Here is a 288,358-nt window from a genome sequence, read left to right as displayed (position 1 = left end):
ACAGCCGTTTACTCATACTATAGCCTGGGAAACGGAGGTCTGCTCCAGAACTTCTGTTAATCCAGATGAGGAAATGATCTGCACTGATGCCCAGAATCTTTATAAGTCGGATCAAGTACCAGATGAAGAAGGTTCTTAGCATAATGTAGACCCTCGTTCCCAAACTGTAACTCCTGTTGGTGAAGACAATGAGGAAGATGATGATGAGACTCAAATACCTGATTGGAGCGACATCTTGACTTTTCGGTCAGGGCAGGAAGAGGTTGGCTCTGAGGACGACGGGTGTGAGAACACACAGGGTGATGATGACGAGGTTGGAGATCCCACTTACTGTCAACCCACAGTCAGCCAGTCGATGAGGTCAGCAGAGGAGGTGGAGGAGGATGTGACTAGCCCAGGGGATGGGGATGACTCATTACCCGGGCCTTTGCCTGCCCTTGGGGATGTCGCGGTGGTTGGCTCCCTGGCCCGTACCCTGGGGTCACTCTTTAAAAGGGTGGATAATTGTTAATTTTATAAGAGTTCGTGACGCCACCTGTGGTATCTGGTGAGAAGCACCAGCGCTGCAGCAGTCCACTGAGGCCTGTGATAAGGCAGCTCGATGGTATAGCTCCCCACAGGTGGAGCTAGGTCTCAGGGCAGCGTATGCAGGGGGAATGCAGGACAGGGAAGATCCAGCTGGGTCAGAGCAAGAATGGGAACGGACACGGTAGTCACTTCAGTACCTTTTACTGGTGGAAATTCAGGCACATCCCGGAGCACTGTAGGGTGAAGGGTGCATATCAGGATCCTCCCCAATGAGCGGGTGTAGGGCCTCCTGTTTCTTGCCTCTGCGTAGTAAGTTTCTGACCTGCCTGGAGCTAAGCCTAACTTTGTCTCTGTCCTGCGCTGGCTGACCTTGTGGAAGGGCCTTCTCTTGGAGTTCACGCTCCCAGTATGCGGGGCCTAAGTGTCTCCTGGCTCTGTTACCTATCAGCACCTTAGCGATCCTGCGACTTGTAGTTCTTCAGGGATTCCGGTTATGCCTTACTGGGTCATAGAGATCCCAGTAAGCTCGGATCCGGTGTCCGGTAAATGCTTCGGGGTGAGCTGGTTAAGCTCCTCTGCCCCTTATGTACTAACTCGCCACTCGCCTTCGGCCTACTCGGGCCCTCACTAGGCTATACACACTAAAGGCAGCTTGCCGCGCTTCACCGATCTTAGGGCGCCGGCACACCTTAAGCTTTATCTGGGCTCCCTGAATCTAGCTAGCAGGAGCCTCATGCTCCCTGCTGAACTATTAACCGAGTTATATAGACTAGACTGAGCTCCACGGCAGGCTGACCTCTCTTAGGCTTCTCTACTGCAGGAACTCTTCAGAGGAACTGAACTGCCTAGCTCCACCTTCCCTATTTATATCCCTAACGGGCTCCCTCTGCTGGTCTGAGGTGGAAGGTGGAGATGTGTGAATGTTTATGGGGGCATCTTGTGGAGGGTTCCATCAATGCACTCTTCTAGGATCTGTGATACCAAGCGCAGCGGGGCGTCACAGATGCTATTGACGATGAGGTTAGGTTGCGCCTTCCTGAACAGAAACGGAGTACTGGAAGCACGTCAACAACTGCATCCTCAACCACTACTCTGCCTCTGACCACAAGTCGTGGTGGCTCTTCAGGTCGCATGGGCTTTAAGCCTTGCATAGCCTGGGCATTTTTTCAGATCGATAAGGATGATCCAACTCGTGTTATCTGTAATATTTGTCACCAAAAGCTAAGTAGAGGCCAAAAAGCCATAGTTTGAGTACTTCATGTATGTGCCGTCACATGGATATGAAGCATAAGTTGCAGTGGGAAGCTCACTGTGCTACAATGCGGCCCAGCGGGCCGGGCCAACCACTGACTGCCCCATCTTGTGCATCTGCAGCCTCTTCATCCTCTGTGACTGGGGGGACAGCAGTCACACATGTTTTTGGACGCAGACCTGCCACCTCTTTACCCGCAACAGCCAGTGTGATTGGCAGGTCGTCAGTTCATTGGGAAGTGGAAGCACCTGCTGGTGTTGAGCGCTCTCCGACATCGAGAGCACCACCTTTGGATCAAGGCAACCTAACATGTCCGCCTGCATCTTCCTCACAGACCGGCAGTTTGCCGGGGACACCCTTCTCAACCCCGTCTAAGCACAACAGCCAGCCCTCGGTCCCTCAGATGTGGACAAGTAAAAGACCATTTCCTCCTAGCCATGAGAAAGCTAAGAAGTTGAATTTCACCATCTGCAAGCTCTTGGCTACAGAAATACTTCCTTTCCTGAACACAGAGGATTTTCGAGACCTTATGTCCATCGCAGTGCCCCAGTACCAGATGCCCAGTCGGCACTACTTCTCAAAGAAAGGTGTGCCTGCGCTCCACCAGAATGTCGCACACAACATCACCACTTCTTTGAGAAACTCTGTGTGTGAAAGGGTGCATTTCACCACAGACACTTGGATGAGTAGGCATGGACAGGGGCGTTACATTCTCGCTGACTGGGCACTGGGTAACTATGGTGACAGCAGGACAAGGGGCTGCTGTCCAAGTCTTGCCGTCCCCACGAGTTGTGCGTCAATCCTCTTTATCTCAAAGTTCCTCCACTGCTTCTGCTTCCTCAACCTCCTCTCGGTCCTCCACCTGCACCCAAAGCCTGTCTGGTCATGCCACAAGCTTTCTAACTGCGCAGAAGGGATCCTGCACACCTCCTTACTATGCTGGCAGCAGGGCTCAACGTCATCAGGCGGTTTTTACTTTGAAATGTCTGGGAAATGTGAGTCACAAAACTGAGGAGTTGTGGTCAGCTCTGGAGACCCATTTTCATGAATGGTGGTCTCCACTGGAACTGCAGCCAGGGAAGGCAGTGTGCGACAATGCTGCAAACCTGGGTGCGGCCCTTAGCCGGGGCAATGTCACACACTTGACTTGTATGGCTCACGTGTTGAACCTGGTTGTCCATCAATTTTTAGCCCACTATCCCGGACTAGATGGCCTTCTGCAGACGGCACGGTCGCTATGTGCTCACTTCTGCCGTACGCATCCTGCAGCTCAACAGCTTACATCTCTACAGAAGTCGTTCGCCTGCCAGTTCACCAGCTGAAATGCGATGTGCCGACATGGTGGAATTCAACTCTGCACATGTTGCAGCGACTGTGGCAGCACCGACAAGCCCTGGTGCAATAAGTTCTGACGTATAGCCTGGGCCAACGAGATCCAGAGGTGGGGCAAATCACGCTGCAGGAGTGGTCTCAGATCAGGGACCTATGAAGTTGAAGCGCCCCCTGGGCCGTGGAGTACCCGGAGCCGGGCCGGTAGACGCCGGGGGTTGTAATCACTGTTGCGGTGACCCGGTCCGTGACCCAGGGTGGTCAATCCAAGGGTAATTTGTATATATGGGTTTTATAATGTCCGACTACGCCACCTCTGGAGTGCGGCAAAAGGGGCCGCCGCTGCGGAACAGTCCTCTGAAGCTGGTGGTTTTGCAGCAATGGTATTATTACTCCCCACAGGAAGAGTGTAGCTTCAGGGCAGTGTGGGTTGATGATGGTGGTTGTAGTGCAGGGAATCAGTAATGAACACAGAGTCCGTGTGATGCAGTCCCAAGATCTTTACTCACAGTTGTTGCAGTCCAGATTACAGGTACCAGAGCAATCTCCCCCGTCGTGCTGTGCATACTCAGTGAGGGACTCAGTCCACCCCCAGATAGCTCTGGAGTACTTAGCAGGACCCCCTTCTGTGTGTCCTTTCTCTGGCCTTCTCCCTGCACCTCACACCCAGTGACACTTCTATCCGGTATTCTCAGGCCTTGGCGGGCGACGTGTGTTCCGTGCCCTGGGTCCTATGTGGCTACCTTCTTAGTGAGACTGGTGTGGACTTTGGCCTGCAGTACATGAAATGCTGCAGCCTCCGGTTTCTAGTTGAGCCTTGCTGTTTCTCCGCTAGTTGAGGGACCGGTTCCCCTTATCTGGCCTGACCCCTTTACCTCCTGGTAGCAGCGGGAGTACTGGTGGCCTTCTGCACAGCCCGTACCTCTAGGGTCCCTTCGGTTCCTGGAGCCTTCCTGCTCCCACTCCTCTCTTCTCTCCTTCAGTCCTGGGCATCCCAGGCTAGGTCCGCCTCCGGAGCAGAGCTCATGCAGAGCCTCTGCTCCTGTCACCTTTCCTCCTCTGATTAGCTTGCTCTTTCTAAGATGGCTTTCTATTTATACTCTCCCTGTCATGTGCTCCCCTAAGCACCCACTACACAGGACCCTCCCGCCAGCTAGGGACCTGGGACTGTGCTCTCCCTTAGGAGTAATCTCGCCCTACCCCCACTGCGAGTATGTGTTGGATGCAGGTGTTAGGGTCCTGAGCCATACGCCTTCCTTACCTGAGGGTGAGATACCACACCTCAGGGTGAGATGTAGTAACTCTGTGGCGACTGAACCCTCAGGGGCGCCACACACCCTTCTGCACAGTTTTGAAATGGTGACGAAGATGTTTAGTGCTGACGACGATGCCATTATCAGCATGACTATTCCGGTGGTTTACATGCTGGAGCACACATTAAACAGAATTCAGAGTCAGGTGGTGGGACAAGAGGAGGTGGAGGAAGTAGAGGAGGAGTTGTATGCGGAAGGGATAACATCTCCAAGGTCCAGACGGTCGGCAGCACCAAGGCGGCAGGCATGGGAGGGTGGGGGAGAGGGATTAACCAGGGCGCATGGTAGCAGCCAAACTGTTGAGGAAGGTGAAGGAGCCGAGGAAGAAGAGGAGGACGAACTGGCGATGGGCATGGAAGACTCATCAGATGAGGGAGACCTTGATCACATTTCTGTTGTGCGAGGTTGGGGGGGTGAGGGCAGAGGAAGGAAGCATAATTCTTACCTCGCTACCAACACAACAAGGACTTGGTCGTCCTGGATGCGCAAGACACATGAGTGCCTTCTTGCTGCACTACCTGCAACATGACCCTCGGATTGTCAGAATTCGAAGTAATCCTTACTACTGGGTTGCCACACTCTTAGATCCCCGGTACAAAAGTAAATTTTCCGAAATAATTCCTGCCATAAAAAGGGATTTACGCATGCAGGAGTATCTGCAGACGCTGTTGCAGAATCTTACATGTGCTTTTCCCCAAAACACCAGTGGTGCACGTAGTGAATCTCACAGTTCTAACTTGCCAACCGTGGGACTGTCGAGTCTTCATCACTCAAACCGTAACAGTAAAACAGTATCTGCTGGTAACAGCAATTTTGTGGAATTGTTTCACCACTTTTTTAGACCATCCTTTGCAAGGCCACAGGAGACAAGAAGTCTGACGCATAGTCAACGCCTAGAGACGATGGTACAGGAGTATCTCCAAGTAAACATTGAAGCCATGACTGTGTCACTGGACCCTTGTTCATTTTGGGATTCCAATCTGTAAAAATGGCCGGAGCTCGCCACTCACGCCTTGGAGACCTTGTCATGCCCCGCAGCCAGCGTTCTCTCTGAACATGTGTTCAGCGCTGCTGGTGGTATGCTGACAGATAAGTGCATGCGGCTCTCCACTGATAATGTAGACAGACTCACGTTCATAAAGATGAACAAATCATGGATTCGCAAGGACTTTTCTACCCCTGTGTCATCCTGGGGAGACTAAAAGCTTGAGGATTTCGTAAAATCACCTCACCAACCGTTTTAAGCAACTGTGGGCAATTGATGCCACTTAACCCTAGAACGCATGACCATAAAAATCTACACTTTCACATACCTGGGACCTTTTAGGCCTGTGTGCAAATAACATGGAATAACTCAAAGTCAAATGACAAACAACTATATACATGAAGAATACCTAAAGTTTCAAAATTCTCACTAAAGTAATCTTGCAGAAAATAGAAAACAATTAACAGGGCGGGCCTGCGAGGCCCCAGGTATGCATTCTAGGGTTAACTGGTGTCTGTGCCACAATTTTGGGAAAAAATGGATACTCTTTTGGAGTCCCCTTGCTGTGTCTTACGTGACGTTGGCATCGTCAATTCCAGGTGGGTTGGGTCGCTCCCCCCCCCATTTTAACTGTAAGAAACTACATACACTATGGCTTGGGGTAACACAGATGGTTGAGTGTGAAGAGCTGTTTACTCACAGGTCTGCTCCAAAGCTTCAGTGTCTGCTAGTCAGTGTAGAATTTTTAACTGCATCTAGCCTAGGCAATACTTTGGGCGTAGTAGCCCAGCTGCGAAGCAAGCTGCATCGCCTGTGTATCTAATAAGAATTTTTAAATGCATCTAGCCTAGGCAGACTGTGGGGACCCCCAACCAAACCCAGACGCTCAGCCCCCCTACCGCCCCCCTTTCCTTGACAATACAATAATGTAACTCTTACAACTGGATGGGTGAGGATCGGTCACAGCTTTATTAACTCTTTATACTCTTTCCATTAGAAAGGCATTTTATTTCCAAAATAATTCAGCTTGTTGCAGCATGCCCTGGGTCTCCACTCCGGCAAGATGGCTAACAAGTGTAACTCTCCAACATGTCCTTTCTATCTCCAGGCCACGTAGGATCCTGCGTACTCGTATGCAGGACTCTGACCCCCACCCATCACTCTTAATGCTTGTTCCACTCCGTCCTGGAGTCCTGACAGGAATATATCCAGTCCAATATCCATTAAGTGAACACCGTCGGGCCGTATGAGGCCTGCTTTATCTCCTTCCAGTTGTCGGTGTCGTATCACTACACCGCCTCTGTCTCTTCTAAATTTTGCCATCCGAATATTTATTACCCGCCTTGTCCGTTCGATGGCCGTGATGTCTCGCGCACCTTGCCATACCGCTGTCGGCACAATCTCTGACCATACTATAACTAGTTTTGTGAAAAATTCTCTGAAGCGCTCAGTGTCTACTTTCATTATTGCCATTAGTTATGCGCTCTTGTGATGACCTAGGTTGTTTCCCCTGGCCTGTATAACTAAGATGACCAGACCTCTTGCCTCTCTCCCTACCTTGATTACCTCCATTAGTACCTGTGGCAATAGCAGGCCTCTAATACCTCTCCAGTTGAAATATGTGTTATGAAACTCTATTTTCCTCCCGCCTGGGCGGACTTTCACCATTTTTTCTGCCAAATATATATACGAGTGGCCTATCACCCACACTGTTGGCTTAGCGTCACCTGTAAAAGAAACAAACCACGTTAGGATAACAAGTCCTGTCTTATGTATCTCGCCAAACACGTGGATCGCCATCTCCCTATCCTCTGAACTTCCGTTTCTGACAGTCCTGCTCTTGCTGCTTCCATGACCGCACCTATGTGGAATGAGTGTGTCCTGTAATCTTTGGGGTGGTTCCCTGCCGATGTTATGCATTTATTAAATATAGCTTGGAACTGGTATCTTGATAATGGCGTTCCATCAATGTGTGATTGGAAGAAAATACTTTGTGATCTGACGGTTATATATGTTTTTACTATTGTTACCCGACTCAGTGTACCGTTTGTGGGTTGTAGAAGTACCCAAGTGCCCCTGCCCGCTGGAACCGTTTTCGATTGGCGTATGCATAGACGTATTGCATTATTGGCTATGACTACGTCCTGGTGTAATAAGCCTCCACTGGTGGTAATTTTGGATTGAGGGACTAATTCGCTTATGCATAGCGCCCCGAAGAAGGCGATCACAAATGCAGTAGACAGTAGTGTTGCTTCAAATTGTGAGTGTCATGTTAATGGTGTTAGTGATATGATGTGAGAAATCAGTTTTAGTGACACGGGACGGGAAGTCTACACTCCTGACTTGGCTGACCCCTTTTCCACCCTTTTATGGATTGTCTGATGATGAATCTTTGTCACATCTCCCCAATTCAGTAGTTGGAAGTGAAATGCTACTCCGGTCAGACACCGCTGCGCTGATGCCCCTGATATGCCACTCATCATTAGCTGGTGGAGAAATTCTATGGTGACTTGTGATCTGGCTTGTTCACATTGGTCAACCCGTCTGCCTGCTACTAGTCGTGTCGACTCTTCCCATGCCTTACCATATGCTTGCCACGTCGACGGGGCAACTGATGCTCTAATTAATGGCATCAACTATTCGCCACTAGATCCCGTAGGAAGGGTGGGCAACTGCTGCCCGATGGGTTGGCGTTGGGGAAGAGCTCTGTGAAAATCTGCCAATTGAATTGTTATAAAGCGTTAGCAGCAGCTTTACACCTCTCAGCATAGTGGCTAGCGTGGACCCAAACATTGTGTTTTAGGCACAGGAATGCTAGCCGGCGTAGTAGGCCTAGCACTGGGAGAGACGATGATGCCATCTTATTAATGCAATGCGCTAGGCTGGTGTTTTTTGTTATGAAGCGTATATTTTTGTTAGCCAGGCGCGCGCCCCATATTTCTATTGCTACCACTATTGGGAAGAAAAATTATTTTCAGGGCTAGATGCAGCTAAAAATTATTAATAATTTCAAAGCTGGTGGAGCTTGGTATAGATGGCCTAATACAATGAGTACCACACACTGCTAGAAGCCAAAATATTTTTTCAGAGCTAGATGCAGAAAAAAATTATATTGAATTTTCAACCTGATGGAGGTCAGTATAGATGGACTAATAGACCGAGTCCCACACACTGCTAGAAGCCCATATATTTTTTCAGAGCTAGATGCAGATAAAAATTATTTTTAATTTGCAACCTGGTGAAGTTTAGTATAGATGGACTAATAGACCAAGTCCCACACACTGCTAGAAGCCCAAATATTTTTTCAGAGCTAGATGCAGATAAAAATTATTTTTAATTTGCAACCTGGTGGAGGTTAGTATAGATGGACTAATAGACCAAGTCCCACACACTGCTAGAAGCCCAAAGATTTTTTCAGAGCTAGATGCAGATAAAAATATGATTTTTAATTTGCAACCTGGTGGAGGTTAGTATAGATGGACTAATAGACCAAGTCCCACACACTGCTAGATGCCCAAATATTTCTTCAGAGCTAGATGCAGAAAAAAATTATATTGAATTTGCAACCTGATGGAGGTCAGTATAGATGGACTAATAGAACAAGTCCCACACACTGCTAGAAGCCCAAATATTTTTTCAGAGCTAGATGCAGAAAAAAATTATATTCAATTTGCAACCTGGTGGAGGTTAGTATAGGTGGACTAATAGTATGATGCTATGCCCAAAAGGTTTTACTTCATTAGGTGCAGTAAAAAAATTGGTATTCTATACACAGGTGGTGTAGCTTGCAACACAGATAGGCTACTCCACTGACTAACACACTCTGCAATAGGCCAAAAAGGATTTGCTTTGCTAGATTTACCCAAATGCTGTGAAAAAAACTTGCACAGCACTGGCACAGACCTGCCTGGCAAAAACTGATAGGAACTGATGTAACTTAGTCCTGAAAAGGACTGCAATCACAAGTCTTCCCTACTCCAAAGCTATCTGTGGATTTATGCGAAAATTGGCTTGAAATTAACAAGGTATAGCGCACACAGCAACAGTGGTGCCGTCTAACACTTAGCTGCAGCAGTGAGAAAATGGTGGCGACGGGGAAAATGGCTGGGTCTTATAGGGCAAGGACATGTGACATACACAGCCAATGACACATGCCCTTGCTTGTGTGACAAAAAGCACTTCGCTCTGTGTGTGCGCTGCTGATAGGCTGACAGATTGCACCTCCCCACTGTAAATGCGGGAAAGAGAAAAAAAAATGCAGATCTTCATTATTCCTGCAGAGATCCATCCCCTGCCCCTCCCCCGGCCCCGCTGTACACTCAAACTGCGTATTAACATTAATTTTCAGCATTACTGAGAAAAAATCCAGTTATGATTTTGGGGCACGAACAGTTATCGAACATAACCTCGAACAGCCGTATTTTTTTCAAATCGTTCGTGTTCGCCGAACGGCTCGAACACCGCCCAAAACAGCTCGAATTTGAGATTGGCGAACAGTTCGAGTCGAACACCGCTCATCTCTAGTCACCAACACACTGCAATGGAATGAAACTGGAATACATGTATGATTTTTGAAGTCTTTTCGGTGATGTGTCTGACAGAGAACCACAGATTTAAATTGCAGGCCTGTAATTTGCTAATATTATTCGACACAGAGACCTAGTGTGAATAGCGTCACCGACACACAGCAACGGAATGAAAATGGAAGAAATGTATGATTTTAGAAGTGTTTTCCATGATATGTCTGTCAGAAAACAACGGAATTATATTGTAGGGTTGTAATTTACTAATATTAATCTACACAGAGACCTAGTGTGACTAGCATCAACCACAAGCTGCAACGGAATGAAAATAGAAGAAATGCATGATTATTGATGTATTTTCGGTGATATGTCTGACAGAAATGAGGCTTTAAATTGTAGGCCTGTAATTTTCTACTGTTATTCTACATGGAGACCTAGTGTGAATAGTAGAGATGAGAGTTGTTCTACTCGAACTGTTCGCCAATCTCAAATTCGAGCTGTTTTGGGCGGTGTTCGAGCCGTTCGGCGAACACGAACAATTTGAGAAAAATTCGGCTGTTCGAGGTTATGTTCGATAACTGTTCGTGCACCAAAATCATAACTGGATTTTTTCTCAGTAATGATGAAAATTAATGTTAATACGCAGTTTGAGTGTACAGCGGGGTGGGGGGAGGGGCAGGGGATGGATCTCTGCAGGAACAATGAAGATCTCCATTTTTTTTTTCTCTTTCCCGCATTTACAGTGGGGAGGTGCAATCTGTCAGCCTATCAGCAGCGCACACACGGAGCGAAGTGTTTTTTTTCACACAAGCAAGGGCATGTGTCATTGGCAGTGTATGTCACATGTCCTTGCCCTATAAGACCAAGCAATTTTCCCCGTCGCCACCATTTTCTCACTGCTGCAGCTGCGTGTTAGACGGCACCGCTGTTGCTGTGTGCGCTATACCTTGTTAATTTCAAGCCAATTTTCGCACAAATCTACAGATAGCTTGGGAGTAGGGAATAGTTGTGATTGCAGTCCTTTTAAGGACTAGGTTACAGCATTTCCTACGACTTTTATCAGGCAGGTCTGTGCTCTTAAATAGATAGATTGTGGGAGTAAAGACTAATTGTAATTGGAGTCCTTTTCAGGACTAGGTTACATCAGTTCCTATCAGTTTTTGCCAGGCAGGTCTGTGCCAGTGCTGTGCAAGTTTTTTTCACAGTATTTGGCTGAATCTAGCAAAGCTAATCCTTTTTGGCCTATTGCAGAGTGTGTTAGTCAGTGGAGTAGCCTATCTGTGTTGCAAGATATACCACCTGGGTATAGAATACCAATTTTTTTACTGCACCTAGTGAAGTAAAATCTTTTGGGCATAGCATCATTCTATTAGTCCATCTATACTGACCTCCATCAGGTTGCAAATTGAATATAATTTTTTTCTGCATCTAGCTCTGAAAAAATATTGGGCTTCTAGCTGTGTGTGGGACTTGTTCTATTAATCCATCTATACAGACCTCCATCAGGTTGCAAACTGAATATATTTGTTTCTGCATCTACCTCTGAAAAAATATTGGGCTTCTAGCTGTGTGTGGGACTTGTTCTATTAATCCATCTATACAGACCTCCATCAGGTTGCAAACTAAATATATTTTTTTCTGCATCTACCTCTGAAAAAATATTGGGCTTCTAGCTGTTTGTGGGACTTGTTCTATTAATCCATCTATACAGACCTCCATCAGGTTGCAAACTGAATATATTTTTTTCTGCATCTACCTCTGAAAAAATATTGGGCTTCTAGCTGTGTGTGGGACTTGTTCTATTAATCCATCTATACAGACCTCCATCAGGTTGCAAACTGAATATATTTTTTTCTGCATCTACCTCTGAAAAAATATTGGGCTTCTAGCTGTGTGTGGGACTTGTTCTATTAATCCATCTATACAGACCTCCATCAGGTTGCAAACTGAATATATTTTTTTCTGCATCTACCTCTGAAAAAATATTGGGCTTCTAGCTGTGTGTGGGACTTGTTCTATTAATCCATCTATACAGACCTCCATCAGGTTGCAAACTGAATATATTTTTTTCTGCATCTACCTCTGAAAAAATATTGGGCTTCTAGCTGTGTGTGGGACTTGTTCTATTAATCGATCTATACAGAACTCCATCAGGTTGCAAATTGAATATAATTTTTTTCTGCATCTAACCCAGCCAATAGTTTTGGCCTAATACCACAGTTTGGCCACTCAGCTCTGCTCAGTTCCCATCCATTGTTTTTTTGTGCAAACAACTCCAGAGTTGTGAATTAGTTAACCACCAAAATGAGTGGAAAAAGGCCTGCTGCTGGTGGAAAGGGGAATAGGCGTGTTGGGAAGGGGGAAAAAGGTTGTGTCCGTGGGGTAGGTGTTAAAGCAACAGTAACATCTGCAGAAGAAAGACCATCTTCCAGCCAAACTAAAATGTCTACTTCTTTTAGCGGACAATGTGATAAGATCCCTTTCTTACGGCCACGCCAATCGCTACAAATTCCAGATGAGGCACAAAAACAGCAGGTGCTTCAACGGATATCAAGTGCTCCTTTAAGTGGGCTCTCCTCCACATCAACTTCAACATCACAAATACTCCAGTCCTCAAAGGTGTCACCCCAATCGCACTTGCTTCCTCACAGCTCCCAAATCTCCAGCTGCCCGTCTGAGTATGAGGTAGAACAGATGGTTAAGTCTGCAGAGCTGTTTACTCATACTATAGCCTGGGAATCAGAGGTCGACTCCAGCGCTTCTGTGAATCCAGACGAGGAAATGATCTGCACTGATGCCCAGAATCTTTATGAGTCGGATCCAGGACCAGACGCAGAAGGTTCTGACCATAATGTAGACCCTCATTCCCAAACTTTAACTCCTGTTGGTGGAGACAATGAGGAAGACGATGATAAGACTCAAATACCTGATTGGAGCGACAACTTTAGTTTTTTGTCAGGGCAGGAACAGGTTGGCTCTGAGGACGACGGGTGTGATAACGCACAGGGTGATGATGATGAGGTTGGAGATCCCACTTACTGTCAACCCACAGTCAGCCAAGAGATGAGGTCAGCAGAGGAGGTGGAGGAAGATGCTAGTGACGACGAGGTCAGGTTGCGCCTTCCTGGACAGAGACGTAGTACTGGAAGCACGTCAACAACTGCATCCTCAAACACAACTCTGCCTCTCACCACAAGTCGTGGTGGCTCTTCAGGTCGCATGGGTGCTAAGCCTTGCATAGCCTGGGCATTTTTTCAGATCGATAAAGATGACCCAACTCATGTTATCTGTAACATTTGTCAGCAAAAGCTAAGTAGAGGCCAAAAAATACATAGTTTGAGTACTTCATGCATGAACCGGCACATGGACATGAAGCATAAGTTGCAGTGGGAAGCTCAGTGTGCTAGAATGCGGCCTAGCCGGCCGGGCCAACCACCGTCTGCCATATCTTGTGCATCCGCGGCCTCTTCATCCTCTGTGACTGGGGGGACAGCAGTCACACCTGTTTTGGGGCGCAGACCTGCCACCTCTTTACCCGCAACAGCCAGCGTGATTGGCAGGTCATCATTTTCTTTGGAGGTGGTAACACCAGCTGGTGTTGAGCGCTGTCCGACATCGATAGCACCAACTTTGGATCAAGGCAACCTAACATGTCCGCCTGCATCTTCCTCACAGACCGGCAGTTTGCCGGGGACACCCTTATCAACCCCGTCTAAGCACAATAGCCAGCCCTCGGTCCCTCAGATGTGGACAAGTAAAAGACCATTTCCTCCTAGCCATGAGAAAGCTAAGAGGTTGAATTTCACCATCTGCAAGCTCTTGGCTGCAGAAATGCTGCCTTTCCGCCTGGTGGACACAGAGGATTTTCGAGACCTTATGTCCGTCGCAGTGCCCCAGTACCAGATGCCCAGTCGGCACTACTTCTCAAAGAAAGGTGTGCCTGCGCTCCACCAGCATGTCGCACACAACATCACCGCTTCTTTGAGAAACTCTGTGTGTGACAGGGTGCATTTCACCACAGACACTTGGACGAGTAGGCATGGACAGGGGCGTTACATGTCGCTGACTGGGCACTGGGTAACTATGGTGACAGCAGGACAAGGGGCTGCTGTCCAAGTCTTGCCGTCCCCACGAGTTGTGCGTCAATCCTCTTTATGTCAAAGTTCCTCCACTGCTTCTGCCTCCTCAACCTCCTCTCGGTCTTCCACCTGCACCCAAAGCCTGTCTGGTCATGCCACAAGCTTTCTAACTGCGCAGAAGGGATCCTGCACACCTCCTTACTATGCTGGCAGTAGGGCTCAACGTCATCAGGCGGTTTTTACATTGAAATGTCTGGGAAATGTGAGTCACACAGCTGAGGAGTTGTGGTCAGCTCTGGAGAACCAATTTCATGAATGGTTGTCTCCACTGGACCTGAAACCAGGGAAGGCCGTGTGCGACAATGCTGCAAACCTGGGTGCGGCCCTTCGCCGGGGCAATGTCACACACGTGCCTTGTATGGCTCACGTGTTGAACCTGGTTGTCCAGCAATTTTTAGCCCACTATCCCAGACTAGATGGCCTTCTGCAGAGGGCACGGTCGCTGTGTGCTCACTTCCGCCGTTCGCATCCCGCAGCTCAGCGACTTACATCTCTACAGAAGTCGATGGGCCTGCCACTTCACCGGCTAAAATGCGATGTGCCTACCCGGTGGAATTCAACTCTGCACATGTTGCAGCGACTGTGGCAGCACCGACAAGCTCTGGTGCAATACGTTCTGACGTATAGCCTGGGCGAACGAGATTCAGAGGTGGGGCAAATCACGCTGGAGGAGTGGTCTCAGATCAGGGACCTATGCACCCTTCTGCACAGTTTTGAAATGGCGACGAAGATGTTTAGTGCTGACGATGCCATTATCAGCATGACTATTCCGGTGATTTACATGCTGGAGCACATGTTAAACAGAATTCGGAGTCAGGTGGTGGCACAAGAGGAGGTGGAGGAAGTAGAGGAGGAGGAGTTGTATGCGGAAGGGCTAACATCTGCAAGGTCCAGACGGTCGGCAGCACCAAGGCGGCAGGCATGTGAGGGTGGGGGAGATGGTTTTACCAGGGCGCATGGTAGCAGCCAAACTAGTGAGGAAGGTGCAGGAGCCCAGGAAGAAGTGGAGGACGAACTGATGGAAGACTCATCAGATGAGGGAGACCTTGATCACATTTCTGTTGTGCGAGGTTGGGGGGAGAGGACAGAGGAAGGAAGCATGATTGTTACCTCGCCACCAACACAACAGGGACTTGGTGCTCCTGGATGCGCAACACACATGAGTGCCTTCTTGCTGCACTACCTGCAACATGACCCTCGAATTGTGAGAATTAGAAATAATCCTGACTACTGGGTTGCCACACTGTTAGATCCCCGGTACAAAAGTAAATTTGCAGAAATTATTCCTGCCATAGAAAGGGATGCACGCATGCAGGAGTATCAGCAGAGACTGTTGCAGAATCTTACATGTGCTTTTCCACAAAATACCAGTGGTGCACGTAGTGAATCTCACAGTTCCAACTTGCCAACCGTGGGACCGTCAAGTGTTCAGCACTCAAACCGTAACAGAACCACAGTATCTGCTGGTAACATCAATTTTGCGGAATCATTTCACCACTTTTTTAGCCCATCCTTTGCAAGGCCACAGGAGACAAGAAGTCTGACACATAGTCAACGCCTAGAGACGATGGTACAGGAGTATCACCAAGTAAACATTGAAGCCACGACTGTGTCACTGGACCCTTGCTCTTTTTGGGCTTCCAATCTGGATAAATGGCCGGAGCTAGCCACTTACGCCTTGAAGATCTTGTCATGCCCCGCAGCCAGCGTTCTGTCTGAACGTGTGTTCAGCGCTGCTGGTGGTGTGCTGACAGATAAGCGCACGCGGCTCTCCACTGATAATGTAGACAGGCTCACGTTCATAAAGATGAACAAATCATGGATCCGAAACGACTTTTCTACCCCTGTGTCATCCTGGGGAGAGTAAAAGCTTGATGATTGGTTAAAATCACCCTACCAACCGTTTTAAGCTTTCAAATTACTAATCATGTTTATCTGTATCTTGGCTGGAAAATAATTTGGGCTTTGTAGCAGTGTGCAGCACTGATTCTATTAGGCCATCTATAATAAGCTCCACCAGATTTAAAATTACTAATCATGTTTATCTGTATCTTGACTGGAAAATAATTTGGGCTTTGTAGCAGTGCGCAGCACTGATCCTTTTAGGCCATCTATACTAAAGCTTCACCAGATTTAAAATTAATAATAATTTTTAGCTGCATCTAGCCCGGAAAATAATTTTGGGGCTCCGAGATGCGCAAGACACATAAGTGCCTTCTTGTTGCACTACCTGCAGCATGACCCTCATATTGTCAGAATTCGAAGTAATCATGACTACTGGGTTGCCACACTCTTAGATCCCCCAAACTTTTCGATCAACCTTTTCATTTTAATAAAGACCAAAAAAATGGTCATTTTTGAAATTATAAGCATTAGCAGGTTGTTAGAAACTGAAATCAAACAGTTTTAAACTCAAAACTTTATTCTAGGTGATGTTACATTTTCACATAGGACCCCTTGTTCGAAAGGCGCTTCTGAACTCTCTCGTCCATTGAATTTGTCAGGTTTTGGATGGTTTCTGCTTCAATTGTTTTGCATGAGGACAGAATACCCTCCCAGAGCTGTTGCTTAGATGTGAACTGCCTCCCGCCATCATAGACACTCCTTTTAATGATGCTCCAAAGGTTCTGAATGGGGTAGAGGTCAGGGGAGCATGGGGGTCACACCATAAGTTTGTCCCCTTTTATGCCCATATCAGCCAGAGATGCAGATGTTTTATGTGCAGCATGAGATGGTGCATTATCATGCAGAAAAATGATCTTGCTGTGAAATACACGGTTCTTCTTCTTGAACCATGGCAGGAAGTGCTGTTTGAGAAAATCCACATACATTATGGAGTTCATCTTTAGCGCCTTCAGGGATCCTAAAGGGGCCGACAATCTCTCTCCACATGATTCCAGCCCAAAACATTACTCCACCTCCTCCTTGTTGGCGCTGTAGCCGTGTTTGCGTGGGGTGTCCATCAACCAGCCACTCTCCACTCCATCCATCTGGACCATCGAGCGCTGCACGGCACTCATCCGTGAACAAAACAGTTTTGAAATCAGTCTTCATGTAATGTTTGGCCCACTGGAGCCGTTTCTGCTTGTGTGAAGTGGATAGAGGAGGTCGACAGGATGGCGTATGCACAGCTGCAAACCTCTGAAGGACCCTGCATCTTGTTGTTCGGGGGACGTTGGAGGCACAAGCAGCTTCAAAAACTTGTCTGCTGCTATGACAAGGCTTTTTTGCCGCTGCTCTTTCAACCTGACGTAATTGCCTGTAGGAAAGAGTCCTCAATTTGCCCTTATCAGCACGCACACGTGTGTACTGTGAATCAGCTACATACTTCTTGATTGCCAAGACACTTCATCCTGATCATCGCACAATGTTGATTGTAGTCATGCCTTGACCTAAACACTCCACAATTTGTTGCTTCTCAGCAGCCGACACATCCTTTTTCTTTCCCATTTTGGCAGAAAATGTAGGCTGCTTAATAATGTGAGACAGCCTTCTTAAGTAGTCTTGCCTTTCATTGGACACACCTGCCAAACTAATTAGCACAGGTGTCTGCAATTGCTTACAGTGATATAAAGAGCCCTGACACACATCACCATCAATGAGTTTAACTGACAAACAAACAAATTCTTCCCTTATCACTCCTAAACACTTTTTGCATAATAATTTGGAACGCAGTGTACATGTGCTTTTCCACAAAACACCAGTGGTTTACGTAGTGAATCTTACAGTTCTAACTTGCCAACCGTGGTCTGTATGGAGTTGTTCAATAAAGGGCCCAAAATTAAGATAACATAGATGGGAGAGGTCTCTATGAATAGGAATTCCTAAGTATTTGATACCCTGTGAGGGCCAGGCAAAGGGAAAGTTGGACTGGATGGAATCCTATATGGATTTGGGGAGGGAGACATCGAGGGCCTCAGACTTCGCTGCATTGATTTTAAAATTTGACCATGTAACAAAGTGATCTATTTCAGCCATAACAGCATGGATGGATATATGTGATTGAGTGATATATACTAGGACATCATCAGCAAATAGAGAGCACTTGTACTCGGTGCCTCCCACCTCAATCCACCTAATATTGGGGTTATGGCGAATTGATGAGAGCAGGTGCTCAGTCACTAGGATGTATAAGAGAGGGGACAGAGGACATCCCTGCCTTGTCCCATTGGTGATTGTGAAAGGTGATGAAAATGTTCTGATGCACCCCCTGGGCCTTGGGACACCCGGAGCCGGACCCTTTTTGGTGGATGCTGGTGGTTGTAGTCTTCGTGGCGGCAACCCGGTTCCGTGGCTCAGGGTGGTCAAACCAGTGGTGGAACTATTTATGTGGTTTTGATGTTTAAATGTCCGACTACGCCACCCGTGGATTGCGGTCAGAGTGAACCGCCGCTGCAGGGCAGACCGCTGAGGCTGGTGTTGTGGGTGCAGCAGAGCATAGCATAACTCCCCACGGGAGGAGTATAGCCTCAGGGCAGTGTATGCGGAGGATGGGGGTGATGGTGCAGGGCAGCAGCAGTAACGACACGGAGTCAGTGATGCAGTCCAGGGCCTTTACTCACAGTTCTTATTATCCAGACCACGTCTGCAGGTAACGGCTGCCCACGTCGTACTGTGCTCACCAGGTGAGGGGCTCAGACAACTCCCAGATAACTTTGGAGCGCTTCACAGGACCCCCTTTGTGTGTCCTTTGTCTGGCCTTTCTTACCAACACTTCTGTCCGGCTGCCTCGGGCCTCCTCTTGGTAAACTTGGCGCCAGTTTCCCTGACCCTATGTAGTGCCTTCCTAGAGGGTGCAGCGAGGGGCTGCGCCACATAAAATGTCACAGCCTCCAGTTTCTAGCTGAGGGTCGTTTCCTGCCTCCACTAGTTTCGGGGACCGGTCTCCCCCTTTGGCCTGACCCCTCCACGCAGGTGGATTCGGGTGTACGGTGGCGACTCGCCCGTCCGCACCCCTGGGATCCCTTCATTCCTCGTTCCTGGAGCCTTCTCCGCTCCTCTTCCTTCCTTCTCCCTCTTCCAGGCCTGGGCCTCTGTTACTAGGCCCGCCTCCGGAGCAGAGCTCATGCAGAGCCCCTGCTCCCTGTCACTTCTGCTCAGACTTCTCTGCACTGAACTAAGATGGTGCCCACCTTTTATACTCCCTTCTCAATGCACCCAGGCACTGCTTCCTCCCTGCTCCTGCACTACAGGGTTCCCTTTCCTCAGTCTTCCCTCCCCCCACTCCAGCCAGGGACAGGGACTGTCGTGCCCATCTCAGGGGCATATTGGTTGCCCTGCCCAATGGCAATGTGGTGTAATGCATGCAGGTGTCGGGTCCTGATCCACACTCCATCCTTACCTGAGAGTGAGATATCACACCTCTGGGTGAGGTGCAATACCTCTGTAGCAACCGAGCCCTCAGGGTGCTACAGTTCCATTTATCTTCAGCCTAGGTGACGTATGGCGATACAGGGCCGTGATTTTGGCTATAAAAGGGTCCCCTAGACCCCTACCCCAAACTTTTTAAGAGAATAATATATGGCGTGCCAGGCGACTCTATGGAATGCTTTCTCAGCATCCAACGAGAGTATCTAATAACAAATTTTTAACTGCATCTAGCCCAGGAAATACTTTGTGCCTAGTAGCAGTGTCTGCTAGTCAGCGGATTATCTCGGCTGTTAAGCAAGCTACACCACCTGTAGTTTGGACACTTAATTTTTTCAAAGGAAATGCTTCGGGACCACGGGATACTCAGTGAAGAGCATCAGGAGGCACCCCAAGGCATAGGGGCTGGGACTGGCGGTAGGACGCCTTGCGGTGGACAGCTGAGCTCGATCCTTATAAAAGCTTTTTAACTGCAGCAGCTTTAGTGGAAGCTACTGGAGCTGGAATTACGCGGCTGCTGGCATGAGACTTGCCCTCCAATAGATTCTTGTAAAAGGATTTAAAGTGTATTCATTCAAATTAGAGAGACAATTTAAATTAAAAAGCTTAGAGCTGCCTCCACCACAGGGGGGCTCGCTCAACCCACCAGCGGACAGGCACCAGTATTGGGAGAGGGGGGCTGGCCGTCAGGGTCCACCGCGGCTCTGGCACAAACCCGGCGACACGGAGGTGGCACGGGCAGGAACTAACTGGCCGTGTCGGCTTCTCACTTTTTAGATTTTAGAAGGGCATGACATGCCTATATCTGTGTCTCCCCCTCCTTTTACTCCTCCACCTCTTTTCTTTTCGCATGACTATATGTACTTGTCACTTTTCCATGTGTTAGTTATGTCTTCTGAGCAGTTTGTCAGCTTTTGGACACCTTTGAAGGTGTTTTCTATGTGATTCTATGTGTTTTTGTTTGCCTGCCATTGGTTTTAACGGTGATCGAAGGTGTTCGACGAACCGAACCGAAATCGAACACTACGGGGTGGTTCAACACTAGTGAATATCTTCACCGACACACTTCAATGGAATGAAAATGGAAGAAATGTATGATATTAGAAGTCTTTTCAGTGATATGTCTGATAAAGAGCCACAGATTTAAATTGTAGGCCTGTAATTTACTAATATCATTCTACATGGAGACCTAATGTGAATAGCGACACCGACAGACTGCAATGGAATGAACATGGAAGAAATGTATGATTTTAGAAGTTTTATCGGTGATATGTCTGATAGAGAACTACGGACTTAAATTGTAGGCCTGTAATTTACTAATATTATTGTACACGGAGACCTAGTGTGAATAGTGTCACCGACACACTGCAACGGTATGAAAGTGGAAGAAATGTATGATTTTAGAAGTCTTTTCGGTGATATGTCTGACTGAATCACGGCTTTAAATTGTAGGCCTGTAATTTACTTATTATTATTCTACACAGAGACCTAGTGTGAAAAGCTTCATCGACACACTGCAATGAAATGAAAATGGAAGAAATGTATGATTTTAGAAGTCTTTTCGGTGATATGTCTTAAAGAATGACGGCTTTAAATTGTAGGCCTGTAATTTACTAATATTATTCTACACGGAAACCTAGTGTGAATAGCTTCACCGACACACTGCAACGGAATAAAAATTGAAGAAATGAATGATTTTAGATGTCTTTTCAGTGATATTTCTGACAGAGAGCCACAGATTTAAATTGTAGGCCTGTAATTTACTAATATTATTCTACACAGAGACCCAGTGTGAATAGCGACACCGACAAACTCCAATGGAATGGAAATGGAAGAAATGTATGATTTTAGAAGTCTCTTCGGTGATATGTCTGACAGAGAAACACGGCTTTAAATTGTAGGCCTGTAATTTAGTAATATTATTCTACACGGAGACCTTGTGTGAATAGCATCACCGACACACTGCAACGGTATGAAAATGGAAGAAATGTATGATATTAGAAGTCTTTTCGGTGATACGTCTGACAGAATCACAGATTTAAATTGTAGGCCTGTAATTTAGCAATATTATTCTACACGGAGACCTAGTATGAATAGCTACATCGAAACACAGCAATGGAATGAAAATGGAAGAAATGTATGATTTTAGAAGTCTTTTCGATGATATCTCTGACAGAGAACCACGGCTTTAAATTGAAGGCCTGTAATTTAGTAACATTATTCTACACAAAGACCTAGTGTGAATATCTACAGCAACACACTGCAATGGAATAAAATGGTAGAAATATATGATTTTAGAAGTCTTTTCGATGATATGTCTGACAGAGAATCACGGCTTTAAATTGTAGGCCTGTAATTTACTAATATTAATCTACATGGAGACCTAGTGTGAATAGCTTCACAGACACACTTCAACTGAATGAAAATGGAAGAAATGTATGATTTTTGAAGTCTTTTAGGTGATATGTCTGACAGAATCAAGGCTTTAAATTGTAGGCCTGTTATTTACTGATGTTATTCTACACAGAGATCTTGTGTGAATAGCTTCAGCGACACACTGCAACTGAATGAAAATGAAAGAAATGTATGATTATAGATGTCTTTTCGATAATATGTGTGAGAGAGAACCACAGCTTTAAATTGTAGGCCTGTAATTTACTAATTTTATTCTACATGGAGAACTAGTGTGAATAACTTCAGCGACACACTGCAATGGAATGAAAATTGAATAAATGTATGATTTTAGAAGTCTTTTCGGTGATATGTCTGACTGAGAAACACGGCTTTAAATTGTAGGCCTGTAAATTACTATTATTATTCTACACAGAGGCCTAGTGTGAATAGCTTCACCGACACACAGCAACTGAATGAAAATGGAAGAAATGTATGATTTTAGAAGTTGTTCGGTGATATGTCTAACAGAAAACCACGGAATTAAATTGCAAACCTGTAATTTACTAATATTAATTTACACAGAGACCTAGTGTGAATAGCGTCACCCACACACTGCAGCGGAATGAAAATAGAAAAAATGTATGATTTTTTAGTCTTTTCGGTGATATGCCTGAGAGAGAACCACAGCTTTAAATTGCAGACCTGTAATTTACTAATATTATTCTACACGGAGACTTGGTGTGAATAGCTTCACTGACACACTGCAACGGAATAAAAATGAAAGAAATGTCTGATTTAAGAAGTCTTTTCGGTGATATGATTGACAGTATCACGGCTTTAAATTGGAGGCCTGTAATTTACTAATATTATTCTACATGGAGACCTACATGGACACCTAGTCTGAATAGCTTCAATTACACACTGCAACTGAATGAAAATGGAAGAAATGTATGATTTTAGAAGTGTTTTCAGTGACATGTCTGTCAGACAACCACGGAATTAAATTGTAAGCCTGTAATTTACTAATATTAATTTACACAGAGACCTAGTGTGAACAGCGTCACCGACACACTGCATCGGAATGAAAATAGAAGAAATGTATGATTTTTGAAGTCTTTTCGGTGATATGTCTGACAGAATCAAGGCTTTAAATTTGATTCCTGTAATTTACTAATATTATTCTACACGGAGACCTAGTGTGAATAGCTTCACCTGTTAGAACCCTCCTGTTATGTCACTTTTACGCAAAGAACCACAGGGGTGGGCCTTTTCTCTCCAACCTAATGACCCGTGTTTAAGTTCTGTTGAAGAATTTTTTTCTGCTATGGGGCTATTATATGATGATCCTTATCGAATCTCATCTGCTGAATCAGAACTTAGACGTTTGAATCAGGGGTCAGATGATGTTGAAAATTATTGCACACACTTCAGGAGATGGGCCTCACAAGTTAAATGGAATGATTCTGCACTGAGATGTTTATTTCTTGCTGGTCTGAGTGAAAGGATTAAGGATTTCCTAATTGCATTCCCTGCACCTGAGACTCTGCTGGAAGCTATGCAGTTAGCTGTTCATGTGGACAGGAGACTGAGGTCCAGGGTTAATGATGTAAAAACTCCTGTAATGTCAGGTCATAGTTCCCAGAAAATCTGCTCTGACAGCCGAGAACCAGTGGAGGTTGGGGCGATGTCACTCCGCTCTCAGGAAAGAGATCGGAGATTCGCCAAAGGTTTGTGTCTTTATTGTGGTTAAGCTGACCATTTGATTAAGTATTGTGAGCGTCGGTTAAGTAAAAAAAAAAAAAAGGTCAGTTACGCCCGTATAGCTTGTTTACGCTCTGCAGGAGTGTTCCTTTCTAGGAGTACTACTCTGCAGGGAGATTTGATTGAATTTCAGGTATTTGTGGATTGTGGTTCAACACTTAATGTGATTGATGAAAGGTTTTTGGAAAACCTTAAATTGAAATCCAAACCTTTGTCATCACCTATTTCTGTGGTTGCAATTGATAACACTCCTTTGAAATGTATTACTCACAAGATATTTCCTCTCACTATCAATGGAGGTCACCAAGAAATTTTGGACTTGGTTGTTTTGGATAATTTGCCCTCTCCAGTTGATCTACGATTGCTTTGGTTAAGACTGCACAATCCTTTATTACACTGTGTTCCAAATTTGCTGCACATAACACATCTGCATCTCTGTCTGCTATGGGCATAAAAGGGGACAAACGTATGGTGTGGCACCCATGCTCCCCTGACCTCAACCCCATTGAGAACCTCTGGAGCATCATCAAAAGGAGTGTCTATGATGGTGGGAGGCAGTTCACATCTAAGCAACAGCTCTGGGAGGGTATTCTGTCCTCATGCAAAACAATTGAAGCAGAAACCATCCAAAACCTGACAAATTCAATGGACGAGAGAGTTCAGAAGTTCCTTTTGAACAAGGGTTCCTATGTGCAAATGTAACATCACCTAGAATAAAGTTTTCAGTTGAAAACTATTTGATTTCAGTTTGTAATAACCTGCTAATGCTTATAATTTCAAAAATGACCATTTTTTTGTTCTTTATTAAAATGAAAAGGTTGAAAACTTTGCTGTGCATAATAATTTGGAACATGCATTTTGAGTGCAGTTTGAGTTTTTTATTTTTTTTAAAATATACTGTTATCATAGGCAGTTTGTACAAAAACCTTTCAATTGTACTCTAATAGTTATTTGACTGGAAAATTACAATGACTGCAATTCATATAGGTAATTTGGGAAAATCTGAGAAAATGTTATTTGCATAATAATTTGGAACACAGTGTAGACTGGTCTACTAATGTGATTAAGTCTTGGAGTCCGAAGTGCTATGATAAATGCTGTAATGGTTGCAATGCGGCTGTGGAAAAAGGGGAATTACCTGTACCTATTCAAGATTTTTGGAGTTTTTTTTCGAAAAGAAAGGCCTTGGAGGAGTGCATAGAGACTAGCCTGGCTGCTGGTCACATTAGACCTTCTAAGTCACCTGTGGCAGTTGGATTCTTCCTTGTTAAAAAAAAGGACAGTGTTTTATGTCCATGTCTGGATATTCGTGAAATTAATAAGATTACCGTACGCAATTCCTACCCATTGCCGTTAATTCCTGACTTGTTTAACCAGTTAGTGGGGGCCATGTGGTTCTCTAAAATTGATCTCCGGGGGGCATACAATTTGTTACGAGTGAAGGAGGGTGATGAATGGAAAACTGCTTTTAACACTCCGATGGGTCATTCTGAGAATCTGGTGATGCCTTTTGGTCTTACTAATGCACCTGCATTTTTTCAGAACCTTATTAATGACATCCTGAGACCTTTGATTGTTAAGAATGTGGTTGTGTATTTGGATGACATTTTGATTTATTCACCAGATTTAGAGTCCCATTGGCAGAGTGTATGTGAAGTTTTGCATTTATTGAGTGATAATTCACTCTTTGCTAAGCTGGAGAAATGTGAGTTCGCTGTGCAGAGAATTCGTTTTTTGGGCTACATTGTATCCAGCGAGGGCTTTGAGATAGACCCTGTGAAGGTTCAGGCTGTGCAGGAATGGCCTAGGCCTATTGGTTTGAAATCTATACAGAGATTTTTGTGTTTTGCCAATTATTACAGGAAATTCATTAAGAATTTTTCTGTAATTGTTGAACCTCTAACCGATCTTGTTAGGCGTCGGTCGTTTGCTGGATTCGAAATTCCAGTCCAGCCGGGGCTGATGCTGCTCAGCATTGTCGTCAGTCCCAACACCTAGCTGGTCCACGAGACGTACAGGTTGTCTCTCAGGTCTTTGCTCCTAGCAACATAAAGGATAGGTGGAGGAGGGAGACAGGGCTGCTAAAACCTAAGTCCAGGATTCTCTGTACTGAGCATGCCCGTGACATGGCGGACCGTGATTGGTGGTTTGGGAGTCAGCTGATTTGGTGACCTGGCACCGCCTGATTGGTCGCGGGTGAAGTCACCAATGGTGCGACAGTGGGCAGGGCTTAATCTTTAAAAAGCCCGCCCACAAACATGGCGGCGCATTGTGATCATTGAGCAGTGACGGTGTTGTGTGGATGCTTGGTCTCTTGGGCTCCACGTGTGCTTTAGTTTCTGCAGGCAGGTTTAGTGGAAATAGGCAGGCTAGATGAAATAGGCAGAGAGCTTCATCTGACAGCCTGGCTCTGACAAAGGGGTCGCCTTACACCCCGAGCAGTCTGCAGACAGCCTATTCCTGGTACCTCCTGTAAGCCACGTGGAGGGATCCTCCTCAGTCCGGTAGAACGCCGGCTGAGAGCATGTATTCACCGGCGTGAGTCACACACGCATCCTAGCGCCAACTGTGTAGTCCCTGTGCTGCAACAGGACTACAGATATATTATTTATCGCACATCTCTCGTGCTGTTAACGGAGATAGTGTGAATTCCTATTCCCGTCCCGGTGTGCTGTAACACGTAAAGGATTGTCATTTAAGTTGGTTGTTTTACCTTCTCACCCAGAAGGTGTTCGGACGCAGTCCACCAGGCTGCATCGCGGACCCCGGGTTCGGTTGTGTTCCATTATAATAAAGTTGTTTGCAACCGTCCCCTTAACAGATGTCACCAGGAAAGGTGCGAATACGGCCCAGTGGACTACTGAGGCCATTGAAGCATTTGAGTATCTCAAAGAGAGGTTCAGTTCTGCCCCTATCCTTATGCAGCCTGATGAGACCAAGCTTTTTTTGGTCGAGGTAGATGCTTCATCAGTGGGGGTTGGAGCAGTTTTGTCTCAGGAGAACAAGGGTGGAGTACATCCTTGTGCCTTCTTTTAGAAAAAAATTTCAGAAACCGAACTGAATTATGATGTTGGAAATCGGGAGTTGCTGGCTATTAAACTTGCATTTGAACACTGGCGTCATTTTTTGGAAGGCGCTAGATTTCCTATTCAGGTTTTCACAGATCATAAGAATTTGATCTATCTGGATGCTGCCAAGCGCTTGAATGCCCATCAAGCTAGGTGGGCACTTTTTTTTTTATCGGTTTCATTTTTCTGTTACCTATATCCCTGGTACTAAGAATGTTAAAGCCGATGCTTTATCTCGCAGCTTTTCTCCTACGGTTGGTGCCGAGGAGGAGGAGAGCATTTTGCAGAAAGGAGTTGTGGTGGCGGCTTTGGACTACGTTTTGGAGAATGGGATTCTGAATGCTCAAGATGATGCTCCATCTAACACTCCCCATGGGAGGTTGTTCGTGCCTAGAGCTTTTAGGAGAGATTTGTTTGTGGAGTGTCATGAGTCTCAGTTGGCAGGACATCCAGGAGTTTAGGAGACTAAGAGACTTATCAGTCGCAGTTTTTGGTGGCCTGGATGGCAGAAGGAAGTCATCAAGTGGGAGCATCAGTGTACTGTGTGTGCCAGGTCAAAGGCTTCACATACTCCTGCTGCGGGGTTGCTTTGTAGAGATGAGCGGTGTTTGACGCGAACTGTTTGCCAATATCAAATTCGAGCTGTTTTGGGCGGTGTTCGAGCCGTTCGGTGAACCCGAACGATTTGAAAAAAATTCGGCTGTTCGAGGTTATGTTCGATAACTGTTCGTGCACCAAAATCATAACTGGATTTTTTCTCAGTAATGCTGAAAATTAATGTTAATACACAGTTTGAGTGTACAGCGGGGCAGGGGGAGGGGCAGAGGATGGATCTCTGCAGAAATAATGAAGATCTCCATTTTTTTTTCTCTTTCCCGCATTTACAGTGGGGAGGTGCAATCTGTCAGCCTATCAGCAGCGCACACACGGAGCGAACTACTTTTTTTCACACAAGCATGGGCATGTGTCATTGGCAGTGTATGTCACAAGTCCTTGCCCTATAAGACCCAGCCATTTTCCCCGTCGCCACCATTTTCTCACTGCTGCAGCTGCGTGTTAGACAGCACCGCTGTTGCTGTGTGCACTATACTTTGTTAATTTCAAGCCAATTTTCGCACAAATCTACAGATAGCTTGGGAGTAGGGAATAGTTGTGATTGCAGTCCTTTTAAGGACTAGGTTACAGCATTTCCTACGACTTTTATCAGGCAGGTCTGTGCTCTTAAATAGATAGGTTGGGAGTAAAAACAAATTTTAATTGCAGTCCTTTTCAGGACTAAGTTACATCATTTCCTATCACTTTTTGCCAGGCAGGTCTGTGCCAGTGCTGTGCAAGTTTTTTGCACAGCATTTGGCTAAATCTAGCAAAGCAAATCCTTTTTGGCCTATTGCAGAGTGTGTTAGTCAGTGGAGTAGCCTATCTGTGTTGCAAGCTACACCACCTGTGTATAGAATAAAATTTTTTTTACTGCACCTAGTGAAGTAAAACCTTTTGGGCATAGCATCATTCTATTAGTCCATCTATACTAACCTCCATCAGGTTGCAAATTCAATAGAATTTTTTTCTGCATCTAGTTCTGAAAAAATATTTTGGATTCAAGCAGTGTGTGGGACTTGTTCTATTAGTCCATCTATACTAACCTCCATCAGGTTGCAAATTCAATCTAATTTTTTTCTGCATCTAGCTCTGAAAAAATATTTCGGCTTCTAGCAGTGTGTGGGACTTGTTCTATTAGTCCATCTATACTAACCTCCATCAGGTTGCAAATTCAATATATTTTTTTTCTGTGTCTAGCTCTGAAAAAATATTTTGGCTTCTAGCAGTGTGAGGGACTTGTTCTATTAGTCAATCGATACTAACCTCCATCAGGTTGCAAATTCAATATAATTTTTTTCTGCATCTAGCTCTGAAAAAATATTTCAGGTTCTAGCAGTGTGTGCGACTTGTTCTTTTAGTCCATCTATACTAACCTTCATCAGGTTGCAAATTCAATATAATTTTTTTCTGCATCCAGCTCTGAAAAAATATTTCAGCTTCTAGCAGTGTGTGGGACTTTTTCTATAAGTCCATCTATACTAACCTCCACGAGGTTGCAAATTCAATCTAATTTTTTTCTGCATCCAGCTCTGAAAAAATATTTCAGCTTCTAGCAGTGTGTGGGACGAGTTCTATTAGTCCATTTTTACTAACCTCCATCAGGTTGCAAATTCTGTCTAAGTTTTTTCTGCTTCTAGCTCTGAAAAAATATTTCGGCTTCTAGCAGTGTGTGGGACTTGTTCTATTAGTCCATCTATACTAACCTCCATCAGGTTGCAAATTCAATCTAATCTTTTTCTGCATCTAGCTCTGAAAAAATATTTCGGCTTCTAGCAGTGTGAGAGACTTGTTCTATTAGTCCATCTATACTAACCTCCATCAGGTTGCAAATTCAATATTTTTTTTTTCTGCATCTAACTCTGAAAAAATATTTCAGCTTCTAGCAGTGTGTGGGACTTGTTCCATTAGTCCATCTATAATAACCTCCATCAGGTTGCAAATTCAATCTAATTTATTTCTCCATCTAGCTCTGAAAAAATAGTTCAGCTTGTAGCAGTGTGTGGGACTTGTTCTATTAGTTCATCTATACTAACCTCCACCAGGTTGCAAATTCAATCTAATTTTTTTCTGCATCTAGCTCTGAAAAAATATTTCGGCTTCTAGCTGTGTGTGGGACTTGTTCTATTAGTCCATCTATACTAACCTCCATCAGCTTGCAAATTCAATATAATTTTTTTCTGCATCTAGCTCTGAAAAAATATTTCGGCTTCTAGCAGTGTGTTGGACTTGTTCTATTAGTCCATCTATACTAACCTCCACCAGGTTGCAAATTCAATCTAATTTTTTTCTGCATCTAGCTCTGAAAAAATATTTCAACTTCTAGCAGTGTGTGGGACTTGTTCTATTAGTCCATCTATACTAACCTCCATGAGGTTGCAAATTCAATATAATTTTTTTCTGCTTCTAGCTCTGAAAAAATATTTTGGCTTCTAGCAGTGTGTGGGACTTGTTCTATTAGTCCATATATACTAACCTCCATGAGGTTGCAAATTCAATATAATTTTTTTCTGCTTCTAGCTCTGAAAAAATATTTTGGCTTCTAGCAGTGTGTGGGACTTGTTCTATTAGTCCATCTATACTACCCTCCAACAGGTTGCAAACTCAATATAATTTTTTTCTGCATCTAGCTCTGAAAAAATATTTCGGCTTCTAGCATAGTGCGGGACTTGTTCTATTAGTCCATCTATACTAAGCTCCATCAGGTTGCAAATTCAATCTAATTTTTTTCTGCATCTAGCTCTGAAAAAATATTTCGGCTTCTAGCAGTGTGTGGGACTTGTTCTATTAGTCCATCTATACTAACCTCCATCAGGTTGCAAATTCAATATATTTTTTTTCTGTGTCTAGCTCTGAAAAAATATTTTGGCTTCTAGCAGTGTGAGGGACTTGTTCTATTAGTCAATCGATACTAACCTCCATCAGGTTGCAAATTCAATATAATTTTTTTCTGCATCTAGCTCTGAAAAAATATTTCAGGTTCTAGCAGTGTGTGCGACTTGTTCTTTTAGTCCATCTATACTAACCTTCATCAGGTTGCAAATTCAATATAATTTTTTTCTGCATCCAGCTCTGAAAAAATATTTCAGCTTCTAGCAGTGTGAGGGACTTTTTCTATAAATCCATCTATACTAACCTCCACGAGGTTGCAAATTCAATCTAATTTTTTTCTGCATCCAGCTCTGAAAAAATGTTTCAGCTTCTAGCAGTGTGTGGGACTAGTTCTATTAGTCCATTTTTACTAACCTCCATCAGGTTGCAAATTCTGTCTAAGTTTTTTCTGCTTCTAGCTCTGAAAAAATTTTTCGGCTTCTAGCAGTGTGTGGGACTTGTTCTATTAGTCCATCTATACTAACCTCCATCAGGTTGCAAATTCAATCTAATCTTTTTCTGCATCTAGCTCTGAAAAAATATTTCGGCTTCTAGCAGTGTGAGAGACTTGTTCTATTAGTCCATCTATACTAACCTCCATCAGGTTTCAAATTCAATATATTTTTTTTCTGCATCTAACTCTGAAAAAATATTTCAGCTTCTAGCAGTGTGTGGGACTTGTTCTATTAGTCCATCTATAATAACCTCCACCAGGTTGCAAATTCAATCTAATTTTTTTCTGCATCTAGCTCTGAAAAAATATTTCGGCTTCTAGCTGTGTGTGGGACTTGTTCTATTAGTCCATCTATACTAACCTCCATCAGCTTGCAAATTCAATATAATTTTTTTCTGCATCTAGCTCTGAAAAAATATTTCGGCTTCTAGCAGTGTGTGGGACTTGTTCTATTAGTCCATCTATACTAACCTCCACCAGGTTGCAAATTCAATCTAATTTTTTTCTGCATCTAGCTGTGAAAAAATATTTCAACTTCTAGCAGTGTGTGGGACTTGTTCTATTAGTCCATCTATACTGACCTCCATGAGGTTGCAAATTCAATATAATTTTTTTCTGCTTCTAGCTCTGAAAAAATATTTTGGCTTCTAGCGGTGTGTAGGACTTGTTCTATTAGTCCATCTATACTAACCTATATCAGGTTGCAAATTCAATATAATTTTTTCTGCATCTAGCTCTGAAAAAACATTTCGGCTTCTAGCAGTGTGTGGGACATGTTCTATTAGTCCATCTATACTAACCACCAACAGGTTGCAAACTCAATATAATTTTTTTCTGCATCTAGCTCTGAAAAAATATTTCGGCTTCTAGCAGTGTGTGGTACTTGTTCTATTAGTCCATCGATACTAACCTCCATCAGGTTGCAAATTCAATATAATTTTTTTCTGCATCTAGCTCTGAAAAAATATTTCGGCTTCTAGCAGTGTGTGGGACTTGTTCTATTAGTCCATCTATAATAACCTCCATCAGGTTGCAAATTCATTATAATTTTTTTCTGCATCTAGCTCTGAAAAAATATTTCAGCTTCTAGCAGTGTGTGGGACTTGTTCTATTAGTCCATCTATAATAACCTCCATCAGGTTGCAAATTCAATCTAATTTTTTTCTCAATCTAGCTCTGAAAAAAGAGTTCAGCTTGTAGCAGTGTGTGGGACTTCTTCTATTAGTCCCTCTATACTAACCTCCACCAGGTTGCAAATTCAATATAATTTTTTTCTGCATCAAGCTCTGAAAAAATATTTCGGCTTCTAGCAGTGTTTGGGACTTCTTCTATTAGTCCATCTATACTAACCTCCATCAGGTTGCAAATTCAATCTAATTTTTTTCTGCATCTAGCTCTGAAACAATATTTCGGCTTCTAGCAGAGTGCGGGACTTGTTCTATTAGTCCATCTATACTAAGCTCCATCTGGTTGCAAATTCAATCTAATTTTTTTCTGCATCTAGCTCTGAAAAAATATTTCGGCTTCTAGCAGTGTGTGGGACTTGTTCTATTAGTCCATCTATACTAACCTCCATCAGGTTGCAAATTCAATATATTTTTTTCCTGTGTCTAGCTCTGAAAAAATATTTTGGCTTCTAGCAGTGTGAGGGACTTGTTCTATTAGTCAATCGATACTAACCTCCATCAGGTTGCAAATTCAATATAATTTTTTTCTGCATCTAGCTCTGAAAAAATATTTCAGGTTCTAGCAGTGTGTGCGACTTGTTCTTTTAGTCCATCTATACTAACCTTCATCAGGTTGCAAATTCAATATAATTTTTTTCTGCATCCAGCTCTGAAAAAATATTTCAGCTTCTAGGAGTGTGTGGGACTTTTTCTATAAGTCCATCTATACTAACCTCCACGAGGTTGCAAATTCAATCTAATTTTTTTCTGCATCCAGCTGTGAAAAAATATTTCAGCTTCTAGCAGTGTGTGGGACGAGTTCTATTAGTCCATTTTTACTAACCTCCATCAGGTTGCAAATTCTGTCTAAGTTTTTTCTGCTTCTAGCTCTGAAAAAATATTTCGGCTTCTAGCAGTGTGTGGGACTTGTTCTATTAGTCCATCTATACTAACCTCCATCAGGTTGCAAATTCAATCTAATCTTTTTCTGCATCTAGCTCTGAAAAAATATTTCGGCTTCTAGCAGTGTGAGAGACTTGTTCTATTAGTCCATCTATACTAACCTCCATCAGGTTGCAAATTCAATATTTTTTTTTTCTGCATCTAACTCTGAAAAAATATTTCAGCTTCTAGCAATGTGTGGGACTTGTTCCATTAGTCCATCTATAATAACCTCCATCAGGTTGCAAATTCAATCTAATTTATTTCTCCATCTAGCTCTGAAAAAATAGTTCAGCTTGTAGCAGTGTGTGGGACTTGTTCTATTAGTCCATCTATACTAACCTCCACCAGGTTGCAAATTCAATCTAATTTTTTTCTGCATCTAGCTCTGAAAAAATATTTCGGCTTCTAGCTGTGTGTGGGACTTGTTCTATTAGTCCATCTATACTAACCTCCATCAGCTTGCAAATTCAATATAATTTTTTTCTGCATCTAGCTCTGAAAAAATATTTCGGCTTCTAGCAGTGTGTGGGACTTGTTCTATTAGTCCATCTATACTAACCTCCACCAGGTTGCAAATTCAATCTAATTTTTTTCTGCATCTAGCTCTGAAAAAATATTTCAACTTCTAACAGTGTGTGGGACTTGTTCTATTAGTCCATATATACTAACCTCCATGAGGTTGCAAATTCAATATAATTTTTTTCCGCTTCTAGCTCTGAAAAAATATTTTGGCTTCTAGCAGTGTGTGGGACTTGTTCTATTAGTCCATATATACTAACCTCCATGAGGTTGCAAATTCAATATAATTTTTTTCTGCTTCTAGCTCTGAAAAAATATTTTGGCTTCTAGCAGTGTGTGGGACTTGTTCTATTAGTCCATCTATACTAACCTCCAACAGGTTGCAAACTCAATATAATTTTTTTCTGCATCTAGCTCTGAAAAAATATTTCGGCTTCTAGCAGAGTGCGGGACTTGTTCCATTAGTCCATCTATACTAAGCTCCATCAGGTTGCAAATTCAATCTAATTTTTTTCTGCATCTAGCTCTGAAAAAATATTTCGGCTTCTAGCAGTGTGTGGGACTTGTTCTATTAGTCCATCTATACTAACCTCCATCAGGTTGCAAATTCAATATATTTTTTTTCTGTGTCTAGCTCTGAAAAAATATTTTGGCTTCTAGCAGTGTGAGGGACTTGTTCTATTAGTCAATCGATACTAACCTCCATCAGGTTGCAAATTCAATATAATTTTTTTCTGCATCTAGCTCTGAAAAAATATTTCAGGTTCTAGCAGTGTGTGCGACTTGTTCTTTTAGTCCATCTATACTAACCTTCATCAGGTTGCAAATTCAATATAATTTTTTTCTGCATCCAGCTCTGAAAAAATGTTTCAGCTTCTAGCAGTGTGTGGGACGAGTTCTATTAGTCCATTTTTACTAACCTCCATCAGGTTGCAAATTCTGTCTAAGTTTTTTCTGCTTCTAGCTCTGAAAATTTTTTTCGGCTTCTAGCAGTGTGTGGGACTTGTTCTATTAGTCCATCTATACTAACCTCCATCAGGTTGCAAATTCAATCTAATCTTTTGTTGCATCTAGCTCTGAAAAAATATTTCGGCTTCTAGCAGTGTGAGAGACTTGTTCTATTAGTCCATCTATACTAACCTCCATCAGGTTGCAAATTCAATATATTTTTTTTCTGCATCTAACTCTGAAAAAATATTTCAGCTTCTAGCAGTGTGTGGGACTTGTTCTATAAGTCCATCTATAATAACCTCCATCAGGTTGCAAATTCAATCTAATTTATTTCTCCATCTAGCTCTGAAAAAATAGTTCAGCTTGTAGCAGTGTGTGGGACTTGTTTTATTAGTCCATCTATACTAACCTCCATGAGGTTGCAAATTCAATATAATTTTTTTCTGCTTCTAGCTCTGAAAAAATATTTTGGCTTCTAGCAGTGTGTGGGACTTGTTCTATTAGTCCATATATACTAACCTCCATGAGGTTGCAAATTCAATATAATTTTTTTCTGCTTCTAGCTCTGAAAAAATATTTTGGCTACTAGCAGTGTGTGGGACTTGTTCTATTAGTCCATCTATACTAACCTCCAACAGGTTGCAAACTCAATATAATTTTTTTCTGCATCTAGCTCTGAAAAAATATTTCGGCTTCTAGCAGAGTGCGGGACTTGTTCTATTAGTCCATCTATACTAAGCTCCATCAGGTTGCAAATTCAATCTAATTTTTTTCTGCATCTAGCTCTGAAAAAATATTTCGACTTCTAGCAGTGTGTGGGACTTGTTCTATTAGTCCATCTATACTAACCTCCATCAGGTTGCAAATTCAATATATTTTTTTTCTGTGTCTAGCTCTGAAAAAATATTTTGGCTTCTAGCAGTGTGAGGGACTTGTTCTATTAGTCAATCGATACTAACCTCCATCAGGTTGCAAATTCAATATAATTTTTTTCTGCATCTAGCTCTGAAAAAATATTTCAGGTTCTAGCAGTGTGTGCGACTTGTTCTTTTAGTCCATCTATACTAACCTTCATCAGGTTGCAAATTCAATATAATTTTTTTCTGCATCCAGCTCTGAAAAAATATTTCAGCTTCTAGCAGTGTGTGGGACTTTTTCTATAAATCCATCTATACTAACCTCCACGAGGTTTCAAATTCAATCTAATTTTTTTCTGCATCCAGCTCTGAAAAAATGTTTCAGCTTCTAGCAGTGTGTGGGACGAGTTCTATTAGTCCATTTTTACTAACCTCCATCAGGTTGCAAATTCTGTCTAAGTTTTTTCTGCTTCTAGCTCTGAAAAAATTTTTCGGCTTCTAGCAGTGTGTGGGACTTGTTCTATTAGTCCATCTATACTAACCTCCATCAGGTTGCAAATTCAATCTAATCTTTTGTTGCATCTAGCTCTGAAAAAATATTTCGGCTTCTAGCAGTGTGAGAGACTTGTTCTATTAGTCTATCTATACTAACCTCCATCAGGTTGCAAATTCAATATATTTTTTTTCTGCATCTAACTCTGAAAAAATATTCCAGCTTCTAGCAGTGTGTGGGACTTGTTCTATTAGTCCATCTATAATAACCTCCATCAGGTTGCAAATTCAATCTAATTTATTTCTGCATCTAGCTCTGAAAAAATATTTCAACTTCTAGCAGTGTGTGGGACTTGTTCTATTAGTCCATCTATACTGACCTCCATGAGGTTGCAAATTCAATATAATTTTTTTCTGCTTCTAGCTCTGAAAAAATATTTTGGCTTCTAGCAGTGTGTGGGACTTGTTCTATTAGTCCATCTATACTAACCTCCATGAGGTTGCAAATTCAATATAATTTTTTTCTGCTTCTAGCACTGAAAAATTATTTTGGCTTCTAGCAGCGTGTGGGACTTGTTCTATTAGTCCATCTATACTAACCTCCATCAGGTTGCAAATTCAATATAATTTTTTTCTGCATCTAGCTCTGAAAAAATATTTTGGCTTCTATCGGTGTGTAGGACTTGTTCTATTAGTCCATCTATACTAACCTATATCAGGTTGCAAATTCAATATAATTTTTTCTGCATCTAGCTCTGAAAAAATATTTCGGCTTCTAGCAGTGTGTGGGACATGTTCTATTAGTCCATCTATACTAACCACCAACAGGTTGCAAACTCAATATAATTTTTTTCTGCATCTAGCTCTGAAAAAATATTTCGGCTTCTAGCAGTGTGTGGGACTTGTTCTATTAGTCCATCGATACTAACCTCCATCAGGTTGCAAATTCAATATAATTTTTTTCTGCATCTGGCTCTGAAAAAATATTTCAGCTTCTAGCAGTGTGTGCGACTTGTTCTTTTAGTCCATCTATACTAACCTTCATCAGGTTGCAAATTCAATATAATCTTTTTCTGCATCCAGCTCTGAAAAAATATTTCAGCTTCTAGCAGTGTGTGGGACGAGTTCTGTTAGTCCATTTTTACTAACCTCCAGCAGGTTGCAAATTCTGTCTAAGTTTTTTCTGCTTCTAGCTCTGAAAAAATATTTGGGCTTCTAGCAGTGTGTGGGACTTGTTCTATTAGTCCATCGATACTAACCTCCATCAGGTTGCAAACTCAATATAATTTTTTTCTGCATCTAGCTCTGAAAAAATATTTCGGCTTCTAGCAGTGTGTGGGACTTGTTCTATTAGTCCATCTATACTAACCTCCATCAGGTTGCAAATTCAATATAATTTTTTTCTGCATCTAGCTCTGAAAAAATATTTCAGCTTCTAGCAGTGTGTGGGACTTGTTCTATTAGTCCATCTATAATAACCTCCATCAGGTTGCAAATTCAATCTAATTTTTTTCTCAATCTAGCTCTGAAAAAATAGTTCAGCTTGTAGCAGTGTGTGGGACTTGTTCTATTAGTCCCTCTATACTAACCTCCACCAGGTTGCAAATTCAATCTAATTTTTTTCTGCATCTAGCTCTGAAAAAATATTTTGGCTTCTAGCAGTGTGTGGGACTTGTTCTATTAGTCCACCTATACTAACCTCCATCAGCTTGCAAATTCAATATAATTTTTTTCTGCATCTAGCTCTGAAAAAATATTTTGGCTTCTAGCAGTGTGTGGGACTTGTTCTATTAGTCCATCTATACTAACCTCCATCATGTTGAAAATTCAATCTAATTTTATTCTGCATCTAGCTCTGAAAAAATATTTCGGCTTCTAGCAGTGTGTGGGACTTGTTCTATTAGTCCATATATACTAACCTCCATCAGGTTGCAAATTCAATCTAATTTATTTCTGCATCTAGCTCTGAAAAAATATTTCAGCTTCCAGCAGTTTGTGGGACTTGTTCTGTTAGTCCATCTATACTAACCTCCATCAGGTTGAAAATTCAATCTAATTTTATTCTGCATCTAGCTCTGAAAAAATATTTCGGCTTCTAGCAGTGTGTGGGACTTGTTCTATTAGTCCATCTATACTAACCTCTATCAGGTTGCAAATTCAATCTATTTTTTTCTGCATCTAGCTCTGAAAATATAATTCGGCTTCTAGCAGTGTGTGGGACTTGTTCTATTAGTCCATCTATACTAACCTCCATCAGGTTGCAAATTCAATATATTTTTTCTCTGCATCTAGCTTTGAAAAAATAATTCGGCTTCTAACAGTGTGTGTGACTTGTTCTATTAGTCCATCTATACTAAGCTCCATCAGGTTGCAAATTCAATATAATTATTTTCTGCATCTAGCTCTGAAAAAAAATTTCGGCTTCTAGCAGTGTGTGGGACTTGTTCTATTAGTCCATCTATACTAACCTCCATCATGTTGCAAATTCAATATAATTTTTTTCCGCATCTAGCTCTGAAAAAATATTTCAGCTTCTAGCAGTTTGTGGGACTTGTTCTATTAGTCCATCTATACTAACCTCCATCAGGTTGCAAATTCTATCTAAGTTTTTTCTGCTTCTAGCTCTGAAAAAATATTTCGGCTTCTAGCAGTGTGTGGGACTTGTTCTATTAGTCCATCTATACTAACCTCCATCAGGTTGCAAATTCAATCAAATTATTTTCTGCATCTAGCTCTGAAAAAATATTTTGGCTTCTAGCAGTGTGTGGGACTTGTTCTATTAGTCCATCTATACTAACCTCCATCAGGTTGCTAATTCAATCTAATTTATTTCTGCATCTAGCTCTGAAAAAATATTTCAGCTTCCAGCAGTTTGTGGGACGTGTTCTGTTAGTCCATCTATACTAACCTCCATCAGGTTGAAAATTCAATCTAATTTTATTCTGCATCTAGCTCTGAAAAAATATTTCGGCTTCTAGCAGTGTGTGGGACTTGTTCTATTAGTCCATCTACACTAACCTCCATCAGGTTGCAAATTCAATATATTTTTTTTCTGTATCTAGCTCTGAAAAAATATTTTGGCTTCTAGCAGTGTGAGGAACTTGCTCTTTTAGTCCATCGATACTAACCTCCATCAGGTTGCAAATTCAATATAAATTTTTTCTGCATCTAGCTTTGAAAAAATATTTCATCTTCTAGCAGTGTGTGCGACTTTTTCTTTTAGTCCATCTATACTAACCTTCATCAGGTTGCAAATTCAATATAATTTTTTTCTGCATCCAGCTCTGAAAAAATATTTAAGCTTCTAGCAGTGTGTGGGACTTGTTCTATAAGTCCATCTATACTAACCTCCACCAGGTTGCAAATTCAATCTAATTTTTTTCTGCATCCAGCTCTGAAAAAATATTTCAGCTTCTAGCAGTGTGTGGGACTTGTTCTATTAGTCCATTTATACTAACCTCCATCAAGTTGCAAATTCTATCTAAGTTTTTTCTGCTTCTAGCTCTGAAAAAATATTTCGGCTTCTAGCAGTGTGTGGGACTTGTTCTATTAGTTCATCTATACTAACCTCCATCAGGTTGCAAATTCAATCTAATCTTTTTCTGCATCTAGTTCTGAAAAAATATTTCGGCTACTAGCAGTGTGTGGGACTTGTTCTATTATTCCATCTATACTAACCTCCATCAGGTTGCAAATTCAATATAATTTTTTTCTGCATCTAGCTCTGAAAAAATATTTCGGCTTCTAGCAATGTGTGGGACTTATTCTATTAGTCCATCTATACTAACCTCCACCAGGTTGCAAATTCAATCTAATCTTTTTCTGCATCTAGCTCTGAAAAAATATTTGAACTTCTGGCAGTGTGTGGGACTTGTTCTTTTAGTCCATCTATACTAACCTCCATGAAGTTGCAAATTCAATCTAATTTTTTTCTGCATCTAGCTCTGAAAAAATATTTTGGCTTCTAGCAGTGTGTGGGATTTGTTCTATTAGTCCATCTATACCAACCTCCATCAGGTTTCAAATTCAATATAATTTTTTTCTGCATCTAGCTCTGAAAAAATATTTCAGCTTCTAGCAGTGTGTGGGACTTGTTCTATTAGTCCATCTATACTAACCTCCATCAGGTTGCAAATTCAATATAATTATTTTCTGCATCTAGCTCTGAAAAAATATTTCAGCTTCTAGCAGTTTGTGGGACTTGTTCTATTAGTCCATCTATACTAACCTCCATCAGGTTGCAAATTCAATCTAATTTATTTCTGCATCTAGCTCTGAAAAAATATTTCAGCTTCCAGCAGTTTGTGGGACTTGTTCTGTTAGTCCATCTATACTAACCTCCATCAGGTTGAAAATTCAATCTAATTTATTTCTGCATCTAGCTCTGAAAAAATATTTCAGCTTCCAGCAGTTTGTGGGACTTGTTCTGTTAGTCCATCTATACTAACCTCCATCAGGTTGAAAATTCAATCTAATTTTATTCTGCATCTAGCTCTGAAAAAATATTTCGGCTTCTAGCAGTGTGTGGGACTTGTTCTATTAGTCCATATATACTAACCTCCATCAGGTTGCAAATTCAATCTAATTTATTTCTGCATCTAGCTCTGAAAAAGTATTTCAGCTTCCAGCAGTTTGTGGGACTTGTTCTGTTAGTCCATCTATACTAACCTCCATCAGGTTGAAAATTCAATCTAATTTTATTCTGCATCTAGCTCTGAAAAAATATTTCGGCTTCTAGCAGTGTGTGGGACTTGTTCTATTAGTCCATCTATACTAACCTCTATCAGGTTGCAAATTCAATCTATTTTTTTTCTGCATCTAGCTCTGAAAATATAATTCGGCTTCTAGCAGTGTGTGGGACTTGTTCTATTAGTCCATCTATACTAACCTCCATCAGGTTGCAAATTCAATATATTTTTTCTCTGTATCTAGCTTTGAAAAAATAATTCGGCTTCTAGCAGTGTGTGGGACTTGTTCTATTAGTCCATCTATACTAAGCTCCATCAGGTTGCAAATTCAATATAATTATTTTCTGCATCTAGCTCTGAAAAAATATTTTGGCTTCTAGCATTGTGTGGGACTTGTTCTATTAGTCCATCTATACTAACCTCCATCATGTTGCAAATTCAATATAATTTTTTTCCGCATCTAGCTCTGAAAAAATATTTCAGCTTCTAGCAGTTTGTGGGACTTGTTCTATTAGTCCATCTATACTAACCTCCATCAGGTTGCAAATTCTATCTAAGTTTTTTCTGCTTCTAGCTCTGAAAAAATATTTCGGCTTCTAGCAGTGTGTGGGACTTGTTCTATTAGTCCATGTATAATAACCTCCATCAGGTTGCAAATTTAATCAAACTATTTTCTGCATCTAGCTCTGAAAAAATATTTCGGCTTCTAGCAGTGTGTGGGACTTGTTCTATTAGTCCATCTATACTAACCTCCATCAGGTTGCTAATTCATTCTAATTTATTTCTGCATCTAGCTCTGAAAAAATATTTCAGCTTCCAGCAGTTTGTGGGACTTGTTCTGTTAGTCCATCTATACTAACCTCCATCAGGTTGAAAATTCAATCTAATTTTATTCTGCATCTAGCTCTGAAAAAATATTTCGGCTTCTAGCAGTGTGTGGGACTTGTTCTATTAGTCCATCTACACTAACCTCCATCAGGTTGCAAATTCAATATATTTTTTTTTTGTATCTAGCTCTGAAAAAATATTTTGGCTTCTAGCAGTGTGAGAAACTTGTTCTATTAGTCCATCGATACTAACCTCCATCAGGTTGCAAATTCAATATAAATTTTTTCTGCATCTAGCTTTGAAAAAATATTTCATCTTCTAGCAGTGTGTGCGACTTGTTCTTTTAGTCCATCTATACTAACCTTCATCAGGTTCAAATTCAATATAAGTTTTTTCTGCATCCAGCTCTGAAAAAATATTTAAGCTTCTAGCAGTGTGTGGGACTTGTTCTATAAGTCCATCTATACTAACCTCCACCAGGTTGCAAATTCAATCTAATTTTTTTCTGCATCTAGCTCTGAAAAAATATTTCGGCTTCTAGCAGTGTTTAGGACCTGTTCTATTAGTCCATCAATACTAACCTCCATCTGGTTGCAAATTCAATATAATTTTTTTCTGCATCTAGCTCTGAAAAAATATTTCGGCTTCTAGCAGTGTGTGGGACTTGTTCTATTAGTCCATCTATACTAACCTCCAACAGGTTGCAAACTCAATATAATTTTTTTCTGCATCTAGCTCTGAAAAAATATTTCAGCTTCTAGCAGTTTGTGGGACTTGTTCTATTAGTCCATCTATACTAACCTCCATCTGGTTGCAAATTCAATATAATTTTTTTCTGCATCTAGCTCTGAAAAAATATTTCGGCTTCTAGCAGTGTGTGGGACATGTTCTATTAGTCCATCTATACTAACCTCCAACAGGTTGCAAACTCAATATAATTTTTTTCTGCATCTAGCTCTGAAAAAATATTTCGGCTTCTAGCAGTGTGTGGGACTTGTTCTATTAGTCCATCTATACTAACCTCCATCAGGTTGCAAATTCAATATAATTTTTTTCTGCATCTAGCTCTGAAAAAATATTTCAGCTTCTAGCAGTTTGTGGGACTTGTTCTATTAGTCCATCTATACTAACCTCCATCAGGTTGCAAATTCTATCTAAGTTTTTTCTGCTTCTAGCTCTGAAAAAATATTTCGGCTTCTAGCAGTGTGTGGGACTTGTTCTATTTGTCCATGCATACTAACCTCCATCAGGTTGCAAATTCAATATAATTTTTTTCTGCATCTAGCTCTGAAAAAATATTTCAGCTTCCAGCAGTGTGTGGGACTTGTTCCATTAGTCCATCTATACTAAGCTCCATCAGGTTGCAAATTCAATCTAATTTTTTTCTGCATCTAGCTCTAAAAAAATATTTTGGCTTCTAGCAATGTGTGGGACTTGTTCTTTTAGTCCATCTATACTAACCTCCATCAGGTTGCAAATTTAATATATTTTTTTTCTGCATCTAGCTCTGAAAAAATATTTTGGCTTCTAGCAGTGTGTGGGACTTGTTCTATTAGTCCATCTATAGTAACCTCCATCAGGTTGCAAATTCAATATAATTTTTTTCTGCATCTAGCTCTGAAAAAATATTTCAGCTTCTAGCAGTGTGTGCGACTTGTTCTTTTAGTCCATCTATAATAACCTTCATCAGTTTGCAAATTCAGTATAATTTTTTTCTGCATCCAGCTCTGAAAAAATATTTCAGCTTCTAGCAGTGTGTGGGACTTGTTCTATTAGTCCATCTATACGATCCTCCACCAGGTTGCAAATTCAATCAAATTTTTTTCTGCATTTAGCTCTGAAAAAATAGTTCAGCTTGTAGCAGTGTGTGGGACTTGTTCTATTAGTCCATCTATACTAACCTCCACCAGGTTGCAAATTCAATATAATTTTTTTCTGCATGTAGCTCTGAAAAAATATTTCAGCTTCTAGCAGTGTGTGGGACTTGTTCTATTAGTCCATTTATTCTAATCTCCATCAGGTTACAAATTCTAAATAAGTTTTTTCTGCTTCTAGCTCTGAAAAAATATTTCGGCTTCTAGCAGTGTGTGGGACTTGTTCGATTAGTCCATCTAAACTATCCTTCATCAGGTTGCAAATTCAAATTAATCTTTTTCTGCATCTAGCTCTGAAAAAATATTTCGGTTTCTAGCAGTGTGTGGGACTTGTTCTATTAGTCCATCTATACTAACCTCCATCAGGTTGCAAATTCAATATAATTTTTATCTGCATCTAGCTCTGAAAAAATATTTTAGCTTCTAGCAGTGTGTGGGACATTTTTGTTTTAGTCCATCTATACTAACCTCCATCAGGTTGCAAGTTCAATATAATTTTTTTCTGCATCTAGCTCTGAAAAAATATTTCGGCTTCTAGCAGTGTGTGGGACTTGTTCTATTAGTCCATCTATACTAACCTCCATCAGGTTGAAAATTCAATATAATTTTTTTCTGCATCTAGCTCTGAAAAAATATTTTGGCTTCAAGCAGTGTGTGGGACTTTCTTCTATTAGTCCATCTATACTAACCTCCACCAGGTTGCAAATTCAATCTAATTTTTTTCTGCATCTATCTCTGTAAAAATAGTTCAGCTTGTAGCAGTGTGTGGGACTTGTTCTATTAATCCATCTATACTAATCTCCACCAGGTTGCAAATTCAATCTAAATTTTTTCTGCACCTAGCTCTGAAAAAATATTTCGGCTTCTAGCATTGTGTGGGACTTGTTCTATTAGTCCATCTATACTTACCTCCATCAGGTTGCAAATTCAATCTAATTTTTTTCTGCATCTAGCTCTGAAAAAATGTTTCGGCTTCTAGCAGTGTGTGGAACTTGTTCTATTTGTCCATTTATACTAACCTCCATCAGGTTACAAATTCAATATAATTTTTTTCTGCATCTAGCTCTGAAAAAATATTTCGGCTTCTAGCAGTGTGTTGGACTTGTTCTATTAGTCCATCTATACTAACCTCCATCAGGTTGCAAATTCATACTAATTTTTTTCTGCATCTAGCTCTGAAAAAATATCTCGGCTTTTAGCAGTGTGTGGGACTTGTTATATTAGTCCATCTATACTAACCTCCATCAGGTTGCAAATTCAATCTAATTTTTTTCTGCATCTAGCTCTGAAAATATATTTCGGCTTCTAGCAGTGTATGGGACTTGTTCTATTAGTCCATCTATTCTAAGCTCCATCAGGTTGCAAATTCAATATAATTTTTTTCTGCATCTAGCTCTGAAAAAATATTTCGGCTTCTAGCAATGTGTGGGACTTGTTCTATTAGTTCATCTATACTAACCTCCATCAGGTTGCAAATTCAATATATTTTTTTCTGCATCTAGCTCTTAAAAAATATTTTGGCTTCTAGCAGTTTGTGGGACTTGTTCTATTAGTCCATCTATACTAACCTCCATCAGGTTGCAAATTCAATCTAATTTTTTTCTGCATCTAGCTCTGAAAAAATATTTCAGCTTCTAGTAGTGTGTGGGACTTGTTCTATTAGTCCATCTATACTAACCTCCACCAGGTTGCAAATTCAATCTAATTTTTTTCTGCATCTAGCTCTTAAAAAATATTTCATTTTTTAGCAGTGCGTGGGACTTTCTTCTATTAGTCCATCAATACTAACCTCCATCAGGTTGCAAATTCAATATAATTTATTTCTGCATGTAGCTCTGAAAAAATATTTCGGCTTCTAGCAATGTGTGGGACTTGTTCTATTAGTCCATCTATATTAACCTCCATCAGGTTGCAAATTCAATCTAATTTTTTTCTGCATCTAGCTCTGAAAAAATAGTTCAGCTTGTAGCAGTGTGTGGGACTTGTTCTATTAGTCTATCTATACTAACCTCCACCATGTTGCAAATTCAATCTAATTTTTTTCTGCATCTAGCTCTGAGAAAATAGTTCAGCTTGTAGCAGTGTGTGGGACTTGTTCTATTAGTCCATTTATACTAACCTCCATCAGGTTGCAAATTCTATCTAGGTTTTTTCTGCATCTAGCTCTGGAAAAATATTTCGGCTTCTAGCAATGTGTGGGACTTGTTCTATTAGTCCATCTATACTAACCTCCATCAGGTTGAAAATTCAATCTATTTTTTTTCTGCATCTAGCTCTGAAAAATATTTTGGCTTCTAGCATTGTGTGGGACTTGTTCTTTTAGTCCATCTATACAAACCTCCATCAGGTTGCAAATTCAATCTAATTTTTTTCTGCATCAAGCTCTGAAAAAATATTTTGACTTCTAGCAGTGTGTGGGACTTGTTCTATTAGTCGATCTATACTAACCTCCATCAGGTTGCAAATTCAATCAAATTTTTTTCTGCATCTAGCTCTGAAAAAATATTTCGGCTTCTAGCAGTGTGTGGGACTTGTTCTATTAGTCCATCTATACTAAGCTCCATCAGGTTGCAAATTCAATATAATTTTTTTCTGCATCTAGCTCTGAAAAAATATTTCGGCTTCTAGCAGTGTGTGGGACTTGTTCTATTAGTTGATCTATACTAATCTCCATCAGGTTGCAAATTCAATATATTTTTTCCTGCATCTAGCTCTGAAAAAATATTTCGGCTTCTAGCAATGTGTGGGACTTGTTCTATTAGTCCATCTATACTAACCTCCACCAGGTTGCAAATTCAATCTAATCTTTTTCTGCATCTAGCTCTGAAAAAATATTTGAACTTCTGGCAGTGTGTGGGACTTGTTCTTTTAGACCATCTATACTAACCTCCATGAAGTTGCAAATTCAATCTAATTTTTTTCTGCATCTAGCTCTGAAAAAATATTTTGGCTTCTAGCAGTGTGTGGGATTTGTTCTATTAGTCCATCTATACCAACCTCCATCAGGTTTCAAATTCAATATAATTTTTTTCTGCATCTAGCTCTGAAAAAATATTTCGGCTTCTAGCAGTGTGTAGGACCTGTTCTATTAGTCCATCTATACTAAGCTCCATCAGGTTGCAAATTCAATCTAATTTTTTTCTGCATCTAGCTCTAAAAAAATATTTTGGCTTCTAGCAATGTGTGGGACTTGTTCTTTTAGTCCATCTATACTAACCTCCATCAGGTTGCAAATTTAATATATTTTTTTTCTGCATCTAGCTCTGAAAAAATATTTTGGCTTCTAGCAGTGTGTGGGACTTGTTCTATTAGTCCATCTATACTAACCTCCATCAGGTTGCAAATTCAATATAATTTTTTTCTGCATCTAGCTCTGAAAAAATATTTCAGCTTCTAGCAGTGTGTGCGACTTGTTCTTTTAGTCCATCTATAATAACCTTCATCAGTTTGCAAATTCAGTATAATTTTTTTCTGCATCCAGCTCTGAAAAAATATTTCAGCTTCTAGCAGTGTGTGGGACTTGTTCTATTAGTCCATCTATACGATCCTCCACCAGGTTGCAAATTCAATCAAATTTTTTTCTGCATTTAGCTCTGAAAAAATAGTTCAGCTTGTAGCAGTGTGTGGGACTTGTTCTATTAGTCCATCTATACTAACCTCCACCAGGTTGCAAATTCAATATAATTTTTTTCTGCATGTAGCTCTGAAAAAATATTTCAGCTTCTAGCAGTGTGTGGGACTTGTTCTATTAGTCCATTTATTCTAACCTCCATCAGGTTACAAATTCTAAATAAGTTTTTTCTGCTTCTAGCTCTGAAAAAATATTTCGGCTTCTAGCAGTGTGTGGGACTTGTTCGATTAGTCCATCTAAACTATCCTTCATCAGGTTGCAAATTCAATCTAATCTTTTTCTGCATCTAGCTCTGAAAAAATATTTCGGTTTCTAGCAGTGTGTGGGACTTGTTCTATTAGTCCATCTATACTAACCTCCATCAGGTTGCAAATTCAATATAATTTTTTTCTGCATCTAGCTCTGAAAAAATATTTTAGCTTCTAGCAGTGTGTGGGACATTTTTGTTTTAGTCCATCTATACTAACCTCCATCAGTTTGCAAGTTCAATATAATTTTTTTCTGCATCTAGCTCTGAAAAAATATTTCGGCTTCTAGCAGTGTGTGGGACTTGTTCTATTAGTCCATCTATACTAACCTCCATCAGGTTGAAAATTCAATATAATTTTTTTCTGCATCTAGCTCTTAAAAAATATTTTGGCTTCAAGCAGTGTGTGGGACTTTCTTCTATTAGTCCATCTATACTAACCTCCACCAGGTTGCAAATTCAATCTAATTTTTTTCTGCATCTATCTCTGTAAAAATAGTTCAGCTTGTAGCAGTGTGTGGGACTTGTTCTATTAATCCATCTATACTAACCTCCACCAGGTTGCAAATTCAATCTAAATTTTTTCTGCACCTAGCTCTGAAAAAATATTTCGGCTTCTAGCATTGTGTGGGACTTGTTCTATTAGTCCATCTATACTAACCTCCATCAGGTTGCAAATTCAATCTAATTTTTTTCTGCATCTAGCTCTGAAAAAATGTTTCGGCTTCTAGCAGTGTGTGGAACTTGTTCTATTTGTCCATCTATACTAACCTCCATCAGGTTACAAATTCAATATAATTTTTTTCTGCATTTAGCTCTGAAAAAATATTTCGGCTTCTAGCAGTGTTTTGGACTTGTTCTATTAGTCCATCTATACTAACCTCCATCAGGTTGCAAATTCATACTAATTTTTTTCTGCATCTAGCTCTGAAAAAATATCTCGGCTTCTAGCAGTGTGTGGGACTTGTTATATTAGTCCATCTATACTAACCTCCATCAGGTTGCAAATTCAATCTAATTTTTTTCTGCATCTAGCTCTGAAAATATATTTCGGCTTCTAGCAGTGTATGGGACTTGTTCTATTAGTCCATCTATTCTAAGCTCCATCAGGTTGCAAATTCAATATAATTTTTTTCTGCATCTAGCTCTGAAAAAATATTTCGGCTTCTAGCAATGTGTGGGACTTGTTCTATTAGTTCATCTATACTAACCTCCATCAGGTTGCAAATTCAATATATTTTTTTCTGCATCTAGCTCTTAAAAAATATTTTGGCTTCTAGCAGTTTGTGGGACTTGTTCTATTAGTCCATCTATACTAACCTCCATCAGGTTGCAAATTCAATCTAATTTTTTTCTGCATCTAGCTCTGAAAAAATATTTCAGCTTCTAGTAGTGTGTGGGACTTGTTCTATTAGTCCATCTATACTAACCTCCACCAGGTTGCAAATTCAATCTAATTTTTTTCTGCATCTAGCTCTTAAAAAATATTTCATTTTTTAGCAGTGTGTGGGACTTTCTTCTATTAGTCCATCAATACTAACCTCCATCAGGTTGCAAATTCAATATAATTTATTTCTGCATGTAGCTCTGAAAAAATATTTCGGCTTCTAGCAATGTGTGGGACTTGTTCTATTAGTCCATCTATATTAACCTCCATCAGGTTGCAAATTCAATCTAATTTTTTTCTGCATCTAGCTCTGAAAAAATAGTTCAGCTTGTAGCAGTGTGTGGGACTTGTTCTATTAGTCTATCTATACTAACCTCCACCATGTTGCAAATTCAATCTAATTTTTTTCTGCATCTAGCTCTGAGAAAATAGTTCAGCTTGTAGCAGTGTGTGGCACTTGTTCTATTAGTCCATTTATACTAACCTCCATCAGGTTGCAAATTCTATCTAGGTTTTTTCTGCATCTAGCTCTGGAAAAATATTTCGGCTTCTAGCAATGTGTGGGACTTGTTCTATTAGTCCATCTATACTAACCTCCATCAGGTTGAAAATTCAATCTATTTTTTTTCTGCATCTAGCTCTGAAAAATATTTTGGCTTCTAGCATTGTGTGGGACTTGTTCTTTTAGTCCATCTATACAAACCTCCATCAGGTTGCAAATTCAATCTAATTTTTTTCTGCATCAAGCTCTGAAAAAATATTTTGACTTCTAGCAGTGTGTGGGACTTGTTCTATTAGTCGATCTATACTAACCTCCATCAGGTTGCAAATTCAATCAAATTTTTTTCTGCATCTAGCTCTGAAAAAATATTTCGGCTTCTAGCAGTGTGTGGGACTTGTTCTATTAGTCCATCTATACTAAGCTCCATCAGGTTGCAAATTCAATATAATTTTTTTCTGCATCTAGCTCTGAAAAAATATTTCGGCTTCTAGCAGTGTGTGGGACTTGTTCTATTAGTTCATCTATATTAACCTCCATCAGGTTGCAAATTCAATCTAATTTTTTTCTGCATCTAGCTCTGAAAAAATAGTTCAGCTTGTAGCAGTGTGTGGGACTTGTTCTATTAGTCTATCTATACTAACCTCCACCATGTTGCAAATTCAATCTAATTTTTTTCTGCATCTAGCTCTGAGAAAATAGTTCAGCTTGTAGCAGTGTGTGGCACTTGTTCTATTAGTCCATTTATACTAACCTCCATCAGGTTGCAAATTCTATCTAGGTTTTTTCTGCATCTAGCTCTGGAAAAATATTTCGGCTTCTAGCAATGTGTGGGACTTGTTCTATTAGTCCATCTATACTAACCTCCATCAGGTTGAAAATTCAATCTATTTTTTTTCTGCATCTAGCTCTGAAAAATATTTTGGCTTCTAGCATTGTGTGGGACTTGTTCTTTTAGTCCATCTATACAAACCTCCATCAGGTTGCAAATTCAATCTAATTTTTTTCTGCATCAAGCTCTGAAAAAATATTTTGACTTCTAGCAGTGTGTGGGACTTGTTCTATTAGTCGATCTATACTAACCTCCATCAGGTTGCAAATTCAATCAAATTTTTTTCTGCATCTAGCTCTGAAAAAATATTTCGGCTTCTAGCAGTGTGTGGGACTTGTTCTATTAGTCCATCTATACTAAGCTCCATCAGGTTGCAAATTCAATATAATTTTTTTCTGCATCTAGCTCTGAAAAAATATTTCGGCTTCTAGCAGTGTGTGGGACTTGTTCTATTAGTTCATCTATACTAATCTCCATCAGGTTGCAAATTCAATATATTTTTTCCTGCATCTAGCTCTTAAAAAATATTTTGGCTTCTAGCAGTTTGTGGGACTTGTTCTATTAGTGCATCTATACTAACCTCCATCAGGTTGCAAATTCAATATAATTTTTTTCTGCATGTAGCTCTGAAAAAATATTTCGGCTTCTAGCAGTGTGTGGGACTTGTTCTATTAGGCCATCTATACTAACCTCCATCAGGTTGCAAATTCAATCTAATTTTTTTCTGCATCTAGCTCTGAAAAAATATTTCAGCTTCTAGCAATGTGTGCGACTTGTTCTTTTAGTCCATCTATACTAACCTCCACCAGGTTGCAAATTCAATCTAATTTTTTTCTGCATCTAGCTCTGAAAAAATAGTTCAGCTTGTAGCAGTGTGTGGGACTTGTTCTATTAGTCCATTTATACTAACCTCCATCAGGTTGCAAATTCTATCTAGGTTTTTTCTGCTTCTAGCTCTGAAAAAATATTTCGGCTTCTAGCAGTGTGTGGGACTTGTTCTATTAGTCCATCTATACTAACCTCCATCAGGTTGCAAATTCAATCTAATCTTTTTCTGCATCTAGCTCTGTAAAAATATTTTGGCTTCTAGCAGTGTGTGGGACTTGTTCTATTAGTCCATCTATACTAAGCTCCATCTGGTTGCAAGTTCAATCTAATTTTTTTCTGCATCTAGCTCTTAAAAAAATATTTTGACTTCTAGCAGTGTGTGGGACTTGTTCTATTAGTCCATCTATACTAACCTCCATCAGGTTGCAAATTCAATATAATTTTTTTCTGCATCTAGCTCTGAAAAAATATTTCAACTTCTAGCAGTGTGTGCGACTTGTTCTTTTAGTCCATCTATACTAACCTTCATCAGGTTGAAAATTCAATATAATTTTTTTCTGCATCCAGCTCTGAAAAAATATTTCAGCTTATAGCAGTGTGTGGGAATTGTTCTATAAGTCCATCTATACTATCCTCCACCAGGTTGCAAATTCAATCTAAATTTTTTCTGCATCTAGCTCTGAAAAAATAGTTCAGCTTGTAGCAGTGTGTGGGACTTGTTCTATTAGTCCATCTATACTAACCTCCACCAGGTTGCAAGTTCAATCTAATTTTTTTCTGCATCTAGCTCTGAAAAAATATTTCAGCTTCTAGCAGTGTGTGGGACTTGTTCTATTAGTCCAATTATACCAACCTCCATCAGGTTGCAAATTCTATCTAAGTTTTTTCTGCTTCCAGCACTGAAAAAATATTTTGGCTTCTAGCAGTGTGTGGGACTTGTTCTATTAGTCCATCTATACTAACCTCCATCAGGTTGCAAATTCAATCTAATCTTTTTCTACATCTAGCTCTGAAAAAATATTTCAGTTTCTAGCTGTGTGTGGGACTTGTTCTATTAGTCCATCTATACTAACCTCCATCAGGTTGCAAATTCAATATAATTTTTTTCTGCATCTAGCTCTGAAAAAATATTTCAGCTTCTAGCAGTGTTTGGGACTTGTTCTATTAGTCCATCTATACTAACCTCCATCAGGTTGCAAATTCAATATAATTTTTTTCTGCATCAAGCTCTGAATAAATATTTCGGCTTCTAGCAGTGTGTGGGACTTGTTCTATTAGTCCATCTATACTAACCTTCATCAGGTTGAAAATTCAATATAATTTTTTTCTGCATCCAGCTCTGAAAAAATATTTCAGCTTCTAGCAGTGTGTGGGAATTGTTCTATAAGTCCATCTATACTATCCTCCACCAGGTTGCAAATTCAATCTAATTTTTTTCTGCATCTAGCTCTGAAACAATAGTTCAGCTTGTAGCAGTGTGTGGGACTTGTTCTATTAGTCGATCTATACTAACCTCCATCAGGTTGCAAATTCAATCAAATTTTTTTCTGCATCTAGCTCTGAAAAAATATTTCGGCTTCTAGCAGTGTGTGGGACTTGTTCTATTAGTCCATCTATACTAAGCTCCATCAGGTTGCAAATTCAATATAATTTTTTTCTGCATCTAGCTCTGAAAAAATATTTCGGCTTCTAGCAGTGTGTGGGACTTGTTCTATTAGTTCATCTATACTAATCTCCATCAGGTTGCAAATTCAATATATTTTTTCCTGCATCTAGCTCTTAAAAAATATTTTGGCTTCTAGCAGTTTGTGGGACTTGTTCTATTAGTGCATCTATACTAACCTCCATCAGGTTGCAAATTCAATATAATTTTTTTCTGCATGTAGCTCTGAAAAAATATTTCGGCTTCTAGCAGTGTGTGGGACTTGTTCTATTAGGCCATCTATACTAACCTCCATCAGGTTGCAAATTCAATCTAATTTTTTTCTGCATCTAGCTCTGAAAAAATATTTCAGCTTCTAGCAATGTGTGCGACTTGTTCTTTTAGTCCATCTATACTAACCTCCACCAGGTTGCAAATTCAATCTAATTTTTTTCTGCATCTAGCTCTGAAAAAATAGTTCAGCTTGTAGCAGTGTGTGGGACTTGTTCTATTAGTCCATTTATACTAACCTCCATCAGGTTGCAAATTCTATCTAGGTTTTTTCTGCTTCTAGCTCTGAAAAAATATTTCGGCTTCTAGCAGTGTGTGGGACTTGTTCTATTAGTCCATCTATACTAACCTCCATCAGGTTGCAAATTCAATCTAATCTTTTTCTGCATCTAGCTCTGTAAAAATATTTTGGCTTCTAGCAGTGTGTGGGACTTGTTCTATTAGTCCATCTATACTAAGCTCCATCTGGTTGCAAGTTCAATCTAATTTTTTTCTGCATCTAGCTCTTAAAAAAATATTTTGACTTCTAGCAGTGTGTGGGACTTGTTCTATTAGTCCATCTATACTAACCTCCATCAGGTTGCAAATTCAATATAATTTTTTTCTGCATCTAGCTCTGAAAAAATATTTCAACTTCTAGCAGTGTGTGCGACTTGTTCTTTTAGTCCATCTATACTAACCTTCATCAGGTTGAAAATTCAATATAATTTTTTTCTGCATCCAGCTCTGAAAAAATATTTCAGCTTATAGCAGTGTGTGGGAATTGTTCTATAAGTCCATCTATACTATCCTCCACCAGGTTGCAAATTCAATCTAAATTTTTTCTGCATCTAGCTCTGAAAAAATAGTTCAGCTTGTAGCAGTGTGTGGGACTTGTTCTATTAGTCCATCTATACTAACCTCCACCAGGTTGCAAGTTCAATCTAATTTTTTTCTGCATCTAGCTCTGAAAAAATATTTCAGCTTCTAGCAGTGTGTGGGACTTGTTCTATTAGTCCAATTATACCAACCTCCATCAGGTTGCAAATTCTATCTAAGTTTTTTCTGCTTCCAGCACTGAAAAAATATTTTGGCTTCTAGCAGTGTGTGGGACTTGTTCTATTAGTCCATCTATACTAACCTCCATCAGGTTGCAAATTCAATCTAATCTTTTTCTACATCTAGCTCTGAAAAAATATTTCAGTTTCTAGCTGTGTGTGGGACTTGTTCTATTAGTCCATCTATACTAACCTCCATCAGGTTGCAAATTCAATATAATTTTTTTCTGCATCTAGCTCTGAAAAAATATTTCAGCTTCTAGCAGTGTTTGGGACTTGTTCTATTAGTCCATCTATACTAACCTCCATCAGGTTGCAAATTCAATATAATTTTTTTCTGCATCAAGCTCTGAATAAATATTTCGGCTTCTAGCAGTGTGTGGGACTTGTTCTATTAGTCCATCTATACTAACCTTCATCAGGTTGAAAATTCAATATAATTTTTTTCTGCATCCAGCTCTGAAAAAATATTTCAGCTTCTAGCAGTGTGTGGGAATTGTTCTATAAGTCCATCTATACTATCCTCCACCAGGTTGCAAATTCAATCTAATTTTTTTCTGCATCTAGCTCTGAAACAATAGTTCAGCTTGTAGCAGTGTGTGGGACTTGTTCTATTAGTCCATCTATACTAACCTCCACCAGGTTGCAAAATCAATCTAATTTTTTTCTGCATCTAGCTCTGAAAAAATATTTCAGCTTCTAGCAGTGTGTGGGACTTGTTCTATTAGTCCATTTATACTAACCTCCATCAGGTTGCAAATTCTATCTAAGTTTTTTCTGCTTCTAGCACTGAAAAAATATTTTGGCTTCTAGCAGTGTGTGGGACTTGTTCTATTAGTCCATCTATACTAACCTCCATCAGGTTGCAAATTCAATCTAATCTTTTTCTGCATCTAGCTCTGAAAAAATATTTCGGTTTCTAGCAGTGTGTGGGACTTGCTCTATTAGTCCATCTATACTAACCTCCATCAGGTTGCAAATTCAATATAATTTTTTTATGCATCTAGCTCTGAAAAAATATTTCAGCTTCTAGCAGTGTGTGGGACTTGTTCTATTAGTCCATTTATACTAACCTCCATCAGGTTGCAAATTCTATCTAAGTTTTTTCTGCTTCTAGCACTGAAAAAATATTTTGGCTTCTAGCAGTGTGTGGGACTTGTTCTATTAGTCCATCTATACTAACCTCCATCAGGTTGCAAATTCAATCTAATCTTTTTCTGCATCTAGCTCTGAAAAAATATTTCGGTTTCTAGCAGTGTGTGGGACTTGTTCTATTAGTCCATCTATACTAACCTCCATCAGGTTGCAAATTCAATATAATTTTTTTATGCATCTAGTTCTGAAAAAATATTTCAGCTTCTAGCAGTGTGTGGGACTTGTTCTATTAGTCCATCTATACTAACCTCCATCAGGTTGCAAATTCAATATAATTTTTTTCTGCATCAAGCTCTGAAAAAATATTTCGGCTTCTAGGAGTGTGTGGGATTTGTTCTATTAGTCCATCTATACTAACCTCCATCAGGTTGCAAATTCAATATAATTTTTTTCTGCATCTAGCTCTGAAAAAATATTTGGGCTTCAAGCAGTGTGTGGGACTTGTTCTATTAGTCCAGCTATACTAACCTCCACCAGGTTGCAAATTCAATCTAATTTTTTTCTGCATCTATCTCTGTAAAAATAGTTCAGCTTGTAGCAGTGTGTGGGACTTGTTCTATACTAACCTTCACCAGGTTGCAAATTCAATCTAAATTTTTTCTGCACCTAGCTCTGAAAAAATATTTCGGCTTCTAGCATTGTGTGTGACTTGTTCTATTAGTCCATCTATACTAACCTCCATCAGGTTGCAAATTCAATCTAATTTTTTTCTGCATCTATCTCTGAAAAAATATTTCGGCTTCTAGCAGTGTGTGAGACTTGTTCTATTAGTCCATCTATACTAACCTCCATCAGGTTGCAAATTCAATCTAATATTTTTCTGCATCTATCTCTGAAAAAATATTTCGGCTTCTAGCAGTGTGTGAGACTTGTTCTATTAGTCCATCTATACTAACCTCCATCAGGTTGCAAATTCAATCTAATATTTTTCTGCATCAAGCTCTGAAAAAATATTTCGGTTTCTAGCAGTGTGTGGGACTTGTTCGATTAGTCCATCTATACTAACCTCCATCAGGTTGCAAATTCAATATAATTTTTTTATGCATCTAGCTCTGAAAAAATATTTCAGCTTCTAGCAGTGTGTGGGACTTGTTCTATTAGTCCATCTATACTAACCTCCATCAGGTTGCAAATTCAATATAATTTTTTTCTGCATCACGCTCTGAAAAAATATTTCGGCTTCTAGCAGTGTGTGGGACTTGTTCTATTAGTCCATCTATACTAACCTCCATCAGGTTGCAAATTCAATCTAATTTTTTCTGCATCTAGCTCTGAAAAAATATTTCGGCTTCTAGCAGTGTGTGAGACTTGTTCTATTAGTCCATCTATACTAACCTCCATCAGGTTGCAAATTCAATATAATTTTTTTCTGCATCTAGCTCTGAAAAAATATTTCGGCTTCTAGCAGTGTGTGGGACTTGTTCTATTAGTCCATCTATACTAAGCTCCATCAGGTTGCAAATTCAATATAATTTTTTTCTGCATCTAGCTCTGAAAAAATATTTAGACTTCTAGCAGTGTGTGGGACTTGTTCTATTACTTCATCTATACTAACCTCCATCAGGTTGCAAATTCAATATATTTTTTTCTGCATCTAGCTCTTAAAAAATATTTTGGCTTCTAGCAGTGTGTGGGACTTGTGCTTTTAGTCCATCTCTACTAACATTCATCAGGTTGCAAATACAATCTAATTTTTTTCTGCATCTAACCCAGCCAATACTTTTGAGCTAATACCACAGGTTGGCCACTCAGCTCTGCTCGGTTCCCATCCATTGTTTTTAGTGCAAACAACTCCAGAGTTGTCAATTAGTTAACCACCAGAATGAGTGGAAAAAGGCCTGCTGCTGGTGGAAAGGGGGAATAGGCATGTTAGGAAGGGAAAAAAACGTAGTGTCCGTGTAGTAGGTGTTAAAGCAACAGTAACATCTGCAAAAGAAAGACCATCTTCCAGCCAAGCTAAGATGTCTACTTCTTTTAGCGGACAATGTGATAAGATCCCTTTCTTACGGCCACGCCAATTGCTACAAATTCCAGATGAGGCACAAAAACAGCAGGTACTTCAACGGATATCAAGTGCTCCTTTAAGTGTGCTCTCCTCCACCTCAACTTCAACATCACAAATACTCCAGTCCTCAGAGGTGTCACCCCAATAGCACTTGCTTCCTCACAGCTCACAAGTGTCAAGCTGCCCATCTGAGTATGGGGTAGAACAGATGGTTGACTCTGCAGAGCTGTTTACTCATACTATACCCTGGGAATCAGAGGTCGGCTCCAGAGCTTCTGTGAATCCAGACGAGGAAATGATCTGCACTGATGCCCAGAATCTTTATGAGTCGGATCCAGGACCAGACACAGAAGGTTCTGACCATAATGTAGACCCTGGTTCCCAAACTGTAACTCCTGTTGGTGGAGACAATGAGGAAGACGATGATGAGACTCAAATACCTGATTGGAGCGACAACTTTAGTTTTTTGTCAGGGCAGGAAAAGGTTGGCTCTGAGGACGACGGGTGTGATAACACACAGGGTGATGATGACGATGTTGGAGATCCCACTTTCTGTCAACCCACAGTCAGCCAAGAGATGAGGTCAGCAGAGGAGGTGGAGGAGGATGCTAGTGACGACGAGGTGAGGTTGCGCCTTCCTGGACAGAGATGTAGTACTGGAAGCACGTCAACAACTGCATCCTCAAACACAACTCTGCCTCTGACCACAAGTCGTGGTGGCTCTTCAGGTCGCATGTGTGCTAAGCCTTGCATAGCCTGGGCATTTTTTCAGATCGATAAAGATGACCCAACTCGTGCTATCTGTAACATTTGTCAGCAAAAACTAAGTAGAGGCCAAAAATACATAGTTTGAGTACTTCATGCATGAACCGGCACATGGATATGAAGCATAAGTTGCAGTGGGAAGCTCACTGTGCTACAATGCGGCCTAGCCGGCCGGGCCAACCACCGTCTACTACATCTTGTGCATCCGCGGCCTCTTCATCCTCTGTGACTGGGGGGACAGCAGTCACACCTGTTTTGGGACGGAGACCTGCCACCTCTTTACCCTAAACAGCCAGCGTGATTGGCAGGTCATCATTTTCTTTGGAGGTGGAAACACCAGCTGGTGTTGAGCGCTGTCCGACATCGATAGCACCACCTTTGGATCATGGCAACCTAACATGTCCGCCTGCATCTTCCTCACAGACCGGAAGTTTGCCGGGGACACCCTTTTCAACCCCGTCTAAGCACAACAGCCAGCCCTCGGTCCCTCAGATGTGGACAGGTAAAATACCATTTCCTCTGAGCCATGAGAAAGCTAAGAGGTTGAATTTCACCATCTGCAAGCTCTTGGCTACAGAAATGCTGCCTTTCCGCCTGGTGGACACAGAGGATTTTTGAGACCTTATGTCCGTCGCAGTGCCCCAGTACCAGATGCCCAGTCGGCACTACTTCTCAAAGAAAGGTGTGCCTGCGCTCCACCAGCATGTCGCACACAACATCACCACTTCTTGAGAAACTCTGTGTGTGACAGGGTGCATTTCACCACAGACACTTGGACGAGTAGGCATGGACAGGGGCGTTACATGTCGCTGACTGGGCACTGGGTAACTATGGTGACAACAGGACAAGGGGCTGCTCTCCAAGTCTTGCCGTCCCCACGAGTTGTGCGTCAATCCTCTTTATCTCAAAGTTCCTTCTGCCTCCTCAACCTCCTCTCGGTCCTCCACCTGCACCCAAAGCCTATCTTGTCATGCCACAAGCTTTCTAACTGCGCAGAAGGGATCCTGCACACCTTCTTACTATGCTGGCAGCAGGGCTCAACGTGGTCAGGCGCTTTTTATTTTGAAATGTCTGGGAAATGTGAGTCACACAGCTGAGGAGTTGTGGTCAGCTCTGGAGAACCAGTTTCATGAATGGTTGTCTCCACTGGACCTGAAACCAGGGAAGGCCGTGTGCGACAATGCTGACAAGAGGAGGTGGAGGAAGTAGAGGAGGAGGAGTTGTATGCGGAAGGGCTAACATCTGAAAGGTCCAGATGGTCAGCAGCACCAAGGCGGCAGGCATGTGAGGGTGGGGGAGATGGTTTTACCAGAGCGCATGGTAGCAGCCAAACTAGTGAGGAAGGTGCAGGAGCCCAGGAAGAAGTGGAGGACGAACTGATGGAAGACTCATCAGATGAGGTAGAACGTGATCACAAATCTGTTGTGCGAGGTTGGGGGGAGAGGGCAGAGGAAGGAAGCATGATTGTTACCTCACCACCAACACAACAGGGACTTGGTGCTCCTGGATGCGCAAGACACATGAGTGCCTTCTTGCTGCACTCCCTGCAATATGACCCTCGAATTGTGAGAATTAGAAATAATCCTGACTACTGGGTTGCCACACAGTTAGATCCCCGGTACAAAAGTAAATTTGCAGAAATTAATCCTGCCATAGAAAGAGATGCATGCATGCAGGAGTATCAGCAGAGACTGTTGCAGAATCTTACATGTGCTTTTCCCCAAAACACTAGTGGTGCACGCAGTGAATTTCACAGTTCCAACATGCCAACCGTGGGACCGTCGAGTGTTCAGCACTCAAAATGTAACAGAAACACAGTATCTGCTGGTAACATCAATTTTGCTGAATCATTTCACCACTTTTTTAGCCCATCCTTTGCAAGGCCACAGGAGACAAGAAGTCTGACACATAGTCAACGCCTAGAGACGATGGTACAGGAGAATCTCCAAGTAAACATTGAAGCCATGACTGTGTCACTGGACCCTTGCTCTTTTTGGGCTTCCAATCTGGATAAATGGCCGGAGCTAGCCACTTACGCCTTGGAGATCTTGTCATGCCCCGCAGCCAGCGTTCTGTCTGAACGTGTGTTCAGCGCTGCTGGTGGTGTGCTGACAGATAAGCGCACGCGGCTCTCCACTGATAATGTAGACAGACTCACGTTCATAAAGATGAACAAATCATGGATCCGAAACGACTTTTCTACCCATGTGTCATCCTGGGGAGAGTAAAAGCTTGATGATTTGTTAAAATCACCTCAGCAACCGTTTAAAGCTTTCAAATTACTAATCATGTTTATCTGTATCTTGGCTGGAAAATAATTTGGGCTTTGTAGCATTTTGCAGTACTGATTCTATTAGGCCATCTATACTAAGCTGCACTAGCTTTCAAATTAATAATAATTTTTAGCTGCATCTAGCCCGGAAAATAATTTTGGGGCTCCTAGATGAGCAAGACACATGAGTGCCTTCTTGCTGCACTACCTGCAACATGACCCTCAGATTGTCAGAATTCAAAATAATCCTGACTACTGGGTTGCCACACTCTTAGATCCCCCACACTCTTCGTTCAACCTTTTCATTTTAATAAAGAACAAAAAAATGGTCATTTTTGAAATTATAAGCATTAGCAGGTTATTACAAACTGAAATCAAACAGTTTTCAACTCAAAACTTTATTCTAGGTGATGTAACATTTGCACATAGGACCCCTTGTTCGAAAGGAGCTTCTGAACTCTCTCGTCCATTGAATTTGTCAGGTTTTGGATGGTTTATGCTTCAATTGTTTTGCATGAGGACAGAATACCCTCCCAGAGCTGTTGCTTAGATGTGAACTTCCTCCCGCCATCATAGACACTCCTTTTGATGATGCTCCAGAGGTTCTCAATATGGTTGAGGTCAGGGGAGCATGGGGGTCACAACATAAGTTTGTTCCCTTTTATGCCCATATCAGCCAGAGATGCAGATGTGTTATGTGCAGCATGAGACGGTGCATTATCATGCATGAAAATGATCTTGCTGTGGAATACACGGTTCTTCTTCTTGAACCATGTCAGGAAGTGCTGTTTGAGAAACTCCACATACATTATGGAGTTCATCTTTACCCCTTCAGGGGTCCTAAAGGCGCCGATAATCTCTCTCCCCATGATTCCAGCCCAAAACATTACTCCACCTCCTCCTTTTGGCGCCGTAGCCGTGTTTGCATGGGGTGTCCATCAACCAGCCATCCTCCACTCCATCCATCTGGACCATCGAGCATTGCACGGCACTCTTCGGTGAACAAAACAGTTTTGAAGTCAGTCTTCATGTATTGTTTGGCCCACTGGAGCTGTTTCTGCTTGTGTGCAGTGGATAGAGGAGGTCGACAGGATGGCTTATGCACAGCTGCAAATCTCTGATGGACTCTACATCTTGTTGTTCGGGTAACGTTGGAGGCACCAGCAGCTTCAAAAACTTGTCTGCTGCTATGAGAAGGCTTTTTTGCCGCTGCTCTTTAACCTGACGTAATTGCCTGCAGGAAAGAGTCCTCAATTTACCCTTATAAGCACGCACACGTGTGTACTGTGAATCAGCTACATACTTCTTGATTGTGCGATCATCAGGATGAAGTGTCTTGGCAATGTTGATTGTAGTCATGACTTGACCTAACCACTCCACAATTTGTTGCTTCTCAGCAGCCGACACATCCTTTTTCTTTCCCATTTTGGCAGAAAATGTAGGCTGCTTAACCCCTTACTTACCGGGGACGTATTAGTACGCATATCTGCGTACCTCCGGTTCAGTGAGGGCTCCGGCGCTGAGCCCTCACTGAAACGAGCACATGTCAGCTGATTCTTACAGCTGACATGTGCCCGCAACAGCCGCGGGTGGAATCGCGATCCAACCGCGGCTGTTAACCAGTTAAATGCTGCTGTCAATCTCTGACAGCAGCATTTAACGCGCGCTTCCGGGTAGCGCGTCATAAGCCCCGCCCACCGGCGACCCCGTCACGTGATCGCGGGTTGCCGATGGGCGTGCATGACAACCCAGGGTCTGCAGCAGACGCCTGTGGTTGTCATGATCTTGTCGCTATGAGCGCCACCTAGTGGTCGGCGCTCATAGCACAGGACCATTTCTGCTGCATGCAGGGGATCTGCTGGTCCCCTGTATGTAGCAGAGGCGATCGGACAGTTGCTGCTTCTAGTCTCCTATGGAGACTATAGAAGCATGCAAAAAGTAAAAAAAAAAAGTTTTTAAAAATATTAAAAAAAAAATAAAAAATATAAAAGTTTAAATCACCCCCCTTTCGCCCCATTCAAAATAAAATATATATAAAAAAAACCACATACACATATTTGGTATCGCCGCGTTCAGAATCGCCCGATCTATCAAAATAAAAAAAGAATTATTCCGATCGGTAAACGGCGTAGCGAGAAAAAAATTCTAAACGCCAGAATTACGTTTTTTGGTCGCCGCAAAATTGCAATAAAATGCAATAACAGGCGATCAAAACATCGGATCTACCCCAAATGTTATCAATAAAAACCACACCCTGGCACGCAAAAAATAAGCCATCAACCAGCCCCAGATCACGAAAAATGGAGACGCTACGGGTCTTAGAAAATGGCGCTATTTTTTTTTTTTTTTTTTACCAAATTTTGGAATTTTTTTTCACCACTTAAATATAAAAGAACCTATACATGTTTGGTGTCTATGAACTCGTAATGACCTGTAGAATAAGAAGGGCAGGTCAGTTTTAGCATTCAGTGAACATGGTAAAAAAAATAAATAAAAAACAACTGGGGTATTGCACTTTTTTTGCAATTTTACCGCACTTGGAATTTTTTTCCTGTTTTCCCGTACAGGATATGATAAAACTAGTAATGGCGTTGAAAAGTACAACTCGTCCCACAAAAAATAAGCCCTCACATGGCCATATTGACCAAAAAATAAAAACGCTATGGCTCTGGGAACAAGGGGAGCAAAAACGAAAATGCAAAAACGAAAAATGCTCCGGGGCTTAAGGGGTTAATAATATGGGACAGCCTTCTTAAGTAGTCTTGCCTTTCATTGGAAACTAATTAGCACAGGTGTCTGCAATTGCTTACAGTGATATAAAGAGCCCTGACACACATCACCATCAATGAGTTTAACTGACAAACAAAAAAATTCTTACCTTATCACTCCTAAACATTTTTTGCATAATAATTTGGAACACAGTGTACATGTGCTTTTCCACCAAACACCAGTGGTTCAGGTAGTGAATCTTACAGTTCTAACTTGCCAACCGTGGTCTGTATGGAGTTGTTCAATAAAGGGCCCAAAATTAAGATAACATAGACGGGAGAGGTCTCTATGAATACGAATTCCTAAGTATTTGATATCCTGTGAGGGCCAGGCAAAGGGAAAGTTGGACTGGATGGAGTCCTGTATGGATTTGGGGAGGGAGACATCGAGGGCCTCAGACTTCGCTGCATTGATTTTAAAATTTGACCATGTAACAAAGTGATCTATTTCAGCCATAACAGTAGGGATGGATATATGTGATTGAGAGATATATACTAGGACATCATAAGCAAATGCAGAGCACTTGTACTCGGTGCCTCCCACCTCAATCTACCTAATATTGGGGTTATGGCGAATTGATGAGAGCAGGTGCTCCGTCACTAGGATGTATAAGAGAGGGACAGAGGACATCCCTGCCTTGTACCATTGGTGATTATGAAAATTGATGAAAATGTGCCATTTATCTTCAGCCTAGGTGACGTATTGTGATACAGGGCCGTGATTTTGGCTATAAAAGGGTCCCCTAGACCCCTACCCCAAACTTTTTAAGAGAATAATATATGGCGTGCCTGGAGACTCTATGGAATTCTTTCTCAGCATCCAACGAGAGTATCTAATTACAAATTTTTAACTGCATCTAGCCAAGGAAATACTTTGTGCCTAGTAGCAGTGTCTGCTAGTTAGCGGATTATCCCAGCTGTTAAGCAAGCTACACCACCTGTAGTTTGGACACTTAATTTTTTCAAAGGAAATGGTTCGGGACCCCGGGACACTCAGTGAAGAGCATCGGGGAGGCACCCCAAGGCATAGGGGCTGGGATTGGCGGTAGGACGCCTTGCGGTGGACTGCCAAGCTCGATCCTTATAAAAGCTTTTTAAATGCAGCAGCTTTAGTGGACGCTACTGGAGCTGGAATTACCTCGGCTGCTGGCATGAGACTTGCCTTTCAATAGATCCTTGTGAAAGGATTTAAAGAGTACGCATTCAAATTAGAGAGACAATTTAAATTAAAAAGTTTAGACCTGCCTCCACAACAGGGGGCCTCACTTGACCCACCAGCGGACAGGCACCAGTATTGGGAGAGGGGGGCTGGCCGTCAGGGTCCACCGCGGCTCTGGCACAAACCCGGCGACACATACTGGCCGTGTCTGCTTCGCACTTTTTTGGTTTTAGAAGGGCATGACATGCTTATATTTGTGTCTCCCCCTCCTTTTACTCCTCCACCTCTTTTCTTTTCGCATGACTATATGTACTTGTCACTTTTCCATGTGTTAGTTGTGTCTTCTGAGCAGTTTGTCAGCTTTTGGACACCTTTGAAGGTGTTTTCTATGTGTTTCTATGTGTTTTTGCTTGCCTGCCATTGGTTTTAACGGTGTGCGAAGGTGTTCGATGAACAGTTCAACAAACAGTTCGGCGAACATAAGGGTGTTTGACGAACCGAACCGAACTCGAACACTACGGGGGTGGCTCAACACTATTGCTTTGCCCTCTGGAGGTTCCTAGTGCGCCTTGGACGCATCTCACTCTGGATTTTATTACTGATCTTCCTGTGTCCGAGGGTTTTACTGTCTTCTGGGTGGTCGTGGACTGTTTTAGTAAGATGTGTCATTTGGTTCCATTCATTAAGTTGCTCTGCGCCAAGACACTCGCTAAGGCGTTTGTTAATGAGATTGTCAAGCTCCATGGCATTCCCATGGATATTGTTTCTGATAGAGGACCTCAGTTTGTGGCTCGCTTTTGGCGTGCTTTTTGTGACAGGTTGGTAGTCCATTTGTCATTTTCGTCTGGTTATCATCCAGAGTCGAATGGACAGACTGAAAGAAAGAACCAGGATGTTGAACAGTTTTTGCATTGTTTTGTGGCAGACAATCAAGAGGTGTGGTCTGAGTTTCTGCCTCTCGCAGAATTTGCTCTTAACAATCATACATCCTCCTCTGCTGGGTGTTCTCCTTTTTTTGTTGTACTGGGAGACATCCGTCTTTTGGTTCGTTCTCCAAATTGGGGTCGGCGGTGCCGGAGGAGGAGAATTTTTCCGGTGGTTTGGAAAGAGTTTGGACTAATGTACGTTGTAACCTGCAAGAGGCTAACAAGAAGTCCAAGAAGTATTTTGACAGGAAACGTAAAGAGGTTTTGTTTACTGTGGGTGACATGGTTTGGTTGTCCTCGAAGAACCTGCGGTTGAGGATTCCCTCTAAAAAACTGGGTCCTAAGTTTGTGGGTCCATTTAAAGTGCTTCAGGTTGTTAACCTGTCTGCTGTTAGGTTGGATGTCCCTACTTCCTGGAAGATTAATCCTGTGTTTCATGTTTCCTTGTTGAAAAAGGCTGACGTATCTAATAGGGACGCCACTGTCACAGTTCCTCCTGTGGTGGAAGACAGCGAATATGAAATTTCTCGTATTTTGAATTCTAGATGGCATAAAGGGAAATTACAGTATCTAGTCTACTGGAAGGGTTTCGGTCCTGAAGACAACTCCTGGGTTAGGACTAGAGATGAGCGTTGTTCTACTCGAACTGTTCGCCAATCTCAAATTCGAGCTGTTTTGGGCGGTGTTCGAGCCGTTCGGCGAACACGAACAATTTGAGAAAAATTCGGCTGTTCGAGGTTATGTTCGATAACTGTTCGTGCACCAAAATCATAACTGGATTTTTTCTCAGTAATGATGAAAATTAATGTTAATGCGCAGTTTGAGTGTACAGCGGGGTGGGGGGAGGGGCAGGGGATGGATCTCTGCAGGAACAATGAAGATCTCCATTTTTTTTTTCTCTTTCCCGCATTTGCAGTGGGGAGGTGCAATCTGTCAGCCTATCAGCAGCGCACACACGGAGCGAAGTGCTTTTTTTCACACAAGCAAGGGCATGTGTCATTGGCAGTGTATGTCACATGTCCTTGCCCTATAAGACCAAGCCATTTTCCCCGTCGCCACCATTTTCTCACTGCTGCAGCTGCGTGTTAGACGGCACCGCTGTTGCTGTGTGCGCTATACCTTGTTAATTTCAAGCCAATTTTCGCACAAATATACAGATAGCTTGGGAGTAGGGAATAGTTGTGATTGCAGTCCTTTTAAGGACTAGGTTACAGCATTTCCTACGACTTTTATCAGGGAGGTCTGTGCTCTTAAATAGATAGGTTGTGGGAGTAAAGACTAATTGTAATTGGAGTCCTTTTCAGGACTAGGTTACATGAGTTCCCATCAGTTTTTGCCAGGCAGGTCTGTGCCAGTGCTGTGCAAGTTTTTTTCACAGCATTTGGCTGAATCTAGCAAAGCTAATCCTTTTTGGCCTATTGCAGAGTGTGTTAGTCAGTGGAGTAGCCTATCTGTGTTGCAAGATATAACACCTGTGTATAGAATACCAATTTTTTTACTGCACCTAGTGAAGTAAAATCTTTTGGGCATAGCATCATTCTATTAGTCCATCTATACTGACCTCCATCAGGTTGCAAACTGAATATAATTTTTTTCTGCATCTAGCTCTGAAAAAATATTTGGGCTTCTAGCAGTGTGTGGGACTTGGTCTATTAGTCCATCTATACTGACCTCCATCAGGTTGCAAATTAAAAATAATTTTTTTCTTCATTTAGCTCTGAAAAAATATTTGGGGTTCTAGCAGTGTGTGGGACTTGTTCTATTAGTCCTTCTATACTGACCTCCAGCAGGTTGCAAATTGAATATAATTTTTTTCTGCATCTAGCTCTGAAAAAATAGTTGGGCTTCTAGCGGTGTGTGGGACTTGGTCTATTAGTCCATCTATACTGACCTCCATCAGGTTGCAAATTAAAAATAATTTTTTTCTGCATCTAGCTCTGAAAAAATATTTGGGCTTCTAGCAGTGTGTGGGACTTGGTCTATTAGTCCATCTATACTGACCTCCATCAGGTTGCAAATTAACACTAATTTTTATCTGCATCTACAGTACCTCTGAAAAAATATTTGGGCTTCTAGCTGTGTGTGGGACTATTTGTATTAGTCCATCTATACTGACCTCCATCAGGTTGCAAATTCAAAATATTTTTTTTCTGCATCTAACCCAGCCAATAGTTTTGGCCTAATACCACAGTTTGGCCACTCAGCTCTGCTCGGTTACCATCCATTGTTTTTTTGTGCAAACAACTCCAGAGTTGTGAATTAGTTAACCACCAAAATGAGTGGAAAAAGGCCTGCTGCTGGTGGAAAGGGGAATAGGCGTGTTGGGAAGGGGAAAAAAGGTTGTGTCCGTGGGGTAGGTGTTAAAGCAACAGTAACATCTGCAGAAGAAAGACCCTCTTCCAGCCAAACTAAAATGTCTACTTCTTTTAGCGGACAATGTGATAAGATCCCTTTCTTACGGCCACGCCAATCGCTACAAATTCCAGATGAGGCACAAAAACAGCAGGTGCTTCAACGGATATCAAGTGCTCCTTTAAGTGGGCTCTCCTCCACATCAACTTCAACATCACAAATACTCCAGTCCTCAAAGGTGTCACCCAAATCGCACTTGCTTCCTCACAGCTCCCAAATCTCCAGCTGCCCGTCTGAGTATGAGGTAGAACAGATGGTTGAGTCTGCAGAGCTGTTTACTCATACTATAGCCTGGGAATCAGAGGTCGACTCCAGCGCTTCTGTGAATCCAGACGAGGAAATGATCTGCACTGATGCCCAGAATCTTTATGAGTCGGATCCAGGACCAGACGCAGAAGGTTCTGACCATAATGTAGACCCTCATTCCCAAACTGTAACTCCTGTTGGTGGAGACAATGAGGAAGACGATGATAAGACTCAAATACCTGATTGGAGCGACAACTTTAGTTTTTTGTCAGGGCAGGAACAGGTTGGCTCTGAGGACGACGGGTGTGATAACGCACAGGGTGATGATGATGAGGTCGGAGATCCCACTTACTGTCAACCCACAGTCAGCCAAGAGATGAGGTCAGCAGAGGAGGTGGAGGAAGATGCTAGTGACGACGAGGTCAGGTTGCGCCTTCCTGGACAGAGACGTAGTACTGGAAGCACGTCAACAACTGCATCCTCAAACACAACTCTGCCTCTCACCACAAGTCGTGGTGGCTCTTCAGGTCGCATGGGTGCTAAGCCTTGCATAGCCTGGGCATTTTTTCAGATCGATAAAGATGACCCAACTCGTGTTATCTGTAACATTTGTCAGCAAAAGCTAAGTAGAGGCCAAAAAATACATAGTTTGAGTACTTCATGCATGAACCGGCACATGGACATGAAGCATAAGTTGCAGTGGGAAGCTCAGTGTGCTACAATGCGGCCTAGCCGGCCGGGCCAATCACCGTCTGCCATATCTTGTGCATCCGCGGCCTCTTCATCCTCTGTGACTGGGGGGACAGCAGTCACACCTGTTTTGGGGCGCAGACCTGCCACCTCTTTACCCGCAACAGCCAGCGTGATTGGCAGGTCATCATTTTCTTTGGAGGTGGTAACACCAGCTGGTGTTGAGCGCTGTCCGACATCGATAGCACCACCTTTGGATCAAGGCAACCTAACATGTCCGCCTGCATCTTCCTCACAGACCGGCAGTTTGCCGGGGACACCCTTATCAACCCCGTCTAAGCACAATAGCCAGCCCTCGGTCCCTCAGATGTGGACAAGTAAAAGACCATTTCCTCCTAGCCATGAGAAAGCTAAGAGGTTGAATTTCACCATCTGCAAGCTCTTGGCTACAGAAATGCTGCCTTTCCGCCTGGTGGACACAGAGGATTTTCGAGACCTTATGTCCGTCGCAGTGCCCCAGTACCAGATGCCCAGTCGGCACTACTTCTCAAAAAAAGGTGTGCCTGCGCTCCACCAGCATGTCGCACACAACATCACCGCTTCTTTGAGAAACTCTGTGTGTGACAGGGTGCATTTCACCACAGACACTTGGACGAGTAGGCATGGACAGGGGCGTTACATGTCGCTGACTGGGCACTGGGTAACTATGGTGACAGCAGGACAAGGGGCTGCTGTCCAAGTCTTGCCGTCCCCACGAGTTGTGCGTCAATCCTCTTTATGTCAAAGTTCCTCCACTGCTTCTGCCTCCTCAACCTCCTCTCGGTCTTCCACCTGCACCCAAAGCCTGTCTGGTCATGCTACAAGCTTTCTAACTGCGCAGAAGGGATCCTGCACACCTCCTTACTATGCTGGCAGTAGGGCTCAACGTCATCAGGCGGTTTTTACATTGAAATGTCTGGGAAATGTGAGTCACACAGCTGAGGAGTTGTGGTCAGCTCTGGAGAACCAATTTCATGAATGGTTGTCTCCACTGGACCTGAAACCAGGGAAGGCCGTGTGCGACAATGCTGCAAACCTGGGTGCGGCCCTTCGCCGGGGCAATGTCACACACGTGCCTTGTATGGCTCACGTGTTGAACCTGGTTGTCCAGCAATTTTTAGCCCACTATCCCAGACTAGATGGCCTTCTGCAGAGGGCACGGTCGCTGTGTGCTCACTTCCGCCGTTCGCATCCCGCAGCTCAGCGACTTACATCTCTACAGAAGTCGTTGGGCCTGCCACTTCACCGGCTAAAATGCGATGTGCCTACCCGGTGGAATTCAACTCTGCACATGTTGCAGCGACTGTGGCAGCACCGACAAGCCCTGGTGCAATACGTTCTGACATATAGCCTGGGCCAACGAGATTCAGAGGTGGGGCAAATCACGCTGGAGGAGTGGTCTCAGATCAGGGACCTATGCACCCTTCTGCACAGTTTTGAAATGGCGACGAAGATGTTTAGTGCTGACGATGCCATTATCAGCATGACTATTCCGGTGATTTACATGCTGGAGCACATGTTAAACAGAATTCGGAGTCAGGTGGTGGCACAAGAGGAGGTGGAGGAAGTAGAGGAGGAGGAGTTGTATGCGGAAGGGCTAACATCTGCAAGGTCCAGACGGTCGGCAGCACCAAGGCGGCAGGCATGTGAGGGTGGGGGAGATGGTTTTACCAGGGCGCATGGTAGCAGCCAAACTAGTGAGGAAGGTGCAGGAGCCCAGGAAGAAGTGGAGGACGAACTGATGGAAGACTCATCAGATGAGGGAGACCTTGATCACATTTCTGTTGTGCGAGGTTGGGGGGAGAGGACAGAGGAAGGAAGCATGATTGTTACCTCGCCACCAACACAACAGGGACTTGGTGCTCCTGGATGCGCAACACACATGAGTGCCTTCTTGCTGCACTACCTGCAACATGACCCTCGAATTGTGAGAATTAGAAATAATCCTGACTACTGGGTTGCCACACTGTTAGATCCCCGGTACAAAAGTAAATTTGCAGAAATTATTCCTGCCATAGAAAGGGATGCACGCATGCAGGAGTATCAGCAGAGACTGTTGCAGAATCTTACATGTGCTTTTCCACAAAATACCAGTGGTGCACGGAGTGAATCTCACAGTTCCAACTTGCCAACCGTGGGACCGTCAAGTGTTCAGCACTCAAACCGTAACAGAACCACAGTATCTGCTGGTAACATCAATTTTGCGGAATCATTTCACCACTTTTTTAGCCCATCCTTTGCAAGGCCACAGGAGACAAGAAGTCTGACACATAGTCAACGCCTAGAGACGATGGTACAGGAGTATCTCCAAGTAAACATTGAAGCCACGACTGTGTCACTGGACCCTTGCTCTTTTTGGGCTTCCAATCTGGATAAATGGCCGGAGCTAGCCACTTACGCCTTGGAGATCTTGTCATGCCCCGCAGCCAGCGTTCTGTCTGAACGTGTGTTCAGCGCTGCTGGTGGTGTGCTGACAGATAAGCGCACGCGGCTCTCCACTGATAATGTAGACAGACTCACGTTCATAAAGATGAACAAATCATGGATCCGAAACGACTTTTCTACCCCTGTGTCATCCTGGGGAGAGTAAAAGCTTGATGATTGGTTAAAATCACCCTACCAACCGTTTTAAGCTTTCAAATTACTAATCATGTTTATCTGTATCTTGACTGGAAAATAATTTGGGCTTTGTAGCAGTGTGCAGCACTGATCCTATTAGGCCATCTATACTAAAGCTTCACCAGATTTAAAATTAAAAATAATTTTTAGCTGCATCTAGCCCGGAAAATAATTTTGGGGCTCCGAGATGCGCAAGGCACATAAGTGCCTTCTTGCTGCACTACCTGCAGCATGACCCTCATATTGTCAGAATTCGAAGTAATCATGACTACTGGGTTGCCACACTCTTAGATCCCCCAAACTTTTCGATCAACCTTTTCATTTTAATAAAGACCAAAAAAATGGTCATTTTTGAAATTATAAGCATTAGCAGGTTGTTAGAAACTGAAATCAAACAGTTTTCAACTCAAAACTTTATTCTAGGTGATGTTACATTTTCACATAGGACCCCTTGTTCGAAAGGAGCTTCTGAACTCTCTCGTCCATTGAATTTGTCAGGTTTTGGATGGTTTCTGCTTCAATTGTTTTGCATGAGGACAGAATACCCTCCCAGAGCTGTTGCTTAGATGTGAACTGCCTCCCGCCATCATAGACACTCCTTTTAATGATGCTCCAAAGGTTCTGAATGGGGTACAGGTCAGGGGAGCATGGGGGTCACACCATAAGTTTGTCCCCTTTTATGCCCATATCAGCCAGAGATGCAGATGTTTTATGTGCAGCATGAGATGGTGCATTATCATGCAGAAAAATGATCTTGCTGTGAAATACACGGTTCTTCTTCTTGAACCATGGCAGGAAGTGCTGTTTGAGAAAATCCACATACATTATGGAGTTCATCTTTAGCGCCTTCAGGGATCCTAAAGGGGCCGACAATCTCTCTCCCCATGATTCCAGCCCAAAACATTACTCCACCTCCTCCTTGTTGGCGCTGTAGCCGTGTTTGCGTGGGGTGTCCATCAACCCGCCATCCTCCACTCCATCCATCTGGACCATCGAGCGCTGCACGGCACTCATCCGTGAACAAAACAGTTTTGAAATCAGTCTTCATGTAATGTTTGGCCCACTGGAGCCGTTTCTGCTTGTGTGAAGTGGATAGCGGAGGTCGACAGGATGGCGCATGCACAGCTGCAAACCTCTGAAGGACCCTGCATCTTGTTGTTCGGGGGACGTTGGAGGCACAAGCAGCTTCAAAAACTTGTCTGCTGCTATGACAAGGCTTTTTTGCCGCTGCTCTTTCAACCTGACGTAATTGCCTGTAGGAGAGTCCTCAATTTGCCCTTATCAGCACGCACACGTGTGTACTGTGAATCAGCTACATACTTCTTGATTGCCAAGACACTTCATCCTGATCATCGCACAATGTTGATTGTAGTCATGCCTTGACCTAAACACTCCACAATTTGTTGCTTCTCAGCAGCCGACACATCCTTTTTCTTTCCCATTTTGGCAGAAAATGTAGGCTGCTTAATAATGTGAGAGAGCCTTCTTAAGTAGTCTTGCCTTTCACACCTGCCAAACTAATTAGCACAGGTGTCTGCAATTGCTTACAGTGATATAAAGAGCCCTGACACACATCACCATCAATGAGTTTAACTGACAAACAAACAAATTCTTCCCTTATCACTCCTAAACACTTTTTGTATAATAATTTGGAACGCAGTGTACATGTGCTTTTCCACAAAACACCAGTGGTTCACGTAGTGAATCTTACAGTTCTAACTTGCCAACTGTGGTCTGTATGGAGTTGTTCAATAAAGGGCCCAAAATTAAGATAACATAGATGGGAGAGGTCTCTATGAATAGGAATTCCTAAGTATTTGATACCCTGTGAGGGCCAGGCAAAGGGAAAGTTGGACTGGATGGAATCCTATATGGATTTGGGGAGGGAGACATCGAGGGCCTCAGACTTCGCTGCATTGATTTTAAAATTTGACCATGTAACAAAGTGATCTATTTCAGCCATAACAGCATGGATGGATATATGTGATTGAGTGATATATACTAGGACATCATCAGCAAATAGAGAGCACTTGTACTCGGTGCCTCCCACCTCAATCCACCTAATATTGGGGTTATGGCGAATTGATGAGAGCAGGTGCTCCGTCACTAGGATGTATAAGAGAGGGGACAGAGGACATCACTGCCTTGTCCCATTGGTGATTGTGAAAGGTGATGAAAATGTTCTGATGCACCCCCTGGGCCTTGGGACACCCGGAGCCGGACCCTTTTTGGTGGATGCTGGTGGTTGTAGTCTTCGTGGCGGCGACCCAGTTCCGTGGCTCAGGGCGGTCAAACCAGTGGCGGAACTATTTATGAGGTTTTCATGTTTAAATGTCCGACTACGCCACCCGTGGATTGCGGTCAGAGTGAACCGCTGCTACAGGGCAGACCACTGAGGCTGGTGTTGTGGGTGCAGCAGAGCATAGCATAACTCCCCACGGGAGGAGTATATCCTCAGGGCAGTGTATGCGGAGGATGGGGGTGATGGTGCAGGGCAGCAGCAGTAACGACACGGAGTCAGTGATGCAGTTCAGGGCCTTTACTCACAGTTCTTATTATCCAGACCACGTCTGCAGGTAACGGCTGCCCACGTCGTACTGTGCTCACCAGGTGAGGGGCTCAGACAACTCCCAGATAACTTTGGAGCACTTCACAGGACCCCCTTTGTGTGTCCTTTGTCTGGCCTTTCTTACCAACACTTCTGTCCGGCTGCCTCGGGCCTCCTCTTGGTAAACTTGGCGCCAGTTTCCCTGACCCTATGTGGTGCCTTCCTAGCGGGTGTAGCGAGGGGCTGCGCCACATAAAATGTCAGAGCCTCCGGTTTCTAGCTGAGGGTCGTTTCCTGCCTCCACTAGTTCGGGGACCGGTCTCCCCCTTTGGCCTGACCCCTCCACGCAGGTGGATTCGGGCGTGCGGTGGCGACTCGCCCGTCCGCACCCCTGGGATCCCTTCATTCCTCGTTCCTGGAGCCTTCTCCGCTCCTCTTCCTTCCTTCTCCCTCTTCCAGGCCTGGGCCTCTGTTACTAGGCCCGCCTCCGGAGCAGAGCTCATGCAGAGCCCCTGCTCCCTGCCACTTCTGCTCAGACTTCTCTGCACTGAACTAAGATGGTGCCCACCTTTTATACTCCCTTCTCAATGCACCCAGGAACTGCTTCCTCCCTGCTCCTGCACTACAGGGTTCCCCTTCCTCAGTGTTCCCTCCCCCCACTCCAGCCAGGGACAGGGACTGTCGTGCCCATCTCAGGGGCATATTGGTCGCCCTGCCCCACGGCAATGTGGTGTAATGCATGCAGGTGTCGGGTCCTGATCCACACTCCATCCTTACCTGAGAGTGAGATATCACACCTCTGGGTGAGGTGCAATACGTCTGTAGCAACCGAGCCCTCAGGGTGCTACAGTTCCATTTATCTTCAGCCTAGGTGACGTATTGCGATACAGGGCCGTGATTTTGGCTATAAAAGGGTCCCCTAGACCCCTACCCCAAGCTTTTTAAGAGAATCATATATGGCGTGCCAGGAGACTCTATGGAATGCTTTCTCAGCATCCAACGAGAGTATCTAATTACAAATTTTTAACTGCATCTAGCCCAGGAAATACTTTGTGCCTAGTAGCAGTGTCTGCTAGTGAGCGGATTATCCCGGCTGTTAAGCAAGCTGCACCACCTGTAGTTTAGACACTTAATTTTTTCAAAGGAAATGCTTCGGGACCATGGGATACTTAGTGAAGAGCATCAGGAGGCACCCCAAGGCATAGGGGCTGGGACTGGCAGTAGGATGCCTTGCGGTGGACAGCCGAGCTCGATCCTTATAAAAGCTTTTTAACTGCAGCAGCTTTAGTGGACGCTACTGGAGCTGGAATTACCGCAGCTGCTGGCATGAGACTTGCCCTCCAATAGATCCTTGTAAATGGATTTAAAGTGTATTCATTCAAATTAGAGAGACAATTTAAATTAAAAAGCTTAGAGCTGCCTCCACCACAGGGGGGCTCGCTCGACCCACCAGCGGACAGGCACCAGTATTGGGAGAGGGGGGCTGGCCGTCAGGGTTCACCGCGGCTCTGGCACAAACCCGGCGACACGGAGGTGGCACGGGCAGGAGCGGACTGGCCGTGTCGGCTTCTCACTTTTTGGATTTTAGAAGGGCATGACATGCCTATATCTGTGTCTCCCCCTCCTTTTACTCCTCCACCTCTTTTATTTTCGCATGACTATATGTACTTGTCACTTTTCCATGTGTTAGTTATGTCTTCTGAGCAGTTTGTCAGCTTTTGGACACCTTTGAAGGTGTTTTCTATGTGTTTCTATGTGTTTTTGTTTGCCTGCCATTGGTTTTAACGGTGTTCGAAGGTGTTCGTCGAACAGTTCGACGAACAGTTCGGCGAACACACGGGTGTTCGACGAACCGAACCGAACTCGAACACTACGGGGGTGGCTCAACACTAGTTAGGACGGATGATATCTCTGCTACTAGGCTTGTTAAAGCTTTCCACAGGAGGTTTCCTAATAGGCCTGGGCCTGGGGGATCCGGAGGATCCTCATAGAAGAGGGGGTACTGTTAGGACCCTCCTGTTAGTTTTTTCTATCTTGTGTTTGCGGTCACGTGACCATCTGCCTATTTATTCCAGCTCCGCCCTTCTGGCTTTGCTGGATTTCAGTGTTGTTTGACTGTCTCTCTAGCCAGGTGCTTCGGTGCCTATCTCGATCTAGTTCGCTTGGTCCTCTGGGACCTCTAGTACTTTTTGTCAGTTTGTCTTTTGTGCTCTGCAACAACTTCTGTTTAGGAGGTGTCCCTTTTTTGTCCCAGTCCTTAGTTCATTTAGGGACCCCTCCCTTAATTCTATAGGTCTTCGTTCAGACTAGCCGAGGACGAAGGCGGGTCTGTTCAAAAGGAACAGGCAGCCTGCTACATTGTAGGGATTCAGCTTAGTTTTACTGTAGGGACAGCTTTCCCCAATCTTTCCTTAGTTTATGTTGCAGATCATAACATCACCGACACACTGCAACTGAATGAAAATGGAAGAAATGCATGATTTTAGAAGTCTTTTCGATGATATGTCTGACAGAAAACCACGGATATAAATTGTAGGCCTGTAATTTACTACTATTATTCTACATGGTGCCCTAGTGAGAATACTGTCACAGACATACTGCAATGGAATGAAAATGGAAGAATTATATGATTTTAGAAGTCTCTTCGATGATATGTCTGACAGAGAACCAAGGCTTTAAATTTTAGGCCTGTAATTTACTAACATTATTCTACACAAAGACCTAGTGTGAAAAGTTTCACCGACACACTGCAACTGAATGAAAATGGAATAAATGTATGATTTTAGAAGTGTTTTCAGTGATATGTCTGACAGAGAACCACGGAATTAAATTGCAGACCTGAAATTTACTAATATTAATCTACACAGAGACCTAGTGTGAATAGCGTCACCGACACACTGCTACGGAATGAAAATGGAAGAAATGTATGATTTTTGAAGTCTGTTCGGTGATATGTCTGACAGAGAACCTCGGCTTTAAATTGTAGGCCTGTAATTTGCTAATATTATTCTACACGGAGACGTAGTGTGAATAGAGTTAACGACACACAGCAACGGAATGAAAATGAAAGAAATGTATGATTTTTGAAGTCTTTTTGGTGATATGTCTGAAAGAGAACTACGGCTTTAAATTTTAGGCCTGTAATTTACTAATAAAATTCTACACTGAGACCTATTGTGAATAGCTTCACCGACACACTACAACAGAATGAAAATGAAAGAAATGTATGATTTTATAAGTCTTTTCGTTGATATGTCTGACAGAATCACGGCTTTAAATTGTAGGCCTGTTATTAACTAATGTTATTCTACATGGAGACCTAGTCTGAATAGCTTCAATGACACACTGCAACTGAATGAAAATGGTAGAAATGTATGATTTTTTAAGTCTTTTCAGTGAAATATCTGAGAGAGAACCACGGCTATAAATTGTAGGCCTGTAATTTACTAATATTATTCTACGTGGTAACCTAGTGTGAATACTGTCACAGACACACTCCTATGGAATGAAAGTGGAAGAAAAATATGATTTTAAAAGTCTTTTCGATGATAGGTCTGACAGAGAACCACGGCTTTAAATTTTAGGCCTGTAATTTACTAATGTTATTCTACACAGAGACCTAGTGAGAAATGTTTCACCGACACAATGCAAGTGAATGAAAATGGAAGAAATGTATGATTTTTGAAGTCCTCTTCATGATATATCTGATAGAGAACCACGGCTTTAAATTTTAGGCCTGAATTCACTGATATTATTCTACACGGAGACCTAGTGTGAATAGCGTCACCGACACACTGCAACTGAATGAAAATGGTAGAAATGTATGATTTTAGAATTGTTTTCGGTGATATGTCTGGCATAAAACCACAGAATAAATTGTAGGCTTGTAATTAACTAATATTAATCTACACAGAGACCTAGTGTGAGTAGTGTCACCGACACACTGCAGTGGAATGAAAATAGAAGAAATGTATGATTTTTGAAGTCTTTTCAGTGATATGTCTGAACGTATAAAGGTTTTAAATTGTAGGCCTGTAATTTACTAATATTAATCTACACAGAGACCTAGTGTGAATAGTGTCACCGACAAACTGCAACGAAATGAAAATGAAAGAAATGTACGATTATTGAAGTCTTTTCGGTGATATGTCTGACAGAAAACTACGGCTTTAAATTGGAGGCCTGTAAATTACTAATATTATTCTACACGGAGACGTAGAGTGAATAGTGTCACCGACACACTGCAACTGAATGAAAATCGAAGAAATGTATGATTTTTGAAGTCTTTTCGGTGATATGTCTGATAGAATCAAGGATTTAAATTGTAGGCCTGTAATTTACTAATGTTAATCTACACAGAGATCTAGTGTGAATAGCTTCACCGACACACTGCAACAAAATGAAAATGGAAGAAATGTATTATTTTTTAAGTCTTTTTAGTGATATGTCTGACAGAGAACCACAGCTTCAAATTTTAGGCCTGTAATTTACTAATATTATTCTACACAGAGACCTAGTGTGAATAGCTTCACCGACACACTACAACGGAATGAAAATGAAAGACATGTATGATTTTAGAAGTGTTTTCGGTGATATGTCTGACAGAATCACGGCTTTAAATTGTAGGCCTGTAAGTTACTAATATTATTCTATGCGGAGACCTACATGGAGATCTAGTCTGATTAGCTTTAATGGCACACTGTAACTGAATGAAAATGGAAGAAATTAATGATTTTTTAAGTCTTTTTGGTGATAAGTCTGACAGAGAACTACGGTTTTAAATTGTAGGCCTGTAATTTACTTATATTATTCTACACAGAGAAGTAGTGTGAATAACTTCACCGACACACTGCAACTGAATGAAAATGGAAGAAATGTATGATTTTTGAAGTCTTTTCAGTGATATGTCTGACAGAATCAAGGATTTAAATTGTAGGCCTGTAATTTACTAATGTTAATCTACACAGAGATCTAGTGTGAATAGCTTCACCGACACACTGCAACGAAATGAAAATGGATGAAATGTATGACTATTGACGTCTTTTCAGTGATATGTCTGACAGAGAACTACGGCTTTAAATTGTAGGCCTGTAATTTACTAATAATATTCTACATGGAGACCTAGTGTGAATAGAGTTACCGACACACTGCAATGGAATGAAAATGGAAGAAATGTATTATTTTTAAGTCTTTTTAGTGATATGTCTGACAGAGAACCACAGCTTTAAATTTTAGGCCTGTAATTTACTAATATTATTCTACACAGAGACTTAGTGTGAATAGCTTCACCGACACACTACAACGGATTGAAAATGAAAGAAATGTATGATTTTTTAAGTGTTTTCAGTGATATATCTGACAGAATCACGGCTTTACATTGTAGGCCTGTAAGTTACTAATATTCTTCTACCCGGAGACCTACATGGAGATCTAGTCTGAATAGCTTTAATGGCACACTGTAACTGAATGAAAATGGAAGAAATTATTGATTTTTTAAGTCTTTTCAGAGATATGTATGACAGCAAACCATGGCTTTAAATTGAAGGCTTGTAATTAAGTAATATTATTCTACACGAAGACCTATTGTGAATAGCTTCACCGACACACTGCAACGGAATGAAAATGGAAGAAATGTATGATTTTTTAAGTCTTTTCGGTGAAATGTCTGATAGAGAATCACGGCTATAAATTGTTGGCCTGTAATTTACCAATATTATTCTACATGGTGACCTAGTATGAATACCGTCACAGACACACTGCAATGGAATGAAAATGGAAGAAATATATGATTGTTAAAATATTTTCGGTGATATGTCTGACAGAGAACCACGGCTTTAAATTGTAGGCCTGTAATTTATTAATATTATTCTACATAGAGACCTAGTGTGAAAAGTTCCACCGACACACTGAAACGGAATGAAAATGGAAGAAATGTATGATTTTTGAAGTCTTTTCAGTGATATATCTGACAGAGAGCAACAGATTTAAATTGCAGGCCTGTAATTTAATAATATTATTCTATACAGAGACCTAGTGTGAATAGCTTCACAGACACACTGCAATAGAATGTAATATGAGGCCAATATTTTTCACGTTCAGTTCAAATTTCTGGATTTTTATCGCTGTAATATGGAACAGATCTGGCTTTGTTCTGCAGTGAGCAGAAAAATGTTGTGCTAAATTGCTTTTCAAGCAAAGAACCAGGATTAAGAAAATAAAAAAAATTGACCTGGCCCCTGATATCAGGGGCTGTCTAGAAATATCTGTAATTATTACAGCAGCAGCAGACAGGACGTTCAATGGACCCTCTTGTGCTGTATCATACACTGCAATCTGCCACATACACTGCCTGCCTGCCTAGCATTGATTATATGCAGCTGGATTAGTCCTCAGAAGGACTGTTGGTTCAGATGGATATATATGTTATGAAATACCTATACTAACTCTAAGAAGCAAATCTCTCCCTGACGCAGCAGCAGCTCTCCCTACTCTGCCTGATTCCGGGGTAGACTGTGACTAGCATGGCGGCGTCCGGTCCTATATATACCTGATGACGCTGTGTGGCCAGCCAATCACTGTAATGCCCACAACCAACATGGCTATGGCTTTACAGTGTGTGGCAGACAATCCCTGCATGTTCATTGGGTCTCTAAAGAGCGCCAAACATGCAGGCAGGGGACCCGATTTCTCGGCCAAGCAACCCGGAAATACTCGTCGAGCATGTCGAGCACAGGCGAACGCGTTTGCTCATCAGTAGTCCTAAACAGTCTGTAGGTGCTTCATCAGAGAAGATAGCTAGCTTCCCCCTCCTCCTCTGCAGTCCTTTCCCTGTACTTGCTGTAGTTATTTCATCTGATGAAGGCCCTTACCGCTGTTTGGGACATCTGGAAATCACTACACAACAAACTTGGTAATTTGCTTTTACCCGGTGCAGAAATCATTCCCGGATTTCCACCCCTGAGAGCAGGAACCTCAGTGGCTCGTACCTGCCATCCTGCAATCTACCTGACAAAAGGTGCAAGTTGTGACCATCTCTTCACTCTTTCTCAATATCTTTTCTTGCGACCAACCCAAGAGTCGTGTTTGTTACAGATCGGTTTTCTCCCAGTAATCTTACATTTCAAGTTTGCTAAAGGCTTATAAACAGCGTTTATCTTTCCGAGAAAGCTGCAAAAGACATTGTGTAATTCATCAAATTTGGGCTCAATTGCCTCCTTTATTTGTCTTCTCTCCCAGTAAGGCTGACATCCTCTATTAATCTGATCCTCTTACTCTCATCTCCAGGACCACTCTTGTGCTGCACCAGATCTCTGGAATGCACTACCCCAGACTTTCCGGTTAATTCCCACTGTCCAAAGTTTTTAGCTTGTCCTAACAACCCATCTGTTTAGACTGGTCTATCACCTCACCTCACTAATATAACTACTCCCTGTACTCATTTTCCTCAGACTCTTGTCCTGTCACCTGTTCCCGCGCACTCAGAAGCACTTTGTATCTATGCTGGTACAGATTCTGGCTGTTGTCCGATTCATTCACTTATTTATTATAGTGATGCCTGTACAATTACATTATTTTAATATTATTTTATTTTAATATTATTAGAAATCAATATGGGCAGAAAATAGAGACGTTCTTGTCACCTGGCAGCTGCTCCTTTCATTTTGGGCATTGGATGGTGAACTTGGCGCTGGACGGCAGGAGATGGTGGAGAAATATTACATTGATATAAAACAAGTGACAATAATGATGAAATGTAACAATTTATTGAAGGAATGTTTTGCACAGAATCATTTCAGGGGGAGATGATTTTTCCTCAGAAGAGAATATTATGCTTCTTGTCATTTATTAAGGTAAGAAAAGAGCAGTTAAATATAATAGATACAGTAACAGCAGGAGGGTTTACAATGATTTTAAGTGGTATAGTGCCTATTGAATCTGTCACCTTCTCATCCAAACTGGGCATGGCTTCGCGGACAGCCTACGGAGGTTGAGAAAAAGGATCTAATTACATTACATAGACTTAAGAAATAGATAGATAGATAGATAGATAGATAGATAGATAGATAGATAGATAGATAGATAGATAGATAGATCTTACCCTAGAAATCTTTATGTTGGTTTCTCCGGTGATACCAGATAGATCGGAGAGGACTTCTACTAAGGGCATGTTAGTTAATAATTCTTGAAGATTGATGGACCTGGAGACATTGATTTTGGGGAGGGATAAATCCACATAACTGTGTGCAAAGAATAGGAACAGAAGTATGAATGATATATAAACTGTGGACCTCATAAGATAATGTGCAGATGCTTCATAGAGAGGAAACCACTGAACATGGACCCTTCTGCCATATTGCTAATCTGCCCTATCAGACATTTTCCAATTGAGCCTGGGTAAGGCACTGCTTGGGGGGCTGCCAGTCCCTTTAATTTTACGGATACCTATTGCAGAGTCACTGGGGCCAGGGTGTGCGCGCATAGCTTTCATTAAGATGCTTACCAGCCTGCGGCCCCCACGCTACGGAATAGCTGCCGCCGGCTTCCGCAGTTTATTCAATTAAGCTGCGCCATTTTTTTTCCCACCAGCATACTTTACTCACATGGGGGGGTCAGGTCTATGGGTAAAGCCCGCATGTGGACCCGCAAGAGAAATTGACATGCTGCGGTCTGGAAAGACGCGCCGCATGTCAATTTCCGCGGGTGATCCGCAAGTGCATGGAGACACATAGTGGACATGGGATTTCTAGAAATACCATCCACTGTGCTGTAACATTTGGCCACTGTGGATTTGACTCTCAGTGTCTCCGGCTCATGTGCACATACCCTAACTGAATGCTGCGATGCCAGGAAAGTTGCAGCTGTCACATGTCAGAGCATTCTCTGTGTGCGTAGAGCGCGTTCTACTCTCCCACCCCAGTAATGCTGCCGCCGCTGGAAAGCAGCACCGGACCATCAGTCCACCGCAGTGTGTCCCCGTTCACTCACCTTCTGCAGACACCTTCCTGCCATCACAGTGTCTCCTATGGGCGTATATACAGCAGTTACAGTTTCCTAAAAAATGTATATACAGCAGCCCCAGCTTTTCTTAAAAAAAATATGTACAGCAGTTGCAGTGCACAGAACCACTTCTCTTGGTCAGTATACTGGATGTAATTCTCAGTATATGTACTATATATATGTATATATACACTGCACAGTACCACTCCTCCTGTCCTGTATACATACACTACACAGTACCACCAGAGCTTTGCAGAACACGACGTGAATGCAGCGGTGGCTGATCCTTCGCACTGTGTCACTTTTTGCTGAAAAAGTTGAAAAAATGGTAAATGACAGGGAAGAAGCCCTTTTTTGTCTTTTTGCCAAATTCATGAACCACATTTTCCATTTTGATGAGTTTGGTGCAATAAACATCATTGAAGCCTCTAGATAAGGGATTAAAACTGACTTAAAAAACCCCACAAAGGATGAATCGAGGCCTAAGTGGGAGAGCGGGCAACTCAAGATCGTCCTCCATAATGACTGAAAACACTTGATAAACCTCAGGATATTCGAGGACACTATTGTCTCCATTATTTCTGAGCAGAATGAACAAGAGTCCATTTTTCACTACACCTACAATCAGAGTGTCTGGATCCTGAACCATTGGGGTACAGGAAGTGGAGTTCTAGCAGCAGCTCGGATGTTACTACATTGTACCTTTTGCCCATGTTTGGATAGGTTTTGGCCATGTTTTTTGGTTTCCTTTCACATTGATCGATCCTTACCGCTTTTTCATTGATTTCTTCCACTTCTGAATTGTTTCTTCATTAAGATTCTCTTCTATTTCAGACAACTTCCCCTCCACTGGCAGGATGAAAAAGGCCTCGGCATCCGCTTTATAGGACATGGAGACCACAGTGGCCTCATCGGTGAAGGCCACTTTGCACATCCCTCTCATTTTCATGAATGGCACCTTCACACTTGTCTTCTCATTGATGTGAAAATCTCCTTCTTCTATCCTTATGTTGTCAAATAGTGTTTTCAATTTTGCTGCAAAGAAATAGAGACAAAAAAAAGTTATTCTATAATATGGCCAAGTATAATATCAGATACTGTTACCTGACTGTGGTGTTAATGAATCAAGTGCAACAACCAACACCCGAGAGATCCACCTATGTCAGTTATTTGTGCTAAGTCAGGGTCATGTGTCAGTGTTTTCTATCTTGGGCTTTGTGCACACTGTGTCTTTTTGTTGAGTTTTTGGAGCAGAAACTGAATAGAACCTCTAACTTTTTAGGAGGATTCGGAGAGTTTCCTTTCATTTTATGTTGCCATAATTCTTCCAAAAACTCCGCGTGAACACACCCTCATGGGTACATGAACACAACAACTTTAACTTTATTCCAACTTCTGGAGCTCCAGAAGTTTTGAGTGGAAAGCTTTGTCACTGGCGTATTGTTTGTTTGTTGTTTTTAGAATTTAAATTATAACTACAGGGTATGGTCCCACCGGAATATACAGTGGGGAAAATAAGTATTTGATACACTGCCGAGTTTGCAAGTTTTCCCACATACAAAGAATGGAGAGGTCTGTAATTTTTATCACAGATACACTTCACCTGTGAGAGACAGAATCTAAAAATAAAATCAAGAAAATCACATTGTATGATTTTTACATAATTAATTTTCCTTTTATTACATGAAATAAGTATTTGATACAATAGAAAAACAGACCTTAATATTTGGTGCAGAAACTTTTGTTACAATTACAGAGGTCAGAAGTTTCCTGTGGTTCTTGACCAGGTTGGCACACACTGCAGCAGGGATTTTGGCCCCCTGCTCCATACAGATCTTCTCCAGATCTTTCAGGTTTCGGGGCTGTCGCTGGGTAACATTGAGTTTCAGCTCCTTCCAAAGATTTTCTATTAGGTGCAGGTCTGGAGACTGGCTAGGCCACTCCAGGACCTTGAAATGCTTCTTACGGATCCACTCCTTAGTTGCCCTGGCTGTGTGTTTCGGGTCATTGTCATGTTGGAAGACCCAGCCACAACCCATCTTCAATTCTCTTACAGAGAGAAGAAAGTTGTTGGCCAAAATCTGGGGATACATGACCCCATCCATCCTTTCTTCAATACGATGCAGTCATCCTATCCCCTTTGCAGAAAATCACCCCCAAATTATAATGTTTCACCCACCATGCTTCAAGGTTGGGACAGTGTTCTTGGGGTCATCCTTCTTCCTCCAAACATGGCGAGTGGAGTTGATACCAAAAAGTTCTATTTTGTCTCATATGACCATATGACCTTCTCCCATGCCTCCTCTTGATAATTCAGATGGTCATTGGCAAACTTCAAATGGGCCTGGACATGCGCTGGTGTGAGCAGGGGGACCTTGTGAGCCCTGCAGGATTTTAATCTATGACTGTGTAGTGTCTTACTAACAGTAATGTTGGAGACTGTGGTCCTAGCTCTTTTCAAGTCATTGACCAGTCCTCCCGTGTAATTCTGGGCTGATTCCCGACTTTTCTCAGAATCATCCTTACCCCACGAGGCAAAATCTTGCATGGAGCTCCAGACCAATAAATATTCACTGTCATCTTGTGTTTCTTCCATTTTCTAATAATTGCACCAACAGTTGTTGCCCATCCCAGCCTTGTGCAGGTCTACAATTCTGTCCTTGGTGTCCTTAGACAGCTCTTTGGTCTTGGCCATGGTTGAGAGGTTGGAGTGTGATTGTTTGCGTGGACAGGTGTCTTTTATACAGGTAACGAGTTCAAAAAGGTGAAATAAATACAGGTAATGAGTGCAGTATAGGAGGGCTTCTTAAAGAAAAACCAATAGGTCTGTGAGAGCCAGAATTCTTGCCTGGTGATCAAATATTTGTTTCATGCAATAAAATGTTATTTAATTATATAAAAATGATACAATGTGATTTTCCGGTTTTTATTTTTAGATTCTGGTAAAAATGATCTCGCAATATGATTTTCCTCATCAATATGATTACAGCGATACTAAACAAGTCCAGATTTTTATTATTTAAGTGGTCTAAAAAAATCATAAGTTTGCAAATAAAAATTTTTCTAGGGTTGTGATACTCTTTTCCGAGTCCCATAATGTTTTAATTTTTCTGTCGATGGAACTGGTGATGGCTTATTTTTTGCGGGGCAACACTTTGTTTTTGTTGCTACCATTTTGGTATAGATGTCACATTTTCATAGCTTCTTACAGCATTTTTTTGTGGAATTGCAGTGACCAAAAAAAACATAATTTTGACGTTCTTGAATTTTTTTTGTTTACTGATCGGGTTAATTATTTTTATATTTTGATAGATTGAACATTACTGAATGCAGTGATACCACATGCGTGTATTTTTTTAATAACTTTATTTTCAATGGGGGAAAAGAGGGATGATTTGAACTTTAATGCTTTTATTATTCTTCTCAGATCTTTTTTTAAATTTTATTTTCCACTATTCTTGTTAATCCCTTTAGGGGACTTGAAGCTCTGATTATCGGATCGCTTGTGCTATGTACCACGATGCTGCATATAGCAGAAATCAATGTCTCCTTGGAAGCCCGGCCACAGGCTGGGTTACAAGGGAGCTCCACAATGACAAGCACAGGGGTCTTCATCATCTTTCTAATGACTTTTCTAAAAGTTGCACAGTTTTGACTTTTTTCGCAAATGTCCTGTAACGTCGTTCCTGGGGTGATTTTATGTAGGCCTGAATTTCTTTGTTCACATTTTGTGATATTTTAATGAAACACGTAAAATATTCATGTCAAGCTCTGACCCACAGGGTGGTTTTATTTGGACTGCGACACCAGAGCCACCACCCCTATCTGGGGCCATTATTCTGTATGGAGGACTATATGTGACCCATTATTCTGTATGGAGGACTATGTGAGGCCAATTTACTGTATGGAGGACTATGTGGGGCCATTATTCTGTATGGAGGACTATATAGGGCCCATTATACTGTGTGAAGGACTATGTGAGGCCATTGTACTGTATGGAGGACTATGTGAGACAATTATTCTGTATGGAGGACTATGTGAGGTCATTATTCTGTATGGAGGACTATGTGGAGCCCATTACTCAATATGGAGGACTATGTTGGGCCCATTATTCTGTATGGAGGACTATTTGAGGCCATTATACTGTATGAAGGACTATGTGGGGCCCATTATTCTGTATGGAGGTCTATGTGGGGCCAATTATTCTATATGGAGGACTATGTGGGACCCATTATACTGTATGGAGGACTATCTGGGGCCATTATTGTGTATGGAGGTCTATGTGGGGCCCATTATTCTATATGGAGGACTATGTGGGGCCCATTATACTGTATGGAGGATTATGTGAGGCCATTATACGGTAAGGAGGACTATGTGGGGCCATTATTCTGTATGGGGGACTATGTGGGCCCATTATACTGTGTGAAAGACTATGTGAGGCCATTGTACTGTATGGAGGAAAATGTGGGACAATTATTCTGTATGGAGGACTATGTGAGGACATTATTCTGTATGTAGTACTATGTGGGGCCCATTACTCTATATGGAGGACTATGTGGGGCCATTATTCTGTACGGAGGACTATGTTGGGCCCATTATTCTGTATGGAGGACTATGTGGGACCCGTTATACTGTATGGAGGACTATGTGAGGCCATTATACTGTACTGGAGGACTGTGCGAGACCATTATACTGTATGGAGGACTATGTGAGGACATTATACTGTATGGAGGACTATGTGGGGCCCATTATTCTGTATGGAGGTCTATGTGGGGCCCATTATTCTATATTGAGGACTATGTGGGGCCCATTATACTGTATGGAGGACTATGTGAGGCCATTATACTGTATGGAGGACTATGTGGGGCCATTATTCTGTATGGGGGACTATGTGGGCTCATTATACTGTATGGAGGACTATGTGGGGCCTTTATACTGTATGGAGGACTATATGGTGCTCATTATTCTGAATGGAGGACTATGTGGGGCCCATTATACTGCATGGAGCACTATGTGGGGCCTATTATACTGTATGGAGCACTATGTGGGGCCATTATACTATATGGAGGCCAATGTGGGGCCATTAAACGGTATGGAGGACTATGTGGGGCCATTATACTGTATGGTGGACAATGTGGGGCCTATTATTCTGTATGGAGGACTATGTGGAGCCCATTACTCAATATGGAGGACTATGTGGGGCCATTATTCTGTATGGAGGACTATGTTGGGCCCATTATTCTGTATGGAGGACTATGTGGGGCCCGTTATACTGTATAGAGGACTATTTGAGGCCATTATACTGTATGAAGGACTATGTGGGGCCCATTATTCTGTATGGAGGTCTATGTGGGGCCAATTATTCCATATGGAGGACTATGTGGGACCAATTATACTGTATGGAGGACTATCTGGGGCCATTATTGTGTATGGAGGTCTATGTGGGGCCCATTATTCTATATGGAGGACTATTTGGGGCCCATTATACTGTATGGAGGATTATGTGAGGCCATTATACGGTAAGGAGGATTATGTGGGGCCATTATTCTGTATGGGGGACTATGTGGGCTCATTATACTCTATAGAGGACTATGTGAGGCCATTGTACTGTATGGAGGAATATGTGAGACAATTATTCTGTATGGAGGACTATGTGAGGACATTATTCTGTATGGAGAACTATGTGGGGCCCATTACTCTATATGGAGCACTATGTGGGGCCATTATTCTGTATGGAGGACTATGTTGGGCCCATTATTCTGTATGGAGGACTATGTGGGACCCGTTATACTGTATGGAGGACTATGTGAGGCCATTATACTGTACTGGAGGACTGTGTGAGACCATTATACTGTATGGAGGACTATGTGAGGACATTATACTGTATAGAGGACTATGTGGGCCCCATTATTCTGTATGGAGGTCTATGTGGGGCCCATTATTCTATATTGAGGACTATGTGGGGCCCATTATACTGTATGGAGGACTACGTGAGGCCATTATACTGTATGGAGGACTATATAGGGCCTTTATTCTGTATGGGGGACTATGTGGGCTCAATATACTGTATGGAGGACTATGTGGGGCCTTTATACTGTATGGAGGACTATATGGTGCTCATTATTCTGAATGGAGGACTATGTGGGGCCCATTATACTGCATGGAGCACTATGTGGGGCCTATTATACTGTATGGAGCACTATGTGGGGCCATTATACTATATGGAGGCCAATGTGGGGCCATTAAACGGTATGGAGGACTATGTGGGGCCATTATTCTGTATGGTGGACAATGTGGGGCCTATTATTCTGTATGGAGGACTATGTGGGGCCAATTATTCTATATGAAGGACTATGTGGGACCCATTATACTGCATGGAGGACTATCTGGGGCCATTATTCTGTATGGAGGTCTATGTGGGGCCCATTATTCTATATGGAGGACTATGTGGGCCCATTATACTGTATGGAGGATTATGTGAGGCCATTATACTGTAAGGAGGACTATGTGGGGCCATTATTCTGTATGGGGGACTATGTGGGCCCATTATACTGTGTGAAAGACTATGTGAGGCCATTGTACTGTATGGAGGAATATGTAAGACAATTATTCTGTATGGAGGACTATGTGAGGACATTATTCTGTATGGAGGACTATGTGGGGCCCATTACTCTATATGGAGGACTATGTGGGGCCATTATTCTGTATGGAGGACTATGTTGGGCCCATTATTCTGTATGGAGGACTATGTGAGGCCATTATACTGTACTGGAGGACTGTGTGAGACCATTATACTGTATGGAGGACTATGTGAGGACATTATACTGTATGGAGGACTATGTGGGGCCATTATTCTGTATGGGGGACTTTGTGGGCTTATTATACTGTATGGAGTACTATGTGGGGCCTTTAAACTGTATGGAGGACTATATGGGGCTCATTATTCTGAATGGAGGACTATGTGGGGCCCATTATACTGCATGGAGCACTATGTGGGGCCTATTATACTGTATGGAGCACTATGTGGAGCCATTATACTGTATGGTGGACAATGTGGGGCCTATTATTCTGTATGGAGGACTATGTTGGGCCATTATACTGTAAGGAGGACTATGTGGGGCCATTATTCTGTATGGGGGACTAGGTGGGCCCATTATACTGTGTGAAAGACTATGTGAGGCCATTGTACTGTATCTGTATAGAGGAATATGTAAGACAATTATTCTGTATGGAGGACTATGTGAGGACATTATTCTGTATGGAGGACTATGTGGGGCCCATTATACGGTATGGAGGACTCTGTGGGCCCATTATACTGTATGGAGCACTATGTGGGGCCATTATACTGTATGGTGGACAATGTGGGGCCTATTATTCTGTATGGAGGACTATGTGGGGCCATTAGTCTGTATGGAGGACTGTGTGGAGCCCATTATTCTGTATGGAGGACTATGTGGGGCCCATTATACGGTATGGAGGACTCTGTGGGGCCCATTATACTGTATGTAGCATTATGTGGGACAAATTATTCTATATGGAGGACTATGTGTGGCTCATTATTCTTTATGGGGGACTATGTGGGGCCCATTATACTGTATAGAGGACTATGTGGGGCCATTATACTGTATGGAGGACGGTGTGGGGCCCATTGTTCTGTATAGACGACTATGTTGGGCCCATTATTCTGTACGGAGGACTATATGGAGCCCATTATACTGTATGGAGTACTATGTGGGGCCACTATACTATATAGAGGCCAATGTGGGGTTATTAAACGGTATTGAGGACTATGTAGGGCCATTATACTGTATGGGGGACTTTGTGGGACCCATTATACTGTATGGAGGAAAATGTGGGGCCCATTATACTGTAGGAAGGACTACGTTGGGCCCATTATTCGGTATCGAGGACTGTGTGGGGCTATTATACTCTATAGAGGACTATGTGGGGCCATTATACTGTATGGAGGACTGTGTGGGGCCTATTATTCTGTATGGAGGACTATGTGGGACCATTATACTGTCTGGAGGACTATATGGGGCCATTATACTGTTGGGGGACTATGTGGGGCCCATTATACTGTATGGAAGACTATGTGGGGCCCATTATACTGTATGGAGGACTATGTGGGGCCCATTATTCTGTATGGAGGACTATGTCGGGCCCATTATACTGTATGGAACACTATGTGGTGCCATTATACTATATGGAGTAAAATGTGGGGCCATTAAACGGTAGGCAGGACTATATAGGGCCATTATACTGTATGAGGGACTATGTGGGGCCCATTATTCTTTATGGACGACTATGTGGGGCCCATTATTCAGTATGGAGGACTGTGTGGGGCCATTATACTCTATAGAGGACTATGTGGGGCCATTATACTGTATGAAGGACTATGTGGGGCCTATTATTCTCTATGGAGGACTATGTGGTGCCATTATACTGTATGGACGACTATGTGGAGCCCATTATACTGTATGAAGGACTATGTAGGGCCCATTATTCAGTATGGAGGACTGTGTGGGGCCATTATACTCTATAGAGGACTATGTGGGGCCTTTATACTGTATGGGGGACTATGTGGGGCCTATTATTCTGTATGGAGGAGTATGTGGGCCCATTATTCTGTATGGAGGACTATGTGGGGCCATTATACTGTATGGGGTACAATGTGGGGCCCATTATACTATATAGAGTACTACGTGGGGCCCATTATACTGTATGGAGGACTATGTGTGGCCCATTATTCTGTATGGAGGACTATGTGGGGCCATTATTCTGTATAGAGGACTATGTGGGGCCATTATACTGTATGGAGGACTGTGTGGAGCCCATTGTTTTGTATGGAGGACTATGTGGGGCCCATTATACTGTATGGAGCATTATGTGGGACAAATTATTCTATATGGAGGACTATGTGTGGCCCATTATTCTCTATGGGGGACTATGTGGGGCCCATTATACTGTATGGAGGACTATGTGGGGCCATTATTCTGTATGGAGGACTGTGTAGGGCCAATTGTTCTGTATGGAGAACTATGTGGGGCCCATTATTCTTTATGGAGGACTATGTGGGGCCAATATACTGTATGGAGCACTATGTGGGACAAAATTATTCTATATGGAGGAGTATGTGGGGCCATTATACTGTATGGAGGACAATATGGGACCATTATACTGCATGGAGGGCTATGCGGGGCCATTATACTGTATGGAGGACTATGTGGGGCCCATTATTCTGTATGGAGGACTATGTGGGGCCAATAAACTGTATGGAGCACTATGTGGGACAAAATTATTCTATATGGAGGACTATGTTGGGCCCATTATTCTGTATGAGGACTATGTGGGGCCATTATACTGTATGGAGGACAATGTGGGACCATTATACTGCATGGAGGACTTTGCAGGGCCATTATACTGTATGGAGGACTATGTGGGGCCAAATATACTTTATAGAGGACTATTTGAGGCCATTATACTGTATGAAAGACTATGTGGAGCCATTATTCTGTATGGAGGACTATGTGTGGCCCATTATTCTGTATGGAGGACTATGTGGGGACCATTATACTGTATGGAGGACTATGTGGGTCCATTATTGTGTATGGAGGACTATGTGTGGCCCATTATACTGTATGGAGAACTTTGTGGGGCCATTATTCTGTATGGAGTACTATATGGGGCCATTATATTTTATGGAGGACTATGTGGGGCCATTATACTGTATGGAGCACTATGTGGGGCTCATTATACTGTATGGAGGACTATGTGATGCACATTGTACTGTATGTAGGACTATGTGGGGCTCATTATACTGTATGGAGGACTATGTGATGCATAATATATGGAGCACTATGCGGGGCCCATTATACTGTATGCTGGTTGGCCCATGACTTTGTAAAAGTTTTTCATTTTGGCCCTCTCTGTTTTAGTTTGACATCTCTGACATAAAGTCACAAAACCGGTCAAAGGCAAAGCTAAAGTGTATTTTAGATTTAGCACAAAAATTAACCACATAAGAATTTAGTGCAAAAAACATCTATGAAAACCATTAGATAAAAAAAGAAAAATGACTTAAAGCGCGATTTATCATTTGCATATTTATAAGTGTTATATTGTAAATGATTACCTTGGGAATAAATGTAGTTGAGGACAGAAATCACATCCTGGTCTTCACTATGCAGCTTGGACATCTTCCCGTGGGTGTTATAATCATCTGCAGCAAAAAGTAAGGGAAAAAATAGAGCTGCCCCCAAAAATAGAAAAACCCTCATGTTTCGCGTCACACCCGGCATCCACCACGCGCTCTCTCAATGAATGGGCGCGGGGTGGATACCGGGTGTGACACGATGGGGGATAACCCCGCCCACAACCTGTATCTCACCGTGGAATGCGGAACAGGAGACCCCTGGCTGCAGCCACAAATAGTCGTGATGTAAGCGGAAGCAAGAGCCGGCTGCAGCCGGGGATCACGTGCTGCCTGTGCGCGGTCAGCGATAGCGCTGCACACAGGCAGTATTGGCAACATGAGGTATTTACGAAATTCATTAGGGGCCCCGGATGATACATTGTGGGGTTCATTTAAAGTAGTGGACAACCCCTTTAAACCCCACTTTGCTGATTGGTCGTGCCCGGCCGGCCGCGACCAATCAGAGATATTGGCACGGAATTTAATCCCCAGTCACAACGCGATGTAGTTCACTCATGTTTACTGGACAAGTTCTGTCAGTCACAGCGCGTTGAACAGATACTTCTTTACTGTACGCTATCACGATTTACGCTTCCTGTCTTCCAATGGGTCGTAAGCAAAAATACGCCAATGAGGATGACATAATAAACTACATACATATTCTAGAATACCCGATGCGTTAGAATCGGGCCACCATCTAGTATATAATATACAGATAGATGCTAGATAGTTATCTGTGAGATATATAATTAGTGCCTTGCGTGTGTAGTTTACTGTACATGTATTAACCTAAAAAATAAATCAAAAAACTGACGTGGGGTCTCCCCTATTTTTTGTAGCAGTGTAGACCATATATCGGGATGGGCTTCCCAGGATACAGTGAAGTCGTGGAAAAGGAAAGTCGCCAACACCAATCTTTCCAGATGGACTGTTACAGAAGAATTTAGATAGAATACTTTTCCAACAACTAAAAAATGAAAAAAGTTACTTCACACCCAGTTAGGACAGACCAGGACCCCTGCACTGCGTCACTCCTTCAGCCCGGCAGTGGTGATTACGGTGCTATAATTTACCTAGTTGTGCACCCGTCTAGTGCGGTCACCGAGCGTTTACCTGGGACTCGGGAACAATCAAATGAATGTCAGGGGCGGACTACTGGTGAGAGAGAACAGCAGCTTCAAACTTAACAAAATGACTCTAAACCCACAAGGTAGAACCAGGTTACTGATTGATATATAAATCCAAAAGATAAGGGCCTATAAGGCGCAATACTTCATTTCAAATATAATCCAATCAGAACAAAGGAGTATAGATGCAATAAAATACAAATTTTATTCAAAAAAGTTTAAAAATACATCTTATTAAAAATACATGAAGGAGAAGAAAAAAATGAAGACACCCACAGTGACAAAAAGTATATATAATCATGTAGACATTATAGCAGCCCCAGTCATGTATGCTATAATATGGCAGAAAAAAAAAAAAGTGACTTGTGCTTAGTGCATATAAATGTGTCAATAAGTCAGGCTAAATATATGCAAATAAGATCAGATGAAAGGGACACCAATTTCTAAAGCTGAAAAATGAGCATACATGAAAGAAGCACTGTTGCTTATCAAATGTAAATTACCTGGATAGAGTATATAGAGTGCCTACAAGTAGTATTCAACCCCCTGCAGATTTAGCTGGTTTGATAAGATGCAAATAAGTTAGAGCCTTCAAACTGCAAACGAGAGTAGGTTTTATGAACAGAAGCATAAATCTTACAAACCAAAAAGTTATGTTGCTCAGTTGAATTTTATTAAATTTTAAACATAAAAGTGTGGGTCAATTATTATACAACCCCTATGTTTAATATTTTGTGGAATAACCCTTGTTTGCAATTACAGCTAATAATCGTCTTTTATAAGACCTGATCAGGCCGGCACAGGTCTGTGGAGTTATCTTGGCCCACTCCTCCATGCAGATCTTCTCCAAGTTATCTAGGTTCTTTGGGTGTCTCATGTGGACTTTATTCTTGAGCTCCTTCCACAAGTTTTCAATTGGGTTAAGGTCAGGAGACTGACTAGGCCACTCCAACACCTTGACTTTTTCCCTCTTGAACCAGGCCTTGGTTTTCTTGGCTGTGTGCTTTGGGTCGTTGTCTTGTTGGAAGATGAAATTACGACCCATCTTAAGATCCTTGATGGAGGAGCGGAGGTTCTTGGCCAAAATCTCCAGGTAGGCCGTGCTATCCATCTTCCCATGGATGCGGACCAGATGGCCAGGCCCCTTGGCTGAGAAACAGCCCCACAGCAGGATGCTGCCACCACCATGCTTGACTGTAGGGATGGTATTCTTGGGGTCGTATGCAGTGCCATCCAGTCTCCAAACGTCACGTGTGTGGTTGGCACCAAAGATCTCGATCTTGGTCTCATCAGACCATAGAACCTTGAACCAGTCTGTCTCAGAGTCCTCCAAGTGATCATGAGCAAACTGTAGACGAGCCTTGACATGACGCTTTGAAAGTAAAGGTACCTTACGGGCTCGTCTGGAACGGAGACCATTGCGGTGAAGTACGTTACTTATGGTATTGACTGAAACCAATGTCCCCACTGCCATGAGATCTTCCCAGAGCTCCTTCCTTGTTGTCCTTGGGTTAGCCTTGACTCTTCGGACAAGCCTGGCCTCGGCACGGGAGGACACTTTCAAAGGCTGTCCAGGCCGTGGAAGGCTAACAGTAGTTCCATAAGCCTTCCACTTACAGATGATGCTCCCAACAGTGGAGACAGGTAGGCCCAACTCCTTGGAAAGGGTTTTGTACCCCTTGCCAGCCTTGTGACCCTCCACGATCTTGTCTCTGATGGCCTTGGAATGCTCCTTTGTCTTTCCCATGTTGACCATGTTTGAGTGCTGTTCACAAGTTTGGTGAGGGTCTTAAATAGTCAGAAAAGGCTGGCAAAAGAGATCTTTAATCCACACATGTGAAGCTCATTATTCTTGGTGCCTGAACTACTTCTCAATACTTTAGGGGGACCAAACAGAATTCTTGTGGTTTGAGGGGTTGAATAATAAATGACACTCTGAATTAACTTTTAACGTTTTAAAAAAAAAAAAAAAAAAAAAATTTGCTGCAGTGCATTTCCCACTTCCAGGCTGATCTACAGTACAAATGTCACAATGCCAAGTTAATTCCGCATGTGTCAACCAGCTAAATCTGCAGGGGGTTGAATACTACTTGTAGGCACTGTATAAGGTCCAAGATGTAAAGCTTCAATAATAATCAAAAAGCCCTCAATATTGTAGAATACAAGGAGAACGTCCCTGGCAAAGTTGCCAAATAAAGATGTCAGTCAGTAAGGAGTCATAGAAAGATGAAGGGCAAATCAAAAAGACACAAAATAAAGGAATGAAGCAATACAACCTGTGTCACTGATGGGACCAGACAACCCCAACGCGCGTTTCGTGTTTCGCTTCTTTGGGGGGAAGGAGGTACATAGAAGTCTCATGTGTCCTCTTATATAGCGCTACACAAGTGTGCGCGTGTGGTAATGGCGGCGCTACCGGAAGTCAGAGCAGGGATGAAGCCGGAAGCATCGGCGCTCCACGTCACCTATCTCCGCCCACCGCCCGACGCGTCAGCACGGATGGAAGAGAGAGACGACGCCAAGGAGCACGTAGCTAGGCAACCAGCCCCGTCCGCATACCGGAAGCGCACTCCACACACACAAAAAAGGGGACTGATAAAGACAGCAGCGGCGTGTGCTAACACTGGAAAATAAGAGGAAGAAATAATGAGGTGAGAGAGCCAGCGTGCAGATAGAATATGTCAATAAAGAAGTACTAGGCAAAAAAATATATAAAAAGGACAAAAAGTATATAAAACTGTTTGGAAGAAAATGAAGAAGTGACAAAGCAACAAGTATATATATCACAGAGAAAACGTGAGCAGAGTGAAATTAGAAAAAATTAAAATAAATATGAATAAAACATAAAAAAATAAAATAAGTGAAATAAGAATGAATACCCACTCTTATTTGTACGTGTGAATAACAACTGAGAATAAATCCTCATAGTTCTGTATGGAGGACTATGTGGGGCCCCTTAAACGAATTAAACAAAATTTTAAGTTTTACATCGTTTTTATAGTGTCATTTTGTGGTTTTTAATTGGTTTTAATATATTGTTGGTACATATACTTTACATGTCTTCTTGTGTCTCAAACCTCCATGTTTCTGTTTGCTTTTAGTCAAGCTGATATTTTCGTGTGGTGGCGATTCTACTATGAGGACATATTTTGGCTATAACCATCTGTGGGGGATGTCCAGCTGAAAACCATCGAGCTATGGCCATCTATATTGAGTTGGAGCATCTTTTTACACCTACTAGATATAGATTGACAGGACTGTGGTTACGCTGAACATATTAATATATTTTTTATATGGATTTGGTCCTCTTTGTATCCATTATTTTTATTTTACTCTCTGTCACTTTTTTGTTTTTTGTTTTCACTATATCATGTGTTTGACACACATAGCGTTTCTTTGTCACATACACTTTTTGGTCACCTCTATGCATATATTGATGTGTATTTATTTATTTATTTATAATAGTGGTCATGCCCCTTGCACGATCTTCTCCCACACATACTTACCTTTTATGCACATATGTGTATATTTATGTATTATGTATTTTTATCTTATACAATCTTATTATGGGTGTCCTAGTGCCTTTCCATATAATCACATATGCACCGTCTCCTACACTATATACACCTTTGCCGTTTTTAATGGCTATCTCTACTTATTTATACACCCTGCAAACACTTTCAGTGTTTCATTTCATAGTACGGTCTATTATTCTTTTGCTATGTACACGATTTCTTCAATAAAATACCGGTTTTGGTTATCTCTTATGGCTTTTCCACTTTTGGGTATATTATGGAGATTGGTATATTTGAGTAACCTATTTGTACACAATTTTGAGCATTTATTCTCAGTTGTTATTCACACGTACAAATAAGAGTGGGTATTCATTCTTATTTCACTTATTTTATTTTTTTATGTTTTATTCATATTTATTTTAATTTTTTCTAATTTCACTCTGCTCACGTTTTCTCTGTGATATATATACTTGTTGCTTTGTCACTTCTTCATTTTCTTCCAAACAGTTTTATATACTTTTTGTCCTTTTTATATATTTTTTTGCCTAGTACTTCTTTATTGACATATTCTATCTGCACGCTGGCTCTCTCACCTCATTATTTCTTCCTCTTATTTTCCAGTGTTAGCACACGCCGCTGCTGTCTTTATCAGCCCCCTTTTTTATGTGTGTGGAGTGCGCTTCCGGTATGCGGACGGGGCTGGTTGCCTAGCTACGTGCTCCTTGGTGTCGTCTCTCTCCTCCATCCGTGCTGACGCGTCGGGCGGTGGGCAGAGATAGGTGACGTGGAGCGCCGATGCTTCCGGCTTCATCCCTGCTCTGACTTCCGGTAGCGCCGCCATTACCACACGCGCACACTTGTGTAGCGCTATATAAGAGGACACATGAGACTTCTATGTACCTCCTTCCCCCCGAAGAAGCGAAACGCGAAACGCGCGTTGGGGTTGTCTGGTCCCATCAGTGACACAGGTTGTATTGCTTCATTCCTTTATTTTGTGTCTTTTTGATTTGCCCTTCATCTTTCTATGACTCCTTACTGACTGACAGCTTTATTTGGCAACTTTGCCAGGGACATTGTCCTTGTATTCTACAATATTGAGGGCTTTTTGATTCTTATTGAAGCTTTACATCTTGGACCTTATATATACTCTATCCAGGTAATTTACATTTGATAAGCAACAGTGCTTCTTTCATGTATGCTCATTTTTCATCTTTAGAAATTGGTGTCCCTTTCATCTGGTCTTATTTGCATATATTTAGCCTGACTTATTGACACATTTATATGCACTAAGCACAAGTCACTTTATGTATTTTGCTGCCATATTATAGCATACATGACTGGGGCTGCTATAATTTCTACATGATTATATATACTTTTTATCACTGTGGGTGTCTTCATTTTTAACTTCTCCTTCATGTATTTTTAATATGATGTATTTTTAAACTTTTTTGAATAAAATTTGTATTTTATTGCATCTATACTTCTTTGTTCTGATTTGATTATATTGATTGATATAGCGTGGAGTTCTCTTTAAGAACCACGTGAGCAATAGGGATCTTCTTTAAGAAGTACCTCTGTATACTCCAGTAGATATTGATTTTCTGCGGTGGTATCTAAAAGGCACTGGTGGCTACGGACGCTGAGTCCGCTGGATACTAGTACTATCACGTGCCTATATCTGCCTGTCTGAGTTTGGCACCAAATTAACTGTGTGTGTGCACGCTCCCACCATAAACCCTGCAGTGGGCCTGAGCTCAGGACTTACCGACCTGTGTCTGGTTGCTGTAACACTACAGAGTTGCGTCAGCCCAGACGATGGCTGCATGAACAGTGGATGACGAGACTCCAGCCGGGGTGCCGTACCACTGCTGACTTGCTGGAGAACCCTCCAGCTGCGTCCCTGATACCGGCTCCCGGGGATTTCTGCTCTGCTCCTTTCTGTCTAAAAATGCAAGTAAAATACACAGCAAATCACCTGTTTTTGCAGCTCTGTTTTTTTCTGCCAAGAGATGCAGAAATGGAGCACAAATTTCTGCACAAAATACGTAATGTGTGCACAGACCCCTGTTGTCCTTATCTTATATCATTCTTTACATTGTGTAAGAGTTACAGTGACACACATAGGCTGCAACCGTGAAGATTTCCATGGCAAACTCAGCTCTGCCCCATCTGGGTCCTGCATCATCAGGTGCGGACGAGCTCTCACCTTCTCTTTACAAGTCAATTGCTCATGTGATCTCTGTTCACCATAATCGCACATCAGGGATAAATGTGATAAATATTACATTAATGTACGATTTTCATCCACATCTGTATAATCCGTTTTTAGCTGTTATATAGTTCAGAAGACCAAATGTATCCGTAAAAATCGGATGCTACACAGCTGATCTGTACGGGATCTGATTTTTTACTGCATTTATAGACTTGAATAGTCGAGTCTCATCTGAAATACAGAAGATCCTCGTGTACACTGCGGGGGTTTTTTCACGTTGACATTTATTTGTCAAAAAGAAAAAGGTTAGCGAAACAGCCCAATTAATTAACATGGGTCGGAGCGCTGTCAGTTTATCTCACAGACAAAAAGTACTCTTGTGTGAACGTGGCCTTATTTGAAGTCTAGCGGGTCGATTGTGGGGAGAGCAAATGGATCATTTTCTATTTTCGGAATTGCACCGTAAAATAAACATCTATTTAATAAAAAAACAACTAGGATTTCCAGGATCCTGGACCCTCATTAAGGAACATGACTCTTGATAACATACGGTGTGCCTGATGGTAGGACCCCCTCATCTGTCAATTTAGCATCTCCTAATAAGACAAAAAGCGGTTACTGAATAGAGTTTGAGGCTATAAATTGGTCATAAAATAATTGCAGGAGGCGTCCATGACCTAATGTATTGCCCATAATTGAGATTTCAGCAAATAAAGATAGAAAATGCCTTTAATTGCATAAAACCTCTACAATCAGTTGCAAGATAGAAATGTAACAGCTTCTAGGAGTAACGATTGTAGCGTCGGCGTCCCTGCCTCCTGTTAGGCAGGGACGCCGTTCCCCTCACCTCTCCGCTCCGTGCCCGGCGGCTTCCTCCCGCTCTGCTGGCAACGCGTGCTGCACCCCGGTCCCTGTGCTTAGGGCGCGCGCGCGCGCTCCCCCTCTCTTAAAGGGGCCGCGCGCGCCATCCTAAGGAGTCCCCGGCCAATGGCCGGAGGACCTCACCATATTTAAGGCACCTCCTCCAAAATGGAGGTGCCCGAGCAATGTTGTTGCAAAGCCTTTCAACTCTGCTTCAGCCCTCAGGTCCCGTTACCAGTAACCTGCCAGTCACCTGCCAGATTCCTGCTTGATACCTGACTGATACCTGCCTGATATCTGCTTACCTGCTTGCTATCCTGTGGTCCGACAGTCTGCCTACCAGCACCTGCCAGTCTGTCTATGGATCAGTCCACCTGCGGACCAGGAAGTACCTGCCAGATACCTGCCTGATACCTGCCTACCTGTCCAGAGACTCTTACTCGCTCACCTGGGAGCGCTCACCTGCTACCTGCCTGCTAGCCTACCTGGAGGCTTAGCCGTCACTCGCTGTGACCACCTGCCTGTCCAGAGACTCTTGCCCGCTCACCTGGGAGCGCTCACCTGCTACCTGCCTGCTAGCCTACCTGGAGGCTTAGCCGTCACTTGCTGTGACCACCTGCCTGTCCAGAGACTCTTGCCCGCTCACCTGGGAGCGCTCATCTGCTACCTGCCAGCTAGCCTGCCTGGAGGCTCTGCCGTCACTTGCCGTGTCCACCTGCCTGTCCAGAGACTCTTGCCCGCTCACCTGGGAGCGCTCACCTGCTACCTGCCTGCTAGCCTACCTGGAGGCCCTGCCGTCACTTGCCGTGACCACCTGCCCGTCTAGAGACTCTTTCCCTGCTGTCTCTTGCCGTGATCACCTCACCGTCTAGAGACTCTTACCCTGCTGTCACTTGCCGTGACCATCCGCCTGCCTAGAGACTGTCCCTGTCACTTGCCGTGACTACCTGCCCGCCTTCCCTGGGAGCCACCCGCTTCCTTTCAAGGACTGCCCCTTTGTATAGTTGCTCAGAGGTTCCACCTCCCAGACCCATTACAGTTTGCTCGGGCCATGGAACCCGGTGGCACCCAAGCTCCCTCGCTCTCGGACCTTTGCCATGAACTGTCCCGTCAGAGGTCCCAACAGGAGTCCATCCTGAGCCACCTGCGTAGTGTTAACTCACGCCTGGACACACTGACTACATCTTCAGGACCGGCTTCCAGTCGCACGACTCCTACCCCGGCAGCGCCGCTGCCCATCAATTCCATGGCATCTCTTCCCGGTCCCCGCCTCACCGCCCCGCCTCGTTTTGGTGGAGATCCCAAGCAGGCACGGGGCTTCATTAACCTGTGCACTCTGCACTTCGAACTGTTGGCACACCAGTTTTCCACCGACCGAGCCAAAGTAGCCTTCATCATGTCCCATCTCACAGGGGAGGCGCTGGCTTGGCTAAATCCTCTATGGGAGAGAGGAGACCCCCTGGTGTCCAACCTGCCAGCCTTTCTCTCGGCTTTCCGGAAGGTCTTCGATGAACCAGGACGGAGGACCTTATCCGCCTCATCTCTGCTATGCCTCCGCCAAGGAAGTCTCACCGTGGGCCAATATGCCATACGGTTCCGTACCCTTGCTTCGGAGCTTGCCTGGGATAACGACGCCCTGGTCTCCGTCTTCTGGGAGGGTCTGTCCGGCCGTATTAAAGATGAACTCGCCGGTCGGGACATTCCTACCTCTCTCGACGACTTAATTTCACTTGCCACCCGGATTGACATCCGGTTCCAGGAGCGCGCGAAAGAGGTCACCCGCGAGAGGAGGTTTCCTTGTCTAGCCCCTACCTTCCAGAAACCCATCACTCCCTCCGTTACTCCCCAGGCACACTCACCTGAGCCTATGCAGGTCGACCAAACCAAAATGGTCAAAACCCGTCAAGAGTTACGCCGTGCCGAAGGGAGCTGCTTCTACTGTGGCAGTAAGGAGCACCGGATCCGTTCCTGCCCAGAGAAGTCGGGAAACGCCTGTGTGTAGGATCGCTCAGAGAGGTCGCCCTAGACAAAAGTAAACCCTCTCCATCCCTGATGCTGTCGGTCTCTATCATCTGCGGAGAGAAACCGCTATTTTGAACTGGCTCAACTTGACTCAGGAGCTGCTGGAAATCTCATCTCTCAATCCCTGGTAGAAAAATACCGCATTCCCACCAAACCTCTGGCCGTACCCTTATCTGTTGCCGCCGTGGATGGGGGCCTCTTACCACATCCCATCCAACTCATCACTGAATCTCTAACTCTACAGGTGGGAATGCTGCACTCTGAGAGCATCTCCTTTCATGTTCTGCCTGGACTCTCTCACGCACTCTTGCTAGGCCTACCTTGGCTCCAGAAACATGCACCCGTGCTTGACTGGCAGACCGGAGAAGTCCTTCGCTGGGGACAGGACTGCCATAAGACTTGTCTAGTTCCCGTTCATCCTGCTCGTCCTTCTCCTACCCCAGCCAATCTACCCGGTCTACCGGTTCCCTATTGGTCTTATGCGGATGTCTTTAATAAAAAACAGGCAGAGACATTACCCCCTCATAGACCCTACGACTGCCCAATCGACCTGATACCCGGCTCTACTCCTCCCCGTGGGCGTATCTACCCTTTGTCCGCTGCAGAGACCCGGTCCATGTCAGAATATATTGAGGAGAATCTGGCCCGGGGATTTATCCGGAAATCTACCTCCCCGGCGGGAGCAGGCTTCTTCTTCGTCAAAAAGAAGGACGGCTCACTCCGTCCATGTATAGACTATAGAGGCCTTAACCAGATTACAGTGAAGAATAAATACCCCCTTCCGCTCATTCCTGAATTATTTGACCGCCTGAGGGGGGCTAGAATCTTCACCAAACTGGATCTCCGTGGGGCGTATAACCTGGTCCGTATCCGTCAAGGGGATGAGTGGAAGACGGCATTCAACACCCGAGACGGCCACTATGAGTACCTTGTAATGCCCTTCGGTCTCTGTAACGCTCCTGCCGTCTTTCAAGAGTTGGTCAATGACATCTTCCGTGACCTTCTCTACTCCTGCGTGGTGGTGTACCTGGACGACATCTTGGTCTTCTCTCCGGATCTTCCCACTCACCGGAGGGACGTTCGTCAGGTCCTGCTCAGGCTCAGGCAGAACCACCTCTACGATAAATATGAGAAGTGCCTCTTTGAGCAAACCTCTCTTCTGGGCTACATAATCTCTCATACCGGCCTACGAATGGATCCTGAGAAACTGTCTGCCATCCAGAAGTGGCCCCGACCAGAGGGGTTGAAGGCTATTCAGCGGTTCCTGGGCTTCGCCAACTACTACCGCCTCTTCATACCGCACTTCTCTTCCCGGACTGCCCCTATCTCTGCGCTCACCCGTAAGGGCGCTAATCCAAGAGAATGGCCGCCCGAAGCAGAGGAAGCCTTTCTTTCTTTAAAACAGGCTTTCTCCTCCGCCCCGGTGCTGCATCGTCCGGACGGTAACAAACAATTCTTCCTAGAAGTTGATGCTTCCTCCTCCGGAGCCGGAGCGGTACTTACCCAAAAGTCATCTTCCGGAAGAATGGTAACCTGCGGCTTCTTCTCCAAACTCTTCTCCTCTTCTGAGCGTAATTATTCTATAGGAGACCGAGAATTATTGGCCATTAAGCTGGCATTGGAGGAGTGGCGTTACCTGCTCGAGGGGGCTCTTCACCCAGTAATAATTTACACGGACCACAAGAACTTGGCTTACCTCCAGAGCGCCCAGAGACTTAACCCACGCCAAGCTCAGTGGTCCTTGTTTTTTGCCCGCTTTGATTTCATTCTTCATTTCTGCCCGGCAGACAAAAACATCAAAGCTGATGCCTTGTCCCGATCCTTTCTGGTCTCTGACCTAGAGGAGGAGCCTGAGCACATCATCGACCCCACCAGAATAATGCAGGTGGCCCCCGTGAATCTAAATCGTCTTCCTCCCGGTAAGACGTTCGTAACAGTACCTGATCGAGAGAAGGTCCTACACTGGGGTCACTCGTCTAAGCTAGCTGGCCACGCTGGTCAGAAAAAGACCCTCCAGCTTATTACCCGGCATTACTGGTAGCCTACCCTGCACAAGGACGTAATAGACTTTGTTTCAGCCTGTGTGTCCTGCGCCCGCAACAAGATTCCGAGACACCTGCCAGCCGGTCGCCTTCTTCCTCTGCCTGTACCTGCTGCCCCGTGGCAGCATATAGCTATGGACTTTATAACGGATCTCCTTGTCTCTGCCGGTTGTACGGTCATTTGGGTGGTCGCTGATCGCTTCTCCAAGATGGCTCACTTCATTCCCCTGCCGGGTCTCCCGTCTGAACCCGAGCTGGCTAAAGACTTTATCCGCCACATCTTCCGTCTCCATGGCCTGCCCCTCCACATCGTGTCGGATCGTGGGGTTCAGTTCACCTCACGCTTCTGGAGAGCCACATGTAAGCTGCTAGACGTCACCCTGGACTTCTCCTCCGCTTACCACCCACAGTCCAATGGTCAAGTGGAGCGGATCAATCAGATCCTGACTAGTTACCTCCGGCACTTCACTAATGCCCACCATTCGGACTGGGTGGATCTCCTACCATGGGCCGAATTCTCTTACAATAACCACGAGAGCGAATCTTCCTCCAAATCCCCGTTTTTTGTAGTCTTCAGTCAGCATCCTCGGATCCCATTTCCCGTCTCCACCTCGGTGGACAATCCGGCTGCGAAGTCTCTCGTTAGTGAATTTTCCTCCATTTGGGAGAGTACCCGATCTGCACTCCTTCAGTCGTCCGAGCGGATGAAAAGACAAGCTTACAAAAAACGCCTGGATCCTCCACAATTCCGTCCTGGAGATAAAGCCTGGCTCTCGTCCAAATATGTCCGGCTCAAGATTCCTTCCTATAAGTTAGGGCCTCGGTTCATCGGCCCACTGGAAGTTATCAAACAAATTAACCCGGTGGCCTATAAATTGAAACTCCCGGCCAATCTACGGATTCCTAACTCTTTCCATGTATCTCTACTCAAACCCGTGGTACTTAACTCTTTTTCCAAGTCCACAGGTACGCCTCCTGCTCCGGTTTCCACTGAAAACGAGTTTGAGGTAGAGAACATTCTGGCCACCAAAAGGGTAAGAGGAAAGACCTTTTTTCTAGTGGATTGGAAGGGGTTTGGTCCTGAAGAGAGAACATGGGAGCCTCGGGAGAACATCCATGCCCCTCTCATCCTTGATACATTTCTCTCTGGCATAAAAAAGGGGGGGCCTAAAGGGGGGGGTACTGTAGCGTCGGCGTCCCTGCCTCCTGTTAGGCAGGGACGCCGTTCCCCTCACCTCTCCGCTCCGTGCCCGGCGGCTTCCTCCCGCTCTGCTGGCAGCGCGCGCTGCTCCCCGGTACCTGTGCTTAGGGCGCGCGCGCTCCCCCTCTCTTAAAGGGGCCGAGCGCGCCGTCCTAAGGAGTCCCCGGCCAATGGCAGGAGGACCTCACCATATTTAAGGCACCTCCTCCAAAATGGAGGTGCCCGAGCAATGTTGTTGCAAAGCCTTTCAACTCTGCTTCAGCCCTCAGGTCCCGTTACCAGTAACCTGCCAGTCACCTGCCAGATTCCTGCTTGATACCTGACTGATACCTGCCTGACATATGCTTACCTGCTTGCTATCCTGTGGTCCGACAGTCTGCCTACCAGCACCTGCCAGTCTGTCTATGGATCAGTCCGCCTGCAGACCAGGAAGTACCTGCCAGTTACCTGCCTGATACCTGCCTACCTGTCCAGAGACTCTTACTCGCTCACCTGGGAGCGCTCACCTGCTACCTGCCTGCTAGCCTACCTGGAGGCTTAGCCGTCACTCGCTGTGACCACCTGCCTGTCCAGAGACTCTTGCCCGCTCACCTGGGAGCGCTCACCTGCTACCTGCCTGCTAGCCTACCTGGAGGCTTAGCCGTCACTCGCTGTGACCACCTGCCTGTCCAGAGACTCTTGCCCGCTCACCTGGGAGCGCTCATCTGCTACCTGCCAGCTAGCCTACCTGGAGGCCCTGCCGTCACTTGCCGTGACCACCTGCCTGTCCAGAGACTCTTGCCCGCTCACCTGGGAGCGCTCACCTGCTACCTGCTTGCTAGCCTACCTGGAGGCCCTGCCGTCACTTGCCGTGACCACCTGCCCGTCTAGAGACTCTTTCCCTGCTGTCTCTTGCCGTGACCACCTCCCCGTCTAGAGACTCTTACCCTGCTGGCACTTGCCATGACCATCCGCCTGCCTAGAGACTGTCCCTGTCACTTGCCGTGACTACCTGCCCCTTTGTATAGTTGCTCAGAGGTTCCACCTACCAGACCCGTTACAACGATGACAATGTATCACTCACCTGCAGCCGCTCCGAGCGTCCGGATGTCAGGTGAGAAGACTTCTCCTCTATATATAGGAGGATATATCCTGATATTATACAATCAGACGCTTGTTGTTCCTCCTGCAGGTAAAATAAACAGTAAATGCTCCATTATCATCCTGTCATTTTCATCACGTAAATATTACAGTGGTTGTGCAGATCAGACAATGGATTAATAGACTGCGGAGATCCTTCTATTCCAGCATTCGGGTCATCAGACTGTTATAAGATCCTGTGTGGTCCCATTATGTGTAAAGTAATGGCCCCCAGAGTACAGTGCACGGGCACAGACATCACCTCTCTGGTCTGTTTTTATGTGATGATTCAGTAATAATATATTATACTGTATCTTATCAATGATGTGTCCTGTGTGAAATATTACAATGTCGCAGGATGACGCCCCTGGAGCGAGCCATAAAGTAATTATTGACGACTGGAATCATGACTCTAAATCTCTGCCAACAGCGATGGCCAATTGCCATGTGGTTTTTCTTCACAGTGATTCTTCTCTTGGGGCATGTACATTTTCCTCTGTATCAAGCTGTCCAATCATAATCAGGTAGCATCATACAGGGGGGGAAAAGGACACGCCCCTAGAAAGTGAGAAGAACCTGCCTTCACCTGTGAGATGTAATGACAGACAGCCCTGCCCTGAGCTCTGCAAGTACAGTGTGGTATACAGCAGAGCTGAGTGTCATTACACTTTCAGTTTTCATCTCATCTCAATTAGTATGAGGGGAGGGGATCTGAGTTGAGAGTGATTACAAACACTTCTGTAGCTCTCCTCTCAAAAGGTTATTAGCTCTGTTGTGTCCTCCTGCCCCCACACTGACTGCCGTAAAATTAAAGTTGAAGGTATTTGTAATTGTGGCGCCCCTGCGGGTCCAGTCTCCACAGAGGTACTGCATCTCAGCCAGAGGTGTGGTACCCCACTCTCAGGTAAGGAGGGAGCACTACCTGGGACCCACACACACACATCCAACACCACATCACTCCAGTAGGGAAGGGCGAGATTACTCCTGAGGGAGAGCATAGTCCCAGTCCTTGTCTGGAGGAGGGAGCTAGGTAGAGGAGGTGGGTGGAGGAAGTAGTTTAGGGGAGCACACGAGGAAGGACTGAAGGTAGAGGGGACCACGTAGAGTGACAGTGAAGTAGGTCACATGACAGACAGTATAAAAAGACAGGTAGAAACATCTATAAGGGCCCAGTGAGTGAGGACCGTTGAGGAGTAGGGTCCAGACAGAGTGAGGGCCCAGTCAGAGGGGCCCAGTAGGAGAGAGAACGAGAAGAGCGAGGGAGTCAGAGAAGGGTTCCAGAGACAGAGAAGGGATCCTAGGGGCACGGGAAGTGCAGAGTCCACCCGTGAGCACGACCGACCATAGTCGGGAGAAGGGATCAGGTTGCAGTAGGGGACCGGCCCCAGACTAGTGGAGGACTGCAAGACTCAGCAAACCGGAGGCTGCGGTATCTCTAAGTGCCGTAGCCAAAACCACACACATTCGCTGAAAAGGTGGCCATATAGGACCAAGGGGACAGAGTGGCCCGCACCACTGGCTCGGGACACTGTGTGTGAGACGCAGGACAGGAGGGCGAGAGCCAGCGCAGAGAAAGACAACCCGGGAAAGGTACCCAAGAAGGGGGTCCCGATCAAGTGCACCCAAGTTATCTGAGAGTTGGCTGGATCACTTCCCCGGAGGACAGAGGACTCGGTGGGCTCGTTTAACCTGCTGGCAGTTGTAACCTGGAACATCATAAGAAATGTGAGTAAAAACTTGAAGACTGCACCCTGCTGTGTCCTTGACTTAATTACTGCGTCACCTGCCTTGCACTACACCAACAACAAAGCTACCTCTTTAACTGCCCTGGGGCTTAGCTCTACCTGTGGAGAGATGAACCATCTCTGCTGCGTCACCAACTGCGCCAGTGGATCTGAACAGCAGCGGTGGCCACCTATAGCCGCATACCGCGGGTGGCATCACAAAACTTTATCCCCAAAATTTTATTCCTCTCTATTATTGACAGTCCAGGGCCACGGACCGGGTCACGCCACCATGACTATCCCAAAAGAACAGATTGGTCCGGCTCAGAGTACCCCACGGCCCCAGTGGGCACGTCATAATCATATTAATCTCTGCTTTGCTTCACCTCCCCCCACACTGACTCCTGTAAGATTACTCAGTTCTGCTGTACTCTACACAGTAGGCGCAGAGATCAGGGCTCAGATCAGGGCTCAGATCTATCATTACATCTCGCAGGAGAAGCCATGTTCTTCTGACCTTCTTTAACCGTGTTCTTTTTTTGCCTTCATAACGCCTCCTGCTTATGATTGGTCCTTCCATTAATCTAAAACCCATAATTCATAACTTAATTACACTTGAGGCATTGAAGTCCTTTATGTTTTCTTTTTAGTGAATTCAGCATAATATCTTCCCATCAGAGAGCTCCATCGTCTCACTGCTCTTACAGTAAAGAATCCTTTTCTATGTTGGAGTAAAAGATGCTCTCTGGTTATAGATATAGTCCTGGGTATAAGTTGATCATGGAAGAGAGTCTGCACTGAGCTTTAAAGTATTTATACTTTCCAAACTTAAATAACCCTGTTTTTGCCCATTGTTCTGGGTGCTGCAGTCCACTTTTTCCATTATTCCTTTAGTTGCCGCCTTTGAACCCCTTCAGCTCTGTGACGTGTTTCTTGTGGTCTGGGGCCAACAATTGTGCACAATATTCTATTTGCAAATATGAACTTGTAATGAGCAAATGTAATAGTTCCTCAAGGAGGAGCCAAGATCTCTACACGTGAGGAGCTGTTATTGTGGTTCCTGGTGGTAAGTGTGCGCCTGGAACGGAATATGAGATCTGCACTCTACAGGTCAGCAGAGGGGGTTATACGTGTTTCACGTTACTTTCCTGCCTCCTTTACTGTCTGAAGCCCAGAAACACAGGAGTCAGACAGGACCCTGACGGAGCCATTCAGTATAATGTGTCAAATGGAGCCCAAAGTCTGCAAGTCGGGACTCTGACATTTCTATAGTCAATAATGCCGCAGATATTTGCCTCCAATTGACACATTGTATTGAATGGCTTTGTTGGTGTCCCATCTGAATCCCATTTTTCTGGGCTTCAGGCATTAACCCCTGATGGAGAAAAATAATTTGCAATTATAATGTGAAATAAATCTTACATGTTTGTGATTTGGATCCTCCTGAGATCATCAGGACCTCAAGAAAAGCAAAGTGCAATAATGAGACTGGTGAACAAACTCATAAGGTGCCCAAATACACATGAAGGTGACCATAAAATCTAACCGTGGTTCCTCAGCCATACACCATATACATGCGCTCTCAGCTTGGATGAACATGAATATATATATATATATATATATATATATATATATATATATATATATATATATATATATATATATATTATTTCTGCAGAGTTTGAACTTTTATGATTTTACCCACAGACGCTAATATGTTCCCCAATCATGAATATATCGATGGATTGTGGTAAACTCATATTATTATATAGGAAACCTCAAAATCTTGTTTTCCCTTATGTCAGGTGGACATCCTGCCTCTGCGGAGCCATAGTGGCCGGTGCCCTTCTTGCTAGTTCTGGTTTGGCACCTGATGCTAGAAGTGAAGCGAGTGGGAAACATCTGCTCCACTTTTTGGTTATCTAGAATTGACGCCTAATTTCTAATTCCTCTATATTCACAAACTGCTGGATTTATCTGGGGATAACTAGTGTCGATTACCTGCTCACATGGGGGTGGGGGCCGCTACCAGTGGTCACAGGATCTAAGCCTTTCATTGACATGATCTATAACTCCATTCATAACACATAGCACATTATTAAACATCCATTTATAAAAATAGACCCCAGTGGTTCCTGGACCCTCGTTAAGGAACATAACACTAGATAACATAAGGTTTATCTGATTGTAGTGCCCCTCATCTATCAATTTAATGACTCGCCCAGCGTTAATGGGGACGACTCGGTTACCCGGGCCTATTTGCCTGACCTTGGGGATGTCGCGGTGGTCGGCTCCCGGGCCCGTACTCTGGGGTACTCTTTAAAAAGGCGTTTATTTGTTTATTAGTTTTTATTAAAGTTCGTGACGCCACCCGTGGTTTCTGGTGAGATTCACCAGCGCTACGGCAGTCCACTGAGGCCGGTGATAAGGCAGCTTAGATGGTATCGCTCCCCACAGGTGGAGCTAGGCCTCAGGGCAGTGTATGAAGAGGGGATGCAGGACAGGCTTGGCCCAGCTGGGTCAGAGCAAGAACAGGGACAGACATGATAGTCACTTCAATACCTTTTACTGATGGAAATTCAGGCACATCCTGGAGCACTGTAGGGTGAAGGGTGCATGTCAGGATCCTCCCCAATGAGCGGGCGTAGGGCCTCCTGTTTCTTGCCTCTGCGTGGTAAGTTTCTGACCTGCCTGGAGCTATTCCTAACTTTGTCTCTGTCCTGCGCTGGCTGACCTTGTGGTAGGGCCTTTCCTTGGAATACACGCTCCCAGCTTCGGGGCCTATGTGTCTCCTGGCTCTGTTAGGTATCAGCACTTTAGCGATCCTGGGACTTGTAGTTCTCCAGGGATTCCGGTTATATCTTACTGGGTCACAGAGATCCCGGTAAACTTCGGACCCGGTGTCAGGTAACTTCTTCGGGGTGAGCTAGTTAAGCTCCTCTGCCCCCTATGTACTAACTCTCCACTCGCCTTCGGCCTACTCGGGGCCCTCACTAGGCTACTCACACTAACGGCAGCTTGCCGCGCTTCACCGATCTTATGGCGCCGGCACACCTAAAGCTCACCTCTCTGAGCTACACTGAGTCTTGATCTGGCTAAGCTCCACTGCAGGATAGCAATTGCAGGAGCTGGAACAGGCTTTTGTCCTCTGAGGTAACTCTTCTCAGACTGTACTGGACTCACTGCTAAACCAGACTGTCCTCACAACTCACTCCAGTCTAGACTCACAGACTTAGACTCCAGCATAGACTAACTGCTGCCTGGCTCCACCTTCCCTTTTATATCCCTAACGGGCTCCCTCTGCTGGTCTGAGGTGGAAGGTGGAGATGTGTGTGTGTGGTTATGGTGGCCTCTGGTGGAGGAATCCATCAATACACCCTTCTAGGATCTGTGATACCAAGCACAGCTGGGCGTCACATTAACATCTCCCAAAACCACAAGAAAAAGTTACTGAACTGATTGTGAAGTTATTAGTGTTGAGCGAGCATGCTTGACACTGCTCGGTACTCGCCCGAGCATCTTACTACTTGGGATGTTCGGCGAGCACCGAGAATTTGCAGGTTACTCGGGCGCGAGCTCGGGTCTCCTCCCTGCATGTTTGGCGCTCTTTACAGAGCCAATGAACATGCAGGGATTGCCAGCCAGTCACTGTAATCCCACAGCCATGTTGTTTGTAGGCATTACAGTGATTGGCTGGCCACACAGCATCACCTCGAGTATTTAAAACCGGGCGCCGTCATCTTGGACACAGTCGCTCCGGATCAGACAGTGTAGGGTCAGTGCTACAGAGCTAGGGAGAGATTTATCATGCAAAATAGTTAGTGTAGGGTCTCTAAAGCCTGCCAAATCAAACAAACAGTCCTTCTCAGGACTAATATCCATCCCAGATATCAGGCAGGCAGGCTGTATAGGAGACGCAGTGGTTATAGCAGCAAACGCTGCTTTACAGTCCTGTGTGCTCCTGCTGGTCAAATTTCTAGACTTAGCCCCAGGTCTCAGGGGCCAGGAAAAATCCTTTTTTTTCATCTAAATCCTCTTTTTTTTTTTTTTTCCCTCAGTCAGACTTTACAAATACGCGTCTTATTAACCTTTTGGTATCCCCCCCCCCCCAAAAAAAAAAAAAAAATTGAGTGTGTCTGTGACTGTTCAGACACAAATATATCTGTTTAAAACAGTCTGGTGTAGGCCAGAGAACTAGAACTGTGTTTTTCCTCTTCCACGGTTCAAATCTGGGTGTTATCAATCTGCTTGCCTTTTTTTGCATAAAAAAAAACAGTTTGAGTGTGTCACTGACTGTTCAGACACCAATATATAGATTTTAACAAGTCTAGTATACACCAGGAAATTATAACTGTGGTTTTGCAGTTCCACAGCTCAAATCTCTGTAATATCCACATTTTTGTGTTTTTTGCATAAAAAAAAACAGTTTGAGTGTGTCGCTGACTGTTCAGACACCAATATATCTATTTTAACAAGTCTGGTATACACCAGGAAATTATAACTGCGGTTTTGTAGTTCCACGGTTGAAATCTCTGTATTATCCACTTTTTTGTCTTTTTTGCATAAAAAAAAAAATATTCAGGGTCTCGCTGACTGTTCAGATGACGCGCCCCTTCGGCCGTGCTGTACTCGGCAGCCAGGCCTATGGCTGCTTTTGGGGGATATCACGGTGGCTGGCCCAGTCCGTTACCCAGGGCGGTCAATAAAAAGGGGGGTAATTATTTATAGGAGATTTGGAAAGTTCGTGACGCCACCTGTGGATTGCGGCTAAAGGGAGCTGACGCTGTGGAGCAGTCCTCTGGAGCTGGTATTACGGCAGCAGGGATGGTGTGGCTTTCCACAGGTAGAGCAAGCTCCAGGGCAGTGTAGGGGTATATGATGGATGCTGGCGAGAGACAGCAGGACGGTCCCGGAGGAAAGACGGACACTCACACGGGGGTAAGCTTCAGTACCTTTACTGATGATGGTGAAGGCACAGTCCAGGGTACTTCGGGCGAAGGGCTCACTTTTGGACTCTCCCCAGTGAGCAGGTATAGGGCCTCCTGATCCGTGGCTTTGTTCCTATGCTTCTGACCTGCCTGGAGCTAGGCCTAGCGTGGTTACTGTCTCTCATTTGCACCTGCTGACCTGGTGATAGGGCCTTCTCCTTGGAATCACTCTCCCTGGTCGCTGGGGCCTCCGTGACTCCTAGCCCTGGTAATGCAGTCAGCGTTTGGTAAACCTGGAACCTGTAGTCCTCCAGGGATTCCGGTGGTCCCTACTGGGTATAAAGGGACCCCGTAGGCGTGGACCCGGTGTCCGGTATATGTCTTGGGGTGAGCCTGGTAAGCTCCTCTGAGCTGCCTGGTTCCACCTTCCCTATATATATATGTCCCTATGGGGCTCCCTCTGCTGGTATGAGGTGGAAAGTGGAGGTGTTTGTATGTAGTGAGGGCCTCTTGTGGAGAAGTCCATCCATGCACCCTTCTGGGTCTGTGGCACCAATGTGCAGCAGGGCGCCACATTCCCCCCTAGTAAAACTCAGTACTCATGGACTGAAGCATTTTGTATTAACAGGTTACCAACAAAAATAACAATTACAAGTACAATAGCATTAAAGTCACAGCAAGTCCCGTGACCTGGTGTCCATTTCACCGAAAGAAGAACATGAGGGACCCGCCTGAAAACCCTCAACGTAGGCCCTGGGCGTGGCTACAGGGCATAAGTGATCCAGGTGATGGACCACGTCTTCGGCCATGCCAAACGGGTTTTTGTTCTGTGGTCACTTAAAAGGGGCACTCCAGGGAGTGCAACTATTTACAGGACAGTTTTTGGGCTGCTCACAGTCCTCAGCCTCAGCCTATTTGTCTCATCTCCCAGTAAAGGTACCGTCACACTTAGCGACACTACAGCAATCCCGACAACGATGCGACCTGGCAGGGATCGTTGCTGCGTCGCTGTGTAGATGCTGGTGAGATGTCAAACAGTCAGATCTTCCCAAAGACGCAGCAACAATACGGCGACCCGTAGCAACCTGTATAACGATGGACGCCTATGTGTCTCAGTTCTGAGTCACCAACAAGGTCGTTGGTAAAGTGTCAAACACACCGATGCATGCTACCCAGCGGGACCTCAACGATCATTGGGGTTTTTGCCCTCCTCTTGATCAACTTTAGCAATTACAGAGCTTACAGGTCGAACTTGATGGACGCAAGTCTTTATTCGGCTTTACTTTACTAACTATGAGATCAAAAAATGGTCCAGGCCATTTTGACACGACCAGAGATCTCACAGCAGAGGCCTGGTCGCTGCTACGTGTCAAACGTAGAGAGATCGCTGCTGAGGTCGCTGTTGCATCACAAATCTTGTGACTCAGCAGCGATCTCGCTAGCGATCTTTCTTAGTGTGACGGAGGCTTTAGGGTGACATCCTCTATTAATCTGATCCTCTTACTCTCATCTCCAGGACCCCTCTTGTGCTGCACCAGATCTCTGGAATGCACTACCCCAGACTTTCCGGTTAATTCCCACTGTCTAAAGTTTTTAGCTTGTCCTAACAACCCATCTGTTTAGACTGGTCTATCACCTCACCTCACTAATATAACTACTCCCTGTACTCAATTTCCTCAGACTCTTGTCCTGTCAGCTGTTCCCGCGCCCTCCCTGCACTCAGAAGCACTTTGCATCTGTGCTGGTACAGATTCTGGCTGTTGTCCGATTCATCCACTTATTTATTATAGTGATGCCGGACCGTACAATTACATTATTTTAATATTATTTTATTTTAATATTATTAAAAATCAATATGGGCAGAAAATAGAGACGTTCTTGTCACCTGGCAGCTGCTCCTTTCATTTGGGGCATTGGATGGTGAACTTGGCGCTGGACGGCAGGAGATGGTGGAGAAATATTACATTGATATAAAACAAATGACAATAATGATGAAATGTAACAATTTATTGAAGGAATGTTTTGCACAGAATCATTTCAGGGGGAGATGATTTTTCCTCAGAAGAGAATATTATGCTTCTTGTCATTTATTAAGGTAAGAAAAGAACGGTTAAATATAATAGTTGGGATAGATACAGTAACAGGAGGAAGGTTTACAATGATTTTAAGTGGTATAGTGCCTATTGAATCTGTCACCTTCTCATCTAAACTGGGCATGGCTTCGCGGACAGCCTACGGAGGTTGAGAAAAAGGATCTAATTACATTACATGGACTTAAGAAATAGATAGATAGATAGATCTTACCCTAGAAATCTTTATGTTGGTTTCTCCGGTGATACCAGATAGATCGGAGAAGACTTCTACTAAGGGCATGTTAGTTAATAATTCTTGAAGATTGATGGTCCTGGAGACATTGATTTTGGGGAGGGATAAATCCACATAAATGTGTGCAAAGAAGAGCAACAGAAGTATGAATGATATGTAAACTGTGGACTAGTGTTGAGCCACCTCCGTAGTGTTCGAGTTCGGTTCGGTTCGTCGAACACCCGTATGTTCGTCCACCTGTTCGACGAACACCTTCGAACACCGTTAAAACCAATGGCAGGCAAACAAAAACACATAGCAACACATAGAAAACACATAGAAAACACTTCAAAAGTGTCCAAAAGCTGACAAACTGCTCAGAAGACACAACTAACACATGGAAAAGTGACAAGTACATACAGTCATGCGAAAAGAAAAGAGGTGGAGGAGTAAAAGGAGGGGGAGACACAGATATAGGCATGTCATGCCCTTCTAAAACCAAAAAAGTGCGAAGCCGACACGGCCAGTCCGTTCCTGCCCGTGCGACCTCCGTGTCGCCGTGTTTGTGCCAGAGCTGCGGTGGACCCTGACGGCCAAAGCACCTCTCCCAATACTGGTGCCTGTCCGCTGGTGGGTCGAGCGAGCCCCCCTGCGGTGGAGGCAGGTCTAAGCTTTTTCATTTAAATTGTCTCTCTAATTTGAATGAATACACTTTAAATCCTTTTACAAGGATCTATTGGAGGGCAAGTCTGATGCCAGCAGCTGCGGGAAGTCCAGGTCCAGTAGCGTCCACTAAAGCTGCTGCAGTTAAAAAGCTTTTATAAGAATCGAGCTTGGAGGTCCACCGCAAGGCGTCGTACCGCCAGTCCCAGCCCCTGTGCCCTGGGGTGCCTCCTGATGCTCTTCACTGAGTATCCCGGGGGCCCGAAGCATTTCCTTTGAAAAAATTAAGTGTCCAAACTACAGGTGGTGTAGCTTGCTTAACAGCTGGGAAAATCCGCTGACTAGCAGACACTGCTACTAGACACAAAGTATTCCCTGGGCTAGATGCAGTTAAAAATTTGTAATTAGCTACTCTTGTTGGATGCTGAGAAAGCATTCCATAGAGTCTCCTGGCACACCATATATTATTCTTTTAAAAAGCTTGGGTAGGGGTCTAGGGGATCCTTTTATAGGCAAAATCACGGCCCTGTATCGCAATACGTCACCTAGGCTGAAGATAAATGGAACTGTAGCACCCCAAGGGCTCGGTTGCTTCAGAGGTATTTCACCTCACCCAGAGGTGTGATATCTCACTCTCAGGTAAGGATGGAGGGTGGATCAGGACCCCGACACCTGCATGCATTACACCACATTGCCGTGGGGCAGGGCGACCATTATGCCCCTGAGATGGGCACGACAGTCCCTGTCCCTGGCTGGAGTGGGGGGAGGGAACACCGAGGAAACGGAATCCTGTAGTGCAGGAGCAGGGAGGAAGCAGTTCCTGGGTGCATTGAGATGGGAGTATAAAAGGTGGGCACCATCTTAGTTCAGTGCAGAGAAGTCTGAGCAGAAGTGACCGGGAGCAGGGGCTCTGCATGAGCTCTGCTCCGGAGGCGGGCCTAGTAACCAGGCCTGGAAGAGGGAGAAGGAAGGAAGAGGAGCAGAGAAGGCTCCAGGAACGAGGAACGAAGGGATCCCAGGGGTGCGGACGGGCGAGTCGCCACCGCACGCCCGAATCCACCTGCGTGGAGGGGTCAGGCCAAAGGGGGAGACCGGTCCCCGAAACTAGTGAAGGCGGGAAATGACCCTCAGCTAGAAACCGGAGGCTGTGACATTTTATGTGGCGCAGCCCCTCGCTACACCCACTAGGAAGGCACCACATAGGGTCAGGGAAACTGGCGCCAAGTTTACCAAGAGGAGGCCCGAGGCAGCCGGACAGAAGCATGGTCAGTGGTGGGGTAAGAAAGGCCAGAGAAAGGACACACAAAGGGGATCCTGTGAAGCGCTCCAAAGTTATTTGGGAGTTGGCCGAGCCCCTCACCTGGTGAGCACAGTACGACGTGGGCAGCCGTTACCTGCAGAAGTGGTCTGGAATAAGAACTGTGAGCAAAGGCCCTGGACTGCATCACTGACTCCGTGTCGTTACTGCTGCTGCCCTGCACCATCACCCCCATCCTCCGCATACACTGCCCTGAGGCTATACTCCTCCCGTGGGGAGTTATACTACGCTCTGCTGCACCCACAACACCAGCCTCAGCGGTCTGCCCTGCAGCGGCGGTTCACTCTGACCGCAATCCACGGGTGGCGTAGTCGGACATTTAAACATCAAAACCACATAAATAGTTCCGCCACTGGTTTGACCGCCCTGAGCCACGAAACCGGGTCGCCACCACAGAGACTACAACCACCAGCATCCACCAAAAAGGGTCCGGCTCCGGGTGTCCCAAGGTCCAGGGGGCGCGTCAAAACATTTTCATCACCTTTCATAATCACCAATGGGACAAAGCAGGGATGTCCTCTGTCCCCTCTTTTATACATCCTAGTGACGGAGCACCTGCTCTCATCAATTCGCCATAACCCCAATATTAGGTGGATTGAGGTGGGAGGCACCGAGTACAAGTGCTCTGCATTTGCTGATGATGTCCTAGTATATATAACTCAATCACATATATCCATCCCTGCTGTTATGGCTGAAATAGATCACTTTGTTACATGGTCAAATTTTAAAATCAATGCAGCGAAGTCTGAGGCCCTCGATGTTTCCCTCCCCAAATCCATACAGGATTCCATCCAGTCCAACTTTCCCTTTGACTGGCCCTCCCAGGGTATCAAATACTTAGGAATTCGTATTCATAGAGACCTCTCCCGTCTATGTTATCTTAATTTTGGGCCCTTTATTGAACAACTCCATACAGACCACGGTTGGCAAGTTAGAACTGTAAGATTCACTATGTGAACCACTGGTGTTTTGTGGAAAAGCACATGTACACTGTGTTCCAAATTATTATGCAAAAAGTGTTTAGGAGTGATAAGGGAAGAATTTGTTTGTTTGTCAGTTAAACTCATTGATGGTGATGTGTGTCAGGGCTCTTTATATCACTGTAAGCAATTGCAGACATCTCTGCTAATTAGTTTGGCAAGTGTGTCCAATGAAAGGCAAGACTACTTTAAAAAGGCTGTCCCACATTATTAAGCAGCCTACATTTTCTGCCAAAATGGGAAAGAAAAAGGAGATGTCAGCTGCTGAGAAGCAACAAATTGTGGAGTGTTTAGGTCAAGGCATGACTACAATCAACATTGCCAAGACACTTCATCCTGATCATCGCACAATCAAGAAGTATGTAGCTGATTCACAGTACACACGTGTGCGTGCTGATAAGGGAAAATTGAGGGCTCTTTCCTACAGGCAATTACATCAGGTTAAAAGAGCAGCGGCAAAAAAGCCTTGTCATAGCAGCAGACAACTTTTTGAAGCTGCTGGTGCCTCCAATGTCCTCCGAACAACAAGATGTAGGGTCCTTCATAGGTTTGCAGCTGTGTGTAAGCCATCCTGTCAACCTCCTCTATCCACTGTACACAAGCAGAAACGGCTCCAGTGGGCCAAACAATACATGAAGGCTGACTTCAAAACTATTTTGTTCACCGATGAGTGCGTGCAACGCTCGATGGTCCAGATGGATGGAGTGGAGGATGGCTGGTTGATGGACACCCCATGCAAACACGGCTACGGCGCCAACAAGGAGGAGGTGGATTAAAGTTTTGGGATGGAATCATGGGGAGAGAGATTGTCGGCCCCTTTAGGATCCCTGAAGGGGTAAAGATGAACTCCATAATGTATGTGGAGTTTCTCAAACAGCACTTCCTGCCATGGTTCAAGAAGAAGAACCGTGTATTCCGCAGCAAGATCATTTTCATGCATGATAATGCACCGTCTCATGCTGCACATACCACATCTGCATCTCTGGCTGATATGGGCATAAAAGGGGACAAACTTATGGTGTGACCCCCATGCTCCCCTGACCTCAACCCCATTGAGAACCTCTGGAGCATCATCAAAAGGAGTGTCTATGATGGCGGGAGAAAGTTCACATCTAAGCAACAGCTCTGGGAGGGTATTCTGTCCTCATGCAAAACAATTGAAGCAGAAACCATCCAAAACCTGACAAATTCAATGGACGAGAGAGTTCAGAAGCTCCTTTTGAACAAGGGGTCCTATGTTCAAATGTAACATCACCTAGAATAAAGTTTTGAGTTGAAAACTGTTTGATTTCAGTTTCTAATAACCTGCTAATGCTTATAATTTCAAAAATGACCATTTTTTTGTTCTTTATTAAAATGAAAAGGTTGATCGAAGAGTGTAGGGGATATAAGAGTGTGGCAACACAGTAGTCAGGATTATTTCTAATTCTGACAATCTGAGGGCCATGTTGCAGGTAGTGCAGCAAGAAGGCACTCATGTGTCTTGCGCATCTAGGAGCCCCAAAATTATTTTCCGGGCTAGATGCAGCTAAAATTATTTTTAATTTGAAAGCTGGTGGAGCTTAGTATACATGGCCTAATAGAATCAGTACTGCAAACTGCTACAAGGCCCAAATTATTTTCCAGCCAAGACACAGATAAACATGATTAGTAATTTTAAATCTGGTGGAGTTTAGTATAGATGGCCTAATAGAATCAGTACTGCACACTGCTACAAGGCCCAAATTATTTTCCAGCCAAGATACAGATAAACATGATTAGTAATTTGAAAGCTTAAAACGGTTGGTGAAGTGATTTTAACAAATCATCAAGCTTTTACTCTCCCCAGGATGACACAGGGGTAGAAAAGTCATTTCGGATCCATGATTTGTTCATCTTAATGAACGTGAGTCTGTCTACATTATCAGTGGAGAGCCGCATGCGCTTATCTGTCAGCACACCACCAGCAGCACTGAACACACATTCAGACAGAACGCTGGCAGCGGGGCATGACAAGATTTCCAAGGCGTAATTGGCGAGCTCCAGCCATTTATCCAGATTGGAAGCCCAAAAAGAGCAAGGGTCCAGTGACACAGTCATGGCTTCAATGTTTACTTGGAGATACTTCTGTACCATCGTCTGTAGGCATTGACTATGTGTCAGACTTCTTGTCTCCTGTGGCCTTGCAAAGGATGGGCTAAAAAAGTGGTGAAATGATTCCGCAAAATTGATGTTACCAGCAGATACTATGTTTCTGTTACGTTTTGAGTGCTGAACACTCGACGGTCCCACGGTTGGCAAGTTGGAACTGTGAGATTCACTACGTGCACCACTGGTGTTTTGTGGAAAACACATGTAAGATTCTGCAACAGTTTCTGCTGATACTCCTGCATGCGTGCATCCCTTTCTATGGCAGGAATAATTTCTGCAAATTTACTTTTGTACCGGGGATCTTACAGTGTGGAAACCCAGTAGTCAGGATTATTTCTAATTCTCACAATTCGAGGGTCTTGTTGCAGGTAGTGCAACAAAAAGGCACTCATGTGTCTTGCGCATCCAGGAGCACCAAGTCCCTGTTGTGTTGGTGGCGAGGTAACAATCATGCTTTCTTCCTCTGTACTCTCCCCACAACCTCGCACAACAGAAATGTGATCTAGGTCTCCCTCATCTGATGAGTCTTCCATCAGTTCGTACTCCACTTCTTCCTGGGCTCCTGCACCTTCCTCACTAGTTTGGCTGCTACCATGTGCCCTGGTAAAACCATCTCCCCCACCCTCATATGCCTGCCGCCTTGGTGCTGCCGACCGTCTGGACCTTGCAGATGTTAGTCCTTCCGCATACAACTCCTCCTCTACTTCCTCCACCTCCTCTTGTGCCACCACCTGACTCCGAATTCTGTTTAACATGTGCTCCAGCATGTAAATCACTGGAATAGTCATGCTGACAATGGCATTGTCAGCACTAAACATCTTCGTCGCCATTTCAAAACTGTGCAGAAGGGTGCATAGGTCCCTGATCTGGGACCACTCCTCCAGCGTGATTTGCCCCACCTCTGGATCTCGTTGGCCCAGGCTATACGTCAGACAGTATTGCACCAGGGCTTGTTGGTGCTGCCACAGTCGCTGCAACATGTGCAGAGTTGAATTCCACTGGGTAGGCACATCGCATTTTAGCTGGTGAAGTGGCAGGCATAACGACTTCTGTAGAGATGTAAGTCGCTGAGCTGCGGGATGCAAATGGCGTTAGTGAGCACACAGCGACCGTGCCCTCTGCAGAAGGCCGTCTAGTCTGGGATAGTGGGCTAAAAATTGCTGGACAACCAGGTTCAACATGTGAGCCATACAAGGCATGTGTGTGACATTGCCCTGGCGAAGAGCCGCACCCAGGTTTGCAGCATTCTGGAACACGGCCTTCCCTAGATTCAGGTCCAGTGGAGACAACCATTCATGAAACTGGTTCTCCAGAGCTGACCACAACTCCTCAGTTGTGTGACTCACATTTTTCAGACATTTCAAAGTAAAAACCGCCTGATGACGTTGAGCCCTGCTGCCAGCATAGTAAGGAGGTGTGCAGGATCCCTTCTGCACAGTTAGACCAGACAGGCTTTGGGTGCAGGTGGAGGACCGAGAGGAGGTTGAGGAGGCAGAAGCAGTGGAGGAACTTCGAGATAAAGAGGATTGACGCACAACTCGTGGGGACAGCAAGAGTTGGACAGCAGCCCCTTGCCCTGCTGTCACCATAGTTACCCAGTACCCAGTCAGCGACATGTAACGCCCCTGTCCATGCCTACTCGTCCAAGTGTCTGTGGTGAAATGCACCCTGTCACACACAGAGTTTCTCAAAGAAGCGGTGATGTTGTGTGCGACATGCTGGTGGAGCGCAGGCACACCTTTCTTTGAGAAGTAGTGCCGACTGGGCATCTGGTACTGGGGCACTGCGACGGACATAAGGTCTCGAAAATCCTCTGTGTCCACCAGGCGGAAAGGCAGCATTTCTGTAGCCAAGAGCTTGCAGATGGTGAAATTCAACCTCTTAGGTTTCTCATGGCTAGGAGGAAATGGTCTTTTACTTGTCCACATCTGAGGGACCGAGGGCTGGCTGTTGTGCTTAGATGGGGTTGATAAGGGTGTCCCCGGCAAACTGCCGGTCTGTGAGGAAGATGCAAGCGGACATGTTAGGCTGCCTTGATCCAAAGGTGGTGCTATTGACTCGCCCCCTGGGCCGCGCGGGCCTCTTGTGGAATGCTGGGGGTTGTAGTCTCCGTGTGGCGGTGACCCGGTCCGTGGCTCAGGGTGGTCAAACCAGTGGCAGTCTTAGTATTATGATAATTGTCCGACTACGCCACCCGTGGATTGCGTTCAGTGGGGACCGCCGCTGCAAGGCAGACCTCTGAGGCCGGTGTTATGTGTGCAGCTAAGAATGGGATGACTCCCCACGGGAGAAGTATAGCCTCAGGGCAGTTAGCGTGGATGATGGGAGTGATGGTGCAGATAGTCCCAATACCAATAGTGCCGGAGGAGCAAGAAGCCACAGACAACGTGTTGCAATCCAATGTCCTTTACTCACAGTTTGCATTCTCCAGGTCACTCTCACGAAGCAGTGGCCACCCAGGCCGTGATGTATCCACCAGTTAGGGGACTCGGTCAACTCCCAGGTCTTTCTGGAGTAGGTCTCAAGGCTCCTTTCCGTCCTTTCTCTGTCTCATGCCCCACCAGTGACCAAGCTTATGTCCAGCTCCCACGGGCCTTCTCTTGGGAGGGCTACGTGCCCACGTCCCTGACCCTATCTGGTATGCCTTCCTAGCAAGGTGTATTGAGGGGTCGCACCAAGGGCTGGTCACGACCTCCGGTTCTTGACTGAAGATGATTTGCTTCCACCAATTTGGGATCCGGTACCCTGTTCTGCCAACCCGTCACCCGCAGTCTCCTGGGTCCTTAGGGTTCTCTCTTCCTTCTCGTTCCTGAGCCTTTCTGTTTCACTTGTTACTTCTGTTCTGGTCTTGTTCCCTTTCCTTTCCTCTGTTCCTTCTCCTCTCTCCCTCTCTCTCTGGCCCCGGCCTCTGTGCTAGGCCTGCCCAGGGAGCAGAGCCCATGCAGCAGCTCTGCTCCCTGCCTTCTCCACTTCTCCTCACAGACTGAACTTCTTCTTCTTTCTCCCAGGGCTAAGATGGTGCCCACCTGTTATACCTCCCTTTGACCATGAGCCCAGGTGACTAGCAACCAATGGGCTCCTTCCTATGCTCAGGAACCAAACCCTATCTGCCCCTACAGCACTGGGTATTCCACCCCCCTCCCCACTCCAGCCAGGGACAGATGCTGTCATGCCTGCACTTCTGTCTAGTGGGAGCACCGTTGAGCTGTCCCTCGGAAATGGTGTGTGTGTGCTGTATGCAGCCTACTGAGCCTTGATCCATACTCCGTCCTTACCCGGGAGTGGGATATCACACCTCTGGTTTGAGGTGCAATACCCCTGTAGCAGCCGAGCCCTCGGGGTGCTACACTATCGATGTCGGACAGCGCTGAACACCTGGCTGTTGTGCTTAGACGGGGTTGAGTAGGGTGTCCCCTGCAAACTGACGGTCTGTGAGGAAGATGCAGGCGGAAAAGTTAGGTTGCCTTGATCCAAAGGTGGTGCTATCGATGTCGGACAGCGCTCAACACCAGCTGGTGTTTTCACCTTCAAATAAAATGATGACCTGCCAATCACGCTGGCTGTTGCAGGTAAAGAGGTGGCAGGTCTGCGTCTCAAAACAGGTGTGACTGCTGTCCCCCCAGTCATAGAGGATGAAGGGGCCGCGGATGCACAAGATGTGGCAGACGGTGGTTGGCCCTGCCGGCTAGGCCGCATTGTAGCACAGTGAGCTTCCCACTGCAACTTATGCTTCATATCCATGTGCCGGTTTATGCATGAAGTACTCAAACTATGTATTTTTTGGCCTCTACTTAGCTTTTGCTGACAAATGTTACAGATAACACGAGTTGGGTCATCTTTATCGATCTGAAAAAATGCCCAGGCTATGCAAGGCTTAGCACCCATGCGACCTGAAGCGCCACCACGACTTGTGGTGAGAGGCAGAGATTTGTTTGAGGATGCAGTTGTTGACGGGCTTCCAGTACTACGTCTCTGTCCAGGAAGGCGCAACCTGACCTCGTCGTCATTAGCATCCTCCTCCACCTCCTCTGCTGACCTCATCAACTGGCTGACTGTATGTTGACAGTAAGTGGGATCTCAACCTCGTCATCATCACCCTGTGTGTTATCACACCCGTCGTCCTCAGAGCCAACCTCTTCCTGCCCTGACAAAAAACTAAAGTTGTCGCTCCAATCAGGTATTTGAGTCTCATCATCGTCTTCCTCATTGTCTCCACCAACAGTAGTTACAGTTTGGGAACTTGGATCGACATTATGGTCAGAACCTTCTGCGTCTGGTCCTGGATCCGACTCATAAAGATTCTGGGCATCAGTTCAGATCATTTCCTCGTCTGGATTCACAGGAGCTCTGGAGCAGACCTCTGATTCCCAGGCTATAGTATGAGTAAACAGCTCTGCGGACTCAACCATCTGTTCTACCCCATACTCAGATGGGCAGCTGGAGACTTGGGAGCTGTGAGGAAGCAAGTGCGATTGGGGTGACACCTCTGAGGACTGGAGTATTTGTGATGTTGAAGTTGAGGTGGAGGAGAGCCCACTTAAAGGAGCACTTGATATCCATTGAAGCACCTGCTGTTTTTGTGCCTCATCTGGAATTTGTAGCGATTGGCGTGGCCGTAAGAAAGGGATCTTATCACATTGTCCGCTAAAAGAAGTAGACATTTTAGTTTGGCTGGAAGATGGTCTTTCTTCTGCAGATGTTACTGTTGCTTTAACACCTACCCCACGGACACAACCTTTTTTCCCCTTCCCAACACGCCTATTCCCCTTTCCACCAGCAGCAGGCCTTTTTCCACTCATTTTGGTGGTTAACTAATTCACAACTCTGGAGTTGTTTGCACAAAAAAACAATGGATGGGAACCGAGCAGAGCTGAGTGGCCAAACTGTGGTATTAGGCCAAAACTATTGGCTGGGTTAGATGCAGAAAAAAATTATATTCAATTTGCAACCTGATGGAGGTCAGTATAGATGGACTAATAGAACAAGTCACCCACACTGCTACATGCCAAAATATTTTTTCAGAGCTAGATGCAGAAAAAAAATATATTGAATTTGCAACCTGGTGGAGGTTAGTATAGATGGACTAATAGAACAAGTCCCACACACTGCTACAAGCCCAAATATTTTTTCAGAGCTAGATGCAGATAAAAATTATTTTTAATTTGCAACCTGGTGGAGCTTGGTATAGATGGACTAATAGAACAAGTCCCACACACTGCTACAAGCCGATATATTTTTTCAGAGCTAGATGTAGATAAAAATTATTTTTAATTTGCAACCTGGTGGAGCTTGGTATAGATGGACTAATAGAACAAGTCCTAAACACTGCTACAAGCCGAAATATTTTTTCAGAGCTAGATGCAGATAAAAATTATTTTTAATTTGCAACCTGGTGGAGCTTGGTATAGATGTACTAATAGAACAAGTCCCACACACTGCTACAAGCCCAAATATTTTTTCAGAGCTAGAAGCAGATAAAAATTATTTTTAATTTGCAACCTTCTGGAGGTTAGTATATATAGATGGACTAATAGAATGATGCTATGCCCAAAAGGTTTTACTTCACTAGGTGCAGTAAAAAAATTGGTATTCTATACACAGGTGGTGTAGCTTGCAACACAGATAGGCTACTCCACTGACTAACACACACTGCTAGAGGCCAAAAAGGATTTGCTTTGCTATATTTAGCCAAATGCTGTGATAAAAACTTGCACAGCACTGGCACAGACCTGGCTGGCAAAAAGTGATAGGAACTGATGTAACCTAGCCCTGAAAAGGACTGCAATTACAATTAGTCTTTACTCCCAACCTATCTATTTAAGAGCACAGACCTGCCTGATAAAAGTCGTAGAAAATGATGTAACCTAGTCCTTAAAATGACTGCAATCACAACTATTCCCTACTCCCAAGCTATCTGTAGATTTGTGCAAAAATTGGCTTGAAATTAACAAAGTATAGCGCACACAGCAACAGCGGTGCCGTCTAACACGCAGCTGCATTAATTTTCAGCATTACTGAGAAAAAATCCAGTTATGATTTTGGTGCACGAACAGTTATCGAACATAACCTCGAACAGCCGAATTTTTTTCAAATCGTTCGTGTTCACCGAACGGCTCGAACACCTCCCAAAACAGGTCGAATTTGAGATTGGCGAATAGTTCGATTCGAACACCGCTCATCTCTACTGTGGACCTCATCAGATAATGTGCAGATGCTTCATAGAGCGGAAACCACCGAACATGGACCCTTCTGCCAAATTGCTAATCTGCCCTATCAGACATTTTCCCTATGGCTCAGGGTAAGGCACTGCTTGGGGGGCTTCCAACCCCTTTAATTTTTCAGATACCTATTGCAGAGTCACTGGGGCCGGGGTGTGCGCGCACAGCTTTCATTAAGGTTATGTGCCCACTATGCTTACCAGCCTGCGGCCCCCACGCTACGGAATAGCTGTCGGCGGCTACCGCAGTTTATGCAATTAAGCGGCGCCATTTTTTTTTCCACCAGCGGACTTTGCTCAGAGGTCAGGTCTATGGGTAAAGCCCGCATGCGGACCCGCAAGAGAAATTGACATGCTGCGGACTGGAAAGACGCGCCACATGTCAGTTTCCGCGGGTGATCTGTAGATGCACGGAGACGCATAGTGGACATGGGATTTCTAGAAATACCATGCACTATGCTGTAACATTTGGCCACTGTGGATTTGACTCAGTGTCTCCGGATCGTGTGCACATACCCTAACTGAATGCTGCGATGCCAGGAAAGTTGCAGCTGTCACATGTCAGAGCATTCTCTGTGTGCGTAGAGCGCGTTCTACTCTCCCACCCCAGTAACGCTGCCGCCGCTGGAAAGAAGCACCGGACCATCAGTCCACCGCAGTGTGTCCCCGTTCACTCACCTTCTGCCGACACCTTCCTGCCATCACAGTGTCTCCTATGGGAGTATATACAGCAGTTACAGTTTCCTATAAAATGTATATACAGCAGCCCCAGCTTTTCTTAACAAAAATATGTACAGCAGTTGCAGTGCACAGTACCACCTCTCTTGGTCAGTATATATGGGTGTAATTCTCAGTATATGTATTATTCTGTATATATACACTACACAGTACTGCTCCTCCTATCCTGTATATATACACTGCACAGTACCACTTCTCCTGTCCATATACACTGCACAGTACCACTTCTCCTGTCCTGTATATATACACTACACAGTACCACTGCTCCTGTCCTGCATATATGCACTGCACAGTACTACTCCTCCTGTCCTGTATATATACACTGCACAGTACTACTCCTCTTGTCCTGCATATATACACTGTACAGTACTACTCCTCTTGTCCTGTATATATACTCTACACAGTACTACTCCTCTTGTCCTGCATATATACACTGCACAGTAATACTCCTCTTGTCCTGTATATATACTCTGCACAGTATCACTCCTGTCATGTGTATATACACTACACAGTACCATTCCTCCTGTCCTGAATATATACACTGCACAGTACCACTCCTTTCATGTGTATATACACTACAAAGTACCACTCCTCCTGTCCTGTATATATACACTGCACAGTACCACTTCTCCTGTCCATATACACTGCACAGTACCACTTCACCTGTTCTGTATATATACACTGCACAGTCCCACTCCCCCTGTCCTGTATATATACACTGCACAGTACCACCTTTCCTGTCCTGTATATATACACTGCACAGTACCACTTCTCCTGTCCTGTATATATACACTGCACAGTAAAACTTCTCCTGTCCTGTATACATACATTGCACAGTACCACCTCTCCTGTCCTGTATAAATACACTGCACAGTACCACTTCTCCTGTCCTGTATATATACAGTACAGACCAAAAGTTTGGACACACCTTCTCATTTAACCCCTTACTGACATCTGACGTACTAATACGCGTCTGTGCACTGGGACTTAATGCCCAGACCCGTATTAGTACGTCATATCTTTAATGCGGCACCGCGACTTAAGTCGCGGTGACAGCATTAAAGTTACGGTGCCATCCTACCTCCTGGTAGATGGCGTCATCATCCCGGGGGCTGTCGCCGCCCCTCCGCACCAGCGATCGCTGTGATTGGCTGTTCAAATCTGAACAGCCAATCACAGCATTTCTCACTGTTTCCGGCAATGTGATTGCCGGAAACAGTGATCTGCAGCCTAGGATCGGTGCTCCTATGAGCACCGATCCTAGACTGTTGCTAGGACACCCCAGCCCTGGCCCCGGACTGCTATGATCGGTGCGATCGCCGATCACATCGATCGCACCGATCGTAGCGCGACCGCGCGGTGACAGGGCGGTCATGGGGCGGTGACCGGCTTGTGACCTGCCTGTCACCTCCCCATGACCCCCTGTAAAGTGATTCAAGCCCCCAGACTGCTGTGATTGGAGCGATCGATGATGACATTGATTGCTCCAATCAGAGTACTTGAATACAGGTGACCAGGCGGTCACAGGGAGGTGTCACCTTTCTGTGACCCCCTGTGGTGCGTGCTCTGCTCCAGCCATGTCTGATTGGTGCAATCAGTGTCACCAATCAGATGGCTGGGGCACAACATGCACCACAGGGGGTCACAGAAAGGTGACACCTCCCTGTGACCGCCTGGTCACCTGTATTCAAGTACTCTGATTGGAGCAATCAATGTCATCAATGATTGCTCCAATCAGATTACCTCCACCTGTCACCACCCCATCATCACCCTGTGACCGCCCTGCAGACCCTCACATTTGGTGAGGATTTCTACAGAGCGATCACATCTGATGTGTCTGTGCTGGGCCTTGTAGTGCCACAGAATATTCTGTGACACCACAAGACCATCTTCTCACTGTTCCAGTTGCTGCTGCTGCCGCTGCTCCTGGATCTTCTGTTCCAGCGTCCTGGATCTTCTGTTCCAGCGTCCTGGATCTTCTGTTCCAGCGTCCTGGATATTCTGTTCCAGCATCCTGGATCTTCTGTTCCAGCGTCCTGGATCTTCTGCTCCAGCTCCTGGATCTTCTGCTCCTGACCTGCTGTGGTTCCTGCTCCAGAGCCTGCTGCTGATCCTGCAGAGAAGACTTTGGTAAGTCTGTTCTCCCCTCATCCACCCCAATCCCCCCTCCCCCCTATTTTTACCCCCCCTTACCTTTTTTTCTGTGTCCTGCAGCGGTCTCCAGCTCTGGTCCGAGTATCCAGCTCCACTCCCGGTCACCAGCGACGGGCTCCTGGTCACCAGCGCCGGGCTCCCGGTCTCCTGCTCTGGGTCTTCTGTTCCAGTCCTGCAGACCCTTTGGTAAGTCCATCTCTGATCTCCCCTCATTCACCCCAATCCCCCTCTTCCCACTCCCCTGTCTTTTTACCCCTCTTCCCACTCCCCTGTCTTTTAACCCCACTTCCCACCCCAGTGTCCCTGTTAATTCTTTTGCTTCTGATCTCCAGCTCCAGTACCGGTTTCCTGCTCCGGGCTCCTGGTCTCCTGCACCGGGCTCCTGGTCTCCTGTTCCGGGCTCCTGCGCCGGGCTCCCGGTCACCAGCTTCGGGCTCCTGGTCTCCTGCACCGGGCTCCTGGTCTCCTGCACCGGGCTCCTGGTCTCCTGTACCGGGCTCCTGGTCTCCTGTTCCGGGCTCCTGCGCCGGGCTCCCGGTCACCAGCTTCGGGCTCCTGGTCTCCTGCACCGGGCTCCTGGTCTCCTGCACCGGGCTCCTGGTCTCCTGCACCGGGCTCCTGGTCTCCTGCTCCGGGTTCCTGGTCTCCTGCTCCGGGCTCCTGCTCTGGGTCTTCTGTTCCAGTCCTGCTGACCCTTTGGTAAGTCCATCTCTGATCTCCCCTCATCCACCCCAATCCCCCTCTTCCCACTCCCCTGTCTTTTTACCACTCTTCCCACTCCCCTGTCTTTTTACCCCCCTTCCCACCCCAATCCGCCTCACCCCAGTGTCCCTGTTAATTCTTTTGCTTCTGATCTCCAGCTCCAGTACCGGTCTCCTGCTCCCGTCTTCCTGCTCCGGGCTCCCGTCTTCCTGCTCCGGGCTCCTGGTCTTCAGCGCCGGGCTCCCGGTCACCAGCGCCGGACTCTCGGTCACCAGCGCCGGGCTCCCGGTCACCAGCGCCGGGCTCCCGGTCTCCAGCGCCGGGCTCCCGGTCACCAGCGCCGGGCTCCCGGTCACCAGCGCCGGTCTCCAGCGCCGGGCTCCCGGTCACCAGCGCCGGGCTCCAGCGCCGGGCTCCCGGTCACCAGCGCCGGGCTCCCGGTCTCCAGCGCCGGGCTCCCGGTCTCCAGCGCCGGGCTCCCGGTCACCAGCGCCGGGCTCCCGGTCCTGATAGAAGAACAGAGAGGACTTTGGTAAGTAATCTGATCTCCCCTCATCCTCCCCTCTTCCCACTCCCCACACATTTGTGCGCACATCCAGCAGCCGCCGAGTGTTGATCGGTGGCATAGTTCACCAATCCACACTCGTGCTCGCTGTTTGCACCACATACAGTATTTCCTTTTTCCACACACTCTAAATAAAGTACTGACACACACACACTCTCAAAGTATTGACACACACGCACCACATACATAACAAACAATGTCCTGCTCATCCCAAACTCAGTATTCAGCGGAGGAGGCTTACGCTATTCTTGCCTCCGACACTGACACTGACAGTGAGGGTGAGGATCCCACATTTCTTTGTTTCTCCGACTCCTCGTCGTCTTCCTCCTTCTCTTCTTCCTCCTCTTCCTCAGGTTCTGCTGGCCCGCCCCGCCGTCGTCGCAGGAGAGATCTTCCAGCGCCCCCCACTACTGAGCCTATATGGACTTCACCCCCCGAAAATTATGAGCCGCTGATTCCTGATTTCGTAGCGGAATCAGGAATCAAGTTTGACACCACCGGCCTCACAGAAATAGACTTTTTCAAAGTCTTTTTCTCTGAGGATTTTATAAACCTCATGGTGGGCCAAACTAATTTATACGCTCATCAATTTTTTGAACAAAACCCCTCTTCATCATTTTCTAACTGGTCTCCTGTAGACGCAGTAGAAATGATGAAGTTTTGGGTCCTGGTCCTTCTTATGGGGATCTTGAAGAAGCCCGAGCTTCGGCAATACTGGAGTGTTGACGTTTTGTATAACACTCCAGTGTTCCGAATGGTCATGCCCCGGACACGTTTTGAGGCCATCCACAAGTTCTTGCATTACCAAGATAATGCAAGGTGTCCTGCACGCGATGACCCGAACTTTGATCGTCTTTTCAACAACAAGTTTGGTGAAGTGTACGTGCCCCAAAGGGACATCTGCGTGGATGAGTCCTTAATTTCTTTTAAGGGGCGGCTTGGATTCCGGCAGTACCTGCCCAGTAAGAGGGCAAGGTATGGGATCAAGCTGTTTAAACTTTGTGAGAGTACCTCAGGATACACTCACAAGTTTAGAGTTTATGAAGGGAAGGACTCCCTGATTGAACCCCCTGAATGCCCCCCTGTTCTGGGAGTGAGTGGGATAATTGTGTGGGACTTGGTGCACCCACTGCTTGATAAAGGTTATCACCTCTACGTGGATAACTTTTATACAAGTATCCCGCTCTTCCAGTCCCTCTCTGCGCGACGTACCGCAGCCTGCGGTACTGTCCGCAAAATTCAGAAAGGCCTCCCAAAGACGCTAATTGGGCAGCTGCTCAAAAGGGGTGAGAGCAGAGCCCAATGTAGCGACCACCTGTTGATGGTCAAGTACAAGGACAAAAGGGATGTCCTTTTCTTGACCACCATACATGGTGATGGCAGCACACTCAGCACTGTACGAGGTTCCACTACACAGGTCGTCAAACCAGACTGTGTAGTGAGGTACAACAAGTACATGGGGGGAGTTGATCTCTCTGATCAAGTCCTCCAGCCATACAGTGCTTTGAGAAAGGCCAGAGTGTGGTACAAGAAGCTGGCCGTGCACATTGTACAGATGGCAATGTACAATGCTTTCCTTCTGTCACAATGTGCAGGCCAGACTTCTGCGTCGTATCTTCAGTTTCAGGAAACGGTTATCAAGGCCCTGATATTTGGCAGCGGTGACAGAGCGGGCCCCAGTACTTCTGGAATTGAAGGACCAAGAATTGTACCAGGCCAGCATTTCCTAGGGCAGATCCCTCACAGCGGAAAAAAAGGAAAGTCACAAAAGAGGTGCCGAGTGTGTTATAAAAGTGGAATACGCAAGGACACCATTTATCAATGTGACACCTGCCCTGACAAACCTGGCCTGTGTATGAAAGACTGCTTCAAAAGGTACCATACTTCGATGGACTATTAAATTAATTTCTGAAGTATGACAACCTGACGAACACTGCACAGCTGACGTAGTGTTCGTCAGGTTGTCATACGTCACTTGTGTAGTGTTCGTCAGATTGTCCTACACAACTGATGTATAACACTACATTACAAAATTCAAAAATCAACTAACACTACCAAAAAGGGGGCACTTGTTAGGCATTTCACTGTTTAGGCACATCAAGGGTTCTGAGAACATGACCTGACGCCCGCAGACCATTCCATCAAAGTCTGCGTTCAAAAGCGTCACTCCTTCCCTTCCGAGCCCTTACATGCGCCCAAACAGTAGTTTTTTTTAAACACATGGGGTATATGAGTACTCAGGAGAAATTGCACAACAACTTATGGGGTGCAATTTCTCCTGGTACCCTTGTGAAAATATTTTTTTTTGCATTTTTGTGGAAAAAATGTTTTTTTTATATTTTCACAAGTCAACATTATGATTTTCTGTGAGGCACCTGGGGGTTCAATGGGCTCACCACAAATCTATATAAGTTCCCTGGGGGGTCCAGTTTCCAAAATGGGGTCACTTGTGGGGGAGCTCCAATGTTTGGGCACACAGGGAGTCTTCAAATGCAACATGGTATCCGCTAACAAATTGTTAGCGGATACCATGTTGCATTTGAAGAGTCCCTGTGTGCCCAAACATTGGAGCTCCCCCACAAGTGACCCCATTTTGGAAACTAGACCCCCCAAGGCACCTATCTAGATGCATAGTGAGCACTTGTAACCCTCAGGTGCCTCACAAATGGATTCATAAAAATGAAAAAGTGAAAAAAAAAACACTTTTTCATTTTTATGAATCAATTTGTGAAGCACCTGGGGGTTCCAAGTGCTCACTATGCATCTAGATAGGTGCCTTGGGGGGTCTAGTTTCCAAAATGGGGTCACTTGTGGGGGAGCTCCAATGTTTGGGCACACAGGGACTCTTCAAATGCAACATGGTATCCGCTAACAATTTGAGCCGACAATTTGTTAGCGGATACCATGTTGCATTTGAAGAGTCCCTGTGTGCCCAAACATTGGAGCTCCCCCACAAGTGACCCCATTTTGGAAACTAGACCCCCCAAGGCACCTATCTAGATGCATAGTGAGCACTTGGAACCCCCAGGTGCTTCACTAATTGATTCGTAACAATGAAAAAGGGAAAAAAAAACACTTTTTCATTGTTACGAATCAATTTGTGAAGCACCTGGGGGTTCCAAGTGCTCACTATGCATCTAGATAGGTGCCTTGGGGGGTCTAGTTTCCAAAATGGGGTCACTTGTGGGGGAGCTCCAATGCTTGGGGACACAGGGGCTCTCCAAACGCAACATGGTGTCGCTAACAATTTGAGCCGATTTTCCGTTAAATTTGTTAGCGGACACCATGTTGCATTTAGAGAGTCCCTGTGTGCCCAAACATTGGAGCTCCCCCACAAGTGACCCCATTTTGGAAATTAGACCCCCCAAGGCACCTATCTAGATGCATAGTGAGCACTTGGAACCCCCAGGTGCTTCACAAATTGATTCGTAACAATGAAAAAGTGAAAAAAAAAACACTTTTTCATTGTTACGAATCAATTTGTGAAGCACCTGGGGGTTCCAAGTGCTCACTATGCATCTAGATAGGTGCCTTGGGGGGTCTAGTTTCCAAAATGGGGTCACTTGTGGGGGAGCTCCAATGCTTGGGGACACAGGGGCTCTCCAAACGCAACATGGTGTCGCTAACAATTTGAGCCGATTTTCCGTTAAATTTGTTAGCGGACACCATGTTGCATTTAGAGAGTCCCTGTGTGCCCAAACATTGGAGCTCCCCCACAAGTGACCCCATTTTGGAAATTAGACCCCCCAAGGCACCTATCTAGATGCATAGTGAGCACTTGGAACCCCCAGGTGCTTCACAAATTGATTCGTAACAATGAAAAAGTGAAAAAAAAAACACTTTTTCATTGTTACGAATCAATTTGTGAAGCACCTGGGGGTTCCAAGTGCTCACTATGCATCTAGATAGGTGCCTTGGGGGGTCTAGTTTCCAAAATGGGGTCACTTGTGGGGAAGCTCCAATGCTTGGGGACACAGGGGCTCTCCAAACGCAACATGGTGTCGCTAACAATTTGAGCCGATTTTCCGTTAAATTTGTTAGCGGACACCATGTTGCATTTAGAGAGTCCCTGTGTGCCCAAACATTGGAGCTCCCCCACAAGTGACCCCATTTTGGAAACTAGACCCCCCAAGGCACCTATCTAGATGCATAGTGAGCACTTGGAACCCCCAGGTGCTTCACAAATTGATTCGTAACAATGAAAAAGTGAAAAAAAAAACACTTTTTCATTTTTATGAATCAATTTGTGAAGCACCTGGGGGTTCCAAGTGCTCACTATGCATCTAGATAGGTGCCTTGGGGGGTCTAGTTTCCAAAATGGGGTCACTTGTGGGGGAGCTCCAATGCTTGGGGACACAGGGGCTCTCCAAACACAACATGGTGTCGCTAACAATTTGAGCCGATTTTCCGTTAAATTTGTTAGCGGACACCATGTTGCATTTAGAGAGTCCCTGTGTGCCCAAACATTGGAGCTCCCCCACAAGTGACCCCATTTTGGAAACTAGACCCCCCAAGGCACCTATGTAGATGCATAGTGAGCACTTGGAACCCCCAGGTGCTTCACAAATTGATTCGTAACAATGAAAAAGTGAAAAAAAAAACACTTTTTCATTTTTATGAATCAATTTGTGAAGCACCTGAGGATTCCAAGTGCTGACTATGCATCAAGATAGGTGCTTTGGGGGGTCTAGTTTCCAAAATGGGGTCACTTGTGGGGGAGCTCTAATGTTTGGGGACACAGGGGCTCTCCAAACGCAACATGGTGTCCGCTAATTATTCAAGCAAATTTTACAATCAAAAAGTCAAATGGCGCTCCTTCCCTTCCGAGCCCTGCCGTGTGCCCAAACAGTGTTTTTTCCCCAAATATTGGGTATCTGCGTGCCCAGGGGAAATTGCACAACAAATTTTGGGGTCCATTTTTTCTTGTTACCCCTGTGAAAATAAAAAAAAATGGGTCTAAAGTAAAATTTTTGTGAAAAAAGTTAAATGTTCATTTTTTTCTTCCACATTCAAAAAATTCCTGTGAAGCACCTGAAGGGTTAATAAAGTTCTTGAATGTGGTTTTGAGCACCTTGAGGGGTGCAGTTTTTAGAATGGTGTCACTTTTGGGTATTTTCTGTCATAAAGACCTCTCAAAGTGACTTCAAATGTGATGTGGTCTCTAAAAAAATGGTTTTGTAAATTTTGTTGTAAAAATGAGAAATCGCTGGTGAACTTTTAACCCTTATAGCTCCCTAACAAAAAAAAGTTTTGGTTCCAAAATTGTGCTGATGTAAAGTAGACATGTGGGAAATGTTATTTATTAACTCTTTTGTGTGACATATCTCTCTGATTTCAGGGCTCAAAAATTCAAATTTTGAAAATTGCAAAATTTTCAAAATTTTCGCCAAATTTCCATTTTTTTCACAAATAAACGCAAGTGATATCATAGAAATTTTACCAGAATCATGAAGTACAATATGTCACGAAAAAACAGTCTCAGAATCAGGGGGATCCGGTGAAGCGTTCCAGAGTAATTACCTCATAAAGTGACAGTGGTCAGAATTGTAAAAATTGGCCTGGTCATTAACGTGCAAACCACCCTCGGGGCTTAAGGGGTTAAAGATTTTTCTGTATTTTCATGGCTATGAAAATTGTACATTCACACTGAAGGCATCAAAACTATGAATTAACACATGTGGAATTATATACTTAACAAAAAAGTGTGAAACAACTGAAAATATGTCTTATATTCTAGGTTCTTCAAAGTAGCCACCTTTTGCTTTGATGACTGCATTGCACACTCTTGGCATTCTCTTGATGAGTTTCAAGAGGTAGTCACCGGAAATGGTCTTCCAACAATCTTGAAGGAGTTCCCAGAGATGCTTAGCACTTGTTGGCCCTTTTGCCTTCACTCTGCGGTCCAGCTCACGCCAAGCCATCTCGAATGGGTTCAGGTCTGGTGTCTGTGGAGGCCAGGTCATCTGGCGTAGCACCCCGTCACTCTCCTCCTTGGTCAAATAGCCCTTACACAGCCTGGAGGTGAGTTTGGGGTCACTGTCCTGTTGAAAAATAAATGATGGTCCAACTAAACGCAAACCGGATGGAATAGCATGCCGCTGCAAGATGTTGTGGTAGCCATGCTGGTTCAGTATGCCTTCAATTTTGAATAAATCCCCAACAGTGTCACCAGCAAAGCACCCCCACAAAATCACACCTCCTCCTCCATGCTTCACGGTGGGAACCAGGCATGTAGAGTCCATCCGTTCACCTTTTCTGCGTCGCACAAAGACACAGTGGTTGGAACCAAAGATCTCAAATTTGGAATCATCAGACCAAAGAACAGATTTCCACTGGTCTAATGTCCATTCCTTGTGTTCTTTAGCCCAAACATGTCTCTTCTGCTTGTTGCCCATCCTTAGCAGTGGTTTCCTAGCAGCTATTTTACCATGAAGGCCAGCTGCACAAAGTCTCCTCCTAACAGTTGCTGAAGAGATGTGTCTGCTGCTAGAACTCTGTGTGGCATTGACCTGGTCTCTAATCTGAGCTGCTGTTAACCTGCGATTTCTGAGGCTGGTTACTCAGATAAACTTATCCTCAGAAGCAGAGGTGACTCTTGGTCTTCCTTTTCTGGGGCGGTCCTCATGTGAACCAGTTTCTTTGTAGTGCTTGTTTGTTTTTGCAACTGCACTTGGGGACACTTTCAAAGTTTTCCCAATTTTTCGGACTGACTGACCTTCATTTCTTAAAGCAATGATGGCCACTCGTTTTTCTTTACTTAGCTGCTTTTTTCTTGCCATAATACAAATTCTAACAGTCGATTCAGTAGGACTATCAGCTGTATATTCACCTGACTTCTGCACAAGACAACTGATGGTCCCTACCCCATTTATAAGGCAAGAAATCCCACTTATTAAACCTGACAGGGCACACCTGTGAAGTGAAAACCATTTCCGGTGACTACCTCTTGAAGCTCATCAAGAGAATGCCAAGAGTGTGCAAAGCAGTCATCAAAGCAAAAGGTGGCTACTTTGAAGAACCTAGAATATAAGACATATTTTCAGTTGTTTCACACTTTTTTGTTAAGTATATAATTCCACATGTGTTAATTCATAGTTTTGATGCCTTCAGTGTGAATGTACAATTTTCATAGTCATGAAAATACAGAAAAATCTTTAAATGATCGGGCCTAGACTGAGAGGCCCAGGACAGACTGAGACAGAACGGGAGCAGAGGGAAGGCTCCAGAGGGACAGAGGGGATCCCAGGGGCATGGCGAGTGCAGGAAGGCACCGGTGCGCCCGAATCTACACGGACGTGGAGGGATCAGGCCGCAGAGGGGACCGGCCCCTAACTAGTGGATAACAACCAGGCTCAGCTAGAAAATTGGATGTTGCAGTACTTTTACAGTGCTGCAGCCCACAGCCGCACCTACATCACCGAAAAGGTGGCCGCATAGGGTCCAAGGGACTGCAGGTCGCCCGACAAGATTCGAGGTCACTGGCTTGGGACACTGGGTGTGAGGCGCAGGGCAGGAGGGTGAGAGGCAGCGCAAGGAAGACGACCAAGGAAGGCATATAGATCGGGGTCCCATTAAGTACTCCTGAAATACCTGAGGGATTGCTGAACCCCTTCCTTGGTGAACACAGGACGAAATGGGAGGTTACACTGGCACTGGTAACCTGGAGTCTGAACAACTGTGAGTAAACCCCACTGTGTCCTAGAATTATTGCTGCACCATCACCAGCCCTGCACTACACAGCACCGACAACATCAACCTCATAACTAGTGTTGAGCCACCCCCGTAGTGTTCGAGTTCGGTTCGGTTTGTCGAACACCCGTGTGTTCGCCGAACTGTTCGTCGAACTGTTCATCGAACACCTTCGAACACCGTTAAAACCAATGGCAGGCAAACAAAAACACATAGAAACACATAGAAAACACCTTCAAAGGTGTCCAAAAGCTGACAAACTGCTCAGAAGACACAACTAACACATGGAAAAGTGACAAGTACATATAGTCATGAGAAAAGAAAAGAGGTGGAGGAGTAAAAGGAGGGGGAGACACAGATATAGGCATGTCATGCCCTTCTAAAATCCAAAAAGTGAGAAGCCGACACGTTCAGTCCGCTCCTGCCCGTGCCAACTCCGTGTCGCCGGGTTTGTGCCAGAGCCGCGGTGAACCCTGATGGACAGCCCCCCTCTCCCAATACTGGTGCCTGTCCGCTGGTGGGTCGAGCGAGCCCCCCTGTGGTGGAGGCAGCTCTAAGCTTTTTAATTTAAATTGTCTCTCTAATTTGAATGAATACACTTTAAATCCATTTACAAGGATCTATTGGAGGGCAAGTCTCATGCCAGCAGCCGCGTAATTCCAGCTCCAGTAGCGTCCACTAAAGCTGCTGCAGTTAAAAAGCTTTTATAAGGATCGAGCTCGGCTGTCCACCGCAAGGCATCCTACTGCCAGTCCCAGCCCCTATGCCTTGGGGTGCCTCCTGATGCTCTTCACTGAGTATCCCGTGGTCCCGAAGCATTTCCTTTGAAAAAATTAAGTGTCCAAACTACAGGTGGTGTAGCTTGCTTAACAGCCAGGATAATCCGCTGACTAGCAGACACTGCTACTAGGCACAAAGTATTTCCTGGGCTAGATGCAGTTAAAAATTTGTAATTAGATACTCTCGTTGGATGCTGAGAAAGCATTCCATAGAGTCTCCTGGCACGCCATATATGATTCTCTTAAAAAGCTTGGGGTAGGGGTCTAGGGGACCCTTTTATAGCCAAAATCACGGCCCTGTATCGCAATACGTCACCTAGGCTGAAGATAAATGGAACTGTAGCACCCTGAGGGCTCGGTTGCTACAGAGGTATTGCACCTCACCCAGAGGTGTGATATCTCACTCTCAGGTAAGGATGGAGTGTGGATCAGGACCCGACACCTGCATGCATTACACCACATTTCCGTGGGGCAGGGCGACCAATATGCCCCTGAGATGGGCACGACAGTCCCTGTCCCTGGCTGGAGTGGGGGGAGGGAACACTGAGGAAGGTCAACCCTGTAGTGCAGGAGCAGGGAGGAAGCAGTTCCTGGGTGCATTGAGAAGGGAGTATAAAAGGTGGGCACCATCTTAGTTCAGTGCAGAGAAGTCTGAGCAGAAGTAGCAGGGAGCAGGGGCTCTGCATGAGCTCTGCTCCGGAGGCGGGCCTAGTAACAGAGGCCCAGGCCTGGAAGAGGGAGAAGGAAGGAAAAGGAGCGGAGAAGGCTCCAGGAACGAGGAACGAAGGGATCCCAGGGGTGCGGACGGGCGAGTCGCCACCGCACGCCCGAATCCACCTGCATGGAGGGGTCAGGCCAAAGGGGGAGACCGGTCCCCGAAACTAGTGGAGGCAGGAAACGACCCTCAGCTAGAAACCGGAGGCTGTGACATTTTATGTGGCGCAGCCCCTCGCTACACCCGCTAGGAGGGCAGCACATAGGGTCAGGGAAACTGGCGCCAAGTTTACCAAGAGGAGGCCCGAGGCAGCCGGACAGAAGGGTTGGTAAGAAAGGCCAGACAAAGGACACACAAAGGGGGTCCTGTGAAGCACTCCAAAGTTATCTGGGAGCTGTCTGAGCCCCTCACCTGGTGAGCACAGTACGACGTGGGCAGCCGTTACCTGCAGACGTGGTCTGGATAAAAAGAACTGTGAGTAAAGGCCCTGGACTGCATCACTGACTCCGTGTCGTTACTGCTGCTGCCCTGCACCATCACCCCCATCCTTCGCATACACTGCCCTGAGGCTATTCTCCTCCCGTGGGGAGTTATGCTACGCTCTGCTGCACCCACAACACCAGCCTCATCGGTCTGCCCTGCAGCGGCGGTTCACTCTGACAGCAATCCACGGGTGGCGTAGTCGGACATTTAAACATCAAAACCACATAAATAGTTCCGCCACTGGTTTGACCACCCTGAGCCACGGAACCGGGTCGCCGCCACGAAGACTACAACCACCAGCATCCACCAAAAAGGGTCCGGCTCCGGGTGTCCCAAGGCCCAGGGGGTGCATCAGAACATTTTCATCACCTTTCACAATCACCAATGGGACAAGGCAGGGATGTCCTCTGTCCCCTCTCTTATACATCCTAGTGACGGAGCACCTGCTCTCATCAATTCGCCATAACCCCAATATTAGGTGGATTGAGGTGGGAGGCACCGAGTACAAGTGCTCTCTATTTGCTGATGATGTCCTAGTATATATCACTCAATCACCTATATCCATCCATGCTGTTATGGCTGAAATAGATCACTTTGTTACATGGTCAAATTTTAAAATCAATGCAGCGAAGTCTGAGGCCCTCGATGTCTCCCTCCCCAAATCCATATAGGATTCCATCCAGTCCAACTTTCCCTTTGCCTGGCCCTCACAGGGTATCAAATACTTAGGAATTCCTATTCATAGAGACCTCTCCCATCTATGTTATCTTAATTTTGGGCCCTTTATTGAACAACTCCATACAGACCACGGTTGGCAAGTTAGAACTGTAAGATTCACTACGTGAACCACTGGTGTTTTGTGGAAAAGCACATGTACACTGTGTTCCAAATTATTATGCAAAAAGTGTTTAGGAGTGATAAGGGAAGAATTTGTTTGTTTGTCAGTTAAACTCATTGATGGTGATGTGTGTCAGGGCTCTTTATATCACTGTAAGCAATTGCAGACACCTGTGCTAATTAGTTTGGCAGGTGTGTCCAATGAAAGGCAAGACTACTTAAGAAGGCTGTCTCACATTATTAAGCAGCCTACATTTTCTGCCAAAATGGGAAAGAAAAAAGATGTGTCGGCTGCTGAGAAGCAACAAATTGTGGAGTGTTTAGGTCAAGGCATGACTACAATCAACATTGTGCGATGATCAGGATGAAGTGTCTTGGCAATCAAGAAGTATGTAGCTGATTCACAGTACACACGTGTGCGTGCTAATAAGGGCAAATTGAGGACTCTTTCCTACAGGCAATTACGTCAGGTTAAAAGAGCAGCGGCAAAAAAGCCTTGTCATAGCAGCAGACAAGTTTTTGAAGCTGCTGGTGCCTCCAACGTCCCCCGAACAACAAGATGCAGGGTCCTTCAGAGGTTTGCAGCTGTGCATATGCCATTCTGTCGACCTCCTCTATCCACTTCACACTAGCAGAAACGGCTCCAGTGGGCAAACATTACAAGAAGACTGATTTCAAAACTGTTTTGTTCACGGATGAGTGCCGTGCAGCGCTCGATGGTCCAGATGGATGGAGTGGAGGATGGCTGGTTGATGGACACCCCACGCAAACACGGCTACAGCGCCAACAAGGAGGAGGTGGAGTAATGTTTTGGGCTGGAATCATGGGGAGAGAGATTGTCGGCCCCTTTAGGATCCCTGAAGGCGCTAAAGATGAACTCCATAATGTATGTGGATTTTCTCAAACAGCACTTCCTGCCATGGTTCAAGAAGAAGAACCATGTATTTCACAGCAAGATCATTTTTTTGCATGATAATGCACCATCTCATGTTGCACATAAAACATCTGCATCTCTGGCTGATATGGGCATAAAAGGGGACAAACTTATGGTGTGACCCCCATGCTCCCCTGACCTCTACCCCATTCAGATCCTCTGGAGCATCATCAAAAGGAGTGTCTATGATGGCGGGAGGCAGTTCACATCTAAGCAACAGCTCTGGGAGGGTATTCTGTCCTCATGCAAAACAATTGAAGCAGAAACCATCCAAAACCTGACAAATTCAATGGACGAGAGAGTTCAGAAGCTCCTTTCGAACAAGGGGTCCTATGTGAAAATGTAACATCACCTAGAATAAAGTTTTGAGTTGAAAACTGTTTGATTTCAGTTTCTAATAACCTGCTACTGCTAATAATTTCAAAAATGACCATTTTTTTGTTCTTTATTAAAATGAAAAGGTTGATCGAAAAGTTTGGGGGATCTAAGAGTGTGGCAACCCAGTAGTCATGATTACTTCGAATTCTGACAATATGAGGGTCATGCTGCAGGTAGTGCAGCAAGAAGGCACTTATGTGTCTTGCGCATCTCGGAGCCCCAAAATTATTTTCCGGGCTAGATGCAGCTAAAAATTATTTTTAATTTTAAATCTAGTGGAGCTTAGTATAGATGGGCTAATAGGATCAGTGCTGCACACTGCTACAAAGCCCAAATTATTTTCCAGTCAAGATACAGATAAACATGATTAGTAATTTGAAAGCTTAAAACGGTTGGTAGGGTGATTTTAACCAATCATCAAGCTTTTACTCTCCCCAGGATGACACAGGGGTAGAAAAGTCATTTCGGATCCATGATTTGTTCATCTTTATGAACGTGAGTCTGTCTACATTATCAGTGGAGAGCCGCGTGCGCTTATCTGTCAGCACACCACCAGCAGCGCTGAACACACGTTCAGACAGAACGCTGGCTGCGGGGCATGACAAGATCTCCAAGGCGTAAGTGGCTAGCTCCGGCCATTTATCCAGATTGGAAGCCCAAAAAGAGCAAGGGTCCAGTGACACAGTCATGGCTTCAATGTTTACTTGGAGATACTCCTGTACCATCGTCTCTAGGCGTTGACTATGTGTCAGACTTCTTGTCTCCTGTGGCCTTGCAAAGGATGGGCTAAAAAAGTGGTGAAATGATTGCGCAAAATTGATGTTACCAGCAGATACTGTGGTTCTGTTACGGTTTGAGTGCTGAACACTTGACGGTCCCACGGTTGGCAAGTTGGAACTGTGAGATTCACTACGTGCACCACTGGTGTTTTGTGGAAAAGCACATGTAAGATTCTGCAACAGTCTCTGCTGATACTCCTGCATGCGTGCATCCCTTTCTATGGCAGGAATAATTTCTGCAAATTTACTTTTGTACCGGGGATCTAACAGTGTGGCAACCCAGTAGTCAGGATTATTTCTAATTCTCACAATTCGAGGGTCATGTTGCAGGTAGTGCAGCAAGAAGGCACTCATGTGTGTTGCGCATCCAGGAGCACCAAGTCCCTTTTGTGTTGGTGGCGAGGTAACAATCATGCTTCCTTCCTCTGTCCTCTCCCCCCAACCTCGCACAACAGAAATGTGATCAAGCTCTCCCTCATCTGATGAGTCTTCCATCAGTTCGTCCTCCACTTGTTCCTGGGCTCCTGCACCTTCCTCACTAGTTTGGCTGCTACCATGCGCCCTGGTAAAACCATCTCCCCCACCCTCACATGCCTGCCGCCTTGGTGCTGCCGACCGTCTGGACCTTGCAGATGTTAGCCCTTCCGCATACAACTCCTCCTCCTCTACTTCCTCCACCTCCTCTTGTGCCACCACCTGACTCCGAATTCTGTTTAACATGTGCTCCAGCATGTAAATCACCGGAATAGTCATGCTGATAATGGCATCGTCAGCACTAAACATCTTCGTCGCCATTTCAAAACTGTGCAGAAGGGTGCATAGGTCCCTGATCTGAGACCACTCCTCCAGCGTGATTTGCCCCACCTCCGGTTCTCGTTGGCCCAGGCTATACGTCAGAACGTATTGCACCAGGGCTTGTCGGTGCTGCCACAGTCGCTGCAACATGTGCAGAGTTGAATTCCAAAGGGTAGGCACATCGCATTTTAGCCGGTGAAGTGGCAGGCCCAACGACTTCTGTAGAGATGTAAGTCGCTGAGCTGCGGGATGCGAACGGCGGAAGTGAGCACACAGCGAACGTGCCCTCTGTAGAAGGCCATCTAGTCTGGGATAGTGGGCTAAAAATTGCTGGACAACCAGGTTCAACACGTGAGCCATACAAGGCACGTGTGTGACATTGCCCCGGCGAAGGGCCGCACCCAGGTTTGCAGCATTGTCGCACACGGCCTTCCCTGGTTTCAGGTCCAGTGGAGACAACCATTCATGAAACTGGTTCTCCAGAGCTGACCACAACTCCTCAGCTGTGTGACTCACATTTCCCAGACATTTCAAAGTAAAAACCGCCTGATGACGTTGAGCCCTACTGCCAGCATAGTAAGGAGGTGTGCAGGATCCCTTCTGCACAGTTAGAAAGCTTGTGGCATGACCAGACAGGCTTTGGGTGCAGGTGGAAGACCGAGAGGAGGTTGAGGAGGCAGAAGCAGTGGAGGAACTTTGACATAAAGAGGATTGACGCACAACTCGTGGGGACGGCAAGACTTGGACAGCAGCCCCTTGTCCTGCTGTCACCATAGTTACCCAGTGCCCAGTCAGCGACATGTAACGCCCCTGTCCATGCCTACTCATCCAAGTGTCTGTGGTGAAATGCACCCTGTCACACACAGAGTTTCTCAAAGAAGCGGTGATGTTGTGTGCGACATGCTGGTGGAGCGCAGGCACATCTTTCTTTGAGAAGTAGTGCCGACTGGGCATCTGGTACTGGGGCACTGCGATGGACATAAGGTCTCGAAAATCCTCTGTGTCCACCAGGCGGAAAGGCAGCATTTCTGTAGCCAAGAGCTTGCAGATGGTGAAATTCAACCTCTTAGCTTTCTCATGGCTAGGAGGAAATGGTCTTTTACTTGTCCACATCTGAGGGACCGAGGGCTGGCTATTGTGCTTAGATGGGGTTGATAAGGGTGTCCCCGGCAAACTGCCGGTCTGTGAGGAAGATGCAGGTGGACATGTTAGGTTGCCTTGATCCAAAGGTGGTGCTATCGATGTCGGACAGCGCTCAACACCAGCTGGTGTTACCACCTCCAAAGAAAATGATGACCTGCCAATCACGCTGGTTGTTGCGGGTAAAGAGGTGGCAGGTCTGCGCCCCAAAACAGGTGTGACTGCTGTCCCCTCAGTCACAGAGGATGAAGAGGCCGCGGATGCACAAGATATGGCAGACGGTGGTTGGCCTGGCCGGCTAGGCCGCATTGTAGCACACTGAGCTTCCCACTGCAACTTATGCTTCATGTCCATGTGACGGTTCATGCATGAAGTACTCAAACTATGTATTTTTTGGCCTCTACTTAGCTTTTGCTGACAAATGTTACAGATAACACGAGTTGGGTCATCTTTATCGATCTGAAAAAATGCCCAGGCTATGCAAGGCTTAGCACCCATGCGACCTGAAGAGCCACCACGACTTGTGGTGAGAGGCAGAGTTGTGTTTGAGGATGCAGTTGTTGACGTGCTTCCAGTACTACGTCTCTGTCCAGGAAGGCGCAACCTGACCTCGTCGTCACTAGCATCTTCCTCCACCTCCTCTGCTGACCTCATCTCTTGGCTGACTGTGGGTTGACAGTAAGTGGGATCTCCATCATCATCACCCTGTGCGTTATCACACCCATCGTCCTCAGAGCTAACCTGTTCCTGCCCTGACAAAAAACTAAAGTTGTCGCTCCAATCAGGTATTTGAGTCTCATCATCGTCTTCCTCATTGTCTCCACCAACAGGAGTTACAGTTTGGGAATGAGGGTCTACATTATGGTCAGAACCTTCTGCGTCTGGTCCTGGATCCGATTCATAAAGATTCTGGGCATCAGTGCAGATCATTTCCTCGTCTGGATTCACAGAAGCGCTGGAGTCGACCTCTGATTCCCAGGCTATAGTATGAGTAAACAGCTCTGCAGACTCAACCATCTGTTCTACCTCATACTCAGACGGGCAACTGGAGATTTGGGAGCTGTGAGGAAGCAAGTGCGATTGGGGTGACACCTTTGAGGACTGGAGTATTTGTGATGTTGAAGTTGATGTGGAGGAGAGCCCACTTAAAGGAGCACTTGATATCCGTTGAAGCACCTGCTGTTTTTGTGCCTCATCTGGAATTTGTAGCGATTGGCGTGGCCGTAAGAAAGGGATCTTATCACATTGTCCGCTAAAAGAAGTAGACATTTTAGTTTGGCTGGAAGATGGTCTTTCTTCTGCAGATGTTACTGTTGCTTTAACACCTACCCCACGGACACAACCTTTTTTCCCCTTCCCAACACGCCTATTCCCCTTTCCACCAGCAGCAGGCCTTTTTCCACTCATTTTGGTGGTTAACTAATTCACAACTCTGGAGTTGTTTGCACAAAAAAACAATGGATGGGAACTGAGCAGAGCTGAGTGGCCAAACTGTGGTATTAGGCCAAAACTATTGGCTGGGTTAGATGCAGAAAAAAATTATATTCAATTTGCAACCTGATGGAGGTCAGTATAGATGGACTAATAGAGAAAGTCCCACACACAGCTAGAAGACCAAATATTTTTTCAGAGGTAGATGCAGAAAAAAAATATATTCAGTTTGCAACCTGATGGAGGTCAGTATAGATGGACTAATAGAGAAAGTCCCACACACTGCTAGAAGGCCAAATATTTTTTCAGAGCTAGATGCAGACAAAAAATTATTTTTAATTTGCAACCTGATGGAGGTCAGTATAGATGGACTAATAGAACAAGTCCCACACACAGCTAGAAGCCCAAATATTTTTTCAGAGGCAGATGCAGAAAAAAAATATATTCAGTTTGCAACCTGATGGAGGTCAGTATAGATGGACTAATAGAGAAAGTCCCACACACTGCTAGAAGGCCAAATATTTTTTCAGAACTAGATGCAGAAAAAATTATATTCAGTTTGCAACCTGATGGAGGTCAGTATAGATGGACTAATAGAACAAGTCCCATACACAGCTAAAAGCCCAAATATTTTTTCAGAGCTAGATGCAGATAAAAATTATTTTTAATTTGCAACCTGATGGAGGTCAGTATAGCTGGACCAATAGAGAAAGTCCCACACACTGCTAGAAGGCCAACTATTTTTCCAGAGCTAGATGCAGAAAAAAATTATATTCAGTTTGCAACCTGATGGAGGTCTGTATAGATGGATTAATAGAACAAGTCCCACACACAGCTAGAAGCCCAATATTTTTTCAGAGGTAGATGCAGAAAAAAAAATATATTCAGTTTGCAACCTGATGGAGGTCAGTATAGATGGACTAATAGACCAAGTCCCACACACTGCTAGAAGGCCAAATATTTTTTCAGAGGTAGATGCAGATAAAAATTATTTTTAATTTGCAACCTGATGGAGGTCAGTATAGATGGACTAATAGAGAAAGTCCCACACACTACTAGAAGGCCAAATATTTTTTCAGAGCTAGATGCAGAAAAAATTATATTCAGTTTGCAACCTGATGGAGGTCAGTATAGATGGACTAATAGAACAAGTCCCACACACAGCTAGAAGCCCAAATATTTTTTCAGAGGTAGATGCAGATAAAAATTATTTTTAATTTGCAACCTGATGGAGGTCAGTATAGATGGACTAATAGAGAAAGTCACACACACTGCTAGAAGGTCAAATATTTTTTCAGAGCTAGATGCAGATAAAAATTATTTTTAATTTGCAACCTGATGGAGGTCAGTATAGATGGACTAATAGAGAAAGTCCCACACACTACTAGAAGGCCAAATATTTTTTCAGAGCTAGATGCAGAAAAAAATTATATTCAGTTTGCAACCTGATGGAGGTCAGTATAGATGGACTAATAGAACAAGTCCCACACACAGCTAGAAGCCCAAATATTTTTTCAGAGGTAGATGCAGATAAAAATTATTTTTAATTTGCAACCTGATGGAGGTCAGTATAGATGGACTAATAGAGAAAGTCCCACACACTGCTAGAAGGCCAAATATTTTTTCAGAGCTAAATGCAGGTAAAAAATATTTTTAATTTGCAACCTGATGGAGGTCAGTATAGATGGACTAATAGACCAAGTCCCACACACTGCTAGAAGGCCAACTATTTTTTCAGAGCTAGATGCAGAAAAAAATTATATTCAGTTTGCAACCTGATGGAGGTCTGTATAGATGGATTAATAGAACAAGTCCCACACACTGCTAGAAGCCCAAATATTTTTTCAGAGCTAGATGCAGAAAAAAATTATATTCAATTTGCAACCTGATGGAGGTCAGTATAGATGGACTAATAGAATGATGCTATGCCCAAAAGATTTTACTTCACTAGGTGCAGTAAAAAAATTGGTATTCTATACACAGGTGGTATATCTTGCAACACAGATAGGCTACTCCACTGACTAACACACTCTGCAATAGGCCAAAAAGGATTAGCTTTGCTAGATTCAGCCAAATGCTGTGAAAAAAACTTGCACAGCACTGGCACAGACCTGCCTGGCAAAAACTGATAGGAACTGATGTAACCTAGTCCTGAAAAGGACTCCAATTACAATTAGTCTTTACTCCCACAATCTATCTATTTAAGAGCACAGACCTGCCTGATAAAAGTCGTAGGAAATGCTGTAACCTAGTCCTTAAAAGGACTGCAATCACAACTATTCCCTACTCCCAAGTTATCTGTAGATTTGTGCGAAAATTGGCTTGAAATTAACAAGGTATAGCGCACACAGCAACAGCGGTGCCGTCTAACACGCAGCTGCAGCAGTGAGAAAATGGTGGCGACGGGGAAAATGGCTTGGTCTTATAGGGCAAGGACATGTGACATACACTGCCAATGACACATGCCCTTGCTTGTGTGAAAAACAGCAGTTCGCTCCGTGTGTGCGCTGCTGATAGGCTGACAGATTGCACCTCCCCACTGCAAATGCGGGAAAGAGAAAAAAAAATGGAGATCTTCATTGTTCCTGCAGAGATCCATCCCCTGCCCCTCCCCCCACCCCGCTGTACACTCAAACTGCGTATTAACATTAATTTTCATCATTACTGAGAAAAAATCCAGTTATGATTTTGGTGCACGAACAGTTATCGAACATAACCTCGAACAGCCGAATTTTTCTCAAATCGTTCGTGTTCGCCGAACGGCTCGAACACCGCCCAAAACAGCTCGAATTTGAGATTGGCGAACAGTTCGAGTAGAACAACGCTCATCTCTACTCATAACACCTCTACTTCCTGCCCTGTAGCTGAGCTCTGCCTGTGGAGATCTGAACCAACTCTGCAGCGTCACCTTCAGCTCCAGAGGATCTGCACCGTAGCGGCGGCCCCATATATAGCCACATACCACGGGTGGTGTCACAAACATTATCTCTAAATCTTTATTCCCCTTTCTTCATTCCCCTTTTATTGACCACCCTGGGTCACGGACCGGGTCACTGCCACTGTGACATCCCCCAGCACCGACCGGCCAAGCTACCGAGTACCCCATGGCCCAGGGAGTGTGTCACAGTGATTATGAGAGATGAATGTGCAAGAGTGATAGAAGAGGAGAGGGAAGATGCCGCGTACGCATTAATACACAGTGGCCCGCATACGTCATTGTATTTTCATCCAGTTTTGTGTATTTTGTGCCTTCTTTGAAGTCTACTTTATCTCTGCTCGCTTGTTTTTTTGTTCTCCGCTTTGTTGGTGGAGTTTTACGATTTCAGATGTCACCTGAGCCCCCTGATGTAGTTTTATTTTGCTTTTTCAAATTCCCGTCTTTGCCTCATTTTGTAAAAGATGCTACTTTTTGCTGAAAAAAGTTGCAAAAATGGTAAATGACAGGAAAGAAGCCCTTTTTTGACTTTTTGCCAAATTCATGAACTACATTTTCCATTTTGATAAATTTGGTGCAATAAACATCAGTGAAGCCTCAAGATAAAGGATGAAAACTGACTTAAAAAAACCCACAAATAATGAATCGAGGCCAAAGTGGGAGAGCGAGCGACTAAAGATCGTCCTTCATCAAGGTATGGGAAGGAATTAAAAAAATTAGGGGGGTGTAATATCTAACAACTTTTTCCCCCATTTGACAAAATGATAAACTGCCTGAATTTGATAAAATGGACGAGTTTAAAAATTGGAGGGGAATGGGAATTCAATAAGTTTACCAGCTACTGGAGCAAAATGTCTGTAGAAGATCTGAGAATATGCGGACGGTATATGCGATGCCCACCGTATGTAGCTTCCAACATAGACAGATCAAACATGCGTATGGTAAACAGAGTAAATCGGTTAATATGACAGTTCAGAGAGATATACTAGTGGAATACATTTGTGGGGAGGGAGGAACCAAAGGGGTGGTCTCAGAGGTCTATAGAGACCTAATACATACATATCTAAATAAATACCCTATTAAGGCCAAATCGAAATGGGAGGAAGACATAGGAAGCATAGAGGAGGAGAAGTGGGATTCAATTTTGGAATGTGTACCGCAGCTATCACGAAAGTGAGCCGGGAAGACTTTCACAGCTCTATGTGATACATAGAGTGTATAAACCCCCCCTGATATTGTATAAGGCAGGGTTAAGATCGACCTCAAGGTGTCCAAGGTGCTAGGTGGAACAAGCAGGACTACTTCATATGTTGTGGCTTTGTCCTAGGTTGGCCTCCTACTGGTCGTCGGTCGTCAATATCATAGAGGGGACGTATGGATGTATAATAGACAGGGATCCCTTGATATGTGTCCTGGGGTATGTGGAGGAGGTCCGAGTTAATAATGTGTTCCAAGATTGCTATTGCCAGATTACTGTATATTGCTCGGAAAGTAATTGCGAAGCATTAGATACAGGACGAGCCTCCAACACGACAAGAGTTTATAAGACAGGCGGCTTTTATTATTCAATTAGAAAAAGAAATTTATGCTAAAAGGAAAAAAGACAATATGTTTGATAAGTTATGGAAGCCCTGGTTAGAGAGAGCATGTGTTTCTGAGAGTGCTGTTTTCGTTCAATAATAAGGGTTTGATTAAGGTATGGTGGGAGGGGAGAGGGGGAAGTGGGAATGGGGGGGTTAAAGATTGTTACTGGTTATAAGAAAAGATGTATGTATGTTCAATATAGGTGTTTTTTTTTCTTGAATAAAAATCTGTCTGATCTAAAAAATAAAAAAAAAAAGCTCATCCTCCATAATGACTGAAAACACTTGATAAGCCTCTGGATATTCGAGGACGCCATTGTCTCCATTATTTCTGAGCAGAATGGACAAGAGTCTATTTTTCACTACACCTACAATCAGAGTGTCTGGATCCTGCACCATTGGGGGACAGGAAGTGGAGTTCTAGCAGCAGCTCCGATGTTACTACATTGTACCTTTTGCCCATGTTTGGATAGGTTTTGGCCATGTTTTTTGGCTTCCTTTCACATTGATCGATCCTTACCGCTTTTTCATTGATTTCTTCCACTTTTGAATTGTTTATTCATTAAGATTCTCTTCTATTTCAGACAACTTCCCCTCCGCTGGCAGGATGAAAAAGGCCTCGGCATCCGCTTTATAGGGTATGGAGACCACAGTGGCCTCATCGGTGAAGGCCACTTTGCACATCCCTCTCATTTTCATGAGCGGCACCTTCATACTTGTCTTCTCATTGATGTGAAAATCTCCTTCTTCTATCCTTATGTTGTCAAATAGAGTTTTCAATTTTTGCTGCAAAGAAATAGAGACAAAAAAAAGTTATTCTATAATATGGCCAAGTATAATATCAGATACTGTTACCTGACTGTGGTGTTAATGAATCAAGTTCAACAACCAACACCCGAGAGATCCGCCTATGTCAGTTATTGGTGCTAAGACAGGGTCATGTGTCAGTGTTTGCTATCTTGGGCTTTGTGCACATTGTGTCTTTTTGTTGAGCTTTTGGAGCAGAAACTGAATAGAATCTCTAACATTTTAGGAGGATTTTGGAGTTTCCTCTCATTTTATGTTACCATAGTTCTTCAAAAAACTCAGTGTGAACACACCCTTATGGGTACAGAAACACAACAACTTTAACTTTATTCCAACAGTGGAGCTCCAGAAGTTTTGAGAGGGAAGCTCCGTCACTAGCGTATTGTTTGTTTGTTGTTCTTTTGAATTTAAATTATAACTAGAAGGCAGTTTCCCAGTGTAACATGCAGTGGGGAAGATACAAAATTTTTTGGACTATAAGATGTTCTTTTTTCCTCCAAAATTTTGGAGGAAAATGGGGATGTGTCTTATAGTCCGAATGTTGGGGGGGAAGGGATATATATATGCTGTGTGGGGTGTGGAGGGAGTGGTAGTGGTGGAGGAGCGGGGCACAGGAGGCAGCAGCCACCTGCTGCAGCCTAAACTGTCCCCACTGCTAAAGAAAATGAATATTCAGTGCTCCCCATGCCCATGGTGCATGGGGAGCACTGAATATTCATGCTCCTTAATAGCAGGGACACAGTGTAGCCGCAGCGCGGCTCCTGCTGCTGCCGGAATCGCCTGTGCCCGCTGTTAAAGGGCATGAATATTCAACCTCTCTCCACGGCTATGGGCGTGGGGAGGAGGTGAATATTCATGCCCTTTAATAAGCGGGCACACGCGATCGCCCGGCAGCAGCAGGAGCCTCAGCGCGGCTATGCTGTGTCCCAGCTATTAAGGAGCATGAAATCACTGCTCCCTGCGCACACAGTCCTGGCGTGGGGAGCAGTGACTTCCGACAGCTGATCTCTCCTTGTGAGCCGCACATGGTAGTGACGCCATGCGCGGCTCACATAGCGAGATCAGTGTGTGCAGACAGGACGCAGCGCTGGAGGAGAGAAGAGAAATGAGTAGGAGTGTTTATTTTTTTTTATGTGCAGCATGATGGGGATTAGGGGGACCATGCATACCAGGATAAGGATGAGGGGGCATACATAACAAGATAAAGGTGAGGGGGCCATACATACCAGGATAAGTCTGAGGGGGTATACATAGCAAAATAAAGATGAGGGGTGCCATGCATACCAGGAGAGGGATTAGGGGTGCCATGCATACCAGGATAGGGATGAGGGGTGACATGCATAACAGGACAGAGATGAGGGGTGGCATGCATATCACGTTAGAAATGAGGGGTGCCATGCATACCAGGATGGGGATTGCTGTGCCATGCATACCAGGATAGGGATAAGGTGTGCCTTGCATACCATGATGGGGATTGCTGTACCATGCATACCAGGATAGGGATGAGATGTGCCATGCATACCAGGACAGGGATGAAGGGTGCCATGCATACCAAGATAGGAATGAGGGGTGCCATGCATACCAGGATAGTGATGAGGGGTGCCATGCATACCAGGATAGGGAATGAGGGGTGCCATGCATACCAGGATAGGGAATGAGGGGTGCCATGCATACCAGGATAGGGATGAGCGATGCCATGCATACCAGGATAGGGATGAGGGGTGCCATGCATACCAGGATCGGGATTAAGGGTGCCCTGCATACCAGGATAGGGATTAGGGGTTCCATGCATACCAGGATAGGGATGAGGGGTGCCATGCATACCATGACAGGGATGAGGGGTGCCATGCATACCAGGAAAAGGATGAGGGGTGCCATGCATACCAGGATAAGGATGAGGGGTGCCATGCATACCAGGATGGAGGGGTTCCATGCATTCAAGAATGGAGGGATGCCACGTATAAAAGGAAGGGGGGCATATATACCAGGATGGGAGATAATGTCAGAATTGGGGGCCATTACCCCTATACCAGTGTCAGCAGAAGACTCCCTCCCCCTTAAAAATCGTGAACACATTTGTTGATTAATTTTTTTTTCTATTTTCCTCCTCTAAAACCTAGGTGCGTCTTATGGTCCGGTGCGTTTTATAGTCCGAAAAATACGGTAAGTATTTGATACACTGCTGATTTTGCAAGTTTTCCCACATACAAAGAATGGAGAGTCTGTAATTTTTATAGTAGGTCACTTCAACTGTGAGAGACAGAATCTAAAAATAAAATCAAGAAAATTACATTGTATGATTTTTACATAATTCATTTGCATTTTATTGCATGAAATAAGTATTTGATACAATAGAAAAACATAAGTTAATATTTGGTGCAGAAACATTTGTGAAATATTTCCTGTGTTTCTTGACCAGGTTTGCACACACTGCAGCAGGGATTTTGGCCCCCTCCTCCATATAGATCTTCTCCAGATCTTTCAGGTTTCGGGGCTGTCACTGGGCAACATTGAGTTTCAGCTCCCTCCAAAGATTTTCTATTGGGTTCAGGTCTGGAGACTGGCTAGGCCACTCCAGGACCTTGAAATGCTTCTTAATGATTCATTCATTAATTGCCCTGGCTGTGTATCATTGTCATGTTGGAAGACCCAGCCACAACCCATCTTCAATTCTTTTACAGACAGAAGAAGGTTGTTGGCCAAAATCTGGTGATACATGACCCCATCCATCCTCTCTTTAATACGGTGACGTCATCCTCTGTCCTTTGCAGAAAAGCACCCCCAAATTATGATGTTTCCCCCACCAGGCTTCACGGTTGGGACAGTGTTCTTAGGGTCATCCTTCTTCTTCCTCCAAATATGGCGAGTGGAGTTGATACCAAAAAGTTCTATTTTGTCTCATATGACCACATGACCTTCTCCCATGCCTCCTCTGGATAATTCAGATGGTCATTGGCGAACTTCAAACGGGCCTGGACATGTGCTGGTGTGAGCAGGGGGACCTTATGAGCCCTGCAGGATTTTAATCTATGACTGTGTAGTGTGTTACTAACAGTAATGTTTGAGACTGTGGTCCTAGCTCTTTTCAGGTCATTGACCAGGTCCTCCTGTGTAATTCTGGGTTGATTCTTAACCTTTCTCAGAATCATCGTTACCCCACAGGGTGAGATCCTGCATTGAGCCCCAGACCAACGGAAGATTCACAGTCATCTTGTGTTTCTCCATTTTCTAATAATTGCACCAACAGTTGTTGCCTTCTCACTAGAGATGAGCGTTGTTCTACTCGAACTGTTCGCCAATCTCAAATTCGAGCTGTTTTGGGCGGTGTTCGAGCCGTTCGGCGAACACGAACAATTTGAGAAAAATTCGGCTGTTCGAGGTTATGTTCGATAACTGTTCGTGCACCAAAATCATAACTGGATTTTTTCTCAGTAATGATGAAAATTAATGTTAATACGCAGTTTGAGTGTACAGCGGGGTGGGGGGAGGGGCAGGGGATGGATCTCTGCAGGAACAATGAAGATCTCCATTTTTTTTTCTCTTTCCCGCATTTACAGTGGGGAGGTGCAATCTGTCAGCCTATCAGCAGCGCACACACGGAGCGAAGTGCTTTTTTTCACACAAGCAATGGCATGTGTCATTGGCAGTGTATGTCACATGTCCTTGCCCTATAAGACCAAGCCATTTTCCCCGTCGCCACCATTTTCTCACTGCTGCAGCTGCGTGTTAGACGGCACCGCTGTTGCTGTGTGCGCTATACCTTGTTAATTTCAAGCCAATTTTCGCACAAATATACAGATAGCTTGGGAGTAGGGAATAGTTGTGATTGCAGTCCTTTTAAGGACTAGGTTACAGCATTTCCTACGACTTTTATCAGGCAGGTCTGTGCTCTTAAATAGATAGGTTGTGGGAGTAAAGACTAATTGTAATTGGAGTCCTTTTCAGGACTAGGTTACATCAGTTCCTATCAGTTTTTGCCAGGCAGGTCTGTGCCAGTGCTGTGCAAGTTTTTTTCACAGCATTTGGCTGAATCTAGCAAAGCTAATCCTTTTTGGCCTATTGCAGAGTGTGTTAGTCAGTGGAGTAGCCTATGTGTGTTGCAAGATATACCACCTGTGTATAGAATACCAATTTTTTTACTGCACCTAGTGAAGTAAAATCTTTTGGGCATAGCATCATTCTATTAGTCCATCTATACTGACCTCCATCAGGTTGCAAACTGAATCTAATTTTTTTCTGCATCTAGCTCTGAAAAAATATTGGGCTTCTAGCTGTGTGTGGGTCTTGTTCTATTAATCCATCTATACTGACCTCCATCAGGTTGCAAACTGAATATAATTTTTTTCTGCATCTAGCTCTGAAAAAATATTTGGCCTTCTAGCAGTGTGTGGGACTTGTTCTATTAGCCCACCTATACTGACCTCCATCAGGTTGCAAACTGAATATATTTTTTTCTGCATCTACCTCTGAAAAAATATTGGGCTTCTAGATGTGTGTGGGACTTGTTGTATTAGTCCATCTATACTGACCTCCATCAGGTTGCAAACTGAATATAATTTTTTTCTGCATCTAGCTCTGAAAAAATATTGGACTTCTAGCTGTGTGTGGGTCTTGTTCTATTAATCCATCTATACTGACCTCCATCAGGTTGCAAACTGAATCTAATTTTTTTCTGCATCTAGCTCTGAAAAAATATTGGGCTTCTAGCTGTGTGTGGGTCTTGTTCTATTAATTCATCTATACTGACCTCCATCAGGTTGCAAACTGAATATAATTTTTTTCTGCATCTAGCTCTGAAAAAATATTGGGCTTCTAGCTGTGTGTGGGTCTTGTTCTATTAATCCATCTATACTGACCTCCATCAGGTTGCAAACTGAATATAATTTTTTTCTGCATCTAGCTCTGAAAAAATATTGGGCTTCTAGCTGTGTGTGGGTCTTGTTCTATTAATCCATCTATACTGACCTCCATCAGGTTGCAAACTGAATATAATTTTTTTCTGCATCTAGCTCTGAAAAAATAGTTGGCCTTCTAGCAGTGTGTGGGACTTGTTCTATTAGTCCACCTATACTGACCTCCATCAGGTTGCAAACTGAATATATTTTTTTCTGCATCTACCTCTGAAAAAATATTGGGCTTCTAGCTGTGTGTGGGACTTGTTGTATTAGTCCATCTATACTGACCTCCATCAGGTTGCAAACTGAATATAATTTTTTTCTGCATCTAGCTCTGAAAAAATATTGGGCTTCTAGCTGCGTGTGGGTCTTGTTCTATTAATCCATCTATACTGACCTCCATCAGGTTGCAAACTGAATATAATTTTTTTCTGCATCTAGCTCTGAAAAAATATTGGGCTTCTAGCTGTGTGTGGGTCTTGTTCTATTAATCCATCTATACTGACCTCCATCAGGTTGCAAACTGAATATAATTTTTTTCTGCATCTAGCTCTGAAAAAATATTTGGCCTTCTAGCAGTGTGTGGGACTTGTTCTATTAGTCCACCTATACTGACCTCCATCAGGTTGCAAACTGAATATATTTTTTTCTGCATCTACCTCTGAAAAAATATTGGGCTTCTAGCTGTGTGTGGGACTTGTTGTATTAGTCCATCTATACTGACCTCCATCAGGTTGCAAACTGAATATAATTTTTTTCTGCATCTAGATCTGAAAAAATATTGGGCTTCTAGCTGTGTGTGGGTCTTGTTCTATTAATCCATCTATACTGACCTCCATCAGGTTGCAAACTGAATATAATTTTTTTCTGCATCTAGCTCTGAAAAAATATTGGGCTTCTAGCTGTGTGTGGGTCTTGTTCTATTAATCCATCTATACTGACCTCCATCAGGTTGCAAACTGAATATAATTTTTTTCTGCATCTAGCTCTGAAAAAATATTGGGCTTCTAGCTGTGTGTGGGTCTTGTTCTATTAATCCATCTATACTGACCTCCATCAGGTTGCAAACTGAATATAATTTTTTTCTGCATCTAGCTCTGAAAAAATATTGGGCTTCTAGCTGTGTGTGGGTCTTGTTCTATTAATCCATCTATACTGACCTCCATCAGGTTGCAAACTGAATATAATTTTTTTCTGCATCTAGCTCTGAAAAAATATTGGGCTTCTAGCTGTGTGTGGGTCTTGTTCTATTAATCCATCTATACTGACCTCCATCAGGTTGCAAACTGAATATAATTTTTTTCTGCATCTAGCTCTGAAAAAATATTGGGCCTTCTAGCAGTGTGTGGGACTTGTTCTATTAGTCCACCTATACTGACCTCCATCAAGTTGCAAACTGAATATATTTTTTTCTGCATCTACCTCTGAAAAAATATTGGGCTTCTAGCTGTGTGTGGGACTTGTTGTATTAGTCCATCTATACTGACCTCCATCAGGTTGCAAACTGAATATAATTTTTTTCTGCATCTAGCTCTGAAAAAATATTGGGCTTCTAGCTGTGTGTGGGTCTTGTTCTATTAATCCATCTATACTGACCTCCATCAGGTTGCAAACTGAATATAATTTTTTTCTGCATCTAGCTCTGAAAAAATATTGGGCTTCTAGCTGTGTGTGGGTCTTGTTCTATTAATCCATCTATACTGACCTCCATCAGGTTGCAAACTGAATATAATTTTTTTCTGCATCTAGCTCTGAAAAAATATTGGGCTTCTAGCTGTGTGTGGGTCTTGTTCTATTAATCCATCTATACTGACCTCCATCAGGTTGCAAACTGAATATAATTTTTTTCTGCATCTAGCTCTGAAAAAATATTGGGCCTTCTAGCAGTGTGTGGGACTTGTTCTATTAGTCCACCTATACTGACCTCCATCAGGTTGCAAACTGAATATATTTTTTTCTGCATCTACCTCTGAAAAAATATTGGGCTTCTAGCTGTGTGTGGGACTTGTTGTATTAGTCCATCTATATTGACCTCCATCAGGTTGCAAACTGAATATAATTTTTTTCTGCATCTAGCTCTGAAAAAATATTGGGCTTCTAGCTGTGTGTGGGTCTTGTTCTATTAATCCATCTATACTGACCTCCATCAGGTTGCAAACTGAATATAATTTTTTTCTGCATCTAGCTCTGAAAAAATATTGGGCCTTCTAGCAGTGTGTGGGACTTGTTCTATTAGTCCACCTATACTGACCTCCATCAGGTTGCAAACTGAATATATTTTTTTCTGCATCTACCTCTGAAAAAATATTGGGCTTCTAGCTGTGTGTGGGACTTGTTGTATTAGTCCATCTATACTGACCTCCATCAGGTTGCAAACTGAATATAATTTTTTTCTGCATCTAGCTCTGAAAAAATATTGGGCTTCTAGCTGTGTGTGGGTCTTGTTCTATTAATCCATCTATACTGACCTCCATCAGGTTGCAAACTGAATATAATTTTTTTCTGCATCTAGCTCTGAAAAAATATTGGGCTTCTAGCTGTGTGTGGGTCTTGTTCTATTAATCCATCTATACTGACCTCCATCAGGTTGCAAACTGAATATAATTTTTTTCTGCATCTAGCTCTGAAAAAATATTGGGCTTCTAGCTGTGTGTGGGTCTTGTTCTATTAATCCATCTATACTGACCTCCATCAGGTTGCAAACTGAATATAATTTTTTTCTGCATCTAGCTCTGAAAAAATATTGGGCCTTCTAGCAGTGTGTGGGACTTGTTCTATTAGTCCACCTATACTGACCTCCATCAGGTTGCAAACTGAATATATTTTTTTCTGCATCTACCTCTGAAAAAATATTGGGCTTCTAGCTGTGTGTGGGACTTGTTGTATTAGTCCATCTATATTGACCTCCATCAGGTTGCAAACTGAATATAATTTTATTCTGCATCTAGCTCTGAAAAAATATTGGGCTTCTAGCTGTGTGTGGGTCTTGTTCTATTAATCCATCTATACTGACCTCCATCAGGTTGCAAACTGAATATAATTTTTTTCTGCATCTAGCTCTGAAAAAATATTGGGCTTCTAGCTGTGTGTGGGTCTTGTTCTATTAATCCATCTATACTGACCTCCATCAGGTTGCAAACTGAATATAATTTTTTTCTGCATCTAGCTCTGAAAAAATATTGGGCTTCTAGCTGTGTGTGGGTCTTGTTCTATTAATCCATCTATACTGACCTCCATCAGGTTGCAAACTGAATATAATTTTTTTCTGCATCTAGCTCTGAAAAAATATTGGGCCTTCTAGCAGTGTGTGGGACTTGTTCTATTAGTCCACCTATACTGACCTCCATCAGGTTGCAAACTGAATATATTTTTTTCTGCATCTACCTCTGAAAAAATATTGGGCTTCTAGCTGTGTGTGGGACTTGTTGTATTAGTCCATCTATACTGACCTCCATCAGGTTGCAAACTGAATATAATTTTTTTCTGCATCTAGCTCTGAAAAAATATTCTGCTTCTAGCTGTGTGTGGGTCTTGTTCTATTAATCCATCTATACTGACCTCCATCAGGTTGCAAACTGAATATAATTTTTTTCTGCATCTAGCTCTGAAAAAATATTGGGCTTCTAGCTGTGTGTGGGTCTTGTTCTATTAATCCATCTATACTGACCTCCATTCGGTTGCAAACTGAATATAATTTTTTTCTTCATCTAGCTCTGAAAAAATATTGGGCTTCTAGCTGTGTGTGGGTCTTGTTCTATTAATCCATCTATACTGACCTCCATCAGGTTGCAAACTGAATATAATTTTTTTCTGCATCTAGCTCTGAAAAAATATTGGGCCTTCTAGCAGTGTGTGGGACTTGTTCTATTAGTCCACCTATACTGACCTCCATCAGGTTGCAAACTGAATATATTTTTTTCTGCATCTACCTCTGAAAAAATATTGGGCTTCTAGCTGTGTGTGGGACTTGTTGTATTAGTCCATCTATACTGACCTCCATCAGGTTGCAAACTGAATATAATTTTTTTCTGCATCTAGCTCTGAAAAAATATTGGGCTTCTAGCTGTGTGTGGGTCTTGTTCTATTAATCCATCTATACTGACCTCCATCAGGTTGCAAACTGAATATAATTTTTTTCTGCATCTAGCTCTGAAAAAATATTGGGCTTCTAGCTGTGTGTGGGTCTTGTTCTATTAATCCATCTATACTGACCTCCATCAGGTTGCAAACTGAATATAATTTTTTTCTGCATCTAGCTCTGAAAAAATATTGGGCCTTCTAGCAGTGTGTGGGACTTGTTCTATTAGTCCACCTATACTGACCTCCATCAGGTTGCAAACTGAATATATTTTTTTCTGCATCTACCTCTGAAAAAATATTGGGCTTCTAGCTGTGTGTGGGACTTGTTGTATTAGTCCATCTATACTGACCTCCATCAGGTTGCAAACTGAATATAATTTTTTTCTGCATCTAGCTCTGAAAAAATATTGGGCTTCTAGCTGTGTGTGGGTCTTGTTCTATTAATCCATCTATACTGACCTCCATCAGGTTGCAAACTGAATATAATTTTTTTCTGCATCTAGCTCTGAAAAAATATTGGGCTTCTAGCTGTGTGTGGGTCTTGTTCTATTAATCCATCTATACTGACCTCCATCAGGTTGCAAACTGAATATAATTTTTTTCTGCATCTAGCTCTGAAAAAATATTGGGCTTCTAGCTGTGTGTGGGTCTTGTTCTATTAATCTTCTATACTGACCTCCATCAGGTTGCAAACTGAATATAATTTTTTTCTGCATCTAGCTCTGAAAAAATATTGGGCCTTCTAGCAGTGTGTGGGACTTGTTCTATTAGTCCACCTATACTGACCTCCATCAGGTTGCAAACTGAATATATTTTTTTCTGCATCTACCTCTGAAAAAATATTGGGCTTCTAGCTGTGTGTGGGACTTGTTGTATTAGTCCATCTATACTGACCTCCATCAGGTTGCAAACTGAATATAATTTTTTTCTGCATCTAGCTCTGAAAAAATATTGGGCTTCTAGCTGTGTGTGGGTCTTGTTCTATTAATCCATCTATACTGACCTCCATCAGGTTGCAAACTGAATATAATTTTTTTCTGCATCTAGCTCTGAAAAAATATTGGGCTTCTAGCTGTGTGTGGGTCTTGTTCTATTAATCCATCTATACTGACCTCCATTAGGTTGCAAACTGAATATAATTTTTTTCTGCATCTAGCTCTGAAAAAATATTGGGCTTCTAGCTGTGTGTGGGTCTTGTTCTATTAATCCATCTATACTGACCTCCATCAGGTTGCAAACTGAATATAATTTTTTTCTGCATCTAGCTCTGAAAAAATATTGGGCCTTCTAGCAGTGTGTGGGACTTGTTCTATTAGTCCACCTATACTGACCTCCATCAGGTTGCAAACTGAATATATTTTTTTCTGCATCTACCTCTGAAAAAATATTGGGCTTCTAGCTGTGTGTGGGACTTGTTGTATTAGTCCATCTATACTGACCTCCATCAGGTTGCAAACTGAATATAATTTTTTTCTGCATCTAGCTCTGAAAAAATATTGGGCTTCTAGCTGTGTGTGGGTCTTGTTCTATTAATCCATCTATACTGACCTCCATCAGGTTGCAAACTGAATATAATTTTTTTCTGCATCTACCTCTGATAAAATATTGGGCTTCTAGCTGTGTGTGGGTCTTGTTCTATTAATCCATCTATACTGACCTCCATCAGGTTGCAAACTGAATATAATTTTTTTCTGCATCTAGCTCTGAAAAAATATTGGGCTTCTAGCTGTGTGTGGGTCTTGTTCTATTAATCCATCTATACTGACCTCCATCAGGTTGCAAACTGAATATAATTTTTTTCTGCATCTAGCTCTGAAAAAATATTGGGCCTTCTAGCAGTGTGTGGGACTTGTTCTATTAGTCCACCTATACTGACCTCCATCAGGTTGCAAACTGAATATATTTTTTTCTGCATCTACCTCTGAAAAAATATTGGGCTTCTAGCTGTGTGTGGGACTTGTTGTATTAGTCCATCTATACTGACCTCCATCAGGTTGCAAACTGAATATAATTTTTTTCTGCATCTAGCTCTGAAAAAATATTGGGCTTCTAGCTGTGTGTGGGTCTTGTTCTATTAATCCATCTATACTGACCTCCATCAGGTTGCAAACTGAATATATTTTTTTTCTGCATCTAGCTCTGAAAAAATATTGGGCTTCTAGCTGTGTGTGGGTCTTGTTCTATTAATCCATCTATACTGACCTCCATCAGGTTGCAAACTGAATATAATTTTTTTCTGCATCTAGCTCTGAAAAAATATTGGGCTTCTAGCTGTGTGTGGGTCTTGTTCTATTAATCCATCTATACTGACCTCCATCAGGTTGCAAACTGAATATAATTTTTTTCTGCATCTAGCTCTGAAAAAATATTGGGCCTTCTAGCAGTGTGTGGGACTTGTTCTATTAGTCCACCTATACTGACCTCCATCAGGTTGCAAACTGAATATATTTTTTTCTGCATCTACCTCTGAAAAAATATTGGGCTTCTAGCTGTGTGTGGGACTTGTTGTATTAGTCCATCTATACTGACCTCCATCAGGTTGCAAACTGAATATAATTTTTTTCTGCATCTAGCTCTGAAAAAATATTGGGCTTCTAGCTGTGTGTGGGTCTTGTTCTATTAATCCATCTATACTGACCTCCATCAGGTTGCAAACTGAATATAATTTTTTTCTGCATCTAGCTCTGAAAAAATATTGGGCTTCCAGCTGTGTGTGGGTCTTGTTCTATTAATCCATCTATACTGACCTCCATCAGGTTGCAAACTGAATATATTTTTTTCTGCATCTAGCTCTGAAAAAATATTGGGCCTTCTAGCAGTGTGTGGGACTTGTTCTATTAGTCCACCTATACTGACCTCCATCAGGTTGCAAACTGAATATATTTTTTTCTGCATCTACCTCTGAAAAAATATTGGGCTTCTAGCTGTGTGTGGGACTTGTTGTATTAGTCCATCTATACTGACCTCCATCAGGTTGCAAACTGAATATAATTTTTTTCTGCATCTAGCTCTGAAAAAATATTGGGCTTCTAGCTGTGTGTGGGTCTTGTTCTATTAATCCATCTATACTGACCTCCATCAGGTTGCAAACTGAATATAATTTTTTTCTGCATCTAGCTCTGAAAAAATATTGGGCTTCTAGCTGTGTGTGGGTCTTGTTCTATTAATCCATCTATACTGACCTCCATCAGGTTGCAAACTGAATATAATTTTTTTCTGCATCTAGCTCTGAAAAAATATTGGGCTTCTAGCTGTGTGTGGGTCTTGTTCTATTAATCCATCTATACTGACCTCCATCAGGTTGCAAACTGAATATAATTTTTTTTTGCATCTAGCTCTGAAAAAATATTGGGCCTTCTAGCAGTGTGTGGGACTTGTTCTATTAGTCCACCTATACTGACCTCCATCAGGTTGCAAACTGAATATATTTTTTTCTGCATCTACCTCTGAAAAAATATTGGGCTTCTAGCTGTGTGTGGGACTTGTTGTATTAGTCCATCTATACTGACCTCCATCAGGTTGCAAACTGAATATATTTTTTTCTGCATCTACCTCTGAAAAAATATTGGGCTTCTAGCTGTGTGTGGGACTTGTTGTATTAGGCCATCTATACTGACCTCCATCAGGTTGCAAACTGAATATAATTTTTTTCTGCATCTAGCTCTGAAAAAATATTGGGCTTCTAGCTGTGTGTGGGTCTTGTTCTATTAATCCATCTATACTGACCTCCATCAGGTTGCAAACTGAATATAATTTTTTCTGCATCTACCTCTGAAAAAATATTGGGCTTCTAGCTGTGTGTGGGACTTGTTGTATTAGTCCATCTATACTGACCTCCATCAGGTTGCAAATTGAATATAATTTTTTTCTGCATCTAACCCAGCCAATAGTTTTGGCCTAATACCGCAGTTTGGCCACTCACCTCTGCTCGGTTACCATCCATTGTTTTTTTGTGCAAACAACTCCAGAGTTGTGAATTAGTTAACCACCAAAATGAGTGGAAAAAGGCCTGCTGCTGGTGGAAAGGGGAATAGGCGTGTTGGGAAGGGGAAAAAAGGTTGTGTCCGTGGGGTAGGTGTTAAAGCAACAGTACCATCTGCAGAAGAAAGACCATCTTCCAGCCAAACTAAAATGTCTACTTCTTTTAGCGGACAATGTGATAAGATCCCTTTCTTACGGCCACGCCGATCGCTACAAATTCCAGATGAGGCACAAAAACAGCAGGTGCTTCAACGGATATCAAGTGCTCCTTTAAGTGGGCTCTCCTCCACATCAACTTCAACATCACAAATACTCCAGTCCTCAAAGGTGTCACCCAAATCGCACTTGCTTCCTCACAGCTCCCAAATCTCCAGCTGCCCGTCTGAGTATGAGGTAGAACAGATGGTTGAGTCTGCAGAGCTGTTTACTCATACTATAGCCTGGGAATCAGAGGTCGACTCCAGCGCTTCTGTGAATCCAGACGAGGAAATGATCTGCACTGATGCCCAGAATCTTTATGAGTCGGATCCAGGACCAGACGCAGAAGGTTCTGACCATAATGTAGACCCTCATTCCCAAACTGTAGCTCCTGTTGGTGGAGACAATGAGGAAGACGATGATAAGACTCAAATACCTGATTGGAGCGACAACTTTAGTTTTTTGTCAGGGCAGGAACAGGTTGGCTCTGAGGACGACGGGTGTGATAACACACAGGGTGATGATGATGAGGTTGGAGATCCCACTTACTGTCAACCCACAGTCAGCCAAGAGATGAGGTCAGCAGAGGAGGTGGAGGAAGATGCTAGTGACGACGAGGTCAGGTTGCGCCTTCCTGGACAGAGACGTAGTACTGGAAGCACGTCAACAACTGCATCCTCAAACACAACTCTGCCTCTCACCACAAGTCGTGGTGGCTCTTCAGGTCGCATGGGTGCTAAGCCTTGCATAGCCTGGGCATTTTTTCAGATCGATAAAGATGACCCAACTCGTGTTATCTGTAACATTTGTCAGCAAAAGCTAAGTAGAGGCCAAAAAATACAGAGTTTGAGTACTTCATGCATGAACCGGCACATGGACATGAAGCATAAGTTGCAGTGGGAAGCTCAGTGTGCTACAATGCGGCCTAGCCGGCCGGGCCAACCACCGTCTGCCATATCTTGTGCATCCGCGGCCTCTTCATCCTCTGTGACTGGGGGGACAGCAGTCACACCTGTTTTGGGGCGCAGACCTGCCACCTCTTTACCCGCAACAGCCAGCGTGATTGGCAGGTTATCATTTTCTTTGGAGGTGGGAACACCAGCTGGTGTTGAGCGCTGTCCGACTTCGATAGCACCACCTTTGGATCAAGGCAACCTAACATGTCCGCCTGCATCTTCCTCACAGACCGGCAGTTTGCCGGGGACACCCTTATCAACCCCGTCTAAGCACAATAGCCAGCCCTCGGTCCCTCAGATGTGGACAAGTAAAAGACAATTTCCTCCTAGCCATGAGAAAGCTAAGAGGTTGAATTTCACCATCTGCAAGCTCTTGGCTACAGAAATGCTGCCTTTCCGCCTGGTGGACACAGAGGATTTTCGAGACCTTATGTCCGTCGCAGTGCCCCAGTACCAGATGCCCAGTCGGCACTACTTCTCAAAGAAAGGTGTGCCTGCGCTCCACCAGCATGTCGCACACAACATCACCGCTTCTTTGAGAAACTCTGTGTGTGACAGGGTGCATTTCACCACAGACACTTGGACGAGTAGGCATGGACAGGGGCGTTACATGTCGCTGACTGGGCACTGGGAAACTATGGTGACAGCAGGACAAGGGGCTGCTGTCCAAGTCTTGCCGTCCCCATGAGTTGTGCGTCAATCCTCTTTATGTCAAAGTTCCTCCACTGCTTCTGCCTCCTCAACCTCCTCTCGGTCCTCCACCTGCACCCAAAGCCTGTCTGGTCATGCCACAAGCTTTCTAACTGCGCAGAAGGGATCCTGCACACCTCCTTACTATGCTGGCAGTAGGGCTCAACGTCATCAGGCAGTTTTTACATTGAAATGTCTGGGAAATGTGAGTCACACAGCTGAGGAGTTGTGGTCAGCTCTGGAGAACCAATTTCATGAATGGTTGTCTCCACTGGACCTGAAACCAGGGAAGGCTGTGTGCGACAATGCTGCAAACCTGGGTGCGGCCCTTCGCCGGGGCAATGTCACACACGTGCCTTGTATGGCTCACGTGTTGAACCTGGTTGTCCAGCAATTTTTAGCCCACTATCCCAGACTAGATGGCCTTCTGCAGAGGGCACGGTCGCTGTGTGCTCACTTCCGCCGTTCGCATCCCGCAGCTCAGCGACTTACATCTCTACAGAAGTCGTTGGGCCTGCCACTTCACCGGCTAAAATGCGATGTGCCTACCCGGTGGAATTCAACTCTGCACATGTTGCAGCGACTGTGGCAGCACCGACAAGCCCTGGTGCAATACGTTCTGACGTATAGCCTGGGCCAACGAGATTCAGAGGTGGGGCAAATCACGCTGGAGGAGTGGTCTCAGATCAGGGACCTATGCACCCTTCTGCACAGTTTTGAAATGGCGACGAAGATGTTTAGTGCTGACGATGCCATTATCAGCATGACTATTCCGGTGATTTACATGCTGGAGCACATGTTAAACAGAATTCGGAGTCAGGTGGTGGCACAAGAGGAGGTGGAGGAAGTAGAGGAGGAGGAGTTGTATGCGGAAGGGCTAACATCTGCAAGGTCCAGACGGTCAGCAGCACCAAGGCGGCAGGCATGTGAGGGTGGGGGAGATGGTTTTACCAGGGCGCATGGTAGCAGCCAAACTAGTGAGGAAGGTGCAGGAGCCCAGGAAGAAGTGGAGGACGAACTGATGGAAGACTCATGAGATGAGGGAGAGCTTGATCACATTTCTGTTGTGCGAGGTTGGGGGGAGAGGACAGAGGAAGGAAGCATGATTGTTACCTCGCCACCAACACAACAGGGACTTGGTGCTCCTGGATGCGCAACACACATGAGTGCCTTCTTGCTGCACTACCTGCAACATGACCCTCAAATTGTGAGAATTAGAAATAATCCTGACTACTGGGTTGCCACACTGTTAGATCCCCGGTACAAAAGTAAATTTGCAGAAATTATTCCTGCCATAGAAAGGGATGCACGCATGCAGGAGTATCAGCAGAGACTGTTGCAGAATCTTACATGTGCTTTTCCACAAAATACCAGTGGTGCACGTAGTGAATCTCACAGTTCCAACTTGCCAACCGTGGGACCGTCAAGTGTTCAGCACTCAAACCGTAAAAGAACCACAGTATCTGCTGGTAACATCAATTTTGCGGAATCATTTCACCACTTTTTTAGCCCATCCTTTGCAAGGCCACAGGAGACAAGAAGTCTGACACATAGTCAACGCCTAGAGACGATGGTACAGGAGTATCTCCAAGTAAACATTGAAGCCACGACTGTGTCACTGGACCCTTGCTCTTTTTGGGCTTCCAATCTGGATAAATGGCCGGAGCTAGCCACTTACGCCTTGGAGATCTTGTCATGCCCCGCAGCCAGCGTTCTGTCTGAACGTGTGTTCAGCGCTGCTGGTGGTGTGCTGACAGATAAGCACACGCGGCTCTCCACTGATAATGTAGACAGACTCACGTTCATAAAGATGAACAAATCATGGATCCGAAACGACTTTTCTACCCCTGTGTCATCCTGGGGAGAGTAAAAGCTTGATGATTGGTTAAAATCACCCTACCAACCGTTTTAAGCTTTCAAATTACTAATCATGTTTATCTGTATCTTGACTGGAAAATAATTTGGGCTTTGTAGCAGTGTGCAGCACTGATCCTATTAGGCCATCTATACTAAAGCTTCACCAGATTTAAAATTAAAAATAATTTTTAGCTGCATCTAGCCCGGAAAATAATTTTGGGGCTCCGAGATGCGCAAGACACATAACTGCCTTCTTGCTGCACTACCTGCAGCATGACCCTCATATTGTCAGAATTCGAAGTAATCATGACTACTGGGTTGCCACACTCTTAGATCCCCCAAACTTTTCGATCAACCTTTTCATTTTAATAAAGACCAAAAAAATGGTCATTTTTGAAATTATAAGCGTTAGCAGGTTGTTAGAAACTGAAATCAAACAGTTTTCAACTCAAAACTTTATTCTAGGTGATGTTACATTTTCACATAGGACCCCTTGTTCGAAAGGAGCTTCTGAACTCTCTCGTCCATTGAATTTGTCAGGTTTTGGATGGTTTCTGCTTCAATTGTTTTGCATGAGGACAGAATACCCTCCCAGAGCTGTTGCTTAGATGTGAACTGCCTCCCGCCATCATAGACACTCCTTTTAATGATGCTCCAAAGGTTCTGAATGGGGTAGAGGTCAGGGGAGCATGGGGGTCACACCATAAGTTTGTCCCCTTTTATGCCCATATCAGCCAGAGATGCAGATGTTTTATGTGCAGCATGAGATGGTGCATTATCATGCAGAAAAATGATCTTGCTGTGAAATACACGGTTCTTCTTCTTGAACCATGGCAGGAAGTGCTGTTTGAGAAAATCCACATACATTATGGAGTTCATCTTTAGCGCCTTCAGGGATCCTAAAGGGGCCGACAATCTCTCTCCCCATGATTCCAGCCCAAAACATTACTCCACCTCCTCCTTGTTGGCGCTGTAGCCGTGTTTGCGTGGGGTGTCCATCAACCAGCCATCCTCCACTCCATCCATCTGGACCATCGAGCGCTGCACGGCACTCATCCGTGAACAAAACTGTTTTGAAATCAGTCTTCATGTAATGTTTGGCCCACTGGAGCCGTTTCTGCTTGTGTGAAGTGGATAGAGGAGGTCGACAGGATGGCGTATGCACAGCTGCAAACCTCTGAAGGACCCTGCATCTTGTTGTTCGGGGGACGTTGGAGGCACAAGCAGCTTCAAAAACTTGTCTGCTGCTATGACAAGGCTTTTTGGCCGCTGCTCTTTCAACCTGACGTAATTGCCTGTAGGAAAGAGTCCTCAATTTGCCCTTATCAGCACGCACACGTGTGTACTGTGAATCAGCTACATGCTTCTTGATTGCCAAGACACTTCATCCTGATCATCGCACAATGTTGATTGTAGTCATGCCTTGACCTAAACACTCCACAATTTGTTGCTTCTCAGCAGCCAACACATCCTTTTTCTTTCCCATTTTGGCAGAAAATGTAGGCTGCTTAATAATGTGAGAGAGCCTTCTTAAGTAGTCTTGCCTTTCATTGGACACACCTGCCAAACTAATTAGCACAGGTGTCTGCAATTGCTTACAGTGATATAAAGAGCCCTGACACACATCACCATCAATGAGTTTAACTGACAAACAAACAAATTCTTCCCTTATCACTCCTAAACACTTTTTGCATAATAATTTGGAACGCAGTGTACATGTGCTTTTCCACAAAACACCAGCGGTTCACGTAGTGAATCTTACAGTTCTAACTTGCCAACCGTGGTCTGTATGGAGTTGTTCAATAAAGGGCCCAAAATTAAGATAACATAGATGGGAGAGGTCTCTATGAATAGGAATTCCTAAGTATTTGATACCCTGTGAGGGACAGGCAAAGGGAAAGTTGGACTGGATGGAATCCTATATGGATTTGGGGAGGGAGACATCGAGGGCCTCAGACTTCGCTGCATTGATTTTAAAATTTGACCATGTAACAAAGTGATCTATTTCAGCCATAACAGCAGGGATGGATATATGTGATTGAGTGATATATACTAGGACATCATCAGCAAATAGACAGCACTTGTACTCGGTGCCTCCCACCTCAATCCACCTAATATTGGGGTTATGGCGAATTGATGAGAGCAGGTGCTCCGTCACTAGGATGTATAAGAGAGGGGACAGAGGACATCCCTGCCTTGTCCCATTGGTGATTGTGAAAGGTGATGAAAATGTTCTGACGCACCCCCTGGGCCTTGGGACACCCGGAGCCGGACCCTTTTTGGTGGATGCTGGTGGTTGTAGTCTTCGTGGCGGCGACCCGGTTCCGTGGCTCAGGGCGGTCAAACCAGTGGCGGAACTATTTATGTGGTTTTGATGTTTAAATGTCCGACTACGCCACCCGTGGATTGCGGTCAGAGTGAACCGCTGCTACAGGGCAGACCGCTGAGGCTGGTGTTGTGGGTGCAGCAGAGCGTAGCATAACTCCCCACGGGAGGAGTATAGCCTCAGGGCAGTGTATGCGGAGGATGGGGGTGATGGTGCAGGGCAGCAGCAGTAACGACACGGAGTCAGTGATGCAGTCCAGGGCCTTTACTCACAGTTCTTATTATCCAGACCACGTCTGCAGGTAACGGCTGCCCACGTCGTACTGTGCTCACCAGGTGAGGGGCTCAGACAACTCCCAGATAACTTTGGAGCACTTCACAGGACCCCCTTTGTGTGTCCTTTGTCTGGCCTTTCTTACCAACACTTCTGTCCGGCTGCCTCGGGCCTCCTCTTGGTAAACTTGGCGCCAGTTTCCCTGACACTATGTGGTGCCTTCCTAGCGGGTGTAGCGAGGGGCTGCGCCACATAAAATGTCAGAGCCTCCGGTTTCTAGCTGAGGGTCGTTTCCTGCCTCCACTAGTTCGGGGACCGGTCTCCCCCTTTGGCCTGACCCCTCCACGCAGGTGGATTCAGGCGTGCGGTGGCGACTCGCCCGTCCGCACCCCTGGGATCCCTTCATTCCTCGTTCCTGGAGCCTTCTCCGCTCCTCTTCCTTCCTTCTCCCTCTTCCAGGCCTGGGCCTCTGTTACTAGGCCCGCCTCCGGAGCAGAGCTCATGCAGAGCCCCTGCTCCCTGCCACTTCTGCTCAGACTTCTCTGCACTGAACTAAGATGGTGCCCACCTTTTATACTCCCTTCTCAATGCACCCAGGAACTGCTTCCTCCCTGCTCCTGCACTACAGGGTTCCCCTTCCTCAGTGTTCCCTCCCCCCACTCCAGCCAGGGACAGGGACTGTCGTGCCCATCTCAGGGGCATATTGGTCGCCCTGCCCCACGGCAATGTGGTGTAATGCATGCAGGTGTCGGGTCCTGATCCACACTCCATCCTTACCTGAGAGTGAGATATCACACCTCTGGGTGAGGTGCAATACGTCTGTAGCAACCGAGCCCTCAGGGTGCTACAATTCCATTTATCTTCAGCCTAGGTGACGTATTGCGATACAGGGCCGTGATTTTGGCTATAAAAGGGTCCCCTAGACCCCTACCCCAAGCTTTTTAAGAGAATCATATATGGCGTGCCAGGAGACTCTATGGAATGCTTTCTCAGCATCCAACGAGAGTATCTAATTACAAATTTTTAACTGCATCTAGCCCAGGAAATACTTTGTGCCTAGTAGCAGTGTCTGCTAGTCAGCGGATTATCCCGGCTGTTAAGCAAGCTACACCACCTGTAGTTTAGACACTTAATTTTTTCAAAGGAAATGATTCGGGACCATGGGATACTTAGTGAAGAGCATCAGGAGGCACCCCAAGGCATAGGGGCTGGGACTGGCATTAGGATGCCTTGCGGTGGACAGCCGAGCTCGATCCTTATAAAAGCTTTTTAACTGCAGCAGCTTTAGTGGACGCTACTGGAGCTGGAATTACGCGGCTGCTGGCATGAGACTTGCCCTCCAATAGATCCTTGTAAATGGATTTAAAGTGTATTCATTCAAATTAGAGAGACAATTTAAATTAAAAAGCTTAGAGCTGCCTTCACCACAGGGGGGCTCGCTCGACCCACCAGCGGACAGGCACCAGTATTGGGAGAGGGGGGCTGGCCGTCAGGGTTCACCGCGGCTCTGGCACAAACCCGGCGACACGGAGGTGGCACGGGCAGGAGCGGACTGGCCGTGTCGGCTTCTCACTTTTTGGATTTTAGAAGGGCATGACATGCCTATATCTGTGTCTCCCCCTCCTTTTACTCCTCCACCTCTTTTATTTTCGCATGACTATATGTACTTGTCACTTTTCCATGTGTTAGTTATGTCTTCTGAGCAGTTTGTCAGCTTTTGGACACCTTTGAAGGTGTTTTCTATGTGTTTCTATGTGTTTTTGTTTGCCTGCCATTGTTTTTAACGGTGTTCGAAGGTGTTCGACGAACAGTTCGACGAACAGTTCGGCGAACACACGGGTGTTCGACGAACCGAACTCGAACACTACGGGGGTGGCTCAACACTACTTCTCACCAAGCTGCTTGCCTGTAGCCCATCCCAGCCTTGTGCAGGTCTACAATTATGTCCTTGGTGTCCTTAGACAACTCTTTGGTCTTGGCCATGGTTGAGACGTTGGAGTGAGATTGAGTGTGTGGACAGGTGTCTTTTATACAGGTAACAAGTTCAAAAAGGCGAAATAAATACAGGTAATGAGTGCAGTGTAGGAGGGCTTCTTAAAGAAAAACCAATAGGTCTGTGAGAGCCAGAATTCTTGCCTGTTGGTAGGTGATCAAATACTTGTTTCAAGCAATAAAATGTTATTTAATTATATAAAAATCATACAATGTGATTTTCCGGTTTTTATTTTTAGGTTCTGGTAAAAAATGATCTCGCAATATGATTTTCCTCATCAATATGATTACAGCGATACTAAACAAGTCCAGATTTTTATTATTTAAGTGGTCTAAAAAAATCATAAGTTTGCAAATAAAATTTTTTCTAGGGTTGTGATACTCTTTTCCGAGTCCCATAATGTTTTAATTTTTCTGCCGATGGAGCTGGTGATGGCTTATTTTTTGTGGGGCAACACTTTGTTTTTATTGATACCATTTTGGATAGATGTCACATTTTCATAGCTTCTTACAGCATTTTTTTGTGGAATTGCAGTGACCAAAAAAAACATAATTTTGACGTTCTTGAATTTTTTTTGTTTACTGATCGGGTTAATTATTTTTTTATTTTGATAGATTGAACATTACTGAATGCAGTGATACCACATGCGTGTATTTTTTTAATAACTTTATTTTCAATGAGGGAAAAGAGGGATGATTTGAACTTTAATGCTTTTATTATTCTTCTCAGATCTTTTTTTTTAATTTTACTTTCCACTGTGCTTGTTAATCCCTTTAGGGGACTTGAAGCTCTGATTATCGGATCGCTTGTGCTATATACCATGATGCTGCATATAGCAGAAATCACTGTCTCCTTGGAAGCCCGGCCACAGGCTGAGTTACAAGGGAGCTGTTAGGAGGGCGGTTGCAGACAACTTTATTTTAATGGAACGCAACCGACCCCGGGGTCCGCAATGCAGCCTAATGGACTGCTGCCGAACACTTTCCGGGTGGAAAGGAAAAGCGACAACTAAACAGATAACCCGTCCGTGTTAACAGCACACCGGACCGGGTAAAGCGGTACGCTCTATCTCCGTTAACTGCACGGAGGAGAGAGCGACCGGCGACGCACCTAACAATTATCTTAACCCTTCGTGTTAAGGCACACGGAAGGGTAAGACGGTTCGCACAATCTCCAAGAACTGCAGGGAGACATGCGACCGTGGGAACAGCAGTAGCCCTGTCTTTGATACAGGCGCTACGCTATGGGGAATGGCACTAAAGCGGTTGACACAATCTCCAAGAACCGCAGGGAGACGTGTGACTGGACTAGGAGCAGTAGCACTGTCTTCGGTACAGGCGCTACGCTATAGCAGTCAGCGCTAGTATGTGGGTGTGATACCCGCCGGGTATTCGTGCACTCAGCCAGCGTGCTACCGGACTGAGCAGACCCGCTCTATATGGCTACCTGCCTGCATAAAGCTAAGGCTCTTAGAGGAGCCCAAGAGTTTCAGCGTACACACCACAAACAACCAGCTCAAATGATCTGAGTGCGTCGCCATCTTTGTGGGCGGGCCATTTAAAGATTAAGCCCTTCCCACCGACGCGCTATTGGTGACGTTACCCGTGAATCAATCAGGTGGTGCCAGGTCACCGGGTCAGGTGGGTGCCAACCCACCAATCATGAGCCGCCAGGTCACGGACGTGCTCAGTGCGGCAAAACCTGGACTTAGATTCCACAAGCCCTGTCTCACTCTGCAACCCAGTCTTAACATTGCTAGGCACAACTACCTGGGAGTAAAACAGGGCTCGCGGACCAGCTAGGCATTGGGGCTGATGGTGATGCTGAGCAGCATCAGCCCTGGCTGGACTGAAATGGGAAACCATAGAAGGTCCTGGACCCATTTCAAATCCAGCACCAGACCGATGTGTAATGACCAGAGGTCTGAGAGGGATCCAGTGAGTCACAAACTGAGACAGAGACAGAAATAAACAACACCTTCTTTACTAAAACAGAGATTAGACTAAAATTCAGTATTGGATGAATCAGTCTCAGGTTCTGCCTGGGACACTGTCTCTACTAGATACACACAATCAGCAAGAGCTGAAATCAATGTGCCAATCTCAAGGTTTCCAGCTCATGTAAATTATTCTAAAGATCTGGAACAATTTTACCTAAACACAGTGTCAGACTAGTGAGGGTCGTATATGGGGACCCCCTGAGATGGCACACTGCATACAATCCTACCACTATAAACAATAATAATGCATGAAACTATATCAATTGCTCTTATTATTAGGATATCCGGATATCTTAAAGTTATGGTACCGTTAACCTCGCATGCAGTCTATCACAGGCCTGTGAATCGCGGTGGCTGCAGCTAGTCCCGGAAAACTTTGGCGCCAAAACAAAATCAGAGTTCACAAAACAGCAAAAATTCCTTGTCTTGTCGGCCGATGCCGAGCCCACACGCCGGGGACTTAAGTCCTGTAGCCTCAGATTAAGGTCTGGGAAGATCTCTTCACAAAGTCTTGTCAATATCCTCTCAGTGGAAATAGAACCAGAAATCGTCTTCCCTTTCGAAGTCTCTCACTGCTATCCAGTACACCATACACGTGCTCAGTCACAGAGATGGATTGCTCAGCCTCTTCCTCACCCGACAGTGACTCCCAAGCACAAAGTCTATAATCCACTCAGCATGGACCTCCACAAAACTCCACAGAGCCACACAGCTTCCCCAGCTCAGCACTTGTCCTTAAACAGGGAGAGGGGTCAACAAACTCCACACAGAAGAGAGTAAAGACAGCGTCTTCTTGCAGCTCCTTCTCTCAGACTTCCTGTCTAGACTCCCACATCAGACGCTCTCAAAATACACACAGTTTATAGCCCTGCCCCTCCTCTGAGCCCAGCCAGGCAAAAGTCACAGGGTCCTAGAGCTCTCCAGCTGTTATCACATTTCACGCTCTCACAGACGTCTAACAGGAGCTCCATAATGACAAGCACAGGGGTCTTCATCACCTTTCTAATGACTTTTCTAAAAGTTGCACAGTTTTGACCTTTTTTTGCAAATGTCCTGTAACCTCGTTCCTGGGGTCATTTTATGTAGGCCTGAATTTTTTGATTCACATTTTGTGATATTTTAATGAAACACCTAAAACATACATGTCAAACTCTGGCCCACAGGGTGGTTTTATTTGGCCTGCGACACCAGAACCACCACTCCTATCTGGGGCCATTATACTGTATGGAGGACTATATGGGACTCATTATACTGTATGGAGGACTATGTGGGGCCCATTATACTGTATGGAGGACTATATGGGACTCATTATACTGTATGGAGGACTATGTGGGGCCCATTATACTGTATGGAGGACTATGTGTAGCCATTATTCTGTATGGAGGACTATGTGGGGCCTTTATACTGTATGGAGGAATATGTGGGGCAATTATACTGTATGGATGACTATGTGGTGCCCATTATTCTGTATGGAGGACTATGTGGGGCCATTATTCTGTATGGATGACTATGTGGGGCTCATTATTCTGTGTGGAGGACTATGTGGGGGCCATTATACTGTATGGAGGACTATGTGGGGGCCATTATACTGTATGGAGGACTATGTGGGGCCCATTATACTGTATGGAGGACTATGTGGGGCTTATTATACTGTATGGAGGACTATGTGAGGCCTTTATACTGTATGGAGGACTATATGAAGCACATTATACTGTATGGAGGACTATATGAAGCACATTTTACTGTATGGAGGACTATGCGGTGCGCATTATACTGTATGGAGGACTATGTGGGGCTTATTATACTGTATGGAGGACTATGTGAGGCCTTTATACTGTATGGAGGACTATATGAAGCACATTATACTGTATGGAGGACTATATGAAGCACATTTTACTGTATGGAGGACTATGCGGGGCGCATTATACTATATACTGGTTGGCCCACGACCTTTGGCCCTCTCCGTTTGAGTTTGAGGCAAAGATAAAGTGTATTTTAGATTTAGCACAAAAATTAACCACATAAGAATTTAGTGCAAAAAACATCTATGAAAACCATTAGATAAAAAAAGAAAAGTGACTTAAAGCACGATTCATCATTTGCATATTTATAAGTGTTATATTGTAAGTGATTACCTTGGGAATAAATGTCGTTGAGGACAGAAATCACGTCCTGGTCTTCACTATGCAGCTCGGCCATCTTCCCGTGGGTGTTATAATCATCTGCAGCAAAAAGTAATGGAAAAAATAGAGCTGCCCCCAAAAATAGAAAAACCCTCATGTTTCTAAAACAGAAGCAGAATGTCACTATTAGTCAGGCGTTGTTGAATGCAAGTGTTAAGAGCAAAAAAAAATACATTAGGGTCCCTTCACACATCTGAATCTGGTATATGTGGGGTCTGTTTTCACACGTACTGAGGCACATACACACATAACATCTATGGGGCTGCGCACATGTCCTCGTGTTCACAAAAACCGTGTGTCCCACACGTAGACACAGCATCGACGTCAATACGTACCGCACACAGATGTCATAAAGTGTGACACATGCCGGAATAGAAATTACAGATTTTTAGATATTAAAGACAAAGACGTGCAAAGAGACAGAGAGACAGATAATATATAGATAGATGCATAACAGATAGATAATAGATCGATACAGTTGAAACTAGAAGTTTCCATACACTATATATAAAGACACATCTGCATGTTTTTCTCAATATCTGAAATGAAATCAGAATAAACCTTTCCCGTTTTAGGTCAATTAGGATTACCATCATTTTTAATATTTGCCAAATGCCAGAATAATGAGAGAGAGAGAGAGAATGTTTTAAGGCATTTTTATTACTTACTGCAAAGTCAAAAGTTTACATACACTAAGATTACTATGCCTTTAAACAATTCTGGATTGCCCATATGGAAGCTTTGGAAGCTGTTTTTTTGACAACATCTGAGTTAATTAGAGACACACCTGTGGGTGTATTTTAATGCACACCTGAAACACACTGCTTCTTTGTGTAGCATCATGGAAAAGTCTAAAGAAATCAGCCAAGATATCAGGAAGAGAATTGTGGACTTGCACAAGTCTGGCTCATCCTTGGGTACAATTTCAAGATATCTGAAGGTGCCTCGTTCATCTGTACAAACAATTATATGCAAGTGACTCGCCCAGGGTGATATGGGGGAGACTCGGTACCCGGGCCTTTATCTTCTGTGGGATGTCACGGCAGTCGGCTCCCGGGCCCGTACCCTAGGGTCACTCTTTAAAAGGGGGTTTGTCAACAGTTTGTCTCGTGACGCCACCTGTGGTTCCCGGTAATGAGTACTGGCGCTGCTGCAGATCTCTGGAGCAGATGTTTAGGGCAGCTGGGTAGCTGTGGATCTCCACAGGCAGAGCATAGCTCCAGGGAAGTGTAGTAGCAGATGGTGATGCTGAGCGTTGTAGTGCAGGCACGGTAGCGTGGTAGAAATAACTGACAGAGACAGTGGAGTGCAGTCATCCAAGTTTACTCACAGTTCTTTTTAGGTTCCTCGGATACACTGTCTAGGTGTCAGACTCCTGTGTCGTACTGCGTTTGACAGGCAGGTGTCCAGCACTCCTTCAGGTATATCAGAAGCACTTAATGGGACTCCCTTTCTTTATGTTCCTTCCTTGACCGACTTCCTGCGCTGGGTCTTCTCCCTCCTGCTCTGTGCTCCCCACACACAGTCCCAATCGGGTACTCTGAGATCCCTCTCGGCAACCGGGAGTTCCCGGACCTACTTGGTGCCCCTCACGGCTGCTCGGGTGAGGTTGTGGCAACTCCACCATGGAAGTGCAGAAGCCTCCAGTTTTCCAGCTGAGACCTGGAGTAACACGGCTGGTCCAGGGACCGGTTCCATTCCTGCTGCGTGATCCCTCTGACGCCTGGCAGATTTGGGCGTACGGGTGCCGTCCTGCACTCACTGTAACCCCCTGGGATCCCTTCTGTTCCTGGAGCATTCCTCCCTTACTCCCCACTCCTCTCCTGGGCCTCTCTCACTAGGCCTCACTTTGGAGCAGAGTTCCTGAAGAGACTCTGCCCCCCTCCTCTCCTCTTGCTGCTCACCTACTTTCTGCACTGCCTTGACTAAGATGGCTTCCTATTTATATATCTATTCAAGTGCTCCCCTGTTCTGTGTCCTCCACCCACACTCACTACTGGTTCCCCTTCACTTTGGTTCCCCCCCAAACAAGCCAGGGACAGGGCAGCAGAAGAAGTGCATAATGCCCTTCCATCCGGCCTGGAGTAGTGTAGTGCTGAGTGCAGGTGTTGGGGTCCCGGGCAGTACTCCATCCTTACCTGAGAGAACGAGATGCCACACCTCTGGGTGAGGTGCAGTACCTCTGTGGCGACTGAACCCTCAGGGGCGTCACATTAGTACAAACAAGATGGGAATGTCCAACCATCTTACCGCTCAGGAAGGAGATGGGTTCTGTGTCCCAGAGATGAACGTGCTTTGGTCTGACATGTGCAAATCAACCGAAGGACAAAAGCAAAAGACCTTGTGAAGATGATGGCGGAAGCTGGTAAGATTGTGTCAATATACACAGTGAAATGAGTACTGTATCAACATGGGCTGAAAAGCCACTCTGCCAGAAAGAAGCCATTACTCCAAAAGAAACATAAAAAAGACAGATTAACGTTTGCAAATGCACACAGGAACACAGACCTTAATTTTTAGAACATGTCCTGTGATCTGATGAAACTAAAATTGAACTTTTTGGGCATAATCACAATCGTTACGTTTGGAGGAAAAAGCGAGAAGCTTGAAAGCCTAAGAACACCATCCCAACTGTGAAACACGGGGGTGGCAACATCATGTTGTGCGGTTGTTTTGCTGCAGGAGGGACTGGTGCACTTCACAAAATAGATGGCATCATGAGAAAAGAAGATTATGTGGCACTACTGAAACAATATCCCAAGACATCAGCCAGGAAGTTAAAGTTTGGGCGCAAATCGGTCTTCCAAGTGAAAAATGACCCAAAGCATACTGACAAAATGGTAACAAGGAGGCTTAAGGATAACAAAGTCAATGTTTTGGAGTGGTCATCACAAAACCCTGATCTCAATCCTATTGAAAATTTATGGGCAAAGCTGAAAAGGCTGCGAGCAAGATGACCTACAAACCTGGATCAGTTACATCAGTTTTGTCAGGAGGAATGGACCCAAATTCCAACCAACTATTGAGAGAAGCTTGTGGAAGGATATCCCAAACGTTTCACCCAAGTCATTCAGTTTAAGGGCAATGCTACCAAATGCTAATGAAATGTATGGAAACTTTTGACTTTACAGTAAGTAATAAAAATGCCTTAAAACATTCTCTCTCTCATTATTCTGGCATTTGGCAAATATTAAACATTATGGTATAATCCTAATTGGCCTAAAACGGGAAAGGTTTATTCTGATTTCATGTCAGATATTGAGAAAAACATGTAGATGTGTCTTTTTATATAGTGTATGGAAACTTCTGGATTCAACTGTAAATAGATTTTAGATAGATAGATAGATAATAGATAGACATATAGATATATAGATAATAGATAGATAATAGTTAACAGATAAATAATAGGTAAAAGATAATATACAGATAGATGCTAGATAGTTATCTGTGAGATATATAATTAGTGCCTTGCTTGTGTAGTTTACTGTACATGTATTAACCTAATAAATAAATAAAAAAACGGATGTGGGGTCTCCCCTATTTTTTGTAGCAGTGTAGACCATATATCGGGATGGGCTTCCCAGGATACACTGAAGTCGTGGACAAGGACAGTCGCCAAAACCAATCTTTCCAGATGGAGTGTTACAGAAGAATTTAGATAGAATACTTTTCCAACAACTAAAAAATGAAACAAGTTACTTCAAACCCAGTCAGAACTGACCAGGACCCCTGCACTGCGTCACTCCTTCAGCCCAGCAGTGGTGACTAGTCATGTACCCGTCTAGTGCGGTCACCGAGCGTTTACCTGGGACTCGGGAACAATCAAACGAATGTCAGGGGCGGACTACTGGTGAGAGAGAACAGCAGCTTCAAATTTAACAAAATGACTCTAAACCCACAAGGCAGAACCCAGTTACTGATTGATATAGCGTGGAGTTCTCTTTAAGAACCAAGTGAGCAATAGGGGGCTTCTCTCAGGAGTACCTCTGTATACTCCAGTAGATATTGGTTTTCTGCGGTGGTCTCTATAAGGCACTGGTGGCTCCGGACGCTGAGTCCGCTGGACACTGGTGCTATCATGTGCCTGTATCTGCCTGTTTGAGTTTGGCACCAAACTAACTGTGTGTGTGTGCATGCTTCCACCATAAACCCTGCGGTGGGCCTGAGCTCAGGACTTATCGACCTGTGTCTGGTCGCTGTAACACAGCAGAGTTGCGTCCGCCCAGACGACAGCCGCGTGAACAGTGGATGGCGAGTCTCCAGCTGCGTCACTGATACTGGTTCCCGGGGATTTCTGCTCTGCTCCTTTCTGTCTAAAAATGCAAGTAAAATACACGTGTTTATGCAGCTCTGTTTTTTTCTGCCAAGAGATGCAGAAATGGAGCACAAATTTCTGCACCAAATACGTAACGTGTGCACAGACCCCTGTTGTCCTTATCTTATATCATTCTTTACATTGTGTAAGAGTTACAGTGTCACACATACGCTGCAACCGTGAAGATTTCCATGGGAAACTCAGCTCTGCCCCATCTGGGTCCTGCATCATCAGGTGCGGACGAGCTCTCACCTTCTCTTTACAAGTCAATTGCTCATGTGATCTCTGTTCACCATAATCGAACATCAGGGATAAATGTGATAAATCTTACATTAATGTCCGATTTTTATCCACATCTGTATAATCCGTTTTTAGCTGTTATATAGTTCATAAGACCAAATGTATCCATTAAAATCAGATGCTACACAGCTGATCTGTACGGGATCTGATTTTTTACTGCATTTATAGACTTGAATAGTCGAGTCTCATCTGAAATACAGAAGATCCTCATGTACACTGCGGGGTTTTTTCACGTTGACATTTATTTGTCAAAAAAAAAAAGGATAGCGAAACAGCCCAATTAATTAACATGGGTCTGAGCGCTGTCAGTTCATCTCACAGACCAAAAGTACTCTTGTGTGAACGTGGCCTTATTTGCAGTCTAGCGGGTGGATTGTGGGGAGAGCAAATGGATCATTTTCTATTTTTGGAATTGCACCGTAAAATAAACATCTGTTTATTAAAAAAACAACTAGGATTCCCAGGATCCTGGACCCTCATTAAGGAACATGACTCTTGATAACATACGGTGTGCCTGATTGTAGGACCCCCTCATCTGTCAATTTAGCATCTCCTAATAGGACAAAAAGCGGTTACTGAATAGAGTGTGAGGCTATAAATTGGTCATAAAATAATTGCAGGAGGCATCTGTGACCTAATGTATTGCCCATAATTGAGGTTTCAGCATAAAAAGATAAAAAATCCCTTTAAATTGCATAAAACCTCTACAATCAGTTACAAGATAGAAATGTAACAGCTTCTAGGAGAAACGATGACAATGTATCACTCACCTGCAGCCGCTCCGAGCGTCCGGATGTCAGGTGTGAAGACTTCTCTATATATAGGATGTGCATTGGTGTGAAGGGTGCATTGCTGGAAAAGGGAAAAAAAAAAAAACTCTTTATATCTCTTAGTTTGCGAGTGTGAACGAGCTGCGTGTGTCCGGAGCGTAAGTGCGAATGAAAGTAAGTGTGCGACTTGTTTTTCAGTGACTTGGATTCAGGAGTTTGGAAGGGAGGACTTTGGACTGAATTGCTGACTGTATTTCATTAATTCTTTACTTTACTTTTTACTTAACATTCTGTCTATTGCAATCCCCATTAGGAAATGAGCTCCATTATTGACAATGCTATCCAGTGTACATCTTGCCACATGTATGTATTTCTTGAACAGCCGGTCGAGGTTGCTTACTGCTGTGCGAGAGGTGTGCACGTTGTGCGTTTGGAAGCCCAGATACTGGATCTAAATGAGCAGCTGGCAACACTGAGATCCATTGACAACATGGAAAGGAGTCTGCTGCTCACTGGGGTAGATGTGGGGGAGGGTGGTAGTCGGGAGCTGCAGGACAGTGAGGTCGCTAGTTGGGTGACAGTTAGAAGGGGGGGTAGAGGGAAGAGTGCCAGGGAGGCTAGTCCTGATCTTGCACACCCCAATAAGTTTTCAAAGTTGGCAGATGAGGGGAGTGACGGTACAGGGGTAGCACTACTGCAGCAAGGCATGTCCTCTGAAAGCCGGAGGAGTGTCAGCTCCAGTAAAGAGGGAAATAGGAGAGTAGGGCAGGCCAGGCAGGTGCTGGTAGTGGGGGACTCAATTATTAGGGGAACAGATAGGGCAATCTGTCACAAAGACAGGGATCGTTGAACAGTGTGCTGCCTATCTGGCGCTCGAGTCCGGCACATCGCTGATCGGGTTGACAGAATACTGGGAGGGGCTGGTGAAGACTCAGCGGTCATGGTGCACATTGGCACAAATGACAAAGTTAGAGGTAGGTGGAAGGTCCTTACAGATGATTTCAGGGATTTAGGCTGCAAGCTGAAATCAAGGACTTCCAAGGTGGCATTCTCTGAAGTACTACCGGTACCACATGCCACGCCAGAGGGTTCCTGGAGAACTGGGCCGACTTCTCAGTTGGCTACAGACTCTACGCTAGGGACCGGATGCACCTTAATGGGGAGGGTGCAGCTGTGCTGCGGGAGAAAATGGCTAGAAGGTTGGAGGAGTGTTTAAACTAGGGATTGGGGGGGGGGGTATTCATTTTATAGGTGGGGAAGATAGTGCAGATAGTGACCTGGGCATAAATAAAGAAATTGGGGGTGGGGTTAGAACAGTCAATAAAGTAAGAAGGAATAGAGGTACAGAGAGATACATAAAATGCATGTACACTAATGCCAGAAGCCTCACCAGCAAAATGGAGGAATTAGAATTATTTTGGTTGGAAAATAATTATGACATGGTGGGGATATCTGAGACGTGGCTGGACGAGAGCCATGAATGGGCAGTTAATTTACAGGGCTATAGTCTGTTCAGAAATGACCGTACAAACAAGCGAGGGGGGGGTGTGTTTATATGTAAAATCATCCTTAAAACCTGTCTTGCGAGAGGATATATGTGAATCTAATGAAAATGTAGAGTCCCTGTGGGTGGAGATAAGGGGAGGGGGAAAAAATAATAAATTACTGATAAGGGTTTGTTATAAGTCTCCAAAAATAATGGAAGTAGCGGAGAATATCCTCGTAAAGCAAATAGATGAAGCAGCGACTCAAGTAGAAGTCATTATTATGGGAGACTTCAACTACCCTGAAATACATTGGGGGACAGAAACATGTAGTTCAAGCAAAGGAAATAGGTTTTTGACTACTATGAGAGACAATTACCTTTCACAACTGGTTCAGGACCCAACAAGAAGGGGGGCACTGCTAGACCTAATATTAACCAATAGTCCAGACCGCATATCAAATATACAAGTTGGGGGTCACTTAGGTAATAGTGATCACAAAATAATACGTTTTCATGTAACCTTTAATAAGATGTGTAGTAGAGGGGTTACAAGGACACTAAACTTCAGGAAGGCAAATTTCCAACGGTTAAGAGATGATCTTAGCGCAATAAGTTGGGACGATATCCTGAGACATAAAGCTACACAAAGCAAATGGGAGACATTTATTAACATCCTGAATAGGACCTGTGCACAATATATACCCCTTGGGAATAAACATGCTAGAAATAGGAGGAAACCACTATGGCTAAATAGAGCTGTAAGGGGCGCAATAAGTGACAAAAAGAAAGCATTTAGAGAACTAAAGCAAGTAGGTAGTGATGAGGCATTAAATAAATATAGAAAATTAAATAAATTATGTAAAAAACAAATGAAGGCAGCAAAGATTGAGGCAGAGAGAATCATTGCCAGAGAAAGTAAAAATAACCCCAAAATTTTCTTTAACTACATAAATAGTAAAAAACTAAAAAATGATAGTGTTGGCCCCCTTAAAAATAGTCTGGGTGAATTGGTGGATGAGGATGAGGAAAAAGCCAATATGCTAAATGATTTTTTTTCAACCGTATTTACACAAGAAAATCGCATGACAGAAAACATGATTAGTGATAACAAAAATTCTCCAGTAAATGTCACTTGCTTAACCCAGCAGGAAGTACGGCGGCGTCTAAAAATCATTGAAGTTGACAAATCCCCGGGTCCGGATGGGATACACCCGCAAGTACTGCAGGAATTAAGTAACGTCATAGATAGACCATTATTTTTAATCTTTAAAGATTTCATAATAACAGGGTCGGTACCACACGACTGGCGTATAGCAAATATGGTGCCAATATTCAAAAAGGGGACAAAAACTGAACTTGGAATTTATAGGCCGGTAAGCTTAACCTCTACTGTGGGTAAAATCCTGGAGGGTTTCCTAAGAAATGCTATGATAGAGTATCTGAAGAAGAATAACCACATGACCCAATATCAACATGGGTTTACGAGGGACCGTTCCTGTCAAACTAATCTGATCAGTTTTTATGAGGAGGCAAGTTCTAGACTGGACCAAGTAAATGCAGTGGATGTTGTGTATATGGACTTTTCAAAAGATTTTGATACGGTTCCACACAAAAGGTTGATGCATAAAATGAGAACAATAGGGATAGGGGAAAATATATGTATGTGGGTTAAGAATTGGCTCAGTGATAGGAAACAAAGGGTGGCTATTAATGGAAAACACTCAGACTGGGTCTCAGTTAACAGTGGGGTACCACAGGGGTCAGTATTGGGCCACCTTCTTTTTAACATATTTATTAATGACCTTGTAGGGGGCATACAGAGTAATATTTCAATATTTGCAGATGACACTAAACTCTGCAGGGTAATCAATACAGAGGAGGACAATTTTATATTACAGGAGGATCTATATAAACTAGAAGCTTGGGCTGATAAATGGCAAATGAGCTTTAATGGGGATAAATGTAAGGTAATGCACTTGGGCAGAGGAAATAAAATGTATAATTATATGCTTAATTGTAAAACACTGGGCAAAACTGTAACTGAAAAAGACCTGGGTATATTGGTGGATGTCAAGCTCACGTTTAGTGGCCAGTGTCAGGCAGATGCTGCAAATGCAAATAAAATAATGGGATGCATTAAAAGAGGCATAGATGCTCATGAGGAGAACATAATTTTACCTCTATACAAGTCACTAGTGCGACCACACTTAGAATACTGTGTACAGTTCTGGTCTCCGGTGTATAAGAAAGACATAGCTGAACTAGAGCGGGTGCAGAGAAGAGCGACCAAGGTTATTAGAGGACTGGGGGGTCTGCAATACCAAGACAGGTTATTACACTTGGGGTTATTTACTGTGGAAAAAAGAAGGCTTAGGTGGGATCTTATTAGTATGTACAAGTATATGAGGGGACAGTACAAAGACCTTTCTACTGATCTTTTTACTCTGAGGCCAGAGACGGGGACAAGGGGGCATCTTCTACGTCTGGAGGAAAGAAGGTTTAATCATAATCACAGATGGGGATTCTTTACTGTAAGAGCAGTGAGACTATGGAGCTCTCTGCCGCATGATGTTGTAATGAGTGATTCACTATTAAAATTTAAGAAGGGCATGGATGCCTTTCTTGAATAGTATAATATTACAGGTTATAAATACTAGATTCCTTGATAGGGCGTTGATCCAGGGAACTAGTCTGATTGTCGTATGGAGTCGGGAAGTAATTTTTTCCCCAATGTGGAGCTTAGTGTTTGCCACATGGGTTTTTTTTTGCCTTCCTCTGGATCAACAAGTTAGGCTATGGGTTGAACTAGATGGACTTACTCTTCCTTCAACGTTAAAAAACTATGTTACTATTATATAATCAGACGCTTGTTGTTCCTCCTGCAGGTAAAATAAACAGTAAATTCTCCATTATCATCCTGTCAATTTCTGCAAGTTTCATCACGTCAATGTTAGACTGGTTGTGCAGATCAGACAATGCATTAATAGACTGCGGAGATCATTCAATTACAGCATTCGGGTCACACAGGGTCATAAGACTGTTATAAGATCCTGTGTGGTACCAGGATGTGTAAAGTAATGGCCCCCAGAGTACAGTGGCATGGGCGCAGACATTACCTCTCTGATCTGTTTTTATGTGATGATTCAGTAATAATATACTATACTGTATTTAATCAATGATGTGCCCTGTGTGAAATATTACAATGTCGCAGGAGGACGCCCCTGAAGCGAGCCATAAAGTAATTATTGACGACTGGTATCATGACTTTAAAACTCTGCCAACAGCGATGGCCAATTGCCATGTGGTTTTTCTTCACAGTGATTCTTCTCTTGGGGCGTGTACATTTTCCTCTGTATCAAGCTGTCCAATCATAAGCAGGTGGCATCATACAGGGAGGAAAAGGACACACCCCTAGAAAGTGAGAAGAACCTGTCTTCACCTGTGAGATGTAATGACAGACAGCCATGACCTGAGCTCTGCAAGTACAGTGTGGTATACAGCAGAGGTGAGTGTCATTACACTTTCAGGTTTCATCTCATCTCAATTAGTATGAGGGGAGGGGATCTGAGCTGAGAGTGATTACAAACACTTCTGTAGCTCTCCTCTCACAAGGTTATTAGCTCTGTTGTGTCCTCCTGCCCCCACACTGACTGCAGTGAAATTACCGTTGAAGGTATTTGTAATTGTGGCGCTCCTGTGGGTCCAGTCGCCACCGAGGTACTGCATCTCAGCCAGAGGTGTAGTACCCCACTCTCTGGTAAGGAGGGAGCACTACCTGGGACCCACACACACACATCCAACACCACATCACTCCAGTAGGGAAGGGCGAGATTGCTCCTGAGGGAGAGCACAGTCCTTGTCCTTGTCTGGAGGAGGGAGCTAGGTAGAGGAGGTGGGTGGAGGAAGTAGTTTAGGGGAGCACACGAGGAAGTACTGAAGGTAGAGGGGACCATGTAGAGGGACAGTGACTTAGGTCACGTGACAGACAGTATAAAAAGACATGTAGAAACATATATAAGGGCCCAGTGAGTGAGGACCGTTGAGGAGTAGGGTCCAGAGAGAGTGAGGACCCAGTCAAAGGGGCCCAGTAGGAGAGAGAACGAGAAGAGAAAGGGAGTCAGAGAAGGGTTCCAGAGACAATGAAGGGATCCTAGGGGCACGGGAAGTGCGGAGTCCACCCGTGTGCACGACCGACCGTAGTCGGGAGAAGGGATCAGGTTGCAGTAGGGGACCAACCCCAGACTAGTGGAGGACTGCAAGACTCAGCAAACCGGAGGCTGCGGTATCTCTAAGTGCTGTAGCCAAAACCACACACATTCGCTGAAAAGGTGGCCATATAGGACCAAGGGGACAGAGTGGCCCGCACCACTGGCTCGGGACACTGTGTGTGAGATGCAGGGCAGGAGGGCGAGAGCCAGAGCAGAGAGAGACAATCCGGTAATGGTACCCAGGAAGGGGGTCCCGATCAAGTGCACCCAAGTTATCTGAGAGTTGGCTGGATCACTTCCCCGGAGGACACAGGACTCGGTGGGCTCTTATAACCTGCTGTCAGTTGTAACCTGGAACATCATAAGAACTAAGAGTAAAAACCTGAAGACTGCACCCGACTGTGTCCTTGACTTAATTGCTGCGTCACCTGCCTTGCACTACACCAACAACAAAGCTACCTCTTTAACTGCCCTGGGGCTTAGCTCTATCTGTGGAGAGATGAACCATCTCTGCTGCGTCACCAACTGCCCCAGTGGATATGAACAGCAGTGGTGGCCACCTATAGCCGCATACCGCGAGTGGCGTTACAAAACTTTATCCCCAAAACTTTATTCCCCTCTGTTATTGACAGTCCAGGGCCACGGACCGGGTCACACCACCATGACTATCCCAAAAGAACAGATCGGCCCGGCGCAGAGTACTCCACGGCCCCAGTGGGCATGTCATAATCATATTAATCTCTGCTGCGCTTCCCCTCCCCCCACACTGACTGCTGTAAGATTACTCAGTTCTGCTGTACTCTACACAGTAGGTGCAGAGATCAGGGCTGAGATCAGGGCTCAGATCTATCATTACATCTCGCAGGAGAAGCCATGTTCTTCTGACCTTCTTTAAACGTGATCTTTTTTTGCCTTCATGATGCCTCCTGCTTATGATTGGTCCTTCCATTAATCTAAAACCCATAATTCATAACTTAATTACACTTGAGGCATTGAAGTCCTTTATGTTTTCTTTAAAGTGAATACAGCATGATATCTTCCCATCAGAGAGCTCCATAGTCTCACTGCTCTTACAGTAAAGAATCCTTTTCTATGTTGGAGTAAAAGATGCTCTCTGATTATAGATATAGTCCTGGGTATAAGTTGATCATGGAAGAGATTCTGCACTGAGCTTTAAAGTATTTATACTTTCCAAACTTAAATAACCCTGTTTTTGCCCATTGTTCTGGGTGCTGCAGTCCACCCTTTCCATTATTCCTTTAGTTGCCGCCTTTGAACCCCTTCAGCTCTGTGACGTGTTTCTTGTGGACTGGGGCCAATAATTGTGCACAATATTCTATTTGCAAATATTAACTTGTAATGAGCAAATGTAATAGTTCCTCAAGGAGGAGCCAAGATCTCTACACGTGAGGAGCTGTTATTGTGGTTGCTGGTGGTAAGTGTGCGCCTGGAGCGGAATATGAGATCTGCGCTCTACAGGTCAGCAGAGGGAGTTATACGCGTTTCACGTTACTTTCCTGCCTCCTTTACTGTTTGAAGCCCAGAAACACAGGACTCAGACAGAACCCTGACGGAGCCATTCAGTATAACGTGGCAAATGGAGCCCAAAGTCTGCAAGTCGGGACTCTGACATCTCTATAGTCAATAATGCCGCAGATATTTGCCTCCAATTGACACATTGTATTGAATGGCTTTGTTGGTGTCGCATCTGAATTCCATTTTTCTGGGCTTCAGGCATTAACCCCTGATGGAGAAAAATAATTTGCAATTATAATGTGAAATAAATCTTACATGTTTATAATTTGGATCCTCCTGAGATCATCGGGACCTCAAGAAAAGCAAAGTGCAATAATGAGACTTGTGAACAAACTCATAAGGTGCCCAAATACACATGAAGGTGACCATAAAATCTAACCGTGGTTCCTCAGCCATACACCATACACATGCGCTCTCAGCTTGGATGAGCATGAATATATATATATATATTATTTCTGCAGAGAACGAACTTTTATGATTTTACCCACAGACGCTAATATGTTCCCCAATCATGAATATGACAATGGATTGTGGTAAACTCATATTATTATACAGGAAACCTCAAAATCTTGTTTTCCCTTATGTCAGGTGGACGTCCTGCCTCTGCGGAGCCATCGTGGCCGGTGCCCTTCTTGCTAGTTCTGGTTTGGCACCTGATGCTAGAAGTGAAGCGAGTGGGAAACATCTGCTCCACTTTTTGGTTATCTAGAATTAACGCCTAATTTCTAATTCCTCTATATTCACAAACTGCTGGATTTATCTGGGGATAACTAGCATCGATTACCTGCTCACATGGGGGTGGGGGGCTGCTGCCAGTGGTCACAGGATCTAAGCCTTTCATTGACATGATCTATAGCTCCATTCATAACACATAGCACATTATTAAACATCCATTTATAAAAATAGACCCCAGTGGTTCCTGGACCTGCGTTAAGGAACATAACACTAGATACCATATGGTTTATCTGATTGTAGGGCCCCCTCATCTATCAATTTCACAACTCCCAAAAATATAAGAAAAAGTTACTGAACTGAATGTGAGGTTATTAGTGTTGAGCGAGCATGCTCGACACTGCTCGGTACTCGCCCGAGCATCTCACTACTCGGGATGTTCGGCGAGCACCGAGCATTTCCGGGTTACTCGGGCGGGAGCTCGGGTCTCCGCCCTGCACTTTTGGCGCTCTTTACAGAGCCAACGAACATGCAGGGATTGCCAGCCAGTCACTGAAATCCCGCAGCCATGTTGTTTGTGGGCATTACAGTGATTGGCTGGCCGCACAGCGTCACCTCGAGTATTTAGAAGCGGGCGCCGCCATCTTGGACACAGTCGCTCCGGATCAGACAGTGTAGGGTCAGTGCTGCAGAGCTAGGGAGAGATTTATCCAGCAAAATAGTTAGTGTAGGGTGTGTAAAGCCTGCCAAATCAAACAAACAGTCCTTCTCAGGACTAATATCCATCCCAGATACCAGGCAGGCAGGCTGTATAGGAGACGCAGTGGTTATACCAGCAAACTCTGCATTACAGTCCTGTCTGCTCCTGCTCGTCAAATTTCTAGACTTATCCCCCGGTCTCAGGGGCCAGGAAAAATCCTTTTTTTTTTTATCTAAATCCTCTTCTTTTTTTTTTTTTTCCCTCAGTCAGACTTTACGAATATGCATCACATTAACCTTTTGGTATCCCAACCCCCCCAAAAAAAATAAAAATTGAGTGTGTCTGTGACTGTTCAGACACAAATATATCTGTTTAAAAGAGTCTGGTGTAGGCCAGAGAACTAGAACTGTGTTTTTCCTCTTCCATGGTTTAAATCTGGGGGTTATCAATCTGCTTGCCTTTTTTTGCATAAAAAAAACAGTTTGAGTGTGTCACTGACTGTTCAGACACCAATATATAGATTTTAACAAGTCTGGTATACACCAGGAAATTATAACTGTGGTTTTGCAGTTCCACAGTTCAAATCTCTGTATTATCCACTTTTTTGTCTTTTTTGCATAAAAAAAAAAGTATTCAGGGTCTCGCTGACTGTTCAGATGATGCGCCTCTTGTGCCGTGGGGTACTTAGCAGCCGGGCCTATGGCTGCTTTTGGGGGATATCACGGTGGCTGGCCCGGTCCGTGACCCAGGGCGGTCAATAGAAAGGGGGGTAATTATTTATAGGAGATTTGGAAAGTTCGTGACGCCACCTGTGGATTGCGGCTAAAGGGAGCTGACGCTGCGGAGCAGTCCTCTGGAGCTGGTATTACGGCAGCAGGGATGGTGTGGCTCTCCACAGGTAGAGCAAGCTCCAGGGCAGTGTAGGGGTATATGATGGATGCTGGCGAGAGACAGCAGGACAGTCCCGGAGGAAAGACGGACACTCACACGGGGGTAAGCTTCAGTACCTTTACTGGTGATGGTGCAGGCACAGTCAAGGGTACTTCGGGCGAAGGGCGCACTTTTGGACTCTCCCCAGTGAGCAGGTATAGGGCCTCCTGATCTGTGGCTTTGTTCCTATGCTTCTGACCTGCCTGGAGCTAGGCCTAGCGTGGTTACTGTCTCTCATTTGCACCTGCTGACCTGGTGATAGGGCCTTCTCCTTGGAATCACTCTCCCTGGTCGCTGGGGCCTCCGTGACTCCTAGCCCTGGTAATGCAGTCAGCGTTTGGTAAACCTGGAACCTGTAGTCCACCAGGTATTCCGGTGGTCCCTACTGGGTATAAAGGGACCACGTAGGCGCGGACCCGGTGTCCGATATATGTCTCGGGGTGAGCCTGGTATGCTCCTCTGCCCCCTTACTACTTCTTCCTTCTCCTCTTGCCTTCGGCCACACTCAGGGCCCTCACTAGGCTTTCACACGTGCTGTAGGCCTTGGTTCGCCTAAGCACGGCAGCCAGCGTGCTGCCTCTTCACTGCTCTCTGAGCGTCAGCACGCTCTCAGACTTCCTCTCAGTCTGACTGTAAACTCTCACTGAAAACTGAAACTGAGCTGCCTGGCTCCACCTTCCCTATATATATATGTCCCTAAGGGGCTCCCTCTGCTGGTGTGAGGTGGAAGGTGGAGGTGTTTGTATGTAGTGAGGGCCTCTTGTGGAGAAGTCCATCCATGCACCCTTCTGGGTCTGTGGCACCAATGCGCAGCAGGGCGCCATATTCCCCCCTAGTATAACTCAGTACTCCTGGACTGAAGCATTTTGTACAAACAGGTTAACAGCAAAAAAACCAATTACAAGTACAATAACATTAAAGTTACAGCAAGTCCCGTAACCTGGTGTCCATTTCACCGAAAGAAGAACATGAGGGACCCGCCTGAAAACCCTCAACTTAGGCCCTGGGCGTGGCTACAGTGCATAAGTGATCCTGGTGATGGACCACGTCTTTGGCCACGCCAAACGGGTTTTTGTTCTGTCGTCACTTAAAAGGGGCACTCCAGGCAGTTCAACTATTTACAGGACAGTTTTTGGGCTGCTCACAGTCCTCAGCCTCAGCCTATTTGTCTCATCTCCCAGTAAAGGTACCGTTACACTTAGCGACACTACAGCGATCCCGACAACGATACGACCTGGCAGGGATTGTTGCTGCATCGCTGTGTAGTCGCTGGTGAGATGTCAAACAGTCAGATATTCCCAACGACGTAGCAATGATATGGCGACCCGTAGCGACCTGTATAACAATGGACGCCTATGTGTCTCAGTTCTCAGTCGCCAACGAGATCGTTGGTAAAGTGTCAAATGCACCGATGCATGCTACCCAGCGGGACCTCAACGATCAAAAAATGGTCCAGGCCATTTCACCACGACCAGCAGAGGCCTGGTCACTGCTACGTGTCAAACGTAGAGAGATCGCTGCTGAGGTCGCTGTTGCGTCACAAAACTTGTGACTCAGCAGCGATCTCGCTAGCGATCTTGCTTAGTGTGACGGAGGCTTTAGGGTGACATCCTCTATTAATCTGATCCTCTTACTCTCATCTCCAGGACCCTTCTTGTGCTGCACCAGATCTCTGGAATGCACTACCCCAGACTTTCCGTTTAATTCCCACTGTCCATAGTTTTTAGCTTGTCCTAACAACCCATCTGTTTAGACTGGTCTATCACCTCACCTCACTAATATAACTACTCCCTGTACTCATTTTCCTCAGACTCTTGTCCTGTCAGCTGTTCCCGCGCCCTCCCTGCACTCAGAAGCACTTTGTATCTGTGCTGGTACATATTCTGTCTGTTGTCCGATTCATCCACTTATTTATTATAGTGATGCCGGGCCGTACAATTACATTATTTTAATATTATTTTATTTTAATATTATTAAAAATCAATATGGGCAGAAAATAGAGACGTTCTTGTCACCTGGCAGCTGCTCCTTTCATTTGGGGCATTGGATGGTGAACTTGGCGCTGGACGGCAGGAGATGGTGGAGAAATATTACATTGATATAAAACAAATGACAATAATGATGAAATGTAACAATTTATTGAAGGAATGTTTTGCACAGAATCATTTCAGGGGGAGATGATTTTTCCTCAGAAGAGAATATTATGCTTCTTGTCATTTATAAAGATAAGAAAAGGACGGTCAAATATAATAGTTGGGATAGATACAGTAACAGGAGGAAGGTTTACAATGATTTTAAGTGGTATAGTGCCTATTGAATCTGTCACCTTCTCATCCAAACTGGGCATGGCTTCGCGGACAGCCTACGGAGGTTGAGAAAAAGGATCTAATTACATTACATGGACTTAGGAAATAGATAGATAGATAGATAGATAGATAGATAGATAGATAGATAGATAGATGGATGGATGGATGGATGGATGGATGGATGGATGGATGGATGGATGGATGGATGGATGGATGGATGGATGGATGGATGGATGGATGGATGGATAGATAGATAGATAGATAGATAGATAGATAGATAGATAGATAATAGATAGATAGATAGATAGATAGATCTTACCCTAGAAATCTTTACCTTGGTTTCTCCGGTGATACCAGATAGATCGGAGAGGACTTCTACTAAGGGCATGTTAGTTAATAATTCTTGAAGATTGATGGACCTGGAGACATTGATTTTGGGGAGGGATAAGTCCACATACCTGTGAGCAAAGAAGAGGAACAGAAGTATGAATGATATATAAACTGTGGACCTCATAAGATAATGTGCAGATGCTTCATAGAGCGGAAACCACCGAACATGGATCCTTCTGCCATATTACTAATCTGCCCTATAAGACATTTTCCCAATGGGCCTGGGTAAGGCACTGCTTGGGGGGCTTCCAGCCCCTTTAATTTTTTGGATACCTATTGCAGAGTCACTGGGGCCGGGGTGCGCGCGCACAGCTTTCATTAAGGTAATGTGCGCACGATGCTTACCAGCCTGCGGCCCCCACGCTACGAAATAGCTGTCGGCGGCTACCGCAGTTTATGCAATTGAGCGGCGCCATTTTTTTTCCACCAGTGTACTTTCCTCAGAGGTCAGGTCTATGGGTAAAGCCCGCATGCGGACCCGCAAGGGAAATTGACATGCTGCGGTCTGGAAAGACGCGCCGCATGTCTGTTTCCGCCGGTGATCCGTAGGTGCACGGAGACGCATAGTGGACATGGGATTTCTAGAAATACCATTCACTGTGCTGTAACATTTGGCCACTGTGGATTTGACTCTCAGTGTCTCCGGATCGTGTGCACATACCCTAACTGAATGCTGCGATGCGATGCCAGGAAAGTTGCAGCTGTCACATGTCAGAGCATTCTCTGTGTGCGTAGAGCGCGTTCTACTCTCCCACCCCAGTAACGCTGCCGCCGCTGGAAAGAAGCACCGGACCATCAGTCCACCGCAGTGTGTCCCCGTTCACTCACCTTCTGCAGACACCTTCCTGCCATCACATTGTCTCCTATGGGAGTATATACAGCAGTTACAGTTTCCTAAAAAATGTATATACAGCAGCCCCAGCTTTTCTTAACAAAAGTATGTACAGCAGTTGCAGTGCAAAGTACCACCTCTCTTGGTCAGTATACTAGGTGTAATTCTCAGTATATGTATTATTCTGTATATATACACTACACAGTACCACTCCTCCTGTCCTGTATATATACTCTGCACAGTACCACTACTCCTGTCCTGTATATATACACTGCACTGTACCACTTCTCCTGTCCTGTATATATACACTGCACAGTACCACTTCTTCTGTCGATATACACTGCACAGTACCACTTCTCCTGTCTATATGCACTGCACAGTACCACTTCTCCTGTCCTGTATATATACACTGCACAGTACCATTTCTGCTGTCCATATACACTGTACAGTACCACTTCTCCTGTCCTGTATATATACACTGCACAGTACCACTTCTCCTGTCCATATACACTGCACAGTACCACTTCTCCTGTCCTGTATATATACACTGCACAGTACAGCTCCTCCTGTCCTGTATATATAAACTGCACAGTACCACTTCTCCTGTCCATATACACTGCACAGTACCACTTCTCCTGTCCTGTATATATACACTGCACAGTACCGCTCCTCTTGTCCTGTATATATACACTGCACAGTACCACTTCTCCTGTCCATATACACTGCACAGTACCAGGGGTTTGTTATAAGTCTCCAAAAATAATGGAAGTAGCGGAGAATATCCTCGTAAAGCAAATAGATGAAGCAGCGACTCAAGGAGAAGTCATTATTATGGGAGACTTCATCTACCCTGAAATACATTGGGGGACAGAAACATGTAGTTCAAGCAAAGTAGTTTTTGACTACTATGAGAGACAATTACCTTTCACAACTGGTTCAGGACCTAACAAGAAGGGGGGCACTGCTAGACCTAATATTAACCAATAGGCCAGACCGCATATCAAATATACAAGTTGGGGGTCACTTGGGTAATAGTGATCACAAAATAATACGTTTTCATGTAACCTTTAATAAGATGTGTAGTAGAGGGGTTACAAGGACACTAAACTTCAGGAAGGCAAATTTCCAACGGTTAAGAGATGATCTTAGTGCAATAAACTGGGACGATATCCTGAGACATAAAGCTACACAAAGCAAATGGGAGACATTTATTAACATCCTGAATAGGACCTGTGCACAATATATACCCCTTGGGAATAAACATGCTAGAAATAGGAGGAAACCACTATGGCTAAATAGAGCTGTAAGGGGCGCAATAAGTGACAAAAAGAAAGCATTTAGAGAACTAAAGCAAGTAGGTAGTGATGAGGCATTAAATAAATATAGAAAATTAAATAAATTATGCAAAAAACAAATGAAGGCAGCAAAGATTGAGGCAGAGAGAATCATTGCCAGAGAAAGTAAAAATAACCCCAAAATATTCTTTAACTACATAAATAGTAAAAAACTAAAAAATGATAGTGTTAGCTCCCTTAAAATTAGTCTGGGTGAAATGGTGGATGAGGATGAGGAAAAAGCCAATATGCTAAATGATTTTTTTTCAACCGTATTTACACAAGAAAATCGCATGACAGAACACATGATTAGTGATAACAAAAATTCTCCAGTAAATGTCACTTGCTTAACCCAGCAGGAAGTACGGCGGCGTCTAAAAATCATTAAAGTTGACAAATCCCCGGGTCCGGATGGGATACACCCGCGAGTACTGCAGGAATTAAGTAATGTCATAGATAGACCATTATTTTTAATCTTTAAAGATTCCATAATAACGGGGTCGGTACCACACGACTGGCGTATAGCAAATGTGGTGCCAATATTCAAAAAGGGGACAAAAAGTGAACTTGGAAATTATAGGCCGGTAAGCTTAACCTCTACTGTGGGTAAAATCCTGGAGGGTTTCCTAAGAGATACTATGATAGAGTATCTGAAGAAGAATAACCTCATGACCCAATATCAACATGGGTTTACGAGGGACCGTTCCTGTCAAACTAATCTGATCAGTTTTTATGAGGAGGCAAGTTCTGGACTGGACCAAGGAAATGCAGTGGATGTTGTGTATATGGACTTTTCAAAAGATTTTGATTCGGTTCCACACAAAAGGTTGATACATAAAATGAGAACAATGGGGATAGGGGAAAATATATGTATGTGGGTTAAGAATTGGCTCAGTGATAGGAAACAAAGGGTGGTTATTAATGGAAAACACTCAGACTGGGTCTCAGCTAACAGTGGGGTACCACAGGGGTCAGTATTGGGCCACCTTCTTTTTAACATATTTATTAATGACCTTGTAGGGGGCATACAGAGTAATATTTCAATATTTGCAGATGACACTAAACTCTGCAGGGTAATCAATACAGAGGAGGACAATTTTAAATTACAGGAGGATCTATGTAAACTAGAAGCTTGGGCTGATAAATGGCAAATGAGCTTTAATGGGGATAAATGTAAGGTAATGCACTTGGGCAGAGGAAATAAAATGTATAATTATATGCTTAATTGTAAAACACTGGGCAAAATTGTAACTGAAAAAGACCTGGGTATATTGGTGGACGACAAGCTCACGTTTAGTGGCCAGTGTCAGGCTGCTGCTGCAAAGGCAAATAAAATAATGGGATGCATTAAAAGAGGCATAGATGCTCATGAGGAGAACATAATTTTACCTCTATACAAGTCATTAGTGAGACCACACTTAGAATACTGTGTACAGTTCTGGTCTCCAGTGTATAAGAAAGACATAGCTGAACTAGAGCGGATGCAGAGAAAAGAGACCAAGGTTATTAGAGGACTGGGGGGTCTGCAATACCAAGACAGGTTATTACACTTGGGGTTATTTACTGTGGAAAAAAGAAGGCTTAGGGGTGATCTTATTACTATGTACAAGTATATGAGGGGACAGTACAAAGACCTTTCTGCTGATCTTTTTACTCTGAGGCCTGAGACGGGGACAAGGGGGCATCTTCTACGTCTGGAGGAAAGAAGGTTTAATCATAATCACAGACGGGGATTCTTTACTGTAAGAGCAGTGAGACTATGGAGCTCTCTGCCGCATGATGTTGTAATGAGTGATTCACTATTAAAATTTAAGAAGGGCATGGATGCCTTTCTTGAATAGTATAATATTGCAGGTTATAAATACTAGATTCCTTGATAGGGCGTTGATCCAGGGAACTAGTCTGATTGTCGTATGGAGTCGGGAAGGAATTTTTTTCCCCAGTGTGGAGCTTAGTGTTTGCCCCATGGTTTTTTTTGCCTTCCTCTGGATCAACAAGTTAGGCTATGGGTTGAACTAGATGGACTTAGTCTTCCTTAAACCTTAAAAACGTTGTTACTATGTTACTATGTTACTTATCCTGTCCTGTATATACACACTGCACAGTACCACTTATCATGTATATATACACTGCACAGTACCACTTCTCCTGTCCATATACACTGCACAGTACCACTTCTCCTGTCCATATACACTGCACAGTACCACTTCTCCTGTCCTGTATATATACACTGCACAGTACCACTTCTATTGTCCATATACACTGCACAGTACCACTTCTCCTGTCCTGTATATATACACTGCACAGTGCCACTTCTCCTGTCCATATACACTGCACAGTACCACTTCTCCTGTCCTGTATATATACACTGCACAGTACCACTTCTCCTTTCCATATACACTGCACAGTACCACTTCTCCTGTCCTGTATATATACACTGCACAGTACCGCTCCTCCTGTCCTGTATATATACACTGCACAGTACCACTTCTCCTGTCCATATACACTGCACAGTACCACTTATCCTGTCCTGTATAAAAAAAAACACTGCACAGTACCACTTCTCCTGTCCATATACACGGCACAGTACCACTTATCCTGTCCTGTATACACACACTGCACAGTACCACTTATCCTGTATATATACACTTCACAGTACCACTTCTCCTGTCCATATATACTGCACAGTACCACTTATTCTGTCCTGTATATATACACTGTACAGTACTGCTTCTCCTGCCCTGTATATATACACTGCACAGTACCGCTCCTCCTGTCCTGTATATATACACTGCACAGTACCACTTCTCCTGTCCATATACACTGCACAGTACCACTTCTCCTGTCCTCTATATATACACTGCACAGTACCGCTCCTCCTGTCCTGTATATATACACTGCACAGTACCACTTCTCCTGTCCATATACACTGCACAGTACCACTTCTCCTGTCCTGTATATATACACTGCACAGCACCGCTCCTCCTGTCCTGTATATATACACTGCACAGTACCACTTCTCCTGTCCATATACACTGCACAGTACCACTCCTCCTGTCCTGTATATATACACTGCACAGTACCGCTCCTCCTGTCCTGTATATATACACTGCACAGTACCACTTCTCCTGTCCATATACACTGCACAGTACCACTTATCCTGTCCTGTATATATACACTGCACAGTACCACTTCTCCTGTCCATATACACTGCACAGTACCACTTATCCTGTCCTGTATATACACACTGCACAGTACCACTTATCCTGTCCTGTATATACACACTGCACAGTACCAATTATCCTGTCCTGCATATATACACTGTACAGTACTGCTTCTCCTGCCCTGTATATATACACTGCACAGTACCACTCCTCCTGTCCTGTATATATACACTGCACAGTACCACTCCTCCTGTCCTGTATATATACACTGCACAGTACCACTTCTCCTGTCCATATACACTGCACAGTACCACTTATCCTGTCCTGTATATATACACTGCACAGTACCACTTCTCCTGTCCATATACACTGCACAGTACCACTTATCCTGTCCTGTATATACACACTGCACAGTACCACTTATCCTGTCCTGTATATACACACTGCACAGTACCACTTATCCTGTCCTGTATATATACACTGTACAGTACTGCTTCTCCTGCCCTGTATATATACACTGCACAGTACTGCTTCTCCTGTCCTGTATATGACTAGCCCAGGGGATGGAGAAGACTCGGTACCCGGGCCTTTGCCTGGCCTTGGGGATGTCGCGGTGGTCGGCTCCCGGGCCCGTACCCTGGGGTCACTCTTTAAAAGCGTTGGTAATTGTTAATTTTATAAGAGTTTGTGATGCCACCTGTGGCTTCTGGTGAGAATCACCAGCGCTGTGCAGTCCACTGAGGCCGGTGATAAGGCAGCTCGATGGTATAGCTCCTCACAGGTGGAGCTGGGCCTCAGCGCAGCGTATGCAGGGGGAATGCAGGACAGGTGAGACCCAGCCGGGTCAGAGCAAGAACAGGGACAGACACGATAGTCACTTCAATACCTTTTACTGTTGGAAATTCAGGCACATCCCGGAGCACTGTAGGGTGAAGGGTGCATTTCAGGATCCTCCCCAATGAGCGGGTGTAAGGCCTCCTGTTACTTGCCTCTGCGTAGTAAGTTTCTGACCTGCCTGGAGCAAGGCCTAACCTTGTCTCTGTCCTGCGCTGGCTGACCTTGTGGTAGGGCCTTCTCTTGGAGTACACGCTCCTCAGCTTGCGGGGCCTATGTGTCTCCCGACTCTGTTACTTATCAGCACTTTAGCAATCCTGGGACTTATAGTTCTCCAGGGATTCCGGTTATGCCTTACTGGGTCATAGAGATCCCGGTAAGCTCGGATCCGGTGTCCAGTAAATGCTTCGGGGTGAGCTAGTTAAGCTCCTCTGCCCCCTATGTACTAACTCTCCACTGGAGATGAGCGGTGTTCGACTCGAACTGTTCGCCAATCTCAAATTCGAGCTGTTTTGGGCGGTGTTCGAGCCGTTCGGCGAACACGAACGATTTGAAAAAAATTCGGCTGTTCGAGGTTATGTTCGATAACTGTTCGTGCACCAAAATCATAACTGGATTTTTTCTCAGTAATGCTGAAAATTAATGTTAATACGCAGTTTGAGTGTACAGCGGGGTGGGGGGAGGGGCAGGGGATGGATCTCTGCAGGAATAATGAAGATCTCCATTTTTTTTTCTCTTTCCCGCATTTACAGTGGGGAGGTGCAATCTGTCAGCCTATCAGCAGCGCACACACGGAGCGAACTGCTTTTTTTCACACAAGCAAGGGCATGTGTCATTGGCAGTGTATGTCACATGTCCTTGCCCTATAAGACCCAGCCATTTTCCCCGTCGCCACCATTTTCTCACTGCTGCAGCTGCATGTTAGACGGCACCGCTGTTGCTGTGTGCGCTATACCTTGTTAATTTCAAGCCAATTTTCGCACAAATCTACAGATAGCTTGGGAGTACGGAATAGTTGTGATTGCAGTCCTTTTCAGGGCTAGGTTACAGCATTTCCTAGGACTTTTTGCCAGGCAGGTCTGTGCCAGTGCTGTGCAAGTGTTTTTCACAGCATTTGGCTAAATCTAGCTAAGCAAATCCTTTTTGGCCTCTTGCAGTGTGTGTTATTTGTCTACCCTTTTATATGCATTACTTCAACTTTGATATACAGTAAGGTTTTTAATATAGGCAGTATAGGTACCGTCCCAATTTAGGGTCACCTTGCCGCTGGTGGGACGGCTTGTATACTTTTTTTGATCAAAAATAGTTCACTAAGTACCCTATATTTATTATGCAATTTTGCTTTACATTTATATATAATTATGGTAGGGTATGAGATATATTTTTGTCTTGCTTCTTTTTTGCTAGTGTGAACATGCCTCTGTTTCTTGTATGTCTGCCATCTTAGACCTCAGTTCACATTGTCTGGTTTTTTGACTTGTTTGCATTCTGTGCAATTTAAGGGTGTGGCATGCCCTTTGTTGAGCTGATTGGTATATATGTAGCTTACCACGGGCCTAGGTGGTCTGGAGTTGGGACCCGGTCCTATTTGTCTACCCTTTTATATGCATTACTTCAACTTTGATATACAGTAAGGTTTTTAATATAGGCAGTATAGGTACCGTCCCAATTTAGGGTCACCTTGCCGCTGGTGGGACGGCTTGTATACTTTTTTTGATCAAAAATAGTTCACTAAGTACCCTATATTTATTATGCAATTTTGCTTTACATTTATATATAATTATGGTAGGGTATGAGATATATTTTTGTCTTGCTTCTTTTTTGCTAGTGTGAACATGCCTCTGTTTCTTGTATGTCTGCCATCTTAGACCTCAGTTCACATTGTCTGGTTTTTTGACTTGTTTGCATTCTGTGCAATTTAAGGGTGTGGCATGCCCTTTGTTGAGCTGATTGGTATATATGTAGCTTACCACGGGCCTAGGTGGTCTGGAGTTGGGACCCGGTCCTATTTGTCTACCCTTTTATATGCATTACTTCAACTTTGATATACAGTAAGGTTTTTAATATAGGCAGTATAGGTACCGTCCCAATTTAGGGTCACCTTGCCGCTGGTGGGACGGCTTGTATACTTTTTTTGATCAAAAATAGTTCACTAAGTACCCTATATTTATTATGCAATTTTGCTTTACATTTATATATAATTATGGTAGGGTATGAGATATATTTTTGTCTTGCTTCTTTTTTGCTAGTGTGAACATGCCTCTGTTTCTTGTATGTCTGCCATCTTAGACCTCAGTTCACATTGTCTGGTTTTTTGACTTGTTTGCATTCTGTGCAATTTAAGGGTGTGGCATGCCCTTTGTTGAGCTGATTGGTATATATGTAGCTTACCACGGGCCTAGGTGGTCTGGAGTTGGGACCCGGTCCTATTTGTCTACCCTTTTATATGCATTACTTCAACTTTGATATACAGTAAGGTTTTTAATATAGGCAGTATAGGTACCGTCCCAATTTAGGGTCACCTTGCCGCTGGTGGGACGGCTTGTATACTTTTTTTGATCAAAAATAGTTCACTAAGTACCCTATATTTATTATGCAATTTTGCTTTACATTTATATATAATTATGGTAGGGTATGAGATATATTTTTGTCTTGCTTCTTTTTTGCTAGTGTGAACATGCCTCTGTTTCTTGTATGTCTGCCATCTTAGACCTCAGTTCACATTGTCTGGTTTTTTGACTTGTTTGCATTCTGTGCAATTTAAGGGTGTGGCATGCCCTTTGTTGAGCTGATTGGTATATATGTAGCTTACCACGGGCCTAGGTGGTCTGGAGTTGGGACCCGGTCCTATTTGTCTACCCTTTTATATGCATTACTTCAACTTTGATATACAGTAAGGTTTTTAATATAGGCAGTATAGGTACCGTCCCAATTTAGGGTCACCTTGCCGCTGGTGGGACGGCTTGTATACTTTTTTTGATCAAAAATAGTTCACTAAGTACCCTATATTTATTATGCAATTTTGCTTTACATTTATATATAATTATGGTAGGGTATGAGATATATTTTTGTCTTGCTTCTTTTTTGCTAGTGTGAACATGCCTCTGTTTCTTGTATGTCTGCCATCTTAGACCTCAGTTCACATTGTCTGGTTTTTTGACTTGTTTGCATTCTGTGCAATTTAAGGGTGTGGCATGCCCTTTGTTGAGCTGATTGGTATATATGTAGCTTACCACGGGCCTAGGTGGTCTGGAGTTGGGACCCGGTCCTATTTGTCTACCCTTTTATATGCATTACTTCAACTTTGATATACAGTAAGGTTTTTAATATAGGCAGTATAGGTACCGTCCCAATTTAGGGTCACCTTGCCGCTGGTGGGACGGCTTGTATACTTTTTTTGATCAAAAATAGTTCACTAAGTACCCTATATTTATTATGCAATTTTGCTTTACATTTATATATAATTATGGTAGGGTATGAGATATATTTTTGTCTTGCTTCTTTTTTGCTAGTGTGAACATGCCTCTGTTTCTTGTATGTCTGCCATCTTAGACCTCAGTTCACATTGTCTGGTTTTTTGACTTGTTTGCATTCTGTGCAATTTAAGGGTGTGGCATGCCCTTTGTTGAGCTGATTGGTATATATGTAGCTTACCACGGGCCTAGGTGGTCTGGAGTTGGGACCCGGTCCTATTTGTCTACCCTTTTATATGCATTACTTCAACTTTGATATACAGTAAGGTTTTTAATATAGGCAGTATAGGTACCGTCCCAATTTAGGGTCACCTTGCCGCTGGTGGGACGGCTTGTATACTTTTTTTGATCAAAAATAGTTCACTAAGTACCCTATATTTATTATGCAATTTTGCTTTACATTTATATATAATTATGGTAGGGTATGAGATATATTTTTGTCTTGCTTCTTTTTTGCTAGTGTGAACATGCCTCTGTTTCTTGTATGTCTGCCATCTTAGACCTCAGTTCACATTGTCTGGTTTTTTGACTTGTTTGCATTCTGTGCAATTTAAGGGTGTGGCATGCCCTTTGTTGAGCTGATTGGTATATATGTAGCTTACCACGGGCCTAGGTGGTCTGGAGTTGGGACCCGGTCCTATTTGTCTACCCTTTTATATGCATTACTTCAACTTTGATATACAGTAAGGTTTTTAATATAGGCAGTATAGGTACCGTCCCAATTTAGGGTCACCTTGCCGCTGGTGGGACGGCTTGTATACTTTTTTTGATCAAAAATAGTTCACTAAGTACCCTATATTTATTATGCAATTTTGCTTTACATTTATATATAATTATGGTAGGGTATGAGATATATTTTTGTCTTGCTTCTTTTTTGCTAGTGTGAACATGCCTCTGTTTCTTGTATGTCTGCCATCTTAGACCTCAGTTCACATTGTCTGGTTTTTTGACTTGTTTGCATTCTGTGCAATTTAAGGGTGTGGCATGCCCTTTGTTGAGCTGATTGGTATATATGTAGCTTACCACGGGCCTAGGTGGTCTGGAGTTGGGACCCGGTCCTATTTGTCTACCCTTTTATATGCATTACTTCAACTTTGATATACAGTAAGGTTTTTAATATAGGCAGTATAGGTACCGTCCCAATTTAGGGTCACCTTGCCGCTGGTGGGACGGCTTGTATACTTTTTTTGATCAAAAATAGTTCACTAAGTACCCTATATTTATTATGCAATTTTGCTTTACATTTATATATAATTATGGTAGGGTATGAGATATATTTTTGTCTTGCTTCTTTTTTGCTAGTGTGAACATGCCTCTGTTTCTTGTATGTCTGCCATCTTAGACCTCAGTTCACATTGTCTGGTTTTTTGACTTGTTTGCATTCTGTGCAATTTAAGGGTGTGGCATGCCCTTTGTTGAGCTGATTGGTATATATGTAGCTTACCACGGGCCTAGGTGGTCTGGAGTTGGGACCCGGTCCTATTTGTCTACCCTTTTATATGCATCACTTCAACTTTGATATACAGTAAGGTTTTTAATATAGGCAGTATAGGTACCGTCCCAATTTAGGGTCACCTTGCCGCTGGTGGGACGGCTTGTATACTTTTTTTGATCAAAAATAGTTCACTAAGTACCCTATATTTATTATGCAATTTTGCTTTACATTTATATATAATTATGGTAGGGTATGAGATATATTTTTGTCTTGCTTCTTTTTTGCTAGTGTGAACATGCCTCTGTTTCTTGTATGTCTGCCATCTTAGACCTCAGTTCACATTGTCTGGTTTTTTGACTTGTTTGCATTCTGTGCAATTTAAGGGTGTGGCATGCCCTTTGTTGAGCTGATTGGTATATATGTAGCTTACCACGGGCCTAGGTGGTCTGGAGTTGGGACCCGGTCCTATTTGTCTACCCTTTTATATGCATTACTTCAACTTTGATATACAGTAAGGTTTTTAATATAGGCAGTATAGGTACCGTCCCAATTTAGGGTCACCTTGCCGCTGGTGGGACGGCTTGTATACTTTTTTTGATCAAAAATAGTTCACTAAGTACCCTATATTTATTATGCAATTTTGCTTTACATTTATATATAATTATGGTAGGGTATGAGATATATTTTTGTCTTGCTTCTTTTTTGCTAGTGTGAACATGCCTCTGTTTCTTGTATGTCTGCCATCTTAGACCTCAGTTCACATTGTCTGGTTTTTTGACTTGTTTGCATTCTGTGCAATTTAAGGGTGTGGCATGCCCTTTGTTGAGCTGATTGGTATATATGTAGCTTACCACGGGCCTAGGTGGTCTGGAGTTGGGACCCGGTCCTATTTGTCTACCCTTTTATATGCATTACTTCAACTTTGATATACAGTAAGGTTTTTAATATAGGCAGTATAGGTACCGTCCCAATTTAGGGTCACCTTGCCGCTGGTGGGACGGCTTGTATACTTTTTTTGATCAAAAATAGTTCACTAAGTACCCTATATTTATTATGCAATTTTGCTTTACATTTATATATAATTATGGTAGGGTATGAGATATATTTTTGTCTTGCTTCTTTTTTGCTAGTGTGAACATGCCTCTGTTTCTTGTATGTCTGCCATCTTAGACCTCAGTTCACATTGTCTGGTTTTTTGACTTGTTTGCATTCTGTGCAATTTAAGGGTGTGGCATGCCCTTTGTTGAGCTGATTGGTATATATGTAGCTTACCACGGGCCTAGGTGGTCTGGAGTTGGGACCCGGTCCTATTTGTCTACCCTTTTATATGCAATACTTCAACTTTGATATACAGTAAGGTTTTTAATATAGGCAGTATAGGTACCGTCCCAATTTAGGGTCACCTTGCCGCTGGTGGGACGGCTTGTATACTTTTTTTGATCAAAAATAGTTCACTAAGTACCCTATATTTATTATGCAATTTTGCTTTACATTTATATATAATTATGGTAGGGTATGAGATATATTTTTGTCTTGCTTCTTTTTTGCTAGTGTGAACATGCCTCTGTTTCTTGTATGTCTGCCATCTTAGACCTCAGTTCACATTGTCTGGTTTTTTGACTTGTTTGCATTCTGTGCAATTTAAGGGTGTGGCATGCCCTTTGTTGAGCTGATTGGTATATATGTAGCTTACCACGGGCCTAGGTGGTCTGGAGTTGGGACCCGGTCCTATTTGTCTACCCTTTTATATGCATTACTTCAACTTTGATATACAGTAAGGTTTTTAATATAGGCAGTATAGGTACCGTCCCAATTTAGGGTCACCTTGCCGCTGGTGGGACGGCTTGTATACTTTTTTTGATCAAAAATAGTTCACTAAGTACCCTATATTTATTATGCAATTTTGCTTTACATTTATATATAATTATGGTAGGGTATGAGATATATTTTTGTCTTGCTTCTTTTTTGCTAGTGTGAACATGCCTCTGTTTCTTGTATGTCTGCCATCTTAGACCTCAGTTCACATTGTCTGGTTTTTTGACTTGTTTGCATTCTGTGCAATTTAAGGGTGTGGCATGCCCTTTGTTGAGCTGATTGGTATATATGTAGCTTACCACGGGCCTAGGTGGTCTGGAGTTGGGACCCGGTCCTATTTGTCTACCCTTTTATATGCATTACTTCAACTTTGATATACAGTAAGGTTTTTAATATAGGCAGTATAGGTACCGTCCCAATTTAGGGTCACCTTGCCGCTGGTGGGACGGCTTGTATACTTTTTTTGATCAAAAATAGTTCACTAAGTACCCTATATTTATTATGCAATTTTGCTTTACATTTATATATAATTATGGTAGGGTATGAGATATATTTTTGTCTTGCTTCTTTTTTGCTAGTGTGAACATGCCTCTGTTTCTTGTATGTCTGCCATCTTAGACCTCAGTTCACATTGTCTGGTTTTTTGACTTGTTTGCATTCTGTGCAATTTAAGGGTGTGGCATGCCCTTTGTTGAGCTGATTGGTATATATGTAGCTTACCACGGGCCTAGGTGGTCTGGAGTTGGGACCCGGTCCTATTTGTCTACCCTTTTATATGCATTACTTCAACTTTGATATACAGTAAGGTTTTTAATATAGGCAGTATAGGTACCGTCCCAATTTAGGGTCACCTTGCCGCTGGTGGGACGGCTTGTATACTTTTTTTGATCAAAAATAGTTCACTAAGTACCCTATATTTATTATGCAATTTTGCTTTACATTTATATATAATTATGGTAGGGTATGAGATATATTTTTGTCTTGCTTCTTTTTTGCTAGTGTGAACATGCCTCTGTTTCTTGTATGTCTGCCATCTTAGACCTCAGTTCACATTGTCTGGTTTTTTGACTTGTTTGCATTCTGTGCAATTTAAGGGTGTGGCATGCCCTTTGTTGAGCTGATTGGTATATATGTAGCTTACCACGGGCCTAGGTGGTCTGGAGTTGGGACCCGGTCCTATTTGTCTACCCTTTTATATGCATTACTTCAACTTTGATATACAGTAAGGTTTTTAATATAGGCAGTATAGGTACCGTCCCAATTTAGGGTCACCTTGCCGCTGGTGGGACGGCTTGTATACTTTTTTTGATCAAAAATAGTTCACTAAGTACCCTATATTTATTATGCAATTTTGCTTTACATTTATATATAATTATGGTAGGGTATGAGATATATTTTTGTCTTGCTTCTTTTTTGCTAGTGTGAACATGCCTCTGTTTCTTGTATGTCTGCCATCTTAGACCTCAGTTCACATTGTCTGGTTTTTTGACTTGTTTGCATTCTGTGCAATTTAAGGGTGTGGCATGCCCTTTGTTGAGCTGATTGGTATATATGTAGCTTACCACGGGCCTAGGTGGTCTGGAGTTGGGACCCGGTCCTATTTGTCTACCCTTTTATATGCATTACTTCAACTTTGATATACAGTAAGGTTTTTAATATAGGCAGTATAGGTACCGTCCCAATTTAGGGTCACCTTGCCGCTGGTGGGACGGCTTGTATACTTTTTTTGATCAAAAATAGTTCACTAAGTACCCTATATTTATTATGCAATTTTGCTTTACATTTATATATAATTATGGTAGGGTATGAGATATATTTTTGTCTTGCTTCTTTTTTGCTAGTGTGAACATGCCTCTGTTTCTTGTATGTCTGCCATCTTAGACCTCAGTTCACATTGTCTGGTTTTTTGACTTGTTTGCATTCTGTGCAATTTAAGGGTGTGGCATGCCCTTTGTTGAGCTGATTGGTATATATGTAGCTTACCACGGGCCTAGGTGGTCTGGAGTTGGGACCCGGTCCTATTTGTCTACCCTTTTATATGCATTACTTCAACTTTGATATACAGTAAGGTTTTTAATATAGGCAGTATAGGTACCGTCCCAATTTAGGGTCACCTTGCCGCTGGTGGGACGGCTTGTATACTTTTTTTGATCAAAAATAGTTCACTAAGTACCCTATATTTATTATGCAATTTTGCTTTACATTTATATATAATTATGGTAGGGTATGAGATATATTTTTGTCTTGCTTCTTTTTTGCTAGTGTGAACATGCCTCTGTTTCTTGTATGTCTGCCATCTTAGACCTCAGTTCACATTGTCTGGTTTTTTGACTTGTTTGCATTCTGTGCAATTTAAGGGTGTGGCATGCCCTTTGTTGAGCTGATTGGTATATATGTAGCTTACCACGGGCCTAGGTGGTCTGGAGTTGGGACCCGGTCCTATTTGTCTACCCTTTTATATGCATTACTTCAACTTTGATATACAGTAAGGTTTTTAATATAGGCAGTATAGGTACCGTCCCAATTTAGGGTCACCTTGCCGCTGGTGGGACGGCTTGTATACTTTTTTTGATCAAAAATAGTTCACTAAGTACCCTATATTTATTATGCAATTTTGCTTTACATTTATATATAATTATGGTAGGGTATGAGATATATTTTTGTCTTGCTTCTTTTTTGCTAGTGTGAACATGCCTCTGTTTCTTGTATGTCTGCCATCTTAGACCTCAGTTCACATTGTCTGGTTTTTTGACTTGTTTGCATTCTGTGCAATTTAAGGGTGTGGCATGCCCTTTGTTGAGCTGATTGGTATATATGTAGCTTACCACGGGCCTAGGTGGTCTGGAGTTGGGACCCGGTCCTATTTGTCTACCCTTTTATATGCATTACTTCAACTTTGATATACAGTAAGGTTTTTAATATAGGCAGTATAGGTACCGTCCCAATTTAGGGTCACCTTGCCGCTGGTGGGACGGCTTGTATACTTTTTTTGATCAAAAATAGTTCACTAAGTACCCTATATTTATTATGCAATTTTGCTTTACATTTATATATAATTATGGTAGGGTATGAGATATATTTTTGTCTTGCTTCTTTTTTGCTAGTGTGAACATGCCTCTGTTTCTTGTATGTCTGCCATCTTAGACCTCAGTTCACATTGTCTGGTTTTTTGACTTGTTTGCATTCTGTGCAATTTAAGGGTGTGGCATGCCCTTTGTTGAGCTGATTGGTATATATGTAGCTTACCACGGGCCTAGGTGGTCTGGAGTTGGGACCCGGTCCTATTTGTCTACCCTTTTATATGCATTACTTCAACTTTGATATACAGTAAGGTTTTTAATATAGGCAGTATAGGTACCGTCCCAATTTAGGGTCACCTTGCCGCTGGTGGGACGGCTTGTATACTTTTTTTGATCAAAAATAGTTCACTAAGTACCCTATATTTATTATGCAATTTTGCTTTACATTTATATATAATTATGGTAGGGTATGAGATATATTTTTGTCTTGCTTCTTTTTTGCTAGTGTGAACATGCCTCTGTTTCTTGTATGTCTGCCATCTTAGACCTCAGTTCACATTGTCTGGTTTTTTGACTTGTTTGCATTCTGTGCAATTTAAGGGTGTGGCATGCCCTTTGTTGAGCTGATTGGTATATATGTAGCTTACCACGGGCCTAGGTGGTCTGGAGTTGGGACCCGGTCCTATTTGTCTACCCTTTTATATGCATTACTTCAACTTTGATATACAGTAAGGTTTTTAATATAGGCAGTATAGGTACCGTCCCAATTTAGGGTCACCTTGCCGCTGGTGGGACGGCTTGTATACTTTTTTTGATCAAAAATAGTTCACTAAGTACCCTATATTTATTATGCAATTTTGCTTTACATTTATATATAATTATGGTAGGGTATGAGATATATTTTTGTCTTGCTTCTTTTTTGCTAGTGTGAACATGCCTCTGTTTCTTGTATGTCTGCCATCTTAGACCTCAGTTCACATTGTCTGGTTTTTTGACTTGTTTGCATTCTGTGCAATTTAAGGGTGTGGCATGCCCTTTGTTGAGCTGATTGGTATATATGTAGCTTACCACGGGCCTAGGTGGTCTGGAGTTGGGACCCGGTCCTATTTGTCTACCCTTTTATATGCATTACTTCAACTTTGATATACAGTAAGGTTTTTAATATAGGCAGTATAGGTACCGTCCCAATTTAGGGTCACCTTGCCGCTGGTGGGACGGCTTGTATACTTTTTTTGATCAAAAATAGTTCACTAAGTACCCTATATTTATTATGCAATTTTGCTTTACATTTATATATAATTATGGTAGGGTATGAGATATATTTTTGTCTTGCTTCTTTTTTGCTAGTGTGAACATGCCTCTGTTTCTTGTATGTCTGCCATCTTAGACCTCAGTTCACATTGTCCAGATAGCTTGGGAGTAGGGAATAGTTGTGATTGCAGTCCTTTTAAGGACTAGGTTACATCAGTTCCTACGACTTTTATCAGGCAGGTCTGTGCTGTTAAATAGATAGGTTGGGAGTAAAGACTAATTGTAATTGCAGTCCTTTTCAGGGCTAGGTTACATCAGTTCCTATCACTTTTATCAGGCAGGTCTGTGCTAGGGCTGTGCCAGTTATTTTCACAGCATTTGGCTAAATCTAGCAAAGCAAATCCTTTTTGGCCTCTTGCAGTGTGTATTAGTCAGTGGAGTAGCCTATCTGTGTTGCCAGCTACACCACCTTTGTATAAAATACCAATTTTTTTACTGCAACTAGTGAAGTAAAACCTTTTGGGCATAGCATCATTCTATTAGTCCATCTATACTAACCTCTACCAGGTTGCAAATTCAATATAATTTTTTTCTGCATCTAGCTCTGAAAAAATATTTTGGCTTGTAGCAGTGTGTGGGACTTGTTCTATTTGTCCATCTATACTAACCTCCACCAGGTTGCAAATTCTTTATAATTTTTATCTGCATCTAGCCCTGAAAAAATATTTCGGCTAGTAGCAGTGTGTGGGACTTGTTCTATTAGTCCATATATACTAACCTCCACCAGATAGCAAATTCAATATAATTTTTTTCTGCATCTAGCTCTGAAAAAATATTTCGGCTTGTAGCAGTTAGTGGGATTTGTCCTATTAGTCCATCTCTACTAACCTCCACCAGGTTGCAAATTCAATATAATTTTTTTCTGCATCTAGCTCTGAAAAAATATTTGGGCTTGTAGCAGTGTGTGGGACTAGTTCTATTAGTTCATCTATACTAACCTCCACCAGGTTGCAAATTCAATATAATTTTTTTCTGCATCTAGCTCTGAAAAAATATTTGGGCTTGTAGCAGTGTGTGGGACTTGTTCTATTAGTCCATCTATACTAACCTCCACCAGGTTGCAAATTCAATATAATTTTTTTTTGCATCTAGCTCTGAAAAAATATTTGGGCTTGTAGCAGTGTGTGGGACTTGTTCTATTAGTCCATCTATACTATCCTCCACCAGGTTGCAAATTCAAAATAATTTTCATCTGCATCTAACCCAGCCAATACTTTTGGGCTAATACCACAGTTTGGCCACTCAGCTCTGCTCGGTTCCCATCCTTTGTTTTTTGTGCAAACAACTCGAGAGTTGTGAATTAGTTAACCACCAAAATGAGTGGAAAAAGGCCTGCTGCTGGTGGAAAGGGGAATAGGCATGTTGGGAAGGGAAAAAAAGGTTGTGTCCGTGGGGTAGGTGTTAAAGCAACAGTAACATCTGCAGAAGAAAGACCATCTTTCAGCCAAACTAAGATGTCTACTTCTTTTAGCGGACAATGTGATAAGATCCCTTTCTTATGGCCACGCCAATCGCTACAAATTCCAGATGAGGCACAAAAACAGCAGGTGCTTCAATGAATATCAAGTGCTCCTTTAAGTGGGCTCTCCTCCACCTCAACTTCAACATCAAAATACTCCAGTCCTCAGAGGTGTCACCCCAATCGCACTTGCTTCCTCACAGCTCCCAGGTCTCCAGCTGCCCGTCTGAGTATGGGGTAGAACAGATGGTTGAGTCTGCAGAGCTGTTTACTCATACTATAGCCTGGGAATCAGAGGTCGGCTCCAGAGCTTCTGTGAATCCAGATGAGGAAATGATCTGCACTGATGCCCAGAATCTTTATGAGTCGGATCCAGGAACAGACGCAAAAGGTTCTGACCATAATGTCGATCCAAGTTCCCAAACTGTAACTCCTGTTGGTGGAGACAATGAGGAAGACGATGATGAGACTCAAATACATGATTGGTGCGACAACTTTAGTTTTTTGTCAGGGCAGGAACAGGTTGGCTCTGAGGACGACGGGTGTGATAACGCACAGGGTGATGATGATGAGGTTGGAGATCCCACTTACTGTCAACCCACAGTCAGCCAGTCGATGAGGTCAGCAGAGGAGGTGGAGGAGGATGCTAGAGACGATGAGGTCAGGTTGCGCCTTCCTGGACAGAGACGTAGTACTGGAAGCACGTCAACAACTGCATCCTCAAACACAACTCTGCCTCTGACCACAAGTCGTGGTGGCTCTTCAGGTCGCATGGGTGCTAAGCCTTGCATAGCCTGGGCATTTTTTCAGATCGATAAAGATGAACCAACTCGTGTTATCTGTAACATTTGTCAGCAAAAGCTAAGTAGAGGCCAAAAAATACATAGTTTGATTACTTCATGCATGAACCGGCACATGGACATGAAGCATAAGTTGCAGTGGGAAGCTCACTGTGCTACAATGCGGCCTAGCCGGCCGGGCCAACCACCATCTGCCACATCTTGTGCATCTGAGGCCTCTTCATCCTCTGTGACTGGGGGGACAGCAGTCACACCTGTTTTGGGACGCAGACCTGCCACCTCTTTACCCACAACAGCCAGCGTGATTGGCAGGTCATCATTTTATTTGGAGGTGGAAACACCAGCTGGTGTTCAGCGCTGTCCGACATCGATAGCACCACCATTGGATCAAGGCAACCTAACATGTTGCCTGCATCTTCCTCACAGACTGGCAGTTTGCCGGGGACACCCTTCTCAATCCCGTCTAAGCACAACAGCCAGCCCTCGGTCCCTCAGATGTGGACAAGTAAAAGACCATTTCCTCCTAGCCATGAGAAAGCTAAGAGGTTGAATTTCACCATCTGCAAGCTCTTGGCTACAGAAATGCTGCCTTTCCGCCTGGTGGACACAGAGAATTTTCGAGTCCTTATGTCCGTCACAGTGCCCCAGTACCAGATGCCCAGTCGGCACTACTTCTCAAAGAAAGGTGTGCCTGCGCTCCACCAGCATGTCACACACAACTTCACTGCTTCTTTGAGAAACTCTGTGTGTGACAGGGTGCATTTCACCACAGACACTTGGACGAGTAGGCATGGACAGGGGCGTTACATGTCGCTGACTGGGCAATGGGTAAATATGGTGACAGCAGGACAAGGGGCTCCTGTCCAAGTCTTGCCGTCCCCACGAGTTGTGCGTCAATCCTCTTTATCTCGAAGTTCCTCCACTGCTTCTGCCTCCTCAACCTCCTCTCGGTCCTCCACCTGCACCCAAAGCCTGTCTGGTCATGCCGCAAGCTTTCTAACTGCGCAGAAGGGATCCTGAACACCTCCTTACTATGCTGGCAGCAGGGCTCAACGACGTCATCAGGCGGTTTTCACATTGAAATGTCTGGGAAATGTGAGTCACACAGCTGAGGAGTTGTGGTCAGCTCTGGAGAACCAGTTTCATGAATGGTTGTCTCCACTGGACCTGAAACCAGGGAAGGCCGTGTGCGACAATGCTGAAAACCTGGGTGCGGCCCTTCACCGGGGCAATGTCCCACACGTGCCTTGTATGGCTCAAGTGTTGAACCTGGTTGTCCAGCAATTTTTAGCTCACTATCCTGGACTAGATGACCTTCTGCAGAGGGCACGGTCTCTGTGTGCTCACTTCTGCCGTTTGCATCCCGCAGCTCAGCGACTTACATCTCTACAGAAGTCGTTGGGCCTGCCATTTCACCGGCTAAAATGCGATGTGCCTACCCAGTGGAATTCAACTCTGCACATGTTGCAGCGACTGTGGCAGCACCGACAAGCCCTGGTGGAATACGTTCTGACGTATAGCCTGGGCCAACGAGATCCAGAGGTGGGGCAAATCACGCTGGAGGAGTGGTCTCAGATCAGGGTCCTATGCACCCTTCTGCACAGTATTGAAATGGCGACGAAGATGTTTAGTGCTGATGATGCCATTATCAGCATGACTATTCCAGTGATTTACATGCTGTAGCACATGTTAAACAGAATTCGGAGTCAGGTGGTGGCACAAGAGGAGGTGGAGGAAGTAGAGGAGGAGAAGTTGTATGCGGAAGGGCTAACATCTGCAAGGTCCAGACAGTCGGCAGCACCAAGGCAGCAGGCATGTGAGGGTGGGGGAGATGGTTTTACCAGGACACATGGTAGCAGCCAAACTAGTGAGGAAGGTGCAGGAGCCCAGGAAGAAGTGGAGGACGAACTGATGGAAGACTCATCAGATGAGGGAGACCTTGATCACATTTCTGTTGTGCGAGGTTGGGGGGAGAGGGCAGAGGAAGGAAGCATGATTGTTACCTCGTCACCAACACAACAGGGACTTGGTGCTCCTGGATGCGCAAGACACATGAGTGCCTTCTTGCTGCACTACCTGCAACATGACCCTCGAATTGTGAGAATTAGAAATAATCCTGACTACTGGGTTGCCACACTGTTAGATCCCCGGTACAAAAGTAAATTTGCAGAAATTATTCCTGCCATAGAAAGGGATGCACGCATGCAGGAGTATCAGCAGAGACTTTTGAAGAATCTTACATGTGCTTTTCCACAAAACACCAGTGGTGCACGTAGTGAATCTCACAGTTCCAACTTGCCAACCGTGGGACCGTCGAGTGTTCAGCACTCAAACCGTAACAGAAACATAGTAACTGCTGGTAAAATCAATTTTGCGGAATCATTTCACCACTTTTTTAGCCCATCTTTTGCAAGGCCACAGGAGACAAGAAGTCTGACACATAGTCAACGCCTACAGACGATGGTACAGGAGTATCTCCAAGTAAACATTGAAGCCATGACTGTGTCACTGGACCCTTGCACTTTTTGGGCTTCCAATCTGGATAAATGGCCGGAGCTCGCCACTTACGCCTTGGAGATCTTGTAATGCCCCGCAGCCAGCGTTCTGTCTGAAATTGTGTTCAGCGCTGCTGGTGGTGTGCTGACAGATAAGCGCACGCGGCTCTCCACTGATAATGTAGACAGACTCAGGTTCATAAAGATGAAAAAATCATGGATCCGAAATGACTTTTCTACCCCTGTGTCATCCTGGGGAGAGTAAAAGCTTGATGATTTGTTAAAATCACCTCACCAGCCGTTTTAAGCTTTCAAATTACTAATCATGTTTTTCTGTATCTTGGCTGGAAAATAATTTGGACCTTGTAGCAGTGTGCAGTACTGATTCTATTAGGCCATCTATACTAAACTCCACCAGATTTAAAATTACTAATCATGTTTATGACGCGCCCCCTGGGCCAGTGCTGGTTGGGGAATACTCGGAGCCGGATCAGATGGGGGTTGTAGTCTCCGAGTGGCGGTGACCCGGTCCGTGCCCAGGGCGTCAAGCTCAGTGTGTGGCAGTCCTTACAGATGTTGCTGGATGTTCTTTGTGTCGACTACGCCACCCGTTGATTTGCGGTCAATACGGCCGCCGCTGCAGAAGGGTCCGCTGAGGCTGGTGGTGTGTGTGCAGCTCTGGTAGTATAACCCCCAACGGGAGGGGTATAGTCTCAGGGGGTCAGTTGTAGAGGATGGTGGTTGTGGAGGTGCAGTGAGGATGGTAATAAGACTCAGAGTCGGGCTGTGCAGTTCAGGGTTTTTACTTACTGCTGTTGTGCTGGTCACTCCGGCCTTGAGTGACCGCCCGAGCCGCGCTGCGTCCACCAGGTCCTGGACTCGGCCAACCCCCAAGTAATTCTGGAGCGTGATCCTGAGCTCCCTTTCTGACGTTCCTTTTCTCTGGCCTTCCCCACCAGGGATCCACTTATGTCCGGCTCCCTCGGGCCTCTTGTTGGTAAAACCCTTGTCTCTGGGTTCCCTGACCCTATACTCGGTGTGCCTTCGCAGTGGATTTAGTGGGGGGTCGTGGCAGATCCTGCCCACGACCTCCGGTCTCTGGCTGAGGATTAGTGGCCTCCACCAGCTTGGGATCCGGTACCCTTGTGCCAACCCTTCACCCTTCTGCTTGTATTTGGGCTCTTGGGGTTCCCTCTTCTTCCCCTCTGGGTCCTTCTCTTCTCCTCTCTCTCTTGGCCTTGGAGCTGGCTGAGCTGCTCTTCTCCTCTGCTCTCCAACAGACTGACTGTCTGACTCTCTACAAAAGACTGACCCTGTTCTAAGATGGTTCCCACCTTATATACTCCCTCTATGTGTGAGCTCAGGTGACCAGCACCCAATGAGCTCCTATCTTTACCCAGACTGCTCCCCCTATCTGCCCCTACACTACTGGGATGTTCCACCCCCCTCCCACTCCAGCCAGGGACAGACACTGTCGTACCTGCACATTTATCTAGTGGGAGTACCATCGATCTGTCCCCCGGAAATGGGATGTATGTAGTGCATGCAGCCTACTGAGCTCAGTTCCACACTCCATCCTTACCCGGGAGTGGAATATCACACCTGTGGCTTGAGGTGCAATACCCCTGTAGCAGCCGAATCCTCAGGGTGCTACATTCCCCCCTGGTAAATCACAGAACGTCCTCGGGCTGTCAGAGAATAAAACATCAAACATACAAATTTTTTTCATGAAACATCATAGACATATAAACGGTATATATATATCAATAAAACTTTTTCATAAATATTCTTGTTCCCCCGGCCACGGTGTGACTTGTGACCGGGTAAAGTGCGACAGTCTCTTTTAGAAAAAACGGTTTCCTATAAAACCAGTAGGGGGCGCCTTAGGAAGCGCAACTATATACAAGGGAAAGTGGCCGCTCTCAGTCCTCGGCCAGGTATAAAGGTAAGGATGACCGCTCTCAGTCCTCGGTCAGTGGGAATAGGGACACACGGGTTTCAGTTCACACTTGTCCCAACGGGGAACATATTTAAAGCAGCAACAGTTCACTGTACCCCGACGGGTAACTATATACAGTCTCTCTTTACCGTACTTTAATGACGGCTTCCTCCTGCTCCTTCTTCAGACCCGTCCGGGTCCTCTTGCTCCTCCTCACACCGCAGCTCCTCCTCCGTCAGGCGATGTACATGGAGGGCGTAGGGTCCTTTTGCACACTTGTGCCGGGTGAAGGTGACCTCGTCCCCTACATACAGGTCACGACCTCTGTGTCCCTCCGGCAGATGGCTTTCTACGTCTCTGCGGGTGACAAAGACGTCGCCGGGGGTATGATGGTCTCTTATGAAGCCCCACCCATGCTGCAGGTTGAATTTAATCACAGTCCCGGTGGTACGGGGACCATGAGCTGCACGGGGGTCTCTCCTGGTCCGGCTCTTCTGCCCTGCGCTCTGTTCCTGCAGCCGCTGCTCACGGATCCGCTTCTCTCTCCGCTCTTGCTCGAAGGCTGCCAACTGCTGGCGGCAGCACTCCACTCGCTCCGCTGCGGCTGCCCGTGTTTCTTGAGTGAACCCCATGAGGTCTCCTCCGGTGGGGTCCCACTCGAACTGCGCCTCTTCCAGCGGGAGCGGGGTTCTCTTAACGGGCTTTGGAGCCGGAATCAGGGGCTCGCACAGGGGCCTTGCTCTTTGGAGTTCCAGTTGGTAGTACTCCTGGGGCCATATAAAAGGCTGCCCATCCGGGCACGTATGCTGGGCAAATAGATCTTCACCCAGGTGCGGCACTCGAGATGTTGAGGGCGCGTTGATGGTAGCGGCGCCCGGGTTGACCAGGCCTTGCGACCAGGCTTGGGGCACCCTAAAGGTGAAGGGCACCGTAAGGACGGCGGCGCCCGGGGTTACTCGGCCCTGCGACCAGGCCGGTGGCTCCGCGGAGGTAGGGGGCGCTGTTGGAATTGCGGCGCCCGGGGGCACTAGGCCTTGCGACCAGGCCGGTGGTGTTTCCTGCTTTGCCGCGCTCAGGGTTGAGGCGCGTGACGTCACAGGGGTCGCGGTCGCGGCTTCTGCTTGAGGCCTAGTCTGGAGCGGTGACGGTGCAGCGACGGGCACGGCAGGGGGAATTTCGGGCTCTGCGACGGGGAGCTGGGGCAGGCACGCGGTTTCTCGGCTCGGGGTAGAGACGTCCCCTTTACCTGCCTCCGTCCATTCAGCTCCCTTCTCGGCGCCGTCTCCGGCCTTCACTCCTCCTGCACCATCCTCAGAGGCGGTCTGTCTCCTCGTCTCGGGTGGCGTGCTCCGTTGACGGGTTCTGGTCTGCTGGGCCATCTCACGGCTCCACTCCGTCAGCGTGTCTCGCTGCACCTGGGCCATCCTCCGTGCGAGGCCCTCCAGCGCGGTCTGTGCACACTCCCGGTCTCGGGGGAGCTGTGCCAGGATCTCCACTAAGCCTAGTGGGGTTGTTGCTTGCAGCAGGCTCCTGACCACTGGGTCGGTGCTGCCTGTCTCTCCTTCCATCTCCGGGTATGCTTTCTCCATACTCCTCTCCAGACCTCTTGTCTCCGGGTGCGCTCTCTCCAGACTCCTCCAGGCTGCACCCATCTTCGCTCTTTTGTTCTGTCTCCGCCCACATTGAGGGTGGTCCCGGGGCAACTTGGTGATTGTCAGTTCCAGGGGCAGTTCTTTCACGCTGATGGACACTTCTATCATCACAGTCTCTGTTGGTGGGGGCGGTTTCCGCTTTTGGCGCCATTCTTCGACCTGGCCCACGATGGGAGGTGGCCTCTTGCCACCCTCTGGCACGCCCATAATGGCGTCCGCTCTTCCAAGGCGGGAAATCTTCGGAAATGGCGGGAATCGTCTCCCAGTGGCGGGGAACTCCGTGGATGGCGGGAAAAAGCTGCAAATGGCGGACAACCGGCGGGAAACGACTTGTGATGGGGTCCGATGGCGGGGACCCTCCGGAACCGGCGGGAGACTTCTTTTTGAGGTAAAGGTGAACTTTTCTTCAGGCACGCAGTACCCGGTTGTTGCGGGCACGTGATCCTGCCGACTACGCCAAAGTTGACGCGCCCCCTGGGCCAGTGCTGGTTGGGGAATACCCGGAGCCGGATCAGATGGGGGTTGTAGTCTCCGAGTGGCGGTGACCCGGTCCGTGCCCAGGGCGTCAAGCTCAGTGTGTGGCAGTCCTTACAGATGTTGCTGGATGTTCTTTGTGTCGACTACGCCGTTGATTTGCGGTCAATACGGCCGCCGCTGCAGAAGGGTCCGCTGAGGCTGGTGGTGTGTGTGCAGCTCTGGTAGTATAACCCCCAACGGGAGGGGTATAGTCTCAGGGGGTCAGTTGTAGAGGATGGTGGTTGTGGAGGTGCAGTGAGGATGGTAATAAGACTCAGAGTCGGGCTGTGCAGTTCAGGGTTTTTACTTACTGCTGTTGTGCTGGTCACTCCGGCCTTGAGTGACCGCCCGAGCCGCGCTGCGTCCACCAGGTCCTGGACTCGGCCAACCCCCAAGTAATTCTGGAGCGTGATCCTGAGCTCCCTTTCTGACGTTCCTTTTCTCTGGCCTTCCCCACCAGGGATCCACTTATGTCCGGCTCCCTCGGGCCTCTTGTTGGTAAAACCCTTGTCTCTGGGTTCCCTGACCCTATACTCGGTGTGCCTTCGCAGTGGATTTAGTGGGGGGTCGTGGCAGATCCTGCCCACGACCTCCGGTCTCTGGCTGAGGATTAGTGGCCTCCACCAGCTTGGGATCCGGTACCCTTGTGCCAACCCTTCACCCTTCTGCTTGTATTTGGGCTCTTGGGGTTCCCTCTTCTTCCCCTCTGGGTCCTTCTCTTCTCCTCTCTCTCTTGGCCTTGGAGCTGGCTGAGCTGCTCTTCTCCTCTGCTCTCCAACAGACTGACTGTCTGACTCTCTACAAAAGACTGACCCTGTTCTAAGATGGTTCCCACCTTATATACTCCCTCTATGTGTGAGCTCAGGTGACCAGCACCCAATGAGCTCCTATCTTTACCCAGACTGCTCCCCCTATCTGCCCCTACACTACTGGGATGTTCCACCCCCCTCCCACTCCAGCCAGGGACAGACACTGTCGTACCTGCACATTTATCTAGTGGGAGTACCATCGATCTGTCCCCCGGAAATGGGATGTATGTAGTGCATGCAGCCTACTGAGCTCAGTTCCACACTCCATCCTTACCCGGGAGTGGAATATCACACCTCTGGCTTGAGGTGCAATACCCCTGTAGCAGCCGAATCCTCAGGGTGCTACATTTATCTGTATCTTGGCTGGAAAATAATTTGGGCCTTGTAGCAGTTTGCAGTACTGATTCTATTAGGCCATCTATACTAAGCTCCACCAGATTTCAAATTAATAATAATTTTTAGCTGCATCTAGCCCGGAAAATAATTTTGGGACTCCGAGATGCGCAAGACACATAAGTGCCTTCTTGCTGCACTACCTGCAACATGACCCTCAGATTGTCAGAACCTTTTCATTTTAATAAAGAACAAAAAAATGGTCATTTTTGAAATTATAAGCATTAGCAGGTTATTAGAAACTGAAATCAAACAGTTTTCAACTCAAAACTTTATTCTAGGTGATGTTACATTTGCACACAGGACCCCTTGTTCGAAAGGAGCTTCTGAACTCTCTCGCCAATTGAATTTGTCAGGTTTTGGATGGTTTCTCCTTCAATTGTTTTGCATGAGGACAGAATACCCTCCCAGAGCTGTTGCTTAGATGGGAACTGCCTCCCGCCATCATAGACACTCCTTTTGATGATGCTCCAGAGGTTCTCAATGGGGTTGAGGTCAGGGGAGCATGGGGGACACACCATAAGTTTGTCCCCTTTTATGCCCATATAAGCCAGAGATGCAGATGTGTTATGTGCAGCATGAGATGGTGCATTATCATGCATGAAAATGATCTTGCTGCGGAATACACGGTTCTTCTTCTTGAACCATGGCAGGAAGTGCTGTTTGAGAAACTCCACATACATCAACCAGCCATCCTCCACTCCATCCATCTGGACCATCGAGCGTTGCACGGCACTCATCCGTGAACAAAACAGTTTTGAAGTCAGTTTTCATGTATTGTTTGGCCCACTGGAGCCGTTTCTGCTTGTGTACAGTGGATAGAGAAAGTCGACAGGATGGCTTACGCACAGCTGCAAACCTCTGAAGGACCCTGCATCTTGTTGTTCGGGGGACGTTGGAGGCATCAGCAGCTTTAAAAACTTGTCTGCTGCTATGACAAGGCTTTTTTGCCGCTGCTCTTTTAACCTGACGTAATTGCTTGTAGGAAAGAGTCCTCAATTTTCCCTTATCAGCACGCACATGTGTGTACTGTGAATCAGCTACATACTTCTTGATTTTGCGATGATCAGGATGAAGTGTCTTGGCAATGTTGATTGTAGCAATGCCTTGACCTAAACACTCCACAATTTGTTGCTTCTCAGCAGCCGACACATCCTTTTTCTTTCCCATTTTGGCAGAAAATGTAGGCTGCTTAATAATGTGGGACAGCCTTCTTAAGTAGTCTTGCCTTTCATTGGACACACAGGTGTCTGCAATTGCTTACAGTGATATAAAGAGCCCTGACACACATCACCATCAATGAGTTTAACTGACAAACCAAAAAATTCTTACCTTATCACTCCTAAATACTTTTTGCATAATAATTTGGAACACAGTGTACATGTGCTTTTCCACAAAACACCAGTGGTTCACGTAGTGAATCTTACAGTTCTAACTTGCCAACCGTGGTCTGTATGGAGTTGTTCAATAAAGGGCCCAAAATTAAGATAACATAGACGGGAGAGGTCTCTATGAATACGAATTCCTAAGTATTTGATACCCTGTGAGGGCCAGGCAAAGGGAAATTTGGACTGGATGGAATCCTGTATAGATTTGGGGAGGGAAACATCGAGGGCCTCAGACTTCACTGCATTGATTTTAAAATTTGACCATGTAACAAAGTGATCTATTTCAACCATAACAGCAGGGATGGATATATGTGATTGAGTGATATATACTAGGACATCATCAGCAAATGCAGAGCACTTGTTCTCGGTGCCTCTGACCTCAATCCACCTAATATTGGGGTTATGGCGAATTGATGAGAGCTGGTGCTCCGTCACTAGGATGTATAAGAGAGGGGACAGAGGACATCCCTGCCTTGTCACATTGGTGATTATGAAAGGTGATGAAAATGTTCTGACTTGGCCCCTGGGTCTTGGGACACCCAGAGCCGGACCCTTTTTGGTGGAAGCTGGGGGTTGTAGTCTCCGTGGCGGCGACCCGGTTCCGTGGCTCAGGGCGGTCAAACCAGTGGCGGAACTATTTATGTGGTTTTGATGTTTAAATGTCCGACTACGCCACCCATGGATTGCGGTCAGAGTGAACCGCCGCTGCAGGGCAGACCGCTGAGGCTGGTGTTGTGGGTGCAGCAGAGCGTAGTATAACTCCCCACGGGAGGAGTTTAGCCTCAGAGCAGTGCATGCGGAGGATGGGGGTGATGGTGCAGGGCAGCAGCAGTAACGACACGGAGTCAGTGATGCAGTCCAGGGCCTATACTCACAGTTCTTATTATCCAGACCACTTCTGCAGGTAACGGCTGCCCACGTCGTACTGTGCTCACCAGGTGAGGGGCTCGGCCAACTCCCAGACAACTTTGGAGCGCTTCACAGAGCCTCCTTTGTGTGTCCTTTCTTTGGCCTTTCTTACCTAACCAGTTACCACGCTTCTGTCTGGCTGCCTCGGGCCTCCTCTTGGTAAACTTGACGCCAGTTTCCCTGACCCTATGTGGTGCCTTCCTAGCGGGGGCTGCACCACATAAAAAGTCACAGCCTCCAGTTTCTAGCTGAGGGTCGTTTCCCGCCTCCACTAGTTTCGGGGACCGGTCTCCTCCTTTGGCCTGACCCATCCACGCAGGTGGATTCCGGCGTGCGGTGGCGACTCGCCCGTCCGCACTCCTGGGATCCCTTCGCTCCTCGTTCCTGGAGCCTTCTCCGCTCCTCTTCCTTCCTTCTCCCTCTTCCAGGCCTGGGCCTCTGTTACTAGGCCCGCTTCCGGAGAAGAGATCATGCAGAGCCCCTGCTCCCTGCCACTTCTGCTCAGACTTCTCTGCACTGAACTAAGATGGTGCCCACCTTTTATACTCCCTTCTCAATGCACCCCGGAACTGCTTCCTCCCTGCTCCTGCACTACAGGGTTCCCCTTCCTCGGTGTTCCCTCCCCCCACTCCAGCCAGGGACAGGGACTGTCGTGCCCATCTCAGGGCATATTGGTCTCCCTGCCCCACTGCAATGTGGTGTAATGCATGCAGGTGTCGGGGTCCTGATCCACACTTCATCCTTACCTGAGAGTGAGATATCACACCTCTGGGTGAGGTGCAATACCTCTGTAGCAACCGAGCCCTCGGGGTGCTACAGTTTCATTTATCTTCAGCCTAGGTGACGTATTGCGATACAGGGCCGTGATTTGGGCTATAACTGGGTCCCCTAGACCCCTACCCCAAGCTTTTTAAGAGAATAATATATGGCGTGCCAAGAGACTCTATGGAATGCTTTCTCAGCATCCAATGAGAGTATCTAATTACAAATTTTTAACTGCATCTAGCCCAGGAAATACTTTGTGCCTAGTAGCAGTGTCTGCTAGTCAATGGATTATCCCAGCTGTTAAGCAAGCTACACCACCTGTAGTTTGAACACTTAATTTTTTCAAAGGAATTGCTTCGGGCCCCCGGGATACTCAGTGAAGAGCATCGGGAGGCACCCCAAGTCACAGGGGCTGGGACTGACAGTAGGACGCCTTGCGGTGGACCGCCAAGTTCGATCCTTATAAAAGCTTTATAACTGCAGCAGCTTTAGTGGATGCTACTGGAGCTGGAATTCCCGCAGCTGCTGGCATCAGACTTGCCATCCAATAGATCCTTGTAAAAGGATTTAAAGTGTACTCATTCAAATTAGAGAGACAATTTAAATGAAAAAGCTTAGACCTGCCTCCACCGCAGGGGGGCTCGCTCAACCCACCAGCGGACAGGCCCCAGTATTGGGAGAGGGGGGCTGGCCGTCAGAGTCCACCCCAGCTCTGGCACAAACACGGCGACACGGAGGTAGCACGTGGAGGAACGGACTGGCCGTGTCGGCTTCGCACTTTTTTGGTTTTAGAAGGGCATGACATGCCTATATCTGTGTCTCCCCCTCCTTTTACTCCTCCACCTCTTTTCTTTTCGCATGACTATATGTACTTGTCACTTTTCCATGTATTAGTTGTGTCTTCTGAGCAGTTTGTTAGCTTTTGGACACCTTGAAGTGTTTTCTATGAGTTTTCTATGTGTTGCTATGTGTTTTTGTTTGCCTGCCATTGGTTTTAATGGTGTTCGAAGGTGTTTGTCGAACAGTTCGACGAACAGTTCATCGAACATACGGGTGTTCGACGAACCGAACCGAACTCGAACACTACGGGGTGGCTCAACACTACTCTCCACTAGCCTTCGGTCTACTCAGGCCCTCACTAGGCTATACACACTAACGGCAGCTTGCTGCGCTTCACCGATCTTATGGCGCCGGCACACCTAAAGCTCACTATTCTGAGCTACAACTGAGTCTGGGCTCTGCTCCACTGCAGACTGACCTCTCTCAGGCTTCTCTACTGCAGGAACTCTCTCAACAGACTGTACTGGACTCAACTGCTAAACCAGACTGAACTGCCTGGCTCCACCTTCCCTATTTATATCCCTAACGGGCTCCCTCTGCTGGTCTGAGGTGGAAGGTGGAGATGTGTGAATGTTTATGGGGGACTCTTGTGGAGGAATCCATCAATGCACACTTCTAGCATCTGTGATACAAAGCGCAGCTGGGCATCACATACATATACACTGCACAGTATCACTTCTCCTGTCCATATACATTGCACAGTACCACTTCTCCTGTCCTGTATATACACATTGCACAGTACCACTTATCCTGTATATATACACTGCACAGCACCACTTCTCCTGTCTATATATACTGCACAATATCACTTCTCCTGTCCTGTATATATACACTGCACAGTATCACTTCTCCTGTTCTGTATATATACAGTACAGACCAAAAGTTTGGACACACCTTCTCATTTAAAGATTTTTCTGTATTTTCATGACTATGAAAATTGTACATTCACACTGAAGGCATCAAAACCATGAATTAACACATGTGGAATTATATAGTTAACAAAAAAGTGTGAAACAACTGAAAATATGAGCTTCAAGAGGTAGTCACCGGAAATGGTTTTCACTTCACAGGTGTGCTCTGTCAGGTTTAATAAGTGGGATTTCTTGCCTTACAAATGGGGTTGGGACCATCAGTTGTCTTGTGCAGTAGTCTGGTGGATACACAGCTGATAGTCCTACTGAATAGACTGTTAGAATTTGTATTATGGCAAGAAAAAAGCAGCTAAGTAAAAAAAACGATTGGCCATCATTACTTTAAGAAATGAAGGTCAGTCAGTGTGAAAAATTGGGAAAACTTTGAAAGTGTCCCCAAGTGCAGTTGCAAAAACCATCAAGTGCTACAAAGAAACTGACTCACATGAGTACCGCCCCAGGAAAGGAAGACCTAGAGTTACCTCTGCTTCTGAGGATAAGTTTATCCGAGTCACCAGCCTCAGAAATCGCAGGTTAACAGCAGCTCAGATTAGAGACCAGGACAATGCCTCACAGACTTCTAGCAGCAGACACATCTCTTCAACAACTGTTAAGAGGAGACTTTGTGCAGCAGGCCTTCATGGTAAAATAGCTGCTAGGAAACCATTGCTAAGGACAGGCAACAAGCAGAAGAGACTTGTTTGGGCTAAAGAACACAAGGAATGGACATTAGACCAGTGGAAATCCGTGCTTTGGTCTGATGAGTCCAAATTTGAGATCTTTGGTTCCAACCACCGTGTCTTTGTGCAACACAGAAAAGGTGAATGGATGGACTCTACATGCCTGGTTCCCACCGTGAAGCATGGAGGAGGAGGTGTGATGGTGTGGGGGTGCTTTACTGGTGACACTGTTGGGGATTTATTCAAAATTGAAGGCATACTGAACCAGCATGGCTACCACAGCATCTTGCAGCGGCATGCTATTCCATCCGGTTTGCGTTTAGTTGGACCATCATTTATTTTTCAACAGGACAATGATCCCAAACGCACCTCCAGGCTGTGTAAGGGCTATTTGACCAAGAAGGAGAGTGATGGGGTGCTATCCCAGATGACCTGGCCTCCACAGTCACCAGACCTGAACCCAATCGAGATGATTTGGGGTGATCTGGACCGCAGAGTGAAGGCAAAAGGGCAAACAAGTGCTAAGCCTCTCTGGGTGGGAACTCCTTCAAGATTGTTGGAAGACCATTTCAGGTGACTACCTCTTGAAACTCATCAAGAGAATGCCAAGAGTGTGCAAAGCAGTCATCAAAGCAAAAGGTGGCTACTTTGAAGAACCTAGAATATAAGACATATTTTCAGTTGTTTCACACTTTTTTGTTAAGTATATAATTCCACATGTGTTAATTCATGGTTTTGATGCCTTCAGTGTGAATGTACAATTTTCATAGTCATGAAAATACAGAAAAATCTTTAAATGAGAAGGTGTGTCCAAACTTTTGGTCCGTACTGTACATTGCACAGTACCACTCCTCCTGTCCTGTATATATACAATGCACAGTACCGCTCCTTCTGTCCTGTATATATACACTGCACAGTACCACTACTCTTGTCCTGTATATATACACTGCACAGTACCACTCCTCCTGTCCTGTATATATACACTGCACAGTACCACTCCTCCTGTCCTGTATATATACACTGCACAGTATTACTTCTCCTGTCCTGTATATATACATTGCACAGTACTTCTCCTGTCCTGTATATATACACTGCACAGTACCACCTCTCCTGTCCTGTATATAAACACTGCACAGTACCACTTCTGCTGCCCTGTATATATACACTGCACAGTACCACTTCTCCTGACCTGTATATATACACTGCACAGTACCACTCCTCCTGTCCTGTATATATATACACTGCACAGTACCACTTCTCCTGACCTGTATATATACACTACACAGTACCGCTCCTCCTGTCCTGTATATATACACTGCACAGTACCGCTCCTCCTGTCCTGTATATATACACTGCACAGTACCACTTCTCTTGTCCTGTATATATACAGTACAGACCAAAAGTTTGGACACACCTTCTCATTTAAAGATTTTTCTATATTTTCATGACTATGAAAATTGTACATTCACACTGAAGGCATCAAAACTATGAATTAACACATGTGGAATTATATACTTAACAAAAAAGTGTGAAACAACTGAAAATATGTCTTATATTCTAGGTTCTTCAAAGTAGCCACCTTTTGCTATGATGACTGCTTTGCACACTCTTGGCATTTTCTTGATGAGCTTCAAGGTAGTCACCAGAAATAGTCTTCCAACAATCTTGAAGGAGTTCCCAGAGATGCTTAGCACTTGTTGGCCCTTTTGCCTTCACTCTGCGGTCCAGCTCACCCCAAACCATCTCGATTGGGTTCAGGTCTGGTGACTGTGGAGGCCAGGCCATCTGGCGTAGCACCCCATCACTCTCCTTCTTGGTCAAATAGGCCTTATACAGCCTGGAGGTGTGTTTGGGGTCATTGTCCTGTTGAAAAATAAATTACGGTCCAACTAAACGCAAACCGGATGGAATAGCATGCCGCTGCAAGATGCTGTGGTAGCCATGCTGGTTCAGTATGCCTTCAATTTTGAATAAATCCCCAACAGTGTCACCAGCAAAGCACCCCCACACCATCACACCTCCTCCTCCATGCTTCACGGTGGGAACCAGGCATGTAGAGTTCATCCGTTCACCTTTTCTGCATCGCACAAAGACACGGTGGTTAGAACCAAAGATCTCAAATTTGAGACTCATCAGACCAAAGCGCAGATTTCCACTGGTCTAATGTTCATTCCTTGTGTTCTTTAGCCCAAACAAGTCTCTTCTGCTTGTTGCCTGTCCTTAGCAGTGGTTTACTAGCAGCTATTTTACCAGAAAGGCCTGCTGCACAAAGTCTCCTCTTAACAGTTGTTGTAGAGATGTGTCTGCTGCTAGAACTCTTTGTGGCAGTGACCTGGTCTCTAATCTGAGCTGCTGTTAACCTGAGATTTCTGAGGCTGGTGACTTGGATAAACTTATCCTCAGAAGCAGAGGTGACTCTTGGCCTTCCTTTCCTGGGGCGGTCCTCATATGAGCCAGTTTCTTTGTAGCGCTTGATGGTTTTTGCAACTGCACTTGGGGACACTTTCAAAGTTTTCCCAATTTTTCGGACTGACTGACCTTCATTTCTTAAAGTAATGATGGCCACTCGTTTTTCTTTACTTAGCTGCTTTTTTCTTGCCATAATACAAATTCTAACAGTCTATTCAGTAGGACTATCAGCTGTGTATCCACCAGACTTCTGCACAACACAACTGATGGTCCCAACCCCATTTATAAGGCAAGAAATCCCACTTATTAAACCTGACAGGGCACACCTGTGAAGTGAAAACTGTTTACGGTGACTACCTCTTGAAGCTCATCAAGAGAATGCCAAGAGTGTGCAAAGCAGTCATCAAAGCAAAAGGTGGCTACTTTGAAGAACCTAGAATATAAGACATATTTTCAGTTGTTTCACACTTTTTTGTTAAGTATATAATTCCACATGTGTTTATTCATAGTTTTGATGCCTTCAGTGTGAATGTACAATTTTCCTAGTCATGAAAATACAGAAAAATCTTTGAATGAGAAGGTGTGTCCACACTTTTGGTCTGTACTGTACACTGCACAGTATCACTTCTCCTGTCCTGTATATATACACTGCACAGTACCTCTCCTCCTGTCCTGTATATATACACTGCACAGTATTACTTCTCCTGTCCTGTATATATACATTGCACAGTACCACTTCTCCTGTCCTGTTTTCAGTGAAGCGACTTTGGACTTTGGTGGGGGGGGATTCACTATAGGTCTGTTATTTTCTACATTCTTATGGGCAAATAAAAAAATCTTAGGAAAACTGTTTTAAATGGGTCATCCCAAGTTTGAGATCCAACCGCTGGAACCTCCACGATCCCGAGAACCAGAGCTTTGCAGAGCACCACGTGAATGCAGCGGTGGTTGATCCTTCGCACTCTGGCACCATTCACATGTGGCTCTTCAAATAACGCCTGTAAGAGAGTGGTGAGAAGCACGACCGAGCAAAGCAAAATTCAGTGATTGGGGCTGATGGGTTATAGTATGTGGGCTAGTGGGGTTTGTGTGCCAGGGCTGATTTTTGACCCAGTTCAGCCCTGAACACAATCACCCCCGTCCTCTCTGATACGTGTCCTAACACCTGCTGAACCTCCCTATACATGGATGTGTTCACAATGGTGGTCTTATATGGGGGGATAGGGGCACACATGTTGGCTGACACAATGTCATCACTGCCTCACTATAGCGGTGCCCCCAAATTACTCCAAAATGGAGCAGAAGACAAAAGGCAGTGATTATGAGAGATGAATGTGCAAGAGTGATAGAAGAGGACAGGGAAGAGGCCGCGTACGCATTAATACACAATGGCCCGCATTCGTCATTGTTTTTTCATCCAGTATTCTGTATTTTGTGCCTTCTTTGAAGTCTACTTTATCTCTGCTCGCTTGTTTTTTTATTGGTGGATTTTAACAATTTCAGATGTCACCTGAGCCCCCTGATGTAGTTTTATTTTGCTTTTTCAAATTCCCATCTTTGCCCCATTGTGTAAAAGATGCTACTTTTTGCTGAAAAAGTTTCAAAAATGGTAAATGACAGGGAAGAAGCCCTTTTTTGACTTTTTGCCAAATTCATGAATTACACTTTCCATTTTGATGAGTTTGGTGCAATAAACATCATTGAAGCCTCTAGATAAGGGATGAAAATTGACTTAAGTAACCCCATAATTAAGAATCGAGGCCTAAGTGTGAGAGCGGGTGACTAAAGATCATCCTCCATAATGACTGAAAACACTTGATAAACCTTTGGATATTCGAGGATGCCATTGTCTCCATTATTTCTGAGCAGAATGGACAAGAGTCCATTTTTCACTACACCTACAATCAGAGTGTCTGGATCCTGCACCATTGGGGGACAGGAAGTGGAGTTCTAGCAGCAGCTCCGATGTTACTACATTGTACCTTTTGCCCATGTTTGGATAGGTTTTGGCCATGTTTTTGGCTTCCTTTCACATTGATCAATCCTTACCGCTTTTTCATTAATTTCTTCCACTTCTGAATTGTTTCTTCATTAAGATTCTCTTCTATTTCAGACAACTTCCCCTCCGCTGGCAGGATGAAAAAGGCCTCGGCATCCGCTTTATAGGGTTTGGAGACCACAGTGGCCTCATCGGTGAAGGCCACTTTGCACATCCCTCTCATTTTCATGAATGGCACCTTCACACTTGTCTTCTCACTGATTTGAAAATCTCCTTCTTCTATCCTTATGTTGTCAAATAGAGTTTTGATTTTTGCTGCAAAGAAATAGAGACAAAAAAAAATATTCTATAATATGGCCAAGTATAATATCAGATACTGTTACCTGACTGTGGAGTTAATGAATCAAGTGCAACAACCAACACCCGAGAGTTATTGGTGCTAAGACAGGGTCTTGTGTCAGTGTTTTTTATCTTGGGCTTTGTGCACACTGTGTCTTTTTGTTGAGTTTTTGGAGCAGAAACTGAATAGAACCTCTAACTTTTTAGGAGGATTCGGAGAGTTTCCTTTCATTTTATGTTACCATAATTCTTCCAAAAACTCTGCGTGAACACACGCTCATAGGTACATGAACACAACAACTTTAACTTTATTCCAACTTCTGGAGCTCCAGAAGTTTTGAGTGGGAAGCTTTGTCACTAGTGTATTATTTGTTTGTTGTTTTTTTTAATTTAAATTATAACTACAGGGTATGGTCCCACCGGAATATACAGTGGGGAAAATAAGTATTTGATACACTGCCGAGTTTGCAAGTTTTCCCACCTACAAAGAATGGAGAGGTCTGTAATTTTTATCATAGGTACACTTCACCTGTGAGAGACAGAATTTAAAAATAAAATCAAGAAAATCACATGTATGATTTTTACATAATTAATTTGCATTTTATTGCATGAAATAAGTATTTGATACAATAGAAAAACAGACCTTAATATTTGGTGCAGAAACTTTTGTTACAATTACAGAGGTCAGACGTTTCCTGTGGTTCTTGACCAGGTTTGCACGCACTGTAGCAGGGATTTTGGCCCCCTCCTCCATACAGATCTTCTCCAGATCTTTCAGGTTTCGGGACTGTCGCTGGGCAACATTGAGTTTCAGCTCCCTCCAAAGATTTTCTATTAGGTGCAGGTCTGGAGACTGGCTAGGCCACTCCAGGACCTTGAAATGCTTCTTACGGATCCACTCCTTTGTTGCCCTGGCTGTGTGTTTCGGGTCATTGTCATGTTGGAAGACCCAGCCACAACCCATCTTCAATTCTCTTACAGAGAGAAGAAGGTTGTTGGCCAAAATCTGGCGATACATGACCCCATCCATCCTCTCTTCAATACGGTGCAGTTATCCTATCCCCTTTGCAGAAAAGCACCCCCAAATTATGTTTCCCCCACCATGCTTCATGGTTGGGAAAGTGTTCTTGGGGTCATCCTTCTCCTTCCTCCAAATATTGCGAGTGGAGTTGATACCAAAAAGTTCTATTTTGTCTCATATGACCACATGACTTTCTCCCATGCCTCCTCTGGATAATTTAGATGGTCATTGGCGAACTTCAAACGAGCCTGGACATGTGCTGGTGTGAGCAGGGGGACCTTGTATGCCCTGCAGGATTTTAATCTATGACTATGTAGTGTGTTACTAACAGTAATGCTTGAGATTGTGGTCCCAGCTCTTTTCAGGTCATTGACCAGGTCCTCCTGTGTAATTCTGGGCTGATTCCTGACCTTTCTCAGAATCATCGTTACCCCACAGGGTGAGATGCTGCATGGAGCCCCAGACCAACAAAGATTCACAAACATCTTGAGTTTCTTCCATTTTCTAATAATTGCACCAACAGTTGTTGCCTATTCACCAAGCTGCTTGCCTGTAACTGATCCAAGCCTTGTGCAGGTCTACAGTTCTGTCCTTGGTGTCCTTAGACAGCTCTTTGGTCTTGGCCATGGTTGAGAGGTTGAAGTGTGATTGATTGTGTGGACAGGTGTCTTTCATACAGGTAACGAGTTCAAATAGGTGAAATAAATACAGGTAATGAGTGCAGTGTAGGAGGGCTTCTTAAGGAAAAACCAATAGGTCTGTTAGAGGCAGAATTCTTGCCTGTTGGTAGGTGATCAAATACTAATTTCATGCAATAAAATATTATTTAATTATGTAAAAATGATACAATGTGATTTTCCGGTTTTTGTTTTTAGATTCTGGTAAAAATGATCTCGCAATATGATTTTCCTCATCAATATGATTACAGTGATACTAAACAAGTCCAGATTTTTATTATTTAAGTGGTCTAAAAAAAAATCATAAGTTTGCAAATAAAATTTTCTCTAGGGTTGTGATACTCTTTCCGAGTCCCATAATGTTTTAATTTTTCTGCCGATGGAACTGGTGATGGCTTATTTTTTGCGGGGCAACACTTTGTTTTTGTTGCTACCATTTTGGGATAGATGTCACATTTTCATAGCTTCTTACAGCATTTTTTTGTGGAATTACAGTGACCAAAAAAAACATAATTTTGACGTTCTTGAATTTTTTTTGTTTACTGATCGGGTTAATTATTTTTATATTTTGATAGATTGAACATTACTGAATGCGGTGATACCACATGCGTGTTTTTTTTTAATATCTTTATTTTCAATGGGGGAAAAGAGGGATGATTTGAACTTTAATGCTTTTATTATTCTTCTCAGATATTTTTTTTTATTTTACTTTCCACTATTCTTGTTAATCCCTTTAGGGGACTTGAAGCTCTGATTATCGGATCGCTTGTGCTATATACCACGATGCTGCATATAGCAGAAATCACTGTCTCCTTGGAAGCCTGGCCACAGGCTGAGTTACAAGGGCGCTCCATAATGACAAGCACAGGGGTCTTCATCATCTTTCTAATGACTTTTCTAAAAGTTGCACAGTTTTGACTTTTTTTTGCAAATGTCCTGTAACCTCGTTCCTGCGGTCACTTTATGTAGACTTGCATTTTTTTGTTCACATTTTGTGATATTTTAATGAAATACCTAAAACATACATGTCAAACTCTGGCCCACAGGGTGGTTTTATTTGGCCTGCGACACCAGAACCACCACTCCTATCTGGGGCCATTATTCTATATGGAGGACTATGTGGGGCCCATTATACTGTATGGAGGACTATGTGGGGCCCATTATACTGTATGGAGGACTATGTGGGGCCATTATATTGTATGGAGGACTATGTGGGGCCCATTATACTGTATGGAGGACTATGTGGGGCCCATTATTCTATATGGAGGACTATGTAGGGCCCATTATACTGTATGGAGGTCTATGTGAGGCCATTATACTGTATGGAGGACTATGTGGGGCCATTATTCTGTATGGAGGACTATGTGGGGCCATTATTCTGTATGGAGGACTATGTGGGGCCATTATACTGTATGGAGGACTATGTGGGGCCATTAAACTGTATGGAGGACTATGTGGGGCCATTTTACTGTATGGATGACTATGTGGGGCACATTATTCTGTATGGAGGACTATGTGGGGCCATTATACTGTATGGAGGACTATGTAGGGCCCATTATACTGTATGGAGGACTATGTGGGGCCTATTATTTTATATGGAGGACTATGTGGGGCCCATTATACAGTATGGAGGACTATGTGGGGCCCATTATTCTATATGGAGGACTATGTGGGGCAAGTTATTCTGTATGGAGGACTATGTGGGGCCATTATACTGTATGGAGGACTATGTGGGGCCCATTATACTGTATGGAGGACTTATGTGGGGCCATTATACTGTATGGAGGACTATGTGGGGCCCAATATACTGTATAGAGGACTATTTGGGGCCCATTATACTGTATGGAGGACTATGTGGGGCCCATTATACTGTATGGAGAACTATATGGGGCCATTATACTGTATGGAGGACTATGTGGGGCCCAATATACTGTATGGATGACTATGTGGGGCCATTCTACTGTATGGAGGACTATGTGGGGCCCAATACACTGTATAGAGGACTATTTGGGGCCCATTATACTGTATGGAGTACTATGTGGGGCCCATTATACTGTATGGAGAACTATATGGGGCCATTATACTGTATGGAGGACTATGTGGGGCCCAATATACTGTATGGATGAATATGTGGGGCCATTCTACTGTATGGAGGACTATGTGTTGCCCAATATACTGTATAGAGGACTATTTGGGGCCCATTATACTGTATGGAGGACTATGTGGGGCCCATTATACTGTATGGAAGACTATGTGGGGCCATAATACTGTATAGAGGACTATGTGGGGCCATTATTCTGTATAGAGGACTATGTGGGGCCATTATTCTGTATGGATGACTATGTGAGGCCTTTATACTGTATGGAGTACTATGCAGGGCACATTATACTGTATGGAGGACTATATGAAGCACATTATACTGTATGGAGGACTATATGAAGCACATTTTACTGTATGGAGTACTATGCAGGGCCCATTATACTGTATAGAGGACTATGTGGGGCCATTATTCTGTATGGATGACTATGTGAGGCCTTTATACTGTATGGAGTACTATGCAGGACACATTATACTGTATGGAGGACTATATGAAGCACATTATACTGTATGGAGGACTATATGAAGCACATTTTACTGTATGGAGTACTATGCAGGGCCCATTATACTGTATGGAGGACTATATGAAGCACATTATACTGTATGGAGGACTATATGAAGCACATTTTACTGTATGGAGGACTATGTGGGCCCATTATACTGTATAGAGGACTATGTGGGGCCATTATTCTGTATGGATGACTATGTGAGGCCTTTATACTGTATGGAGTACTATGCAGGGCACATTATACTGTATGGAGGACTATATGAAGCACATTATACTGTATGGAGGACTATATGAAGCACATTTTACTGTATGGAGTACTATGCAGGGCCCATTATACTGTATAGAGGACTATGTGGGGCCATTATTCTGTATAGATGACTATGTGAGGCCTTTATACTGTATGGAGTACTATGCAGGGCACATTATACTGTATGGAGGACTATATGAAGCACATTATACTGTATGGAGGACTATATGAAGCACATTTTACTGTATGGAGTACTATGCAGGGCCCATTATACTGTATACTGGTTGGCCCACGACTTTTGGCCCTCTCTGTTTGAGTTTGAGGCAAAGATAAAGTATATTTTAGATTTATCACAAAAATTAACTACATAAGAATTTAGTGCAAAAAAACATCTACGAAAACCATTAGATAGAAAAAGAAAAGTGACTTAAAGCGCGATTCATCATTTGCATATTTGTAAGTGCTTTATTTCCAAGGTAATCACTTACAATATATGTAGTCGAGGATAGGAATCACGCCATGGTCTTCACTATGCAGCTCGGCCATCTTCCCGTGGGTGTTATAATCATCTGCAGCAAAAAGTAATGGAAAAAATAGAGCTGCTCCCAAAAATAGAAAAACCCTCATGTTTCTTAAAGAGAAGCAGAATGTCACTATTAGTCAGGTTATGTTGAATGCAAGTGTTAAGAGCAAAAAAAAATACATTAGGGTCCCTTCACACATCTGAATCTGGTATATGTGGGGTCTGTTTTCACACGTACTGAGGCACATACACACATAACATCTATGGGGCTGCGCACAAGTCCTCGTGTTCACAAAAACCGTGTGTCCCACACGTAGACTTGTCCGTTTTTTTCCGGCAGCATCGACGTCAGTACGTACTGCACACAGATGTCATAAAGTGTGACACATGCCGGAATAGAAATTACAGATTTTAAGATGTTAAAGACAAAGGAGACAGAGAGACAGATAATATATAGATAGATACATAACAGATAGATAATAGATCGATACAGTTGAAGCTAGAAGTTTCCATCCACTTTATAAAAAGACACATCTGCATGTTTTTCTCAATATCTGACATGAAATCAGAATAAACCTTTCCCGTTTTAGGTCAACTAGGATTACCATCATTTTTAATATTTGCCAAATGCCAGAATAATGAGAGAGAGAGAATGTTTTAAGGCATTATTACTTACTGCAAAGTCAAAAGTTTTATACACTAAGATTACTATGCCTTTAAACAATTCTGGACTGCCCATATGAAAGCTTTGGAAGCTTCTGATAGGTTTTTTGGCAACATCTGAGTTTATTAGAGACACACCTGTGGGTGTATTTTAATGCACACCGGAAACACACTGCTTCTTTGTGTAGCATCATGGGAAAGTCTAAAGAAATCAGCCAAGATATCAGGAAGAGAATTGTGGACTTGCACAAGTCTGGCTCATCCTTGGGTACAATTTAAAGATATCTGAAGGTGCCTCGTTTATCTGTACAAACAATTATATGCAAGTGAATCGCCCAGGGAAATATGGGGGAGACTCCGTACCCGGGCCTTTACCTTCTGTGGGATGTCACGGCAGTTGACTCCTGGGCCCGTACCCTGAGGTCACTCTTTAAAAGGGGATTTGTTAACAGTTTGTCTCGTGACGCCACCTGTGGTTCCCGGTAATGAGTACTGGCGCTGCTTAAGACCTCTGGAGCAGATGTTTAGGGCAGCTGGGTTGCTGAGGCTCTCCACAGGCAGAGCACAGCTCCAGGGCAGTGTAGTAGCAGATGGTGATGCTGGGCATTGTAGTGCAGGCACAGTAGCATGGTAGAAATAACTGACAGAGACAGTGGAGTGCAGTCATCCGAGTTTACTCACAATTCTTCTTAGGTTCCTCAGGTACACTGTCCAGGTGTCAGACTCCCGCGTCGCACTGCGTTTGCCAGGCAGGTGTCCAGCACTCCTTCAGGTATATCAGAAACACTTAACGGGACCCCCTTTCTTTATGTTCCTTCCTTGACCGACTTCTTGCGCTGGGTCTTCTCCCTCCTGCCCTGCGCTCCCCACACACAGTCCCAATCAGGTACTCTGAGATCCCTCTGGGCAACCTGCAGTTCCCAGACCTACTTGGTACCCCTTACATTGGCTAGGGTGAGGTTGTGGCAATTGCACCATGGAAGTGCAGAAGCCTCCGGTATTACAGCCGAGACCTGGAGTAACACGGCTAGTCCAGGGACCGGTTCAATTCCTGCGGCCTGATCCCTCTGACGCCCGGCAGATTCGGGTGTACGGGTGCAGTCCTGCACTCACCGTACCCCCTGGGATTCCTTCTGTTCCTGAAGCATTCCTCCCTTGCTCCCCACTCCGCTCCTGGGCCTCTCTCCCTAGGCCCCACTTTGAAGCAGAGCTCCTGAAGAGACTCTGCCCCCCTCCTCTCCTCTTGCTGCTCACCTACTTTCTGCACTGCCTTGACTAAGATGGCTTCCTATACATATATATCTATTCAAGTTCTCCCCTGTTCTACGTCCTCCACCCACACTCACCACTGGTTCCCCCTCGCTTAGGTTCCCCCCACTCCAGCCAGGGACAGGGCAGCAGAAGAAGTGCATAATACCCTTCCAGCTGGCCTGGAGTAGTGTAGGGTTGAGTGCAGGTGTTAGGGTCCCGGGCAGTACTCCATCCTTACCTGAGAGAAGGAGATGCCACACCTCTGGGTGAGGTGCAGTACCTCTGTGGCGACTGAACCCTCAGGGGCGCCATATTAGTACAAACAAGATGTGAATGTCCAGCCATCATACCGCTCAGGAAGGAGATGGGTTCTATGTCTCAGAGATGAACGTGCTTTGGTCTGACATGTTCAAATCAACCCAAGGACAAAAGCAAAAGACCTTGTGAAGATGATTGCGGAAGCTGGTAAGATTGTGTCAATATACACAGTGAAATGAGTACTGTATCAACATGGGCTGAAAGGCCACTCTGCCAGGAAGAAGCCATTACTCCAAAAGAAACAGATTAATGTTTGCAAATGCACACAGGAACACAGACCTTAATTTTTGGAGACATGTCCTGTGGTCTGATGAAACTAAAATTGAACTTTTTGGGCATAATCACAATCGATACGTTTGGAGGAAAAAGGGAGAAGCTTGAAAGCCTAAGAACACCATCCTAACCGTGAAACACGGGGGTGGCATAATCATGTTGTGGGGTTGTTTTGCTGCAGGAGGGACTGGTGCACTTCACAAAATAGATGGCATCATGAGAAAAGAAGATTATGTGGCAATACTGAAGCAACATCTCAAGACATCAGCCAGGAATTTAAAGTTTGGGCGCAAATGGGTCTTCCAAGTGAATAATGACCAGAAGCATACTGACAAAATGGTAACAAGGTGGCTTAAGGATAACAAAGTCAATGTTTTGGAGTGGCCATCACAAAGCCCTGATCTCAATCCTATTGAAAATTTATGGGCAAAGCTGAAAAGGCCGGTGCAAGCAAGGTGACGTACAAACTCGGATCAGATACACCAGTTTTGTCAGGAGGAATGGACCCGAATTCCGACCAACTATTGTGAGAAGCTTATGGAAGGAGATCCCAAACGTTTCAACCAAGTCATTCAGTTTAAGGGCAATGGTACCAAATACTAATGAAATGTATGGAAACTTTTGACTTTGCAGTAAGTAATAAAAATGCCTTAAAACATTCTCTTTCATTACTCTGGCATTTGGCAAATATTAACCATTATGGTAATCCTAATTGACCTAAAACGGGAAAGGTTTATTCTGATTTCATGTCAGATAATGAGAAAAACATGTATATGTGTCTTTTTATATAGTGTATGGAAACTTCTGGATTCAACTGTAGATAGATTTGAGATAGATAGATAGATAATAGAAAGATAATAGATAGACGAATAGATATATAGATAATACATAACTGATAAATAATAGGTAATAGATAATATACAGATAGATGCTAGATAGTTATCTGTGAGATATATTAGTGCCTTGTGTGTGTAGTTTACTGTACATGTATTAACCTAATAAATAAATAAAAAAAACGGACGTGGGGTCTCCCCTATTTTTTGTAGCAGTGTAGACCATATATCGGGATGGGCTTCCCAGGATACAGTGAAGTCGTGGACAAGGAAAGTCGCCAACACCAATCTTTCCAGATGGAGTGTTACAGAAGAATTTAGATAGAATACTTTTCCAACAACTAAAAAATGAAACAAGTTACTTCACACCCAGTCAGGACTGACCAGGACCCCTGCACTGCGTCACTCCCTTAGCCCAACAGTGATGACTAGTCGTGCACCCGTCTAGTGTGGTCACCGAGCATTTACCTGGGACTTGGGAACAATCAAATGAATGTCAGGGGCGGACTACTGGTGAGAGAGAACAGCAGCTTCAAACTTAACAAAATGACTCTATACCCACAAGGTAGAACACGGTTACTGATTGATATAGCGTGGAGTTCTCTTTAAGAACCACGTGAGTGGGATTCTCTGAGGAGTACCTTTGTATACTCCAGTAGATATTGATTTACTGCGGTGGTCTCTATAAGGCACTGGTGGCTCCGGACGCTGAGTCCGCTGGACACTGGTGCTATCATGTGCCTGTATCTGCCTGTCTGAGTTTGGCACCAAACTAACTGTGTGTGTGCACGCTCCCACCATAAACCCTGCAGTGGGCCTGAGGTCAGGACTTTCTGACCTGTGTCTGGTCGCTGTAACACTACAGAGTTGCGTCCGCCCAGACGACAGCCGCGTGAACAGTGGATGGTGAGTCTCCAGCTGCGTCACTGATACCGGCTCCCGGGGATTTCTGCTCTGCTCCTTTCTGTATAAAAATGCAAGTAAAACACACAGCAAAAACAAGTATTTTTGCAGCTCTGTTTTTTTTTGCCAAGAGAAGCAGAAATGGAGCACAGATTTCTGCACCAAATATATAACGTGTGCACAGACCCCTATTGTCCTTATCTTATATCATTCTTTACATTATGTAAGAGTTACAGTTAGTGTTGAGCCACCCCCGTAGTGTTCGAGTTCGGTTCGGTTTGTCGAACACCCGTATATTCGCCGAACTGTTCGTCGAACTGTTCGTCGAACACCTTCGAACACCGTTAAAACCAAACAAAATCACATAGAAACACATAGAAAACACATAGAAAACACTTCAAAGGTGTCCAAAAGCTGACAAACTGCTCAGAAGACACAACTAACACATAGAAAAGTGACAAGTACATATAGTCATGCGAAAAGAAAAGAGGTGGAGGAGTAAAAGGAGGGGGAGACACAGATATAGGCATGTCATGCCTTTCTAAAATCAAGAAAGGCTGGATTAAAAATCTAAAATCAGCCTACCAACACCCAGATGTCGTGACAAGAAAATTAAAAAATAAATATCTTTAGGTAGAATGGCGGTTCCATTCAGAACACTTTCCTTACAAGACGTAGTGGTATTCCCGTTGTGAGTTGTGCCAAAAACGGAACCCAATACATTCGGACTAATCCACCATTTGTCATATCCAAGGGGAAGGTCCGTAAACGACAACATCGACGCGGAACCAAGTACAGTAGTATATACTGTACATCCTTTGACAAGGCAATCAGGCGGATCAAAAAGTTGGGAAGGGTCACCCTAATGGCCAAAACAGACATTGATGCGGAGTTCCGGTTACTTACTACCTGTGCCTCCGAATAGTGTCCAACTATTGGGCTGCTTCTGGGAAGGAGCATACTATATAGATCACTGTTTATCCATGGGGTGCTCCAGATACTGCTCACTATTTAAGGCATTTAGTTGCTTCCTCTAATGGGTTGTAATGGACGTTTCTAAGGGGGCACATATTATCCATTACCTCGACAACTTCTTATGCCTGGGCCCAAAATATTTGCCACAGTGTGAATACACGCGTTAGTCCACCTGTGAGAAGGAGAGAGCTGGAGGGAGAGCAGACACAACAGAGCCGAGGGGTTAGATGGAGAACAGAAGAAGGAAAGAGGGCGAGGGAGGTAAGGGAGTAAAGTGGAAGGCCGACCTGAGCTACCCCACGTTCCTGCTGGACGGGGAACAGCCCTGAGAAGAAAAGCCGCTTGCACATCCGTTTGAGGTTATGGGTGCGAGCGGGCAGAGGGACTACGCTGGAGTGCGAAGCCGACACGGCCAGTCCGTTCCTGCCCGTGCGACCTCCGTGTCGCCGGGTTTGTGTCAGAGCCGCGGTGGACCCTGATGGCCAGCCCCCCTCTCCCAATACTGGTGCCTGTCCGCTGGTGGGTTGAGCCCCCCCGAGGTGGGGGGGGGTAACATCTGCAGAAGAAAGACCATCTTCCAGCAAAACAAAGATGTCTACTTCTTTTCGTGGACAATGTGATACAATCCCTGCCTTACGGACATGCCCATCACTACAGATTCCAGATGAGGCACAAAAACAGCAGGTGCTTCAACGGATATCAAGTGCTCCTTCAAGTGGGCTCTCCTCCACCTCAACTTCAACATCACAAATACTCCAGTCCTCAAAGGTGTCACCACAATCACACTTGCTTCCTCACAGCTCCCAAGTCTCCAGCTGCCCATCTGAGTATGGTGTAGAACAGATGGTTGAGTCTGCACAGCTGTTTACTCATACTATAGCCTGGGAAACGGAGGTCTGCTCCAGAGCTTCTGTTAATCCAGATGAGGAAATGATCTGCACTGATGCCCAGAATCTTTATGAGTCGGATCCAGGACCGGATGAAGAAGGTTCTGAGCATAATGTAGACACTCGTTCCCAAACTGTAACTCCTGTTGGTGGAGACAATGATGAAGACGATGATGAGACTCACATACCTGATTGGAGCGACAACTTGACTTTTCGGTCAGGGCAGGAAGAGGTTGGCTCTGAGGACGACGGGTGTGAGAACACACAGGGTGATGATGACGAGGTTGGAGATCCCACTTACTGTCAACCCACAGTCAGCCAGTCGATGAGGTCAGCAGAGGAGGTGGAGGAGGATGTGACTAGCCCAGGGGGTGGGGATGACTCGGTACCCGGGCCTTTTCCTGACCTTGGGGATGTCGCGTGGGCGGCTCCCGGTCCCGTACCCTGGGGTCACTCTTTAAAAGGGTGGATAATTGTTAATTTTATAAGAGTTTGTGACGCCCCACAGGTGGAACTAGGCCTCAGAAAAGTGTATGCAGGGGGAATGCAGGACAGGCGAGACCCAGCTGGGTCAGAGCAAGAATGGGAATGGACACGGTAGTCACTTCAGTACCTTTTACTGGTGGAAATTCAAGCACATCCCGGAGAACTGGAGGGTGAAGGGTGCATATCAGGATCCTCCCCAATGAGCGGGTGTAGGGCCTCCTGTTTCTTGCCTCTGCGTAGTAAGTTTCTGACCTGCCTGGAGCTAGGCCTAACTTTGTCTCTGTCCTGCGCTGGCAGAACTTGTGGTAGGGCCTTGTCTTAGAGTTCATGCTCCGATTGTGCGGTGCCTAAGCGTCTCCTGGCTCTGTTACGTATCAGCACCTTAGCGATCCTGGGACTTGTAGTTATCCAGGGATTCCGGTTATGCCTTACTGGGTCATAGAGATCCCAGTAAACTCGAATCCGGTCTCCAGTAAATGCTTCGGGGTGAGCTGGTTAACCTCCTCTGCCACCTATGTACTAACTCTCCACTCGCCTTCGGACTACTCGGGCCCTCACTAGGCAATACACACTAACGGCAGCTTGACAGGCTTCACCGATCTTATGGCGCCGGCACACCTTAACCTCTAACTGGGCTCCCTGAATCTAGCTAGCAGGAGCCTCGTGCTCCACTGCTAAACTATTAACTGAGTTCTCTAGACTAGACTGAGCTCCACTTCAGACTGACCTCTCTTAGGCTTCTCTACTGCAGGAACTCTTCAGAGGAACAGAACTTCCTAGCTCCACCTTCCCTATTTATATCCCTAACGGGCTCCCTCTGCTTGTCTGAGGGGGAAGGTGGAGATGTGTGAATGTTTATGGGGGCCTCTTGTGGAGGATTCCATAAATGCACTCTTCTAGGATCTGAGATACCAAGCGCAGCTGGGCGTCACAGATGCTATTGACTACGAGGATAGGTTGCGCCTTCCTGGACAGAGACAGGGTACTGGAAGCACGTCAACAACTGCATCCTCAACCACAACTCTGCCTCTGACCACAAGTCGTAGTGGCTCTTCAGGTCGCATGGGCTCTAAGCCTTGCATAGCCTGGGCTTTTTTTCAGATCGATAAGGATGACCCAACACGTGCTATCTGTAATATTTGTCACCAAAAGCTAAGTAGAGGCCAAAAAATCCATAGTTTGAGTACTTCATGCATGAACCGTCACATGGATATGAAGCATAAGTTGCAGTGGGAAGCTCACTGTGCTACAATGCGGCCTAGCGGGCCGGGCCAACCACCGTCTGCCCCATCTTGTGCATCTGCGGCCTCTTCATCCTCTGTGACTGGGGGGACAGCAGTTACACATGTTTTTGGACACAGACCTGCCACCTCTTTTCCCGCAACAGTCAGTGTGATTGGCAGGTCATCATTTCATTTGGAAGTGGAAACACCAGCTGGTGTTGAGCGCTCTCCGGCATCGAGAGCACCACCTTTGGATCAAGGCAACCTAACTTTTCCACCTGCATCTTCCTCACAGACCGGCAGTTTGCCGGGGACACCCTACCAACCTCGTCTAAGCACAACAGCCAGCCCTCGGTCCCTCAGATGTGGACAAGTAAAAGATCATTTCCTCCAAGCCATGACAAAGCTAAGAGGTTGAATTTCACCATCTGCAAGCTGTTGGCTACAGAAATGCTGCCTTTCCGCCTAGTGGACACAGAGGATTTTCGAGACCTTATGTCCGTCGCAGTGCCCCAGTACCAGATGCCCAGTCGGCATACTTCTCAAAGAAATGTGTGCCTGCGCTACACCAGCATGTCGCACACAACATCACCGCTTCTTTGAGAAACTCTGTGTGTGACAGGGTGCATTTCACCACAAACACTTGGACGAGTAGGCATGGACAGGTCGCTGACTGGGCACTGGGTAACTATGGTGACAGCAGGACAAGGGGCTGCTGTCCAAGTCTTGCCGTCCCCACGAGTTGTACGTCAATCCTCTTTATCTAGAAGTTCCTCCACTGCTTCTGCCTCCTCAACCTCCTCTCGGTCCTCCACCTGCACCCTAAGCCTGTCTGGTAATGACACCCGCTTTCTAACTGCGCAGAAGGAATCCTGCACACCTCCTTACTATGCTGGCAGCAGTGCTCAAAGGCATCAGGCAGTGTTTACTTTGAAATGTCTGGGAAATGTGAGTCACACAGCTGAGGAGTTGTGGTCATCTCTGGAGTCCCAGTTTCATGAATGGTTGTCTCCACTTGACCTGCCACCAGGAAAGGCCATGTGCGACAATGCTGCAAACCTGGGTGCGGCCCTACGCCAGGGCAATGTCACACACGTGCCTTGTATGGCTCACGCGTTGAACCAGGTTGTCCAGCAATTTTTAGCCCAATATCCCGGACTAGATGGCCTTCTGCAGAGGGCACGGTCGCTGTGTGCTCACTTCCGCCGTTCGCATCCCGCAGCTCAATGACTTACATCTCTACAGAAGTCGCTGGGCTTGCCAGTTCACCGGTTGAAATGCGATGTGCCGACATGGTGGAATTCAACTCTGCACATGTTGCAGCGACTGTGGCTGAACCGACAACCCTGGTGCAATACGTTCTGACGTATAGCCTGGGCCAACGAGATCTAGAGGTGGGGCAAATCACGCTGCAGGAGTGGTCTCAGATCAGGGACCTATGAAGTTGACGCGCCCCCTTGGCCGTGTGGTACCCGGAGCCGGGCCGGTAGATGCTGGTGGTTGTAGTCGGAGGCCCAGTCCGTGACCCAGGGCGGTCAATCCAAGGGTAATTTGTATATATGGGTTTTATAATGTCCGACTACGCCACCTGTGGAGTTCGGCCAAAGGGGCCGCCGCTGTGGAACAGTCCTCTGAAGCTAGTGATTTTGCAGCAATGGTATTATTACTCCCCACAGGAAGAGTGTAGCTTCAGGGCAGTGTGGGTGGATGATGGTGGTTGTAGTGCAGGGAGTCAGTAATGAACACAGAGTCCGTGTTATGCAGTCCCAAGATCTTTACTCACAGTTGTTGCAGTCCAGATTACAGGTACCAGAGCAATCTCCCCCATCGTGCTGTGCATACTCAGTGAGGGGCTCAGTCCACCCCCAGATAGCTCCAGAGTACTTAGCAGGACCCCCTTCTGTGTGTCCTTTCTCTGGCCTTCTCCCTGCACCTCACACCCAGTGACACTTCTATCCGGTATCCTCGGGCCTTGGCGGGCGACGTGTGTTCCGTCCCCTGGGTCCTATGTGGCTACCTTCTTAGTGAGACTGGTGTGGACTTTTGCCTGCAGTACATGAAATGCTGCAGCCTCTGGTTTCTAGTTGAGCCTTGCTGTTTCTCCACTAGTTGAGTGACCAGTTCCCCTTATCTGGCCTGACCACTCTACCTCCTGGTAGCAGCAGGCGTACGGGTGGCCTTCTGCACGGCCCGTACCCTTAGGGTCCCTTCAGTTCCTGGAGCCTTCCTGCTCCCACTGCTCTCTTCTCTCCTTCAGTCCTGGGCCTCCCAGGCTAGGCCCGCCTCCGGAGCAGAGCTCATGCAGAGCCTCTGCTCCTGTCACTTCTCCCCCTCTGACTGGCTTGCTCCTTCTAAGATGGCTTCCTATTTGTACTCTCCCTGTCATGTGCTTCCCTAAGCTGCTTTCTCCACCCACACCCACTACATAGGACCCTCTCGCCAGCTAGGGACCTGGGACTGTGCTCTCCCTTAGAAGCAATCTCGCCCTACCCCCACTGTGGGCATGTGTTGGATGCAGGTGTTAGGGTCCCGAGCCATACTCCTTCCTTACCTGAGAGTGAGATACCACACCTCTGGGTGAGATGCAGTACCTCTGTGGCGACTGAACCCTCAGGGGCGCTACACACCCTTCTGCACAGTTTTGAAATGGCGACGAAGATGTTTAGTGCTGACGATGCCAATCAGCATGACTATTCCGGTTATTTACATGCTGGAGCACACGTTAAACAGAATTCAGAGTCAGGTGGTGGGACAAGAGGAGGTGGAGGAAGTAGAGGAGGAGTTGTATGCGGAAGGGATAACATCTCCAAGGTCCAGACCGTCGGCAGCACCAAGGCGGCAGGCATGGGAGGGTGGGGGAGAGGGATTAACCAGGGCGAATGGTAGCAGCCAAACTGTTGAGGAAGGTGCAGGAGCCGAGGAAGAAGTGGAGGACGAACTGGCGATGGGCATGGAAGACTCATCAGATGAGGGAGACCTTGATTTCATTTCTTTTGTGTGAGGTTGGGGGGAGAGGGCAGAGGAAGGAAGCATGATTCTTACCTCACTACCCACACAACAAGGACTTGGCCTTCAAGGTTGCGCAAGACACATTAGTGCCTTCTTGCTGCACTACCTGCAACATGACCCTTGGATTGTCAGAATTCGAAGTAATCCCGACTACTCGGTTGCCACACTCTTAGATCCCCGGTAGAAAAGTAAATTTGCCAAAATAATTCCTGCCATAGAAGGTGATTCATGCATGCAGGAGTATCAGCAGAGGCTGTAGCAGAATCTTACATGTGCTTTTCCACAAAACACCAGTGGGGCACATAGTGAATTTCACAGTTCTAACTTGCAAACCGTGGGACTGTCGAGTCTTCATCACTCAAACCATAACAGTAACACAGTTTCTGCTGGTAACAGCAATTTTGTGGAATCGTTTCATCACTTTTTTAGACCATCCTTTGCAAGGCCACAGGAGACAAGAAGTCTGACACATAGTCAACGCCTAGAGAGGATGGTACAGGAGTATCTCCAAGTGAACATTGAAGCTATGACTGTGTCACTGGACCCTTGCTCATTTTGGGATTCCAATCTGGAAAAATGTCCGGAGCTCGCCACTCACGCCTTGGAGATCTTGCAATGCTCTGCAGCCAGCGTTCTTTCTGAATGTGTGTTCAGCGCTGCTGGTGGTGTGCTGACAGATAAGCGCACGCGGCTGTCCACTGAGAATGTAGACAGACACGTTCATAAAGCTGAACAAATCATGGATCCGCAAGGACTTTTCTACCCCTGTGTCATCCTGGGGAGACTAAAAGCTTGAGCATTTGGTAAAATCACCTCAACAACCGTTTTAAGCAACTCTGAGGCAATTGATGCCACTTAAGTGGTGTCTGTGCCACAATTTTTGGATAAAATGGAGACTCTTTTTGGAGTCCCCTTGCCGTGTTTTACGTGACGTTGACATCGTCAATTCCAGGTGGGTTGGGTTGCCCCCCCCTTTTAACTTTAAGAAACTACATACACTATGGCTTGGGGTAATACAGATGGTTGAGTCTGAAGAGCTGTTTACTCAGAGGTCTGCTCCAAATCTACAGTGTCTGCTAGTCAGCATAGAATTTTTAACTGCATCTAGCCTAGGCAATACTTTGGGGATAGTAGCCCAGCTGCGAAGCCAGCTGCACCGCCTGTGCATCTAATAAGAATTTTTAAATGCATCTAGCCTAGGCAGACTGTGGGGACCCCCAACCAAACCCAGACGCTCAGCCACCCTACCACCCCCCTTTCCTTGACAATACAATAATGTAACTCTTACAACTGGATGGGTGAGGATCGGTCACAGCTTTATTAACTCTTTATACTCATTCCATTGGAAAGGCATTTTATTTCTAAAATAATTCAGCTTGTTGCAGCATGCCCTGTGTCTCCACACCGGCAAGTTGGCCAACAAGTGTAACTCTCCAACATGTCCTTTCTATCTCCAGGCCACGGAGGATCCTGCGTACTCGTATGCAGGACTCTGACCCCCATCCATCACTCTTAATGCTTGTTCCACTACGTCCTGGAGTCCTGACAGGAATATGTCCAGTCCAATATCCATTAAGTGAACACCGTCGGGCCGTATGAGGCCTGCTTTATCTCCTTCCAGTTGTCGGTGTTGTATCACTACACCGCCTCTGTCTCTTTCAAATTTTTCCATACGAATATTTATTACCCGCCTTGTCCGTTCGATGGCCATGATGTCTCGCGCATCTTGCCATACCGCTATCGGCACAATCTCTGACCATACTATAGTTAGTTTTGTGAAAAATTCTCTGAATTTCTCAGTGTCTAGTTTCATTATTGCCATTAGTTATACGCTCTTGTGATGACCTAGGTCGTTTCACCCGTCCTGTATAACTAAGATGACCGGACCTCTTGCCTCTCTCCCTACCTTGATTACCTCCATTAGTACCTGTGGCCATTGCAGGCCTTTAATACCTCTCCAGTTGAAATATGTGTTATGAAACTCTAACGTCCTCCCGCCTGGGCGGACTTTCGCCCTTTTTTCTGCCCAATATATATACGAGTGGCCTATCATCCACACTGTTGGCTTACAGTCACCTGTAAAAGAAACAAACCACGATAGGATAACAAGTCCGGTCTTATGTATGTCGCCAAACATGTGGATCGCCATCTCCTTATCCTCTGAACTTCCGTTTCTGACAGTCCTACTCTTGCTGCTTCCATGGCCGCGCCTATGCGGAATGAGTGTGTCCCATAATCTTTGGGGTGGTTCCCTGCCGATGTTATGCATTTATTAAATATAGCTTGGAACTGGTATCTTGATAATGGCATTCCATCAATGTGTGATAGGAAGAAATTACTTTGTGATCTGATGGTTATATATGTTTTTACTATTGGTACCCGACTCAGTGTACCGTTTGTGGGTTGTAGAAGTACCCAAGTGCCCCTGCCCACTGAAAATGTTTTCGATTGGCGTATGCGTAGACGTATTTCATTATTGGCTATGAATACGTCCTCGTGTAATAAGCCTCCACTGTTGGTAATTTTGGATTGAGGGACTAATTTGCTTATGCATAGCGCCCCGAAGAAGGCGATCGCAAATGCAGTAGACAGTAGTGTTGCTTCAAATTGTGAGTGTCATGTTAATGGTGTTAGGGATATGATATTAGAAATCAGTTTTAGTGACACGGGACGGGACGTCTACACTCCTGACTTGGCTGACCCCTTTTCCACCCTTTTATGGATTGTCTGATGATGAATCTCTTTGTCACATCTCCCCAATTCAGTAGTTAGAAGTGAAATGCTACTCCAGTCAGACACCGCTGCGCTGACGCCCCTGATATGCCCCTCATCATTAGCTGGTGGAGAAATTCTATGGTGACTTGTAATCTGGCTTGTTCACATTGGTCAACCCGTCTGCCTGCTACTAGTCGTGTCCACTCTTCCCATGCCTTACCGTATTCTTGCCACGTCGACGGGGCAACTTACGCTCTGATTAATGGCATCAACTTTTCGCCACTAGATCCCATAGGGAGGGCAACTGTTGCCCGATGGGTCGGCGTTGAGAAGGAGCTCTGTGAAAATCTGCCAATTGAATTGTGATAAAGCGTTAGCAGCAGCTTTAGACCCCTCAGCATCGTGGCTAGCGCGTACCCATACATTGTGTTTTAGGCAGAGGAATGCTAGCCGGCGTAGTAGGCCTAGCACTGGGAGAGACGATGATGCCATCTTATTAATGCAGTGCACTAGGCTGGTGTTTTTTGTTATGAAGCGTATATTTTTGTTAGCCTGGCGCGCGCCCCATATTTCTATTGCTACCACTATTGGGAAGAAAATGATTATTAATTTCAAAGCTGGTGGAGCTTGGTATAGATGGCCTAATACAATGAGTAACACACACTGCTACTATGCCCAAAATTATTTTCCAGGCAAGATGCAGTTAAAAATTATTAGTAATTTGAAAGCTGGTGGAGCTTAGTATAGATGGCCTAATAGAATGAGTACCACACACTACTACTATGCCCAAAATTATTTTCCAGACAAGATGCAGGTAAAAATTATTTGTAATTTGCAAGCTGGTGGAGCTTAGTATAGATGGCCTAATAGAATGAGCACCACACACTTCTACTATGCCCAAAACTATTTTCCAGACAAGATGCAGGTAAAAATTATTTGTAATTTGCAAGCTGGTGGAGCTTAGTATAGATGGCCTAATAGAATGAGTACCACACACTGCTACTATGCCAAAAGTATTTTCCGAGCTACATGCAGCTAAAAATTATTTGTAATTTGCAAGCTGGTGGAGCTTAGTATAGATGAACTAATAGAATAAGTCCCACACACTGCTACAGACCAAAATTATTTTCCGAGCTAGATGCAGCTAAAAATTATTTGTAATTTGCAAGATGGTGGAGCTTAGTATAGATGGACTAATAGAATAAGTCCCCCACACTGCTACAGGCCCCAAATTATTTTCCAGGCAAGATGCAGGTAAAAATTATTAGTAATTTGAAAGCTGGTGGAGCTTAGTATAGATGGCCTAATAGAATGAGTACCACACACTGCTACTATGCCCAAAATTATTTTCCGAGCTAGATGCAGCTAAATATTATTTGTAATTTGAAAGCTGGTGGAGCTTAGTATATATGGACTAATAGAATAAGTCCCACACACTGCTACAAGCCCAAAATTATTTTCCGAGCTAGATGCAGCTAAAAATTATTTGTAATTTCAAAGCTGGTGGAGCTTGGTATAGATGGCATAATACAATGTGTACCACACACTACTACTATGCACAAAATTATTTTCCAGGCTAGATGCAGCTAAAAATTATTTGTAATTTGAAAGCTCGTGGAGCTTAGTATAGATGGCCTAGTAGAATGAGTACCACACACTGCTACTATGCCCAAAATTATTTTCCAGGCAAGATGCAGCTAAAAATTATTAGTAATTTGAAAGCTGGTGGAGCTTAGCATAGATGGCCTAATAGAATGAGTACCACACACTGCTACTATGCCCAAAATTATTTTCCAGACAAGATGCAGGTAAAAATTGTTTGTAATTTGCAAGCTGGTGGAGCTTAGTATAGATGGCCTAATAGAATGAGTACAACACACTGCTACTATGCCCAAAATTATTTTCCAGACAAGATGCAGCTAAAAATCATTTGTAATTTGCAAGCTGGTGGAGCTTAGTATAGATGGCCTAATAGAATGAGTACCACACACTGCTACTATGCCCAAAATTATTTTCCGAGCTAGATGCAGCTAAAAATTATTTGTAATTTGCAAGCTGGTGAAGCTTAGTATAGATGGACTAATAGAATAAGTACCACACACTGCTACTATGCCCAAAATTATTTTCTAGGCAAGATGCAGCTAAAAATTATTTGTAATTTTCAAGCTGGTGGAGGTTAGTATAGATGGCCTAATATAATGATGCTATGCCCAAAGGGTTTTACTTGGCTAGTTGCAGTAAAAAAAATTGTATTCTATACACAGTTGGTGTAGCTTGTGTGGTGCCCCTGAGGGTTCGACCGCCACAGGAATGCTGCACTTCTTCAATGGAGTGTGGTGTTCCTCCTCTGAGGTAAGTCCAGTGTGATGGTAGTAATCTAGCCTTTTACATCCAACACCACATTTCTCCACCAGAGGGAGCTAGTATGCACTAGATGCTGCTCCCCTGGTTACAGGGAGACTGGGGAACACAAAGTGGTAGGAACCAGTTAGTGGGTGTGGGTGGAGGAACAGTTAGTTTGTGACACTTCTAATTTGATATTTAATAGAATGCCATCTTGGATCTTGGTCCTCCTGTCCGGTCTACTGGCGGATGATCTGACCTGTGTGGTCTCGGACAGTGTGTCTGTCAAGTGGTCGTGCTGTGTGCTGTCAAATACTGTGTGTAATGTGACTTCCCTCCGGGAGCGCAGATCCTGTGTGGGCCTGCACCGGCATGGGACGCAGCCCTCGTACCCCAATCTTAGGGACGAGAGGTATTGTGCAGACAAGGAATGTCTCAACCCGGCCAAGGACCAGGATCAAGAAGGCCCGGGAGCTTTAGAGTGTGGCTCCCTAGCAAATGGGTCCTGGGGAGGATGCAGACAGAGCGGAGCAGGCCACCTGTCCTCGCCTACCTGATCTATTCAGAGGGATTCCAGCTGCGAGAGGGGTACCGGCCCCTGACACCCGACCTCGTACTCTACGTCCAGGACGGGAAAGTCCGGTTAGGCCCTGAGGATCCCGCCGGGCCTCGGATGGAGAGGAATTGCCACCCGAGCCCTACACCTGAGAGGAGCTCAGAGGGAGACCTGGCCTATCTACTACACACGCACAGACGGGAAAGGGTGAAGTCTGTAGTGCAGGAAAACTCTGGTGTAGGGTCGCTACCAAACACTGGACTTCCTCGGAGGTAGTCGGACCCCCGTCCCTGGTGGCCGCAGGACTCCGCGAGGAGCAGGGAGAAGTCTTGCGCTGCTTAAGAGAACTGTGAGTAAAGCCTTGGAAATTCATCCCTATGGCCTCCGGACTGTTCATTACGCGCCATACCACGCGACTCGGTGCCCGCACTCTCACACTACTACCCCCCTTCATCCCGCCTTGCCTGCCCTGAGGCCATGCTCTGCCTGTGGGGAGCAGCGAGAACTTTAGCCGCCGTGACAACGGGCCTCAGCGGACTGTAGCGGCACTGGTGGCGCATCACCAGACACCACAGGTGGCGTAGTCGACAATTACCACTCAGCACGGAAAGCCCTAACATAATTTTTTAATGTGACGGCCCTGGGCACGGAATGGGTCCAGGCCACGACTGCATCCCCCTTCTCAACATCTGACCCGGCTTCGAGTACCCCATCTTCCCAGGGCAGGGCTGAGAGCGTCACACTTGCAACACAGATACGTTACTCCACTGACTAACACACACTGCAAGAGGCCAAAAAGGATTTGCTTAGCTAGATTTAGCCAAATGCTGTGAAAAACACTTGCACAGCACTGGCACAGACCTGCCTGGCAAAAAGTCCTAGGAAATGCTGTAACCTAGCCCTGAAAAGGACTGCAATCACAACTATTCCGTACTCCCAAGCTATCTGTAGATTTGTGCGAAAATTGGCTTGAAATTAACAAGGTATAGCGCACACAGCAACAGCGGTGCCGTCTAACACGCAGCTGCAGCAGTGAGAAAATGGTGGCGACGGGGAAAATGGCTGGGTCTTATAGGGCAAGGACATGTGACATACACTGCCAATGACACATGCCCTTGCTTGTGTGAAAAAAAGCACTTCGCTCCGTGTGTGCGCTGCTGATAGGCTGACAGATTGCACCTCCCCACTGTAAATGCGGGAAAGAGGAAAAAAAATGGAGATCTTCATTATTCCTGCAGAGATCCATCCCCTGCCCCTCCCCCCGCCCCGCTGTACACTCAAACTGCATATTAACTTTGATTATCAGCATTACTGTGAAAAAATCCAGTTATGATTTTGGTTCACGAACAGTTATCGAACATACCCTCGAACAGCCGAATTTTTTTCAAATCGTTCGTGTTCGCCGAACGGCTCGAACACCGCCCAAAACAGCTCGAATTTGAGATTGGCGAACAGTTCGATTCGAACAACGCTCATCTCTAGTTACAGTGACACACACAGGCTGCAACCTTGAAGATTTCCATGGGAAACTCAGCTCTGCCCCATCGGTATGTGGGTCCTGCATCATCAGGTGCGGACGAGCTCTCACCTTCTCTTTACAGGTCAATTGCTCATGTGATCTCTGTTCACCATAATCGCACATCAGGGATAAATGTGATAAATCTTACATTAATGTCCGATTTTCATCCACATCTGTATAATTTGTTTTTAGCTCTTATTATAGTTCACAAGATTAAATGTATCCATAAAAATCGGATGCTACACAGCTGATCTGTACGGGATCTGATTTTTTACTGCATTTATAGATTTGAATAGTCGAGTCTCATCTGAAATACAGAAGATCCTCATGTACACTGCGGGGTTTTTTCACGTTGACATTTATTTGTCAAAAAAAAAAAGGTTAGCGAAACAGTCCAATTAATTAACATGGGTCTGAGCGCTGTCAGTTTATCTCACGGACCAAAAGTACTCTTGTGTGAACGTGGCCTTATTTGCAGTCTAGCGGGTGGATCGTGGGGAGAGCAAATGGATCATTTTCTATTTTCGGAATTGCACCGTAAAATAAACATCTATTTAAAAAAAAAACAACTAGGATTCCCAGGATCCTGGACCCTCATTAAGGAACATGACTCTTGATAACATACGGTGTATCTGATTGTAGGACCCCCTCATCTGTCAATTTAGCATCTCCTAATAGGACAAAAAGCGGTTACTGAATAGAGTTTGAGGCTATAAATTGGTCATAAAATAATTGCAGGAGGCATCTGTGACCTAATGTATTGCCCATAATTGAGGTTTCAGCATAAAAAGATAAAAAATCCCTTTAAATTGCATAAAACCTCTACAATCAGTTACAAGATAGAAATGTAACAGCTTCTAGGAGAAACGATGACAATGTATCACTCACCTGCAGCCGGATGTCAGATGTGAAGACTTCTCCTCTATATATAGGAGGATATATCCTGATATTATACAATCAGATGATTGTTGTTCTTCCTGCAGGTAAAATAAACAGTAAATGCTCCATTATCATCCTGTCAATTTCTGCAAATTTCATCATAAATATTACAGTGGTTGTGCAGATCAGACAATGGATTAATAGACTGCGGAGATCCTTCTATTTCAGCAGTCGGGTCACACAGGGTCATCAGACTGATAAAAGATCCTGTGTGGTCCCAGGATGTGTAAATAATGACCCCCAGTGTACAGTGGCACGGGCACAGACATTACCTCTCTGGTCTGTTTTTATGTGATGATTCAGTAATAATATATAGTACAGACCAAAAGTTTGGACACACCTACTCATTTAAAGATTTTTCTGTATTTTCATGACTATGAAAATAGTAAATTCACACTGAAGGCATCAAAACTATGAATTACCACATGTGGAATTATATACTTAACAAAAAAGTGTGAAACAACTGAAAATATGTCTTATATTCTAGGTTCTTCAAAGTAGCCACCTTTTTCTTTGATGACTGCTTTGCACACTCTTGGCATTCTCTTGATGAGCTTCAAGAGGTAGTCACCGGAAAAGGTTTTCACTTCACAGGTGTGCCCTGTCAGGTTTAATAAGTGGGATTTCTTGCCTTATAAATGGGGTTGGGACCATCAGTTGTGTTGTGCAGAAGTCTGGTGGATACACAGCTGATAGTCCTACTGAAAAGACTGTTAGAGTTTGTATTATGGCAAGAAAAAAGCAGCTAAGTAAAGAAAAACGAGTGGCCATCATTACTTTAAGAAATGAAGGTCAGTCAGTGCGAAAAATTGGGAAAACTTTGAAAGTGTCCCCAAGAGCAGTTGCAAACACCATCAAGCGATACAAAGAAACTGGCTCATATGAGGACCGCCCCAGGAAAGGAAGACCAAGGGTCACCTCTGCTTCTGAGGATGTTTATCCGAGTCACCAGCCTCAGAAATTGCAGGTTAACAGCAGCTCAGATTAGAGACCAGGTCAATTCCACACAGAGTTCTAGCAGCAGACACATCTCTTCAACAACTGTTAAGGGGAGACTTTGTGCAGCAGGCCTTCATGGTAAAATAGCTGCTAGGAAACCACTAAGGACAGGCAACAAGCAGAAGAGACTTGTTTAGGTTAAAGAACACAAGGAATGGACATTAGACCAGTGGAAATCTATGCTTTGGTCTGATGAGTCCAAATTTGAGATCTTTGGTTCCAACCACCGTGTCTTTGTTCGACGCAGAAAAGGTGAACGGATGGACTCTACATGCCTGGTTCCCACCGTGAAGCATGGAGGAGGTGGTGTGATGGTGTGGGGGTGCTTTGCTGGTGACACTGTTGGGGATTTATTCAAAATTGAAGGCATACTGAACCAGCATGGCTACCACAGCATCTTGCAGCGGCATGCTATTCCATCCGGTTTACGTTTAGTTGGACCATCATTTATTTTTCAACAGGACAATGACCCAAAACACATCTTCAGGCTGTGTAAGGGCTATTTGACCAAGAAGAAGAGTGATGGGGTGCTACGCCAGATGACCTGGCCTCCACAGTCACCAGACCTGAACCCAATCGAGATGGTTTGGGGTGAGCTGGACCACAGAGTGAAGGCAATAGGGCCAACAAGTGCTAAGCATCTCTGGGAACTCCTTCAAGATTGTTGGAAGACCATTTCCGGTGACTACCTCTTGAAGCTCATCAAGAGAATGCCAAGAGTGTGCAAAGCAGTCATCCAAGCAAAAGGTGGTTACTTTGAAGAACCTAGAATATAACATATTTTCAGTTGTTTCACACTTTTTTGTTAAGTATATAATTCCACTTGTGTTAATTCATAGTTTTGATGCCTTCAGTGTGAATGTACAATTTTCATAGTCATGAAAATACAGAAAAATCTTTAAATGAGAAGGTGTGTCCAAACTTGGTCAGTACTGTATTATACTGTATCTTATCAATGATGTGCCCTGTGTGAAATATTACAATGTCGCAGGATGACGCCCCTGGAGCGAGCCATAAAGTAATTATTGACGACTGGTATCATGACTCTAAAACTCTGCCAACAGCGATGGCCAATTGCCATGTGGTTTTTCTTCACAGTGATTCTTCTCTTGGGGTGTGTACATTTTCCTCTGTATCAAGCTGTCCAATCATAATCAGGTGGCATCACACAGGGGGGAAAAGGACACGCCCCTAAAAAGTGAGAAGAACCTGCCTTCACCTGTGAGATGTAATGACAGTCAGCCCTACCCTGAGCTCTGCAAGCACAGTGTGGTATATAGCAGAGCTGAGTGTCATTACACTTTCAGTTTTCATCTCATCTCAATTAGAATGAGGGGAGGGGATCTGAGCTGAGAGTGATTACAAACACTTCTGTAGTTCTCCTCTCACAAGGTTATTAGCTCTGTTGTGTCCTCCTGCCCCCACACTGACTGCCATGAAATTAAAGTTGAAGGTATTTGTAATTGTGGCGCCCCTGCGGGTCCAGTCGCCACAGAGGTACTGCATCTCAGCCAGAGGTGTGGTACCCCACTCTCGGGTAAGGATGGAGCACTACCTGGGACCCACACACACACATCCAACACCACATCACTCCAGTAGGGAAGGGCGTGATTGCTCCTGAGGGAGACCACAGTCCCAGTCCTTGTCTGAAGGAGGGAGCTAGGTAGAGGCGGTGGGTGGAGGAAGTAGTTTAGGGGAGCACACGAGGAAGGACTGAAGGTAGAGGGGACCACGTAGAGTGACAGTGACGTAGGTCACATGACAGACAGTATAAAAAGACTGGTAGAAACATCTAGAAGGGCGCAGTGAGTGAGGACCGTTGAGGAGTAGGGTCCAGACAGAGTGAGGACCCAGTCAGAGGGGCCCAGTAGGAGAGAGAACGAGAAGAGTGAGGGAGTCAGAGAAGGGTTCCAGAGACAGAGAAGGGATCCTAGAGGCACGGGAAGTGCGGAGTCCACCTTTGAGCACGACCGACCGTTGTCGGGAGAAGGGATCAGGTCACAGTAGGGGACCGGCCCCAGACTAGTGGAGGACTGCAAGACTCAGCAAACCGGAGGCTGCAGTATCTCTAAGTGCCGTAGCCAAAACCACACACATTCGCTGAAAAGGTGGCCATATAGGACCAAGGGGACAGAGTGGACCGCACCACTGGCTGGGGACACTGTGTGTGAGATGCAGGGCAGGAGGGCGAAAGCCAGCGCAGAGAGAGACAACCTGGGAAAGGTACTCAAGAAGGGGGTCCCGATCAAGTGCACCCAAGTTATCTGAGAGTTTGCTGGATCACTTCCCCGGAGAACACAGGACTCGGTGGGTGCTTATAACCTGCTGGCAGTTGTAACCTGGAACATGATAAGAACTTGAGTAAAAACTTGAAGACTGCACCCTGCTGTGTCCTTGACTTAATTGCTGCATCACCTGCCTTGCACTACACCAACAACAAAGCTACCTCTTTAACTGCCCTGGGGCTTAGCCCTACCTGTGGAGAGATGAACCATCTCTGCTGCGTCACCAACTGCCCCAGTGGATCTGAACAGCAGCGGTGGCCACCTATAGCTGCATACCATGGGTGGCGTCACAAAACTTTATCCCCAAAACTTTATTCCCCTCTGTTATTGACAGCCCAGGGCCATGGACCGGGTCACGCCACCGTGACTATCCCAAAAGAACAGATCGGCCCAGCGCACAGTAGCCCACGGCCCCAGTGGGCGTGTCATAATCATATTAATCTCTGCTACGCTTCCCCTCCCCCCACAATGACTGCTGTAAGATTACTCAGTTCAGCTGTACTCTACACAGTAGGGGCAGAGATCAGGGCTCAGATCAGGGCTGTCTATCATTACATTTCACAGGAGAGCCATGTTCTTCTGACCTTCTTTAAACGTGTTCTTTTTTTGGCTTCATAACGCCTCCTGCTTATGATTGGTCCTTCCATTAAACTAAAACCCCTAATTCATAACTTAATTACACTTAAGGCTCTGAAGTCCTTTATGTATTCTTTTTAGTGAATTTGTGGCACCCTGCTGTTCACAGGTAGAGCAGGACCCAAAAGGGTGCATGGACAGACTTCTCCACAAGAGGCCCTCATTACAAACAAACACCTCCATCCTTCCACCTCATACCATAAGAGGGAGCCCGGATAGGGATATATATATATATGGAGGGTGGAGCCAGGCAGTCAGTGAGTTGTTTAGTCAGAGAGTGTGCCGCCACTGAGAGCAGTGAAGACGCAGCAGGTCTGCTGCTGTATTGAGGGCCCCGAGTGTGGCCGGAGGCAAGGAGGAGAGGAGAGAGCAGTTGAGGGGGCAGAGGAGCATCATAGGCTCACCCCAAGACACAAACCGGACACCGGGTCGGCGCCTACAGGGTCCTTTGTACCCAGTAGGGATCACCGGCATACCAGGAGGACTACAAGTCCCTGGTCGACCTGAAGCTAAACCCTTGATAGGACTAGGAACCACGAAGGCCCCGGCATCCAGGGATAGTGGTTGCCAGATAAAGGTCCTACTACCAAGCGACAGGTGAAGGAATAGCACGACACAGAAGCTAGGCCCAGTTGCAGGCTGGCCAGGAACTTAGAGAGAGGGAGACAGGGACCAGGAGGCCTTATAACCACTCACTGGGGAGAAGTCCTGAAGTACACCCTTCCTACCGAGTACCCTGGACCGTACCTGACATCCGTACCAGTAAAGGTACTGAAGTGAATCCCCTGTCTCTGTCAGTTACTTCTGCTGCACCGTCTCTCCTGCACTTCAACCCCCAGCATCACCACCATTTGCACTTACACTGCCCCGGGGGCCTGCTCAGCCTGTGGAGAGCAGAAACATCCCAGCAGCCATCCCATCACCTCCCCGAGGTCTGCAGCAGTGCCGGTAACCATTACCGGAAACCACAGGTGGCATCACGAGACAAACTGTACACTAAAACCCCTTTTTAAAGAGAGACCCAGAGTACGGGCTCGGGATCCGACTGCCGTGACCTCCTAAACAAGATAAAAGGCCCGGGTACCGAGTCCCCCTATACCCCCCTGGGTGACACAAATTCAGCATGAAATCTTCCCCGTCAGAGAGCTCCATAGTCTCACTGCTCTTACAGTAAAGAATCCTTTTCTATGTTGGAGTAAAAGATGCTCTCTGGTTATAGATATAGTCCTGGGTATAAGTTGATCATGGAAGAGATTCTGCACTGAGCTTTAAAGTATTTATACTTTCCATACTTAAATAACCCTGTTTTTGCCCATTGTTCTGGGTGCTGCAGTCCACCCTTTTCATTATTCCTTTAGTTGCCGCCTTTGAACCCCTTCAGCTCTGTGACGTGTTTCTTGTGGTCTGGGGCCATTAATTGTGCACAATATTCTATTTGCAAATATTAACTTGTAATGAGCAAATATAATAGTTCCTCAAGGAGGAGCCAAGATCTCTACACGTGAGGAGCTGTTATTGTGGTTCCTGGTGGTAAGTGTGCGCCAGGAGCGGAATATGAGATCTGCGCTCTACAGGTCAGCAGAGGGAGTTATACGCATTTCACGTTACTTTACTGCCTCCTTTACTGTCTGAAGCCCAGAAACACAGGACTCAGACAGAACCCTGACGGAGCCATTCAGTATAATGTGGCAAATGGAGCCCAAAGTCTGCAAGTCGGGACTCTGACATTTCTATAGTCAATAATGCCGCAGATATTTGCTTCCAGTTGACACATTGTATTGAATGGCTTTGTTGGTGTCGCATCTGAATTCCATTTTTCTGGGCTTCAGGCATTAACCCCTGATGGAGAAAAATAATTTGCAATTATAATGTGAAATAAATCTTACATGTTTGTGATTTGGATCCTCCTGAGATCATCAGGACCTCAAGAAAAGCAAAGTGCAATAGTGAGACTGGTGAACAAACTCATAAGGTGCCCAAATACACATGAAGGTGGCCATAACATCTAACCGTGGTTCCTCAGCCATACACCATACACATGCGCTCTCAGCTTGGATGAACATGAATATATATATATATATATATATATATATATATATATTATTTCTGCAGAGGGTGAACTTTTATGATTTTACCCACAGACACTAATAGGTTCTCCAATCATGAATGGATTGTGGTAAACTCATATTATTATATAGGAAACCTCAAAATCTTGTTTTCCCTAATGTCAGGTGGACGTCCTGCCTCTGCGGAGCCATAGTGGCCGGTGCCCTTCTCGCTGGTTCTGGTTTGGCACCTGATGCTAGAAGTGAAGCGAGTGGGAAACATCTGCTCCACTTTTGGGTTATCTAGAATTAACGCCTAATTTCTAATTCCTCTATATTCACAAACTGCTGGATTTATCTGGGGAAAACTAGTGTCGATTACCTGCTCACATGGGGGTGGGGGGCCGCTGCCAGTGGTCACAGGATCTAAGCCTTTCATTGACATGATCTATAACTCCATTCATAACACATAGCACATTATTAAACATCCATTTATAAAAATAGACCCCAGTGGTTCCTGGACCCTCGTTAAGGAACATAACACTAGATACCATATGGTTTATTTGATTGTAGGACCCCCTCATCTATCAATTTAACATCTCCCAAAAACACATGAAAAAGTTATTGAACTGAATGTGAGGCTATAAATCGCTTGTTAAATAATTGCGGGAGGCGTCCATGACCTAATGTATTGCCCTATAATTGAAGTTTCAGCATATAAAGATAAAAAAATCCCTTTAATTGCATAAAGACTCTACAATCAGTTACAAGACAGAAATGTAACAGCTTCTAGGAGTAACGATGACAATGTATCACTCACCTGCAGCCGCTCCAAGTGTCCGGATGTCAGGTGTGAAGACTTCTCCTCTATATATAGGAGGATATATCCTGATATTATATAATCGGACACGTGTTGTCCTAACACAGGAATCCATCCCTCAGGTAAGATCAAGGTAAATGCTCCAGTATCATCCTGCCAATTCCTGCAAATTTCATCACGTATGAGGAAATAAACATTACACTGTTTGTGCAGATCAGACAATGGATTAATAGTCTGCGGAGATCCTTCTATTCCAGCAGTCGGGTCACACAGGGTCATCACTACCATAATGTGTCCCAGTATGTGTAAAGTAATGGCCCCCAGAGTATAGTGCACGGGCGCAGACAACATCTCGTAAGAATTGACTTCTTAGCCGATCTCTTCCCGCTCGGGTCTATATTTATGGGATGATTTTATCTTATTGATGATGTGTGAGCAATGAGCCATTATACAATTATTGCGGGTGAGACACATGTGGTGGCCGGTAACATAAACCCGAAACTCTGCGCACCGCGATGGCCAAGTGCAGCACGGCATTGCTTCACAACCATTATCCCACCGATCAAAAAGTTTATTTTTATTTATTTCTATTACAAATTGTACAAAAAATATTGATTTTCTCTAGGTGAGATCATAGAGAGATAAAAGTCCTGGAATGGAAATCAGGGGAATCTCACTGTACTGCTACAATAAATTTTCTTTTATTAAAAGGGGGGAAATTGTAATGACTAACAGGGCGGTCGATCAATATTTTTTTTCATTAGACCAAATGAAAAATGATAAATAGGGAATAGTGTTGAGCAATCACTAAAATGCTCGGGTGCTCGAAGCTCGGGCCGAGCTCGCTGTGATACTCTGGTGCTCGACCCGAGCAACGAGCCCAATGTTAGTCTATGGGAGACCCGAGCATTTTTGCGGCAGCACCCCCGGCAGTCTGTAGAAAGCCTAAAAAGTGCCCAAAACAATAGTAACAGTGCTCAAATGACATGGGGACAGTATGGGCATCGCCCCAGGAATCATTTCTGACCCCCAGGTCACTGCTGTCAACAACGTGGTCAGAGGTATTAAGCCACTTTTACGGGCTCATAATAAAACTTTCAAAAACGAAACTGAAACTGCTTTTCTTTGAAATATGTTAAGGAACATCCTTTCCAGGGTAAAGACTTGTGTATAATGTAAAATAAATAATCAAAAACAAAAATACTTCTCCACACCTTGGGCTATGTTCACAAGTAGCATTTTTATGCGTTTTTGCACTTTTGTATTGCTTTCAACCGTGACAAATGCATTCACCCGGAAATGTCATTTTAACATTTTACAATATTATATGGCCATGAGCTGTGTGACACATGCATACAGTGCTGAAAAGACATGAGAACAGCATGGGGAAGACCCCTGGAAGCATCTCTGACACCCAGGTCACTGCCTAAAAGTGTGCCCATCAGAAGTGATCCTTGCCGCATCAGAAGATGCAGACTTGCAACTATCCCCGTGCAAGTCCTTGTCCCAGGGCAGTGTTCAATTGTACCTCCCCCATCCCTTCCAATGCAAGCGCAAGTATACAGCCTGCCACCCACCCACCCCCAGGCTGCAATACCATACTGCTTGCTTGCACTTGAAATGGGGCATTTTAGTTTGGAGGAGGCCGAAGCTGGCCACTACCTCATGGCTGCTTCGGCAGCGAGGTATCCATACTCAGTCCCCAACTGCCCGGAGACTGGGTGTCCACGCTCGGTCCCCGGCCGCCAGAGGGTGGCCGGGTGTCCATACTCGGTCCCCAGCCGCCCAGCGGCCGGGTGTCCACACACGGTCCACAGCCGCCTGGGGGCGGCCTGGTGTCCATAAACGGTCCCTAGCCACCCCTAATTCTCCTGTCAACTTCCCCCACACTTTTCTTAGCCTGGCCTGCTTTAGGGCAGCATTGGACGAGCCCACCAGAGAACCAGACTCCTCCGGTGGGCCCTGGCTTCTCCATCAGTGGAGTTGAGAGTGCCAAGGCGAGGCGCATGATGATGATGATGATAGAAGTTAGCATCTGCTTTGTTTTCTTGGAATGCAATCGCATGTATGTAATAGCGGCTAGGAATGAGGTGGTCAGCGCTTTGGCGCATATCCTACTTCCTCCGAGGATTGCTGGATGTTTTCCTGCTACTATCCCAGTTCTATGACTCCTGTTAAAACAAAGCTTCAGGTGATAAATGATGGATGAGGTAGTGGCAAAGGAGAAAGAGCAGGAGGAACAGGGACCATTCACATCAATATCAGGCCAGTCAACCACACATGTCTTGTAGGATATGTTTCTGTACCAAAAGGAGCGGTTTGGCTACACAGTTATAGGGCATACAGTGAGTGCAATGCCTACCAAAAATTTTGAGGCACTACAATGCCCACTGGAAGTGACATGGAGGTCAGAGGGCATTAACTAAACTGGTTTTTCCATTTATAGCAACTGGGTATTCTGTGCACTGTTGGCCTAAGCAGTGAATGGAAGGCTTTCCAAAAATTATGAGGAACAGCAATGCCCCTTGAAACAGACGTGGATTACAGCATACTAAAAACCTTCTACCCATTATTGGGGAATGGGTCTCCCTTAGTATTCACCTATGCATTGAAAAGCAAAAGCTGACTAAAATTAGGAGGAAAAGCAATGCCCGCTGGAAGAGTCGTGGAGGTTACAGTTAATTAAAAACAACATTTTAATGCCCCTTGATAGAATGGTGGAGGTCGCAGTAGCTTAACAAGACGGTTTTAATGCCCCTTGGAAGAGACGTGGAGGTTGCAGTAGCTTAACAAGACGGTTTTAATGCCCCTTGGAAGAATGGTGGAGGCCGCAGTGCAATAAAAAGACAATATCAATGCCCCTTGGAAAAGTGGTGGAGGTCGCAGTAGCTTAACAAGATGGTTTTAATGCCCCTTGGAAAAGTGGTGGAGGTCGCAGTAGCTTAACAAGACGGTTTTAATGCCCCTTGGAAAAGTGGTGGAGGTTGCAGTAGCTTAACAAGACAGTTTAATGCCCCTTGGAAGAGACGTGGAGGTCGCAGTAGCTTAACAAGAAGGTTTTAATGCCCCGTGGAAGAGATGTGGAGGCTGCAGTAGCTTACCAAGACGGTTTTAATGCCCCTTGGAAGAATGGTGGAGGTCGCAGTGGAATAAAAAGACAATATCAATACCCCTTGGAATAGTGGTGGAGGTCGCAGTAGCTTAACAAGATGGTTTTAATGCCCCTTGGAAGAATGGTGGAGGTCGCAGTGGAATAAGAAGACAATATCAATGCCCCTTGGAAAAGTGGTGGAGGTCGCAGTAGATTAACAAGACGGTTTTAATGCCCCTTGGAAGAGTGGTGGAGGTCGCAGTAGCTTAACAAGATGGTTTTAATGCCCCTTGGAATAGTGGTGGAGGTCGCAGTAGCTTAACAAAACAGTTTAAATGCCTCTTGGAAGAGTGGTGGAGGTCGCAGTAGCTTAACAAGATGGTTTTAATGCCCCTTGGAAGAATGGTCGACGTCGCAGTGGAATAAAAAGACAATATCAATGCCCCTTGGAAAAGGGGTGGAGGTCGCAGTAGCTTCACAAGACGGTTTTAATGCTCCTTGGAATAGTGGTGGAGGTCGCAGTAGCTTAACAAAATGGTTTAAATGCCTCTTGGAAGAGTGGTGGAGGTCGCAGTAGCTTAACAAGATGGTTTTAATGCCCCTTGGAAGAATGGTCGACGTCGCAGTGGAATAAAAAGACAATATCAATGCCTCTTGGAAAAGGGGTGGAGGTCGCAGTAGCTTCACAAGACGGTTTTAATGCCCCTTGGAAAAGTGGTGGAGGTCGCAGTAGCTTAACAAGACGGTTTTAATGCCCCTTGTATGAGACGTGGATTCAGACTAGCTTAACAAGATGGTTTTCATGCCCCTTACAAGATCCATGCAGTACAGCATATTAAAAACATTATTCCCATTATTGGGGAGTGGTTCTCCCATAGTCTTTGCCTATGCCTTCCAAGCAAAAGCTGCCAAAAAATAGGATGGAGGAACTTGCAATTCTGGCAACATGGACCACGATCACCCTGGTGGTATAATGGTGGTGGAGGCTGAGGATAAGGAGAAGAGCAATATACAGCTGAAACGAGGAAGCATATACCCATGTGTGGGTGTGAAGCAGTGCATGGGAATACACCTCCCGAAATTGCACAGTGGATTTGACTTTGTTATTCTGCTGTCATTTGCTGGTGATGAGAAGTCTCGCCCCATCCAGCCCTTGTTCATTTTGATAAGGGTCAGCTTGTCAGCATTGTCAGTTGACAGGCGAGTGCGCTTATCAGTTATAATTCCCCCAGCGGCACTAAATACACGCTCTGATAACATGCTAGCAGCAGGGCAGGCCAGGACCTCCAAGGTGTACAGAGAGAGTTCATTCCAAGTGTCCAGCTTGGATACCCAATAATTAAAAGGCACAGAGCAATCACGGGAGGACGCTGGTACGATCGGCAAGGTACTCCCTCACCATCTTTTGAAACTTTCCACTCCTTGTGAGAGTACCCCGTGCTTCAGGGCCTGTAAGCTGGGCGGGTCTCAGAAAACTGTCCCAGAATGTTGACAGTGTTCCTCTGCCTCTGCTTGATTGGAGTTGCGTCTCTCTCGCCTGTACTCCTTAGTTGGTCAACGAACTATGACCTCTGCCGCTAGCATGTTCAGATGGGAATTTTTTTAACAGTTCTGCAGCAAGGGCCTTCTGGTACTGCCACATTTTTGTAGACCTCACCACCTCAGGAATAAGAGAGTGAAAGTTCTCCTTGTAGCAGGGGTCTAAAAGTTTTACCAACTAGTAATGACTGTCACCCAACATTTTGACAACGCGACGGTCACGGTTAAGGCAGCGTAACATAAAGTCAGCCATGCGTGCCAGACTGGCAGCGGGCAAGACTTCCGTGTCCTCACCAAGATGATTACTGACCATGCTCTCCTCCTCCTCCTCCTCCTCCTCCTCCTCCCCCCTGTCCTCAGGCCATCCACGCTGAACTGACTGTATGACAGTTGTACAGGTACTACCGTCTACAGCGCATGATACCAGCTCCTGTTCTTCCTCCTCCTCTTCCTCTCCCTCATTATCCCCCAATGCACGTTGGAATGAGATGAAGCTGGGCTGTGTGTAATCGCCCATTACGGCTTCTTGATCCATATCATCATAGTCTGGCTGCAATGCCTCCTCTTTAATTCTCTGCAGAGAGCATTGCAAATTACGGAAAAGTGGGATGCTGACGCTAATGATGGCGTCATCGCTAGTGTTGAGCCACCCCCGTAGTGTTCGAGTTCGGTTCGGTTCGTCGAACACCCGTGTGTTCGCCGAACAGTTCGTCGAACTGTTCGTCGAACACCTTCGAACACCGTTAAAACCAATGGCAGGCAAACAAAAACACATAGAAACACATAGAAAACACCTTCAAAGGTGTCCAAAAGCTGACAAACTGCTCAGAAGACACAACTAACACATGGAAAAGTGACAAGTACATATAGTCATGCGAAAAGAAAAGAGGTGGAGGAGTAAAAGGAGGGGGAGACACAGATATAGGCATGTCATGCCCTTCTAAAATCCAAAAAGTGAGAAGCCGAGACGGCCAGTCCGCTCCTGCCCGTGCCACCTCCGTGTCGCCGGGTTTGTGCCAGAGCAGCGGTGAACCCTGACGGCCAGCCCCCCTCTCCCAATACTGGTGCCTGTCCGCTGGTGGGTCGAGAAAGCCCCCCTGTGGTGGAGGCAGCTCTAAGCTTTTTAATTTAAATTGTCCCTCTAATTTGAATGAATACACTTTAAATCCATTTACAAGGATCTATTGGAGGGCAAGTCTCATGCCAGCAGCCGCGTAATTCCAGCTCCAGTAGCGTCCACTAAAGCTGCTGCAGTTAAAAAGCTTTTATAAGGATCGAGCTCGGCTGTCCACCGCAAGGCATCCTAGTGCCAGTCCCAGCCCCTATGCCTTGGGGTGCCTCCTGATGCTCTTCACTAAGTATCCCGTGGTCCCGAAACATTTCCTTTGAAAAAATTAAGTGTCAAAACTACAGGTGGTGTAGCTTGCTTAACAGCCGGGATAATCCGCTGACTAGCAGACACTGCTACTAGGCACAAAGTATTTCCTGGGCTAGATGCAGTTAAAAATTTGTAAGTAGATACTCTCGTTGGATGCTGAGAAAGCATTCCATAGAGTCTCCTGGCACGCCATATATGATTCTCTTAAAAAGCTTGGGGTAGGGGTCTAGGGGACCCTTTTATAGCCAAAATCACGGCCCTGTATCACAATACGTCACCTAGGCTGAAGATAAATGGAACTGTAGCACCGAGGGCTCGGTTGCTACAGACGTATTGCACCTCACCCAGAGGTGTGATATCTCACTCTCAGATAAGGATGGAGTGTGGATCAGGACCCGACACCTGCATGCATTACACCACATTGCCGTGGGGCAGGGCGACCAATATGCCCCTGAGATGGGCACGACAGTCCCTGTCCCTGGCTGGAGTGGGGGGAGGGAACACTGAGGAAGGGGAACCCTGCAGTGCAGGAGCAGGGAGGAAGCAGTTCCTGGGTGCATTGAGAAGGGAGTATAAAAGGTGGGCACCATCTTAGTTCAGTGCAGAGAAGTCTGAGCAGAAGTGGCAGGGAGCAGGGGCTCTGCATGAGCTCTGCTCCGGAGGCGGGCCTAGTAACAGAGGCCCAGGCCTGCAAGAGGGAGAAGGAAGGAAGAGGAGCGGAGAAGGCTCCAGGAATGAGGAATGAAGGGATCCCAGGGGTGCGGACGGGCGAGTCGCCACCGCACGCCCGAATCCACCTGCGTGGAGGGGTCAGGCCAAAGGGGGAGACCAGTCCCCGAACTAGTGGAGGCAGGAAACGACCCTCAGCTAGAAACCGGAGGCTCTGACATTTTATGTGGCGCAGCCCCTTGCTCCACCCGCTAGGAAGGCACCACATAGGGTCAGGGAAACTGGCACCAAGTTTACCAAGAGGAGGCCCGAGGCAGCCGGACAGAAGTGTTGGTAAGAAAGGCCAGACAAAGGACACACAAAGGGGGTCCTGTGAAGCGCTCCAAAGTTATCTGGGAGTTGTCTGAGCCCCTCACCTGGTGAGCACAGTACGACGTGGGCAGCCGTTACCTGCAGACGTGGTCTGGATAATAAGAACTGTGAGTAAAGGCCCTGAACTGCATCACTGACTCCGTGTCGTTACTGCTGCTGCCCTGCACCATCACCCCCATCCTCCGCATACACTGCCCTGAGGCTATACTCCTACCGTGGGGAGTTATGCTACGCTCTGTTGCACCCACAACACCAGCCTTAGCGGTCTGCCCTGTAGCGGCGGTTCACTCTGACCGCAATCCACGGGTGGCGTAGTCGGACATTTAAACATCAAAACCACATAAATAGTTCCGCCACTGGTTTGACCGCCCTGAGCCACGGAACCGGATCGCCGCCACGAAGACTACAACCACCAGCATCCACCAAAAAGGGTCCGGCTCCGGGTGTCCCAAGGCCCAGGGGGTGCGTCAGAACATTTTCATCACCTTTCACAATCACCAATGGGACAAGGCAGGGATGTCCTCTGTCCCCTCTCTTATACATCCTAGTGACGGAGCACCTGCTCTCATCAATTCGCCATAACCCCAATATTAGGTGGATTGAGGTGGGAGGCACCGAGTACAAGTGCTCTCTATTTGCTGATGATGTCCTAGTATATATCACTCAATCACATATATCCATCCCTGCTGTTATGGCTGAAATAGATCACTTTGTTACATGGTAAAATTTTAAAATCAATGCAGCGAAGTCTGAGGCCCTCGATGTCTCCCTCCCTAAATCCATATAGGATTCCATCCAGTCCAACTTTCCCTTTGCCTGGCCCTCACAGGGTATCAAATACTAAGGAATTCCTATTCATAGAGACCTCTCCCATCTATGTTATCTTAATTTTGGGCCCTTTATTGAACAATTCCATACAGACCACGGTTGGCAAGTTAGAACTGTAAGATTCACTACGTGAACCACTGGTGTTTTGTGGAAAAGCACATGTACACCGCGTTCCAAATTATTATGCAAAAAGTGTTTAGGAGTGATAAGGGAAGAATTTGTTTGTTTGTCAGTTAAACTCATTGATGGTGATGTGTGTCAGGGCTCTTTATATCACTGTAAGCAATTGCAGACACCTGTGCTAATTAGTTTGGCAGGTGTGTCCAATAAAGGCAAGACTACTTAAGAATGCTCTCTCACATTATTAAGCAGCCTACATTTTCTGCCAAAATGGGAAAGAAAAAGGATGTGTCGGCTGCTGAGAAGCAACAAATTGTGGAGTGTTTAGGTCAAGGCATGACTACAATCAACATTGTGCGATGATCAGGATGAAGTGTCTTGGCAATCAAGAAGTATGTAGCTGATTCACAGTACACACGTGTGCGTGCTGATAAGGGCAAATTGAGGACTCTTTCCTACAGGCAATTACGTCAGGTTGAAAGAGCAGCGGCAAAAAAGCCTTGTCATAGCAGCAGACAAGTTTTTGAAGCTGCTTGTGCCTCCAACGTCCCCCGAACAACAAGATGCAGGGTCCTTCAGAGGTTTGCAGCTGTGCATACGCCATCCTGTCGACCTCCTCTATCCACTTCACACAAGCAGAAACGGCTCCAGTGGGCCAAACATTACATGAAGACTGATTTCAAAACTGTTTTGTTCACGGATGAGTGCCGTGCAGCGCTCGATGGTCCAGATGAATGGAGTGGAGGATGGCTGGTTGATGGACACCCCACGCAAACACGGCTACAGCGCCAACAAGGAGGAGGTGGAGTAATGTTTTGGGCTGGAATCATGGGGAGAGAGATTGTCGGCCCCTTTAGGATCCCTGAAGGCGCTAAAGATGAACTCCATAATGTATGTGGATTTTCTCAAACAGCACTTCCTGCCATGGTTCAAGAAGAAGAACCGTGTATTTCACAGCAAGATCATTTTTCTGCATGATAATGCACCATCTCATGCTGCACATAAAACATCTGCATCTCTGGCTGATATGGGCATAAAAGGGGACAAACTTATGGTGTGACCCCCATGCTCCCCTGACCTCTACCCCATTCAGAACCTTTGGAGCATCATTAAAAGGAGTGTCTATGATGGCGGGAGGCAGTTCACATCTAAGCAACAGCTCTGGGAGGGTATTCTGTCCTCATGCAAAACAATTGAAGCAGAAACCATCCAAAACCTGACAAATTCAATGGACGAGAGAGTTCAGAAGCTCCTTTCGAACAAGGGGTCCTATGTGAAAATGTAACATCACCTAGAATAAAGTTTTGAGTTGAAAACTGTTTGATTTCAGTTTCTAACAACCTGCTAATGCTTATAATTTCAAAAATGACCATTTTTTTGGTCTTTATTAAAATGAAAAGGTTGATCGAAAAGTTTGGGGGATCTAAGAGTGTGGCAACCCAGTAGTCATGATTACTTCGAATTCTGACAATATGAGGGTCATGCTGCAGGTAGTGCAGCAAGAAGGCACTTATGTGTCTTGCGCATCTCGGAGCCCCAAAATTATTTTCCGGGCTAGATGCAGCTAAAAATTATTTTTAATTTTAAATCTGGTGAAGCTTATTATAGATGGCCTAATAGGATCAGTGCTGCACACTGCTACAAAGCCCAAATTATTTTCCAGTCAAGATACAGATAAACATGATTAGTAATTTGAAAGCTTAAAACGGTTGGTAGGGTGATTTTAACCAATCATCAAGCTTTTACTCTCCCCAGGATGACACAGGGGTAGAAAAGTCGTTTCGGATCCATGATTTGTTCATCTTTATGAACGTGAGTCTGTCTACATTATCAGTGGAGAGCCGCGTGCGCTTATCTGTCAGCACACCACCAGCAGCGCTGAACACACGTTCAGACAGAACGCTGGCTGCGGGGCATGACAAGATCTCCAAGGCGTAAGTGGCTAGCTCCGGCCATTTATCCAGATTGGAAGCCCAAAAAGAGCAAGGGTCCAGTGACACAGTCGTGGCTTCAATGTTTACTTGGAGATACTCCTGTACCATCGTCTCTAGGCGTTGACTATGTGTCAGACTTCTTGTCTCCTGTGGCCTTGCAAAGGATGGGCTAAAAAAGTGGTGAAATGATTCCGCAAAATTGATGTTACCAGCAGATACTGTGGTTCTGTTACGGTTTGAGTGCTGAACACTTGACGGTCCCACGGTTGGCAAGTTGGAACTGTGAGATTCACTATGTGCACCACTGGTATTTTGTGGAAAAGCACATGTAAGATTCTGCAACAGTCTCTGCTGATACTCCTGCATGCGTGCATCCCTTTCTATGGCAGGAATAATTTCTGCAAATTTACTTTTGTACCGGGGATCTAACAGTGTGGCAACCCAGTAGTCAGGATTATTTCTAATTCTCACAATTCGAGGGTCATGTTGCAGGTAGTGCAGCAAGAAGGCACTCATGTGTGTTGCGCATCCAGGAGCACCAAGTCCCTGTTGTGTTGGTGGCGAGGTAACAATCATGCTTCCTTCCTCTGTCCTCTCCCCCCAACCTCGCACAACAGAAATGTGATCAAGGTCTCCCTCATCTGATGAGTCTTCCATCAGTTCGTCCTCCACTTCTTCCTGGGCTCCTGCACCTTCCTCACTAGTTTGGCTGCTACCATGCGCCCTGGTTAAACCATCTCCCCCACCCTCACATGCCTGCCGCCTTGGTGCTGCCGACCGTCTGGACCTTGCAGATGTTAGCCCTTCCGCATACAACTCCTCCTCCTCTACTTCCTCCACCTCCTCTTGTGCCACCACCTGACTCCGAATTCTGTTTAACATGTGCTCCAGCATGTAAATCACCGGAATAGTCATGCTGATAATGGCATCGTCAGCACTAAACATCTTCGTCGCCATTTCAAAACTGTGCAGAAGGGTGCATAGGTCCCTGATCTGAGACCACTCCTCCAGCGTGATTTGCCCCACCTCTGAATCTCGTTGGCCCAGGCTATACGTCAGAACGTATTGCATCAGGGCTTGTCGGTGCTGCCACAGTCGCTGCAACATGTGCAGAGTTGAATTCCACCGGGTAGGCACATCGCATTTTAGCCGGTGAAGTGGCAGGCCCAACGACTTCTGTAGAGATGTAAGTCGCTGAGCTGCGGGATGCGAACGGCGGAAGTGAGCACACAGCGACCGTGCCCTCTGCAGAAGGCCATCTAGTCTGGGATAGTGGGCTAAAAATTGCTGGACAACCAGGTTCAACACGTGAGCCATACAAGGCACGTGTGTGACATTGCCCCGGCGAAAGGCCGCACCCAGGTTTGCAGCATTGTCGCACACGGCCTTCCCTGGTTTCAGGTCCAGTGGAGACAACCATTCATGAAATTGGTTCTCCAGAGCTGACCACAACTCCTCAGCTGTGTGACTCACATTTCCCAGACATTTCAATGTAAAAACCGCCTGATGACGTTGAGCCCTACTGCCAGCATAGTAAGGAGGTGTGCAGGATCCCTTCTGCGCAGTTAGAAAGCTTGTGGCATGACCAGACAGGCTTTGGGTGCAGGTGGAAGACCGAGAGGAGGTTGAGGAGGCAGAAGCAGTGGAGGAACTTTGACATAAAGAGGATTGACGCACAACTCGTGGGGACGGCAAGACTTGGACAGCAGCCCCTTGTCCTGCTGTCACCATAGTTACCCAGTGCCCAGTCAGCGACATGTAACGCCCCTGTCCATGCCTACTCGTCCAAGTGTCTGTGGTGAAATGCACCCTGTCACACACAGAGTTTCTCAAAGAAGCGGTGATGTTGTGTGCGACATGCTGGTGGAGCGCAGGCACACCTTTCTTTGAGAAGTAGTGCCGACTGGGCATCTGGTACTGGGGCACTGCGACGGACATAAGGTCTCGAAAATCCTCTGTGTCCACCAGGCGGAAAGGCAGCATTTCTGTAGCCAAGAGCTTGCAGATGGTGAAATTCAACCTCTTAGCTTTCTCATGGCTAGGAGGAAATGGTCTTTTACTTGTCCACATCTGAGGGACCGAGGGCTGGCTATTGTGCTTAGACGGGGTTGATAAGGGTGTCCCCGGCAAACTGCCGGTCTGTGAGGAAGATGCAGGCGGACATGTTAGGTTGCCTTGATCCAAAGGTGGTGCTATCGATGTCGGACAGCGCTCAAGACCAGCTGGTGTTACCACCTCCAAAGAAAATGATGACCTGCCAATCACGCTGGCTGTTGCGGGTAAAGAGGTGGCAGGTCTGCGCCCCAAAACAGGTGTGACTGCTGTCCCCCCAGTCACAGAGGATGAAGATGCCGCGGATGCACAAGATATGGCAGACGGTGGTTGGCCCGGCCGGCTAGACCGCATTGTAGCACACTGAGCTTCCCACTGCAACTTATGCTTCATGTCCATGTGCCGGTTCATGCATGAAGTACTCAAACTATGTATTTTTTGGCCTCTACTTAGCTTTTGCTGACAAATGTTACAGATAACACGAGTTGGGTCATCTTTATCGATCTGAAAAAATGCCCAGGCTATGCAAGGCTTAGCACCCATGCGACCTGAAGAGCCACCACGACTTGTGGTGAGAGGCAGAGTTGTGTTTGAGGATGCAGTTGTTGACGTGCTTCCAGTACTACGTCTCTGTCCAGGAAGGCGCAACCTGACCTCGTCGTCACTAGCATCTTCCTCCACCTCCTCTGCTGACCTCATTTCTTGGCTGACTGTGGGTTGACAGTAAGTGGGATCTCCGACCTCATCATCATCACCCTGTGCGTTATCACACCCGTCGTCCTCAGAGCCAACCTGTTCCTGCCCTGACAAAAAACTAAAGTTGTCGCTCCAATCAGGTATTTGAGTCTTATCATCGTCTTCCTCATTGTCTCCACCAACAGGAGTTACAGTTTGGGAATGAGGGTCTACATTATGGTCAGAACCTTCTGCGTCTGGTCCTGGATCCGACTCATAAAGATTCTGGGCATCAGTGCAGATCATTTCCTCGTCTGGATTCACAGAAGCGCTGGAGTCGACCTCTGATTCCCAGGCTATAGTATGAGTAAACAGCTCTGCAGACTCAACCATCTGTTCTACCTCATACTCAGACGGGCAGCTGGAGATTTGGGAGCTGTGAGGAAGCAAGTGCGATTTGGGTGACACCTTTGAGGACTGGAGTATTTGTGATGTTGAAGTTGATGTGGAGGAGAGCCCACTTAAAGGAGCACTTGATATCCGTTGAAGCACCTGCTGTTTTTGTGCCTCATCTGGAATTTGTAGCGATTGGCGTGGCCGTAAGAAAGGGATCTTATCACATTGTCCGCTAAAAGAAGTAGACATTTTAGTTTGGCTGGAAGATGGTCTTTCTTCTGCACCTACCCCACGGACACAACCTTTTTTCCCCTTCCCAACACGCCTATTCCCCTTTCCACCAGCAGCAGGCCTTTTTCCACTCATTTTGGTGGTTAACTAATTCACAACTCTGGAGTTGTTTGCACAAAAAAACAATGGATGGTAACCGAGCAGCGCTGAGTGGCCAAACTGTGGTATTAGGCCAAAACTATTGGCTGGGTTAGATGCAGAAAAAAATTATTTTTAATTTGCAACCTGATGGAGGTCAGTATAGATGGACTAATAGACCAAGTCCCACACACCGCTAGAAGCCCAAATATTTTTTCAGAGCTAGATGCAGAAATTTTTTTTATTCAATTTGCAACCTGATGGAGGTCAGTATAGATGGACTAATAGACCAAGTCCCACACACCGCTAGAAGCCCAAATATTTTTTCAGAGCTAGATGCAGAAAATTTTTTTATTCAATTTGCAACCTGATGGAGGTCAGTATAGATGGACTAATAGACCAAGTCCCACACACTGCTAGAAGCCCAAATATTTTTTCAGAGCTAGATGCAGAAAAAAATTATTTTTAATTTGCAACCTGATGGAGGTCAGTATAGATGGACTAATAGACCAAGTCCCACACACCGCTAGAAGCCCAAATATTTTTTCAGAGCTAGATGCAGAAAATTTTTTCATTCAATTTGCAACCTGATGGAGGTCAGTATAGATGGACTAATAGACCAAGTCCCACACACTGCTAGAAGCCCAAATATTTTTTCAGAGCTAGATGCAGAAAAAAATTATTTTTAATTTGCAACCTGATGGAGGTCAGTATAGATGGACTAATAGACCAAGTCCCACACACTGCTAGAAGCCCAAATATTTTTTCAGAGCTAGATGCAGAAAAAAATTATTTTTAATTTGCAACCTGATGGAGGTCAGTATATATGGACTAATAGACCAAGTCCCACACACTGCTAGAAGCCCAAATATTTTTTCAGAGCTAGATGCAGAAAAAAATTATTTTTAATTTGCAACCTGATGGAGGTCAGTATAGATGGACTAATAGACCAAGTCCCACACACTGCTAGAAGCCCAAATATTTTTTCAGAGCTAGATGCAGAAAAAAATTATTTTTAATTTGCAACCTGATGGAGGTCAGTATAGATGGACTAATAGACCAAGTCCCACACACCGCTAGAAGCCCAAATATTTTTTCAGAGCTAGATGCAGAAAAAAATTATATTCAGTTTGCAACCTGATGGAGGTCAGTATAGATGGACTAATAGAATGATGCTATGCCCAAAAGATTTTACTTCACTAGGTGCAGTAAAAAAATTGGTATTTTATACACAGGTGGTATATCTTGCAACACAGATAGGCTACTCCACTGACTAACACACTCTGCAATAGGCCAAAAAGGATTAGCTTTGCTAGATTCAGCCAAATGCTGTGAAAAAAACTTGCACAGCACTGGCACAGACCTGCCTGGCAAAAACTGATAGGAACTGATGTAACCTAGTCCTGAAAAGGACTCCAATTACAATTAGTCTTTACTCCCACAATCTATCTATTTAAGAGCACAGACCTGCCTGATAAAAGTCGTAGGAAATGCTGTAACCTAGTCCTTAAAAGGACTGCAATCACAACTATTCCCTACTCCCAAGCTATCTGTATATTTGTGCGAAAATTGGCTTGAAATTAACAAGGTATAGCGCACACAGCAACAGCGGTGCCGTCTAACACGCAGCTGCAGCAGTGAGAAAATGGTGGCGACGGGGAAAATGGCTTGGTCTTATAGGGCAAGGACATGTGACATACACTGCCAATCACACATGCCCTTGCTTGTGTGAAAAAAAGCACTTCGCTCCGTGTGTGCGCTGCTGATAGGCTGACAGATTGCACCTCCCCACTGCAAATGCGGGAAAGAGAAAAAAAAATGGAGATCTTCATTGTTCCTGCAGAGATCCATCCCCTGCCCCTCCCCCCGCCCCGCTGTACACTCAAACTGCGTATTAACATTAATTTTCATCATTACTGAGAAAAAATCCAGTTATGATTTTGGTGCACGAACAGTTATCGAACATAACCTCGAACAGCCGAATTTTTCTCAAATTGTTCGTGTTCGCCGACCGGCTCGAACACCGCCCAAAACAGCTCGAATTTGAGATTGGCGAACAGTTCGAGTAGAACAACGCTCATCTCTAGTCATCGCCACTCACCATCTTGGTGGACTCCTCAAAGTTTGTCAGGATGGTACATATGACAGTCATCCAGGTCCACTCCTGAGGTCTTATGTGTGGAGTCTGACTTGAATATCGACGGCCTTGTTGCAGCTGGTACTCCACAACAGCTCTCTTCTGCTCACAAATCCTTTGCAACATGTGGAGAGTAGAGTTCCAAAGTGTGGGGACATCACACACCAGTTGGTGTGCCAGAAGCTGCAAACGCTGCTGCAACACAGCAAGGGCGGCGGAAGCTGTAGCCGACTTGCGAAAATGAGCTTTCAAGCGGCGTACTTTGACGAGCAGATCTGGCAACTCGGGGTACGATTTAAGAAACCACTGAACCACAAGGTTAAGCACATGAGCCAGGCATGGTACGTGTGTGATCTTGCCTCGCCTCAGAGCCGCCACCAGGTTACGGCCATTGTCACACACGACCATGCCTGGATGTAGGTTCAGTGGTCTCAGCCACAGATCTTCCTGCTCTTCACAGCTGTCCACAACTCAGAAGCAGTGAGGTTTATCACCTAAGCTTATGAGTTTCAACACAGCCTGTTGCCGCTTGGCTGAGGCAGCACTGCAGTGCTTCCAGCTTTTAACTGATGTGGTGACATCTGAGATGGAGGCTGAACATGAAGAGGAGGAGGAGGAGGATGGTGTGCAGGAGAAGAACACTGTGGGGGCAACTCTGACTGACATAGGGCCTGCAATCCTCAGTGTGGGGAGGATGTGTTCTGTCCCAAGGTCCGACTGGGTCCCGGCTTCCACTAGGTTTACTCAGTTTGCCGTCAGGGAGATGTATCATCCCTGGCCACAAACACTTGTCCACGTGTCCATTGTCAGGTGGACTCTCCCAGTAACTGCGTTGTTGAGGGCACGGCAGATGTTTTGGGACACGTGCTTGTGTAGTGCGGGGATGGCACACCGGGCAAAACAGTGTCGGCTGGGGACCGAGTACCGAGGGATGGCCACTGCCATAAGGTTGCGGAAGGATCCCGTCTTCACCAGCCTAAAAGGCAGCATTTCCAATGCAAGCAGTCATGAAATGTGTGAATTTAGGACTGTGTCCTGTGGGGCGTTGGCTGCAAATTTGCGCTTTCGTTCAAAGCTCTGGGATATGAACAATTGAACGCAGCGGTGGGACGTGGACGTTAATGTTGTTTCTTGAGAAACTGCCATAACAAGTGAAGACTGAGAGGAGGGGGCATCTTTGCATGCAGTATGGACAGGGGATTGCCATGCACGCACAACAGGGGGTTCTATTACATGCACAACAGCGGAAGAAGCAGTGGTGACACCCGCAGACACAGGTCATGGACCCTGGGATTCACCCCACAAAGTCGGGTGCTTTGCTGACATGTGCCTGATCATGCTGGTGGTATTCAGGCTGGTAGTTTTGTCACCCCTGCTGATGCTGGCATGGTAGGTTGTACAAATGGCCTTTTTGGGGTTATCAGCAGAGTCTTTAAAAAAATTCCAGACTCTGGAAGACCTACCGGTTGTACTGGCAATGTCCCTCGTGATGGTGTTATGTGGGAACTGTTGCCCGCCTTCTGTGTGCGGCCACCAGACTGCTACTTCCTGCCTGTTGGGGCACTCTGCCTCCCTCCCCCTGTGTGCTGCTGGGCTCGCTCTGCGTGTCCTCCTGCCACGTTGGGTCAGTTATTAGATCATCCACCACCTCCTCCTCTTCCACTTGCACATCACGATCCTCCTCCTCACTTCGTGGCAATTGTGGCTTGTCATCGTCCACCTGTTGTGACAAATTGACAGCGTCGACTTCCTTTGGCCGTGGCTGTTCAAATATTTGGGCATCGCTACATGGGATCTCCTCTTCCACCACTTCAAGGGGAGCAGGCGAGGGGCACAAATATGGAAATGGACCAGTGAACAGCTCTTCAGTGTCTCCAAGTGTGGGATCAGTTGATCTCTGACGACACTCGGCATGGTGGGAGGAAGGAGCATCAGGGTGAGGAGGAGTACGCGGTCGAGACTCACGGCTACTAAAACTTGACCGTGTGAAAGAGAGACCGGAGGTGGTGGTGCCCAGGTAACTGGAAGTATTATCTGCTATCCAATTAATAACCTGTTCACACTGATCAGTTCGCAATACTGGTGTTGTAGTGTGCTTCCCTAGTAATTCGGTCAAGAAGTGGGAGCAAGAAGATGTGGCTGTTGGTTGTGGCACATTTTCACCTTGGCCACGGCCCCGTCCTCTACACGCACCATCACCAGAACGTCCAGTTCCATGTCCCTTGCCAAGCGCCTTGCCCATTGTAAATGAAGTAAAATAGCTTACACTCGCACTATCAATGAAAAAAGTGTAGTAAAAAGGAGATTAGATGCGTGGAAGAGGAAAACCAAAGTTCTATTTCTCTGGCGTACATCAGACTCTTTTGAACAGATATATTGGTGTCTGAACAGTCAGGGAGACACTATTACTGTTTTTTTTATGGCAAAAAATGGCAGAAGCAGGATAATACAGAGATGTGACCCGTGGAACTGCAAAACCACAGTTCTATTTCTCTGGCCTACACAAGACTCTTTTAAACATATATATTTGTGTCTCAACAGTCAGGGAGACAGTATTACTGTTTTTTTAAGGGAAAAAATGCCAAAAGCAGGATAATACAGAGATTTGAACCATGGAACTGCAAAAACACAGTTCTATTTCTCTGGCCTACACCAGATGCTTTTGAACAGATATATTGGTGTCTGAACAGTCAGGGAGACACTATTACTGTTTTTTTTTTTACGGCAAAAAATGCCAGAAGCAGGATAATACAGAGATGTGACTCGTGGAACTGCAAAACCGCAGTTCTATTTCTCTGGCCTACACCAGACTCTTTTAAACAGATATATTTGTGTCTGAACAGTCAGGGAGACAGTATTACTGTTTTTTTTTTATGGGAAAAAATGCCAAAAGCAGGATAATACAGAGATTTGACCCATGGAAGTTCAAAACCACAGTTCTACTTCTCTGGCCTACACCAGAATCTTTTAAACAGATATATTTGTGTCTGAACAGTCACAGACACACTCAATTTTTTTTTTTGGTGGGGGGGATACCAAAAGGTTAATAAGAAGCATTTTTGTACAGTCTGACTGAGGGGAAAAAAATACAGGAAAAAAATAGGATTTTTCCTGGCCCCTGAGACCGGGGGATAAGTCTAGCAATTTGACCAACAGGAGCACACAGGACTGTTATGCAGCGTTTGCTGGTGTAACCACTGCGTCTCCTATACAGCCTGCCTGCTTGCCTGATATCTGGGATGGATATTAATCCTGAGAAGGACTGTTAGTTTGATTTGGCAGGCTTTACAGACCCTACACTAACTATTCTGCACTATATATCTCTCCCTAACTCAGCAGCACTCTCCCTACATTGTCTGATCCCGGCCGACTGTGTCCAAGATGGCGGCGCCCGGTTTTAAACACTCGAGGTGACGCTGTGCGGCCAGCCAATCACTGTAATGCCCACAAACAACATGGCTGCGGCATTACAGTGACTGGCTGGCAATCCCTGCATGTTCATTGGCTCTGTAAAGAGCGCCAAACGTATAGGGCGGAGACCCGAGCTCCCGCCCGAGTAACCCGGAAATGCTCGGTGCTCGCCGAACATCCCGAGTAGTGAGATGCTTGGGCGAGTACTGAGCAGTGTCGGGAATGCTCGCTTAATAGGGAAATATTAGGGAAAAAAATAACCAACAAAAGTGTAGAGGTCTATTCACACGGACTGATAATTTCCCCTTGTAAACGTGCGATTTGTCTAATGATTGGATGCTTTATACTGTCAGGAAACATCAGCACATTGCTTGTGAGATCAGTGGATGTGCTGCCGACAATATTCAATGCTGTATGTGGAAAGTGTAATTCTATTAATTATTATTGTATTGTGTGTTTTTTTTAAAGTTACTTTACTTTTTTGTCTTTTGTTTTTTGTTGATGTTTTTTGCCAAATTCTTCAAAGTGGTGGTGCGCATGGTTCATGATTTTTTACACAAAATCAAAATACTCTTTATTTTTGTCTTTAACCTGTTTTGTGACTTCTCATAACAAATAATTGCACATTTCACTAAATTATCTCAAAATTTGTGCAAAAATTTCAGGTCTACATAAAATCACTTCAGGGAGGGGGGGACGGACTCGAGGACATTTGTTAAAAATTGTGCAACTTTTCCAAAAGTTGCAATTCCTGAATCGACCGAATAATGACCAATAAAAAAGTACATTTATTAGATATTAAAGGATCACAAATTAAAAGAAGAATTCAAAAATGGATAAAAGAATTCCAAAAAGTAGACAATAAAAGTTGCAAACGTAATAAATCGGGCCCACAGACAACCTCACATGGGAATGTAAATTCTGCCTCCGTCCTTCCTCATTTCTGCCCTAAGGACTCCCTTGATGAAGTTTTCGAAGTTATCTAAGAGTATGAGTTTTTTTTAAGAGTTTCTGAAACAGAACCTACATGTAAACTTTCCAAATCGTCCTCAAAAATGTCATTTTCCATTCAGTTTTTGCTTCAAAAACTCAACAAAAATACTCAGAGTGCAGATACTCTAAGGCCTTGTGAATACAGAGTTGAAACTGAATGGAAACTCTCCAAATCGCAAAACTGCTCAAAAACGTCTCAGTTCTGCTCAGTTTTTGCTCCAAAAAACTCAGCAGAAATATTTGGTGTGCACATAGCCTAAAATAGAAAATAGTGAAACTTGACCCCTTCTTGGCACCTGGTATGGATTAAGTTATAGAACAGGTAAAACAAAATTGAAAATCACAAATGTCCTCCTCTGTGTGTTGATAAATTAATCACTAAGTAGCTGAAAATTTCTGGAAGCACAAACTGTTACTGTGTACTTTCTCATTAGCAAATAAGTGCTACATCAAAGGAGAAGACATTTGCCCCTGGGGCAGCTGCTTGTCTCTAGCCCCACACCTGGTGCAACACATGGCAATGGAGATACAATATTTCCCTGCCACATCTATAATAATCTGATATTAACCCCATGCACGGCTATATCTGTGAACGGGGGACATAATCGCATTTGTGGGGTCAAGCTTTAGGATTTTTCACCTTGGGAAAACCACAGAAATGTAATTTCATCCCAAGTTATAGATATATCACAGTCACGCTTCTTGTGACTAGGACAGTGACAGTATCTCGGGAATATGGCAGACATATTATTCCACTAGGAGGTTCCTTTGGGAAAATGTCACATGTATTACAATCATGTTGTTGCATCATATTTCTGAGCATACAATTAGCTGTCATCCTCCCCCCGAACAGGAGAATTGGTGAGGGGTGTGGATGGGATCCTTAATAATATCTCATTCAGAAAAATATGGTAACATAATGGTTCATTCCCTACAAAAGCACAAGAAGGGCCAGGACGCCTTTCTGGATAAATCTAATACTTCAGGTTATGGGCAGTAGATTCTGTGATGGACGTAGACCCAGAGAACTTGTCTGATCACCGTTGTCACGCCATGTGTAAGTGCAACACAGAGGGAAAAGGAAGAGGGAGCCCAGACAATAGGGAAAGACGGAAGTGGAGACCTCCTAGTCTGGTCTAGCGTCACCCTGTCTCAACTAACGTCCGTATATAGCCTCCTCAGCTATCGCCGATCGCGTGCCTCGCCCTACTTTACCTGGCATAAGGCTACAGCTAGGGATGGATGAAATGAGCACTAATCAACCTCCACTAAAACTCTAAAGACAACAAGGGTAGACCAAACAGGGAAAAATGGCTTAGCCTTAGATGAACTCCAAATGTGCACACGGCCTCAAGCTCCAGAGAGGATGAGGTACTGCTCCTGCTAAGCTTCACAAGTAGAAATTAATATAACCGGCGACATCCTCTCAGAAACTCCAGGTATATATATGTGGCACCCCAGGGGTCTGGTTTCCACAGTAATGTAATGTTATGTCTGAGAGCAGGTGGGAGGTCCTTTGGTCAGGGATCCTGTGCATGCCACACCTCCTGCCCAGTCTTGGGAGGGGAAGAACTTCCCCTATGTAAACCCGGGGCTGAGGCAGGGTTAGAGAGTTCAGAGAGGAGAAGACAGGGAGCAGAGCTGCTCTATGGGCTCTGCTCCACAGGCAGGCCCTGTCCTGGGGCCTGAGCCTGGAGAAAGAAGACAGAACAGGAGTAGAGAAGAAGTAGAGACAGAGAAACAGCATAGGAAGAAACAATAGGAGCTCTGTGGGAGCAGTGTACAAGGAGTCAGGGGCTGGCAGCTGCAGAGCTCGCCCTGACTGAGAAGATTTCTTACCGGACCCGGAGTCCGAGGCTGTGGGGACTAACTCCTACCCAGCAGCAGAATCCGTCAGGCAGGGGATTCCAGGTCCTCTGGCCAAGAAACCTGAAGGCACGGTCACACGCATGGGACCAGCACCGCCATCGTGGAGCGGAAGCTACTAGAAGGCCCCGAGTCACCGGCCATACGGGTGAGCACCACACGGCACACTCAGGGACGTGGGCTACTTTTACCCGCCTCTAGCAAGGTAGCCAGAAGAGTACAGTTAGTCTGGGAGGCCTACAACTCCGCCTGGCCAGGGGAGATCCCATCTGCTCAAGGACTGACGAGGCCCCAATCGCTAGCCAGTACTCCGGGAGGGTCTATCTTTGTCACCAGTAAAGACCCTGAACTACACAGTACCGTCTCCGAGTGGTTCCTGCTACCCCCATCATCCACGTCGGCTGCCCTGAGGCCATACCCCTCCCATTGGGGGTTATACTATCACGCTGCACAATCCTACCACCGGCCTCAGCGGTCTGCCCTGCAGCAGCAGCTCCCTGGCTGCACTCAACGGGTGGCGTAGTCATCTAACATCTACTGCTATAACATCGCCACTTAGTCTGACTCCCTGGGCACGGACCGGATCACCGCCACGAGACTACAACCCGCAACAGATCCGGCTCCGGGTAAGCTCCCGCGTGCGCAACGCTGCGCGACACAGGCCCAGGGGCGCGTCAACTTTTGGCGTAGTCGGCAGGATTTCGTGCCCGCAACCACCGGGTACTGCGTGCCTGAAAAAGACTGTTCAAACTTACCAGTGGTGAAGATTCCCACCATCCGGCGCCATCTTCAGCCTTCTTCCCGCCATTGGTGAAGATTCCCGCCATCCGGCGCCATTTTCAGCCTTCTTCCCGCCTTCCGTGGAGTTTTCCCGCCGTTGGACGCCATCTTGAGGACGCCGCGCGGGAAGAAGAGGGGCGTGGACTCCGAAAGCGCACGAGAACTGAAGCCCTGCCTCACGTCCGGACGTTGCGTAAGGTCCTGGAAGGAGCCCAGCAGACGCCGACGTCACAGGAGCGCGACGGAAGGTCCTCAACCCTGACGATCCACTGCGGAGCCGCGGCCTACGGAAGAGGATCATCGCAAGGTAGGCCACGGTCCACTAGGGGGGAGAAGGATGCCGGATACGGAGGAGAGCTTCACCGCTTCAACCCCCGCCAGCGCCACCGCTGTTGCGGTCATGCCTTTCACCATGCCCTATATCCCGGGGGCAGCCAGGCTACCCCAGTACTCAGGTAAGTCACATACCTTGAATGACGTTAGAGAAAAGCTGGATAGCCTCTTCCAGGTGTACCCCCTTACAGAAGAGCAAAAAGTGAGCATCCTGGTGGCCCAACTAACCGGGGCAGCCCAAAGGGAGGTAGAGTCCTGGCCACCTGGGAGGAGGACTGTCGCAGAGATACTAACCCGGCTGAGGGACACCTTTGATACCCGCACCTCAGCCGAGATCAAGCTTAGATTCTACGGGTGCAAACAGCGGGCACATGAGAGTATAAGGGACTATGCCCTGAACCTACAAGAGGACCCGGACGGGTCTGAAGACTATCCTCAGGAGGAGACAAGGAGAGGACACCGCTGCTGAAGGGAAGTAGCATAAACTGAAACTGTATATAGTTGCTAAGTAAAATATGGTCCCCGTTGGGACAAATGTGAACTGTTATCCGTGTGTCCCTATCCCTTACCAGGCTGAGGACTGTGAACAGCCATCCCTTTTCCCCACTGGCCGAGGACTGAGAGCGGCCACCCTGTACATAGTTGGAGCGTAACCCAGGATGGACTAAAGACTGTTAAGGACTCGGGGAAGGACAAACCCCTACCTGGTTACGTCTCCCTGTTGTGGTGAAATGGACACCTTCACCCTGTTTTGGTGAAATGGACACCGTCTCCCTGTTTTGGTGAAATGGACACCTTGCTTTCCCTCAAAGACTGCACCCGGTTGCGGACACGCCGTGACCATCTTTATGTGTTTCCTTATTGTATTTTATTGTTGTTGTTGTACTCTGTTATGTTTTTCCAAAAATATGTTTAGTCCCGGAGTGCTAAATTTCACTAGGGGGGAATGTGGCACCCCAGGGGTCTGGTTTCCACAGTAATGTAATGTTATGTCTGAGAGCAGGTGGGAGGTCCTTTGGTCAGGGATCCTGTGCATGCCACACCTCCTGCCCAGTCTTGGGAGGGGAAGAACTTCCCCTATGTAAACCCGGGGCTGAGGCAGGGTTAGAGAGTTCAGAGAGGAGAAGACAGGGAGCAGAGCTGCTCTATGGGCTCTGCTCCACAGGCAGGCCCTGTCCTGGGGCCTGAGCCTGGAGAAAGAAGACAGAACAGGAGTAGAGAAGAAGTAGAGACAGAGAAACAGCATAGGAAGAAACAATAGGAGCTCTGTGGGAGCAGTGTACAAGGAGTCAGGGGCTGGCAGCTGCAGAGCTCGCCCTGACTGAGAAGATTTCTTACCGGACCCGGAGTCCGAGGCTGTGGGGACTAACTCCTACCCAGCAGCAGAATCCGTCAGGCAGGGGATTCCAGGTCCTCTGGCCAAGAAACCTGAAGGCACGGTCACACGCATGGGATCAGCACCGCCATCGTGGAGCGGAAGCTACTAGAAGGCCCCGAGTCACCGGCCATACGGGTGAGCACCACACGGCACACTCAGGGACGTGGGCTACTTTTACCCGCCTCTAGCAAGGTAGCCAGAAGAGTACAGTTAGTCTGGGAGGCCTACAACTCCGCCTGGCCAGGGGAGATCCCATCTGCTCAAGGACTGACCAGGCCCCAATCGCTAGCCAGTACTCCGGGAGGGTCTATCTTTGTCACCAGTAAAGACCCTGAACTACACAGTACCGTCTCCGAGTGGTTCCTGCTACCCCCATCATCCACGTCGGCTGCCCTGAGGCCATACCCCTCCCGTTGGGGGTTATACTATCACGCTGCACAATCCTACCACCGGCCTCAGCGGTCTGCCCTGCAGCAGCAGCTCCCTGGCTGCACTCAACGGGTGGCGTAGTCATCTAACATCTACTGCTATAACATCGCCACTTAGTCTGACTCCCTGGGCACGGACCGGATCACCGCCACGAGACTACAACCCGCAACAGATCCGGCTCCGGGTAAGCTCCCGCGTGCGCAACGCTGCGCGACACAGGCCCAGGGGCGCATCATATACACTCAGGCCAGAGAGCAAATTAGCAAGATAGTGGTAATCGCTCGGTCCTAAACACAGTCTCCTATTTAAGCAGCTGTCTACAATGCCAAACGTGGAGATCTCCTGCAGCCCACTGCAGGGCGACTGTCTGTCACCTCTGACACACCCGTGACAACCG

At 44.9% G+C, this 288,358-nt stretch overlaps 1 protein-coding gene and 2 long non-coding RNA genes across 3 annotated transcripts; all 3 read right to left on the bottom strand.

Moving 5' to 3' along the window:
• Positions 1–80,464: 80,464 nt before the first annotated feature.
• On the bottom strand, positions 80,465–263,429 carry LOC141153486 (alpha-1-antitrypsin-like). The gene is made up of 7 exons (XM_073638319.1): positions 263,218–263,429; positions 256,376–256,470; positions 251,322–251,417; positions 237,499–237,641; positions 82,664–82,928; positions 80,995–81,133; positions 80,465–80,874 (listed from the first exon to the last, which is right to left on the bottom strand). The coding sequence occupies exons 3-7, from the start codon at positions 251,360–251,362 to the stop codon at positions 80,710–80,712; spliced, it is 753 nt and encodes a 250-aa protein (XP_073494420.1). The 5' UTR covers positions 251,363–251,417; positions 256,376–256,470; positions 263,218–263,429; the 3' UTR covers positions 80,465–80,709.
• On the bottom strand, positions 114,832–115,283 carry LOC141152840 (uncharacterized). Its single transcript, XR_012247165.1, has 2 exons — positions 115,144–115,283; positions 114,832–115,071 (listed from the first exon to the last, which is right to left on the bottom strand). It is a non-coding gene; the product is annotated as an uncharacterized lncRNA (long non-coding RNA).
• Positions 194,187–195,006, bottom strand: LOC141152839 (uncharacterized). The gene is made up of 2 exons (XR_012247164.1): positions 194,869–195,006; positions 194,187–194,605 (listed from the first exon to the last, which is right to left on the bottom strand). It is a non-coding gene; the product is annotated as an uncharacterized lncRNA (long non-coding RNA).
• Positions 263,430–288,358: the final 24,929 nt, after the last annotated feature.

The sequence above is a fragment of the Phyllobates terribilis genome, unplaced genomic scaffold (genome assembly GCF_046119375.1).
Source record: "Phyllobates terribilis strain yellow unplaced genomic scaffold, ASM4611937v1 Scaffold_7__3_contigs__length_470593459, whole genome shotgun sequence".
Classification (NCBI taxonomy): Eukaryota; Metazoa; Chordata; class Amphibia; order Anura; family Dendrobatidae; genus Phyllobates; species Phyllobates terribilis.
The sequence above is the reverse complement of the archived record's forward strand: the minus strand, read 5'-3'. Positions and strand labels throughout refer to the sequence as shown.

Excerpts from the sequence above, each read along its gene's own strand:
- LOC141153486 (XM_073638319.1), bottom strand. The coding sequence starts at position 251,362 with ATGGGATCTAGTGGCGAAAAGTTGATGCCATTAATCAGAGC. Across the intron at positions 237,642-251,321 it reads TTGATGCCATTAATCAGAGC|AAACATGAGGGTTTTTCTAT; the intron begins GTAAGTTGCCCC and ends CTTCTCTTTAAG. Across the intron at positions 82,929-237,498 it reads TATCCTCGACTACATATATT|CAAAATTGAAAACACTATTT; the intron begins GTAAGTGATTAC and ends ATTTCTTTGCAG.